The following is a 224101-nucleotide window of genomic DNA, read 5'->3' as shown; positions in this document are numbered from 1 at the left end:
ATTATTTTTTTTTTATTTTAATTTTTATTATTATTATTTTTTATTATTAATATTATTTTATTGCAATTTTAGAACACAGAACATACAAGGGCAATAACAAGATTATATTAACATCCAATCAAGTACAATATAAGAACTAAATAAAAAATAAAAAATACAATTATTCAAAAAACAAAATTTAAGGGTTTAAAATAATTAACAGTTCTTTTTGCTTTGGTATTTTTTTGTTTCTTTTATCGTGCATAGGTAATGAATTATTTCTATTTTAAAGTGTGTAAAATTTGTTTTTTACAGCCCATTTACATTTAGGAATAAAAAAATCCATATATATTGAGCAAATTAACAATATGCCAAATTTTGAAGTCGACTGTATCCTCATAATAAAATAAAACATCTTTCTCTTAAATTCCAATGCAATATTCGTACTCTGCTTAACAAAAAAAGAAAAGGCCACACCAAAACAATTGTGTCTAAATACAATCATAAATAAATGAACAATACTCTCTTCTTTATCGTTACAAAAAGCACATTTTTAATCAATCTCTTTACAAAATCTTGCAGTTACCTGTTTTACAGGATAAATACAATGAACAGTTTTAAATGATACCTCTTTAATTTTATTCGTTATATAAAAACGTCTGGAAATCTTAAAAGTCTCGTTCCAGTTAACATCCTGAAGTTGTGATCTAAAATACCCAATAGCTGAAGGAACATTGAAATCCTCAAATCATTCTAAGGTAATTATTATTACATTTTTTGCTTTTATATTTATACCTTCCAATTTAAGACTAAAATCTAAATTTGTATATTGAACTATATCATTTACTAATCATTTCTTAAGCTCTGAGGGAATACCATTAAAAACCATCCAATAATCTTTAACAGGTATATAAAGAGAACATTTTTCTTGAAACTCTAAATAAGTTGGCACATGACCATTACTATTTAAAATAAAATATTATTTCTAAACCAATTAATAAAAAAAGAGATTTATTACAGTGTGTAATATTCAATTAAATAAACTATTTGTGAATTAATTAACACTTTCTATTCTTTTTTTGTTTACATAACTTGCTTGTGCATATTTTTATGTAGGGGACAGTGGGGACAGTTATAACACTTTTTGCTTTTCTTTCAGTTTCTCAGAGGCAATTCTTTTCTGGAAACCCCAAATTTTAATATAATAAACCCACATCTATTGGACACCCACCCACATTGCTATAATATGTGTATATATGATAATATATGCAGAATGTTTGCAACAACCCAAAGGGACAGTTTCAACATTCAATAAAATGTAATAATAATAATAATAAATTCTAAAACATCAGGTTGGATTTTATTTTTATTATTTTTATATATATAAAAAGACTAACTGTAAATCGGTTAAATCTGTTAAATTTGCCATATAAATACAGACTATTAAAAGAACAAACAACAAATAATTATCAGGCCTAAAAAATGAACAAAAATATATATTGTTTTACTGAAAATCTAGAGCTCAACCTGGACCTCAACTAAACTACTTCTTTAAACTTTAGAATTATTTAATCAAATAATTATTTTTTCAAAATGAAATTACATTGAAACTGATAAAATTGTACATTGTTAATATGCAGACTCGTAGACAGCCCCTTTAAAGCGGTGGTTCTTTTTTTAATCAAAAAGTAGATCTTTTTGCAGTTATTTGCCCTTATGTTTGCTGAATTCTCATCTACTAAGTTATGAGTTTCAAATACTGCATTTTTATGATATTTTAAGCACTATTTTTGCTGGATTAGTTTGTCAGATGGTTATCATAACCACACTTTTTGATGCAACAAAAATATTTCTTACATTTTTGTCTTAGTGCTTTCCATGCTATTTTGTTTACAAAATATTTTTATTTACTTTATTTACAAATGTGCATTAAGTTATTATATATATATATTTTTTTTATTATCATCCATCATTTAAAAAACAATTAGGAATCTGTTAAAACTTGTTTTAATTAAAAACTTTAGCCTATAGGCAAATAACAAACTGGCCAGGTCATTTCCTCAGTCAGAATTTGTCCATTTGAATAATTAAAAATCTAATTTGTCTTAAAGCCTTCTTCTATCGGTTATTTTCACAATTTATGATGGCGTACTGTCAAAAATGTGCAAATCAGCTCATATAGGAGCCAAAATATGAAATTTGTCAGTAGAGGGTGAGTCTTTAAAACCACCCAATTTCTCTCAGATTGTAGAGGGTGTACTGAGAAGATGTATGAATATCACCACGCTCATTTCTGAATGGAGGAATGATCTTGTTACAACTGCCCCATGTTGAAACCGTCCACTCTCCTCTATTTATTTTATTTCCTCAATAATTTAGCACCCTGTGTGATGACATATTAATAGACCTGAAGAACAATTTAGGCCCTTTTCCAACATGTTTTTTATCTGCAGTGAAAAAAAGTTATTCATTTGCATTTACACATTTTTAAGGTGAGTGGTTGCAAACAATTTATAGGCTGAATTTAAACAAACATATTTAGGCAGAACATTACTAAATTTAATTTGTTTGTTTAAATTCAGCCCATATAAATTGTTTGCAACCACTCACCTTAAAATATTGTTAATCCAAATGAATCATTTTTTTCAATGTGGTCAGTGGTTCAACCAAAATGCATGACCAACTCCAAATGCTATAGCATGTGCTCAGATATGCCCCTTTTCTCTTATTTTGTCATGCTCTACATGTGCTGTCATGCTCTTTCACAGCAGCACTCAATGTGACACAAGTATTGTAAGAATGAACCAAAGATTTATGTCTTACGTATTATGTAAACTTAAATTTTTTGACATTTGTGTGCTTTTTTGAGCAGCAACATTTGAAAGCATTATTTTGGGTGGGTTTCCTACAGCATATCTAATAATGATCACGTTGGGTCAACTGTTTTCAAGTACCGTCGCAAGTAGTTTAAAGTGGACACACTCAAATTAAGCGATTTGTTTTAGTTTCATCCACTAGTGATCAGACTGACAAAAACATATCTTAAAGAGTAAATTCACCCCAAAATGACAATTTACTCAGTATTTACTCACCATCAAGTGTTTCCAAACCTTTATAAGTTTTTTTTCTTCTGTTGAACACAGCTCTATGTCTTCAGAAGAGGATATACTGAAGAAAATTGTGACCATTGACTTCCACAGTAGGAAAAACAAATACAATGGACATCAATGGTTGGATGGATTCGATCATTATGTTTTATTATCTTGACGGACATTTGCTTGTTACCACTACAAAGAACTGACATTGCATGTGAAACTATTCTGAATTATTAATGCCTCTCGGTCAATTTAAGTCCATCTCATGTCTGTATTTTGCTCTCTAAAGGCTTCCTGCGGTCAACACATGGAGGTTATAGCGAAACCATTTTGAAGACCATTTTTTCATATTTTTATTTCATAAAGACAAAACAGTCAACCCTAATATTTGATGTTCATGATGAATATATACTCACCGGCCACTTTATTAGGTACACCTGTCCACCTCCTTGTTGACAAACATTTTTAATCAGACAATCACATGGCAGCAACTCAATGCACTTAGGCATGTAGACATGGTCAAGATGTGTTCAAACCGAGCATCAGAATGGGGAAGAAAGGGGATTTAAGTGACTTTGAACCTGGGATGGTTGTTGATGCCAGACTTGCTGGTCTGAGAACTTCAGAAACTGCTCATCTACTGGGGTTTCCTCGCACAACCATCTCTAGGGCTTACAGAGAATGGATTGAAAAAAAAGGTATCCAGTGAGCGCCAGTTCTGTGGGCGTACATGCCTTATTGATGCCAGAGGTCAGAGGAGAAAGGCCAGACTGGTTCCAGCTGAAAGGAAGGCAAAAGTAACTCAAATAAGCACTCGTTACAACCGAGGTATGCAGAAGAGCATCTCTGAACACACAACATGACAAACCTTGAGGTGTATGGGCTACAGCAGCAGAAGACCACATTGGGTGCCACTCCTGTCAGCTAAGAACTGGAAACTGAGGCTACAATTTGCACAGGCTCACCAAAATTGGACAGTAGAAGACTGGAAAAACGTTGCCTGATGAGTCTCGATTTCTGCTGCCAGACTCGATTGGTAGGTTCAGAATTTGGCATGAACAACATGAAAGCATGAATCCATCCTGCATTGGATCAACGATTCAGGCTGGTGCTGGTGTTGAAAAGGTGTTTAGGAAATTTCTTGGCACACTTCTGGCCCATTAGTACCAATTGAGCATTATGTCAACACCGTAGCCTACCTGAGTATTGTTGCTAACCATGTCCATCCCTCTATGACCCCAGAGTACCCATCTTCTGTACCTAATAAAGAGACTGGTGAGTGTAAATTTTTCAAAAGCCAGCTGGTTAAAATCCTCAATATCTTAACAGGACAAACAAAATAAATAAACGATTCAGCATTTTGCACAGTTACTTAGTTCACATTGATTGAAATGCATTACCAATTTAATTACATGCCTTCATTTGTTTTTAGACATGCTAATTGTGTGAGGGTTCATTCTCAGAAATAAAGGTACAAGAGCTGTCACTGGGGTTGAACCTTTTCAAAAGGTAAACATACCTAAAGGGTCTATATTGATAACTCAAGGGTACATATTGGTACCTAAAAAGTACAAATGTTTACCTATTTAATTGTTTAGACACTAATATATACAGTGCTCAGCATAATTGACTACCCCATTTTGAAAATGAATATTTTTATCCATGTCTCAGTGAATATAGGCAATGTATTTTGGTGCATTTAAACAAAAAAAAAAAAAAAAAAAAGATTTATTAAACAGATATATTTATTAAAATAATATTTTAGTTACCAAACATATTATGAAATTGAAAATGTATTTGTAATTGAAAAGATATTGATAAATTAAATTCAAGCAAAATATTGCACAAAAATTACAATCTACAAAATATCTACTTAATTTTAATAACATTTTTTTTTTTGCTTTTTTAATTTTTCTTCTTTTTAAATTTTGTATTTAATATTTTTCTATAACATATACATTTGGGTGTACTAGTTTTTGGACCATTATCATAAGTTATTTTGTAAGGCTCTAGATTTTGGCTTTAGTGATGACTAATCTAATGTATTTGTTAAAATATAATATTAGCTTTCTATTAAAAATATGAATTTAAAAGATAGATTTGTGAGGGGTGTACTGTTTTATGCTCAGCACTTTATATTTGAGTTACTAATATGGTAGCAATATATACAAATGTGTCCCTTTTGAAAAGCTACCACCCCAGTGACAGCTCTTGTATCTTTATTTCTGAGAGTGTAAGCAACGTTAAAAAAAAATCTCTTCATGTCTTTCTTTTTAAATTGCAAATCGACACCCTGAGGGCAAAAGTTGAAATGATATGAAGCCTATTCTTTCAGTAATATTCAAGTCATTTCCTATATTTATCAGTTAACTCGAACCGGAGTGACTCATGATCAGTCATCACTGGTGTTTCAGTGAAGCATCAGTCACACAGTCATGTCATCTTTCCTGCCAATGTGGGAATGATGAGGAAAACCACCCAAATAATCAAGTTTAGCTTATGCTGAACTTTAAAGCTTAAATCCTGATGCAACTAGTCAGAATGGGAGTTTGTGAAGTGGTTGAGTCAGAGTTGTGCATTATAGCAAGCACATGATGAGCACACATGAGTGCAGCTCCTCCTTCACAGGTCACTCCTTTGACCCTCAGGCACTGAAAAACTTCCAGCAGCGGCAACACAGAGAATTCCAGCGGTGTCCATATGATGCTGCACGCTGGTGTGAGTTAAAGGTCACCTGAGGTATTGTTAGCCACCAGGCAGTTTGTTGCCAAAACTAGCCCAAGCATGTTATAGGGAGACACTTAACTGTTACAATATTGAACCTTTATCTGGGTTTAAAAGTGAACCATATTTTAATCAAATCTGTGTTATAACAGAACAACTTTTTATTTAAGTGTAACCATTTTGTTGGTTAATCAAATGTAAGCAACAAAGCATTTTGTACAATCAAGCTTGTATTTTCTTTTCATAATAACCTCTGCCACCTAAATAAATTAACAAACAGGTTAAATTAAAATAAAATTACAACAGAAAGAAAAGAAAAACCTTTACAGTATTGTATACATTATCAGTCAAACAATAACTATTGTAAAAAATAAAAAATTTGGTAACACTTTATAATAACTACACACTATAAATCATTTATTAAGCATTAGAATCTAGTGAATTCATTAACTCTACAATAATAAACGTTAGTAAGCAGTTTATAATTGCTGTTACAAATGCTCTATTGTTGACTTACAAACACATTTATAACTTAATAATTGTACTTTTATAGTTTGTTAATGATTTATTTTCATTACAAAATTAAGTATTACATCATTTACAAACCATTTTTGTTTAAGAGTGGTTGAGTAGTTGGAGGTTTTTAAGATAATTCAGAATGAGTTAGTAAATGATTAATAAACTATTCAAATTAACATTTATAGTTTTTATTATTCAGACATATAATAATGGTTAATATGTATGTTAATAAACGCTTTCTTAACTTAAATTCATCCAGTTTTGTGACCTAAAGTGAGGACTATTTATGCTTTATAAATCTCTTATAAATCTCATTTAGCTGCAGTTATAAACTGCTTACTAACTTTTATTAATGTGGAGTTATTGCTTAACAGATTATGAATTCACTAGATGTTAATGCTTAATAAATGATTTATAGTGTGTAGTTATTATAAAGTGTTACCATTTTGGGTTTCACTTAATTTTTTTGCTATTTTAAAAAATAATTATTTAATACTTTTCCCTTACAAATGAATTTAGACTACAAATTTTTGAACCGTTACAAGGAGTCATTTTGTTATATTAGCTCCAGATTTGGCTTCAGTACCGACTAAACTAATGTATATGCTCAAATATAATGTAATGTAAAGCATCCTGTAGAAAATTTTATTTTAAATGAGAGATTTGTAGGGGTGTACTTATATACAGTAGCTGAGGACTGTATATATATATATATATATATATATATATATATATATATATATATATATATATATATATATATATATATATATAATAATAAACAGAATTCTTTTCCCAGTGATGGGTTGTGGATAGAAGAGAATCCGCTGTGGTAAAAACGTGCTAGATAAGTTGGCGGTTCATTCTGCTGTGACAACCCCAGATTAATAAAGAGATTAGGCCGAAAAGAAAATGAATAAATAAATGAATGATATATATGAATGATATGCATTAATTATACTCCAGTTGTAGCCTTTAACGTCACAAAACATACCATTAAACATTTGGGTTAGTAATTCATTGTACAGTATATTTTAAAGAAATAATACTAAGTAAAGATAAGTTTTGCATCAGAATCCAAAATAAAACAAAAAGTTCTCAGGGGTGGCTTAAATATTGTGTAGGTACTCATTGGATAAGTGATTCATCAGAATAAACAGCAAAAACCAGTTCAAGGAACTAATAAAAATATGAAAAGCCTTTATTAATTTGTCTTAACCCTAAAACTGTGACGGTTTTTAGATTAGACTGATCAAAAGTGATAATTACATTTTAAAGAATGTGAGTTCAACCCAGTGAAATAAGGTAAAATAGAGACAAACCAATCGTTAGATTAAAGATTAAAGATTAAACCAACATTTTTTGTGTGTAATGTTTTCAAATGAATGCTGTTAAATATGAAGTAGCACAACTAAATTTTTTCCATGCTCGTAAATATACCTCAAGCGGCAAATTAGATTAATTTCTGAATGATATTTTGACCATCACAGACAAAACATTAGATGTCTATTAAATGAATCATTACAGTTTGAAATGTAGAAACATTTAAAATGGTAATACGTTTTAAATTATGTTTTATTTCAGCGTTATTCTGTGTTTTATTGGAACAAATGCTGCCTTAGTTAGCATTAAATCCTACCAACCCCAAACCTTTGAACTGCAGGATGTCCATTTGGGTCTATTGTTTATCTTGTGCCTGCTTCGAATAGCTCCCAGTGCTCTCTCAGAATGCCACAATTAAACGGCAGATAAGGTCAGGTTGGAATCCATTTCAAGGACTGACAAGACAAATAAGCAAGTACTGGCAGGACAACAGAGGCCTTCAAATGTTCTTGGTTTCGAGCACTCACGGTTTCTTTTATCATTGAGTGGAGAATCTGAAATGAGTTCTGCTGTATAAAGTTAAGATGTAGCACAGAAATGAAAATGTACAATTTACTCAATGGTACAAATCCCTTATGAGTATCTGTTGCTGTTGAACACAAAGAAAGATACTTTGAAGAATGTTGGAAAGGTTTTCATCATCTTCAAAATATCCTCTTTGGTGTTCACTACAAGAAAGAAAAACCCAAAATAAGTATGGAACAAGTATAAAGTGAGTAAGTGATGACAAAATTTACACTTTTGAACTTTAACATGGCAGCACGGTGGCACAGTGGGTATAGCTCAATTGCCTCACAGCAAGAAGGTCGCTGGTTTGAGTCCGAGCTATGTCAGTTGGCATTTCTGTGTGGAGTTTGCATGTTCTCCCCGTGTTCACGTGGGTTTCCTCCGGGTGCTCCGGTTTCCCCCACCAGTCCAAAAACATGTGGTATAGGTGAAATGGGTAAGCTAAATTGTCTGTAGTGTATGCGTGTGAATGAGTGTGTATGGATGTTTTCCAGTGATGGGTTGCAGCTGGAAGGGTATCCGCTGCTTAAAGCATATGCTGGATAAGTTGGCAGTTCATTCCACTATGGCGACCCCTGATTATTAAAAGGGACTAAGCCGAAAAAAAAAAACAAATGAATGAATGAATGAACTTTAACAAGACTGAAAATGTTTTTTAAAAAAGGACAGATGTACGAGGCACTAGGATTAAACAAAAGTTAGCTCTCAAGCAATATTAAAACTTTCAACAACCTCATCCAAAGACAGAAGAGGGTTCTAGCTGGTGACATATGTCTGCTGAAGTTTGAAAAGGTTTATATTTATATCACAGCATGAACTCAAACTCAAAGGCTGACACATATAGCTGCCAAAAAACAAATCATTGATGCACAGTTTGACAAGACGAGAAAGCAGAGATGTTGGGATCTGTTGCAGGATGTTTACATCTGTCATCTGTGGCAGTGAATGAAATAATGGATCAAACTCTGCAGGGTGCACGACAGATGAGTCATTGTGTTGCGCAGAGCAGGTGAGTCATTAGATGAATGCTTCGGCTTCTTTTGGCTCCATCTAGTGTCTAGCAGAGGATACTACAGTGTGGCCTCAGCTAGTACTGGCACACTAGAAAAACGTCAAGCTAGTGGAATTGTGGGGTGAATTTGTGAAGATTTCTGCAACTTTGGATTGACATGCTGAACAAGCATATGCTATTTGCTTTATATTTATTAAATACGATTTGTTACATTGAAAAAAGCATTTTATGTCAAAGAAGCAGATCATTTTAATGTGGTCATGTATTTGGCCATGAACATTTCTTGTTTGTTATCAAACGATTTCAACTGTAACAAGAGGTAATTCAATCATAACCTAATGTTAAAACAGCTATCTTTACATTATGTATCAATATGTGGCACTTTTTGGATTCTCAGAAGCTATAGAAATGTAAAACAGGAAACACCTTGGGGCCATGTGCTTTTGTTTACATCCCTCAAAACGGTCAATAGGCCTGCAACTAAACAAACCATCTAGTTATTTAAAAAAAATCTGATCTGCTGCTAGGACACAAACCACTTTTTAAAGATGAAAATCCCGATTTGATCATGACATAGGATTTCTAAATCCCATTATATACAGTGATATATACATGCTATTATGTAGTGTTTAGCATAAATGAGTATACCCCTCACAGGTCTCTCTTTTAAACTAATATATAGGATGCTTCACAATAATATATTTGTGCATATACATTATATTAGTCAGTGCCAAAGACAAAACTGGAGACAATTCAAGAACAATAACAAAAAGGCTTAAGGTTACAGTCCAAAAATGAGTGCACACAAATTAAGTTGTTAAAGAAACATAATTAATACAACTATATTAAACAGAAAAACTCAAGAGGAATATAAGAAATATCAAATATCATACGAATTCTGTAGATTGTGCCTTTTTTTGTCGGTTGCAATAACTGGTTTGAATTAAAGTGTATTATCTGTTTTTCCTAAATGTGTCAGGTGAACAAACTCTTACTTTGATGGATATACCTTTTTAATAAACTGTTTTATTTAAATGCACCAACAATGATTAGATATATTCACTGAGAAATTATCAAAATATCCTTTTTTAAAAGAAGGTGTACTCATTTATGATGAGCACTATATTATCATTTTTATAATGTGAATTAATTCAGTATTACATAGTTTGTAAAAATATCTAACAGGTACATATATTTTTTATAAGCATAAAGGACCATAGTTGGTACACGTAAATTGTAAGTCAGTGCATGTTTGTGTGTCAGTGTAATAAAGGTGGATATATGAGTATGGATAATAAAAATGCCCCAGTGTATGATGCTAACACCAGTATCAGAAAGTAGTAAAATAGGGTTTACGTTTATTATATATTTTTGAAAACATTAGCATTTTCTACAACTTTAGTTGAGTAATAGTGAATTAAAGTTGTCTTTTTATTCTTACACTGAATTATTTAACGTAGAAATTACATGCTTTTCATGTAGAATTTACTTCATCACAGAGTTATTATAATCATTATAATAGTTCAGATGCTAAGATTTTTTTTTGAGAACATATGAAGAGTTCAGATGCAAAAACCTCTGCAGTTTTCTTCTACAATGAGCATTTTTCTCTGCCTATTATGTTTATGTTCAGTTATTGCATGTGACAATTGATAAAAAACATACGCACAGAGCCATGTCAGTCCACAAGAGGGAGCCAGACGGCCACAAGACAAGATCTGTTCAACTAGATGTAAGTCAGGAACTGCCAGCACATCATATTACACAATGACTTTGTTTTCAAATGTTGAGCATCTCTTGCCTTTCTGCTTTAAATTAAGCATTTTTTTCTTTTTAAAACTAAGGGACAATGAACCTTCAGCAAATACTATATAATCACAACAAACCAAGATAGCCTACTACTACTGTATATATTGCATAAATAAGTTGGGAAAAAGTCATCATAATTCACTTAAAAAGGTAACTAAATTTGTTACTACTTTTTAAAATATATTTTTCAAATCTAACTTTAAACGATGAATTATTATTTGAGAGATCTGTTTATGTTTGCTTAATGCAAATGTAGCCTAACTACTGTATAATGTGTAAACAAATATATCCGATTTAACTAATTTATTTTAAGATAATATTCTAATTAGCGTGGGCTGGTGTTGATAAATCTAAAATTTTTCATGTATACAATCATGAAGTGTCATCATGTTCTTGTTCTGTTGTGATTACCTTTGAGTAATTAGCAGGCTCATGAACGCGCACACACGTGCACAGTTTCAGTGCTGTTCTTCAGCACAAAACGGGAACCGACAGCGCTTCAGCAATCCCGCCGTTCACTTCAGCGCGAAAAGACTGTCGTAAGTAGACTATAACCAGAACAGAACAAAACGGAGTAATAAATAAATGTAACTACAGCTAGATTACTTGACTGATGCTGACTGACTTTGATAAGACTCGGAAAGACAAGAAGTTTCGTAGGCCTATCCATTTAAAGTCAGATGGCTTTATTTTCATGTGACGTTTTTTGTCATTATCTCGGATGTCTCTTGTATCTGTTATATCTTTAACATTATCCGCAGAAACGGTGGCCAAGGTAAATTGTTGTTCTTGTCTGAGAGATTAGAGCGCGCAGACATGATAATCTGGATTAGTGAACTGTCCACGCAGTGCGCGCGCATGTGTGCCATCATCAGTGATCAACAACCCCAGTTTTACCCTAATGTCACATTTCAAGAAAACCAAACACTACTGCGTCAAGTCTTAACTGCTAAATCACAATTATGTAAGGGGATGTCATTATTAGAAAATAAACCCCTTCATCGGCATAATCCAAAATTCGGGGTCCTCGTAAGACTGTATATTTTATGCCTGACAGTGTCATTCTTTTTACTTTATAAACAAGGGAGCAAGTATTAATTTTGGGTACTTCTAGTCTTTCATTATAGCCTAAACAACACAGCACATTACATAGTTTACATGTCTGTCAAACAATTTAGTTTTTTATTAGCAGGGATTTAGAAAAATACATTGAAATGTATTTTAAAATAAAATACCAAATACTTCCATTTTAAGTGTATCAAAATAAACTACAAAATAAAGCTGCCACTAATGTATCAAAATAAAATACTCTATTTTGTAATTTGAAAATGCTACAAATTAGTTTTAAAATGGAGCATGAAATTTCTTCACAAACCTTCTGTCAGTAGGCCTATTCGATGAATCTCTTTATCATTAAACTGTAAAGTACATTTGACAGCAACATCGTTTTTTTGAGCAAGTTTAAGTCAGCTTTTGTCATCTCATTCAGTTCTACTAAACATTAAAAATCTATCTCCTGTTTTTCTTTGATTTCAGCATTGATTTTGTACAAATTTCATGCAGAACGTATTGTCTTGAAAATGATCTCTTTAATCACTGTAAAAATCATTCAGTGCAGATAAGGAGTTGTACAATTATGCTAAATCTCTGGATGGGGAAATTTGCCACTATCTCTTAAAAGTCTTATATTTAAATTTTTTTGCAATTGAAATCTTCAAAACTCAATGTAAAATTACGATTTCTGAAAACTACTAAAATCTCCAGTTTAAGTCATTTCTATATATTTTTGCAATTGTATTCTTCAATAGACAATATAAAACAATACTGCACATGCACTATACAAAATGACATTTACAATACAATCAAGATGCAATTACAATGTTACAACAATGTAAATACAATGTATTATAGTAGTTATAATGTAATGACAATGTAATTAAATCCAAAATAAAAGATTGTAATTACATATTAACTGTGTATATTACACAAATACTGTACATAATAATATACAAAAACAACTTACAATACTATTGTAGATGTACTTACAATATCATAACAATGTAATTACATCCACATTAAAAGTTTGGAATTACAACTTTCTGGATGTTTTTGTTTAAATACACAAATACTGTAGATGAAAAATACAAATACACATTTACATTACTATCCTAGGTGTAATTACATCCAAAATAAAAAATTGTAATTGCATATTTATTGCATATATTTATGTTTAAACACACTAATACTGCACATGAAACATACAAAAACATTTAAAATACTTTCGTAGATTTAATTACAATGTTATAACAATGGAATTAAGATGTTATTACATAGTAATAATAATGTAGTGACAATGTAAATACATCCAAAATAAAAAATTGCAATTAAATATTTACTGTGTATTTTTATGTTTAAATACACAAATACTGTGCATGAAATATACAATGAATTATTTATGATACTTTCGTAGATGTACTTACAATGTTATAACAATGTAGTTGCAATGTTACAACAATCCAAATATGTTATAACAATGTATTTACAATGTAATGACAATGTAATTACACCCAAAAAGATTGTAATTGCATTATGACTGTGTATATTTATGTTTAAATACACAAATACTGCACATGAAACATACAAAAACACATTGGAAATACTATCGTAGATGTGATCACAATGTTATAACAATGTAATTACACTGTTATAACGATGTAATTACATCCAAAATAAGAGATGGAAATAACATTCATTGTGTATATTTGTTTAAATACACAAATACTGCACTTGAAATATACAAAAACCTATACTATACTTTCATGCATTTAATTACAATGTTATAACACTGTAATTACAATATTATTACATAGTAATTATAATGTTATGACTATATAATTACATGCAAAATAAAAGATAGTAATTCTATATTTACTGTGTAAATTTATTTTTAAGTACACAAAAACTACATGGAATATACAGAATTATTTGCAATACTATTGTAGATGTACTTACAATGTAATTGCAATGTTATAACAATGTAATTATCATGTTTTAACAATTTAGTTACAATGTAATAACAATGTAATGTACATATTTATTGTGTATATTTGTTTAAATACACAAACACTGTACATGAAATATGCAAAGAAATTTACAATTATATTGAAGAAATTACAATGTTCTAACACTGTAATTACAATGTTATTACAATGTTATTACAATATGATTACATCCTAATCAAAAGTTTGTAACTACAAGCTTGTAGATGTTTTTGTTTAAATACACAAATACTGTACATGAAATATACAAAAACACAATTACAATCCTATCCTAGATGTAATTACAATGTTGTAACAATGCAATTACAATGTTTTTTTATAGTATTTATATTGTAAAGATATTGTAGTTACATCCCAGCTAAACATTTCTAATTACATATTTACTGTGTATAGTTACATATAAATATACAAATACTGTACATGAAATATACATGTACATTTAAGTTTATAACTATTATCTTGGATGTGTTTGCAATGCTGTTACAATGTAATGACATTAAGTTTGTATTTACATGTGAACTGTGTATATTTTTGTATACAACTAAAAATAACTAAAAACTGCACATGCAATACATTACGAAACATTTACATTTGTAAATATTATTTTGGATGTAACTACAATGTAATTCAAATGTAAAGCCATAGTAATATAAATATAACAACACAGTATTTGCACACAAGATAAGTTTGTAATTACGTATTATACCACAAATACATCAAATAAACTTGGTATTTTTGACTTAAGAGCTGTATTTCAGCTTCATTCGAGTCTGTCTCTATCACTGACTGCTGTTTATCTGACATAACACATGATGAGAAGCAGACATACGTGGGAACGTTGAGCAGGGAGAGGCAGCTCATTAGAATTTAAAGCCACAGGCTTCAAAAACAGCTACACTGTACTCAGATACCACAATTAGCAGATTCTGGAGGCAATAATAATAATCTGATGGGTATTTTGAGCTGAAACTTTACAGACACATTACACACACCAAAGACTTACATCTTGTAAACAGAGGTAAAATATGTGCCCTTTAAATTAAATTAAAAAACAGTTATGTTCAATAGTAACAGTAATTCAGTTTTAGCCGTGGTAAAAATAAGAGATTATTAAATTATAAACTATATAATTTTTCATATATAAAAAATCATTTACCATTTATAAAAAATAATAATGTTTCCAAACTCTTGACAACTACCCTATAACAGTACTTTCTCTGTCTCTTTTTGCAGCTCTTCATAAACACCAGACACACGTGCCACTTTATAGGGTAAACATTTTTTAGGGATACGTCCTCAAACTCAAACAACAGCATCATACAAAGATGCTGACAAAAAACATTGATGAATATCATCGCACAAAAAGCTGAAGACGCATGTTGTGTCATGTTGTTTTCACCAGCAGATCTACAACAACTCCCTCCCTTGAGAGGAGCATGCACAACTTCAAGTTAGCTCAAACACGTGGAAAGCTTTATCTCGACCACCACATAACTGGCATGCATGGTGCGTTTCTGATCAAAAGTGAGCAAGCGGTGACAAAAACAGGTGGAGTGTATCACAATTTAATTTAGAAACGCAATGGATTCAAAAATTTAAATTATTTGAAAAAGAAAGTAAAGCAAGCATATACTTTCTACATTCCTACACAAGTGGATAGTTTTAGAAGTGACCCTAATAAAGAGGATGATGGCATACAAAGGATCATCGGGGAAGGTTGTAAGATACAAACTGACTCTGGCAACTGGACTTCTAGAGTGTTTGTGCTTCGCTGGGGTCGTGTTTGGTTGGGCGTCTCTTGTGTTTGTCCTCAAGACAGATGGTTACTTCGGCGACCTGTGCAGCAACGCGACAGATGCTGGTGGAGAATTCAGCTCAGGTGAGGTCTTTTAATACATTTGATGGTTCACTTCCTTTAATGCCTTAATTTTTGTCTGCTTTTCTCTTTAGACTGCGGTCTGCAAGATGAGCATTTCTCATTGGTCTTTACCGTGGCCTCCTTCATGAACAACTTTCTCACTCTGCCCAATGGTTTCCTCTATGACCACTTTGGCACAATGGCAACACGACTTTTGGCTATGTGAGTTCTTGCTAAAGAGGCAATGTGCGAAGTATACATTGACTATTTTTTGGGATTATATTACTTTATGTATTATCAACCTGATCTCACAAGGAAAATGTAACTTTTTCGTTTTGTCAGTTAAGTGGCTAATTCGTACAAATTCAGTCGTATGAAAATGTACAATTTTTAAAAGGAGGCGTGGCCCAAATCCCACCCCTAAACCCAATCACCATTGGAGGATGAGCAAATCATACTAAACTATGGGAATGAGATTGTACAAATTCATACAAGTTAGCTACCAAATAAAAAAGTTACAAATTGCCGTGAGATAGCATTGATAGTACATGCTTCATTGAGCCAAATTCAAAATTCAAATTCAAAGTTCAAATTCAAATTAAAATTCAAAATTTAAAATTTAAAATTCAAAATTTAAAATTTAAAAAAAAAAAATAAAAATGTAAAGTTTTATATTTTAAATTCAAATTCAAAATTTTAAATTTAAAATTCAAACTCAAATTGAAATTGAAATTGAAATTGAAATTTAAAATTGAAATTTAAATTGAAATTCAAAATTCTAATTCAAATTCAAAATTTAAATTCAAAATTCAAATTCCGATTTAAAATTAAATCAATTACTTCTGAGTTATTTAACAAACTTATTTAAATTATCATGGTTTTGAGGGATAATTAATGTATTCAGTACTAGGGCTGGGCAATAAATCGGTATCGGTATATATTGACCAAACACCATTGTCAATAACGATAAAAAGTAGTTTCAGTAGGAAGTTTCGGTATATAGCGATATAGTTTTATTAGAATGTAGCTGCTGATCCTGCGCCTTGTAAGCTATGGCAATAAGCTGAGAGTGTTAGTTTGTCATTTCCAATGGAGCTCACCAATGATGGTTAGTTCCCTTACTAAGCTCAGATTTGATTCTCATAATTTGTTTTATTTATTTATTCATTATTTATTATTAGTTTGAGGTTTTCTGTATCATTATTATTCACATCTTACATATGTTGATCTACTTTTACCATTGCACTCTTTGTAACATTTATTCATCAAGTTTAAGAGTCTCTTTAACACTCATGTTTATTTTATTATGAAGATATAAGATGTTTTGTTTAAATATTTTTGTTTTTGACTATTAAAACTATTTGCCTTAGTAATGTCAGTAAATTTATATAAAATGGTGTAAAAAAATTCTAATATTCCTAAGTTAATTAGCTTTTTACAAATGAAAGTGCATGGAACATAACACAATTAAGTTGTCCCCCAAAAACCTTAAGAATTGTTTTTTCAGCTTATTTTAAATAAGTAGTTTGAACAAACTGCAAACATCATTGTATGAGTGTATTAAAATAATAACTATTTGACTAAATTGGCTTTAATTTAAGGCTGTATGCACCTATTGTACTAAAAAGTGTTTTATAGGTGCTCTAGACCAGTTGTTCCCAAACTGTGGTACGTGTACCAGTAGTGGTACGCAGGTTTCCTTAGTGGTAAGCAAAAGAATCGCTGAATACATTCATTCATTTTCTTTTCGGCTTAGTCCCTTAATCTGGGGTCACCACAGTGGAATGAACCGCCAACTTATCCGCCATATGTTTTACTCAGCGGATGCCCTTCCAGCTGCAACCCATCACTGGGAAACATCCATACACACTTGCATTTACACTTATACACTACGGACAATTTAGCCTACCCAATTCACCTAGCGCATGTCATTGGACTTGTGGGGGAAACCGGAGGAATCGCTGAATAGTTAAATTAAAAAATTAACACACTTTTAAACCTTTAACAGGGTTACATAACACTGATGTGATCAGTAAATTTATTTTTTATAGGCTAAACCTTTTTATTGTATTTTCCAATGTTTATGTATGTTATCATTTGAAGCTAATCTCCTGTCCATATTTGAAACTGTTGTTGGGACCGTATCCCGTATTTTAATATCTCAATGTTGACAGGTGGTTTAATGACTTGCTTCTATAACACACAGCCTGCTTTAACGTGCAGTGAGCAGATATTTCTAATATAAATGTTAATGTAAAAATGTACATTTTATGTAAATCCAAACCTTATGTTTAAATTGCAAGTCAATGTTTAGATTTTAAAGATATAGAAAGTCATATATACACATGCAACATCTATTTCAAATTGTATCAAACATAGTGTAACGGGGAGACTGACACGGAGGGATCCATTATGCAGTATTTATTAATCAAGCTCTCACTCAAACACACAATATGCACCAAGGTGCAAACACACATCAACAGTAGTATGAAAGGTTTCAAGGCTGGCGGCAAACAGACACAGAGTGATTTACCAGGCATGGGTCAAAGGCAGGCTGCGAGAATCAGAGTCCGTGTATCAGGCTTGGGTCAAGGGCAGGCACCGAGTATCAGAGTCCGTATATTAGGCTTGGGTCGTGGGCAGGCAGAAGGCGAAGCAGAGTCAGAAACGGGCTGGAGTTGTACACAAGAGATCAGGCAGGGACTAACGCTCAGTAATGCTGGCCGGGGCTAAACAAGACTTCGCACTGACTGAGTGTTTGAGTGCGGCTTATAAGGGGTACGTGGGTCGTTAACTAGATTCAGATCAGGTGTGTGCACAATCAGCGTAAGTGGATGATGTAATGCTAGAAGTCCGGAGATGGCGGCCTCTGCTGGCCAGCGAGGGGAATAACTGGGATCGAGTAGGTGACACATAGTTTATATATGAATATGATGGCATATAGACTATATTTATGTGGTCAAAGGAACATTTCCAGGTTTTGATGATAAAGCTATATGTTAATTTACATTTAAGTAGCAGTGTTCTGTTTACTCTTTAAGAAACTTTACTTTTAGAAGCACATTATTTTTAACATTAATTTAATACTGGTCATATATATATATATATATATATATATATATATATATATATATATATATATATATATATATATATATATATATACATATATAAACCACTGACTAAATGTTTTTTTTTTTCATTTGGACTTTCACAGTGGTATGAACCATTATAAGGGTAGTCAAATATATATTTATATGAGCTGTTATTTAAATAATTAATGCTATTATTTAAGATGAAGATCAGAGCAAACTATTTCTCACTAATCAAAGGACGGAGTTGTTTTGACATCCTTCAGGGAGGATCTAATGTTAACTTGCACACTGCATGTAGTGTGTAAAACAGGTCAGGAAGAATTAACCGAATTGCTGTGTCTCTGTTAAGTGCACCGAGACAGGAAGTTTATCAGATTGTGAGTGGGGTGTGCTGTAAGCAGATAGTGGAACTCATCGTGGGCGTTTGACTGGACTCCAAAAAAAGGGCTTTGTGGATTGCATCCATTAAAAAACAGCTCACAAGTAAAATTTGTTGAGATTACCATAAATATTAGCAAATGTAAGCTGATGTTCCTTACAAAAAAGCAGTATGCTTATATACTTCATTTTGTACTTACATCTATGTACAAGTAGTATACTTGTAAGTGTACTACTTGCAAACTGCTTGAGACTAAAAATGAAATGTAACTATTTCGCTTATTGTCAGAAAAGTGGCTAATGCGAAATGAAACAGTACGATTTTTAAAAAGAAGCACGTCGCCAAAGTTAAAAATAGACAGGTCACACTTTACAATAAGGTTCATTAGTTAATGTTAATTAATGGATTTACTAACATGAACAAACAATGAACAATACATCTGCTACTGTATTTGTTCATGTTAGTTAACGTTAGTTAATGAAAATACAGTTGTTCATTGTTAGTTCATGTTAACTCATGGTGCATTAACTAATGTTAACAAGCATGGACTTGGATGTTAATAATGCATTAGTAAATGTTCAATTATGATTAATAAATGCTGTACATGTGTTGTTTATGATTAGTTCATGTTAGTAAATGCATTAACTAATGAACCTTATTGTAAAGTGTTACCAATAGACATTGTGTTGTACTAAATATGCCCACTATTTAGTATATATAAATATATTTTAGGTAATAAATATATATAAATAGGCAATAAGTCTAAAATTGTAAAACTGTACATGCGCAGATATTCCACAATTAAGTTTTTCATTTGTAATACAAGTAATTTCCTTTTGTAATGCTTGTTGTAAGTAGTTCGTTTGTGAAAGTATATTCTCATTAAACTCTTAGTTTATTAGTTTTATACTGTCATGTTTCTTTAAGCATTTGTGTACATAAATAATCTAAATGTAAATTAATAATGTAATAATATATTTACATTTAGCAGACACTTTTGTTAAGCGACTTACAATTGAAGAGACACGATTCAGCAATTCAAAAAGGGGTCCTGGTTTAACTAAGAGTTTAACTAAACTCTTAAGTTAGCTAAAACTCTTTAGTGTTTTACTGCAAGTGTTTTGTAAGTTTACTCCTACAGTATAGTTAACTAGTAGTGTTTTAGAGTAGCTTGAGAGTGAGTACATTTTTCAACAAAGGCGCATTGTGAAAATGTGCCCCTGTATATATTTCTGGAGAGTGCAAATTTTGTAGCCAGAGCTACAGAACATATGGCTGCATTTCATCTTTAAAACAAACGACAAAGGCGGTATCTGTTTCTTTTCGTGAAACCAGCTGACCGCTTACCTCCATGTGGACGACTTTTTCGCTGTTACCAGTTTGCCCAGTTGTTCGCCATGTACATCGGCGGACTTGAGACGCAGAGAGGAGTTGACCTCGACAACAGGGTTCAGGTCTGGTGAAGAATGGTTCAGAAAGCAGATAAAACAAAAGGCAAAAAAAATTAATAAACAAGTAAATAACAGGGTGAGAATGTGGTAAGATCTGAAAATGTTGTAAATTTATTTTTGGATTTCTTTTGAAAACATTATCAGTTGGGTTTAGGGAAGTGGGTGGAAGATTGGTCAGTCAGTCAGTCAACAGCAGCCTCTGGTGGATTTACGCAAAAACAGCAGGTATGAATGGCACTCGCAAGAGAAATTTGGGACCTCAAAAAGCGTACAGAGCAGCCTCTGGTGGATTCGGATAAACAAAAACTGCAAAAAAAAATAAAAATTCTCCAGAACTGTATATGCAGCAATAATGACTCTGGGTTATCATTTTTGCATGATTTTAAATCACATTTTAAACCAATACCAATTGTATCATCATTGTTTTGTAGATTTCTTTATACCACCGGCACATTAATTGTGGCATTTTCCAATAAAGGTAAAGTCAGACTTAAAGTTTTCCTAATAATCACGCATGACACATGTCGGTTTGATGTTTAATTTTTTCTTTTTTTTTTCCTCAAACAGCTCTATCTGTGCTGCTTTTTCCTGCTCTGTCCTTCATAGCTGTGGGCGGCATTTTATTTCTAATGACAAATATGCAGGTATGCTCATGTATGATATTAATTCATACATTCATTACAACAAGGGTATGATAAACTGATCTTATATTTGTTCTCATTACAGGTGGGGAACCTTTTTGGTTCTCATAGATCAACTATTATCACAGTTTATAATGGGGCCTTTGACTCGTCATCAGTTATCTTTCTTATCATTAAAGTAAGGATTTACTATCTATCTATCTATCTATCTATCTATCTATCTATCTATCTATCTATCTATCTATCTATCTATCTATCTATCTATCTATCTATCTATCTATCTATCTATCTATCTATCTATCTATCTATCTATCTATCTATCTATCTATCTATCTATCTATCCGTCATTCCATCCATCCATCCATCCATCCATCCATCCATCCATCCATCCATCCATCCATCCATCCATCCATCCATCCATCCATCCATCCATGCATCTATCTATCTATCTATCTATCTATCTATCTATCTATCTATCTATCTATCTATCTATCTATCTATCTATCTATCTATCTATCTATCTATCTATCTATCTATCTATCTATCTATCTATCTATCTATCTATCTATCCGTCATTCCATCCATCCATCCATCCATCCATCCATCCATCCATCCATCCATCCATCCATCCATCCATCCATCCATCTATCTATCTATCTATCTATCTATCTATCTATCTATCTATCTATCTATCTATCTATCTATCTATCTATCTATCTATCTATCTATCTATCTATCTATCTTCTATCCATCTGTCTATCTGACACTCTGTATATTCATTTCTGAAGGTGCTTTATGAGAAAGGTGTCTCTCTTCGCTCTTCATTCCTCTTCCTCTCAGCCTGTAACCTCATTCATCTCATCCGGACTCTCTTCCTTATGCCAAAATCACACATTCCATATCCCATCCCACAGGACTACCAGTATGGGTGAGTCAAACTGTTCTGACCACACGCTGCAGTTTGAGGTTTGTTAAATGTTTCCCTTTTAAAAAAAATATTTTTGTTCCTTTGAATTGTCATTAATTATTACAGTTTTTCTCAGTGGTTTTGGTGCATTTCTCACAACACTATTTGCATTTGCACAACAGTTCATGCATTTCTCAAAACAATTAGAACAAACTGCAAAACCTAGTTGATAACCTGCAAAAGTGTGTCACATGCTCAAAATGGAGAGTTCATTCCTCAAAACAAGTATTGATGTCAATGAAAGTGTCAGTGTCATCAAGATGAAAAGTCCCGACACCATTGTTTATGAACAAGATAGTCAAATGGCTTTGTCTTGTTCTCATTATGACACTTTACTCTGTACATTTATTTCAATGCAATGCAGATTTTGTTGACACTTTCTGAAAATGCTCAAGACGGCACTATATACTATTTGCACAGCCATTTGAAAACTACGGTAAAGTTAGACATCACTGCAATTAGTGAGGAATCTGAGTACAAGTCACTGAATATGTATGTTTCACATTTTTAATGCATTTGCTCTTTGCAATTCTAATTTATTCACAGCATTGTGCAAAAGACTAAATACACCCTTATTTACAACAAACATAAATTCCCTTTGGGTAGAGCTGTGCACAACTGCATACAATATTGCAGAACATATTGGAACTGAACCTACAACACACACAGGTTGGTAAACTATTCATGAAATTGTTCAATTTATAAGACATTTTCTGGAAAAATAAAGATTAAATTTTTTTTTACAATATTTGCTTGACAGATTTTGACAGCTTTTTCAACATTTGTGTATGTAACGACTCAAGTAATGAAATGAGGACTATTCCTTTTATATGGAATGACTATTCAGCATTCACAAGTTTAGTTAATTTTGACTGATATTAAATAAGCAAATGATAATGTTATAAAACAGCAGAGAGTTGTATGAAAGCAATTGATGCATGTCCAAAAGCATTTGCAATTTGCTGGAAGGAATGAGAAACTGCTACTAGGGTGTGCACAAATGACTAATTGTTCAGAGAAATGCATTAACTGTTGTGCAAATGTCAATAGTGTTTTGAGAAATGCACCAAAGCCACTGAGAAAAACTAATAATTAAAATAGTATGTTTGTGTCACAATGCTTGGTAATGCATTGCACTTATTAATTTCTGACAATTTGTAACGAGGAGACTGACACGGAGGGATCCATTATGCAGTATTTATTAATCACAACTTCACTCAAACACACAATATGCACCGGAGTGCACACACACATCCACAGTAGTGGTAAGGGTATTAAGAATGATGATGAACAGACACAGAGTGAGTTACCAGGCATGAGTGGTGGGTAATGAGCGAGAACCAGAGTCCGTGTATCAGGCTTGGGTCGAGGGCAGGCAGCGAGTATCAGAGTCTGTGTATCAGGCGTGGGTCGTGGGCAGGCAGAGAGAATCAGAGTCCGTATATCAGGCGTGGGTTGTGTGCAGGCAGAAGGCGAAGCAAAGTAAGAGACAGGCTGGAGTCGTACACAAGAGATCAGGCTGGGAATAACACTCAGTAATGCTGGTCGGGGCTGAACAAGACTTCGCACAGACTGAGTGTTTGAGTGCGGCTTAAAGAGGTACGTGGGTCATTAGCCAGATTCAAATCAGGTGTATGCACAATCAGTGTAGATAGATGATATAATGCTAAAAGTCCGGAGATGGTGGCCTCTGCTGGCCAGCGAGGGGAGTGACTGGGACCGAGTCGGTGACACAATTACTGTACATAACAGGGACAATTCTATTTCAGATTTTTATTTTAGGTTTCAGATATATTTTTTGTATTGTTTACAACAAAACAGCAAAATACAGTTTGTAATACATTATATAGTATATTATACATTATTTAATATATATAAATATATATATGAGCAATATCACATGAGTAGCAGTGCGATATGGCTGTATATTGGCACTGATGGGAGGCGTGCATTGTGTCCCAATAGTGATGATATACAGCCATATCACACTGCTATAAGTGTGATATTGTATTTACACAACAGTTCAACGGCATAATCGTGTATATAAACCAGAAAATCAAACACGGAGAGTCTTAAAAAAACCCTTTTGTATGAGGAACTACTTTCTTAAGCAGCTGACCTCAAAACAGCAGAAGCCATTACTAATTCACCATGCTATTTGAATGATTCTCTCTGGATGGACACCATTAACCATTAACTATATTCTTGACTAAAAAGCCTCAAAAATACATTATGTTGTCCAACAGCTGCAATAATTGTCAAACTGTAGCGAGTTTATTGATCTGCAGTCACTATGGGCAGAGTTGTGGACGAAAGTGAAGAGGGTTGGGGTGTCGTGAAAGAAAGTGATAGTGAACAGCGGACAGCATATATATATATATATATATATATATATATATATATATATATATATATATATATATATATACATACACACACACAGGAGGGCTAATTTCTTCCTCAACTGTGTATATTATTTCTTAAAAATAAAGTAAATATAGTGTTTATTCTACATTTGCTGTACAAGCAGTCATATATAGTCTTACTACTACATATTGTATATGTAATACTCATATCATATCCATAATAATAAATCAAATGCAAATCCTTAATTACAGGATAAGCTGTGCTAAATCAAATAGCTACAATGTTGAAGAGTATGAGGCGAAGCGAGAGGCGAGTTCAGACAGAAGCAGAAGAGCAGAAGAAGAGCTGCTGGAGACGGACTCAATAAAGCTAACCGACAACCCTGAGAAAGGTGTTGCTTGATCCTCAGAGATTTTGTTTTTGTAGAAAATATCATTAAACCATTTATTTTAAAAATTGAATCAAAACGAGAGGAATAATAAAAAGGTTCTTGTTTATTTTTTTATAGACAGTTTTAGGAGCTGTGTCCTGTCCTGGTTCTTCTTGTGGCACCTCGTATGGCTGTCAGTCATGCAGCTCCGCCATTATTTCTTCATCGGTACTCTGAACCCAATGCTGAATAGACTGGCCAATCAAAACCCTGTCACTGGTAAACAAACTGTTCTTTTAATAGATTGGTTGTTGAGTAAACAGTAAAGTTAGTGGCATTATTGAAGTAAACACTGCTATCAAACTAGTACTGTCATGTAGGACTTTCGCCATATTTTCATTGCATTGCTGAGTGATGCAATCTCAGCTTGCATCATAAAGGCTGCATCCAGATACTACTTATATTTTTCTAAAAGATCTACACATGCGGCTGTCAGTAAAGGACCCCACACGCGCACGCACACACACACACACACATCGTAAAATGCCGAAGTCGTGCAGTTTTAAATTCCATAACACTTTCACCAGTCCTTACTCCTTATTTGTGTCTAATACTCCAGTTTGTCATGGGGGCATGTATGAAATGTCCATGAGTTAAAGTGACGGGCGAACTGCAGTTAAAGTCAGGCATCCTGCTGATTTAGAAGGGCACTTTTTGTCAGACATAGTAAGTTATCATAGTTTGCGTAGAATAGACCCACAGCTCCCAACCCAACTTTGACAATAGATTAACTGCAATATTTTTTTATCACACGATAAGAGTTTTGCATTAGTGCAGCACGTTAACACCGATAACGGCCTACCACTAAATAGTTCCCAAATTATGTTTTACAGAGCAAGGAATTTTTTCACTATTTCTTATAATGTTTTTTTTTCTTCTTGAGAAAGTCTTATTTGTTTTGTTTCAGCTAGAATAAAAGCAGTTATGAATTTTTAAATAACTTTTTTAGGTCAATATTATTAGTTATATATTATTATTAGCCCTATTAGCCCTTATTAAAGCAATATTTTTTTCTATTGTCTACAGGAAAAACCATCATTATACAAGGATTTGCCTAATTAGCCGTAATTTGCAAAATTAAACAAGTTAAGCCTTTAATTTGCACTTTAAGCGGAATACTATAGTATCTTGAAAACTATGTTATTAAAATATATTTTACTGTCATCATGGCAGAGATACAAGAAAGCAGTTATTTGAAATTAGTTACTAAAACTATTATGGTTAGAAATGTTGAAAAAATAAAGTGAATTGAAAAAAATTTATTCGGTTAAACTGAAATTGGAAAAAAATATACAGGGGGGCTAATATCTCAGGAGGGCGAATCAACTATTAAAATGTTTACAAATTAGGCTAAATGAATTCAAATTGGTCACTTTCGGTTTGTGAGATGGAATAGGAATGGTGAATACATGTATCAAGATATGGCTTAATATAACATAAATAATGTCTCTGAATATAATATGATGTGAGTAAATCTGAAATTTTTACATTTCTTTTGGTCTATGTGGGCCTACCATTATTTTGGGTAAGAAGTCAAACGGACGCACACATTAAGATACAGACCCTGAGAACTGTTCATTGTTAGTTCATGTTAGTAAATGCATTATCTAACATTATTGTACAGCCCTCTGGAATACTAGATTCTGATTGGTCAGTCATGGGATTCTACGGTATGTTATTCCCAAATAACAACTGTTTAAACTAATAACACACTCATAATTTGAATAATCTTGTCTGTATTTGTGAGTATATTTATATACATATTTATTTGCTTATTGTTTTTCATACCGCTGTTTTGGGCTGTTTAACACCATCTTGTGACTGAATAATACGTACGTTAGTGTATGCTCTAGTCAGCCATTTTTCTTTTTTAAAAGCTTAATGAAAAAAAGTTAGTCAATTATTACAGCTAGTAGCCATGTAATAAGTGTGATAATGTACAGGTGGTGTTTATGCAGAAGAAAGCCCTTCAGTCTTGTACAAGTTTGTCAGGATTTACTCTGTAAGAAAAAAACACCTAGGTGTACGTTATTCCTTTCATAACTAATGGAACCTTATTGTAAAGTGTAACCGATTTACATGTCTCTTTTTCATTCTCAGTGAGCGAGTACACCAATGCGTTTGCTTTCACCCAGTTCTGTGGGGTCCTCTGCGCTCCCTGGAATGGCCTGCTAATGGACAGACACAAAAGAAAACCCCTAGATCCAGGTCAGTCGACGCAAAATAGGAAAATTTGACATTAAATGCAAACCTTTAGTTCTCACCCCCATCTTTTTTTCTAGATGTATCAGAACGGGAAGCAGACCTGCGCTCGTCCATCCTTTCTCTGCTCCTCACTTCTCTGCAGTGTTTCTTGTTCTCCATCTGTGCAAGCATCCCGTTCCTCCCTCTCCAATACCTCACATTCATCCTGCAGGTCCTTAACCGATCTTTCCTTTACGGAGGGAATGCTGCGTTCATCAGCATTGCGTAAGTAAATGGTTGACTTAAAGGGGTCCTATGATGATTTTTCCACTTTTTAAATATTAGTCAGTCTGCAGTGTGTATGTTTGGACATTAAAAAGATCTACAAGGTTACAAATCTCCAAGTCCACTCTAAAGGGTGATACACTTACCAGCCACTTTATTAGGTACACCTGTCCAACAGCTCGTTAACGCCAATTTCTAATCAGCCAATCGCATGGCAGCAGCTCAGTGCGTTTAGGCTTGTAGACACAATCTGCTGCAGTTCAATTTGAGCATCAGAATGAGGAATAAAGGTGATTTAAGTGACTTTAAATGTGGCATGGTTGTTGGTGCCAGAAAGGCTGGTCTGAGTATTTCAAAAACTACTGGGATTTTCACGCACAGCCATCTCTAGGGTTTACAGAGAATGGCAGTTCTGAAAGCAAAAAGGAGTCCTACCTGGTACTAGTAAGGTGTACCTAATAAAGTGGCCGGTGAGTGTCATTCATTCATTTTCTTGTCGGCTTAGTCCCTTTATTAATCTGGGGTCGCCACAGCGTAATGAACCGCCAACTTATCCAGCAAGTTTTTACACAGCAGATGCCCTTCCAGCCGCAACCCATCTCTGGGAAACATCCGCACACACATTCACACACACACTCATACACTTTGGATAATTTAGCCTATGTAATTCACCTGTACTGCATGTCTTTGGACTGTGGGGTAAACCAGAGCACCTGGAGGAAACCCACGCGTACGCAGGGAGAACATGCAAACTCCACACAGAAACGCTAACTGAGACGAGGCTCGAACAAGCGACCCAGCGACCTTCTTGCTGTGAGGCGATAGCACTACCTACTGCGCCACTTCTTCGTCTGCCGGTGAGTGTATATTGTTTTGAATATTTCTATTTTTAAGAACTACAACAAATGGCTTGTTTGAAGTACAAGCATTGTTTTCCAGGATTTATGATGTCACAAAGTAGCCCAAATGCACTTTGATTTATCTTGCTGCATGCAAAAGTTCTGTACGATCCTCTTGACCAACTGTTTTGGCTCAGATTGATTATAGTGGTATATATTTGATACTCCGATTCTTAAATACGCGTAACAACACCTTTTATCGAACATCACAATAAAGATCATATTATCTGATCTATGACGGCTGATGGGAGCTGCTATGTTAGTTAGATTAGAGCTGCTGGATTTACAACATGCAAACTTATCAACTTCTCTCAAAATACATGAAGGTAACTTGGAGAAGAACAAGCGTATTTGGTTAACTGTGTATCTGTTATCGGTTGTGAATAACACATCGTAAGTTTATGTGAAAATAATTATCATTGCTGCCTCCATTTACATCAGCATGTATTTGACAAGCCATGAATACTTAGTTTTTCCACTACATGTGTATTTAAATGTCTGCATTCCAAAACAAATTGTCACCTTGGAATTATAAGATTCTCTCTGCGTTCTGGATGATTTTGAGATATTAAGCTTCAAAGTTTTTGCATTCCATATAGCAAACAGGATGTGTGTAACATTTGTTTTTAAATAAAAAAGTATTAAAATGAAAACAACTTATAAAAAAAATCCCATAATGCAAATAAGTTGTCATTAAATAAGAATATGGCAATAACTCAATTTTGACAAAAATGTCATAAAGAACCTTTTAATTTTAAGGTAACGAAATGTTGTTTTATTGAATCAACTGCTAAGTTTTGATGGGATTTGTTGCCTAGGCAAGAGTTGTGTTAATACAGTCTTAACCAGTGCTTAATTATCAATGCATAATTCTCTGAACAAAACTAGAAAATAAAAGTTACTGTGACCGAAATCCACCTAACAGTTTCTGTTTTCCCGGAACATGACGTCATTAAACAGTGATAGTATAAGATTATAATAGGACCTCTTTAAATATCTAAATTATGGGAGTTTATTCTGCTGTGGCGACCCCAGATTAATAAAGGGACTAAGCCGAAAAGAAAATTAATGAATGAAGTTATCTAAATTGTCTCTTGACTGGCATCTTAAATTCACAGGTTTCCTGCCAGACATTTTGGGAAGCTGTACGGTCTGGTGATGTCTTTATCAGCTGTGGTGTCATTGCTTCAGTATCCCTGCTTCGCCCTCAACAAAGCTCTTGGAGGAGACCCACTCTATGTAAATCTACTATTCTTACACCCCTTTATCAACTAGAAAATAATAATAATACATTTTATTTGTAATGCGCTTTTCTTATACTCAAAGCGCTACAGGCAAAACACTAAAACACAATGCAAGCAAAACAGCACAACATTAAAAGATGCAATAAAACAATAAAAATATGAACCATAAGATAGAAATAAAAATTTAAACAAAATTATCATCCTAAATTAAAAGCAAAGCTAAAAAGGTGAGTCCTAAGAAATTTCTTAAAACAGTCCAGAGAGGCAGCATTCCTAATGCTAATGGGGAGTTCAGTCCAAAGCTTAGGCGCACTGTGTGAAAAAAAGAAAGAGCTGTTGTAACTTGCATTACATTACATTAAACTTAAGGAATTAGGTTACACATTTTCAATATACTTTGCATTAAATTAAACAGACTTAAGACAAGCATGAACAAATATCCCCAGTTCTTTTCTCTCTGGGCTGGCTGCTTGTTAGCTCACGGATTTTAAATGATTAATGTTTGTTTATAAATCCCTAAATGGTCTGGCACCATCCCATTAATCAGATATCATACGTGTATCCAATCCTGGTAGGTCACTAAGGTCATCTGATCAGTTTATTCTTTCTGTATCGAGGTCCCGGTGTAAATCACCCCCAAAATATTGGAAGAAGCTTCCACCAAACATTAGACATTTTCCATCTCTTTCTGTTTTCAAAAACTTTTGCATCTATGTTTGTTAGCATTTGAGTCTTTGTTGAGGGTTTTGTCTTATGTTTTAATTTTTATGTATGTGCGGTATGACTTATTATTTTCATTAGTATTGATTGTGTTTAGCACTTTGGGCAATGTGTTGTAAAAATTTGTGCTATATAAATAAACTAACTAACTAACTAACTAACTAACTAACTAAAGATGCAAAATGAAGGATTTAAGTATTAACTTTTCCCCCTGAGAAACCGAACAAAATAAAGTGACCTTATACTTAAAAATTACTTATGAATTAATTCAGTTTTCTTGTTATTGATCAGTTTTATATTGGCGTAGATTGTGAGTGGTAGATGATTGTGTTTCCCTCAGTTTTTTCTCTTTTGGTCACAAAAAATGTCAATTTTGCCTTCCTGAATCCTGCAGAATCCCCTCTCAAATCTAATTAGACCATAATTAAAAACTTGCCTCTCCTCAGTTTATTTGTAATCTGTGAATGGTACTGTTTTTATTTCTTTAGGTGAACATCTTATTGACTATCCTGACTCTACTGGCCTTCATTCATCCAGTCTACGTGTTTCTCCACTGCAGAGAACTGGCAAAACACAGAGAGAATTCTAGGACTTTGGAAGCGTCAATACAGGAAACATCCATGTATTAAATTAAACCACAGTACTTGAATATGCAAATGATTATGCAATTCTATATAGGCCTTATAGCTTTGGTAGGTGACAAAGGGAAAATATTAAAGGGAATGTTCACCCAAAAATTTACTCACTGTTTATTCTCAATTGGACCCCTTAAGTGGATCCTTCTTTTCTGTTGAACGCAAAAGAATATATTTTGAAGAATGTTGGAAACCTGTAACCATTGACTTCCATTGTATGAAAAACAAACACTATGGAAGTCAATGGTTACCAGTGTATCTTCTTTTGTGTTCAGGTTTTGTGATGAGTGAAGGGTTAGTAAACGAAGAAATTTTTTATTTTTGGTGAGTGGACTACCCCTTTAAGAATTGTAATTATTGTGTGTTTTTACCATGAAAGTGTTTTTTAGAGATGCAGTCATAAACTCAAGAGTCAATTGTAATGATTTTCATTTAATTTAATACCTTGTTGAATATATACAATCTTTACGTGTACAGAAATAACAATAAAAATATTAAAGTCTTTTTACTGTTGTTTTCAAGAACATATATAGTAAGAAAAAGAAACATCGGTTTAAACACAGACGTCAGCAAGGAGAGATCAGAAACAGTCAGAAACATAGGGATCTCCAGGCAGTTGTGTTCAATAACTCTAAACCCTTCCAGTTTTGCATGCTAATATCCCGTTCCCTTAGGGAAAGCTATTAACACAGTCCTAAAAGCCTCATCCAGGAACTCTAGATCCATTAGCCAGTGGTTTACTGTCCAAAACACACATAATACTAATTCATATCAGCTGCTGACTTAAAAATCATGTACATTCGATCTCATATGCATCTTTCAGTAGTGAATGTTATTGTCCAGTTTTTTATAGCATGATTTTATGGGTAATGTGTTTTACAGATTGGTACTCTTACAGTTCTTGTGTGTGTGTGTGTTTGTGTGTGTGTGTGTGTGTGTGTGTGTATGTGTGTGTGTGCGTGTTCTTTGGTCTGGTTTAATTTGCTCTTTTTTAGTTATGGTTGGTAAAATTGAATACCAAATGTTTAATAAATTATAATTATTAGAAAACTGTTTTCTTCATAAAAGCAAACGTGTGGAGTATGAAGTTTTTAATAGAGAAATATAATTTATTATATATTTTTTAAGTATCCTACAAATATAGACATCTGGGCTAAAATAAGGCTAAATATGGGCTGTCAGTGAAAACCTAATCGACATATAATTATACAAAAATAAACTAGCCATCAAATAGACATGAATGAATGACTACACGTGGGAAGTCTATCTATTTTAGCCCAGATGTCTGTGTTTGGACGTCTTTTTGATATTTTTTAGAAAGAACATTAATTGTTGGGTAATTTAAAGTAGGAGACGCATATTTCACTCTTCACAGTAGGAGTTGGCAAAGTGCTTGTTGTCTTCCTTTTTCGCGCGTCCTCATAATTAGCGAGACATCATTCGGACAAACTCTGTGAAGGAAAGAAGAAAAACAGGTCAGTTTGATGTAAAGTAGAACAGTTTTCCCTCGTTAATCATTTAGATACAGCCTCAAAGTGATTCTTCAGCTTTATACGAGCAGATACGCCTTTGTTTCACTTCCAGGGTGTCGAATATTATAAAAAAAAAAATTGACAGGCTAACGTTATAGCTCATTTTACAACGGTCATGAATTTTGTTTCAGAACGTTTGAACCAGTTTGAAACAACTGTAAGATGAGTAATTGATGACAGAATTTAGCTTTTTGGTCGAATTAAGCTTGAGTTATTTTTATCATTATTTAATAACGTTAAACTCTAAATAGGAAACTGAAACTGCCACTAGGTGGCGGTAAATATACGATGATCCGTCATTTAGCCATTCAAATCAATGATTCATTAAGAAATCAAATGAATGGCTCTATTTCCAATTTCATTTTTAGGCAAAACATTATTGTTATTTACTGTTGTACAGAATCAATATCACATTTGCACTTTTGCTATTCAGGAATAAAACAGCTCGTGTGAAGTTGTTTAATTCACATCATATGATAAAATGTCAGACAAAACCTTCTAGGTGCAATTTACCTCAGTATCTTGAATTTTAAAGAGACAGTTCACCTGAAAATGTGCTTCTTCATTTACTCCCCTTCAAGTGGTTACAAATGAAGATACTTTGACGAATGTTGGAAACTAGCCACTGATATCCATAGTAGAATTTTTTTTATGTCAATAGCTAATTTCCAACCTTCTTCAAAATAAAATATTGTGTTTGTATTCAACAGAGGACAGAAGCTCAAATACTGACAGGTAAAAATACACACATTTTTTTCATTTTAAGGCACGCTATAGGCATCATCATATCATCATGTATCATGTTCATCTCCAAAAGCAAGATGACTTAACTGTATTAAAATGATGGTTCTGATGTCTATGAAATGAATATGCAAGAATCTGTTTAAAATTCGAGAGCTTGAAGAAAAAAAGTAAAAATCTAACCTTCAAAGTCAACTAGGCCGTCTCCATTGAGGTCCACATCCCTGAGGATCTCATCAATCTCTCTGTGGTTGAGCTGCTCTCCCATCAGCTTCTTCATGGCTTCCCTCAGTTCAGCCAGACTGATCTGACCGTCACCATTGGAGTCAAACTGAGAGAAAGACATCCCAGAGATTACAGAACATTAATGTGATGTGTGAAGATCTGGCAACAGTGTAGGCAACTAAACTTATTTGTAGCTTTTGTAAAAATTTGATTTTAATATAGATTTTATAGTCTAATAGACACCTGAATATGACACACTGTGCTAAAAAAGTGTGTTAAGTACAAAGTTGGCAACAATGGTAAGTTTTAAAAGCATTGGGCATAAGAAATTGGACAATTTGTAACTTTAATAGCAATTAATTTTATTTAATTATTTTTCACAGTGAAGACTATACAGTACAATTTTACAATTGTTTGCTTCGTTATAATCTGAGTACCCTTTGACCAACAAACACTGTTTATTTTATTTGTATCTTTAGCTCTATTGCACTTTTATGCTTGTAGATAGGGCTGGGCGATATGGCTAAAATGCAATTTCGATAGTTATTTTCCATATTGAATGATAACGCTATATATTTTGATATTAGTTGATAATGCTTCCAGATTTAAAAGAGTACCCCAGCAATGACTGAAGTCTCAAAAATTAGGAGGGTCCAGTAAGTGGCATAACATATTTTCAGCCGATAAATTTTCGGTGGCCGAAAATTTGATACATCTTAAATGTATCGAATTCGATAAATCTCGAAAATTTGATACATCTCAAATCTCTACATCTCGGTGGCCGAAAATTCCATATTAACACGCTTTTAGATTCCCATTGTTGCACATTTGAAAAGGTCTTAGATCAATATAGAGTAAAAATGTCCAGATCTTATCATTGCTTTTGACATAAATTTTATTGCGATTCGATATAATATCATTTATCGGCCCAGCCCTATTTGTAGATCATTTATTATATTGCAGATGGACACCCTGACAGAATCATCCTAATCAATCTAAATTAATGAATTCTTTCAAACTAGAGCTATTCAAGTGGCCTGGTGAAATTGTATTCATATTAGCATAGACATTGCAGAAAAACTTAATATCGCAATGTCAGATTTTTCCAATATCGTAAAGTCCTTCTACACTATGTGTACATTATGTACTATATGTGTTACTTTTGACAACAGGACAAGTCGATTTTGCACACGTCAACATTAACTTAAAATTAAAAGCATTCAATATTAGTAATAGGATTTCACCATCAATTTATTTACCACCCATTTTTACTGTCAAATCAGCATATTAGAAACATTTTGGATTTTGGAAAAATTTCTGGAGGATTATGTAAAGCTAATTGCTCCTTAAAGTTTGGAACATGAATAGCCTATATACGTATTACATTAAAAAACATTTGTTATTAAATTTTAATTGTTAGGTGATTTTATATTGCAATACAGTTTCACAATAGTTTCACAATTTTTACAGCATTAAACAAATGAATGCAGTCTTGGTGAGCGATAGAAAAAATCTTCAAAAACATTTAAAAATCACACTGAAAGTGAACATTGTTATTATAAAGGGTTAATTAATTACAAACACAGTTATTGTGAGCATTAAACAGCGACAGTACCTCTCTAAAAGCATCTCTGAGTTCTTTCACTCCAATCATATCTGCCGTTTCAGCCAGCATCTTTGGTCCCATCAGGTCTACAAAGTCCTCAAAGTCCACTCTTCCGCCACCTAGTGCACAAACAAACGACAGTATTGTCAACACGAGTAGTTCAGATATGAATTATGTCCTTTAGAAAAACACTCATAAGATAAGTTTGTCACTTACAAATCTGCTGACTAAGTTCAATCAGCTCCATTTCTGTAGGCATGTAGCCCATCGTCCTCATGCACTCGCCCAGATCCTTACAGCTAATGAAGCCGTCTTTATCTTTGTCAAACTCTCGGAAAGCTTCTTTCAGCTCTGAGGGCAGAAAACACAATCTGAGAGTAAGACAGCATGCTGTGTAATCTGTCACTAAGAGGATTCTGAAGGAAAACGGTACAGTAACCGCTAAAATCATTTGCAGAATGAATAGTTGGTAAACATTATTCACACTTATGCAAAGTAGCCAATGTTATGTTTTTCTTGTGTAGACCACAAATGGTGACAATGTGCTGTTTTAATAGAATTTTATACAGCATGCTGTATGGAAAAAACCTCCACATTTCATGATGCAGGTGTCTGGTCTTTTAGTGACTAGGTGCACAGAATAGTGTCACACAACCGTGTGTGTATAGAATATTTTAAAGCAAAAAAGGTAATAGTTTGATTAAGGTGTTTACATGTCTGTATTGCACTTTAATAATATGACCAAAATGGGCACACTCCACATGTCTTAATTCCATTTCTGTTTAGTTGGATTATGACTTTAGTCGGATTATGGTAATCAAAATTCGCTATTTACACGGTAGACTCTTAATCAGAGTATTGTCTTAATCATATTAAAATTGAGTTATTGGTGTCCATGTAAACGTACTTTGTCGTTTTTACAGTTTTTTTGCCTCACAAAAGTGTTCTTGGAGCTTTGTATGATTACAGTTAAACCACTGAAGTCACGTGAAATGTTTTTGGTTCCTTTTCTAGACTCTTTTTTAACTCTTAATTTCCATATTTTGTGATTCACAAGGGTTTCTGTTCATTTACGGTTGTGAATTGCATTATGGGAGCTTGATTTCTGCTCTGATGACTTTTGATGCTGAAAATTCAACTCTACAGTTTACCAAAGTGACTTTTATTAACATTTTAGTAGTTTGAAATATATAGAAAACCAAGTCTCTGGAAAAAAACAGGAAATGTACTGGCAGTTTATTGCAAGGTTTTTGTACCATAATAAACAACACCAACCCAGACAATATATCATTTTAAACAATTAAAAATGTTAATAAAAGTCACTTTTTCAATCTTTTGAAGGTTAAAAGTTGTTGGAAGAAAGATCAAGATCATGAAGCCTAAATAAAAAACATAAATAAACAGGAAAAATAAAAACATAAATCACAAAATACAAAAAACTGCCAATTTATGCATATTTTTTAGTGTACGACATCTCTCAGATTTCATCCAAAATATCTGTAAATACTCATTTTAATTCTTTTTTGGTGAAAATAATCTTTTAAAATGCTGAGAAAACTGGAAGTTCTCGTTTTTTGTTTCACAGAATCAACAAAATCATTTAATTATATTGGTCATTTATCCATTCAGTGCATATGACTGAAGGATTTAGAGGAGACTGAAGGTAGACATTGATAAATACGTCAAGTTAATGGCAAGAATCGGTGTGGATGGAGGGAGAGAAGTCAATAAAAGTAGGAATTACAATATTTTGATTGGTGGGAGGGTTAATCGGTGTGACATAAAAACATATTAATAATGTCAGATATTTCTGTACCTTCAATTTCCTCTGGCCGTAGATCTCTGTCCTGTAGTGAGTACAGATTTCAAAGAGACATGCAGAGACAGACTATTAGGACAGACACAGATATAGACAGGCACATACATAGAGAAACACACAAGAACATGCAACACTTATTAATAAATAATACAATATTTAGTATAACATAAATATTAATAGACCCCTGACTAATAAAGGGACTAAGCCAAATGAATAGTTGAATGAATAATAATAAAATATGAAATTATATTATTTATCAGAACAAATCGAATGAGAGTATGATCCTGTATGATAACATTTGTTTTTATCTGCTTTGCATTTGAAAAAAGAGTGCCCACACACAAAATTAACGTCTCCCTGAAATTAAAACGAACTATTCTGGAATACTTGATTCTGATTGGTCAATTGCATCATCCAGTGCATGGTTTGTCATTCCCTGAATGCTGTAAGTAAAAACTATCGGAAGGGCTCATCCTTACACCCTAATCCCTTCAAAATTACTCTCTGGAGTGACAGCTTCGAAGGGATAAAGGGTGTAGGGGTCAAAAAAGCTATTTTGAGTCTAAAATGAGACCATCTTGATGGCTGTCCCACTTTTTGTCTGCTGGTTGACGCTATAATTTAGATTTATTTTATAACTCATAACTATTACAGCAATAGGTAGAAAAATTCTACACAGCAAAATCCTCTGAGTCACATTTACTCAGTTCAGAGAGTATTTGGTCCCTCTTTAAATAATGGGAAACAGGTTGGTAATAAGTAAAGCTGCTCTTTGTGGAGTTGTTTAATGATCCTCTGCTGAGATTTTGAGAGAGTCACTGTATTATGAGTTAATTGTTACTGTATTTCAGCTGATTTCATCTAATGCTTTTGTGTTTCTCTGTTGTGTTTTTGTTTATTAAAAGAAGGTGTTCAATTTAAAAGAAACTGAGTCAATTTTACTCAAAGGATTTTGCTGTGTACACAACGCCTAGATCTTTAGGTAAATTTGAACTCCGAGCTTTCAGTTGTCAACTGAAATCCCTGTTGCAAATAATCATGGGGGTCTAAAATCTACATCATTTAGGCCAGTTGTGAGCACTTGTGTTTGGATGTGGCGGCACTTTAATATGGCAGCCATGATTGTTTTCACTCCAAAATGTATTGTGTTTTGGAGCACACTATAAGAACACAGGCTCATCTGGGTAACTCAACATGGTATTTTTAGGTCATCCGGCTGTCACAGACTCACTCTCTCATTTCATAAACGAAGCTGTTGATATAGCTTCCCCTCTAAAATAAATATGTAAATAAACTAAACTGAGAATGAAACTGGGCGTCATGATGGCCTCACAGCAAGGTCGCTTTTTTGAGTCTTGGCTGGGTCAGTTGGCATTTCTGTGTGGAGTTTGCATGTTCTCCCCGTGTTTGTGTGGGTTAGCTACGGTAACTCCGGTTCCCCCACATAGGTATAGGGGAATTGGGTAGGCTAAATTGTTCATAGTGTATGTGTGTGATTGGCAGTGTATGACTATTTCCCAGTGATGGGAAACTGGAGAACTTTTATTCGGGATGAAATGAGAATACATTTATTTGCTTGTTCATCACAAAATCCGATTCTGAATATTGGCAACTTAAAATAGGCTAACAGTCAGGAAAGAGATTAAAGATTACAATAAATAGATTTTGAACAAATGATTCAATGACTCACTCGTAAAGACCCTTTTTTTCTTGATTAATAATTTTTTATCTTGTCTTTATCTTGTTCGTGTTGGTTTCCTCCGGTTGCTCCAAAGACATGTGCTATAGGTGAATGGGATGAACTAAATTGGCCGTAGTGTATGAGTGTGTGTGTAAATGAGTGTTTATGGGTGGTTGCCAGAGCTGGGTTGCGGCTGGAAGGCCATCCGCTGATTAAAACATATGCTGGGGACTAATAAAGGACTAAGCCGAAAAATGAATGAATGATTCACTGAAATTTAATTAAAAATGTACTTGTCAAATATATATGAAAAGGGGGCAACACCAAAAGTTCCAAAGTATTAAATTTATTCATTCACACAGTGTTTAACGTTTCGAGCACACAGGCTCTTCATCAGCTTAAGATACTCAAAACATCATACACGCTGAGATAGCCTTTTAAAGTGAATACATTTGTTTTTTTTTTGGCCACTTTTTCATACCTGCATACTTTAGTTTTGGCTGAGCACCCAATTGATATCGATGTGCAAGCTTTTAAAAAATTTACAATGTAGTTGTCACCACCTACTGGAGTCCTAGTGAAATTGACACAATTCAATTGAGGCCTTGAGTTACTTAGAAGTCTTATAAGTTATAAGAAATTTTCTATTTTTTAGCACTACAGTTGACATCAGTGTGTATTTCCAATCTGATATTCAGTATCCATATGAAAATATGAATGTTTGTAACACAGAACTAACGGCAGGTCTTCTGTGTGGCTAAAAAGAGTTTTTTTTAGGTACAACAACTGTTGTCTCTGGATCAGTGCCAGTGTAAACTTATCTTCTCTGTTCCAAGAAATGATTCATTTGATTCTGAATGACCATCATGATGAAAAAAAATCCTGCACAGGGTATGGTGCGGCATGGTGGCTCAGTGGTTAGCACTGTTGCCTCACAGCAAGTAGTGTGCTGGCTCTAGTATCACCATTTGACATATCAGTCTGGAGTTTGCAGTCCTAAAACATGCGCTATAAGTGAATTGAATAAACTAAATTGGCCGTAGTGTATGAGTGTGTGTGTGTGTGTGTGTATGGATGTTTCCCAATACTTGGTTGCAGCTGGAAGGGAAAAAAACATATGCTGGAATAGTTCATTCCACTGAGGTGACCTCTGAAATAGAGACTAAGCCAAAGGAAAATGAATGAAATCCTGCACATATGCTAGAAAATCCACTTTTATACTATACTTTAACTACTTTTTCATCTACGCACTGTCCCAATCTTCACTTCAGTATGGAAATGTATTTTATGTTTCTACTTTTATTATAAAATATTTCTATTATTTGAACTCTGTGTTTCATAGAATTATGATGAGTAAAATATCCTTATAATAATAATAAGCATCGTTGGTAATCACCCTTTGATAATATCATGTCTTCATGCAAAAGCGATCAAGAACCACAATGTTATGATATTATGGATTACATCTTGTCCAAGGACAGAAAAAGCACACACACGTGGGATTGCCAGATATTCATGTTCGTGGAAATGGCGAAAGTCAGTCATTAAAAACATTATCATCATCATAAAAAAGAACATACAGTGCTACGAAATCTAGTCTGAATCAACATTTACACATTACATAAGTAAGATAATAACAAATGGTGGAGTGATTTAGATTTTGATCTGATCGACTGAGCCTGTGTTTTGGCAGTGGTCAGACAGAACATATTCACACAGCTGGCCAGTATTTAGGCTGATTACTAGTGTGAATTGGCAAGCATGATGCAAGCAGCAGCAGGATAAGGTCACTATGGTGAACAGATTACAAGAGTCTGCATTGCCAGGCAACAAATAGAGTCAAATGTAGTTCACTTATTATTGTGTTTTGTGTGTGTGTGTGTGTGAAATTCAGGTATGCACTCACCACTGGAACATATTTACCAATTTATGTAATAAAGATTAATCTAAACATACAGTATTGATGTATCAGCCAACAATTTTAGATTCTGAAAATGTTCCCCATACGCTCCCATTAACTTATATAACGTTACTTTTTAATGTTCTAATGATGTTTAAAACATCAAGATTTTATGCTAATGTTCTTCAAAACATTTTCATGATGTTTCTGTTTCATGTGATGTCATCATTTAACATTATTTAAAACGTTCTAAGAAAATTCCATCCATATCAATATTCTAAGAACATTTTCATAATGTTCTCAGTAAGTAAAGAAAAAAAAACATTATAGGGATTGAAACATTTAAAACAATGTATTAACATATTTTTGACAATGTATTAACATAATTTTTTTGGTAATCATAATGTTATTCAAAATGTTTTCTTAACATTTTAATCTCATGTTATATAATTGTTCTCAGAAAGTTACTTTAAATGTTATTAGAACATTGTATTTACGTTATAATAATGTTATACTGTATGTTTTTCAATCAGCAATTGAAAGTTACAAGAATGTTCCAAAAAATTTTAATAGTATTACATGCTAACATTCCAATCTTATGCTATATTATTGATCTCAGAAAGTAAAACGTTATTAGACCATTGCATTCACTTTATGTTATTGTTATATGTTAACAACAACATTCCAAAAACATTATTTTAATTGCTTTACATGCAAACATTTATTGTCATGTTAATTATTGATCTCGGAAAGTTATGTTATTAGAACAATTGCATTCACGTTATATTAATGTTATGAGCATGTTTTTCTTATCAACGTTACAAGAATGTTCCAAAAAGCGTTATTTTAATAGCTTTACATGCAAACATTTTAATCTCATGTTATATTATTGATCTTAAAGTTACTTAAAATGGTATTGGAACATTGTATTTATGTTATATTAATATACTGTAAGTATGTTTTTCAATCAACGTTACAATAATGCTAAAAAATTTTTTTTAGAGTGTTACATACTAACATTTTAATCTCATGTTATATTATTGATCTCAGAAAGTAAAACATTATTAGAACATTGCATTCACATTATGTTAATGTTATAAGTATGTCAACAAGAACATTCCAAAAACATTTTAATAGCTTTCCGTGCAATACTTTAATCTCATGTTATATTATTGATCTCAGAAAGTTACTTTAAATGTTATTAGAACATTGCATTCACGTTGTATTAACGTTTTAAGCATGTTTTACTATCAATGTTAAAAGACTGTTCTAAAAACACTTTTTTTCAATAGCGTTACATGCTAACATTTTAATCCCCTTTTATACTATTGATCTCAGAAAGTAATACCTTATTAGTTCATTGCATTTACATCATGTTAATGTTATAGGTATTTTAACAAGAATGTTCCAAAGACATTATTTTAATAGCATTACATGCTAACATTTTATTCTCATGTTATATTATTATATATATTATATTCTATATCTCAGAAAGTTACTTAAAACGTTATTAGAACATTGCATTCACATTATATTAATGGTATAAGTATGTTTTACTATGTTCCAAAAACATTGTTTTAATAACGTTACATGCTAACATTTTACATAACTTTAAAAGAACGTTTCAGAATAGTCTGAATATTTCATTTTTCTTGTTAACTGGCTACTGACATCGAAAACTAATATTATTTGCATATTTAGTAATGACTAGACTTATTAGAAACATTTTTAATTTTCAAACATGTTTTATGACTCACTTTATGTTGCATGTTTAGAAGTAATAGTGGGATTATCCACTTTAAAATGTATTTTTTAATACTATGCTGTCACTAAAAATATAATTTCCTTGCACATTTTGGCAAGTCTTCACCGTAAAATGATTAAGCTAACAATAAGACATCTTTTATTACTAAAATAATAAAAGTGCATTGATAAGTATCCTCAAGATTTAAACTATTCGTAAATGTTTCTCCTTAAATAAATAGTAATAAAACTGTACCAAATATTATAACACTGTTCCTATAGCTGTCGCTCATACAGTACATAAGTATTATAGGTATTAACAATGAGAACAGGCTGGTACAGCACATCCCTGACCAACTAAGCAGATAAGACCTATATAGAATATTACTTAGTGATATTGTTTGAGAAAAAGGGATTTAGCTAAATAAATATGTCACAAAGAATTCCAGGGAATATTTATATCGGGTTTGTTTTTGCATCAGTTTCTACGGCTCTGCATCAGTTTCTACGGTTTAGAGACAAAAATAAATAAATAAATAAATCAATTCTGGGATTATCAAGACAGATAGACATTGATATTAAACATTAGGCTTCTAAGAAACTACACAGTTGCACACTTTTTTTCTTCAGGCTTTTCTGGTATTTTTTATCGCCATCAATCCAGACATTTCCCTGCTCATTAAGACATATGAGGTTTTACAGAGTGAAAAAGACATTATACTAATGGCATATATAAATCAATGCCGTTAGTAATAATATATATATATATATATATATATATATATATATATATATATATATATATATATATATATATATATATATATATATATATATATATATATATATATATATATATGTGTGCTATACTTGGAAACAGAAGGATATTATACTTTGTCAGTCCTATCCATCAATATAGGCTGCTGGATCTAAATTGCAATCGTAAAACAACTAATTTCTCCACTCCCCAAAAAACCGCCTCACTATCAGACAATACGTTATGTACATTAATAGTGCTGCATTTGTACATATGAATATCACTTTAATGTGAAGTGCTGCTTCAGTTATGCATTCTTAACAAATGTGGCCACATAAGAACTCATCTGACTTTGACTTTTGTAACCAAGAATGAATCATGTGATACAGCGGCATCCATTTACAATAGAAGATATATGTGTGATCAGACTTAATAAGGAGTGATGGGAAGACAGGTTGTGATGATTTGATTGAAGATGTAAAGACACACAGTGATTATATAATGTAAATTGTGACTGACTAAGAAAGTACATACGAGTTGAGCCTGAACGAAGCTTTGTCGCAGGAAGATGCAGGCCGGGCCCACAATGTTGTGCAACATGGTGCAGTTCTGAACCAGAGCACATATGGGCTCCTCAAATTGCTTTCCTTCCCTCAACTCTTCATCCTCGTCGTCCTCAGCTGCCGCGTCGCCACTGCCTCCTAGCATGGCCTGTGCCAGTGGCAGACCACTGCCCTCCAAGGGCGGGACACCCTTTACAAGGAGCTATTTCATTAGGTACCAGAGAAGTTCCCAGACTGACAATAAGGTTTAATGCTGACTAATTTCAAAACATTCCTGAGAACTAGTTAAAGGGATAGTTCACCCAAAACGGAGAGTTCTGTCATCATTCACCAGTTTATAAACTGTTTAACTTTCTTTTTTCTGCTGAACACAAAATAATATTATTCATACATTCATTCATTTTCTTTTTCGGCTTAGTCTCTTTGTCAATCTGAGGTCGCCACAGCGTAATGAACCGCCAACTTATCCAGCATATGTTTTACGCAGCGGATGCCTTTCCAGCTGCAACCACATACACTATGGAAATTTTAGCTTACCCAATTCCCCTATAGCGCATATCGTTAAACTGTTGGGTAACGCAAGCGGAGGAAACCCACGCAAACTTGGGGAGAATATGCAAACTCCACACAGAAATGCCAACTGACCCAGCCGAGGATTGAACCAGCAACCTTCTTGATGTGAGGGGATCGTGCTACCCACTGGGCCACTGTGAAGCTCACCAAAGAATGTATTATACTTCCATTGAATTTATTTTTTTGCCTACAATGGGTGTTAATGGTTACTAGTTTTCTTCTACCTTCAAAATCACTTCTTTTGTGTTCAACAGAATAAAGATACGCACAGATTTTTGGAGTAGATAGTGAGTTAAAGGTTTTTTGGGGGGTGAACTTTAAAGAAACACTCTTCCTCCACAACAATCTCTGCTTTTCTTTTGGGGAACTCGAAAAGAGATGTTTAGAAGAATGTCCAACCTGTTCTCTAACATGCAACGGATAACAATAAAACAATTAAAGCTTCTTCAAAGTCCATATGAGGTCTTGTATAACAATTAGGCACTAATAACATTAAATTCATATTTAAGTTGCTGTTGCCTGTTCATTAGAAAATTTTAGCTTGACAGTAATGTGAACAGTGCAACTTGTACTTAAATAGGCATGGATAAAAGAAAGTCATGTTTGTAGCTACATAATGGTATGTAAATGATGACAGTTTTAATACATTGTTTTATACACTCACACTTAAAAGTTTGGGGTCAGTAATACATTTTAAATGGAAAAATGTTACAATAATGGTTATTAGTTAATGCATTTACTAACATGAACAAACAATGAACGATATTTATTACCATATTTATTCATGTTAGTTAATAAAAAAACTCACAGTGCATTAACTAATGTGGCTGTCAATTATGCATTATTTAATGTTGAACCATGATTAGTAAATTGTTCGTAATTAGCTCATGTTAGTAAATACATTAACTAATGAAACCTCATTGTAAAGTGTGACCAAATAGATTCAAACTTGTATAAATCATGTATTTAATTAATTAATACATTTTACTTTATTTTAACAGTAGAATTGTGGTGGAATTACCCTGATTTGCATTCACAATAAACAATACATTTGTTATTCTGATTGTTTTATGACCAAAAAAGCACTAAATGACAATATTTGTGATTGAAATTTTCAGGAAATCACTTTTTAGGTAAATCAAACATACATGACACATCTTTCAAAAACAAGTAAAATATCTGTCTAACCCCAAAACTTTTTAGCGGCAGTGTATTTTTTTTACATTGTTGGGTGAACTGTCCTTTTAAGTTGGCACATTATAATAAATCCTGTTACTAGTTTACACAATCAATTAGTTGACCATTTTAGAGGCCAAGTATAAGCATACATAATTTCCAGCAATTTGCTACATCACTGCTCTACAGCTTCAAACCTAATCTAAAAATAATAATTCAAAAGCATATCTCTTACCTTCTTCATACTGCCTCTTTTAGATGGTTTCGTTCCCATCATTTGTATTTCTCTAATTCTCCACTGCTGCAACTCTTTCTTGTTATCTGGGCTCCTCCCCCTGTCCCTCCCCTTTCTCTCTTTATCAGTCACTCTTCGTTCCTGTCCCCAGATTATTACATAAACTCCATCCCCACCGTCAGAATATCTCAACAGGGGGCAGAGTTATGGGCTTGATGGGTGGCGATGTTAATACCACCAGCACAGTCACGACAGCCTCAGAAATAAAAGCACAAAAACTGGGCCACTACCTTTAACTTTATATTCATCTTTAGACAACAAAATACTAATGATTTAACTTTAGAAAAAGATGACAGATTATTAAAATCACAATTTTTTATTTTTAAAATGGGCGCGTAATGTTATCAGACCTTTATATAATAAAACAAATATTAACACATTACTCGAACCCATAAAAAGCTACACTTTAGTACTTTTTAAACGGATAGTTCACTCTAAAATTAAAAATGACCCACTATATACTTTCACTTAAGTGACTGCAAACATTTATTTTCTTTATGCGTTTTTTTATTCTGTTAATAAAGAAGATATTTTTAAGGGTGTTAGAAATCGCTAACCATTGAGGACTTCCATAGAAGAATAACAAATACTTTGGAAGTCAATGGTTACCAATTTCTAACATTCTTCAAAATATCTCCTTTTGTGTTCAACTTAAGAACAAACTCAAACAGTTTTGTGCTATTGAATGGTGAGTAAATGATTCAAATTTGAGTGAAACATCCCTTTGAAATGTAGTTTTTAGGTGCCGATATGGACATACCTTTTATTTTCATTTTTTTAATTGGGCAAATAATGTTATCAGACCTTTATATGATAAAACAAATATGAAAATTTTACTCAAACCCATAAAAAGTTACACTTTAGTACTTTTGAAAAGGATAGTTTGCCTAAAAATGAAAATTGACTATTTACTTTCCCTTAAGTGATTGCAAACATTCATGAATTTCTTTATTCTGCTGACAATAAAGAAGATATTTTGAAGAATGTTAGATATCTGTAGCCACGGACTTCCATCGAAGAAAAAACAAACACTGTAGAAGTCGATTGCTAACAAACATTTCTGAGTTTCTTTATTTTGTTGAACACTTAGATTTTACACTTAGATAAGAAGATGTTTTGAATATTGTTAGAAATTGGTAACCATTGGCTTTCATCTATCAAAAAACTATTTTATTATTTTTTTAAATGGGCAAGTAATGTTATCTGACCTAACTATAATAAAACAAATACTGTATGAACATTTCACTCCAACCCATAAAAAGCTACACTTTAGTGCTTTTGAAAGGGATAGTTCACCCTAAAATGAAAATCGACTCACTACTACTTTCCCCTTAAGTGATTGCAAACATTTTTTGAGTTTTTTAATTCTGTTGAACACTAAAGAAGATATTTTGAAGAATGTTATAAAATTGGTAACCGTTGACTTTCATAGAAGGAAAAACAGACATTATGGAAGTCAATGGTTACCGGTTTTCAGCATTTTTCTAAATATCTTCTTTTGTGTTCAATTGAAGAAGAAACTCAAACAGCTTTGTGCCTATTGAAGGGTGAGCAAATGATTCAGTTGTGGGTGAAAACCCTTTAAAATGAAGAGAAAATAAAAGAAGATAGTTAAAAAAATGCTGGAACCTGTTAACCATTCACTTCTATGATGTTTGAAATATGCCTTTAAAATGTAGTTTTCAAATTTTAAACCTTGTTAAAAGGTACCACCTTAGTTTAAATCGCCTTTATGTTTTGAAAGTGAACAATCTGTTGGTTTTTCCAGGGTTTTCTGAGCGCTCTTTAATCCTGAAGTTCTGCACGTTTTTCCCTCCCCCTGCCTTTTCCATATGGTTACCGGTTTTCAGAATTATTCTAAATGTCTTCATTTGTGTTCAACAGAAGAAGAAACTCAAACAGCATTGTGACTATTGAAGGGTGAGCAAATGATTCAGTTGTTGGTGACAAAAAACCCTTTAAAATTAAGGAAAAAAAAGAAGATAAGAAAAATGCTGAAAACCGGTAACCATTCACTTTTATAGTGTTTGGATAAAATATCCCTTTAAAATGATACTTTTAAGGTTCTGATATGGACATACCTTATGAAAAGGTACCACCTCTTACGCGGTATCGCCTTAATTTGAAAGTGAACAATCTGTTGGTTTTTCTAGGTTTTTTTAAGCTCTCTTTAATCCTAATGTTCTGCACGTTTTTCCCTCCCCCTGCCTTTCCCATATTATTTGACATCCTCGTTTTGCCTTGTGACAGACTCTAATCACCCTTGTTCTGCAAGTGACTGTTCTGGCAGAGAGAGAGAGAGAGAGAGAGAGAGAGAGAGAGAGAGAATGACTGGGGGTGAGGAAGATCTTCATAATCCGCAACATTCCAGATTACATGGTGAGTGCGGCGCAGCTGGCAGTGCTGATAGAGGGAATGTGGGATTGTGCAGCAGGTAGAGATACATCAGATGCTTTTTAAAAGCTGCAGGGACTGGGGGGGTCAGAGGTCACTGAGGGCAAAAGAGAGGATAGAGATGGATGAGTAGATGAAAGCATATCAGGGCTTATTATAAATGACAGTGGAAAAATGAGGAGAAAAGAAGACACTATTATGTTATTATGATGATGGAGATAATGTGGTAGTAGCAATCGAAAAAGAGTTTAGTTGTTACACTTTTTTATTGTGGCAAATTAAAGTCAAATATTGTTAATTATATTTTAGTTAATTTATCTTGAGGCAAAAGATTGCTAATCAATTATTTCAGTAAAATATAATTTTATATTTCCTTTTTACATTTTAATTTTAGTTATATATAATTAAAATGAAAATGTAAAAAGATTATACACATTTTGTTGTTGTTTATGTATTTATTTGATGAATATTTTATTTGTTAATAGGTATTTTTATATTTGTTTCACCTAGTCCTTTTCACCTTCATTGTTTCACCTTCACAACAATTCCGACTGTTTTTGAAGGGCCCAGCCAGAGCCCTGAATTACACCCAATGGAGCATCTCTGGAGAGACCTAAAAATGGCAATCCACCAATGTTTACCATCCAACCTGACAGAACTGGAAAAATTGAAGGGGGTCTAAATACTCTCTGTACCCACCGTATATACTACTTTAATAAATACATAAAATTAAGTTTAAAATTAAGTGTGGAAAAATGTAACAATAACAAAAAAGTGTGATAACATTCAGACCCATGAATACGAATGAATGTATGAATTAATTGATATTTTTATGATTTAAAGAGTAGTACAAACAAATAAATGTATTTCATTAACTAAATTTATTATTTAAACAATTATTGTTTCAAATAAGAGTAGTTACAACAAAAAAATAAGCAAATAAATGTGTGACCACATGCCCCAGACATTATAGATGAATGTTAAATGAATGTATGTATTTATATTTTATACATTCAATCATTTTCCTTCGGCTTAGTCTCTTTATCTGTTAGGGGTCGCCACAGCGGAATGAACTGCCAATTTATCCAGGATAAGTTTCACACAGTGCATGCCTTTCAAGCTGCAACCCAGTACTGGGTTTACATACACACTCATTTACACAAAAACACACTATGGCCAATTTAGTTAATTCCAAAACCAGAGCACCCGGAGGAAACCAATATGTACGCAGGGAGAACTTATATTTTACATATCAGTAGTGGTAATAATTAACAAACATGTCTATGACACCAAGCCTATATAGTTTTGCAACAGCTTAACCTCAAAATATGATTATTTTCAGGTCATAAATCATACTTTTGGTATTAAAGAAAGAAAAAGCACTTACAGCAACTTGTTTGTTTTGATCAACATCAAAATGAAAGGATGACTACTACAAGAGGGTTTTAACATGGAAAAGTGAGCAAAATAAACATGTTTCCCCCCCACCGAAATCTTTTAGGCCTTTTACCTCCTACCCAGAAGTAAGATGAGTTTTTGGTTCAGATCATCAAGGAATTACTGTATTCAATCCCACATTCATGCAATATTACCGTGTAATCTCTTCAGAGTCCACGCTAGATTTTATCTTTTCTTTTAAAAGTCTCTCACTCACTTTATCCACAACGAAGATATTCAAGATCATATTAAAAATAATTGTGCTAAAAGCTCTCCGGGCAAAGGCAAAGCAGGCATGTACAGAAAGAGGTCAAATGATGTTGTATAATGTAACAATATGGCATTTCAATAAAATTACATGGTGTTTGGACACAGATCTTAAAAAGGCTCCTAGCACAAGAGGACTGTGCTTATCCAGTAGAGGCTGTGTAAATGATTTCAATATTGATTGTGAAAAAACTCGTACACCCAGCGAATTACCACACTGTGAACTATGCATAATTTAGTTATCTATTTGCTTTCGTTAAGACTTGTTTTGTTACGGCGGTTGCGCTACGAAAATATAACCACTAGAGGGCGCCAAAGCTGTTAGACTGCACACACGGTGAAAATGTGTGGAAAACCCTAAAGAAATGTGCGTATACCAAATGTGAAGGCTTTTAAGTAAAATATACAGCACTCAGAAAAGTATTCAACTCACCTTACGTTCTTATTTGAGCCATTTTAAATATATTATATCGTGTATAAATGTTTGTTTTAAGGACAGATGGAAACCGTGTGAACACAGAAAAACTGTCAATCAGCATTTTAACTGGATGAGTTGGACAGACGCGGGGAAGCAGTCGACCAATCAGGATCAATGTTCAAATCAACCGACGCCATCACCTCAGTCCATAACAAGGCAAAAAGTCAATGCTAGAAAAATAATGACTTTCCAACAACAAAAAACATCAATGACCAGAAATAACCTACCAGGCCACTTATCTTTAAATGTACCTCACTATGTAATAAAGGCTGCTACTGTTGAACGCTGGCTGAAGAAACGCTACACGTGGATGCTGAAGCCTTTAATGAATGAAAACGTGGGAAAAGACGTTCCTCTACACATACGTAGGTGAGCTTGTTGTTATTATAGATTGTTTTTCAAAAATCAGAATAAATTATACACAATAATGTCCAGAATTGGCAGTTTTGTTCTTCTTTTCTGAACAAAAAAAAATTATAAATAAATATATACAGTTGAAGTCAGAATTATTAGCTGCCCTGAATTATTAGACCCCCTGTTTATTTTTTTTTTGAAATAATAGTTTTAATGACTCGTTTCTAATAACTGATTTATTTAATCCTTGCCATGATGACAGTAAATAATATTTGACTAAATATTTTTCAAGACATTTTTTAAAAATCTTTTTCATAATGACAGTAAATAATATTTTACTGGATATTTTTCAAGATACTTCTATACAGCTTATGGTGAAATTTAAAGGCCTAACTAAATTAATCAGGTTAACTAGGCAGGTTAGGGTAATTAGGCAAGTTATTGTATAACAATGGTTTGTTCTGTAGACTATTGAAAAAAAAAGCTAGTAAGTTTGTCCTTCAATGGTGTTTGAAAAAATAATAACTGCTTTTATTCTAGCCGAAATAAAACAAAGAAGACTTTCTCCAGAAGAAAAAAATATGATCAGACATACTGTGAAAGTTTCTTTGCCCTGTTAAACATAATTTGGGAAATAATAAAAAAAAGAAAGAAAAAAAATTCAAATGGGGGCTAATAATTCTGGCATCAACTGTGTGTGCATATATATATATATATATATATATATATATATATATATATATATATATATTTATATAGACCCACTAACCATTAATATGGCATTCAGTTTATTAGTTTGGAGTAAAAGTTTATAGTTTGTAATAAAATCTTGTCAGGAAATCTTGTCATATTACAGAAATCATTTGATTTCTTCAGTAAATAATGATTTATTAATTAAATATTTTTTCCACTTTACTTTAAACAAGTTTTACACATTTTTTAGACCTTTTCAGCAAGAATATGTATGCAGCGCTATGTAGTTTGATTATTACATTAATGTGCGTTAAGTGGAATGTCTGTATATAACATTATTTCACTCATATTTTGACTATTTAAAAAAAAGTATCATTATTTGTATCATCATTACAAATTACTTACATTTAACATCCTTTTTATGTATACTGCTTAAATTAAAATAAAGGGAACACTTAAATGACACAATTTAACTCAAAGTCAATCACGCTTATTTGAAGTCAAACTGCCCACTTAGGAAGCAACACTAATTGACAATCAATTTCACATGCTGTTGTGCAAGTGGAATAGACAACAGGTGGAAATTATTGGCCACTTCACTTTCATTTACTTTATACATTCACTGTCTTGAATTTAATTTGATGTGAAGATAAGTCAAATTTCTGATCCACATTTTTAAAGGAGAAAGGACACAAGATGAAATACTCAAATTAATATGTTTAAATTATTATTATTGTATTATTATTATTATTATAGTATTATTATAGAAGAATAAGAATATTCTTTACACATAAACACTTCATATTGTTGTGTTCCCACATTACCACACTTATTATGCAATACCATATAAGGCAAGTTTTCCAGTCGTATGATCATGAGAATGAGTCTCTGAGTTAAAAACAAAATTGTTAAATTTTCTATAAATAAATGTTCTGTTAGTAAATGACTAGAGTAGGGAAGATGAAATGCTTGTGAATTAACCGTAAACGCATCCAACAGCAGCCTTTACTTTCATTTATCAATTAAATTTAAAAAACCAACAGCTATTTTAGAAATGTGTTAAATGCAGTTGCAGAAAGCTCTAGTCTAATCATATAAATGTTAATAATATGAGCATAAATGCAAGAAATCTGGGACATTTATTACTACATTAAAATACTAACATTCACTTTTCGTAAATCTCATTTACTCACACTTGCAAATTTTCAAGGATCTTATATTAAGCACAAAACTGTGACAGTAAAACGTCATATATACATTATCAAGGGCAGTTTGTTCAACAGTAAGAGTTGTGAAAATAAAATCATCCTCATGTCAGTTCAAACCTTTATTATTTTATTTCTTCTGTGACACTCAAAAAATATTTTTGTTCAAACAATAAAAGCAAATGGCATCCAAAGCAACACTGGACCCCACTGACTTTTATCTGAATATCTGCTTATGTGTTGCACTGATTCATTAGTCATAATTGTTTTTTTTATATTAAAGAAGTAGATGGCTATGTTGCAGAGAGCGTCTCCTACTTTGGTTACCCATGTAGACGTGGCCTCTGATTGGTGGATTAAATTATTCTATTGTAAAACAGCCAGACAACTGACCTACAGTCGGTGAAATGTAGAGCGTCTTGTTCCTGTTGATTCAAACAGCTTCTGGTGTTTACGTGTATGTGTGTGCTATAGAGGAGATTTGGGTTGTCTGCTGTATATCGGTGGGCTGCCGATGGATTAAGGCCAAAACATGAGAAGAGCAGTATGAAGACACAGAATCAAAGAGGAGACACGATGAACTCTTACAGTTGTCAGCATGTGTTACATACAGAGTTCACATCAGTAATAGTTAAAATTTTTCACAGTTTTATTTTTTGGCTAAAATTACAGCTTGATGGAAATGACTTACAGATTACATAAGCATTTCAATTCCATATGATCGTTTCCAAAATGATGTGGTATTCAAATAATCAAAACTGAATGATATTGATCCAATTCGTTTTTTTTTTCTGAGAAAAAAAACAAAGGTGATTTTCATGCGCATTTTGTCAGTAAAGCAGATTCTATAAACCTCCAGCAGATGATTTCACATGGAGCAGCATTTACTACTAAAAAAAGCTGTAGTTCACTCATAAACTATGCAAAAATTAGTTTTACCATCCAAATCAATGGAATCGGACGATAATGATAATCATTCTTTGAAAATTACAGCTGTTTACAGAGTGAAGCTTCTCAATGAAACCGTACAAGGTGAGCTATTGAGCAAACTGACCACGCTGGAAAAGTTGTCCATATGGAAAAGTTGTCCATATGGAAATAGATAGATAAGGCAAATGTATTCAATTATAAATAATAGACACTGTCAGCTTGCTTTGTGGTACTTATTTTGTGTTTTATCATTTGTAACAGGGCTGCACGGTATTGGAAAAAAAATGAGCATTACAATATTTTTTTTTTCTGTGATTCATATTGCGATATGAATATAATTTCACAAGATACCTTAAGTAACTATTTGTGAAGAATTCTTAATTTTCCTTTGCTTGGGACTTTGTAGGTAATTTCATCTGCATAAAACACATATTATAACTAATTAAAGCACAGCTAAAAACAATAGCACAATAATAGAAATTAAATAAACAGCACTTTAGGGTTTTTGGTGGTGTATTGAGGTAACAGAAGTTCAATCATCAAATGTCAAATAACTCTGCTTGGAGTCTTCATTGTACAAACACACACATTCACTCTTTGTTCAAGTGACAGACTTTGGCCCAATCCCTATTCTATTTTTGTACCCCTACTTATTCCCCTTGGCGCTTCAAACAGAGTGATTTACTACTAAGAAATGGGACAGCACTACAGTACCTGCACAAGTCATCATATGTCATCACAATCTCTTACTGCAAATAAGATCCAGGATTGTGATTGGTGTAGTTATTCCAGTTGCTTTATTTTTTAGTTTTTATCTTCAGGAAATCACTGAAGGGATATATCACGTTATCATGACAATATAATGTGGCAAAAAGCTCATAACTGTACTGTTCATGTACAGTTACGAGCCCTAATTTATAATCTTTTATTTGTTGATAATATTTCCCCATAAATATCATTAGTGTGAAAAGGAACAAGAGGTTTGTTGGGGTCATACTGCCCCATACATTTCATTCTACCCAGAAAGTGCAGTAAAATGTATTTGAAGTCCGTTTTTACAAAAACGTAGGCTAATGTGCCTCACATGCTGCTGCAAACTAAAGTGCCCAAGTGCCCCTTTCCACTACAGAAAGTGTATATGTAAGTGTCAGAACTAAACTTTGTAGTAAGTGTAAGAAGATTTCTTGGACCAGGAAGCGCCATTTTTGTTTACAATATGTGGACAGGAGTGAATGCGTTTGCTGTTTCCCAGTAGAAGTGATGGCACCAGGATGCAATGAAGTCAGTAGAGAGATGTGTGATGATGGTCAGAAAAACTTTCGAGTCCAGTGTACAAATTATTAATGGTGGGGGGAACAATCGTTCCAGCATAGTATCACAATATTCCCACAGCAATACTATCATTACACAGGCGCCCATATGGATAGATGTCCAATATATTAATATACTAGTTAGTTAAATAAATTCAGGACTTAGTATATTTCAAATGAAATCGAAAAAAGGACTAAAATGTAATTTCCAACAAAATCTGGCCAAATTAAAAGTTTGAAACAGCCCACTGAATTCATTTTACTCCAATAGCAGCTCAAAGGTGTTTAGGTCCGTGATGATTACACAGTCAGAGGGTGTGTTCTGGAGCTCTGCCTTCTTAGACTTGTGTCGTTTCCACTAAGTTCAGAATCTGACAGAAAAATATCCAGCATGACAACACCAAGAAAGCAACGTAAATACACTGGAGGGGCGAGTAGCAGAGCTGGTACACGTGTCCGCACTATTACTATCACATGCATAAGGAATCGAAGGGTTTCACACACCAGTCGAAAAGCACAACCGCATCGTGCCACATCTAATAAAGTTCTAAACATAGTTTTTATTCAGTGTATAAATATAATATACATATAAAATATAAAGCAACGTGATGTGCTGTGGTGCTGCTTCTCACGGAGAACGATGTATGTCAGATGTTAAAATAAATTGGTGGCTTCACGAAAAGGTTTATGAAGGATTTTCATTAACGTTGATCAATTTTTCTGTTTGATATTCCCATTTTGCCACAGCTTTCCTTTGGGGATGTAATCTTAAGTTAAAAATGTAGCAATATATTTACAATGTCGTAATACTATATCGACTCTAGCCCCTTTCACACAGTGATACCGGTAAATATCTGGAAAATTTCCGGAATGACTTTACCGGTATATTCAAAAAAGCGCTGTTCACACAGGCGAGGACGTTACGGAAATTTTCCGGAAAAGAGCATTCACACATCCATTCCAAAATACCGGTAAATTCTGACATCATTCACCACAAATGAGCTTTAAACGGCTGCGCTTGTATTTGTAAACATTTGACTAAATTACAAACTCTGTGGATGATCAATATTGTGAACAACTTTCGCAGGATCACTTTCGCATGTCGGGATGTTCATAATATGTGCGTGTGCTGGTGCTCACAGGCTGTTTCACAGGCACACGCAAAGCTTGAAGGTAAACAAACAACGGCTTATCATAAGCATCTCATCGATGATTATTTACACAGTTGGCATTAAGAAGAACATTAAAACATGATCTGACTAACATATAGCAGCTAAATGTGTCTGGTAAAATATTCAAAGGCTTTTATTCTCACAAACCGCGCGGACGTAAATGCGTCTGACTGTTGTGATTGGCTAAAGCAGACGTCTCATGTCAGCACGTTCTATACGTGCACGCGCTTATTATGGCAATCTTCCTTCTGCATTCACACAGCGCAGCATTCCGGCAAATTGCCGGTAATGTTACAACTTCTCTTTCCGGAAAATAGCCAGAACGAATTTACCGGTATTTTCAAAAAGGACCTGTTCACACATACAACCTTTCCGGAAAATTGGCGGCAATTTTCCGGAAAGGTCTGTATGTGTGAAAGGGGCTAATATTCCCACCTCTACATATTAGACTCATTGGTGCACATTTTTTACACATTAAATAAAATTTACTAAGAGTTCAACTGTTTGTGGCAAAATTGTTTGGTGTGGTGGAAAACTGACAAACCACAAATGTGGGCGAGTTCTGGGATTTCATACTTTTCAATTTGCAATGAATTAATAATTTGCTAATGTATGGGTATATGAAGAAGGTGATGCCATAATGTGTGCTTTTACAGCGAATGATTTGTCAGTGAATCAGTATGTTTTATAGGTTATTTTATGCCAATAAGGAAATGACGAGGTGAAGAGATTGGGAAAGGCTCAGGAAATGACTTCACATGCCACATCTTTCACCTATATGTCATGAACGCACAGACTATGGGTTACAGCTCTGACGAGTGAATCGGTTTTTACATCTGATCTCTTGAGTCGTTAATCTCATCCCTATAATCCTCTCTTTCTCAATCAATCTCTCTCATTCTTTGTCTTTCATCCCTCACTCTCTTCTCCCACCCGCCCTCTCTCAGTGGTGCTGTTTTCCTTTGATTGAATGATATGATATCCAAGATTCAGTCCCTGCTCTGTAAACTAGTTTATGATCCAAATTACGTTTTTCTGAGCAAGTTTAACCTACACTGAAAAATAATGATTCATTGGATTTGCTAAATTCTTTTAAGGTACGTGGACTGAATTTAAGCAAACAAATTAAATCGAGTATGTTCTACTTAATTTATTTTTTTAAATACAGCCCTTATAAATGGTTTGCAACAACATACCTTAAAACATTTTGTGAATCCAGTGAATCTTTTTTTCAGCATAAGACAATATATTGTTAATGGATTCTGACACATGCCAGAAGACGCTTTTATTTTGCTCTTCATCATTTATCAGGTTTCAGGGGGATGAAGTACAATTCAAATGCATTTAACAAAAACTAAATGACAGTCAGGGTAACGCGGTTGCGCAGTAGGTAGTGCTGTCGCCTAACAGCAAGAAGGTCACTGGTTCGAGCCTCGGATGGGTCAGTTGGCGCTCCTCTGTGGAGTTTGCCTGTTCTCCCTGTGTTTGTGTGGGTTTCCTCCGGATGCTCCGGTTTCCCCCACAAGACATGCCTTACAGGTGAATTGGGTAGGCTAAAATGTCCATGGTGTATGTGTGGTAATGAGAGTGTGTGGGTGGTTCCCAGTGATGGGTTGCAGCTGGAACATATGCTGGATAAGTTGGCGGTTCATTCCGCTCTGACGACCACAGCTCAATAAAGGACTAAGCCGAAAAGAAAATGAATGAATGAATAAATGACAATCATCTGATTTAAATGGTGTAGTGCCTCGACACATGGCACTCACAGTGCTCACAGTGACCATTCCTGTCAACATTTATTTTGATGGTCCATTTGAGTATTAGTAGACTGTCTGCTTAATATCTGTTGATACTGCTTCTTCAACAGACATTTAACTGACTATAAGACACTTTGTAAGTGCATGTCAACTTACCCAACAGTCTACTTATAATCTAATGAGAATTAGTTGGCATGTACATGCAATTTAACTTAAATTCAACAAACGGACCCTCAAAATAAAGTGTTACCTATTATTATTATTATTTTTTTTATTTATTTTTTTATTATGTGTGTATGTCTGTTTAAACACGCACTCAAAACCCAGAGTGTCCACTTTCGCTCCACTTCAAATTGCGTGAACAGAATCTAAAAACAGTGTCTATTTATCACTATGGTGCGTGACTAACAGTCAACTCTACATGAACTGACTGTTTTAAGGATTGCATAGAAAGGGCAACGACACCTGTAATGGAAAGGAAGGGAATCCCGCCATTTTATATTTATTTTAAAGTGCTTTCATGCCTAAATAAAATAAAAGCACAGAACAGATTCACAGTTAAGAGCAAGAAGCGTTCGGCAGTGGGTTGCGTTTAGGGAGGATCAGCTCTTTAATGTTTATTGCCACCCTTCATAGAAAGATTGAAATACGGGAGACATATGGGAAAATAACTTTACGGGATGATAGCGGAATGTAAAATTGTAAAATACAGGAGAATCGTGTGAAAACGGGACGGTTGACAGGTATGTTCAATTCCCACCTCAAGGTCCCATGCTGATCCTTCCCTTCTCTCTGCTCCCCACATTGTCCTGTCTAGACTTTCCTACTGTCCTATTATTTAAAGGTGAAAACTCTGAGAAAATAATGATAAAAAAAGCATTATTAGGATTTTTAAAAATGTTTTATCTACAATGTAGATGTTGCCAGGGTTAATGAAGTTCTGAAATTAGTGTGTTTGTCAAAACGTGTCTTCATGCCTGTTTTTTTTTTTTTGCCTCTCCAGCTTAGTAGTTGAAGAGTGAGAAGTCAAATACTGTTTGGGGATTTACTGAAAAGCTGTGCTAGTTTTGCATGCAGTGCATTCATTATTTTAGCAAACACAAGCTGAATGAGGTGTGGTGCATTGTAGATAATACCTAACACACTTGCACCTTTTCCACCAGCACAGCCCATAATCCCCTGAAAGCAGAGAGTATGTAGGAAAATGAATATTATGATTACTGTTGTGTGAAAGGGTTTAAGAATGAATGAATGGTGTACTGGAAAGTGTGTGCGCATGGGCCTGTAAATAAATAAATTTTGTGTTTCATTACAGATTTTGGAAAATAAAGCTGCAGTGAACTCCAGTGATGTGGTGTCTAACAGCAGGGTAAGTTCTTGTTCAAACAAACATTAATATTCTTTCTTCTGACCATGCACATTTTAGCTGTCAATTAGTAATGTAAATCAATAGCCTACAATTGTCTGACCACAACCACAAATCCATTGTTTAAATGAATGAACAAAGCGAAAAACAAAACTGAAAGCACATTTATGCTGAATGCACACATGGTCTGTACTAATGAGAGTGAGGAAAGACCGGATGGGCTGTGTGGAAAGACCTTTTATGGAGATGGGTTTGGGCATGACCTTGCTCACATGGGCACGTATTTAAATACTTCAAATTGATAAACACTCAAAAGTGCTTAAGGACAAATGTGTCTATATAAACATGTTGTGAATTAGGTGAAATAAAAAAAGAATATGAATTATTTACAGTTTTTAGTGAATGAGACAATATTTATAGAATGTCTTGTTCCAGAATTGCAGGTACATTCCAAGCATTTTCCTTGAACTTTAATGATATTCAATAAATATTGTATAACAAAACAGAGTTGAGAATAACAGAGTTGATATTTTACAACCTTTTGTGCTTTAGCTCAGGATGATAACTCTTTTTAGCCCTTTTTTATTTTTATTATCATTATTTTATTAATTTATTACTATTATTATTTTTATTTATTTTTGCATACAGTTTTTTTCCCCAATTTCTGTTTAACAGAGAGCAGATTTTTTTCAACACATTTCTAAACATAACAGTTTTAATAACGCATTTCTAATAACTGATTTATTTAATCTTTGCCCTGATGACAGTACATAGTATTTTACTAGTTATTAAGTATAAAGACACTTCTATACGGCTTAAAGTGACATTTAAAGGCTTAACTAGGTTAATTTAGTTAACTAGGCAGGTTAGGGTAATTAGACAAGTTATTGTGTAATGATAGTTTTTTCTGTAGACTGTTGAAAAATATATTGCTTAAAAGCGCTAATAACTTTGACCTTAAAATGTTTTTTTAAAAATTAAAAAACTGCTTTTATTCTTGCCAAAATAAGACAAATAAGACTTTTTTATTATCAGACATACTGTGAAAATTTCCTTGCTCTGTTAAACATAATTTAGGAAACATTTAAAAAAAGAAAAAAAAATATAGGGGGTTTAATAATTCTGGCTTCATCTGTATGTATCGCATTTTTCTTGATGTTTTGAAGCAATAAATGAAAAAGAAAAAAGGCACTAACTTCAAACTAGGTGCCAAATGGCATGACTAAAACAGAATTTTATGTATTTTCAACTTTTAGAAAAAAAATCAAAGTTGAAAATTGTATAATCTACTATTTGTTTATCTCAAAACATTTTGTACAAATTACTGAGAGAAGAATAATGAAATGCATAAATAGGAAGAGGAAGTGACATTAATTGAAGTAACATGCTTTTTTTTTTTACCTGTGCTTTACAGATGCCTTAATGCCTTTCTAAAACCAATGCAAAATTAGTTGAGCAGAATATGTGGACAGATACAAAATGTATTTTTTTTAATTACTGAAATGATGAGTAATTATAAATATTGTTTAAAAATGATAAATAATTCAGAAAATAATGCAGATGTTTTCAGCAAATGTTTATTTAGCTTAGTTGAGTAAACACACAAAAAGCTGATTATTTCATAATAACTGAAGCTGAATGTAAAGTTCAGGAGGCAGAGATAGCGGGAGTCTTTAAGTGAATATTTTTCATGAGAATATGTCCTTAAATACGCATACAAACATTGTTTTTAGAGGTAACTTTATATATTGTGTGTTATTCAAAACTTTTATTTCATTAAAGTTTTTTTAGTTTATGAAAAATAGTCGACGCAGTAGCGCAGTAGGTAGTGCTGTCGCCTAACAGCAAGAAGGTCACTGGTTCTAGCCTCGGCTGGGTTGGTTGGCGATTCTGTGTGTGAGTTTGCATGGGTTTCCTCCGGGTTCCCACACAATCCAAAGACATGCGGTACAGGTGATCTGGGTAGGCTAAATTGTCCGTAATGAATGAGTGTGTATGGATGTTTCCCAGAGATGGGTTGTGCCTGGAAGGGCATCCACTGCGTAAAACATGCGCTGGATAAGTTGGCGTTTTATTACCTCGTGGCGATCCTAGATTAGTGAAGGGACTAAGTCGAAAAGAAAATTAATGAATGAAAAATAAAAGAAGGTTTATCAAGGAGATGTAAAATGTACCCGCAATTACATCATAATTACATATGTATAGAGATGTATCATTTAGTCAGTGTTTGGCAGTAAGTGTTCAACATTTTATTCCAAAAAGGCTACTTACAGTAGAAAATTGTTTTTTTATTATTATTATTTAATGAATCTCTTATGAATCTTTTTTTGGAGCACCAGACATAATTGTTTTGGGCATTTCTACAAAACATCAAATATATCTTCAAATATACTTTAAACTTAAGGTGCTATATACTGCATTGGTTTAATATGTTTAATTGTTTTCTGAAATCTAAATAGTAGGCATATGGCTTGGGTAAATAAAAATAAAATCTCCAGAAACGGTTTTATATGCTCGTTTGTTACTCCATAAAACACCCCTAGAATCCGATGGTCCATAATTGACCTTATTTGGATCGTGTTGTGAATATTAATGAGCTCTGCTTTGATGTGCAGGAGACAAACATATCATAATGTATCCATAGTACAAAATCTGAGCCTCTCGTTTTCAAAGTAAAAGTCCCACATACATAGTATATTAAATATAAGCTTAAAAATAGCTAAAGGAGGAAAATGATCATTGTTGTCTCACTAGAAAACCTTGTGGCTTATCAAGTGCATAATAATGATCTAAGAGCTACATGTAAGTCTTATATGCAAATGATGAGGGTATGGGTTGCGCAACAGTCTGCTTTGTGTTCTGATTGCTCACATTTTATCGACCAGGGATTCACACTTATGGAATTTACATGAGAACGAGAAAACAATGCTGTTAGAGGCTCACAGTATGGCTATTTCCATATACTGATCTCTTATTATTCAATAAGTCTAGATTTACCCATATTTTCTTTAAACATTTATCAACCAATCAGAATCAAGCATTCCACAGCTCTGTAACCTGTTCTCCAGGATTCGCTAACAATCACAGCAGCTCCTTTTTTGAATAGATGAGAGATCTTCTGTTCAAATAACTCATTGCATTCTTAAATAACCATGCCAAGTCAAAGCCAAAACATAACTTTCACAGCAGCTTACAAATAATCTAAGCTCAACACATCACATAATGTTTGAAATAATTCAATAACGTCTATACGACTCAGCGCTTCTTACCTGACCAAACACAGATGCCACGATGGGCCTGAGCTTCCTGCGCTCTGTCTCCACTCTTAGGGGCTCGGGCTCCGGGTCAGTGGGCGAGTTTAGACTGAGCATTTTGGTTTTGGGTGGCCGTTTGAAGCTGCCGCCGCTAGAAGAGGTGCTCCATCTCCTCAGCTTCTCGATCTTCTTCCTAAATGACCCCTACATTTACAGAGCATTTTAGTATCACATCTGTCAAATATACATAAATGGAGAATATAGTTGTCACAAAAGGGAAACAATTCAAAAGTTTTTTATTTAGTTTTTTTTATAAATCTAATCAAAGGTTAGATTTAAAAATAGTTAAATTTACTATTTTTGATATAATCCTGAAAAAATGCATAGTTCAGTTCATTAACTGCCATGGTAACTTTAAAAAAATTGCTGTAAATTTTACAATTTTGGTTGCCGGTAATACTGTAAAATGTACAAGTGAGCTATAGTAGTAGTTGTTTTATACTGTAGTTTTATAGCACAATTTTGATAATTAATTTACAGTGCACTTGTAAATTTTACAGTATTTCTGGCCATTTTTACAGTATTACTAGAAAAATTTACAAGCACCCTGTAATAATTACAACCAACCCAGGCTCATTCTGAAAACGTAGTCCCGTAAACGTTTCTGGAGACCACAAAATACGTCCCTGGAGGTATGTATTTTTGTAGTTTTTGTGTTTGCGAATTCACGAGAGGCCGCTGTGTGCGCTTTTTCATATCACAAATGTCTCTTGCGAGTGCCGTTCGCGCCCGCGCTGTTCTCGCGTAAACCCATCGGAGGCCGTTGTCGAACAACCGTCTGTCTGACTGACTGAATGATTGACTGGGCGTGTGGCCAATCAGCTAACCCACCCTCCTCCTTCCCTAAACCCAAACATTTTTACCAATTAACCCGCCCACTCGCTTTCTTCCCTAAACCCAACCAAGGATTTTCAAAAGCCATCCAAAAAAAGAAACGCCCTCGTCTGATTTTTACCATGTTTTCGGACTTTACTACATTCTCACATTGTTACTTGTTCACTGTATTTTTTTGATTCTGTTTTTGTATTACCTGATTTCTGGAACCGCTCTCTCCCGGACTCAAACCAGGTCATCTTCATGGTCAGCTTCTCTCTGCGTCTCAAGTCCGCTGACGTACACGATGAGCTAACTGGACAAACTGGTTGCAGCGGGGAAGCCCTCTACACAGAGGTAAGCGGTCAGCCGGTAAGCGCAAAAAGGAATGGCGTTATACCGCCCCGTACCGTTTGTTTAAAAAATTAAATGCAGCCATTTGTCTTCAGAAACGTCCACAGGACTTTGTTTTTTATAGAAAGAGCCTGGGTTGATTACAACTATGCTGTAGTTTTATAACACAATTAAATTTGTTAATTTAAATTGCCCTTATAAATTTTACAGCATTACTGCCACCAAAAAATGGCCAGGAATTCTGTTTTTAAACATACAATTTTGGACATAACCAACATTTGGGTTAAAATGTCATTTATATTTGTCTGTGCCAATAGCCCTAGTGCTTACTGTTCCTAGCTCCAGGTCCTTTGCCGACCTTTCCCTCTCTGCTCCCAACTGTTTTCTGTCAATTCTCTGAACCATTCTATCCATTAAAGGTTAAAACCTCCTAAAAATAATGATTTAAAAAAGTAATTTATATTTAATTAACCAAAAATGAACACAACCTTTGCTATGTCTATATTTGAAACAGCTCAGCATTTTTAGAGTACAGTAACTAAAGACTGGTGAGAATTGTAACAAGAGAAAGATACATGAAAACCACGTCTATGAAAAGTCTATAAAAACCAAACCAAAACAGACTAAACTGTACATAACAGTGACTGCATGAACATTTTTCAAAACATTTCATTTTGTGTTTCACAAAACATGACTGTTCAAACACTCTTCAAATGATTGTAAATCAAAAGTAAACGAGTTTTTAACATTACAATGTGATATTTCGAACCTTTACATTTTAGATGATCAAATAGTTGTATCACAGCCAAATACACCTCCTATCATATTAATAGAAATATTTATTCAGCTTACAGGTGATCCATAAACCTCAATAAAAACATTGACCCGTATGTTTGTGATCCAGTGTCACAAATGAAGGATCATGTGACATTGATGACTGAAATCATAATGCTTGCAATTCAGCATTGAATCAACAATAATCACATTTTAAAATAAATTAAAATAAAACAATCTTATATGAAATGAAATGAAACGTTTTTGCTGTATTTGTTGGAAGTTCTTTTTATTACAAGGAATAATATAATAGAAAATAGTTGTAGTAGTAAAATGATTGTTGAATATATATATGAATTACAATTTCTGGTTATCAATATAATATAAATATAAAATATTCATCTTTAGTGGGTTTATATTGAGAAGCTACCCTACTGTACACTCAAAAAATAAATAAATAAATAAAAATCTGCATTGTATTCACCCAATATTGTATACACCCAACCATTGGGTTAATTTGTCAATCACACTTTTTCAACCCAATTGTTGAGTGTGTCTATATTTGTCACAACACTGGACTAAAACAACCCAGCATTATTTTCTGACATACTGCATTCCCAGTCAATCCCGCATTGTCCAGTGACCCAGCTCACGTACCTTTTTGACAATGTTGCCTTCAGGAACCTCAATGGTTTCCATGCTGCCTGCTTCCATTGACATTGTTCTCGATGATTACTGATGAGCATCAATGCTTTCCTATAACTCTGTGTTTCCGTATCGCACTAAATCTCTTTAGATTCTGTTGCAGAATTACATTCACTGTTTCCATCGCTGGACGTCCGTCGCTCCTCCTCCTCTCTCTCTCACTCTCTCTCTCATTCATTCAGCCTCAATCTGTTTTGTCCATCTCTCACTCATTCATGTGTAGATTTATGTTTTTTCCCCCTTGCTTTTTGCTGTGTTTATGCTTTGTGAAAGATTAACATGATGAATATTAATGTATTGCAAGACTGTGATTTCTATAAAAAGTATGCATTTGTAAGAAACAACATTTGAAAACATCATCAAGGGAACATTTTTACTTTGATCCTAATAGTCCTTTTTTAATAATTTTACTGTCAAGAAGAATGAATAATTGACATTGAGGGTCATTTTATATCTCAGTCTTGCCTTTTGTGTTGTGACACAATTTTGAAGGCAAATAAAATGTCATTGTATTGTTTTGTTTATATATTTATTTCTTTATTCTCGCTGGAATTCTGTCTGACTGATGTACCGGCCGTGTGTGATTAGACTGTAGATAAGGAGAAATGTTTCATCTCTCATTCTTTTTCCTGATTTACATCTGATTTAATCCTTTATCCTGTCTCCTGCTCTCCGCAAAATCCTCTTACACGTTCATGTTCTTGTCTATAATTTTTCATCCTCTATTTCCACCCAACACCATTTATTTACATCACCGCATTTATATGGGTCATTCAAAATTAAGTCATTGACCTATTGAAAATGTCGTTTTCTTTCTAATATAGACTTCCTATTCTTTTAAAGTAAAAATAATTATGCAAATTAATATTTTGTTAATATTATATTTTGTGCTGTTATAAATAATAACATTATACATTGTTGTTATTATAAAAAAAATCAATGTATAAATATACACAATACACACTTACCAACACTTTAATAGGTACACTTGTCCAACTGCGCGTTAATGCAAATTTCTAATCTGTCAATCACATTGCAGCAACTCAATGCATATAGGCATGTAGACATGGTCAAGACGACCTGCTGCAGTTCAAACTGTGCATCAAAAAGGGGAAGAAAGGTGATTTAAGTGATTTTGAATGTTGCATGGTTACTGGTGCCAGACGGGCTGGTCTGAATATTTTAGAAACTGCTGATCTACTGGGATTTTCACATACAACCATCTCTAGGGTTTACAGAGAATGGTCTGAAAAAGAGAAAATATCCAGTGAGCGGCTGTTCTGTGAGCGCAAATGCCTTGTTGATGCCAGAGGAGGTCAGAGGAGAACGACCAGAGTGGTTTGAGCTGATATCAGAAAGACAACAGAAAGTCAAATAACCACTTGTTACAACCGAGGTATGCAGAAGAGCATCTCTGAACGCACAACACCTGGAACCTTGAGGCGGATGGGCTACAGCAGCAGAAGACCACTGAGGCTACAATTTGCACAGGCTCACCAAAATTGGACAATAGAAGATTGGAAAAAAACATTGCCTGGTCTGATGAGTCTCGATTTCTGCTGCAACGATGATGATCGGGTCAGAATTTGGCATCAACAACATAAAGGCATGGATCCATCCTGCTTTGGATCAATGGTTCAGGCTGCTGGTGGTGATGTAATAGAGTGGGGGATATTTTCTTGGCACACTTTGTGCACATTAGTAACAATTGAGCATCATGTCAAAGTCACACCCTACCTGAGTATTGTTGCTGACCATTTCTTTATGACCACAGCACACCCAACTTCTGATGGCTACTTCCAGCAGGATAACACACGATGTCATAAAGCATGAATCATCTCAGACGGGTATCTTGATCATGACAATGAGTTCACTGTACTCAAATGGCCTCAACAGTCATCAGAACTCAATCCAATAGAGCACCTTTGGGATATGATGGAACGGGAAATTTGCATCATTGATTTGCAGCTGACAAATCTGCAGCAACTTTGTGATGCTATCATGTCAATGTGAACCAAAATCTCTGAAGAATATTTGAAGTACCTTGTTGAATCTCTGCCACAAAGGATTAAGGCAGTTTTGAAGGCAAAAGAGGGTCCACCCTGGTATTAGTAAGGTGTACCTAATAAAGTGGCCGGTGAGTGTACATATATGTGTGTGTTTATTTTTATTATATATTTAATTACAATTATACTTAAATATAAATATTAACAGAAAAAAAAATATAAAAAGAAGCTATGTGTTGTCATTTTCATTATTAATTTTATTTGTGGAGTTCTGTAATGTTACCTAATATGTTATTCTTGAATAAACGCAAAAATATTCTAAAAACTATATATTGTGAGGTGAATAAAAAAATATTCTTCTTATTTTTTTCTGCTTAATTTTACCACCCAATACAAACCTGTGCATGCATCCTCGGAAGTCAGGCCTCTTTTAAATAGCAAATGTGCCCACAAGCAGCAGTCGAAGTAAGTAGGGTGGGCTGTTAGCATCACATTCCACACAATACTTTACAACAGTTTATAGGCGAAGATTTTCAGCTTGTATACTTACTACTTAACACGCATATCCCACACATAAATGATAACGTTATGTAAGATTATAAGGGAAGAGTTAAAAAAAACAATCCTGATCCCTATGATCTGCATGGTACATTTTGTTCTGTTCTCTAGGAACTTATGTCACTCGTAAAAAATATGTTCGATAAATAATCTGAATGTTGTCTGCAATCATCAAAGACAGATTGCTTTAATAATAATAATAATAAGTATTGTGTATATGTGGGTTTCTGCTCAGCATGACAACATTTGAATTCATGTCAGTGAACATGTAACATGGTTTCTTGATTTGCCTGCTGGATCCTCATTTGCTTTGTCCCAGTGGGTTCAAGCTGCCGGTGACGCATACAGTGACTTTTAATACCACTAAGAGCATCTGTTTCATACTGTAACAGCACAGAGCTCACTCTTTTTACAGCTTAAAACGTGAACTGGTCCGTCTGTGCGCTCTCCACTCCATCCGTTCACCAGTTTACTTTGTTTTCCTCTCACATGATCCTTTGCTAACCACTGCTGCTGAAATCTGGGTCAGCACTCATTCAGTAGTGGCTATGTTTATATGCACACTTCTAGTTTCACTCAGAATTAAATCTTTTTAGTTGGTTAAAAAAAGACTTAATATGTGACTGGCTTTAGGAATTTAGGAGCAAATAGCGTGTACATGCACACACGTGCATACTTGTATGTGTGGTTTATGACTTCCCTATCTTACAAAAAAACATAACTATTTGTGTATAGCCAGAAAGGTGGATAATACATAAGATTGAATTCACTGTAAAACTCAGCCGTCAACTTTATCAAATGAAATGAGTATAGTTAACTTAAAATTACTAAAAGTTACTTCTGCTCATTTGAAAAGAGTTTTGAACTCAGTGTTAAAAGGTAATGAGTTAATTAAATCCCTCAGTACTTCAACTTAAATGGAGTAAGTTCACAGTACTCAGATTAGTTTCAAATGGTTTGTAGCAATCGGTTTTCCTAAACGGTTTGAGTTGCCTTAACTTATTGGGTTTTACAGCTCTCTGTTGGTTTGAGTTCTCTTCATTTATTGAGTTTTAGGGCGTACTCACACTAAATGTAAATTACATTATACAAAATAAATTGTACACACACACAAACACAGAGGGTCTTTTAGCAGTTTTTTGGGGGTGGTTGCAGTGTTTTATACAATGGGGCTGTTGAATACTGGATGCTGATTGGCTGATGAACATTCAAAGGTGTGCAGTTGTTTTCAGATAAATAGCAGAACTGGTGTGCAAACCCTCATAGAAAACAACATTTACAGTTCTGAAAGATGCGGCGTGGTGTGCTGTGGCACATCCTAGATGCGTCCCACCTAAAAAGTACATATTCTGCAAAAAAGCACTTTTATAAGTGGTTTAAACACAGTTGAATGACACACAGTCTTTGAATATAACCAGCTAAAATGGTACAAATGTACTCATTTTGTTTTTTTAATCAAACTTGTCTGCGGAAACACTTTGATTGACATTCTCCCTTTGTAGGTGGCATTAGCAGGGGAAAGCCCCGCCCATTAGTCACAATCTCTCCCTCATTAGCATAAAACATTAGATATGTTTTTAAATCTGCCACTATGCTGACACATAGGCATTTGTAGCCCCACCGTTTTTTGAAAATAGCACAACCTCATTTAAATTTAAAGTGACAGTCATCAAAATCACCTCAAAAGGTCAAACCCTAAGGGCTCTATTTTAAAGATCTAGGTGCAAAGTCCAAAGCACAGGGCGCAAAAGCATTAAGCACATGTCAGAATCCACTTTTCCTATTTTAAGGATGGAAAAATCTGCTTTGCGCCGCAGCGCATGGTCTAACAGGGTTGAGCTTATTCTTTTAATGAGTTATAGGTGTGTTTTGAGAATAAACCAATCAGCGTCTCATCTCTCATTCTCTTTAAGTGTCAGTAGCGTCAAGCCGTATTGCATTTGCTATTTACTGTGGCGGACTTTGTGTAAAAACTGAGCGCTTCACTAGCGAGAAAACAGTTAAACAGAGCATCTGCAGCGTGAGAATCAGAGAATGAGCCTCCTCATTCTTAACTTTCACTTTCTTTCTCTTTCGTGGAGAAGGAAACATTTTGTACGCACAGACATCCATTAGCCTATAAATAATTTTGTTTGTTAAGCGCAAAGATTTGTTTCAAAACTATTTCTAAATTCAGTTCTAATTTCCAGAAATCGAATAATAATAACGAATACACATGTCCTTCCCCATATGGTCCAAAACCTGAAAGGTGGGCATATCTAAGCTTGTTTTTAATAAAACAAATATAAATATGCATATGATAAATAATACTGCTACTAATAATAACATTATACAAACGCAAGTTGTCATGAACAAACTGAAAAAGCCCTCCGAGATTAAGAAAGCATGGCGGTGGTGGTTTTTATATTTATGTAGAAAATAATTTTTTTTGTAATATTTTAATGATTTAATTCTTTTTTATTCGTAAAGATATTTGCGTATCGCTGCTCATCTTGTGTGTATTAAGCTTTGTTTAAGCGGGGAGCACAACTAACGCGCTCTGAACTGGACTTTAGACCTCCTTTCAGGCGCCGCATTGCGCCGGGTGTATGATAGGACCCTAAAAGGTGCAGCTTCAAAGACTTTAAAAACATAATTTGTGTGGTATTTTTGCCTGAAATTTCACAAACGCATTCAAGGGACTTCAGAGTTTTATTTTACTTCAAGCCATATTTTAGAAATGACAATTTCTGTAAACCATAAAAATGTGGGAAAAGAGGAAGACATTCTTGATATTCAGCTGTATTTTGAGCCGGCAAGCAAGTGAATATTGTTGATCATGTGAGTGTGGTTAACACAGGCAGTCAGATGTTTTTGCCACAAAAGGACAAGAGGTGAAAAACTAAAACTCTGGAAAATGTGTAAAATAGTGGCATTGTTGTTATCAAATTGTAATTTATAGAGTTGAAATACTTTTAGGGTTAAATAAATCTCAATATGTCAGTTGAATACAGTAAGATGCACAAAAGTAATAACTATTTTTGTTGGAGAAACAGACAAAAACAGACAAAATTGTGTTTAACATGTCAATGTCAAATTGTAAAGCAGGATCACTTGTGGTATATTTCTTAACATCATACATTAGCCCAGAGATATTTTTTTTTGCTTCTATGTCTAAAAATAAGGGTCATTCCAACTTTTTCAAATGCTTTTGGATTCTATGTTGAAATAAGTGACACTCAGTAATGTGCCTCTACATGTATTGTTAAAACAGCAGTTATGATAAATATTGCACATCTCTTGCTGTGACATTCATTAAACCTGAACTGTTGGTTGAGAATAGCATAACCTGTAGGTAGGATACACTAAAATTATTTGTAATGAGCCCTTTCTCAATATGCAATTTCAGCAATCTTGGGTTCTTGCTAGTGCTTAGATGCTTTCATGATATGGAGGATGCGTCACAGGCGGACTTTACAAACCAAAATTTGCTTGAAGATCACAAAGTCATTGTGTTGTAAATTTGTTCTTTGTGTTCGTTGGAACTGAGAAGCAGCTTATCACTGCAATGAGGCTTGCACAGCTGTTTTTTTGTATTAAAAAAATATGCACAAACTTTATTGAAATCAGACAATAGTCAACCTAACCACAGACCCTTATCTTCAGCACAGAGGTAAACCTAAAATTTCAGAAGCACATTGCATAAAATGTACAAGTTCACTGTACTTAAAATGTAAGATTTTTAGTCATGACAGGCTTGAGACTTTATTTCGAACATGTAAAGTAACTCCAATAAACAAGTACATTCAACAACCTAATAAACATAACAAAAACAATACAACATAATACAAAACAGTTTTAAAGGGTCACGAAACACCAAAACACATTTTTTGAGCTGTTGACAGTCATATATGTGTCCCACACTGCTAAGAACACTATTAGGACACCTATATTTCACTAAAAAGTGTAAATTGGTTGTTTTTGCGTTATTTCAAGCAAATTCGTACTTCCTGTTTGAAACGAATTTTTGAAGCTGCGTCACGGTCATGACATAATAGCGTTGTATTCCAGCGTGCAGACTGGACGTCTGTGCCAGAGTGTGCCTTATTACGTCTTACAGTGTGATGCATTAATGCATGAGTAAGGCTTGGTTCAAACCAATCAGCGCGCTCTATTGTGCAACTTCATTAATATTCATTAGTGTCACCGTCTTTACACCACAGAGACGCCACGTTGTGTTGGCAAAACAAGCGTGAAGTGTTGCTTTTACAGTTTGCTGCTGTTAAGTTTCGTTTTCATTTTCTCTCTGTGAGAGCTCATCTGGATCACGTGTGGATTACAGTGTACGCGACGCTCGACAACAATAATTTACGTGTCTAAGGGGGATTATTGTTTACCTGAGAGCTGTTCTCATCTGCAAACGCTGAAATCCGGATTCCGGATGTAGTCTTCTCTTCATAAAGACGCGGCTCTAGTTGCTGGTGATTGTCCTGTCTCTACAGATTTGGTAAGTGAGCGACCAGTGCTCTTTGTATATTCAGTTTGTTCGTATCAAATAAGTTAACTATTGCATTGAGTGCAAACATGTTAGCACCGCATTTTGTGACCGGAATAACACACGCGGCTTTCGGACGCTACCTGCCGTGTGCATCTAAGTTTCCGGGAATTGCTGAGTTTTTTTTCTGTCATTCGCCGTGCGGTATCAAACATTGCATGAAAAATACACGCTTAGAGCAGATCTTCGAATCAAATATCTCATTTGTCGCGAGGGGCATGAATGAATTCCCTGAATGAAAGAGCCAAACTGCAGTTAAAGTCCAACATTTAATAATTTGGCAAATAATTCGACTACAGATGTCCATGTAGGTTAAACACCATCTTTTTCTCCTGTGTATTTTGACTGAAACTGGCGCGTGCCCAAATAGACACTCCCACACCCTCCCACTTTAGTTTCTCCGACACTCCCCCCTAAACAGAGCTGGACACCCCCACTTTTCTGACTTTTTCCAAAGAAGAGGTGTGAAAACACCCTGCTGAAACGAGGGGGTTTCATGGCCCTTTAACTTACATGTCCCCCCCAAAAAGTAGGAAAAATCTTAATCAGCTGTGAGTCACCATTGGAAAAAAAAGCATGCAAGTAGGTTTAATTTCTTTTGCTAACAAATTTACCACATTTTAGTTTTTTAACCACATTTAAACTTTTTACAGATTGTCAGTCCTTGGTAACCATAGACTTAATCTTATTGAAAAGAGCATTTAGTCCAAATATGGTAAAGTAGAACATTAATGCAAAGCTGTTTTTTTCACAGTATTGTAGTGTTTTGCAGTCAAAAGATTGGCTCAGTCTTCAAGTTATAAGCTCAGGTTAAAGGACAAATTATGATGTTAAGAATGTTTCAGGCAAACGTTCATACTTTTAGATTTGTTTTCATATTTAACTGAATCTGCAGTCTTCCACATGTGTGTATAGCCCATAGGTTAAAATTAGGCATAATTTATTTGTGTGTATTGTCAGTAATCTGTGCAATGTAAAAAAACGAAGATAGAAATATGGACCATGTTGCTTTGTGATCAAAACGTTTTAGTTTTTAGTTCATTTGTTTTCGGCAGTGGCAAGCACATACTCGTTTAATATTCTGAAAATCACAACCTCAGAGGTAATCCAGCAAGACTGTGGCTTAAATTGAACGTACACAGAAAAAGATAAAGGCTTATAAGGCCAGCCTATGATTGCGACCTCTGTTTGGTAGACCACAGTCCACTCAAAAATACCATTGCAATGCCAGCCTGATCTCACAAGGAAAGGTATTTTATAATTTCTCAGTTTGGTGGCTGATTTGTATGAGTTCAGTCGTACAAAAACGTAAGATTTTCAAGAGTTCACACTTCAGCTGATGATTGATAATGAAGCATGTTTGGCATGCTGTCCCGGGAGAGAGCCCTGAGCTCATAAAATCTTTAAGCCAGGGGCTCCAATTTTTAAGGAGAGAGGTTAGTTTGAGCTCAGGAATGTCTCGAGAACTCCCTCCCTCACTTATTATATGGCTAATGGCAATAAGGAATGGGCAACAGTGCCAACCACTGAGCCGCTGTGACAAAAGGATAAAGGAGTAGAGGTGGAAGGGGTGATTCTTTAAGACAAAGATAACTAAGGTAAGAAACTAATTATTTATAGTGAGTGAGGAATCATCCGATTGGGGAATTCTGCATTGCGATTGCAGGACCAGATGTGGTCAATCATAAGCCATTGATCCTCTCAAATTAGTTAATGAATAAGCTTCACTTAAAACTCAACCCCGCCCTCAAACCCAACCATCATTGGGGGATGAGCAAATCATACAATATTTTACGAATTCATAGGAATTCGCTACTAAATGAAAAAGTTATGAATTGGCATGAGATTGCGTTGGCAATACCAAAAATGGGTCCCATTATGCAGGTATAATAGATATGAATATTATTTGGTTCCTTTTTCAGTTAAATTGATTAATGAGCCATCAAGGTAAGATGGTTAAAATAATAACTTTATTAGCTGGCATAACACTGTACACATTGTATTTTTTATATTATGGTTTTAATGGAACTGTATTTATATTAGGAATTATTTTAGGATTTTTAATTTGTATGTTATATTAAGTGAATTAGCTCAAAGGGAATTGGAGATTCATTTGAATGGGGCTTCAAAAGAATCGACTCTTTAAATCCAAACAAACGAATCATCCAGTGATCATTCGAACTGACAGTTGACTTCAATTATGGCTATTACTATTAAAAATGAAAACCCATTTATGTTTAAGCAGGGTTACAAGATCAATGTTTAAGGCATTAGATTTATAAACACACACAGACACCTTTCTTTACACAAAATTGACTAATCTAACAGAAACAACTAACACAAACACACATTTATACAAGTGTAGAGAAAAAAAATAAGAGTTTGAGAGAGTTTAATGATGGAAAAAAGTCCAATTTTGTAAGACCAAACCAAGCGAACCAAAAAAAATCTATTTAACCCTTCAGTGGTTTCTTTTAGGTTACATCGAATTGACACCAGTTCAGTGATAATCTGGAGGCGTTACTTGCGTTCCTTGTGTGATGTGAAGATCTTCCTCTATTTAGCTGATATTCCCACGTAGTTAGCGTGTCAGCTCTTTGTCCTCGCTAGGCTTGGTGTGTGGTGGAGTCTGTCATTTCAAGTTTTTGAGGTCTCGCGGCGTACTAAACTTAAGCAGACTCTCGAAGGAAAAGAGAGAAAGAAAGATATCGTAGATGAGAATGTCTGAGCTGTGCTGAGAAGCTGTCCTGAGCTGAAACAGAACAACTCTCTCTCTCCTGGGGTCTGTGTCAGTTCTCTTCTGGATTCTGGTCTGGGCGGTGGCCTTAGGCTACCAGTTTTATAAGGGTGGTATTGTGCCCACCCTCCGGAGCTGAGTGGACCAATGAATAGTTAAGTTCCCAGAGGCACGTTTTATAGTCTTTGTTCCAAAGTGTAGGGATTTGCATAGGCATTCTGGGTGTGAACTGATGCTGAAATGTTCAAAACTGTTTGTAATGTTAATATGTTGCACACACATTAACATAAAATGTAAACAATCATTCAGTACACAAAATTAGCTTTGCAGAGACATCAAACATAAACCATCTATGATCTTCTTTATCTGTGGTAGAGTTAAACATCTACTGCAGAAGTATAAAAACCATAATATTAATACATGAGCAAGAGACTTAATAAATAGAGAATAAAGGTTTACATTAAAAGTATAAGACTTAAAGGTGCAGTAGGTGATTGTCTTCAGAAGCATTTTTTTGTGCTGGTTGAAAGTCTTTTCACAGTCTAATAGTAATGATTACAGTAAATGATCTAAAAGTATTTATATGTATTTTTATATTTTGGGTAAGGCATAAAACAAAAAATGTTCATCCAATTAAATAGAGTCGGACCGTCATCTCTCATAATTCCTATAAGTAGCCCAATCTATCTGTCAGCAAATGCAGATTTGAACAACTGTGCAGCCGTTTGTATGCATCTACGTCGACCGCCGGGCGTTCACGAGAGAGAGGGACTGTGATTTAGAGATTTATGCTAAGCTGTTAGCATTGTGGAAGATCAACTACTGCACCTTTAAGCAAGAAGCTTGTAGGAGTTCTCTGTGTGTCCATTTCTGAGCATTCCTTCCTGTAAATACCTTGGAATCGAATTACAACTGACCATCCAGTCTTTTCTGGATAGGAGAAGTTGATGGTGTATTATTTGTTGAATAAAAACTAAATAATTGTGATTCTGATCGGCCATATTCAATACATATATGTTGTCTTGTGGGTGTCTATGTACAGCAGACCTTTTTTCTAACAAAAAATCATTCAAAAAGGGAGACAATAAGTTTGACCTTGACCTTGATTGCCAGGATATGTTATGAAGTCATATTTTGGCGTCCTTCATTCCCTCATTTATAGGATGGCTTTTAAAGGCAAAGGGGTCAAAGGAGCCCTGAGATTTGAGCTGGGCAAGGTGGGTTCTAGGAGTAGTGGGGGAGCGGAGTAAAAAAATAGGGGATGATAGATCACTTTTTCTCCTTCGTCCAGCAACCAACAGAGGTCCAGCTTCCTCCACCAACCCCTCGAAAAGAGTCCCCAGACTCTGGCGGATCCTGGTGCAGAAGTCCGGGCAGCTGAACGTGTAGATAATTGGATTCAACACAGAGTTCAGGAAGGAAAATGTCGTCACGAAAGGTAAGTACTCCTCCACCACATCCACAAACTCTGTTTTGTACTGAGCCGTCACCTCCAGCAGACAGAAGAGGTGGTACGGCACCCAGCAGAGGACGAACGTTGCGATCACCGAAAAGATCATTTTTGTGAAACTTTGTGATAGGCGAGTGCTGTTTTGTCCGTTTGATGAAGAGAGGACGCGGAAGAACTTTGAGGATGTCTGTTTGTCGTTTCTCGCAACTTTTAACCTGCTTTCAAGCCTCTTTCTGCGAGCCCGTAACTCCAGAACGAATGAAGCGTAACTGACGGCGATGACCACTAGGGGCACCACAAACGCCAGTAACACTTTAGACACCGCTGTCGCCGTTTGACGTACCTTACAGTCTATGTTCAAAGTGTTCGGGGAAGAATAGAGAGCGAAATCGTGGTAGCAGAGTTTGCGTCCATCTTGTTTAACCACAACAGAACGAAACATGAAGTATGGGAACGTGTTAAAAGCAGCCCACGTCCATCCGAGACCGCAGATCTTCCACGCCATTGACACTGTGCGTTGGTTTTGAGTCCACACTGGCTTAGTAACTAACAAGCAACGGTCCAAAGAAATAGCGGCCAGGAGAAAGGCAGAAACAAACATGTTGAGGAAAAAAATGGATGCCTGGGCTGCACACAATGGCCCACCCAACTCCCAGCTGTGTTCGTTTAGCAGGTAATAAGTGAACAGCGGGAGGGTTAGTGTGGTTAGGAAGTCAGACAGAGCCAGATTGAGAACCCACACTGAGGCAACAGTCTTGCGCTGAAGACGCCAACCCAACACCCAGAGCACCAGCCCGTTTTCCAGGATCCCCAGAGCGGAAACCACACCATGCACAATCACCGCCGCCATGTTGACCCGATTGTCATTGTTCAGCCGGTGAATGATCATCATCTGCAGGAGGGGACAGTGGAGCTCTGAAGGGCCGAGGGAAGAATTGGCCAGGAATGAGGAAGTCATTTCTGTTTAAAAAAAACAAAACAAGAAGCTTTAAAAAAAGAGAAACTTTAATAATATATTATGTCACAGTCTGAAATTAATCATACGCGTAAATTCACTGTTCTTCTTTATGATTTTTTTTTTGCCAATCTCTCTCATATGACCAACATAGATTTTAGCTCCAAACATCTCTAGCACACTTGTCTAGAAGTTTGTATTAGAGTTTGTAGAGTCTAAAGGCTTTGTTTAACTAGTTAAACACTTTTCTTTAGAAATAGGCTCATTTTACAAATTCCCTACAGGAAGGGGGGGAAAGTTAGGAAGATTTTAAGGGCCCATGCCATTTGACCAAACCCCCCGACTCTTCACAACATCCCCCCTCTTTACTTTTATATGTGTCACCCAAGAACTGCTTTCATTGGGTCCATACCGGCCAGTGGTGCTCCTGTCCGTATGCCATTATCCCATTGGCAAATCCCTCGTAAGGGTTTAGGGCATTGGGAAGAGCCCTTACGAACTTAATGCTGTGTGTGACACCAAATAACTTCCCTGCTGAAAGGATCATGGCCTGAAGTATCTATCAGTTCATAATAGCTCATTTTGAATACTTCAATATGGAGCACTTCAATATGGCAGCCATGATTTTTTTACTCTACCGTTCCCTTCGGAGGGTGATATATCTCCTTTAGGATGCTCTAATTGTTGGTTTGTATTTGTGCTTGTATAGAAGCCTGCAGAAGACAAGTATATACAAGTTTCCCTTTATAAAGTTTAGTACAATGAGTTTGACACTTTAACAAGGCTAGGTGAACTCATGCTATCTAGAAAACTGGTGTAGTTTAATGTAAAATATGAAAACAGAGACTTGAAAATGTGTATGTGTGTACATATATTGTGTTGAAAATACATTTCATGGCATTATAACAGCAAATAAGGCACATTACACATTTACTGTACATACTGTTGCTGTTTACAGGTATTCTTAGGGACTATATTTCTGCTGTAAGGATAAAATGTAATGTTTTACTTCGAAAAAAAAAAGCTCTTACATTTTAAGCTTCTTCGTGTAACCATTTTTTAAAATCATTAAAGCACTTGAGGTGTGAGGTATTGTGAATTACCTGCTGCTGAGGAGTTAAAATAAAGTCATTCCACCATAGGGGCAAAAAGTTAGTCATCAACATGAGGGTGAGTAAACCATGACTATCCTTTTAAAACAAAGCTAAAGTTCAGTTAAATGTTTCCGATTTCAAAATAAAATGACAAGTATAAAGAATGTAGGTGTCGATGAACTGTTGCTGTACATCTTTAAGAAGGTCACAGAGATTGCAAGAAAGTATTTTACAACAGATTTCCTAATGTTTTCAGATAAGAGGAAGAAGAGATGTCAGAGAAATAGGAAGCTGAGGTGAACGATAATCAGATGCGTTTTGAAGTTAAGTAAACTCTATCTACTTAACTGCATTTACAGTAATACCCTAATGAACAGTGGTTATGTTTAATTGTGTTATTCTGTCTGTGAGATTTGTGCTGATGCTATTTTGACTTAGTTTCATCTTATACAAAACAACACCACACTCTCTTCAAGACCTCAATAACATCATCTTAAGGTATGTGGAAATATTTATTCATTTTAGACGTGATCAAAAAGTCATAAAAGTTTTGAGTCACAAGGTTTGTCATGGTCTGTGTTTTGTTTTAGCTTGTTATTTCAGAGTCTTTCATAATAGTTTGTGGTATAGTGTTAAAATTATTGCATTACTGTGCTGAGCAGGAACTTTTTTTTAAGCACGAATCACTGTGTTACTTAATAAATGCTGTTTTGGTGTAAAACCTACTACAGTTTCATCTAAGAGTAATAATGGATCTCATTTTTTCCTGTAAAACATGCAGTTTGTCATGATGCTTAACCTGAACATGTCAGTGCCTGCCCCATGAATCTCTCCAACTGTAGTATTTACTTAGAAAACAAAGAAAGGTTTGAGGAAAAAGGAAAGAGAGTTGTGAAAAAAATTAATACATGTAATTATTATGTATTTTCTTTCTTTCTTTCTTTCTTTAATTATTATTATAAACGTGCAACATTTACTTTAAATCGCAATGTGATAGCCAAAATGTCATCTTTTTTTATTGTTTTTTCATTGGTTTTAATGAATATACAAACCAAAAAAGACAAAGACAAAGACAACTCAAGTATAGTAACAAAGGTCCTGTACTGTATTAAAAAAAATATATATATATTATTATGTATTATTAATAATTGTAGTCCAAATCGCATTTGTTTATAAGGTATCTTCTTTTTATGTAAATTTTTCTTTTTATGTAAGTTTTGCATTTTCTAATTTACTTTAACATTATTGGGGTTGCATCTCTGTGAGGAGTTTGCATGTTCTATCTTTAACTTCTCTACAATTTATAAAATATTTATTTATAAAATATTTTAAAACCTAGATTTTGAGTTTGATTTTTGCCAGCGTGTTTTTAATATTACAAAAATTTAACTGTCTGTTTTTATAATAATTTCTACATTGCATACACAACATTATTTTGCTAAGAAAGTTTAAACTTTAAAACTTAAAGTATTAAAGTTAAAACTTTAATACTGGGAAATCATTATTATTATTTTTTTTTATGCTGTAAAATCTGTAAAAACCTGAATTTTTACTAACCAAATCTTGCAGTGCATTCATTTCACTTGCATTAGTTACAGTTTCCAGTTCCACATGATGTTTCAGTAATCATTTTAATATAAAGATTTAATGTTTGAACATATTTATTTTATCTAACTATTCCTTGCTAAAATTGAAAAGAATGTCATTTATTTATATAATTAGAAAATATAATATAATTCATTAATTTATTCATTTTCTTTTTGGCTTAGTCCTTTCAATAATCTGGGGTTGCCACAATGGAATGAACCGCCAACTTATCAAGCATTTTTTTTACGCTGCGGATGCCCTTCCAGCTGCAACCCATCTCTGGGAAACATCCATACACACTCATTCACACTCATTCATACGGACAATTTAGCTTACCCAATTTACCTGTCCTGCATGTCTTTGGACTGTGGGGGAAACCGGAGCACCCGGAGGAAACCCACGCAAACGCAAGGAGAACATGCAAACTCCACACAGAAACACCAACTGACCCAGCCAAGACTCGAACCAGCAACCTGTGAGGCGACAGCACTACCTACTGCGCCGCCTATATAATATGTGCTTTCTTCTATCACCTCTGCTTTATTCTCTCTTTCTGAAATCATTTTATTGTAATAATTTAATGCTTGAGTCTAGTTTATTACCATTTTGAAAATTTTTAACTCGTTTTTTTTAAATAAATGGCATTTATTTATATTTTAAATTAATAAATTAATAATATAATATAATATAGTATAATATAATATAATATAATATAATATAATATAATATAATATAATATAATATAATATAATATAATATAATATAATATAAGAAGAGTTTATATAAAACAAACTTTCCTCAGGCAATCCATCTAATGAACACTTTATGATAGTAATTGTGAAACAAACATAACTACTTGCAATACCCTTTATACACATATACACTTATTCAACAACATACTTTACATGTCAGTTTACACACAACAGCTGCTCATATCACGTTATATATAGTAATATACCTTTACACTTGCCAATTTATATATTTGCATTCACTACTTCTATTTTTAAAATATTTTTATGTATGTCTCTGTCATTCTGTTGCACTAGAAGCTCTGTGTCCAAAACAAAGTGCTTAAACATACCTGCCAATAAAGCTGCCAATAAATTCTTTTCTTTATACAAACCCCAAACATTTGACACTATGTTTTCGTTCTGTTCTCAAAAATGTCTCTAGATTTTCAAGACTCCATGTACCATAAAAGGCAAAACAGTTGACAGTATCTCAAACAAGTTTAGTCAGGTTGACTATTTTAGCCTTCATTCTGCAACAATCACCTCAAGCATGATGGATTAAAGCAAAACATAGCTTTAGTGTACTGTTATACCTCAAAGCAGCTTCTTTAGTTCATCTTTAGGTGCTCCTGGTTGCTTTGTTCTATCACCTCTGCTTTCTTCTCTCTTTCTGAAATGATTTTAATATAATTGAATGCTTGAGTGTATTTTATTACCGTTTGGAAATTTTTTAACTTTGTTTTTTGATTGAAATAAATTTAAATAAATGGCATTTATATAATTTAGGTCTTTACTGCCTTTTGAATATTACTTATATCTTCATTATTTTACAAACCTCAAACAATATTTTTCAGCTTTATTGAGTGCTTGTCTTTTTAATCTGTTCTCAAGAATGTCTCTAAGTTTCAAGACTCCTTGTACCATAAAAGGCAAAACAGTTGACAGACTCTCGAACAAGTTTAGTCAGGTTGACTATTTTAGCTTTTAACAGTTATCTCAAGCACGATGGACTGAAAGGAAACCTACCTTTTGTGAAGTTTGTGTACCGTTATATTTATAAGCATCTTCTTTAATTCATCTTTCGGTGTCTCTTGGTTGCTTTCGTCTGTCACCGCTGCTTTCTTCTCTCTCATTTAGATGTTATTTTGTCATTCCTGTGTCTAATACATCATGAGGAGAGGCGGGGTCTGTCACAGTAGAAAGGAATAGTTTTCGTGGGTCATTATGTTTTTCCACCGTGTTTTCTTCTAGAATGCAGAAGGTAGCTGTTTAGAGTCTATGCGTGCTTTTAAAATCACAAATAATGCCAAACAATACATGTAAATTATATTATACGATCTTTTTAGCCACAAGGCACAGTTTCCATATTTTTTGTTATCCATTTATGTATGGTCGTGAATTGCATTATGGCATTGACATTGATCTCTGCTCTGTAGACTGTTCAGACCAGATGTTGAAAATTCAACTCTACTGTTTAACAAAGTGACTTTTATTCACTCTTTAGTGGTTTGAAATAATATAATGTATAAGAAATATTATATAAAGAAATATCTCTTTAAAATAACAGAAAATACACTGGCAGCTTAGCACAACGTTTTTGTACCGTAATATACAACACTGACCCAGATAAAATATCACTTTAAACTATTAAAAATGTTAATAAAAGCCACGTTACGTTAAGTTTGAACCTTAAAATACCGCATTTATTTATTGTACTATGCTGTAGCTGAATCAAATGTTGGACAATCTAGGTTTTATTCTGGATTTAACTACTGCATTTAACTGTTTGTCGAATATAAGAGCAGCTTCTATTTGACAAACAGGTAAATGCAGTTGTTAAATCTTGTTTTTTTTTCTGCTGAGATTATTAGCCAAAGTGAAAAAAAGTTTTTAACTCGTGCAGAATTTGAGAGATTAATCCATGCCTTTACATCATCACACATCATGTCTTCAAGTGGTCTAAAATGCAGCCCGAGTTTAAACACATTACCCTATCCTGTGCTACTTAAATTGTTTGGCGATATGTTTTAGAATTGAGTTTTAAGATTTTAATGTATGTTTTTAAGGTTTTAAATGGCCAGGCTCAGACTTATCTCTCTAATATTATTACTGTTAAAATATCTTGCAGATGTTTAAGGTCATAGAACCAGAAGATGGTAGTAGTTCCCAGATACAAATAAACGAAAAAAGGAGATGAAACTTGCTCTGAAGTAGGTCCTAAAATGTGGAACGAGGTACCCCATTCCTGGCAAAATTGGGATCATAAAATCCGGGAGAAAATCCGCGGTGAGCACAAAGTAAAGAGGGTGGTTTGGGGGGGGGGGGGGGGGGGGGGGGGGGGGGGGGGGGGGGGGGTCAACAACTGCTGTTTTATTGCTCTTTATAAATAAATAAACTAAACTATAAACTAAACTAAACTGTAAATACCTCAATAATGAAAGCACAGTTTTTTGTGTCTCTTTAAATGCAATAGAGCTGTTGCTCCCCGCTCCTCTCCAGTAAAGGGCGGAGCCTTTACATCTTGTGTCTTAGTTTATTTTGATGCTCATATGATTTTAAAGCTTTGTCAGTTTAAATTCCAGCTGTTTTCTGAGCCCAAAGACACTAAGAGCATACAAAGATGTTTGATGGCCCGTCATCTGAGAGTATTTAAAGGCACAGTTCACCTAAAAATAAAAATATCTATAATTTCAAACATTAGTTTCTTTCATCCATTAAACACATTACAGATGATATTTTTAAAAATGTTGGAAACCTCTATCGACCTTCATAGTATTTGTTTTACTTACTCTGGTGGTCAGTTCAGTTTAGTTCAGTTTTCTCCAAGACTTTTGTGTTCAATAACAGAAAAAAATCATAAAGGTTTGGGACCACTTGAGGGTGAATAAATGGAGTGTAAATTTTCATTTTTAGGTAAACCTCTTATACTTATTCTCTTTTACACCAAATGTCAAAAAAACACAAGGTTATTTCAAAACAATACATCCAATATTGTTTAAACTTGGATTTTTCAAATAATCTTTGTTTTTTCATGCCTGTGAAGATGCTAAATGACTAAATGTAAATGTAAATGTAAGATAAACACTTGGGAGGAGATTGTATCGGTGTCATTTTCTTTTCAGCTTAGTCCCTTTATTAATCCGGGGTTGCCACAGTGGAATGAACCACCAAGTTATCCAGCACTTTTTTACGCAACGGATGCCCTTTCAGCCGCAACCCATCACTGGAAAATGTGTCAGAATATTAGACCTGTAAAACATGCAGATAGCACATTGTGACTCAACCAAACCTTCTACCCTTGAATTATTTCAACTGAGAATGTTGTTTAATGCACACGCCCGAAATTACCTTTCAGGACTACAGTGGAGTTCACTGATAGAGAATAACTTGCTTCAGAGTGGACTTTGTGCTTTGGAAATTTGCAGATTTTGTTCATGCTTAAACAGCAACATCACACATTTAAGAAAGTAATTGTAAAAAAGCATGATATTACCTCTTCACATTAACTGGCGAATGTCTCATTTACTGTCATAAATGTAAGGGATAATGTACATCTAGGTGGTTGTTCTAGCAGAATAAAGCTGACAGGCTTATCAGCAGTGATTATATAACACTGAAAGGCTTTATTCTGTGAAAACCACTGCCTAGATACATTATCCTGCTTATTACATGGCTACTTGCCACCCAATGTAAACAAGTAAACACATAACATTGATTTGACATGTATTGATTTAATAATTAAACATAAACGTGCAGGTGAATGCAGCAGCAACATAGTATTCAGTCACAAGATGATGCCGAACAGTAAGAAAAGCGATATGAGTCACATGACATAATATAAAGCATACTTGCCAACATTTTTCTCCGAAATTCCAGTAGACCAGGGGGGCTGAGTTGGTTGGCAGGGCTATTCTGAGTAACGAAGTTGAGTACCAGGGGTTGTTTGTGTTGTAATTGTAATTGTACAATGGACCAGATTAGATTGACGACCAGGGTAGGGGGGGTTGGGGGTGTTGATGTTCAAAACTGTACCAAAAAGTTGAGGACCCGGGAAAAACTGGAGTGTTGGCAGGTATATGATAAATATGTATAAGAATGATGATTTGGACCAGCAGGATGCGGTTGTTATCTACATTGCTGTTACTTTGACTGAATCTTAGACAGAATGCTATATTTATAAGTGATATAAAGGAGGTTTTAAAGTAAAATGGTGGTCATTATGAGTTGTCAAATGGTAGGCTACATCTCGAGTAGAAAATAAGTTCAATGAAAATGCGGATTTACCACCCTTAACGGCTCTGGCCAAATGGTGATATAAATATTTATTTTTTAAATTTGCAATTCAGGAGATGATTTTAAGTATATATATATATATATATATATATATATATATATATATATATATATATATATATATATATATATATATATATATATATATATTTAAAATCATCTCCTGAATTGCAAATTTAAAAAATATCCTTAAATATTTTGTTAATTCACTATATATATATATATATATATATATATATATATATATATATATATATATATATATATATATATATATATATGTATATATAGTGAATTAACAAAATATTTAAGGATATTTTTTGGCTATAGTTGCACTTGTACCGTCTGACATAAACAATGAAGATGTAAATTATGTAACTTATTATTAACTAAAAATATTAATTTTTCTTCGGCTTAGTCTCTTATTTATCAAAGGTCACCACAGCGGAATGAATCACCAACTACTTCAGCATATGTTTTACACAGTGGATGACTTTTCAGAACTGGGAAACATTGACTAAACAACTGACAGTATTTTCTGAAACATCAGCAAGTGAGAACAGGTGTGGTCTTATATGTGGAATCTGACCTTTTTTTAAACTTTATATATGCAATGTACTGGAAAACACATTTGGGAGTGGAGACCATAAAGCAAATTAAAATGAAGCAATCCATAAGCTTTACATGTATGGTCAAAGGTGCTTGACCCAGTGAAAACACATCATCTGACACTGTTTTACAGTCTGATCCTCACTCAACAGCAAGCATCAGGTTGGTTTTATTATTCATGTTGCCATAATAAAACAACTTAATTCACATTTAATGCAGGCTGTCATAATTTTACAATTTTTGTAATGAGTGTGACGCGACAATATTCTAAAATAATAATAATTAATAATTCCTGGTTAATCATTCACTGAGGTGTGATTGCATTTTTTCTGAACACTGAGAGATAAGACATTCACTATATATGTGTCTTTAGAGCCTGACAAGGAGCCAACAGATAGGGAACCGACTTAAGAGAGAAGGTAAGAATATCTCAAAATGTTATATTATATTATATTATATTATATTATATTATATTATATTATATTATATTATATTATATTATATTATATTATATTATATTAGTACTACAATTCTGACACATTATACATATTTATAATTTGGAAATAGAAAGAATAATAATCATTTTTTGTAAAATGTGAATATTTGATTAAATATTTAAATTTCTTTATGAATTTGTTTTACCCAAATATGAGCCGGCATATTCCAATCCTCTCACAAGTCTTAAGAATCCATCATAACATTCAGCCAATAAAACGTATTGTTAAATTGGTTGTTGGGCATCTGAATAAAAAAAATGCTTTACTAGTATTCAGCTTTTTTTTTAAATCATTAGATTAAACAAGAAATTAGGAGATTCAGGAATAATAACACTGAATATGTTTTAGCACTGAAATACTATAATGGTTTAACCATTACAGAAACACACAAAAATATATCACAATATTTTGATAATTGCCAACATTGTTAGTTAGGGGCAGATGTGGTGGTCTAATATTTATAAAGCCTTCTATATTGCTTTTTTTTTTTTTTTTTAATTACTGTTATAATTTATACTGTTTTACTTTTATTCTGATGTAAACTTAAAATAAATTGTGGTTATTTAGAACATTTTTTTCAGAGGTTTATATTAGTTTTTAGAGAACACAATGCCAATGTTTTAATTACAGATCAGATAAGAAATATATGACCCCTGATAAATAAAGGGACTAAGCCGAGGGAAAATGAATGAATGAATGAAATTGAAGCAATAGATAATAATTTATTCAAAACAATTATTATCACTTGACTTATGCTTGTTAATAATTTATAATGCTCTTAATAATTTAATCACAAGTTATTACCATTTTTAATCATTGCTTGTAAAGCACTTTGGTCAATTCTGCTGAGTAAAAAGTGGCATAAATAAAACTGTCATTGGTTTTATTTTTAACATTTTACTCAACCCATAGTCCCATATCTTCTAAATCTAGTCATTTTTTTCTGCTGCTATGTAGATGCTCATTCTCCTTTCCTCCATTTTAAAGGAATAGTACATTTAAAAATAAACATTCTGTTATCATTTAATCACCCTTTACGTGTTTCAAACTTGTATGATTTCTTTCATCTGTTAAACAAGATATTTTGAAAAATGTTGGAAAACTGTAACCACTGATTGTAGACTGATGATAGTAGTGATTTGTTTTTTTCCTACTATGGACGTCAGTGGTTACAGGTTTTTAGTTTTCTTCAAATTATCTTTTCAAGAGTTCACATTTAGCTTATGATTGATAATAAAGCGTATTTGGCATGTCCCGGGAGAGAGCCTGGAGGTCAGAATAACCTCAAGCCCGGGGCTCCCTCCCATTTGAAGGGCGAGAGGAGAGTTTGAGCTCAGGTAGGTCTCGAGAACTCCCCAGCTTGTGAATATGCTGAGATGTATCTGGCTATGAGTTGTCAATTTACTTAAGGTGTATGTCTTTGGATGGTTAGAGGAAACCGGAAAACAGGGAAAACCCACGCGAACACGGGAAGATCATACAAACTCTGCACAAAAACGGCAACTGGCTCGGAGAGAACCAGTGACGTTCTTGCTGTGAGGCAACAGTGCTAATCACTGGGCGCCGTACCGCCCTATCAGAGAAAGGGAGGAGTAGGGGTGGAAGGGGGGATTCTTCAAGATGAAAATGACTGGAGTAGAAAGCTCTGGTTATTTATAATGTGTCAGTATTCATCTGATTGGTGCAATATACGGAGCTGATGTAGTACCAGCTGTGTTCAATCATGAGCTCGTGATTCTCTTGAAATTAGTTCATAAATAAACCACACTTTGTGTGTTTAACAGAATAAAGAATCTCATAAAGATTTATAACCACTCAAGGGGAAGTAAATAGTGAGACCATTTTCATTTTTGGAATTTTTGTATATATCCCTGTAATTTCAAAGTTTTGACCTTAATTAGTCTTAATTCAGTTTTCCCACATGAAAAAACAACAACATTTTGTCAGAGTAAATGCTGAATTTGACTAAAAGCAGCAAGATGATAGATTTTTCGTGGTTGTTTCAGGTAATTTGTTGATTGTTGGTGTTGTTTCAGAAGATGGTGAAGTCAGCGCTGGCCGTTGTGGCTCTGCTGGCTCTAGTGTCCAGGCTTCAGGCGTTTGTGTCCGTCGGAGGAAGCGGAAACACACATGTAACCATCACTGGAAACACTGTTATGGCAAAGATTACAGAGGTTTGTGAAGCAGTGGCTGAAGCAGAAGGAAGAGAATTCAAGCCAACGGTAAGCTTATCCACAAGCATAAATCCTAAATAAAAAACACCCTAAATTTACCATCCCAGTGGGCACTTTACCATAAATAACACGTATGAAATGCAAATTAATTTTATGTCAGTTAACTATTTCCCAGCAAATGTATAACTTTAACATATGGTTCCCGTTTTGGTTATTGTCCCGGGAAATTTATATTTGCAAGGTTTGATGTTAAAGTTATATCAAATTGACACCTGTCAAAAAACACGTCAAAATCGATCACGAGACTGTCCTGTAAGTAATTGATCTTTGACATGTTTTTCGACGCTAAGGTAAGAAATTAATTGTACTTTCGGGTGAATAAAACATTTATTATTGGCTAACAAGTTCTTTTTTTGTCATTATTTCGGTGGTCAAAGCGGTATCAATGTGTGGACGTCAAGGCTTTGATGTCAAAACCGATTTGCCTTTTAGAAAAGATTTTACGTCAGTTTCAATTTGGTGTAATTTTGATATCAAGGTGTGCGCTGGGATGGAAGTGAGCGACTTTTCTTCAGAAGACAAGAGAGCAAGTTAAGTGATTATTTATAAATCATGACAAGATGTTTGACACAGGGCTCGTCGGTAGAAGAGCTGCTGCGTGCATGTTTGGGCACGACGGGTGAGGTTTCCGGTGCCAAGTTCCGTACGGCGCTGAATCAGATCTACATGCAGAATGGCATCGTGGACCGGGACTTCATGAACAGTCCATCACACCACTTTAACAACGAGGCCTTCGCTGAGGGACGAAACCTCATCATTCAGGGCACTGCAGCCATTAAAGCCAACGTCCGGTCAGATAACCTACAGTCGGCCCGTGAAACACTGGGCAGAGTGTGCCATACACTACAGGTGGGCCAGAGGGTCACTCGCACAAACATACCACATACAACATACAACCTGATTTTACCAAGTAGGACATGTTCCTGCATTAACATCTATGTTGACAACATTCCAATCAGCCAATCAGAATTAAGAGATTCGTTTACAGTTTATGTTAAGTTTAGGCTTATGGTCAGGTTGTTATGCAAGTACTATTGCCCTCTGATTTTGGGAATAATTTACAGTTATGGTTGGGTTTAGGGGTAGGAAATTGGTAAGGATTACATTTTCGTACCCCAGAAGCAGCCTTGCACACATATTGAACGGTACCTGGGCCTGCTATCTTGTGGGCTGTTGTATTTGAATTTGAGGATGGGTAGAGATGTGTTCATGTGTCCTCTGAATACAGGTTTCTTGGTTGAGGTATTATACAATATTCTGATAATTTTATATCTTGCACCTGACAAATATCCTGATTTAGATAAAAAAAAATTAAACTAATACTGAAACTAATAAAAACTAAACTAAAACTAAACAATTTCAAAATATAGAAACTAATATAAAAAAACTGTAAATCTGTCTCTAAAAACTAATTTTCAAGAGTTCACACTTAGCTGATGATTGATTATAAAGCTTGTTTGGCATGCTGTCCCAGGAGAGAGCCATGAGCTCAAAACAGCCTTGAGCCCGGGGCTCCCTCTCGTTTGCAAGGCGAGAGGGGAGTTTGAGCTCAGGTAGATCTCCAGAACTCCCCTGCTGTAGTAGCTAATAAACAGAAAGTGATTGCTTTTAAGAGATAACTATTTACTAGGAGCATGTCTATGGTGCCGATTTATTAGTCAATTAACTTAAGTTGCATGTTTTTGGATGGTGGGAGGAAACCGGGGAACCCGGGGGAATCCCACGTGAGCACGGGTAGAACGTGTAAACTCCGCACAGAAACGTCTGCTGGCTTGGTAAGGACTAGAACCAATGACATTCTTGCTGTGAGACGACAGTGCTAACCACTGGGCCACTGTGCCACCCATCTAGGAAAGGAGATGGAGTAGGGGTGGAAGGAGGATTCTTCAAAATGAAGATAGCTGTTATATGGAACTTAGGGTATTTATAATGGATTAGGATTCATCTGATTGATGAATCATAAATTGAATAATGCGGGGCCGGCTGCAAGCAATCATAAGCATGTGATCCTCTCAAAATTAGTTTATAAATACAAACTGAATTTGAAAACAAAAGTCAAAACGAAATAAAAACTAAAACTAATAAAAAATCCAAAACTATTATAACCTTGTCTTAAAGAAAAATCTTTAATATAATTAGCATTATGTTACATACTAATATGAATTATTTTTTCAGGACTTTTACAGCCACAGCAACTGGGTTGAATTAGGGAACAAAAGTCCATATGCCAACCTCATCAGACCGGATCTGAATGTGGAGAACATTGCAGGTACATCAGCCAATCTGAATGATTTATGACACAGGCATAAATCACATGTGGGAAATAAATGTGATTACACCATTCATTCACTGCTGTCGTGTCCAATGTTCACATGTAAAACAAACAAAATCAATAAAAAAATCAATTTTAAAAAATGAAAGCTGGAGATTAGTCAACAGAGGACTTGCAGTATAACTGATAACAGATTACAAATGACTCTGAGCGGCATTGATCTGTGTTGACCTTATCTGAACAGCAAATAAGTGAATCGAGTGTTTTCGTCTTTGTGTTTTAACGGATGTGTGCAGATGTTGAAATGCCAACATGCAGTGACTGTGCCAGTGGTACCTGTACAAACCAACTGCTACCTGCCGTCCTGAATGGAAAGTTTCTCACTTCAGGATACATGGGATTGTTCTCCTCTGACAAACCTCAAGGTGAGTAAACCCAACTATCATGGGCTCACGTGTAAACAATAAAAACAAGGTAAAAAGCTTACTCATGACCAAATTAAAGGAACTCATGAATATTAAAGGGTACCTATAATGAAAGTCATCTTTTGTAAGCTGTTTGGAGAGAACTGTGTGTAGGTATAGTATGTCCACGGTCATATTGGGGTGATATAAACACGATAAGTCTCTTTATTCAAACTTCCTGGTGTTAAAAAGGATCCAAATCATTCCCATTTTGAGGACCACTGCAATCTCACTTAGGAATGCTGGTTCTCCGCCCAGTGAATTGATTGACAGCTGTGTATTAACATGACTCCACATGTTAATATAATCACATTTAATAACACATATAATCATATCAACAAGACAGGATGTGCACAAACCACTGGGATTAAAAGATCTGTTCAGCGCTCTGTGATCATCAATCATCATCAAATGAAATCAAGAATGAGCTTTACAAGCTTAAAACGTTTATAAAGCAATGCATGTTTGTAAGAAATTACAGTGATTTACTTCAGCTTTACTTGATCACCACAATCGTATGTCAGTAGAATTATAAAAAAAGAAGACACTCCAATCCCGGCTTGTGGATGTTAAATCAGGTTTATTTTGTACATTAATATAACGGATATCCATACATCAGTGGATATTAAAGTGTATCCTGTCACATTTGCGGTGCAAAAATATTGTAAAGTTAAATATGTGCGCTGTGTGTGTGTGTGTGTGTGTGTCTGTGTGTGCATGAACTTTGTAATGACATTGTGTGTGGCTCATCGAAAGGCTTTAATTAACTCCACAACAAATACATCTAATAATCATTGGGAAAGTTTTTACTGTAGTATTTCTCACAATCGTTACGTGAAATTCCTTTATGTCTGTCACTGTGCTGTTTATCTGACACAGCCGAGGTGGAGATTAGGACACACTCTGCCAGGGATGTGAGAACAGTGTGTGGGGAAAACCAGCATTAAAGGCACAGGCCACAAAAACAGCTGTATTGTGTTCAAAGCAGAAAATCCAAATATTCTGAAAACTGTAATAAATAATCGGATAGTTTTTTTGAGCTGAAACTTGACACACTCTGGAGACAGAAAAGACTTCATTTAAATCTTGAAAAGGAGGTAAAATAGGTGCCTTTTAAATGAGGAAAAAAGTGGGCGTGGCTTGTTTCTATTACTGCGAGCTGATTAGATGTAGTAAAGTAGGCATTTCATTCAGAAAGATCGGGAAAAGGGTTTCAGGAGAGACACCTCCTCCTCACCATTTCTGTTTGGTGTCCTAGCAGGGTCAAACCTAACAGTTGGAAGGGCGTGGTTAACATGCTATGTAACACCTAAGACAGACACAATCTGAGAATTTAGCTGAAAACTAACAGGAAGTGCGTTTTCACATTTCAACTTTAGATTACAAAGCCATTTTTTTTTCTTTATGACACGCACAGAGGAATTGTTTACCACAAAACTAGCAATGTGAGCTAACAAAATCAATATGGTATATTTGATTTCATATTAATCGAATCGGTCATTTATGTTTGAAAGGTAAATGCAGCCACGGTGGCGCGTCTGATCTCAGCAGTTCCCAGAATCCTCGAGGTGGGATCAGTAAAGATGAGCGTCAGTCCCATAACTCTAACCAACACAACAGTGCTGTGAACCTGGCGTCTGAAGCCACTCTAGAGCTGCTGGAGGACATTCGTGGAGCTATCGGAAACAAAGACTTCCTGCGGTAAAAGGAACAAATCCTTATGTATGTTTAGATGAATGTACTGAAAATACATTGAAGAGAATCAAAATGTCACGATCTCTTATCAAACTGTTTACACGTTCATTTGAAAAAATATTTATGCACTTATTAAGTAAAAGCGCATCAAATGTGACAGCAAAAATGAAAAATGTATTATTCATTTTTGTTTAAATAAATACTCTTCTTTTGAATTTTCAAGAATCCTAAGAAAAGATACAAAATAAATAGTGAGCAACAATTTTTAACCTAAAAAATAAATAAAAGTGTTTCTCTGGCACAAAAACAACATTTAGATTTAAAACTTAAATTTTTATAATTTAAAAGGTAAAATTTATGAAAATAGACATTACGTTTTAAAAATGTAAGAATATTCCACACTATTAATGTTTATACTGTATTTATGATCAAATAAATGCAGCCATGGTGAGCATTATACAATTTATGCACATTTGAAAAACAAATTGAACAGTGGTGCAGCGTTCCTTATAAGTTCTATAAATATAACATTAATGTTCACATTTAATAACTACTAACCAAAACGTTTGCTCCTCCATCAGACTGATGGGTATCGCACGCTCCGCAGTGCTGGCTTTTGTGATTGACACCACCGGCAGCATGGCAGACGACATCGCAGAAGCAAAGAGAGTGGCCTACAACATCATTGACACCAAGAAAGGAACTCAGGATGAACCGTCTGAATATATTCTGGTGCCATTCAACGATCCAAGTGAGCACAACAATGTTTAATGCATTTAAATGTTTCAACTTGATACTTTTCATTACTGAATGCAGCATATAACGGGTTTCTGTATTAGTGATGTTTATCCTCTGTAAAGAAAACAGGACGTTAGTGGTAATGCATGGTCCAAGTTAATTTCCATCTAAATTATTTACATTTTTTACCAAAAATATCTTAGGATGGAACATTATTTTACACCTTTTTCCCCAAAGTTAATCGAAACATCAAAGCAGCCAATTTACTTGTATTGAATATGCTATTTGTGTGGCCTAACGTGATGCAGACACAAAAACGACACACCTTTTATTACGCTTTTAGAGTTTGGACCTCTGATTAGAACCACAAACCCAGATGTGATGAAGTCTGAGATCTCCAAGCTGAAAGCTGAAGGAGGCGGAGATATCCCAGAAATGTGCTTGTCAGCGCTTCAGGTACTGTTTTGTGTAGCCTTGTGTAGCCCAGCAAACATAATAGACCTAGTTAGAACTGATGGGGAATACAAAAACTGATGCGTAGTAGTACAAATGCAAAGACTGCATATCCATATATCCAGTGTCTTGTAGTCTTCAGAGCGTCTGAATCATTCAGTTACTGCATAGACGTGTTTACTCTTGTTATTTACCTACTGCAGCTGATATGAAATGTTTCATATCCCAGGCAAATTCTGACTTAAAATTACCCTTATTCAACTGGCGAGATATGTCTTGACAGGAAATGACACAGGCTTCTCCCAAAAGATAATAAGACGATGTACAAAGGGATCATTGTGGGAAACAAATTTCTCAGCTTTTATTTACTGTATCTTTAAGTAAAATATCCTAAATTATTATTCATACACTTCTGAATAATCAATAGAAAGCCTTTTTTGGCTATTACAGCAATCAAACGCTTCATATAATTGCTGACCTGCTTTTTGCTTGTCGCCACTGCTATTTTTGCCCATTCATCTTTATCGATGGGCTGCAACTCTTTCAGGTTGGTGGGTCTCCTTGCCGTCACCCTGATCTTTAGCTTCTTTCACTGATTTTCAATTGGATTTAAATCAGGACACTGGCTGGGCCACTTCAAACGTTAATGCTTTTGTCTGCTAAACATTTTTCACCGTGTGTTTTGGGTTAATTAATTGGCCTGTTTATCAATTAAACTTGTTTTTTCATTAAGATGAACCTCTTTAACTAAACTACAACAAAGAATAGATATTAAAGAGGCCACATGAAGCTATTTTAAAAAGTCTATATTTGGTTTATTTGGTGTACCAGACAGGTTATACATCCTTTTTATATTCAGCTGTTTAGAACAAATTAAGTTGGATTTATTAGGTATGGATTTGAGTGGATCTTCTGTGAAGGGCTGATAATATTTTTTCCAAATTTTAAATAAAAATCTTGTCAATTAAAGCTATTTCTATTTAAAAAAAAAGTCAGAATAACAAATGTTTTGATTTGTCGTGATTGAAAATAAAGCTTTTCCACCAACTATTGGTCATGCCTAATGAGAGTTCTAAATGAGCTCTGTCTCTGTTGGATCCAAAATGGAGTTTAATAAAAATTTTTTTTAATGAATATAGCATGTTAAACTATAAAACTTACAATAACTTTTAATGACTGGCCTCTTTTTACTGCCTTCTTAGTACTATTAGCAGTTTTGTCAACACCTAAACTTTTCATTAAAACTAATAAATCTTATGTCTCTCCCACAGTTGTCTCTGACTGGTGCACCATCTTCTTCCCATATCTACGTGTTCACCGACGCTCCACCAAAAGATACTCACCTGGAGAAAACCATCACAGCCCTCATCCGTAGCACCAAGTCCACTGTACATCCATCCACCCCAGTAATTTTAGCAATTGAGTATTCCACAGTCACTCCATCATTTTCACAATCCTCACCATTTCTCTCCAGGTGTCTTTCTTCATGACCCCATCAAAGAGGAGGAGGAGGGCAGTGGCAGCAGCCTCTACGTTTCAGGTGTATTACGACATGGCTTTAGCTTCTGGAGGTCAAGCTATCGAGGTCCCCAAATCCAGCCTCTCTCAAGCCACCGACATCATTGTGGACACCTCCACTTCAGCACTGGTATGATCAGAAGATTATTTCTGTGGCAATAATGTAAACAACATATGAACAAAATGCTCATAATCACAGATAAATAAGTGTAAACGCACAGTTAGAGGAGTTCCTAATTCTCTGAGAGGATATCAGATTTTACTGTCTTCAATTTTTCGACACAACATAAATCAATCCTAATTTAAAACTGTACTTTGCATCTTAACAACCTAGCGGACCTTTTAGTCATAGATTGCCATTTAAAAAAGTCTTAATTTGCTTAGAGTGGTGTCAGGAACACAATTTAACCGTAGTAATTGGTCAAAGAGGGCGACGCGGTGGCGCAGTAGGTAGTGCTGTCGCCTCACAGCAAGATTGCTGATTTGAGATGTTTACTGCATGATGACCAAAATGGCCTTAAACAACCAGCAGGCACAAGACGTCAACATGATGCCAGATTGATTCTTTACCCCAACGTCGTGGGGACGTATTTTGTTTGGAAATGAAAATCAGAACCCAAAATCAGGCCGACGCCAATGTCCAACCTAAAATCAACGTCTAATGATGTTACAACTTGACGTTGTGTGGACGTTACCACTATAATGTCTAGCAGATGTTGGATTTTGGTTGCCATACCTGATGAATAAATGTCAGTATTTGACGATAATAAGACATTGGTTTAAGATGTTGGCTCGACGTTGAATTTTTGTCACTTTCTAACGCAATCTAAAATCAACCAAATATCAACGTCGTTTGCTGTTGTTATTGGTGATCAAAATAACGTCCTTAGACGCTGGTTAAACATTGAATTTTGGTCACCTGACATCACAACCTAAATCTAACCTAATATTAACGTCTTATTACATTGTGTGCCTGCTGGCAGATTGTTACGTTTACACACACATGCATAAATTACATGTAAATACATCAGATTTTTTACACCGTAATACTCACTGCTCTTGACTACTTTTGAAAGGGCTACTTTTTACTCACACTCATAGTTTTAGGCAAGTAATGGTACTTTTACCTTTAGTATGAATTTTTCAGTACTCACTCCACCACTGGAGCCAGTTTAATTTTACCATAGTAAATAGGGTAGAAAATCTTAATCTGAATCATGCACAACATGAAGTTGTGTTTATTCTTTTTCCCAAGTGTCTTTGAATATATCAAATATATTTTGGAAATGAGGCACTTGAGGTGTGTAATGGTTTTATTAATGAAGTCCAGTGGTTTAGAGGGCATTTGAGAAAACACAGACCAGTGGAGCTTAATAAAGTGAAGCTACTTATATTTCTGATTTTTGAAGATCACATTGTCCAGTGTATTTTTTGTTTATAATATTTTTACATTTATGAAGGTGCTGTATATTAAACCATTATACAACTATGGGAAAAAATGAACTTGAAAGTTCTTAGTTTATTCTTTGGATTTATTAAATGATGGAAAATCAATGTCATTCCATCAAATAGATTTTTTAACTCTTCTGAAGTTAAACACTGGTATTTTGTTAAAAACGAACATGTACATGTCTAAAGTCATGGCACATTCTTTGTTGTTTTGTGCAAAAACATGCTCTTAATGGCAACGTGTTTGAGTAAACTTTCAGAAACTACTGATGATGTTTCTTCCAAATGTAAAATAAAGATGTCATTCTGAGCCTATTATAAAGTAAAATATAATAAAATAACGTATTCATTTTCAGATTACACAGTACCAATGTTTTAACCTAAGAAATCGATTTTTGTCCACAAATGAACACTTTGTTTTTTCTAACCAGTTGTCATTTTCTGATGAAAGACATTTTGTAAATGACAATATTTTCATTAGAAATTTTGATTGATGAATAAAATAAACATTAACATTTACTTCAAAACCATACTAAATTAATCTTCAAGCTGTCTCTTATTTTTATTTCATAGCTGTGCTGAAATAGGCTAATTGTACTGTACTTTATGGGATTTTCTATGCTTTATACTCATTATACTCTGAAAACATATACATTTCCCCTGTACGATCAATGTGTAAATACAGTCATTTTGACATGACTTGAACTCCTATTTGAGTAATTTTGGTTAATATTTGCCAAATATACTCTTTCTTCTTCTGATAGGTGACCATTCTCCAGCGCTCCAGGAGTCCGGGACGGAAAGAGAGTTTCCCTTTCCTGTTGGACAAGTCTATGTCCAACACTACCATCTACATCACAGGAAGCAGCCTCACATTCAACCTGCACAGCCCTTCTGGTACAGTCATGACACTAAGAACTAAACAAAAACACATTGTGAGTTAAAATAAACATATTGTAAACATGGCACAACTGAAAATGAATACAAATGATCATAATTAGAAATGTAAAGTGATTCTTCATTTATTTAGTTATTTTTATCATGCTTTCTTTGGTCCTAGACTTTAATATGTAGTTTCATTATTCTGCTTATTTTAAATATTGATTTAATAAATTTCTTATTTTTATGTTAGTTCTAGTTGGGCATAAAAAGAAAAAACAAACAGACAATGTTTGCTTTTTGTATTGTTTGTTGTTGTTTTTGTTTTACTATACCTATCTAAAAATGATCACCCCAAAATTATTATTTACTCACTCTCCACTTGTTCCAAAGCTTTACTGGTTTCTTTCTTCTGTTGAACACAAAAGAATATATATTAAAGTGTGTTAATTTTGACAGCACTTTAAACCAAGAGAATCCAAATCTAAATAAATAATTAAATAAATGATAAAAAGTAACAGTGTTTGAGGTAACAGTTAGATGTTATTGAAAATAAATAATTTAACCAAAAGCAATAATAACTCTGATGCAAATACTTTTGCTTCCAGGTGTGTCTCAATCTAACTCTGTGGTCAATGGACCTCTGGGAACCATTCACAGAGTGGGAAACCTGCAACGAATCCAGCTAAACGGGAGTGACACAGGCCTGTGGCAGATTGAAATGACCACAACTCAGCCCTACACCGTAAAAGTGACTGGTGAGCCATGATTTTAATAATTAATAAATCAAGTAAAAAAAAAGTTTTTATCCACTTATAAATGTTGAGATTTTGGCCTTATATAAAAGTGTTCTTTTAATCTAATGTACAGAAACCATCCAAAATAGACCTAAAATAGTTTCTTTTGACACACATTATCATAATCCAGGCTGTAAAAACCCTTTACTCTAATATTTCTGGAGAAAAAAAAACTATTTTAAAACATTTGTGCTATAAATGCACACAAATCATTGTAGATTTAATGAGATAATGCAACTACATAAATACCAAACATTATAAAACCTGTAACACCAAAAATAAATTCTTAATGTACTCAATCATTTGGGGTAGTATGATCATAGCTATTAGTTTTGTTGTGTTTAGATCTTTTTATTATGGTATTATAAAGTATGGTATTACAATTTCAGTTTTATTACAAAAAATAAAGACTTAAAAAATAAACAAAGACAGAAAAGTGTTAGATTTCTTACCCTGTTCACCTGCAGTGTCTTGTCTTATGTATTGAAGTTATATGATTGACCTGAAGAAAACGGCCAATGTGGAAAATGTTTTACAGGTCAGAGTGCGATTACATTCATCTACGATTTTGTGGAGGAGTTCAAAGGACCCCATCCTGGATTTGCTGTCATCGACGGCCGGCCATCAGCAGGTTTGAACTGTTGTCATGTTTAACTTTGACTTTCATTTTCTTGAATGATTTGAACGGACGTGTACTGATCTGCTCTTGATTTAGGCTCACCAGCTAAGCTGCTGTTGACACTGACTGGAGAGAAGGGTCCAGAGGCTCTGGAGGTGCATCAGGTGGCTCTTGTGGAGGTTTCTGGGGAAAAGGTGTCCAATGGGACTGTAGACAAAATGGCCGATGGAGATTTGCTGGTTACTGTGAAAGAAGTGCCTGGGGGAGAGTTTGTGGTCCTGCTGAAAGGAAAAGACAAGACTTACTCCAGCCTGTTTCAGAGGCAGACCACCACACAGATGTCCCTGTCCAAAGTCACCATCAAGGTACTTTTGTGGCACTTAATTTTAAGGGGACCTATTATGTCACCTTTTTCAAGATGTAAAATAAGTCTCTGATGTCTCTAGAGTGTTTATGTGAAGTTTCAGCTCAAAATACGCCATGAATAATGTTTTGAAAGGGCTTGGATCCAAATGGTGCAGTTTTGGTGACTGTCACTTTAAATTCAATTAGGATTGTGCTCCTTTAAAAAAGAGGGCCGGGGTACAAATGCCTGTGTGTCAGTATAGAGAACAATATTTTCAAATAGTCAAACAACATTCACTCTTTTCACAAAACATAACGGTTTGTACAAACATTTAGACACAAATTCCTATATATACATCAATGATCACACGTATCCTGCTTCACATGTGGAAATTAAATAATTGTATAAATCCACGGTGGATATGTTAGATAGGGTCCGTTTACTAATAATTGTATAGATTTTTTCATATGTATATTCAGATAACAACATCCATGTAATAGAATTTACTCTTGAATTTTTTCTGATGTTAATCAATGTGGAAAGTTTAAATGAAAGTGGACCTTTAACTTCTTTTGTTAGAACAAATCTTGATTCCTGATTCTTTTTGTTTCCCCTCAGGCAGTGGCCGACAGCTCTATGCTTCCAGGAGAAGTATTTAAACTTAATTTTACAGTTACGACCAATGGAACTGGCGGTGCCTACACAATCCGTGCCAGGAACGACAAGAACATCCCCATGTCACATCCGTCAACGTAATGTCTCTACAAATCGCTCAGTAATGATTAGCTTAGCTTTTCTAAAAAAGACTGAAACCCTATGCCACAATTCTGCTTGTTTGTGATGGCAGGCTCAATGTTGCGAGCGGCGGCAGTGCTCAAGGGACCATTTCTCTCACTCCTCCTTCTGCAACGCTCTCAGGAACCGATGTCACGCTGACCATCGAGGCTGAAGGCCCTGGAGGAGCGGATTCAAACTATGCTGTCCTTCGGCTTTCAGTTCTCTCTAAGGTAAGCTCAGACATTTCTGTGCACCAGCATGTGTAAGGAAATACAAGAAATGAGGCAAGTGAATAAAGAGTCATTTCAGCCACAGGTTTATTACTGATATTGCAGTAGTACCATAGAGAAATCATATACAGTTGAAGTCAGAATTATTATCCCCCTGTATATTTTTGTATAAATGTTCATTACTAACCTTTCTATAAACATGATTTGATTGATTAAAGTCGATTATATAAAATAAATATATAATGCAACATATATGAACACATACAGCCCCTTACAGTCTCCGATATGTTATCAATTACAGAAAAAGCTACACACAGCATACATTTGGTCCTTATTTGGGTTCAAAAATGACACGCAACATGTAGACCACAGTCAGTGCAAACCTCCCATCTGTATCTTTACTCTTCACCAGCACATGTAACCTCTTAGTAGAAAGTAATTCCATCATTTTTAGTTCATAATAGTCCAAAAGGTGATAATAATAGTTAAACATGGCAGTTTGTTCGTGTTTTAGGTTGCTTAAAGAATCATTTGCTCCTTTTTTTTTCTGCGTTTTATCCATTTCTGAAAGGATCGGAGATCAGAAGCACTTCAATAATCACTTGCACGTTATTATCTTCAGCCCAAGAAATTCGTTATTTCAAATATAGACGCGCACATAAGCTCTCGAGGAAGTGAAACTGATTAAGCTTTAGACGGCCTTGTAAACAACTATGGGGCACAGGGTATATTCTGCTCTTCTTCTTGGCTTTGTGGCTGTTCATCAAGAAGACGACAAGGTTTGTTTGAGCTCGGGTCGACCATGGCTTGTTATTAGATGTATTTATTATTACATTGGAATGTCCCGGCTGTGTATTTACAAATAGAGCTTCCTTTGTTTTCATTTTTCTGGTTGTACACGAGTGTAAACTCATATTGTTTAGCTGCGCATCTTGCTCCACCTTTTGGTACCCTCTTGTTGTGCTAGGTACCCTTTCGAAAGGGTACCCAAAAAGTGGTACGGTACGATTCGGTTTGCTTTTTGGTACTTTTTAACAGAGAAAACGGCCAAAAAAGCATACCTAATCGTACCGTACCATAATTAGGCAAATCATTGTATAACGATGGTTTCTTCTGCAGACAATTCTAAAAAATACAGTTTAAGAGGGCTTATAATATTGACCTTAAATGTAAAAAAAAATAAATAAACTGCTTTTATTCTAGCCGAAATAAAACAAAATGAACTTTCTCCAGAAGAAAAAATATTATCAGACATACAGTGAAAATTTCCTTACTCTGTTAAACATCATTTTGGTAAAAAAAAATAGAAAAAAAACTATAATTTTGACTTCAACTATAAAATTATAGCTTATGTTTGATTATATATATGCACATATTTGTAATTCTGATTCTGATTTCTAATTCAGATCAGTGAAAAATATATGTAAATGGACATTTTTTTTTTTTGCTATATTTTGAAATACATGTTGTATTCATATGTATACAAGCATGAACTTATGTGAACCATAAATCCATAAGAGTACATTTTGGGAGATTGAGGTTTATATCATCTGAAAGCTGAATAAATAAGGACAATGTTTGGCTGAGATACAACTATTTAAAAAACTGGAATCTGATGATTAAAAAATACAAATATTGAGAAAATCACCTTTATAGTTGTCAAAATTAATTATTTAGAAATGGATATTTCTGACAAAAAAAACTTCAGAATAGCAAAAACAACTCTTTTTTTTATTTAATTTTTTTTATTAAATTTTTTTTGCGGGGGGTGTTTTATTTGCAAGTTTGGATTGTTTTTTTTTTTTGTTTTGAACGTTGTTTAACTTTCATTCATTCATTCATTCATTTACATAATGTGCATGCAACCTTATCTTGCTGTTCAAACCCACTCTTTATTCCCCATCCAGGTGACTGACTTGACGCCTCCAAAATGCTCAATTGTGGACGTCCAGGGTGTTTGCTACGCCTCTGCTTGCAGCTCGTCAAACTGGGAACTGTCTGTCAACATCACAGACGGCAACGGCACAGGCATCCAGAGCATTTCCATCCAGCAGGGCAGTGGAAACTTCACCCAGAAGGTAGCGGAGGATGTAGTGATGGGTCGTTACGAGGCCTCTTGTTGCTCAACTTCTGTGACTTTGTCCGCTGTCGACAAGGTAGGGAATGTCGGCAGATGCAGTTACAACATGAAGTCTGGCACAGGGCCTCGTCTTTTCACCATGTCCATTCCTTTATGGGCATCTCTGCTGTTGTACGTGGTTCTGCGCGATGTGTCTCTGTAATGATCAGGAGTTCATAGCAAATACACAATCCTCCAATTCATCTTTATTTTTAAAAATATGAAGTATTTTCAGGTATGGAGGACAACCAGTGAAGAATCATGCAGCTTATTTACAACCTACAAACACGTCCAAATAGATGAAAGATTTATGAGTAAATAAATATATGTATGTATCAGGATTTATGCATATTTATGGTGTCTTGAGAAAGCCGACATACTGTTATACTACATTAACTTTTTCTTCTTTTTGTTATAATTTTTATATGCATCTCCTCCTAGACAGTCCATGCTACAAACACCAAACTTACTCCAGATCTCCACACTGGTCTGACTCGGGTTGCTATATCTTTAGGAACTGATCTAACTTACGGTTTTCCGAAAACTGACCTGGAAAATTCTGAAAAGTCTAATTGACTTAACATTGGACCAAACTTTGTGACCTCATAACTTTGGCCCAGACTGTCATACAGATTTAAGGTTGAGCTCATTTAACTCAGACTACCAATCTGCCAATCACTGATGACCTGTAAACTTACTAGTCACACCCTAGCAACCACTTATAGCACCCTAGAAACTGTACCATAGACTTCCATTGTAAAAACTGCCATTTACTTTACATTGGACATACTAATGAAATACCAATTCACACTAAAAACATATCAATCCATGCTAGAAACATACTAACGACATACCAATCCATACCAGAAACATACTAATCCATACTAAAAACATACCAATCTATAGAAACATACTAATCCATACTAGAAACAAATAAATTCATACTAGAAACATACTAACGACATACCAATACATACTAGAATCATACTTATTCATATTAGAAACAAATCAATCCATATCTAGAAACATACTAATCCAAACTAAAAACATACCTATCTATAGAAACATACTAATCCATACTAGAAACAAATCAATTCATACTAGAAACATACTAACGACATACCAAAAACACACTAGAAACATACTAATACACACTAGAAACATACTAATTCATACTAGAAACATACTAATTCATACTAGAAACATACCTGCGACATACCAAAACACACTAGAAACATACTAATCCATACTAGAAACAAATCAATTCATACTAGAAACATACTAACGACATACCAAAAACATACTAGAAACATACTAATTCATACTAGAAGCATACTAACGACATACCAATACACACTAGAAACATACTAATCCATAATAGAAACATACTAACGACATACCAATACATATTAGAAACATACTAATTCATATTAGAAACAAATCAATCCATACTAGAAACATACTAATCCAAACTAAAAACATACCTATCTATAGAAACATACTAATCCATACTAGAAACAAATCAATTCATACTAGAAATATACTAACGACATACCAAAAACACACTAGAAACATACTAATCCATACTGAAAACATACTATCGACATACCAATATACACTAGAAACATACTAATTCATACTAGAAGCATACTAACGACATACCAATACACACTAGAAACATACTAATCCATACTAGAAACATACTAATCCAAACTAAAAACATACCTATCTATAGAAACATACTAATCCATACTAGAAACAAATCAATTCATACTAGAAATATACTAACGACATACCAAAAACACACTAGAAACATACTAATCCATACTGAAAACATACTATCGACATACCAATATACACTAGAAACATACTAATTCATACTAGAAGCATACTAACGACATACCAATACACACTAGAAACATACTAATCCATACTAGAAACATACTAACGACATACCAATACATATTAGAAACATACTAATCCATACTAGAAACATGCTAACATTTATGTACTTTCCTATCTATGCTGTTTCAAACTTCTTAAAAACTACTTCAGTTATTTAAACTTTTAAACTGCCTCAAACTTTCAGACTAGACTTTCTCAAGCCATCATAAAGTTTGTCTACGAACTTTACTTTTCTAGTTTTAAATTTGTTTCTATAAAGAGCTATTTGACTGACTCTGTTTTAATCTAGTATTTATATGATAAGAATGCAGTGTTTTCTTACTTTGGTCCAAATATAGGTGTAATTAGTATAGTTCATGCACTAATGTTACAAAGACACACGCATTTTAAATATCAATACATTTTACATATATTTGCATATGAAATATATACAAACATGACTATTAAAGGGATACTTCACCCAAAAATGAACATTTACCACTATTTACTCACCCTTTCCATACATGAGTTTCTTTCTTCTGTTGAATACTAAATAAGATACTTTGAAGAATGCTGAATTAATGAAACCACTGACTTCCATAGTAGGAAAAACAAATACTATGGAAGTCAGTAGTTAAAGGACATTTTTCAAGATATCTTCCTTTGTGTTTAACAGAAGAAAGAATCACATAAAGGTTTGAAACGAGTGAAGTGTGAGTAAATGATGACAGAACTTTCAGTTTTGGGTGAACTATACCTTTAAATATACATTGACAGAAATGGTATACTATGGTTGACATCAGCGTTCAGCTTTCCATATGTAACCTTAAGTACTATGACACTTGGAATGTGTGATTATAAAAGAATAATTATGCATCATAAAGAAGTTGTCATATGTTAATCATTTTAGGGTTACGTGTTTGGATTGAGTGATATGGTGGGCGTTGCAACATGTCCATGTAATCTACAAGCAGCTATCTAACCGTTAAAATATAAGCTGCTTGACATAAAGCACTTAACATAAACTGGAATTTGTACTCGTATATGGCTTTCGAGTCTTTTTTTGTGTTGGTTACTTCATTCAGTGAAGTTCAATATTGTAGACTGAATCTTTTTTTTTTCACAGTTCTTCACAGCTTAATTCAATTTGACTCCTGTTTAGATATTTGAAGATCTCACCTGCTGTTTTGTTGTGTAATTTATTTGTTTTCTGAGCCACATTATAGTCTACAACAGTGGTTCTCAAACTGTGGTATATATATTTAAAAATTTATTTAAAAAATGATTTATATATGAATTTGATGACATATAGCCTATGTTTCCAGGTGTTGATAAATAGGCTCCTATGTTAATACTTTACAGGAGTACAGGAGTTTTTTTTTACTTTTTTAAGAACAGTAGCGTATCATGTTTAACTTTTAAAAGCACATTTTAATATAAATGTTGACGTTTTGAGTCAGTAGTTATGCTACTGTATTTCAATACTGGTCATTATGGTGGTACTTGGAAAGAAAATTTTTTTTTCTGAGATGGTAAAAAGTTGAGATCCACTGGTATATAATGTAGTTTTACACTGCCACCTAGTGGTCTTGACTGCATCATACTACATTAGTAACACTTGAATAAACATATTTCAGAAACTGTGTAGCACAAACAGCTTTTTATTAGATCATCATGTTTTCTGGACACACATTTGTTTTACAATTTCCCAGTAATGACAAAATAATAATAAACAATGGAAATATTCATATTCACTCCATTATGTTACAACATGCACTAAAAAAAGCACTCAAATTCACTCAATTAAAGGGATTATACCCTTAAGTAATATATACATATATAGCAGGACACTAAAAAGGTCTGTAAAACTGAAGTATAACTTTAAAATGAATAGAAAAATAAGAAAAGAATCACAATTATTTCACATTCTTAAAAAAGTTTAGCAATTACAGCACTGTTAAAAAAGCATGCAATTTGATTGTTTTTAAAATTACATCTTTATCAATTATTTTACAATCAAACCTAATGCTGTTGTATTAGGGCTGGGTGATAAAATTGGTATCGATAATTATTGACCGAACATCATTGTCAATATTGATAAGAAAAAATATATTAAAAATTCAGTTTGTAGTTTCAGTATGAAGCGCCATAGTTTTATAATAATGTGGCTACTTGCACGACGCGCTTATGGGAGCGACGTGCACTGACATGCTCATTTTCCAGCTGCACATGATTAAAAAACATCTGAACGAATGATCCGGGTGCACTAAAAAAAATCCTAATATTCCTAAATGGATTGTTACAAACAAAATATTCAATAATTATCTATATTAAATGATATGAAACATGATATCATTATAGTTTGTTTGCATTATCACCCAGCCCTATATTATATTTTCCATTACAACTCATTTCTATTGAGCGCTATGGTTCAGTAGATTACAGTATGATTCAGTGCGGGTCACCCAGAGTTTTCATTTCGACATCATTCTCACTTGACGAAAGCTGTATAGTCCATTCACATATATCTTTCGCACACTGAATTAATTATTCAAATGTAGAAGTATTGTAAAAGCACACAAAAAATGAGAAGAAGCGGTGCGTCTCACGCTTTCCAAACAATTTGACACAACATGTTTGTAACAAGATGACAAAATTTGAGCCTGGGTCAGTGTTAATTTTGTCAATGAAAATGGCTTGACATAAACAGAAACTTTTCAGGTCTGCTGCTCCAGTAACGTGACTGAATGTGCATGTTTTGGTCCACTCATCTAATGAATGAACAGCACATGTTTTTGCATGTCCAAAAACATGCAACTTAATTTAATTGACTAATTTAAATCGGCACCATAGCCATGCACCTAGTAAATAGTTATCTCTTAAGAGCAATCACTATCTGTTCATTAGTTACTACAGCAGGGGAGTTCTCAAGATCTACCTGAGCTCAAACTCCCCTCTTGACTTGCAAATCGAAGGGAACCCCGGGCTCGAGGATCTTATGAGCTCAGGGCTCTCTTCCAGGACAGCATGCCAAACACGCATTATCAGCTAAGTAACTCTTGAATAGACGAGTGGATCAGAGCATGCTCATTCATGGTTTTCAATCGTGTTTCTAGTGGAGACGACCTGTCAAATTTCTGTTTGTGTCAAGCTATAGGCAACACCCTTATTTTCATTCATGAAATGAACACTTGCTTGGGTCAACCATGGTTCACTGCTGTGCACAGTCATTGTTTGATTATGGTGCGGGGTTTCGGCTGTAGATTTAAAATGGCGCTTGCTTATGTTTTCATTCCTCTGACTTGCTGCAAGCACAAGTGATGATTCTCTGTTAACCAATAGCATTAAGTAGTGGTTTAGGTTCACCCTTAAGCCGCCTTTCCACTGCACACGACAAACGACAAGCGACAGACAGGAAGTTGTTCATTTCCAATGTAGAGCAGTCCGGGAGCTGTGTTGAGTTCCGATCATCTCCGTAAGCGGAAAATTCGGATCCGAATTGAGCTGCGGATCCGTTGAAATATTTGAACTCCTGCAACTAGATTGCATGCGACCTGCCGACCGGATATGATGAATTCCAGTGTTGTCCAAGCAGGTTCGTGCGCGCGAGATGAGAAATAGGAGTTTATTTGGTTATTTTTTGAATTATAAAAAGTCTATATTAAAGAAAAACATTTCTGTTCATAAATGTAAGTAAGAAAGTAATAAAAAAATATATTTTAAATGTTGTTTCCACATTCCCTCCAATATTTTAGAGGTCTATGAGTTTCTAGTATTCAGTCATCCATTAAACTATGAAAACGCACAGAGAATAAAGGCTATTGCTTTAGCAGTTCTTTATTTCGGACACCGTGAGAATCAGGCTTCGCCCCTGTGGTGCACGACAACACTGAAAATACTGTGCGGCTGCCACAAGGGGGCATATTCTGACAGTCGTGTCCAAATGTCGTGTGCAGTGGAAAGGCGGCTTTAGTACTGTACTATTTTGCTAAAGTGTCTAAAACAGTTGTATGGTATGATACATTATTTTGGTACATCTGACAGTGGAAACGGAAATAAATGCATACCGCACTGTACTGTACCTAACCACACTGCTCAATAAAAACTAGGCATGATTGCCTTGTTAAATAGTACAAATCCTTTCCTATTTTTCATGTACCATGTTGTGTGTGAAGATGCTTCTTTAGATGAGCCGACTGAGTGAAACGTTTCCCACATTCCTTGCACTCAAACGGCCTTTCCCCTGTGTGGATGAGCTTATGCCTTTTAAAGTTACCTAGATCCACAAATCCCTTCTCACAGTGCGGGCAAGTGTAACGTTTCTCTCCTCTGTGCCCTTGCATATGCATATTCAAAGCTACTCTATGTTTAAACCTCTTCCCACAAAGAGTGCAAGAGAAGGGCTTCTCTCCAGTGTGCATACGCATATGTGTGGAACGGTCCGCCTTGGCCAAAAACCTCTTTCCACACACTTTACAAGGAAACGGCCTTTCCCCAGAGTGAATAAGCTGGTGTTTGGTAAGGGTAAAGTGGTACACAAAACTTTTCCCGCACTCTTCACACTGATAACGCTTCTCTTCGGCATGGACCTTCATGTGCCGGTTGAGACCTCGGACACTAGGGAAGGCCTTTCCACATTGGGAACAGGTATAAGGTCTCTCTCCTGTATGAAGCCTCATGTGATTCTCCAAGGCAGATGCATTGCTAAGGATGCGTCCACAATCGGGACACTCTGTATTTCTCTGCAGGGTTTTGCCCAAAAGTTTGGGTAAGGTTTGACATCCATTGTTTGAGCCAGAAAGTTGTGATTCCCTAGTCAAGTCATTCTGCAACTGATCCTTAATCATACCTTCCTTAACCGAGGGATCTACTTGTCTGGAGTTGAAACAAAGCTTTCTCTGTTTTCTGAGTCTAGACTGGAGTGTGGGAGTGTCGTCGTCTGAAAGGTCTTCATTGTTTCTATCTGTTGTTTCTGCTCTGCAGTGTGGGGAAAATGGTAGGTTCTCAACCAAAGGCACTGAGGTCTGTAAGGACCGAGCAGGTACTCTGCCTAAAACAACATTAGCTGAAGCAGCAGCAGCTTGTTGTTCTTTCGGTGTTAGCAAAGGCGCAAGTTGCCCAGATGATGATTGAAAATGATGTGGAGGCGCCTGATCAGGAGCATCTTGTGGCGTTATCATGATTGGTGGCTGCAAGTGCAAACAATCAAGAGATTCAAGCAAATCTGGCGAATTATCAGGCAGAGGACAAAATTGGCTTGAGGAGGAGGAGAACTGATCAGATTGTGGAGGATACTGAGATTGGGTAAGTGAAGGTTGAGGTGGGTTTAAGGAAGGAGATGCTGGAATTGTGTTTACTGGAAGGTGAGAAGATGAAAATGAAACCAGCATTGGTAGATACGAAGTTGGCTTTGCCGGAGTTGGAACAACTGGCTGCACTGCAGGGAAACTAAATGAAGGATTTGAATGTGCCCCAGAATGTGCTGGGATTACCTGAGGAGATGCAAATGCATGCGGTCGAGGGGGAACAAGATTGGTTCCTCTCCGATCATGGACTTGTGTGGGTTTACTTGATGTTGCAGGAACCAAGCCTGATGGCATGGCAGTGTGTACTACTGGAGTCATCTCTTGGGCTTGATTTTTAATGGCTTGTGGTTGAATGAATGGTGGTTGTGTAAGTTTAGCTGAACATTGTGCAAATGTTTGAGTGGCCTGGTTTATGGATGTAATGCTTGATGCAGATTTCTCTGTGTGTGTAAACAATGCCCTTTGTTTGTTGGAAGTAGGCTCTGCTACTACGACCTGACTAGAAGGAACTGCAGAAAGGATGGTATTTTGAAGTGGATGACACATATCTGATTCCTCTTTCTGCGGGACTACTGTTTGGTTTGATGCGTGAGGATTTGGGCTTGGTCGACGGTGAACTAATGAAGTTGATTGCTTAGCTTGAGGTATTGATGGAGCACCTGACAACTGAATCATTGGTACAGATAATTTTGCACAGGCAGTACGAGCAGGGATTGAACTGTTTGGTACTGAAGTAGTGGATGTCTGTGCTGGTACGCTGGCATCTTGCTTTTTGTTTTGGGAAGACAAGCCTTCACGGTTTTCCTTTGTACTTAGAGATGTACCTTGGATGGGTTGTGTAGACTGGTTGGGTTTATGACCACAGGAAGTCACGCTGAGATTAGAGGACAACGGAGTTACTGGTGGCGGTGACTTTCCTCTGGGGTTGCTTTGGTGTCTTGTTATAGTTTGAACTGCTGGTGGGATCACAACTGCAAATACAAAAGATGAAGATGAGTACAGCATAAGGAACATAACATGTTAAAGGTGTGAAGCGCACTTTGGTTATTTTGACTGCCTGAGTACTTAGTAACATTACTCCAGGGGTGTCCAACTCAGTCCTGGAGGGCCACTGTCCTACAGAGTTTAACTGCAATTTGCTTTAATACACCTGTCTTGAGGTTTCTACTACGCCTAGTAAAGCTGTGGTCACACTGCACTTTTCGCCCCATAGACATACATTCATTCACACGCAAATGCTACAGACTGGAAACACAAACTCATCAGACAAGTTTCACAGTTCGCTGCATTGCAAAGTTCAAGCGAATGTGACGGCATGAGACTAATCAAAGATCAAAACATGACCTCTCTGGACAGAAATCTGAACCAATCGCTTGCTTTTTTTAATGCCTAACCATCTTGTTTATTCCCGCCTCTTTTTGCAGTGCCGTATGACAGAATTTTGCATGCTTAAACTCTTGTTTGACCACGGCATGAGACCTTGGCTTTTTCTTACTTCCAAGAACACTGAGAATGGACTCGTTCTTGTGGAGACCGTTCTTTCCAAGTTACATCGGAGGAACGAACTCAAGAGACAGTGAGAACAGAGAACGCATCTTGTGAGAAATGAGATGCTGCGTTCTTTCCGGTGGTCACATGACCTTTACACATTTTTAACGGAAAAGTATCAAACATTACATCATTCATTCCCCCCTCCCTTTTCACAAATATACATTGCACAATACAAATAAAGCTAATTTGTATACGAATTTCAGCAAATAAACAGTCTTAATGTATTTATGCCTTCATAAAGATTTTCATGGTAATGTTTACTTTCACAGTCTCATTTAGGGAAACTCCTAATATAAATAGGTTATATCTTTGAACTTTAATGATAAGTCTATATAAAATGCTGCGATTCCAACCTCCTTTATTCGACCGCAATGACTAATGGTACTTTGCTCTCAAGTCTGCATCTATGCATCCTCGATATCAAGAATACATCCGGGAACTTTCACGCGTCCGTCCGTTCTCCGTAAATTTTGGAACTGAACTTTGGCAGTTGATGATGACGTTACACATGAACACGAGGACGCAAGGTCGCAGAAGAATGCATTTTAGAAACAGCCCTTGATTAGCTGGTTCAGGTGTGTTTAATTAAAGTAGGAGCTAAAATATGTAGGACAGTGGCTTCCGGGGCAGGAATGGACATGAGTTTAATAATTGAGTCCTTGGGATGGGTTCAATGTTTTTTATGTTGAACTATGTGGGTCTAGGGACCAAGTGTATGCCAACTTTTTTTAGCTATTGAGAAGGTTTGGTTCTTACGTGGAAAAATCACATAACGATCAACTATCTGAGGTCCATCTCAAAGGCAAAACCTCCATGTGGGTTTAGTTACAACCCTGCTCCAACAAACAATATCTGTGTCTTTCAAATAGTCCTAAGGAGCTTGATTAGCTAAACTCTTCAGGGCTGTGGCCTTTGGGTTTGGGGGTATATTTAGGTGACAATGCTTTACTAAAAACTGAAAAGCTTTTTCCTTTGCATTTTTGAAAACTTTTGTAAAAAAAAAAACAAAATATATTACAAAACTGCCTAAGAATGCTGTATTTTTCATGCCAGATCAGTAGTTGTAATAGCAGTATAATAAAAAAGGCACTTTAAAATCCAACTTCCCGAAACATTGTTCTCATGAAAATAAAATGCTAATAAAATGTATGCCATGTAAACAATGTCCTTTCTTACAGATGTTTTATTGCATTCTATTAGTTGCTGCTAAATAAGTAAATGCATATTAAATGTATATTATACCAGCAAGTACCAGGTCTGTATGGGTAAATTATATTTCTGCCTTAATAATCATTTTATTTTGAAAATATGACAGTATTGTACATGACATGATAGAATGATTTATTTGTGTATTGGAAGATTTGTGAATGATTCTTTTACCCCTTTCCATGGTGTCCTTATTTGGCTCTTTGCGCACCAGTATCGGTTCAGCACCCTCTTGCTTCAGTAGAAAGTATCCTGGTGCATATTCATCACATTCAGACTCCTGAGGCTGAAGAAACAGAACATAACAAAACAAGACAATCATTATAAGTAGGAATGTGTCGGCACCAATAGCCTAGTGGTTAAGTGCGGCGACATATAGCACCATGATGTTCACGGCGACCCGAATTCAATTCCTGGCTTGTGGTCCTTTGCCGACCCTTCCCCTATCTCTGCTCCCAACTATTTCCTGTCAATTCTCTGCACTATTCTATCCTTTAAAGATTAAAACCCCTAAAAAATAAATAAAGTGTGACCAAAGCATTAATTATAAAAAAAACTAGGAATGCACGGATATGAACTTTAGAGGGGATAACTTTGTTTCGAAGCCAAAAAGCAATATGTGTGAAGAAAATTCATTTCTGAGCCTGCTTACACAATCAAAACATAAGGAAATGCAGTAGACACCTGATAACATGTTAAACCCTTTACTGCAGAAAACCTTAAAACTGCAAAGAAATGTCTAGATCTTTATTTTCCCCAAATCATTTACAAATTGCCAATTTTAACTCGCAGTGTTAAGCAATCCACACTTCAAATGTTTTTCATAAACAAAAAAACATAAAAATTTAATTTGTGTTTTATTTATCAGTGATTTATTTGTGTTTGTAAATCAGAAGATTGTGCATCACTAAATAAAATAACAAATTTGAACGTAACATTTAAATGTCCACTGTCTCCTGATATGACATAAAATAAAAATTATCCTGCTGGAAGTAGCCATCAGAAGATGGGTACACTGTGGTTATAAATGGATGGACATGGTCAGCAACAATACTCAGGTAGGCTGTGGCGTTGACACAATCCTCGATTGGTACAAAGTGTGCCAAGAAAATATCCCCCACACCATTACATCACCACCACCAGCCTGAACTGTTGATACAAGGCAGGATGAATCCATGCTTTCATGTTGTTGATGGCAAATTATGACCCGACCATCCGAATGTCGCAGCAGAAATCGAGACTCCAATCTTCTATTGTTTAATCTTGAGTTACTATTGCCTTTCTATCAGCTCAAACCAGTCTGGCCATTCTCCTCTGACCTAAGGGATTTGAGCCCACAGAACTGCCACTCACTGGATATTTTCTCTTTTTCAGACCATTCTCTGTAAACCCTAGAGATGGTTATGTATGATAATCTCAGTAGATCAGCAGTTTCTGAAATACTCAGACCAGCCCGTCTGGCACCAACAACCATGCCACGTTCAAAGTCACTTAAATCACCTTTCTCCCCTATTCTGATGCTCGGTTTGAACTGCAGCAGGTCGTTTTGACCATGTATACATGCCTAAGTGCATTGAGTTGCTGCCTTGTGATTGGCTGATTAGAAATTTGCGTTAATGAGCAGTTGGAAAGGTGTACCTAATAAAATGGCCGGTGAGTGTATATGTTATATAGAAGTTATTTAAGATATATTTAACTTTAAAAAACAACTGTATTTTATCAGCAATAAAAAACTTAATTAGTTTATTTATGTTATATGGTCACACTAAAATAAACAGGTAATTGATATTTTTCTGAGCTAATAAAAAAAAAAACTATGCCAAGGTGCAAACATTTAGACACCACAAACCCTTAGCGGAAATTCAGAATCTTACTGGCTTACATGATCTCAGTCTGACTCTATCTGACCTCATGAATGTCATGCAAAAGCTGAGAAGAGGAAGAAAGACAAATAGAAGAACCGGAATGAATAAAGAGATCTCATCTGTTGCATGATCTGTCATTCCTTACCTCTTGTTTGATGAGAAGCAAAGCCAGCTGCCTGTTTCCATCCTCACTCGCACACAGATCTGTGAGTTTATCGCTCGTGATGTCTCCAACATGAAGACGCTGTCCAATAAACTGACGAGGACTGCATGCCCGCTCAGCCAAAAGGGCATTTTCTGACAAATGTAAATTAAGAAAATTTATATCGACAATCTGCACAATTTAATGTAACTACAAAATGGTGCATACATTTAGATTTTAAAACACCAGGAATGACTCAAAACCTTTGCTTAAATTCTGAATCTTATTGGCTTATATTATATATTATCATTAATATATTAGATATCATCAACCAAAAGGGAATTTTAGTATAAATGTAAATTAAGATAATGTATCTTTGGCATAGAACGATAAGCGTTTTCAAGGTATACCGCGGTTTGAAAAAAGTAAAGGTTTTAAAACCGTCAAAATTTTCTGCAATACCATTTTTTTTAGGACAACAGTATCTTCAGCAGAAAAGATATACAAAAATGCCACTTTAAGTCATTAAAAAACTTTTTTTTTTAAAACAAATAAAGACAACAGATGTCTATAATTCATTTAGCCTGACATGTTTACTTTTTCAAAATATTTTGGAGAAAAAAAAAGGAGAAAAAAGTTGTTGTTTTTTACCCAGACATTTAAAAAGAATATATTTTAGAGCAGTAATCAATCACAATATTGTGATACAGTGAAACCGTGATATTTTTATCTAAGGTTATCATACCGTCAGAATCTTATCCTGGCCCATGCCTAGTATATCTACAATCTATAGTCAACTGTAACTACAAAATGGTGCATACATTTAGACATTAATACACGACGAATAACTGAAACCCTTAGTGGTAATTCCAGATCTAATTGGCTTATTTTATATATTATCATTCATATATACATATCATCAACCGAAAGGGAATTTTCTGACAAATGTAAATTAAGAAAATGTTTATCTACAATCGTTACAATTTACTGGAACTACACTATCAACTATCTATTCACAAGATTAACTATCTATTCGCTTTAGTCTTCAAGGTGTTTTCAGATTACATTTACATTTAGCAGACACTTTTGTCCAAAGCAACTTACATATGTAAATTGCACAAAAAATGACCCTCATTAATAATTACTATAATAATTTATGGCTGTTAAATACTATAGTGTTTTTTTTTTTAACTATACTATTGTAACGTGTACTATACTATACATATTATAGCATGCGCTAGTGTAAAGTAACAAATTACATTTATTCTAGGGCTGGGCCAATAAACGATATAATATTGAATCGTTATAAATTTTGTCAATAACAATGATAAGCCCTGGACTTTTTTTACTCTATAAAACGGTGTTGATATTATAGTTTAACCAAATTTTTGGCCACCGAAAATGTATCAGTTGAAAGTATGTTACGCCATTCAATGGACCCTCTAATTTTTTGGGGTACTCTTTTAAATCTGGAAGCCCTAACATTTTATAGCAAAATATATACCGTTGTCATTCAATATGGAAAATAAATATCGAGATTGCATTTTTGCCATCTAGCCTAGCCCTAATTCATTCATTCATTTTCCTTCGGTTTAGTCTGATTGATCAGAGGTCACCACTGTGGAATGAACCACCAACTATTCCATCATATGTTTTGCGCAGCAGATACCCTTCCAGCCACAACCCAGTATTGGGAAACCCCTGTAAACTCTCACATTTAAGTACACAGTCATACACTACGGACAAGTTTGGTTACCCAATTCACCTATATTGCATATCTTTGGACTGTGGGGGAAACTGGAGCACCCGGAGGAAACCCACACAAACACGGGAAGAACATTTACTGAGTAATTTTAAAAATGTGTACTTTTACTTTCACTTGAGTACATTTTTAGTGCTGTATCTGTACTTTTACTCCAACGTTTCACTATTTAACCTCAAGACATGTACAGTGCGGAAGCATTAAAGGTGTCCAAGGAGACACGAAATCATTACAAGCAATGACTGAGAGACTGTTGATGATGATGATGATGAGAAAATGAAGATGTCGACTGTAGGAGGACTGAAATCACCAAATGGCCTTAAACAATCACTAAATTCCCAAAAGAATGTACACAAATAATATGTAAATGGATCACAATTTCACATCGTAATACTCACTACTCCTTTAAAAGGGCTACTTCTTACTCATACTTTGAGTAATATTTACAACAGATACTTTTACTCTACTTGCACTACATTTTGGGGCAAGTACTGGTACTTTTAGCAATAATAGTATTTACAACACTTAATGAATGCTGCTGTATTAACTATAGAAAACTTTTCACTGCAATAAACACTGTAGTATACTTTAGTTTTTACTACAGTAATCTATGATGTATTGTAGTATAATATACCGTCTAGTTGCAGAAAACTTACAGTAGTACAGTATTAGGTTTTTCCTATAACTATATAGGCAGGCATTATACATTGACAATCGGGGTCCTAAATTTTGGCTTCCTTTAGGACAAACTATGCAAACAATAAATCTAATTTGACGTAACCTCTAGACAATATGTTGAAACAAGCACCTATTTTATAAGAAAACGTGGTTTTCTCCAGGTCTTGTAAACTCTTACGGTGTCTATCGGTGCCAGTGGTGGAAAGAGTACTCAAAAGTAATACTCAAGTAAAAGTACCATTACTTGCCCAAAAATGTTGTGCAAGTAGAGTAAAAGTATCTGTTGTAAATATTACTAAAAATACGAGTAAAAAGTAGCCATTTAAAAGTACTCAAGTGTGGTGTACAGGGAGGTGTAAACGTAACATTCTGTAGTGCATTTAGTGATCTTCCTATTTTGCTTAGTTCCTTCCAAATTTCCTTCCATTGTTTGTTCGTTCTGTCCTTCTTTCATTCATTCATTTGTTTGTTTGTTTGTTCTTTCCTTTATACATTTGTTCCTTCCTGCGTTCCTCCCTTCATTTGTTCTTATTTTTGCTCCCTCCTTCATTGGGTCCTTTGTTCATACATTCATTCATTCCTTCCTTAGTTTGTTCAGTCCCTCTTTGAATCCTTGCTTCATTCATTTGGTCTTTTCTTCCTTCGTTCGGTCCTACCTTCCATTCCTTGTTCGGTTTTTCCTTCATTCAGCCCTTTATTCCGTTTTTCACTCATTCTATTTAGTGATTGTTTAAGGCCGTTTGGTGATTTCAGTCATCATACAGTCGGCATCCTTCATTTTCTCATCAGTGACATGAGACATATAAAATGTCTCTGGGTCAATGCGTATAAAGATTATGCACATCTTCTTGGACATTTTTAATGCTTCCAAAAGGTTTGTTGCAATTATAAAGCAACCATGTCTTGAGCTAGTTTAGTATGATGCGATTTGATTGGACAGTACCAATAAATCTCAAGGGAGCTCAAGGGAAAGCAAAAGTACAAATCTTTAAAAGGATTAAGCGAATTACAATTCCTGAGAAAAACTATTCAATTACAGTAATTTGAGTATTTGTAATTTGTTACTTTACATCACTGATCGGTGCTCTAAATCTGCCAGTTTCAGACTGTTTAAAGACTTTTTTCTCACATGGACTGATTGGCGCGATAATGCATTCACAGTGGTATGAACCGTTATAGGGGTGGTCAAGTGGATGTCTATTATTTGAATTAGAAACATTATTGTTAAAATTGCAGATCTCACTTTTAAAGGGCCCTCCACACATCTTATTTAGATGTCCTTTAGGGTGATCAAGTCTTAATTAGGAGGGTCAATCCCCCCCCAAATTCGCACCCTGATTATAGTTGTATTTAGGCATGGATGATAAGCGGTTTCGAGGTTTACCACCTTAAAAAAGTCTAGGTTTTAATACCACTAAAATGTTCTGTTCTAAAAAATTATTTTAATGTGCTGAAACTTACCAAGAGAGCAGAGGTCAATGATTTATTTTAATCGTTTAGCTGTTTACTGCTCCAAAATATTATAAATGTTTTTTTTTTAAATATAATAAATTGTGTTAAAAATGTTTAAGACATTTAAAAAGAACTTATATTAGAACAGTAACGTTAAACACAATACCGTTATATTGTTATACAGGGTTATCATACCGTCTGAATAAGAAATAAACTCCAGGTAACGTTAACGTTACTTTACTATAGTATAGTTCAAAAAACACTATTTACTTTAAACTAGCCCTACTTTAGTATTAATTTCATGTGCCTGTATATTATAACATCCAGAAGACAAGAAGGCTTTTAACTTTAACGTTACGTGTCCAGCATCTTATCATGTCAGAGCCGTTAAAAGTGGTTATAATTTTCCAGGAAGTGTTTAACGCACGCCCAGGCACACAGAAGCACAATGCTAGAAGTTAAACCTACCACACTGCACCCCAACATCACGGTATTTTGAGACACTGCCAGTCCTCTGAATCCCAGTTTGAGGGAATCTTCTGGTGTCCTGACAGGATGAATGAGCTGTCTTCTTGTTGACATTCTCGACTCTCAGATGCACCAATTCCGCTTTCAGGCTCTGTAGAGTGCTCTGGTAAAGTTTGGTCGTTTCCCGGACGGCGGTCTGTAGTAACGTTTCCATGATGTGTGTGAACTGGGTCTGAAACCCGTCACAATCCTCCATGCTCGCATCCGGCATGGTCCGATTTGGGTTAATTTACTTTTGTGGAGAGGAGTCGTTGTGGTCCCTTTGACAGAGTCATCGACGATTACAATGATCCTCCCAGAGGAGGGCGCTGTACTTCCGTTATGAATGCTTCAACCAAGTTGTATTTATAGACCGCTGTAAAGATGGTTTGCGGTCTGCTTTTAATATATCGCTGTGAAGAATGAAGAAGTAAACACGACAGTATTATGCACTCAATAGATGTCTCATTTGGAATAATAAGCATGTTTTATTTAAATCCAAAACACTGTTTTTTGAAAGTTGGTTCTACATTAATATAAATTTGGTTAGTTTTTAAACCGAATGGCCTTCTTTTAAGTTTAAAATCCATACATTCCTAAAGACTATGCTGTAGTAATGGATGCTGTCCTCTCTGGTTTACAAATGCTTTGTAAAAACACGTTCCCCTTCTCCTTTGCTGTTCCTGGAATCTTCTTGATACTGCTCTTCTAATAAAATTAATAATCGACAAATTAGATCTCTTTTTTTAAAGGGATGTTGTCTCTAGACCTCATGTGATGACTTTCTGGAATAGCTATGCTAACTTGTTCTGGCCCAATATTAAAAAAATAACCTCATAAATACTTAATAGCAAATAAAGTAAAATAAATTTCTTTCAAACTTATTTATAAATCTTATTTCAGTAATTACTGAATTAGCAGTTTAATTGTGAAACTGCTACATGCTCAACTCAACTCAACTTATTTCTACAGCACTTTCAACAAACCTCAATGGGTACTAAAGTGCTGTACATAAAACAAATGCAAATATACACAAAACCAAATTACATAAACTCACGTCACATGATTAAAAGCTAAAGAAAATAAGTGTGTTTTCAGTGATCTTTGAAAAGATTCAAAAGTTTGAGCTGTTCTTAAAGAGAGTGGAAGATGCTGTACATTTTGTGGTCTACACAAACATATTATCATTTGTTTTGGAGATGCCCATATGTAGTTACTATTTGGTTGGATTTCTGCTCTTTTATTAGAATCAAATTTCAACTTTGTTTTAAAAATGTTTTATTTGGTTTATATTGAGCAGGTCATTACACAAAGAGTACTTTTTGCTCAATTTATTCCTTCTGTTGGCAAAATTGCGTTTACACAAAAGCAAGTACAGTGACTACAAGCCATTATTTATTATTTTGAAGTCAGAATTTAAGCTTTAAAACGATCTATAATTTGACAAATAAGAAAGCTGTTAAGTGTATTAATGTGCACAAACATTTACATGTTTTTATTTTTTATTTTTATTTTTTTTTGTCTTTTTCAAAAAAGAAACAAAAAAGACAAGATTATGCATGGTGAAAATGCATGATTTTTTTTTTGCAAAGGCGTTTAAGTTTGACTAATTAAAGAAAATGGGACTTATGCTTTTAAAAATGGCACTGTTCCTGAAATGGTTTGAATATTTTGTTTGAATAGCTTTATATTTTTTTGGTTTTTTGGTTTTTTTTGTATGAAGGGCCAAAAACCAAATATCACTGAGAGCCATGGGCTGAAGATAAATAATCAAAAGTACATCAATGGGTAATTTCCTAATTTATTTCATAACAGTCAAAAATATGTAGAAAACATTGCTTTGAATCTTGTTATAACTTTTTAACAATAATTTATTGCAATAAAATGTAAACAATCACATTTATAACACAGTGGAGATCAATGCTGAATATACCAGACAAGCAGAATCTGCCCTTGCCTTAGTTTGCTCACCAAAGTCTCTCCATTGTCCTCTATCCATCGGGTGCATTTTAAACTAAACAGCATTTAAATTTAACCATTTAACTTTAGTTAGCTTTTTTAAGCTTAACAATAAAACAAACAGTTAAAAGGTTAAATTAACTTTGAAATGACAATTCCTAAACAATCCCCATCATTCTCTCTCTCTTCTGGGATGGCGTGCCAAATGAAAGGTTACCATGGGCCAACATTGACCTACACTGTAAAACCCGAAAAGTTAGGGTAATTCAAACCATTTGAGGAACCCGATTGCAACAAACCATTTAAATACAAAAGCCAATCTTAATGAGTACTGTGAGCTTAATCCATTTGAGTAAACAAAGCAATCTGAGCCCAATAAAACCCAATAAATGAAGAGAGGTCAAACCAACTGAGTACTGTAAAACCCAATAAGTTAAGTCAACTCAACCCGTTTGAGGAAACCTTAACCTTAAAATGGTTTAAGTTACCTTAACATTTTGGGTTTTATCAGAGAAAGAAAGTGTTTTGAGTTAGATATAGGGTTTGAGCATACCTGGAATTGCTTAGGGCCTAAATCACCCCTGCCGAGGCCTTTAGGTGTACTTAAATAAAAATATAGATTTGCTCAGGATTGTTTGTAACATGTTTCATTAATCTTACAGCTGACCCACAAACTTGTAGATGTGAATTTGCTCACAGCTAACAGATGAAACAATAGCACCAGGAATTTGCATATCTACACAGACATACAATCAGCATAATTGAACATTGATGGGTTTAACTACAATTCAGGCATTGCCATCACAAAATATATTTGAATAAAAAAAAACTTACCTCAATCAGTCTCTAATATCTGCTGCATCTGCCACAGGTTTCTATTGTTTTCACTCTTGGGATAAAGATATGTGTGAAGTGGAGTGAATGGAGAGGGGAGCATTTGTGACATGAGTCAGTTGATTTGTAGTTCCTGTTGGAGAGATTAGAGGTGTTAACTGCTGTTCACAGTCTAAAAATGAAGAGGGTAGAAAGTATTAACAGTGCTTTTAATAATACATAGAATGAAAATAAAAGTTCATGTTGGAACCTTTTCAATAGACCCTTTTTCGCATGATGTCACACGGTGTCTGGTTTCTCTCCACACAGTGTATCGTTACTTCCACCTACACAGAACTCCCCATAAAGAACTCACCTAGTCAGCTGTATATTTACTACAGATATGGTTAGACTGTGACTGTTTTCTGTTGTCTACATTCAAGGTAAGACATCTGACATTTAAAAAAAATCTACAGATCATTCAGATTTCAGCTTGAACCAGAAAATGGGACTTTAAACAGAGTGTATTGCTTTGCGTGGCTGTCTTTACTGCAAATGAAGTTGGTTTGCATTTGTCAAATAAAGAGTTTAGATGTTTAAATGGGTGCTGAACATTGTTTTTATGTCAATTTATTTATTTACTTTAATATTTTTAATATTTTTTACACTTTCATATTATTTATATTCAGTACAGTTCTCTGACATTTTTTCTATTTAGATATTTTATTCATGAGCATAAAACACTTATGTCTATTTAATATTAAAATTAACTGTTTTGTGTGACTCTTAATAATCAAACAAATTCATTGTAAAAATGTACAATTGCAAAAAAAAAAACAACAACAACAACAACAAGACATTTTAATTCAGCATTATTAGATTTTGACATCCCATGTAACATTATTAATTAAAAGGTAGTGAAGATATCAAATTAAATCCACCCAGTAGGTGGCGACAGGACAGTGTCTTAATTCATTCAAACGGAGAAACACTAACTGATCAGTAAATAATAAATGAATAAACTAATTGCACTTATAGACATACTTAACAGGAAATAGGAGAAGATTTAATAAAGAATTTTACTCAAGTTGGAACATTTACATATAACAGATAATCTAAATTGATATTCACAGAAGCATCAAAGTAAAAATAAATCAATTATTGAGGAAGCTAACTTAATTATTAAGTAAAAATGTTGTACTTTCCTCAATAAACAATAGCTTATTCCTATTATTAATAACTTAAGCAATCAATTTCAAACCCAGAAAGCAGTTCAGTATTGAAGGAGAAACATTTGGACACATGCCCAACACTGTCTCACAACATGCCATATTAATATTTTCATTTCTAAATTTTCCAGAGAAGTCTCTGTTATGGGAAAATTGCAATGTGCGTGCTAACGTTAATTAAATGCACTATACACTTTTATCAAATATTCAAATGAAGGATTAATATAATGTGCTTATCTTCTCCCTTCTGACTGCTCATGATATGGCCGTACCCTTGAGTGTCAGACTCTGGGTTGTCAAAATAAATTTTAATTTTCGGAATGTGTGCATGAGCTTTTAGAAGAGCATCCTGTTTATTTCACACCATAAAAGAAGGAACTTCTCTTTTTATTTTGCCTTCTCTGTCTGATTGTGACAAGAGGTCCATGTACATGCATTAAAGATAAAGCAAGCTTGCTAAGCATTATCTCTGCAGCCTTCTGAGTTTTTCTTTGCACCGCAGATTTTTCCACAACATCTCCCATTTGTTCAAAGGTAATCCGGAACTAAAAATACACTGCGTTGCAGGAAGCTATCCCAGATAGCTCTTGGACTGTGTTATATACATTAAATAATAAAAATAACTAAACTAAAATATTTCTTATTTAAAAAACGACTGATTAACATTTATTTACAATAATTTAGTCACTTTCAATGGGCCTAAATGCCATGATGACTCCCCTCAGCAGTACACAAGACAGTGCAAGCAGTGCTTCATGTTTTCTAAAACCAGTCAGTTTTATGTTAATGAATAAGAAAAATGTAAGTCAATATTGCATGATAAATTGCTTAAAACTGCAACCAGTTCAGTTGAATACACTTTTAAACCATTGTTATGCTATAGTCGAAATCTACCATTGTGACTCTGTAGCCTGCAATGTTTACATTTATTCACAGCGAATGTGAATGGTGGTGGTGACAACTAGGTCTAATACGATTAGTTTCTAATTTCTACAATCTAAAATTAGGTAAGTAAAAGTAACTATCATATTTTGAGTGAAATTAAGCATAGAAAGCCCCTGTAGAAAACACAATTGTATTTTTTTTTGTGAGCGGTCCCTTTAAGGTTGTCCTTAATTTCGATCCGTATGACTGCCTCTGGAAGTACTTCCGGTTTGTCTCCAGCTCTGCAGAACAAGGGAATGTTTTGGCTCGGCACGGATTCACAGCGTCTCCTTTATGTTATATAGTCTAAATATGAAATTAATGAGAGTAAAAAAACGGTAGTTACAGTTAACTAGTAATATCACAAAACCATCGCTGGCGTTTGCTCGCAAATATATGGAGTGCAAATCTGACAAAAATATAAGATGCTTCATTAGAAACAGCTGCACACCAACACTATGCTAATATCACTCGCTGGATGAAGCTAGTTTGTTTATGAAGGAAAGTAGTTCGGATATCTTAGGCTAGTTAAAGGCTTTTCACCCATTCATACATACTCTTCACGATGTCGGACGTCGTACACTCGTTTCAGTCCCAGCTGTCCGGGGTCATGGAGACCGTGTTCAAAGCTGCCATATTTGAGATCACCCGGCTGGTGGAGGACAGTTTCGTGAAGGAGGTGTCCCGCAGCCGAGAGCAGGTGGAGACCCTGAAGAAGAGGCTGCAGTGGAGCGAGTCCAAGCGGAAGAAACAAGAGACGAGTGTTCGGAGACTGAGGTGTGTGCAGTGCGACAAATCCCGAGTACGGGACGAGGAAAGACGAGAGAAGGCGACACAGTCAGGTTTGTTTACCATTAGGCATTAAGTTACCGTTATAAAATTCTGACGGTATGATAACCTTGGATATAAATATCACGGTATTGAGATTACTGCAAAAAAAAAAAAAAAAAAAAAAAAAAAAAAAATATATATATATATATATATATATATATATATATATATATATATATATATATATATATATGTGTGTGTGTGTGTGTATATGTGTATATATACATATAAATATAAATATCACGGTATTGAGATTACTGCCAAAAAAAAAAAAAATATATATATATATATATATATATATATATATATATATATATATATATATATATATATATATATATATTTATATATATATTTATTTTTAAAGGTATAGCAATTTTTTTTGTTATAGTTTTTAAACCTTGACTTTTCCACACTGCGGTACACCTTGAACACAGTTATCGTCCCATGCCTGTTTACCATAATAATTCACCACAAGCATAATTCTCAATCAGGGGTGCGTTTCCCGAACAACGACGTAACTCGCGGCTGACCTATCATAGTACAGGGAAAAGTACCTTTTTGGAAAAGAACGATGTAGTGATGAGTGTTTCCCAAAATCGTAGTTTTTCCGTCACAGATCCATCATTTGAACCACGTTAATTAAAACGTAAAACGCCAATAATGATGCTATAAACTGGGTGGTAACAACTTCTTTAAAGATGAACCCCATCATTTCTTTGATCAGCGGTGTTGTCGCGCGTACTGAAAGGGTGGTGAGGGTGGTGGTGGTGGGGGGGGGGGGGGGGGGGGGGGGGGTCGCGGGGGCACTTTTGATAGTTTTGGAAGGGCACTTTCTGTTCATGACTAAAAAGGGCATGTGCACTGCACAGGTTGAGCCCTATGTGTGCACGTGCCTGGTTCTAGCCAACAGGCCCGTGTCGTATACAGTACAGATACTTAATAAATAACCTACTATAAATTAAAAGCATTAACATATGCCATGTTTTTTTTTTATTTATTTTTTTATATGCTTTGGAGGCGTAACATAAATTCCACTTCTAAATATTAGGTCACCTATAGCTTTCGCCATGAGCCACGGCTGTGTTCAAAATGACGTCAATGTTTTCAAAGTGCACTACCAAAGCAATGAGATTGTTAACATGAAGAACGCTAAAACTGAACTGTAAAAATACTTTGAATGCAAATTATTCATAAAAAAAATCATAATTCCCTATCATAATTCCTTGAAATTATAATTCCCTATCAGGTTTGTTCGCAGTAATAATTTCCAATATCTCAATTTTTCCTAATTGTCCATTTGAGAAAATAAAGTTGGGTTATGTTTTGTGTTTGTTTTTGCTATAATGTTATTTTCGCGGTCGGATTGACCCATTTTATAATCAGAAAGAAAACTGCTACATTAAAAAGTAATTTAGCTTAAATCACAATTTGCAAAAGAAAAAAGTAAAACAAATAATCAAGTCAGGTAAAAACAGCAGATCTTTATCTATCTATCTATCTATCTATCTATCTATCTATCTATCTATCTATCTATCTATCCATCCATCCATCCATCCATCCATCCATCCATCCATCCATCCATCCATCCATCCATCCATCCATCCATCCATCCATCCATCCATCCATCCATCCATCCATCCATCCATCTATCTATCTATATATATATATATATATACACACACACACACACACACACACACAGCTACTATATTGTACTATTTTTGAACTGTATATTTTTTTCAACACAAGGTGTTGTGAATATTATAAAAAGTATTATACATATTTTTCCTAAAATTTCAGAAATTATAAAATTGAAACTCATATTATATTGTATTGCATTATAATAGAGGTACTTAAAAAAGCAAACTACTTCCCTATGTATGTTTAAAGATAATTAAAGGACTGTGTGTTCAGTGCCCTCACAGTTGCATTCACCCTTGACCTCATGTAGAAAACGAACGCAGTCTCAAACAGGAGCACGTTCCAGATGGGAAATGGGAAAGCTGTGAGTTGGAGACCAACACGCTTATAGGAAAGGCGAGATCAGAAGACCAAAGCACATCCACCAACACAACAGAGGTGAGTAGACTGATGGTAAAGCACCTTTTTCTGATCAGCAAAGCTGGTTCTTTAATGAGCAATAACTCTTCAGCACTTGCTTTCAAGTGGAGCAGCATTTAATACACGGAGTTGTAGTTCACTGACAAGCTACGCAAAACTGTGTTCGAAATTGTAGATGATCTAATCAGATGATACTGAAATCAACATAATTGGTCTGTTATAATGACAGCGGTTTGTGCAGCTGTTGCAAATATGTCCCTGTGAAAATTACCTTGTATAATAACTTTTTTAATCCAAACTTGCTTCATGACTTTAGCCCAAAGTTTGAAAAAATAAATCCATGAAATGATGTGTGTTTATTAGTCACGGTAAATCAATGAAAGCAGTTTAATCTTGTTTATCCAGTAACTGCTTTCGGGAATTTTGGATTTTTTGTTTACACAACTGTGCATTCCTGACAAGATGTGCATGACAATTGAATCTTTGCATAGTCACTTTGGTGATTTAATTCTAATTAATTGCTATCTTCCTGTGGCAAATGTATAATTATTAATAAAATTAAAAGTTGGGATGGGTACCGAAACGCTGTACTTTATCGGTATTGGTGCTACATTATAAAAGACCATAGTATCGATAAGCTCTGGTGTTTACGGTTCTGCCATTGGTACTGGAGAATTATTGCTGAATAAACATTACTTACAGTAGCATAATTTAACTGACCAACCTTTTCTAATTTGCGATATTTAATATTCGTCTGCACAGTTGGCAATCTCACATGAGAAATGCTTGTGTTTCCAGCGAACACATCAAGTATAAAAGTCTTCACAGTTATCAGTTTTTGCACACGCACACACATAGCTTGCGACACAGACTGGTGCTCGCACAGCTCGTAAGCTTGCGGAGTGAACCAAATGAGTTGTATTTCCCGAGTGGACAGTGACAATGCCTGTTGCAACAAACGCAACAAGTTGTTTTCCTTTATAAGTGGAAACGCAAGCAGTCTGGCTAGGTGAAAGTATCTTTCAAAACTGCATTAACTGCAATGCAAAGTTTTGACTGCCTAGCTACTAATGGTAGCTTTACATCATCCACATCGTTATGCCAGCAGTCAATCACCTAAATTAGTATAACATTAATAATTAAAAAAACACACATTGGATAACAATGAAACAGTTTTTTTTGCAGTAGCCTAAATAAGTCTTAAACATTAAAAATGCTTTTACATCAGCTGTACTTAAAAATATAGCCTATGAATAGCCTAATAAACAATGCTTATTAAGAAATTATAAAAAAACAGCTTATTTTTCTATTGTAAGATGCCCCAAAACTGTATTAAAAACACAGTTAACTCTCAATACCCTGTTAACTCATTTATGTGGATGTGTTAATAAAAAATCATAACCATTATCTCATTTAACTGCATTTTGCAACTCAAAGAGGGTATTTTCAACTGCAGGGAGCACAATAAACCTAGAAAAATCCCAACTTCTGCCAGAAAAGGCAAACATGTTGATTCTTCTCTAGAAGAATGGTCATTTTCCTTCAAACCATTGTACATTCTTTTACAGGAAATGTTTTTATTTTATTTTATTTGTTTTACAATTATTAGTTTTGTTTAATTTTACATTAAAATGTGATAATAAAACAAAGTTGTTAATTCTGTTCAATTAGTTTTTTTTCCATAAAAAACACTACAAAAAGTACTGTTAAGAGAACCGTTAAAGTACAGAACCGATAAGTGGTATCGATGAAACTAGTAATACCGTTAAAACCTTAACAATACCCATCCCTAGTTAAGTCATCTGTTTTTTAAATCTGTGTTGTTATTGTTATGGTAAACATTGCATTCATGCATGTGTATTATTTGTTACAAATCTTGTAAATCTTTTAATCAAAATGTCGTAATTTAATCTTCGATAGCTTTTCCAGTCGTACAGTCTACCCTTTTACCTACCCTTCTATTACAGTTTGTTGCATGCTTGAATTAAGAGCTCCCTCAGTCCCACTGACAACCAGTGCATTGGAGCAAGTTTGTAGACAGTTGAAGCTTGACATGCTTCTGTATCTTTGGCCCTGTTTACATTGCCAGTTAAATGTGACCCAATTCAGATTTTTTTGCTCATATGTGGCAGAAATCGGATCTGTTCTATGACCGCGTAAAGGCACAAAAAAAAACATGCATTCGCATATACAGAGATCGTTTACAGGCCTCCATCATATGTGGAAATAAGTCAGATATAAATCAGATATGTGACAATGTGATGATCGTGTAAACAGGCAGATCGGATTTATTGGGCATTCCGTTTTGTACGTCATTAAACTTGCGACAATGTGGTACTTCTTTGCGGTTTAGAAGGAAGAAGAAAGAGCATGTGTGGAGACACCGATGCGGTAAGCAACAACAGAGGAAACATAGAGGAGGAAAGGGGTCAGTCGCCAGTATTTGCTCCCACCAGATCTGAGATCTCAAGGCTGATTTATACTTCTGCGTCAAACGCCGGCGTATGCTACGGCGCTGACGCATAGCCCTTCGCCGTGGCCATCGGCGTCACTGACGTGCACCTCTCAAAAAATGTAACTACACGTTGCAACAACGTGTAGTGCAAGCTCTATGATTGGTCGGCTTGGTAGCGCTGACGAGTCTGGGCGGGACCGAGAGCCGCGCGAATGGCGCGAGCGATTGTTTACAAGTGTGGAGTCCCGTGAAGGAGCTCCGGATAGAAAGTTTTGTTTTGTGTTTACCTCATAGTTAAAGTTGTTGCACGTCCACCGGTTCCTGCCTCCAAAATGAGCGAGTTTGAGTCACTTGTACAACCAGGAAGTGTTCAGGAAAAGTAAAACAGAAGCGACGAAACTCGACACAGAGGAACATTTACACCTCACTGCCAACTAGCGTTTTGGAAGTGTTAATGCAGACCAACAGAGGCAGCGCGCAGAAGTATAAATGCACAGCTACGCGCGTTGCATGCGCCGTGAGTTACGCCGGTCACCTGACGCAGAAGTATAAACCAGGCTTCACTCGTACCCATAAATTCCTCTGATTGCTGGAGGGCACCACAAGTAAACTATAGGCGCAAGCTGCCATGATGGCTCTTTCCCTCCTCCACTTTAAAATTATTTTAAAGTTGGCCGAACATCGCATATTTCGCAGAGTATTGGATAATAGGAACCATTTTTTATTATTTTTGTCTGTTTTTCTTTTAATCAAACAATTATTTGTATTAGTTATGTAAGGGTCATATATTAACTGAAGTTCTAATGTTGTGGGTGAGTGCTGTGCATACTAATTAGCATTTTTACAGAAGTAGATAGATGCGGGTCCAAAATTAAATTCAGCTCTGCAGAAACTTCCTGTCTGAAGAGAGGTGTTAAAACTGAACACAGAACACAGAAAGATGTATACTTTGTTGTTGGGCAGAGAAAGAGGAAGTATGTCGAAGGGGCGGCCAATGGAGGACTGAACAATGACTGACAAGTGACGTTACACCAAAACTCCACCTGTTAAGATTGGTTGTGTATATATGGTGAAGTCAGGAAACGTATGTTAGTTGCGAACCTCTTGAATGTAATTCTTGTATTGCATTGGGGTAACGTAACCCAGAGCTCTGTCATCGAATTATTCATTTGTATCCAATAAATTGTTACGATTTTTGACACTGAAGAAAAACCTCTCCAGACCTTTTCTCTTGAACACGCATGGAATAGAGATAGATATTCCAACAAGAGCTAAAAGCAAGACAATTTCTTCAATTTCTGGCTAGTGTGGCGCAGATGCTAAAATCCGCCTTTATGTATGCGCAACATCATAAATTGTATTGCAAGTCACGATAAAAAAAAAACATGTAAATGAACAGGAAAAATATTCAGACATGAGCAACCAATCGGAATTGAGCAAACTTTGAGACTTTAATATTGTGCACACTTGTGTCTTCTTTTTGTAGCCTGCTGGTACAGAGGACAAGAAACTGGACTGTGTGTTAAAAGAGGAGACTCTTTATGTGACTAGCGCTAATCAGGAGCTTCATGATGGGTGGACTCTGGATACCGCAGGTATAATTTAAATCTGATTCAACAGGGGGATATATGAAGAACACAGAAACTAGATTGCTGTACTTAGCGAAAATATCCCTAACCACTGTAGTGGTTTTCTTGGTTTTTCTCTTACTCAATCAAACTCAGTCTGGAGGTTATGAATATCAGAAGAATATACTTTATTGTCGACAACAAAGGAGAATTTCTCAGACAGAGATGCTACTGGGGGTCTCCTGAAAGTTCTCCTTTGTTGTCGACAATAAAGTATATTCTTCTGATATTCATAACCTCCAGACTGAGTTTGATTGAGTAAGAGAAAAACCAAGAAAACCACTACACCACTTCTGCTAGTTTGTTGTGAATAAGAAATTGCAAGGAGGTGCACTAAAATAAAACTGTGCCCTCTATTCAGTATTCAATTCAAACTGGAAATGTCACAATAATGAAGTAAACTCAATGACAACTTATCATTTTATGGCAATATAATCTCAATCTCTTTGAATTAATACATAGAAATTCCTACAAATAAACCCCTTCAAAACTATCTGAATGCATTAGAATATGTGTTTTTGTTCTCCTCCAGCAGCTGAGACATCAGATTTCTCCGCTCATACTTACAGTGAGCAGGAGCTCCAGCAGATTCAAGATGAATGGAGCTCTGGACTTGACCAGAGCGTAAACGGTGAAGCATATCCAGGAATCGCAGACGTCCAGGGCCTGCCATACCGAACGCGATACGATGCAGAAGAGCTGGTGAGCTACAGCGTGCACGAGCTGGACATGGGAGACCTGGACGGCCTCAGAGAAACAGTTCAAAATGACCTGAGCATAGGCGAGGACGATGCCAGATCTTCCATCAAGAGAAGAAACGCAGGAACTTTACCTGCACAGGTCAACCAAGAAGCAAAAGACATGGACAGAGACATGCACTGTTTACTTATAAACGCCGATGGCCACTTGCAAGACATGAGCGTCCCGGCTGAAGATCACAGTGGGGTTGCAGGAAGCACAGGACATAGAGGACACCAACTATACAGTAAAGACACTGATACTAGTGCAGTTTATAAGGGACATCCAGTGAATCAGTCTCTGAAGCCTAACATTGGACAAGCATTAGCAGCCAACAAGCCCTTAACCAAGCGAGCGCACACTTGTAACCATTGTGGGAAGAATTTCACTCAGGCTTGCAACCTGAAAGTCCACCAGCGTGTCCATGAGCGGGAAGGCCTCCAATTGTGCAGCGACTGCGGAAAGGGCTTTACGTCCTTCAGCGATCTGCGCAAACACAGATGCAGCCAAACTGGAGACAAACCCTATGCTTGCACGCTATGTGGGAATAAATTCAGCCGACTGTGGAATCTGAAGCTGCATCAGCGGATTCACACGCAGGAGAAACCACACAAGTGCACCATGTGTAGTAAGAGCTTTACACGGGCGGACATCTTGAAAGTCCATAAGCGTACGCACACAGGAGAAAGACCGTACTGCTGTGTTATATGCGGACTGAGCTTCAAACGACTGGACCATCTGAGATCACATCAGCGCAAACATGCTGACATGAATAGTCAGTGACAACTTCGCAATTGTAGAGGTATTTCGAAGGTTATGAATCCTGACTGGACCTAAGATAACAAGCATAACTGTTCTACTATAAAACTTCCCATTTAAGTTACATCATCTTCATATTATGTGTTTTTTTTTTTAAAGTCCAAGCGTAAATCAATACTCTAATATTTACTCACCCTTTTGTCATAAAACCTGCACAACTTTCATTTTTTCCTGAGCATCTTCCACTTTTTCAACATGCTTTTTGTGTTTAGCAGGTCATGAGGGGGAGTAAATGATGCCGTTTCAGGGCCTTTATGAATAATGTGATCAATTTGGCATCGGATGAAAATCTTAATATTGATATTTGATACAAATTGGTAAGACATTGCTTATCACTGTCTTGCTCTGTCGATTTATTAACGTTTATTTAAAAAAAAAAAAGCTAGCAAATGAGCATATTTCTTAAAATGTGTAATGTGTGTGTCCGTTCATTTAAGTTCTGTGATTAAATGATCAAATGTAACATTTTTACTTTGAGCATTATTAAATCCTCTGTTTATTTCATGTACTCATTGTTTATTTACCTTCTTTACAGTCCTTCTGAATGAAATGATGTACATACAAGCTGATCATGAGGCCATAACAGGAAGTCAGAGCGGCTGACTGACAGTTTATTTATAGGTACTTCAGAGCTGTTTGTTTACTCAAATGACCTTATAAGTATATCAGAATCAAGCATTTAAAACACAAACATACATGAAGAATAATGGTTTAAGTACTGTAACCTAGTATAGAAGTATAGACCATTTTGCGGGATGTAAACAAAAATGGTCCCAACGTATTTCCTATTTTACATTTCTAATTTCTATAACTTCAGAGAATCCAGAAAGTGTGACATATTGATAAATAATGTCATGATTGATGTTCTAACATTAGGTTATGATTGAATTGCCTTTTGTGACAGTTCTGAAATAGTTTGATAAGCAGGAAATGTTCATGGGCCAATAACATGACCACATTGAAATGGTCTATATATATATATATATATATATATATATATATATATATATATATATATATATATATATATATATATATATATATATACACACATACATACACACACACACACAAACTACCTGGCAAAAATTTGTTGCCTATTGATGTTTAGGAACAACAAATAATAACTTGACTTCTAGTTGATCACTTGGCATCAGAAGTGGCTTATATGAAAGGCAAAGGCCTCTAGATTACGCTTATTTTACCAAAATAAATTATGATCATGTCTTGCTTTTTAATTATTCAATTAGGACAGTAAGGTCTGACCTTGCTTAGACAAGTCTTGTCAGTTAACAGAAATAATGTACAGTATAGAATATAAAGTCATGATGCAGTGGAAAAAGAATGAATATTGTGTATGACTCCCATGAGCTTGGAGGACTGCATCCATACATCTCTGCAATGACTCAACTTTTAAATTAAGTCATCTGGAATGGCAAAGAAAGCGTTCTTGAAGCAATCCCAGAGTTCATCAAGATTATTTAGATTAATCTTCAATACCTCCTCTATCTTTTCCCAGACATGCTCATTTATGTTTATATCTGGTGACTGGGCTGGTCAATCCTGGAGCACCTTGACCTTCTTTGCTTTCAGGAACTTTTATGTGGAGGCTGAAGTATTGAAGAATTTGCCCTCTGCTGTGGTTTGTAATGTGATGGGCAGCACAAATGTCTTGATACCTCAGGCTGTTGATGTTGCCATCCACTCTGCATTTCTGTGTGAATCTTGGGTCCATGCAGGTTCCAATAGGTCTTCTGCAGTATTTGCGATGATTGGAATGCAGTTCAACAGATGATGTATGTATATATTTGTGTGTTACCTAAACCAATATCTTTAATGTATTTCACGTATGCATTCTCAATCTTACTGGAGCAAGTGCTAATTTATTGTCACTAAAGTGTTTTATATATTTTATGAATTGCCTAGCAGTTTTAATTTAACTGATTGGATTTATTATTATGTATATAAATGTGCTAATCGTTTATCTTAAGATGCATTCACCTTATTGGTACTTGCAGATAACTGCATTTATGCATAACCGTCAAATATACAACATAGTGTTTGTTAAAACTGTAATCCACATTGGTGAACTTTTTCTACGCAATTTTACTGCATAAATCTAAATGTATGCCTAAATTTATTATTTTTATTCCAGATTTAGTAGTTTAGACTAAGAGAAATACTGGGAAATGTCTCTAGACTGATGGCATTTCGTGCCGTTCAGCCTTATGCTGCGTTCACACCAGATGCTGAAGAAGCATCAAGTGCAAGTGATTTACATGTTAAATCAATGCAAAGACACAAATAGACTTCCTGCGGCACAGCTCCAAATGAATCAAAGGTGCTTTTCACTCTTTCTAAAGCATATAAACTCAGCTAATCTCTCAAAAAAATCCATGTTAGGCATTTAGCAACGAAGCTAGAGTCACCAGGCAGACAGAAGTCCTGCCTATGATGCAAATCCGCGTCTATAGCTCAGTGAATTGGACACATGAATAAAGCGAGTAAACTCCTAATTTTATGCGTCTATATACTCACTAATAGCAAGATTTATCTTTGCAAACCGTGTCTGGTGTGAACACAGCAAATGATTTTAAATGTGAACAAAATCACCTGTTTTGTCATCACTTTAGACATTACGCTAGAGAATCATTCAAACACAAACTCTAAAGTGATGTTGGTGAACTAGTAACAGTTTCTGCTGTTTTGACGTCAGCTGCAGATGTGTGAATGAATGGCGGAAGAAAGTAGTTCCTTATGGAAATTGTTTTTAGACTCTCCGTGTTTGATTTTCTTATACTGACGATTATGCCGTCGAACTGTTTTATAAACGCAATATCACACTCGTAGCAGTGCGATATGGTAATATCGTCACTGGTGAGACACTAAGGCTCTCAGTCTGCAGTCAACCCATGCCTCCCACCAGTTATTTCTTTTAAATAAGTGTAAGTAACTTTTATTTCTATAATAACTGAAGAACATAAATCCCAACAAATCTGTTATTTTACTGTTGCGATGTCTATTACATTTTGAGAAAATGAGAGGAAGTTTTGAAAGTCATAAGTGTTTTCTTAAGTTATGTTTTGAATGAAAATAATACACAAGGTGCATTTTACACGTAGACTGTAAAAAAAATTATATGTCTCATATTTCACACCAGAGACCAGTTGAATTACCGTGCTGTTTTTTTTTTAAGTACCGTGCTGTCCAAAAAGGCCACCGTACAACTCGTGACGTCACCAACAACAACATTATTGTCTGTCTGTTTAGCTCCGCTTCGTCTTGACACGCTGAATGATATATTAGCCAAACATCACGTATTTTACTCAATTCATAAAACAACTGAGCTAGTACTACAGTCATATCAACAGTACGCGAGCATTTGCCATTACGAGCGCCCGAAGGAGATTAATTTCCTCTCGCGTTTCCAACTGCCAAGCCGATGTCATGAGCTCAATGCTAACGCGGATTTCATCGTCAGGTTTTAACGTTACATCGCCGACCGTCAAAGTGTGAAACTCAGTCTACAGACCGCTCACGTGTGCACTCAGTACTGAATAGGAAATACAATACCCGATATATTAATCGAGATGCGGGGTCGTTAATGTCATGGTCACTGTTGAGCATCCAGCGATCAGTTCCTCTCTGTAAACCGAGCAGATCAGACACACAGGCAGGATGTCTGACACGCTAGTCATCACTTTCCAGACTCGGCTCTCCGCGGTGATGGAGACCGTCCTGAAGACCACCATGTACGAGATCACCCGGCTGGTGGAGGAGAGCTTCGTGGAGCAAATGGACCGGGGCAAGCGGGAGGCGGAGGTGCTGAAGCGGAGGCTGATCGTGTCCGAGGCCAAGCTGAGGGAGCGGGAGAGGTTTAAGAAGGTGAGGTGTGTGGACTGCGGTCGGACAGCAGTGTCCCGGAGGAGGTTACTTCATGTCAAAGGCCCTGAAACACAGAATAGTGAGTAACTTACTAATGAATGTCTGACATCATGAGTTATGCAGTGTTTACAATTGAGGTAAAGTTGGTTTTATTCTCGCATATTCATTTAGTGACAACTAGTGACATGTTCCCTATAGTGTTTACCATGATATTTTGTATATTCGGTCTGAATTAGCATGTCATTATGACTTGAAAACAACATTAGCACTATTTACTATGAACAATTCTTACTTTGATAGTCATTGCCTGCCATAATGTTTTGACTAACGTTATTTAGAAACGGCAAAGAATACTTTTCTGAAATTGTATTATCAAGGATAAAGTCTAAATGTATGAATATAAAACCAACTTCACCTCAATGTGTTTTCAGTTGAGGTAAAATTAGTTATCTTTGTATATTTATTCGGACTTTCTCCCTAATATAATTTCATACAAGTATTCTTTGCTAATTCTAAATAGGGAAATCACGTTATTAGCTAACGACAATCAGAGTATTGTTTATAATCAATTAAATAGTGCTAATGTTGTTTTGAAGTCATATCCACATGCTAATTCAGATTGAATATTCAAAGTACCATGGTAAACATTAAAGGACACATGTCACAATTTGTCAATAAACAAATGTGTGAAAATAAAACCAACTTTACCTCAGTGTGTTTACATGGGTCATTCATTGGCTATGACAACACACTGTATGAGCAATTCCATGCAAATGTCAACCTTACCATAAACAAAATGACGGTTTTTAAGGTATTAGCTTCGAATGCTTTAAAGCATGGGTCACCAATCCAGGGCCGGTGTCCCTGCAGGGTTTAGCTCCAACTTGCCTGAACACACCTGCCTGGATGTTTCGAGTATACCTAGCAAGACCTTGATTAGCTTGTTCAGGTGTGTTTGATTAGGGTTGGAGCTAAAATCTGCAGGACACCGGCCCTCCAGGAACAAGTTTGGTGACCACTGCTTTAAAGTGACTTTATGATCTTTACTCACAATAATGAGGATCTAAATAATTGATAGGGCGAGGCAGTGGCGCAGTGGCGCAGTAGGTAGTGCTGTCACCTCACAGCAAGTGGGTCGATGGTTCGAACCTCGGCTTAGTTGGCGTTTCTGTGTGGAGTTTGCATGTTCTCCCTGCCTTCGCGTGGGTTTTCCCCGGGTGCTCCGGTTTCCGCCACAGTCCAAAGACATGCGGTCAGATGAATTGGGTAAACTAAATTGTCCGTAGTGTATGAGTGTGTGTGTGAATGTTTGTGTGGATGTTTCCCAGAGATGGGTTGCGGCTGGAAGGGCATCCGCTGTGTAAAAACTTGCTGGATAAGTTGGCGGTTGACCCCCACCTGTCAATGTGTCACAATCACATTTCGTACTTTTGTGGGTTTCAAGGTGTATTATTTCAGTTTTTATGTTTTATGCCGGAGTTATACATTACTGTTTTAGTTATTTAATATATGTTATGTTATTTCGATTTTTAAAAAATCATTTTGGACTTTTGAAGTTTGCTGTGGACATTTTCTGGTCACATGATAACCAGATGACTTCCTGATTACTGCATTAGCAACTAATACAGACCATAAATCTTTTTCAGAATGATTCTTTCCATCATAGAACTGATGCAATGAAGTCATTTTTTGTGGGAATTGTGTTTGTAATATATTATGATTTTATAAGCCATATGAAACCTAAAACCAACAAACATTTATATGATTTATATCATTTACATCAGAAACGATAACAATTCTTTAATTATTACAAACTGAAATACCTTTTTATGCTTTAAAAAAAAAAAAAAAAAAAAAAAAATATATATATATATATATATATATATATATATATATATATATATATATATATATATATATCCAGACAATTTAGTTTATCATATATAAAAAAACATTTTAATGATTTTCAACATAAAGTGAAATAAAGTTTTTTTTTTTTTTCGATTTTTATTACACAACCACAAAATATTGGATATGCTGCTCTGATTTAGCTCACAAATAGATTTCAAACAAGAAGAATAACATACAATGTATGTAACGCTGACGAACAGAACAGTTGACAAAAACATGAAACTATAGTTGTCAGTTTTGTGCATTTTATTTTGATTATACTTTTGAATTATTTAAGTTCTTCAGATGATCTTGAGTCATTGTCCAATGTGGCATTATTATGGTCTGTTCATTTAAAGTAATACACTTTGTTTAAGTCGCAAAATATAAGCTTGACTGAATGTTTCTCTGTTTTTATTGTAAAGATTTGGACAATGCGCTTGTTGTAAAGCAGGAAAATGCCTCTGACAGTAGCTGGAGATGCAGTCCCAAAGGAAGCACAAATCAGGAGAAACCTTCAGCAACTCCAGAACCAAAACAGAATGTATGTATTGTATTGTTTTTGTTGCTAATAATGAAATCTGTTATAATACATTCCATGGAAAATGTTAAATCTAACAAATCATTACTTTGCACATAAAACTAGATTTAATATTATCTAATGCAATAAAAATGACTCTCCATAACCAATGAATGCTATCATGATGAACTCTAGCTTGTGTTTATATGTTTGTATGTAGAAATCTAAGTTTAAAAAACATCCTGACTGGCATGCAGAGATGATGTGTTAGAATTCAGGGTGATGCAGCTATAGATGTTTGATTTTAAATGCTCTGTTCTTCTAACATGTTTTGTTTAACATTGGTCTGACATCTGAATGAACACTTTGTGAATAAATATGTCTTGTTTTGGTTTTCGAATCACCTTAGTCGCATGACCTCGGTGTTTCGAATCACCTTATTCGCATGACCTCGGTGTTTCGAATCACCTTAGTCGCATGACCTTGGTGTTTCAAATCACCTTTTCGCATGACCTCGGTGTTTCGAATCACCTTAGTCGCATGACCTCGGTGTTTCGAATCACCTTAGTCGCATGACCTTGGTGTTTCGAATCACCTTAGTCGCATGACCTGGGTGTTTCGAATCACCTTAGTCGCATGACCTTGGTGTTTCGAATCACCTTAGTCGCATGACCTGGGTGTTTCGAATCACCTTAGTCCCATGACCTTGGTGTTTCGGATCACCTTAGTCGCATGACCTCGGTGTTTCGAATCACCTTAGTCGCATGACCTTGGTGTTTCGAATCACCTTTTCGCATGACCTCGGTGTTTCGAATCACCTTAGTCGCATGACCTCGGTGTTTCGAATCACCTTAGTCGCATGACCTTGGTGTTTCGAATCACCTTAGTCGCATGACCTGGGTGTTTCGAATCACCTTAGTCGCATGACCTTGGTGTTTCGAATCACCTTAGTCGCATGACCTGGGTGTTTCGAATCACCTTAGTCGCATGACCTTGGTGTTTCGAATCACCTTAGTCACATGACCTGGGTGTTTCGAATCCCCTTAGTCGCATGACCTTGGTGTTTCGAATCACTTTAGTCGCATGACCTGGGTGTTTCGAATCTCCTTAGTCGCATGACCTTGGTGTTTCGAATCACCTTAGTCGCATGACCTGGGTGTTTCGAATCTCCTTAGTCGCATGACCTTGCTGTTTCGACTCACCTTAGTCGCATAACCTTGGTGTTTCGAATCATCTTAGTCGCATGACCTTGGTGTTTCAAATCACCTTAGTCGCATGACCTGGGTGTTTCAAATCATGCTTGGGTGCAGTGTTTCAAAACACTTGCATTTCGGTATCTTGACACTGTGTCGAAACGTCAGTTTCACGTCAGCCATCCATAGAAGATGAGTGCCTTAAGTATTTTCTTTAATGCAACAGGAAAACAATTTAAATCATCACATCTGAAGAATATGCTATTTTGACTAGAAAAACAAGACACTGTAAATGAGTAAGAGATTTCACATATTGAAGAAAAACATGGATATTTAAGTTTTGTATTCTGTAACTAGCTTATGTGCATTTTTGTCAGGCTGTTCAGCAGGCAGTGTGTGAACCAAAACCTGCAGGAGAAGTGAAAGAAGAAACGAAAGAGCCCAGAGACACACAATTGTGCCTAAAAATACACTCTCAGCTACACAAACAGAAAGATCCTCAGAGCAGTGTACAAGAAACCAACGGCCTCCGCAGCGCAGATTCAACAGTCACGTCTTGCACTGAACTTGACGAGGACGAAGCCAGACACCGAAGCCCCACAAAATGGTTCAACTCCAAAACAGACCCTCGTTCGGCACTCGTTTCGCAGCCAGAACCAGAAACTCCATGCTTGAGACCCCAAATGGCTGACTCAAGTCCCATTAAACAAGAAGTTGTGGTGATGCTTCCATCAGATTGGGAAGACATGGAGATCAGGCCTCACAACAGTGCTAAGAAAACACATCTCCCACCTTCAGCCAGAGTTCAGGAGCGAGTCTCATTCCCTCCTCCACCACCACCTGTCAAACGTCAAATCGTTCCAACGCAAGCCATGCAGAATCTCAGAGTACCCGTCAAGAAGAACACCAAAATCGTTGTACATCCCAATGCGGCAATGAGCGATCATGGAGCTGTAGATCTAAACCGAAGCCTTCCTGCGCCGAAACTCTCTCAAGTCCGTCAGTATCCTGAAGGAGCGGGCGAAAGAAGCTTCAATACTATGAATCCTGGAAGAAGTTTGCCTCCAGTGGTCAATATGAGGGTCCAAGTGGACGCCCGGAATATTTCAGCAAAGACTACGCATAATTGCAGCCAGTGCGGAAAAGGCTTCTCTCATTTGTGTCACCTCCGAGCGCACCAGCAGATCCACACAGGCGATCGGCAGTTCTGCTGCACCATCTGTGGGCGGAGCTTCACCAAACTGAGCAACCTGAAAGCGCACCGGAGGGTCCACACGGGCGAGAGACCCTACATCTGTGCAGACTGCGGGAAGAGGTTCACGCAGAAATGCAACTTAAAGAGACATCAGAGAATTCACTCTGAATTCACCCACTCCAGCGTATGACCGAATACGGTTGTGTTACACATTACACATGCTAATCAGTGTTGTTTTGGTTAGCGGTTAAATTATTTTTGATATCATGCATCCCTAACCTTGTGTTCTTAAAAACGTGTTTTTTTTGTTTGTTTTTTTTTGCAGTGACTGGATCACTTGAGGCAAATACTGGTTATATTGTGATAAATCTAAATATATTGAAGCGGATAACTTTCCTAGTTAAGGCAGGTGTAATGCTACACAGTGCAAATTCTGATCGTCAGTGTAAAGGTCTTTGCACACTGAGGTCCGAAATTTTCAAATGCGTTTTTTCGTATTGATATGCGAAATAGTCATCACGTACACAAAATTTGCACAATGAGGGCTATTCTTTTAAGGATCTAGGCGCAAAGTCTAAAGCGCATAGCGCAAAAGCATTAATGGCATGTCCCGAATCTACTTTTGCTATTTTAAATACGAAAAAAAAAGGTTTGTGCCGCTGCGCATAGTCTAACAGGGTTGTGCTTATTCTCTTGATGAGTTATGGGTGTGTTTGGAGAATAACCTGCATTAAACAGGTTAAAAATCAGTTTCATTTCTCATTCCATTTAAGAGTCATTTGCATCACGCCATGGCGCATTTGCTATTTACATGGCAGACTTTGTAAGTGTAAAAACTGAACGCTTAACTAGCGAGAAAACAGTTGAACAGACCATCTGCAGCGCAAGGATAAAGAACAAGCCTCCTCCATTCGGCCTTTATTTTCTCGTTCTCTTCAATTTTACTCTTACTTCTTTACTTTCGTGGATAAGGAAACTTGTTGTACCCACTCGACTAAAGACATCATTTGCCTATTCATTTAATTTTATTTGTTAAGCGCAAAGATTTGTTTCTAAATTCAACTTTAATTTCCAGCAAACAAAAAAAAAAAAAATGAAAATAACAAAGTGTGGTAATATAGAAAAGCTATATCCAAACACACGTCCTATTCTTATGCCTCATATGGTCCAGAACCCGACAGATGGACAAATCTGAGCTTGTTTTTTTATAAAAACTAAAATAAATTGAAATTCGATAAATAATACTACTAATAATAATAACATTATATAAAAGCAAATTGTCATAAATAAACTAAAAAAGCCCCTATTTTTAGTTCCTCAAAATAGCAACGCACCAACAATGCGCCTTGACACATCTCCTTTCTAGACCAGCACACCCACAAAGTCCACAAAGTGGTGCAAATGGATGTACTATTTAAGCAACGTGCCTCAAAACGGGAAAATTATGGTTGTGCTGGTCTGACAATAGCAACAAATTGCATCAAACATGTTTTGCGCCTTATTGCACCGGGTGTATTATAGGGGCCTGAGTATGATGCATATTAATTAATCCATTCTGAAAAAACGCAAAACATTCGGAGTCTAAATACACTCACATTCTACAATTTGAACTTTTTGTAGGAACATTTTTATTTTAAATAAATGAATACTTCCACGGGCAGTGAAATACTTCAAATGTTTCTAATTTAAATAAATATGGTTCTTTTTTCAGCTTTCTATTCATCAGTGAATCCTAAAAAGTGGATCTAGTTTACACAATTTTTAGCAATTTTCAGTTTAAAGTTTAGCAATTTTATTTTTTCAATTTTGATATCTAAAAGTTATTTTTGACCATCGATTCAGCACATTATAATGATTTGTGAAAGATTGTTTGACACTGAAAACTGGAGCAGTATTACATTTTAAAATCAATTAAATGGTTTTCACAATATAACAGTTTCACTTTGCTTTCAGAAACTTTTTAAAAAAAGGTTTCACACTTTTAAATGGTATTCTATTTAGCTTTCTTTTTTTTTTTTTTTTTTTTACCACAAATTTCAGAACCCTGGTGTCATATTTTCCCAACCACAAAACACAAAATTCCCAACCATTGCCAAAATTGCACAGTTTTCCAAAACTCTTAACTCTCAAAATGCTCAAAATGATAAGTTACTGTTGCATTACTCTTGATGCATGGAAGCTGATGTACAATATTACATATTTAGATGATGAAAGTTTCAGGAAATTTCAAATGACTTCAGTTACCACAGACGATGGCCCAACTAGACCATCCTTATTCCATATATATGGTTTCTATGTTCCATGTACCACTTTTTACAGACAGTGTTTTTTTATATTTGACATTACTGTATGTAAGAACCTGTGGCCAAATCCACAAGACCAGATTGATGGAAAGATCCCAAATAGAAGTCTGATATACGGAAATACATATATGCAAATTACATTTTTGACATACTAGTGCTTTATATATACAAAAATATGTCATAGATGTCAAGATATTGCAAAAATTTAGAATTACAAATTTGTACATGTTATGTAAATATATTACCTATTATGTTCTATATTTTACCTACAAATATATTACCTATGGGTGATGCGATGGTGCAGTAGCTTGCTGGTTCGAGCCTCGGCTGGGTCAGTTGGCGTTTCTGTTTGGAGTTTCCATGTTCTCCCTGCGTTTACATGGGTTTCCTCCAGGTGCTCCAGTTTCCCCCACAGTCCAAAGACATGCAGTGAATTGGGTAGGCTAAATGGTTCGTAGTGTATGAGTGTGTATGAATGTTTACCAGAGATGGGTTGCGGCTGGAAGGGCATCCACTGCGCAAAAACATATGCTGGATAAGTTGGCGGTTCATTCCACTGTGGTGACCTCAGATTAATAAAGGGACTAAGCTGAAAAGAAAATGAATGAATAAACATTACCTATAAATTGGCTTTATATAAACACACACACACACACACATTTGTATGTATATGATATGGCTGAAAAAAATATTTTTGCAATATTTTGACAAATATGACATTTTATTTGCTGCTTTTTGATTTGGGAATGTGCAGTCAGAGACACTTATTTAACTCTGCTATTCTGTTTTGTTTTGTTTACAGTATACATACATTCTTAATGAACAAAACATTAGTTCAGTGATTCCACTGTTTGTACTGTTTCCTCTACATGCATAAACCATAATGAAACCTGTATTATATATTTTAAACAGCAATATTGAATGATTGCTAATAATTGTTTACTGAATCGATGTGCATCTTGTTTGCTGGTGATCTAAAGTAATGTTTCTGTAGTATTTGCATGATAAAAGGATGATGTGAATCAATGATCCTGCAAATGGAAGACTTCTCTAAAGAAATGAATGCAACATGCAAAGTTTTAAACACTGGAGAGTCTTTGATAAACGTAGTGACTGTTTAGAGTGTTGTGTCTAGAGTTTTGAAAATTGACATCAGGGTTCTGACATGTTTAATGAACAAAATATTTTGATATATATTAATGCGCAACATGAGAAACGCCTTTAAAAAAATATCCCACACAATCAAACACTGCTTTATGGATTCATTATTAAAAAGTGTATATTTTTTCATTACAGTGGGGATAATGTACTCGATCCTAAAACATTGACAACTTTGTGAATTTATAAATAGGTAAACTGTGAGGCTCCCTAAAATATGCTTTATTTTTGCAGTTTTTGGAAGGTTTCTCTGCTTGTTTGTTGGTTTTCCCAATTTAAAGTGTTTAAGTCAGTTTATAAGCTTTATTGAATAAAACCGCTACTCACTCAATTACTATTACTGTTATATGACATCTCTTTTGATTTACGCATTCAGATGTGTAGCATTAGCTCTGTCAACCGCTGCACAAACTCACTATTGCAGCAGGATAGCATTATTGTTTTATTTTGAAACTGCAGATCAAATGTGTGTATATTTGCTGCTGTGGACTGAATTGTTGACATTAAGATGTCAGTGCTGATCTTGTAGGTTACGATTCTACGCAGGCAGGGGTGGCCAGTGATTAAACTCAAAATGTAGTGTTATTTAGACTGTAAAGAGAGTGACAGTAGAGCTGATGCTTTCCGATGAGCTTCTCATTGTAGTTTATGTATGTTTTTTGTTGATTTAAAGCCACACACTGTGTCACATCACACACCGAGCAAACTCTTCCAGTAATGCATGCAAACAGATTGTTGGTGATTCAGGAACACCACAGGAAGTAATGTATGTTGCGGACTAAATGACTGTATTTACACTTATTTTTTCCTGTGAAAATTGCTGATGTAAATGATGAAATTAGAATTTAAATGGACCAAATGGCCAGAAGTTCATGTCTTGGTTTCTGTCATCAATATGTTGTTTTGTAGTGTTCATGTCAACCCAATTAAACTCTCCTACAGTTGTTTGGAAGCATACTTACAGTATGTTCATTGGTCATGAAGTCTTATTCGTTTGTACTTAAGATGCTTTTATTTTTGCACACATTTAACTGGCGCATTGTCCTTTCCTATTGTATTTTAAAGTAATGCATACACTCACCGGCCATTTTATTAGGTACACCTGTCCAGCTGCTGGTTAGCGCAAATTTCTAATCAGCCAATCACATGGCAGCATCTCAATGCATTTAGACGTGTAGACATGGTCAAGACGATCTGGAAAGGAGAATGGCCAGACTGATAGAAAGGGAACAGTAACTCAAATAACCACTCGCTACAACCAAGGTATGCAGAAGAGCGTTTCTGAATGCACAACATGACAAACCTTGAGGCAGATGGGCTACAGCAGCAGAGGACCACACTGGGTGCCACTCCTGTCAGCTAAGAACAGGAAACTGAGACTACAATTTGCACAGGCTCACCAAAATTGGACAATTGAAAAATGGAAAAACATTGCCCGGTCTGATGAGTCTCGATTTCTGCTGCAACATTCAGATGTTAGAGTCAGAATTTGACGTCAACAACATGAAAGCATGGATCCATTCTGCCTTGTATCAACGGTTCGAGCTGGTGGTGGTGGTGGTGGTGTAATGGTGTGGGGGATATTTTCTTTGCACACTTTGGGCTCATTAGTACAAATTGAGAATCGTGTCAACGCCACAACCTACCTGAGTATTGTTGTTGACCATGTTCATCCCTTTATGACCACAGTGTACCCATCTCCTGATGGCTATGGTAGATATAAATTTAAGTATTTTATATATAAAAATATATATAAAACATAAAAAATGCATTTTTTTTCTATTTTTATTTCGTTTTAAGGGCAGCAGTGTCTCCAGAAAAAAAGGACCCTCCACATCAAAAGCTACTGCTCGGCCCACTAATCAGGAAACGCTTAAAAGAGAACAAATAACTTATTTGCTAATATCCAAGCATGCTATGGACCAGATTTATATCCAAAGGAAAAAAAAGATATCCAAAGATGTCTTTTTTTAAAAGTTGTAAATAAATGTGTTTTTGAAATGAAGACAGCAGAAGTCTGATTTATTTTAATTATTAAGCCTGATATGTTTAATGCTCAGAAATATTTTAAATGTTTGCTAAAATATATTATGTTTAAATGGAAAATGTCTTTTTGCTTTTAAACCAGAAATTTTATAAAAGAATTTAATTTAAATCAGTAATCACAATATTGTGAAATCTTGATCTTTTTATCCAAGGTTATCATACCATCACAATCTTATACCAGACCCGTAGCTAGCCTGGGGAAAGGGGTAGTTCTTTTCTCAAAAAAGTGGACCTTGTTGTAGTTATACGCCTCATTTTCTATTTAGGTGAAGTTTATTTATTAACTAATTTCGAAAGAATCACATGCTTATGATTGTTTGCGCCTGGTCCCGCATTATTTAATTTATTATACACCAATCAGACCATTCCTAAGCCACTATAAATACCCTAAGTTCCATATAACAGCCATCTTCATTTTAAAGAATCCTCCCTTCCACCCCTACTCCTCCTCCTATCCTAGATGGGCAGCACGGTGGTCCAGTGGTTAGCACTGTTGCCTCACAGTAAGAAAGTCACTGGCTCTAGTCCTTACCAAGCCAGTGGATGTTTCTGTTTACACGTTTTCCCCGTGCTTACATGGGTTTCCTCCCACTGTCCAAAAACATGCAACTTAAGTTAATTGACTTATTCAAATCGGCATAGACATGCTCCTAATAAGTGGTAATCTCTTAAGAGCAATCACTGTTCATTAGCTACTACAGCAGGGGGGTTCTCGAGATCTACCTGAGCTCAAACTCCCTTCTCACCTTGCAAATGGGAGGGAGCCCCGGGCTCGAGGATCTTAAGAGCTCAGGGCTCTCTCCCAGGACAGCTTGCCAAACAAGCTTTATAATCAGTCATCAGCTAAGTGTGAACTTTGAGTTATGACATTAAAATACTGAATTTAGGTTACATTTTAAGCACTATTTTAGCTGAATTAGCTTGTTGGATGGTCATCATAGCCACACCTTTTGATCATTTAGAATAAAAGTTACTTGTCATTTGTTTCTCTATTTAAAAACAGTAGTGAAAGACGACTTCACTTATGTCAGATGTTTTCTTGGACACCTGCTGTTAGATTATTTGCATTGGCCAAAACGGATTAACTAAGTCACACTAGAATTCCGCATGGTCTTAAAGCCTTTTTTGATTGCTTATTTTTATTATTTATGATGGCACAGCAGTCAAAATAAGACAAATGAGCTCATGAATGAATTCTTTGTCATTGAGGAGTGGGTCTTCCAAACCACTTGAACCCCCTGGCCTACCCAATCTGTAAAATTCAGCAGCCATGTTGATGCACAACACATTCAACATTTGAAAAATAGAAACTACACTTGCTGAATAAAAACGTCATCATGTAAAAAAAAAAGTCATCATGTAATGTATCATACCTTCTTCATAACATGCTAATCACAGCAGAAGAAGACTGATAGTAGTGCAGGTCATTCTCCAGTCCACCGGATGGCAGTAATATAGAAAAACCACCTACATTTTCTGCATCCGCCGAGGAGGACTGTCAACCTAACGATCAGATTACTCCACTAATAACGTCTATACTCGCATCATTTTGCGGATTTCTTCCAAGAAATCCTCTTCACGAGGATCATATCAACAAGGTATTTACCATCTGAATAACACAACGCATGTTCGTAATCAGCGTCCAGTTTCATTGTTTTACTCTGTAACGTTACATTAAAGGCCCGAAGAGAGGTTGCGAGCTTATTTTTGTAGAACAAAAGAACATATAAACATAGACATGCAACGTTATAGATATATCACTAATTACATGATTATATTAGCGTAATAACTCATAATTGGTTTGTTATGTAGTGCACGTGGCTGTAAAAACCACAACAAACAAAACGCCCACCTGGTGACAGGAATGGTGTTCTGGAAATATCTGTTTTTCCTAGCAAGTGTTTGATGTTTGTTAATGAGGGCACTGATACCTCAGTGTTTAGACTGTGTATTTCTGCGTTTCAGGGCGGTTGCTTTCATCGTTTCTCCCTCAAGGTGTCATCTCGAGGCGCCGGGACGATGACTGAAGCCCTTTTCCTCACATTCCAGTCGCAGCTGTCGGTGGTGATGGAGACCGTCCTGAAGTCCGCCATGTTCGAGATCACACGGCTGGTGGAGGACAGTTTCCTGGAGGAAGTGGGTCACCATAAGCAGGAGGTGGAGGTGCTGAAACTGAGGCTGCAGCTGTCCGAGAGTAAGCTGAGGGAGAAGGAGAGGGAGCGGGAATGGGAGAAGGAGAGGGAGCGGGGCAGGAGGACACAGTGTCCGGATTGTGGCCGGACAGGAGACTCCAGCAGCAGAGACGAGAGCCAGACTGTCGAAACCGCTCAGGGTGAGTTACAGACAGGGCTGAAAACTGATAAAATGTATTTGCCATACTACAGGTCATTGTGTGGGTTAGGAAGAGCTGAAGAATATCCCATCATCTAAAGCAGGGGTCACCAATCTCGGTCCTGGAGGCCCGGTGTCCCTGCAGGGTTTAGCTCCAACTTGCCTCAACACACCTGCCTGGATGTTTCAAGTATACCTAGTAAGACCTTAATTAGCTTGTTCAGGTGTGTTTGATTAGGGTTGGAGTTAAAATCTGCAGGACACCGGCCCTCCAGGAGCAAGTTTGGTGACCCCTGATCTAGAGCTTAAGACTGGCTGTTAATAACGTTTATTTTTGTTTATTACTTTAATATATGTATTATTGTTATTGTTGTTATTATTATTATTAATAATAATAATAGTAGTAATAATATCCACAAACTGCAGATGTGACAATAAATCAATCAAAAAAACAAACAAATATTATTCATTATAATTTTACGTATTATTTGTATTTTTTTTCATGTAATTGTATGAATCATAATTGTCGCCATTTTTTTATATTATTATGATTAATTGTAGCCAGAAGGTGCTAATGTGGCAATTGCATTATTATTGATTATTAATATAGTATTAATACTCTTTGGGATGGCACGGGTTTGGAAGAGCTGAAGGATATCCCAGCATTGTAGGGCTTAAGTCTAGTTGTTAATAACTGTTTTTGATGATTATTTTTAGATAATTATTATTATTAATAATAATTGTAGCCAGCCACTATTAGCTGATGTGGCAATAAACAAACAAAAAATATGATTCATTGTAATTTTATATATTATTTGTAAAACTCATTTTAATTGTATGTATTATTATGAATTGTAGCCATTTTATATATTATGATTAATTGTAGACATAAGGTGCTGATGTGGCAATAAATAAACAAACAAATATTATTAGTTACCAAACAAATTTAGGAAACTCAAAAGCACATAACAAAATTTGACAAATAAAAAAAACAACAAACACAACGTAAGATTTAAATTAACTAATAACCTAAAAATTTGTAAGAATATTTAAGAATATTGACAAATATTACATTTGTATATATACAGTATACTATATATACATACAATAGCCAATTAGCCCCCCTGTTTATTTTTTCCCCATTTATTTTTGTTTAACAGAGAGAAGATTTCTTCAGCACATTTCTAAATATAATAGTTTTAATAACTCATTTCTAATAACTGATGTATTTTATCTTTGCCATGATGATAGTAAATAATATTTGACTAGATTTCTTTCAAGACACTTCTATACAGCTTAAAGTGACATTTAAAGGTTTAACTAGGTTAATTAGGTTAACTAGGCAGGTTAGGGTAATTGGGCAATTTATTGTATAATTATGGTTGGTTCTGTAGACCATCGAGAAAAAGTATATATATCTTAAAGGGGCTAATAATTTTGTCCTTGAAATGGATTTTAAAAAATTAAAATTGGTTTTATTCTAAGCAAAATAAAACAAAGAAAACTTTCTCCAGAAGAAAAAACATTATCAGATATACTGTAAAAATTTCCTTGCTCTGTTAAACATCATTTGGGAAATATAAAAAATAAATAATTTCAAAGGGGGTTAATGATTCTCAGTTGAACTGTATATATTGGTTACAGTGCTTCTAAAATTGTAAACTGAACCATAGCGCATATCTATATGTATTAAATTAAAATGTATTATTAACTTTTAAAATATATATGTTTTATTTCAAATATAGATATTTAAAATTGAATTCTATTATTAATCAACTAAAGAATGTAATATAAAAAATATTTTTTATAGCAAAATGCAAAAAAAAAAAAAAATCTGAATACTTAAATATTTCAGAATTTCTGATTAATATTATTAAATATTTAAAAAATAATAATATAAATAATCAAAGTATAAACCGAATAACCCATGTCCCATAGTTTATAAAAGGCGTTTTTTAACTATAAACATCTGTCTGTCAGATTTCATTGTTGCATTCTTTAAATGATCGTAGTCCTATATTTATGGATTATGCCCTGTTAATAACGTCATGTGTATGTTTGAATATTTTTAGTGCTGTTCCTAAATTATTTAAACATTTTTCCAATGCAGGAGCAGACACCCTTTGTCTAGGCCTAAGTCTGAGAGAACAATCCGCCAATCCGTCTGCACTGACTGAAGAAATGTGGAGCACCAGACAACGCCTGGAGTCTAACAAACAAACAACAACAACAACAACAACTACTACAAACACACACTCGAAAGAGAAGAGCGACACACATAGGCAAAAAACAAAAGAGATCATCGCACCTCACTCCAATGCACAAGTTCCACAGGATTTCCTGCAGAGGCTTCTAGGCAGTTCTGTCCTTCAGAGCGAGTCCACTAGTGACTTCAAACCCCGAGAACAACCCGAAAAAGACTTCACTCTTGACAAGGAGATGCACTCAGATCACTCGGGACTGCTGCAAAGTCCTCCTTCCCAGGATGTGCACAAGGACTCGCCGTTATCGTCACCAAATGGACGAGTAAAATCAGAAATCCAGCTGGATCTCCTACCTGTCAAAGAAGAGGAGGAGATGGTTCCGGTGTGGGACAGCATCAACAGAGACGAAGATGAAATGGCCGATCCCGGTCAGGCAGAGCTCAGAGGATCTTGTGATCAGGAGGAGATACAGGTAGAAAGCTTTCCAGGTCTAAACTCTCTCGACATGCCAGATGCCACCTCATATTTCACACCTTATTCACTGCTACATCAAGGTATTAGGGCACAACATAGTCATTTATGCACATCAGAGCTGATGCTGTCTAGCATACCAGAGAGGGCACATTCATTTGTCCAACCGGAAAACGGACAAAGCTATGCTGGTTCAGAGAGTTCGGTCCGCTATACTCGCGATGATGTTTGTCCAGGCGAGAAAGCAGTCGGCCGTGTAAAATACCCAAAGCGTTTCTCCCAGGACAAACATGGGACGCCTGAGCAGATCCATGCAGACAGAACCCACCAGTGCACCCAGTGTGGAAAAACCTTTCTGAGAGCTTGTGATCTGAAAGCTCATGTGCTCATCCACAAGGGCAAGAAGCCTCTGAGCTGCTCGCAGTGCAATCAGACGTTCGCGTACAACTTCGAGCTCAAGGTTCACCAGCGAAACCACTCAGGGGAGCGACCTCACGTCTGTCCGCACTGCGGCAAGGCCTTCGCTCGGATGAGCAACTTCAGGCAGCACCAGAACATCCACACTCGCGAGAAGCTCTTCAGCTGCTCTCAATGCGGGATGCGATTCAATCGAGCCACCAACCTGCGGGTTCACCTCAGACGCCACAGTCACGCCGGGATGTCTTACAATTGCCCCCATTGTACAAAGACCTTTCTGAATCCCAGGCAAATGAAGAGTCATTTACTGAAAGTCCACGGAAGAACAGGGAAATAAGTGTATTTCTCATTTCCACTCATGTTTTCCCAATGCAGTCTGATTTATGTTTACGTATTATAAACGGTCTGCACTGTTAGAAGTCAAGAAGCCAACAGAGGACACCTTACAGACAACTAAGCGACTGAATAGGACCTGGACAAATTGTTATGCATGGAATCTTTAAGCTGTAGCTTTGCAGTACAGATAGACAAGGAGACCTTGGTTTCTGTGTAGTTTAAGGGTGTGTTCACACTTGTCGTCTGATTCTTTTGGTTTGTTTGCTTGGCGTTCACACTAACCCCAACCTAAAAATACTAAATGAATAATAACCATTTTTTTCATGACATGAATTACTGAACATCCAAAACGATGCTTTGTTTTATTTGCATACGTCTCATGGTGTTTAAATCAGTTGAGACCTCATGAAGAGCTTATAATAACAGTATAAGAAGATAAAAACTGTGCCTGAAACATATTACACACAAATTAAGATCTGCTGCAGGCATTTCCGACTCTTTTATTGATCTTTAACAGGCAACATTGTGATTATAATGAGAAACAATTGGCATTTTTGAAAGTAGGGTTGGGTCTGATAGACGACCGATGGCCGATAGAGAACACGATGCTGATGCTGACTGCGTCTCACTATAATTGTTAAACGTGATATTTAGTTAATCTTGTCTGTATCCAACGACTCTTCGGTCTGTCAGGTAACGTGTCACAGCGTCAGTACACTGCTTCAATCTTTCGCTTTCACGCTTGTACTTAGTAATTTTAGTGAAAACCTCAGATACTGTTGGTTGCTTGTGCACCTTTTTTACCGACCAAGTTTGTCAATGCCATCAGAATGAAACAAATCACACTGCTCATTCATGCCAGAGTACCGTGAAAAAGCAATTGACAGGTGGTAATTTGTGTGTAACTTTACTTATTTATGATTTGTTTATGGGTTAAACAAAGACCATGCAGGTCAGGTGGTTAAAACGGTAGGCTACAAATAAATAATTCATTATGAATTAATTATTCATAAATAATGAATTCACCTATGCCTATGATGATGATGCCATCGTCCATCGCGGTGTTTCACATTAGACATCGTACGATGGCAAATTGGTTGTTATCACCCAACCCTACTTGAAAGTAGGGCTGGAGGATTAATCGAAGATGATTTTCATGCGCATGTTGTCAGTAAAACTTGCTCTCCTAAATCTCCAGCACGTGATTTCATATGTAGGAGTATTTACTACACAGAGTTGTTGTTCACTTACAAGCTACTCAAATAAATTGCGTTCAAAAGTTGATTTAATCTGAAAATAAGAAAATTGAGATAATCGTCTTGTGATAATGACGAATGTTTGTGTAGCTTCTCGGTTGAGTATGACTCTGTGTTGCAGCTACATCTGAAAACATGTGAAAATACCCCATTTAATAACTTGATTTTACTCCAAACTCACTTTATATCTTCAGTTGATTGCGGGGCTGCACAATATATCATTTCAGAGTTGATATCGCAACGTGAGCAATCGCAATAAGTCACATCGCAGGACATGGCATTGTAGGATTATAATTCATAATTTCCATGTGTTTTTGAGGCCTGACTGTATGAGAATGATAAAAGCATTCAGGCATAAAAAATTTTACCAATTTTAACCATAATAATGATTAACTTTATTGAATTATTCATACAACGAATACTATGCAGTATTATTTTACATTTTAATATTCAATTACTGTACCTGAATGAAAACAACACAAACAGTTTATTTCATTTGTATTTTTTTCTTTATTGTATTTTTCGATGCTTGTAGGTTTTATTCAGATGCACCTACAGAATCATCCCAATCAATCAACTAAAATGATCAATTCTTTCCAAATAGAGATATTAAGTCATCTGGTGAAATTGTATTTATGTCGCAATATATATCACCGAATAACAAAATATCGCAACTCACTTCGTGAGATTATTATCATGTGCTAATTAGTCTCATTGAACCACTGAAAGTAGTAGAATCTTCTGTTTTTCAGCAACTGCAATTTCCTGGGTTTCTTCTTTGTGGGTTTTTTTAGTTTTGCGTTAGAGCGCCCTCTGGCCTTTGAAGCAGATTTACTACAGAAAATTGTGCATTACTGGCAAGATGTGCATAGCAATCCCAGCTTTGCGATTTAATTTATGATTAATTGTTCAGCCCTATGTGTGCATTCTGTCCTTTTTATAGCCACACCTCCTGTTTGGTTTATTTCAATGTCTTGTTGGAAGTGAACTGTGAACCATCTCTTTCTCAGCAGGTCTCAATCTGCTTATTTGGTGCGCACCATGGTTTAGATCCTGTCCACACAAACATGGGTATTTTCAAAAACTTACTTTTTATTTTTTTTGCATAGTTTCGCTCTTTGCCTTCATGAAAATGGAATATTGGGTGACTGAAATTGACACAATCTGAGTTTTCCCCTTATGACGTCAGTGTGCAAACTGTTTTATCCTTTCTGCTCAGCCAACACTGTTGGGTTCACACTAAATGTGGAAGGAGCTAATTTCGCACGTTTGCAACAAACATATTGCATATTCCGCATTGTTTAATCGCTGGATGGTATTCCACCTTTGTTCTCATGTTTGCATTTGCTTGTATGCAATTTACTTGAAAAAATACTTAATTCTAGGGATGGCTAAAGTGAAACTGACATTTTGACACAGTGGCGAGATCCTGAAGAACAAGTGTTCCGAAACACTGTACCGAAGCATGATGCGAAACACAGATCACATGACTAAAGTGATTCGAAACACTCAGGTCACGTGACATAAGTGTTTCAAAACACCAGGTCAAGTGACTAAAGCTATTTAAAGCATCGGTCATTTCAGAAGCGTTTCGAGACATGTTGAATTTGCGTTTGACTGACATGGTCGAAAAAAAACTGCCTCATGTAGCCTAGTGAACTGCGCGTGTGCACAGAGGAACTGCGCTGCAAATGACCTGAGCTCAAATCCTGACTTGTACAAACACTCTTAAATTATGACTTGATGTATTTTAATGATGTAACTTTTCATGACTAAAACAAGACATATTTATCCATAAAGTGTTCATTCGGATCTCAGACCAATGTTAAAACAAAACACATTACAAAACAGAACATCTATAGCTGCATCAACCTGGATTCTAACCCTTTATCTCTGCATTGTTAGAACTCTCACTGCTCCACTAAATCACTTGAAACCTCGACTTTACAGCATGAAGTTTAATTCCTAAATTTGCTGAACTGTCTTTTACTAAACCTGTTCCAGAGCAATACCTAAAATGACCACTTGGTGTAGAGACGGGTTTCGAAACGTTTCGAAGCTTCGACACATTTGCTTCGACTCTCTTAATGTTTCATGAGGCCTCTCTTTGCCCACTACGTCTTAATTCCCTGTTTGGTGTGAACCCAGCATAAAACTCTCATCTCTCATCATCGCCCTCTGTTGGTTTGGCATAAACTTAACATGCTTCACAGTGCATTTTCATGTGGATAGATGTTTTTTTTTTTTTTTTTTTTAAAGCTGGGAAGACTCTGTTTATAAAAATACCCGTGTACATGTGGACATGTCCTTAGATGGCAGCATTCACTCTTATTCAAGTGAACGTCAATAACAGATTCAGGTTTTTATCAAACCAAACTTGCCAAGTGTGAACACACTATTACATCTGTAAATTAAAATTTGGTAACGATTTACTCCAAAATGAACTATTTTGCTGTTGTATTATCAATGTACGTATAAGAGCTGTTATAGATTATGTATTTGTTGTATTCTCTTCAACAACAGTAAAAATGCTGTATGCAGCACTTTGTTTTTGGATGTTTATGGATTTTTTTTTTGCTTTTTAGAATTCCTAAAAACAAAAGGTACCCTGCATCCCTTTTTTCAACTTGCATGGCGCATTTTGTTGGAAAAAGTAAATGAACCATCAGACATAACGGTTGGTAGTATGTCTATTTCCAGTTCCTGATAACAAAAAGTGCTCCAATTAGTCCAAATGCTTGGTTTCCTTCACCTCAGTCTTCCGTTCAATCTTCAAGCATCCTTTGATGAACACAGATGTTGGACATTGCAAGACCTCCAGCTCATTTGCACCAGATTTCTGAGATTGTTGATGCCTTCCTGTCCTGAAGTGACTGGACAACTATTAACCCCTTCGTACACAGGTCATTATCTGATGGATTTGTGTACTTTTTCCCAACAAAAGCAGAAGAGTCTTAAAATTATTCACAATTTAATTTATTTTTATCGTTCATTCTGACTTTGTAAACTAATCCAAGACTGCAGACATTCAGACAAACTTTCAGCACTTCCTATAAAACAATCTTAAGGCCAAATCACAGACTAATCTTAATAAGTCACTTCTCACACATATCATGACCTGACTAAAGTCGATATTGGTCAATAATGCCAACAAAACCTTACACAGTGTCTGTTGCAACTGGTAACCACCTGTTAATGCAATGTGAATTGGCTCTTAAGTGAACACTTTCTTTGTTTCAGACTTCATATTTCAAGTGTTATCATAATAAACAAGCAGACCACACACTTAAGATAGCATACGTAAACTAAAAATCAACTGTGATTTAATTTAAAGGCATATTTTAATGCAAGGCAGTGAGTCTTAACCACGAAACATGAATAAGAATGTTACATTATCAATAAATGCGCCCAAATTTATGTTAAAATGTGCCACACAGAACTGCAGTTTACTAACTTGTTGTTTTGTATGTTTTACTGTAGATTGGCCAAAGGTTTGCAGAACATTCTTCAACTGAACAGGGAAATTCACAACCCATAAACAAGCAGAGAACATTCAGTGTAAGCATGAATTTAAATTCATTTGTAAGCTGTTAAATGATTGTCAAATTACCAATTACTTGTGTGTTTCTTATACAGGTGGTGGCCAGAGAGGTCCTGACTCAGTTTCAGGTGTGGCAGAAGGCCTCCTATAGCAGGAACATTGATTGGAGCCCGATTACAGCAAAGGTTTGGACTTCTTCTTTTTAAAATATACGAATAAAGGCTTGCTTGCAGAGAGTAATTTGGCATGTATTTGTTTCTTCTTTCTTGCAAAGATTATATCTAAACTGCCGCAGTTTTATGGCCGGGAGGCAGAGCTGATTGTACGATGTACTAAGATGCTACACAACCGCAGGGATTACCTTCGAAGAAGAGCAAAGGTTAGATGATTAATCACATCATTTGAAATCTACTTTTTGACAATGTTTAACATAACAGAACTAGATTAAAGCAGGGTATCTTCAGGGTCTTAAAAAGCCTTAACATGTCTTAAATTTAAAAAAAAAAAATTGGCTTTAAAAGGTTTTAAATCCACTGAAATATTGTGTAGTAGGTCTTACATTTTTTTAAACGGGTATTAATTTTCCTTTGTCCATATAAAGCTATATCCAACACCCATCCAATCACTAACAATATATTTCAAAAGCATTTTTAAGAAATGTTTATTTATTAACTCTATTTACTTATTAATATAGTTTAATTATCTTCCTTACAATAACAATAGTTTTTTAAAATGTTTTTTTAAGGCTTTAACTTAAAATTTTTAGCATTTAGCCTTGTGTAAGTCTGAAATTTAATTCATTCTTAAAAAGTCTTAAATTTGACTTGATGAAACCTGTAGAAACCAATGACTGTAAAAAATATGGACGACGCGACAGCCCTTTTTCCCATTGAACGCCTTGAGGGCAAAACGCCTGCTTGACGGGCACAAACTGTCGCAAAAGACTGCTGAAATTGGAGCCAGACATGCGCAGAAGGATTTTCTGATGGAGCCAGAGGAGGAGCCGCGAAAATGAGCTGAGTCGAGCTTCCAATCAAACGCTTTATGTAAAATCAACTACGCCCCCCAAACTTCTCAGCATGCGTTTGCTGTCATATCAACACAAATGGATGTAATAACGTTAACAAATATGAGGGTTTTATATATTCAATCGCGCCAGCTCCAGGCCGCAGCGCATAACTTACTCGCGGCGTCGCGGGCTGATTCCGGCTCGCATGCGGCAGCGCCTGCTCGCTCGGCCGCCGCATCTGGCTCGATTGACTCGGGCTGGAATTGGGTAGTGAGTCCAGGCATCCGGAGTAGCTCCAGCAGAGGTAACATTAGTCAGTCTGAGCTCTAAGAGATAAGTCTCCGGCAGGCGAGAATCTAGCCGGAACTGTGTTTTGCTATCTGGGTGGCTAGGCGTGTATCAGCAAACTAATAAAGCCCGAAAAAAGCCCTGAACTTAGCGAATAAACAGTGTTCCACCAGGATCATGTATGTCAGAAACTATAGTTTACTTCTGAACTCATTTTGTCATCGTAAAATAACACAGAAATCGAATAATAACATTTCAGTCTACTTCAGTCTCCTGCCGAAGCTCAGACGCCGCGCTTTGAGAAACTGTCAATCACAGCTGTCAATCATGATGACACGCCCAGCATTAAATTACTGCTAAAAACAAACTGTTTACAAAAATAAAGATCTGCACCTATTTCAGCACAATAACCAGTGCCTTAATCCACCAGAACTATCTTTCGGGAGATTTTATTGCAAGTGTAATATTTTTTTTATTTGGGCTCAAGTCTCCTTCATTAACACGGAGGAGGCGGGCTTTATGACTTGTACTGCAGCCAGCCCCCAGGGGGCGATCTAACGGCCGAAACCTTCACTCAAACGTAGGCTTGCGGCACACTTGGTAGAAACCCTGTAAACCCTGTAACCATCATTTATTTTACTCGTCCTCCACTTGTAGAGTTTCTTTCATCTGTTGAACACAAAGGAAGACAAACAAAAAATGACTACATAAAGTATTTAGGCAACGTTTTTAATACACATAGGCAAATCCATATTATTATTTGTCCGTATGGCATACTCTTGGCAAATGCAAAAGTCTACAGAGCTGTTAGGTTGCAATCTGTGACGCTAATTGAACCAGATAACTGTTCAATCCTTAAAATTGTAGGGAATTTCATGTGTTTACCATAAAGTAATCAATTTACATAAGTTGCTTGTCATTTTGTATTTTGCTTGTATTAATCACATGGAAAGGAAAAAAATGGCCATCAAAACCGAAACTCTTTAGTTTAAACCTGAATTTAAAGGCTGTCTCTCTCTAGTAGTGATATTAAAAATGAGTTTTAAGACCTCACACAGCACTTCATACTCACAGTATTAAAAAAAAGCAGATACATACAGTTTTTATAAATCCTTCAAAGTTGTAATAGAAGTTGTGGTGTTGGAAAATACTTCATGTAATTGGTTAGATCCACTAATTCCTACATCATATATATTACCATTCAAAAGTTGGAGTTGGTAAGATAAAATGAAGAGCGATTGCACAGAATATTAAGCACCAAAATGTTCTCAACTTTGATCATTTAAGGATTAATATGATTGTGCATCATATAATCATCTTAGAATGATTTCTGAAGGACCGTGTGACTCTGAAGTATAATGTTGCTGAACATTCAGCTTTGACATCACAGACAAAAAAGACCATTTACAATGCATTGAAACGGAAACCATTAGTTTCAATTGCAATATTTCACAATATTACTGTTTCTGTTGCATTTTTGATCAAATAAATCCAGTCTCGGGTACTATAGGCATTATAAGTGACGTCTACAGACATAGAAAAGCCTTTCAACTACAAACAGTTGCATACTTTCAATCAAGACAGATGGTTTCTCTCTCAATTAAAACAAAGGGTGCTTGATCAACGCTTCAACATGCTGGAATTTGTTTTAAAGTCAATAGGGCCATTAAGGAGTCCAGTCATTGGGCCTTTTAACACCCGATTCTTTCATATGTAAAGCAACTGACTGAAAATCTGCTGTTGTGAAACTGGTTTTACTTATAAGTCAGACATAGTGGGCAAAATAAGCTACTTCAAAGTTTAAATTTAACAACTTTATTAATCCCACCACTGGCAATTAGATTAGGGTAGTAGCATTTCATGATACAACAAACACATTAAAAAAAACAAATCACTCACAAAAAAGTATTAAAAAACACAATCTAGCATGCTTCATAATAACTTCATAAATAGTACTGAAAACATAGGAAAGACCCATATATTAAACATTTTAAACTTGCTAAAATGTAATGTTGTAAAGCTTTATTACCTCAGGAACAAAGGTGAATTTATATTTGTTAGAAGAGCATCTGATGCTTCTAAACCTTCTTCCAGAGGGCAAGAGAACAAAAAAAGGCTTCAGAGGATGGGAATCATCTCCTATCACACTTTAAAAAAATAAAAATAATGACTAATGTTTTGCTTCTTACACTTTCTTTACATACCTGAAACTTGCCTACAGAACTTATTCATTGTTGCTCTTATAGTTGTGTAAAATGCTTCCTTGTCCTCATTTGTAAGTCGCTTTGGATAAAAGCGTCTACTAAATGACTAAATGTAAATGTTTGAGGTTTTTTTAGCATTTGCGGTTTATGTGACTCTGCTAGACTGCGCAGAGAGAAACAAATAATCTTGGCGCAAGTCTTGATTAAGTTTTGAATCGCAACGAAAAGTGAGGAGAACCAGCATAAAAGGAAAAGCTTGATATACTCTCAATATAGGTTGTATAAAAAGTTCTCAGTATATGTTTTTTATCTACACAGAAGGAGTTCAGTTTCCTAAGAACAAACAATCTCTGATACACTTTTTTAGCAACAGTTTCTGAGTTCTGCTAGAACTTTAATCTGGTATCAAAGATTGTACCAAGGTACTTATATTCCTGTACCCTTTTCAACTTGTTTTCCAAAATACACCGGTTTCACCTCTGAGGTTTTTCTAAAGTTAATTACCATCTCTTTCTTTTTTTGTGAAAGTTGTGTGAAATGTTCAGTTGTAGTTCAGCTGCTTTGCACCACTTAAAAAACTTATTATGATTATCGCTGTCTGTATTTGTTAACAAGGATAAAAAACTGTCACCAGCATATTTGACTATTTGGCAATTGTCCTTAGTGCTGCGATATGAAGTTTTCGATCATATTTCTTTCAGATAAAAAGGTCCATCTTTTACTCTTGTCATGTTACTTTATCTTTTGCCCACACTGTGCTGTTGATTACTATATAGCGTATTAAAAGCATTATTGGCTGTATTAGGTTTATTGCTGTATTTCATATTGAGAGTTGAAAAGGTTAAACTTGTGAATCATTATTTGAAATGTTCTGTTTTTTGCTGCAGGAATCTGCTTTGGAGCGAAATCTTTTACCTATGGGCCAGAGATATCTTATACAGCTTCAAAGAGGTGATGTTCAAAATGTGAAGTTGTGAATAAAATTTAGTTCTGTGTAACATTGTTTCATGTGTGCAGTTTATTTTCTCTCATCAATACACACTCAAACATATTTTGTTAACTAAACTATCTAACCTAAAATATAAACTATATTTTGGAAGCTAAACTATCACAAGAATGGAGCCATTAAAGGGATAGTTCACGCAAAAATAAAAATGTTCTTTCTCAGAGAAAGAAAGGTCCCTGGTTCGAGCCCCGGCTGGGTCTGTTGACATTTCTGTGTGGAGTTTGAATGTTCTTCCCATGTTCGTGGGGTGCAGTCCAAAGACAAGCGCTATAGGTGAAATGAGTTTGCTAAATTGGTCATGTGTGTGTCTGAGTGCAAGAGTGTGGGTGTTTTCCAGTGCTGGGTTGTGGCTGGAAGGGCATCCGCTGTGTAAAACATATGCTGGATAAGTTGGCAGTTCGTTCCGCTGTGGTGGCCCCTGATTAATAAAGGGTCTAATCTAAAAAGAAAATGAATGAATAAGTCGATGATTAAGGGCTTCCCTTCTAGCTTTCTTTGAAATATCTTCATTTGTGTTCAGAAGAAAGTTAAACAGATTTGGAACAAGTAAGGGGGAGTAAATGACTACAGAATTTTCAGTTAGGTTGAACTATCCCTTTAATTTGCATAAAAAGTCCTCCAGGCACGTGCACACATTGGGCTGAACCTGTGCAGTGCACATGCCCTTTTTAGTCTTGGTTAGAAAGTGCCCTTCCAAAATGACTTACAGTACTATGAGTTTCTTCTGTTTTTTACAAAAGAAGACATTTTGGAAAATGCTGGAAACCTGTAACTATTGACTTCCATTGTATTTGTTTTCCTACTATGGACATCAGTGGTTACAGGTTCTCAGATTTCTTTAAAGTATCTTCTTTAGTGTTCAACAGAAGAAGAAAAAAACTCATAGGTTTGGAAGCACTTGAGTAAATAGTTTAGGGAGAACTCTCTCTTTAATTGAGTAAGGAGTCATTTAGAAAAGTCACAGAAATGATTATCAGAGCTTCAGTTTGATTCACATGGTTTTATTGAATTATTAACAACATATAAAAGCAATTCATTACAAAACAATTATGAACACTTAATTATAAAACAATCCCTTTCCCTTGTGACAGAACACCAGATTCATTGATGAGGTAGAAAATAGTTGAGCAGATCTTTGATGACACTTTAGAGGAGAAAACTGTGACAGCACTGGACTTCCTAATGGAGTTTTAGCATTAATTCAGTTCAATTCATCTTCATTTCTACAGCGCTTTTACAATGTGGATCGTGTCAAAGCAGCTTAACATAGAAGTAAATTGAAACTGTGTCAGTCCAGTTTTCAGAGTTGAAGTTCAGTTCAGTTCAGATCAGTGTGGTTTAATTGTCACCGCTGAAAGTCCAAACACTAAAGAGCAAATCCATCGATGCGCAGCTCCACAAGTCCCAAACCAAGCAAGCCAGCGGCGACAGTGGCGAGGAACAAAACTTCACCAATTGACTAAAGTGAAGGAAAAAAACCTCGAGAGAAACCAGGCTCAGTTGGGCACGACCATTTCTCCTCTGGCCAAACGTCTTGTGCAGAGCTGCAGTCCAGGCACCATTAATTACCATTATTGTCATTAATTACTCGCCTCATGTCCTTAGTTCAAATTCATGTTTACTTCATATTGAAAACACAAATAAAAACTTTTTCGATGAAATCTGAGAGCTCTCTGACCCTCAAACCGCACGTTCATAAGAGCACAGTGCACTGTACAGTATGTGTGTAGCACTGCTGACGTTTAACCCAGAGGCCTGCGCGACTTCCTCTCATTTAAACAAAGCGTGGGCACATCCGAGGAAAACATCAGCAGTGCGACACACATACAGCGCAGGACAGAGCTCTCATGGTTTGATGAAGTTTTCTGGGATTTAAACATTTCTTCATTCTTGTGGTTTATGGAGGATCAGAGAGTTCTCGCAGTTCATCTCAAATATTTTCACTTTTTTTCTGAAGATGAAGAAAGGTGTCAGGGGTTTGGAGCTACAGCTGTCATTTTTAAGTGAAACTTCTTTCATGCAGAAAGAAAACACAAAAATAATAAAACAGAAATACGACTTCAGAAGTTCTGTCCTGCACTGTATGTGTGTCACACTGCTGATGTTTAACCCAGAGGCCTGCGCGACTTCCTCTCATTTAAACAAAGCGTGGGCACATCTGAGGTAAACGTCAGCAGTGCGACACACATACAGTGCAGGACAGAGCTCTCTTTAACACACGTCATGAACTGACACTGAAGAAAAGTAAGGTCTTAGGGGTTTGGAATGACATGAGGGAGTAATTAATAACTTTAACAGTCTTGTGAATGTCTGGAAATGGTGCTCTCCTCCTCCTCACTTCTTTAGTTTTTTCTAAAAATTAAGAAAAACAATCAGAAATAAGACAAAGTTGTTTAAACAGTAATATGAAAGGCTGTCAAATAAAACTCTGTGTGTTCCTCTACCTCCTCTTGTATAACTGCTTCACAGGATTTGGGGTCGTTGGATTGAACCAGCAGTGCTCTTCTACCTGGTGTAACTGTAGCCGTTTAGCTGGATTACGGATCAAACACTGGGAAATCAGGTCCACGCATGCTGAAAAGTGTCACAGAGAGTGTGAAATATGTCTGCATACTCAACATTTATGAACGTCTTTAAATCTTACAACATCAAATGTTACAAAACATCCACAATTAAGTGACTTTAATATCTACAGGTCCTGTAAGCATTATATTTAATCCATTTGACTTATGACTGACATGTTTGATTCTGTCACTGAGGCTGAGATTGTTTAGAGCTGTCTGCTTACCTGTGGATAACCTGGGGTGTATCTGAATTGCGCCAAACATTATTGACTGTCTGTTATTGAAGGCCAGTCGTCCATGCATTATTTCATACAGCATAATGCCTATTGTCCAGACGTATGCCGGGTTAGCATGGAATACACGACACCTCAAAGCCTCAGGTGGCATGCCATGTCCAGCTCCTGTAAGAGAGACATTTCCAGAATTCAGTCATTTCATGAGACAATACTGTGAGCAAAGAAACTAATACAAAATGCCAACTCACCTCGATAGTCACTTTTGTTGAAAGGCTTTTGGGTAATTGGCTGAGCACATCCAAAGTCGATCAATTTGAGCTCTAATCGGGGTAGAGTCACCAGGATGTTCGCTGTGTGTATATCCCCATGGAAAACTCCACGCTCAGTGCAGAACATTATAGCTCGGATCAACTGACGCATTAACTGGCGTGCTTGGTTTTCCTCAATGTCCGCTGTGTCTTTGATGTACTGAAGCAAGGTCTGGCATGACCCTGCGTACTCCAGAATGAGAACAAAGTTGTCCTCAATCTCAAGCCAGTTGTGTAATCTGATGATGTTTGGACATCGGGGAGCTTTCATCAACCTAAGCATCATTGCCACTTCTGCAAGCACAGGTGTGGAATGACCATCCTAGAAAGAAAACAGATTTCAAAGACATTAACAAAGCAGAATGGCACAAAGTACAGTAACACATACTTTACTATGTGAATAATCACTAAGCTTCATGTTCTGACACATTTTTGCTTGCATTTGAGCATTCAGTCATGCAGTTTAAGCTAAAAGAGGACTCTACATGTGTGTGTTCTGTCCGTCTCTGAGGCTGAGCAGATGCACACAACAGCACAAGAGCTCTTTAGCACTTCTGAATGACTCGTATACACTCGAATAAATCAAGCACATCCCATGCTGCAAAAGTCCCGCTACTTGATTTCCCTGATTTCCAGCTTTGTGTAGAAATGAATGCAGACTGCTTTACTAGGGGCCGGGATATGAATCAATGATCATTTTAACCTCCATTAATGTTAAATTAATTTTAATTAAATCTACAGCCCGACATTCATCTGTTCAAAACTTGTCTCTGGGTTTATTTCTTCTGCTGAACACAAAAGAAGATATTTTGAAGAATGTTGAAAACCAGTAAGCATTGACCTCAAAAGTATTTTCTTTTCCTACAATAGAAGTCAATGGCTACCTGTTTCCAACATATCTGCTTTTGAGTTCAGTTTAATGTGGTCCAGACAGGTACGGGAGAAGTGAAGGATGAGTAAACGCTCAGCACATTTTCACTGTTGTGTGAATTAATCAACTTACAACGTCCAGATAACGGTCCTGTTGACTCTTCACCATGCACTTCAGGGCAACCTGCGGAAAAACAACAACAAATTAAATTAAAGCCAACAAATTATTTATATTTATTAATCAGGAGGAAAATGTTGACTGAATTTTAAAAAAAGTAGTTCTCTACCTTTACTCTTTTACTGCGTTTGTGAGATGCCACATACACCTGGCCAAAAGCTCCTTCTCCAATCATGTCTCCGACTTCAAACTGAGTCAGATCGAGTCCTGAAAAACAGAAAAAAGCAAGGAGATTTACTTGGATTGTCTGGTATGAAGCGGATCAAATATATGACTCCTGTCCTTTAAATCAGGACCTAATGAAATGATCTAAAAGCAGTAACTTCTATCAGAAATGCAGGAGTAAATTGATTAATAATCTATATTAATTATAAATTACAGAATGATGACTTACCAGGAGTGAGCCCAGAAGCCTCCTCAGGACCCTGGCCTGGCAGACATACTGACTCAAGGTCTGGCTCTGACTCTGGCTCAGGCTGTGGCGTAAAATGCAGGAAAGGGAGCTTTGCAGCCTTCCATGCTCTCTTAAAGAAAGCAGAGACTCTTTTCCCTTTCCTTCCTTTCTTGGGGTTTTCTAAAATGAAGAAAACAAACAGAAACATCTTCATGAACAAAGCTGCAGCTACAGTGCTCATAACATTCATATATGCCAGGGGTGGCCAACCCTGTTCCTGGAGAGCCACCTTCCTGCAGATTTCAGTTGCTCCCCATATTAAACACACCTGAACCAATTAATTAGGACCTGAACACCTCGTGATAATTACAGGCAGGTGTGTTTGGTGGCTCTCCAGGAACAGGGTTGGTCACCCCTGATATATGCTGTACATTTATCCATTTCTCAGTGAATATGGGTAATATACAGTAATATATATTGATGCATTTGAACAAAACTGATTTAGTAAACAGATTTATTTATTTAAATAATATTTTAGTCACAGAACATTTTTAGAAATGGAAAGATATTAGAATATATAATATTGTAAAGCATCCTATAGAACATATGAATTTAAATGAGAGATTTGAGGTGGTGTACTCATATATGTTTAGCACTGTAATAATTAATACACAACCAACAGTACAACAAATGACACTGTCTGATTTAGAAACTAAAAACAACAAAGAGTAAAAATAACAGATGGCAAAATAAAATGAACCAAATTCAGGATGACTCACCATCAGTCCCATCAATTTTAGAGGGGTCTTGAACAGACGGAGGCGACTCAGGACTGACCGAATCTGCATCCGTCATTTTCTTAATATTGGAGGGGCCCGGAACACTCAAGGGCTGAGGATCTTCACAGACCTGGACTGGCGGACGCATCTGCTCAGGGTCAACATGATCTGCGATGGTCGTTGACTGGATCCTGGATGGTCCTGGAACAGCCAACGACTCGAGACTGTCGCAGACCTGGACTGGCGGACGCATCTGCTCAGTGTCAACATGACCTGTGAGGGCCGCTGAGGACTCAGGACGGGCCCGATCTGCATTCGGCACATCAGCTGTTTGCTTGATCCTGGAGGGGCCCGGAACACTCAAGGGCTGAGGATCTTCACAGACCTGGACTGGCGGACGCATCTGCTCAGGGTCAACATGATCTGCGATGGTCGTTGGCTTGATCCTGGATGGTCCTGGAACAGCCAACGACTCGAGACTGTCGCAGACCTGGACTGGCGGACGCATCTGCTTAGTGTCAACATGACCTGTGAGGGCCGTTGAGGACTCAGGACGGGCCCGATCTGCATTCGGCACATCTGCTGTTTGCTTGATCCTGGAGGGGCCCGGAACACTCAACGGCTGAGGTTCTTCACAGACCTGGCCTGGCAGCAACACCGGCTCAGGGTCTGCATGTGCTGCGACGGTCCTGGAGGGACCTGGAACAGGCAGGTGCTCGAAATAGTCGTTATCTGACTGTGGTTCAAAGGGAACCACTCGGCTCTGGTCACAGCTAAGGAAAGGGCGCTTTGCAGCCTTCCATACTCTCTTAAAGAAAGCAGAGACTTTTTTCCCTTTCCTCCTTTTCTCTGGGTTTTCTGAAGTAAAGGAAATGAACAGGGAAATATTAGAAAACTCTTTAACCACAAGTTTAAAATAGACAAACTGCTGAAAATTAGACATATAAAAGACAATCACACAAAAGAAACATCAACAATAAATGTACAATTATAATAGAAAATGTTTGACAACTACAATAACTACGTGGAATTGCGAATCATTTCTATGATGTAAAATGACAAATACAACCTAACAAATAGTCGGTAAGTCATCCATTTTAGACATTAGGAAAAATCCTAGAAGCAACTGTTTTACAAAAATAAACATTTCACTTCTGCTCATACGAAATGCAAACTATTATAATAACTCATTTTTTGATTTTTCAAAGTTCTGAGTTATAGAATATTTTATTATAGTTATAGTTTGAGCTATTAACAATCACCATCACAATGTTTAATCAAATTTATAAAGCCTTTTATTTTTTTGTCAGTGGCTGCCACATCTACATCGACATTCTTCAATCAAGCACCACTTCTCCACCACAAAACAATTATAAAAACAAAATCCATATTTTTGCAGCTTTCCATTAGCAATCGTCAAACTCAAAGTGAACAATTTCTCACGCTCTGGATCTTCAGTTAAGAAATCTGTGAGTAAATTATAACTTAAAACATTTAGCAATCAGTCTTAGAATTCCAAATGAAGAGAAGTCTTGCTCCAGAACCTCAGTTACAGAAACAGAGCTATACACATTTATTATTATGGAGGAAAAGTTGGGTTTATGTTTGTTAATTTAACTGTCTCCATGTTGTTTACCATGCTAATTTGAACATTGGGTGTGAAATAGCATGTAAGTAAGACTTCAAATCAACGTTACAACTAATTAATTGACAGTAAACAATGTTGTAGAATGATAGTAATTTGGCTGTTAATATGATTTTCCCATTTAGAATTTGAAACAATATTTCTGTTATTATATTTTTAAGAAGAAAGTCAGAATGTGTGAATATAAAACCAACTTTCCCTCAATTGTATTAATTTTTCCCTGCTTAAACAAATAAAAGCCTTAAATATAATATTCTCACTCAGTTTGCTCAAATATAACAAATATTCCTCCACACCATCAAAAACTAAGAAAATTACTGCGTAGGTCTACACATAGAGTTTAAATTAAAGTAATATTAGAATGTTTTTTTATCAGTAACGTTAGCGAGGCACAATTTCTGTTGAGTGGAAAGGAGAAACTTTAAAGCCAGAATGTCAATACATAAAATGACAGCAGGCCTCAATCACAAAGTCAGAAAATATACAATATACACGAAACCATTACAATCACGAGAGGTTGAATATTTGCCTCTTAAGTCGGTAAGCTTCGTTATATGGCGATAAATTATTATTTTTATAGTTTTTTATTGAATAATAGGTGGGAATACACCGTTTTTGTAAACTCTCATCTCACCTGTTGGGCTTCTCGTCGTGGTACAAGGTGTAGGAGAAGCCATCGTGTCACTCTGATGATTATTGTTGACAAAGTCAGTCGTGATCTTTTTAACTCGATGAAAAAACACAGTTGACTTATTATTTTCCATTTGAGACGCAAAACAAGTCGCTAAAGTCATTAAATCACTGTTCACTGTACTCGTTCGTTTTTCACTCTGAGGAATTCTGTCGGCTATGACGTAACGGCCTTCTCCTCGTTCTATTTATTCGTCATGAGATTGCTTCTTCCAGACACTTACAACTTCAAGATATTATTTGTTACTATGAAGGTAAAACTGATATATCAGAGAACCACATTAATAACTTTTTTATTTTGTATGGAAAATATTTTATTCACAAACAAAAATTCTCCAATTCGCAGCCTTCTTTTTCACATTTTTTAATTGAAATTGATCTTTTTATTAGCTAAATCTCTTAGACTAGTTAATAACAAGAAAAGTGATATATTCTTGGATTATTATGATAAATATTTTTGAAATTTTGAGTTATGTATCTGTTTAAATAAATGTTTTCTCTCTTTTGTTTCTCTTTTAATTAAATTAATTATATACATATATATATATATATATATATATATATATATATATATATATATATATATATATATATATATATATATATATATATATATATATGTTTATATTATTTATCCTGATCTGTTATTATCATTGTTTTTTGTGCAAAATTGGATTTTGTATCTTTGTTATTGAAGTCAGTAAAAAATAAAAAAATAAATAAAACAAATTTGTCATCAGTGAGGTGATATTTTACTAAAGCATATAAACATGTATTAAAGTTGTTTATCACAGTCAATAAGTGGACATTAGTGTTTTAAACATAAAAGATTGAATAAGAAATATGAAGGGTTGGGCTAAAATAGTCCATAAATCATCAGTCCACAAGAGAAAGAAAAAATGTATTATGATTTATTGGACAAATAACAAACTGTTATTATATATCTGAATAATAATAACATCTGAATAATAAATCATCTGAATAATAATAATTAGAATAATGTCCTTCCCTTTTTATGCTTCTCTTGTAAATTAGTAAAATTCTTCATTGACATATAATATAATCGCTAAAATATTATTATTATCAGTGGATTTTACTTATTATATAAAATTCTATTTAAAACGTATAGATTTATGGAGGCTTTTGGTGCTGGACACTTTTTTGTTTCTCGTTTTGTTAAACAATTCACGTCAGGGTTAAAAAGTAGTACCAAAATGAAAAGTCAAATCCGGTCCACTTAAACCTGAACGACTTTATGACGTTGTAGTCACCTGTAAACCATAATTAATACATTATTTGAGGATGCAATAGTGTTACAATTAAGCAAACTATTTATTGTGCATATAGTAACAGATTTACATCACTGTTAAACAGACACATCTAATAAGAATAAATAAAAAACAACAACATAGAAATATGGACAACACAAGTGAAATTTTATTTTAGAGTCTTTATTTCTACTATCCTCCAGCTCTTCCTGGAAGGTGCTCGCTGTGTTCCTCCATTGCTGCATCTTTTTCTGTGCCTGTAGCATCTGGACTCCATCACTTCACAGCATCTGAGGGAGGAGAATTTGATCCTTTGTATGATCCTAACAACTAAAAACTTACAACAGACCAAGACTTTTTGTCATGTTTCATGAATGCACAGTAATGTGCAGAGCAGGGCTGTGGACAGGGGGGTGGCCTGGTGGCTAGAGCCACTCCCCCTCTGCCCTCATTGGCAGAGGTGCCCCTTTCAGCCTGTAAATAAATAACATTTTTCTGTTGTTGGAACACTTTGTTGACAAAAAAAATTCTCAAAAAACAATGCCTTTACAAAAAAGAAGACAGAGACAGAGAGAGAAAGAACGAAGGAGGGCTGATAAAGCTAGTTCAACACTGAAAACATGGATTCAAAGCTCCAGCAGGTAAATCATTATACAGTATAAAACATTTAGCTGTGTTTATCTAATTAAGTAAGCCTATATTTTCCATTATAATCACTATAATCCAGGCTACAGCAAATCATTTTATTAAAACCATGTCAATAGTAGGCCTATAAATAGTAAAAAAAAAAATTCAATATTAATATTCTAAAAGTTAATATAAATTTATGGTGTATAATATTAAATTAAATGTATAATATTTATTTTTCCATTGAAGATGAGGAAGAAGCAGGTTCAAAAAGTGAGGGAGAGACCACTGAGCATGAGCTAAAATCAGTCAGGTAAGACTGTTAATCTGGAAGGGATATGCTAGAGTGTCATATAAGATAGATGGACATTTAAATAATTTAAATATTGTAAATGCTTTGTTATTCATTCTAAGATGAAACTGCCTCAGAGTCAACTCAGCAAAGTAAAGGTGATGGAGACAGAAAATGTTCAGATTGCCCATCCAACAGTAAATAGTTTCTGTTATTATCCGCAATGTGTAAAGGTGAATCACATGTAAGATGAGCTTATTAAGATCTTTCAGGACAAAAAAAAGTTTTGTTGTTAAAGGTACAGGTAAATATAAAAATGTAAAATGGTAAATAGTTCTTAAATTATTACAGTGTACTGTTTTTTCTTTTAATTGTACTTTTACAACAAATAGAAAATTTGTATAAGCAAGAACCCACCCACTTAGTGCCCCTTTTTTTGGTTTAGGCCCCTGCCCCTCAAAATGTCTGTGCACGGCCCTGAAGTCCTCAGATATATCACATATAAGAATGCATTCAAGCAAGGGTTCGTTCAAAAATATATAAACATTCGACAATATAAATGCATGAAAATATTTAGCTACCAACACTAATTATTTGACGTATTGTATGAAGGTTTTTCTACCATAAAATGTTTTTTTTAACTCCCATGAAACCATACACGCAAACATTCACAGTCAGGCTGCATTGTTGTGGAATCAGATCTCGCCGGGTGTTGTTTCCTGTCGGCCCGTTATACTGTGACGCCTCACATTCCACACCGACTGAGGGAATAAGCGTCGGTCTGAAACGGGAAAATTGCGGTTTTTGTCAAAGGTAAGCTGTGAAATTATGCGTTTATTTCATTAAGTGTCTGCAAACATGTTTTAATACAAGTTTGCGTTTTTAGAATCTGCACAGGCGCCATCATGAAATGATTCCCGCTTCAGACTATTGATGAGGTGAGGAGAACTTGCAGCTGCTCTAGAAACGGGGAAAGTTGTTTATTTCATGAGCGCGGGACCACTTCATCTTTGTTTACAGAAAGCTGGAGATATTAGTCATGAATGAGCTGTTGTGGGGATTATTATTGGGTAGACTTGTTCTTTCGTTGGTTTCTTCATCAGACATGTCCCTTTAAACGTGAGGAATGCCTCCTTCCACGTTTTTTGTACAGGTCATGCCCATTAAATCAGTAAGCAGCCTCTTATAGAAAGACGATTATTTATCTCAACTCCAAACACACGCATTTTTAATGCGTAGCAAAAACATTGCAGAATACATTGTTTTTAGTTTTTTTTATCATAAAAACGTTTAGTTACAGTGTAAAAATGCTGGGTTCCTCACAATTTCATTATGTTGTTCCAACACAATTATTGAGGTAAAGTTGGTTTTACATTCGCACATTCGTTCAGTGACAACATGAGCCGCTCTCTATTTTTACCATAGTACTTTAAATAATCGGCCTGAAATCACATGTAACTGTGACTTCAAAATAGTGCTAATGTTGTTTTGAAGTCACTATTTAGTAACGTTATTTGCAAAAAAATACTTTTCTGAAATTATATCATCAAGTAGAAAGTCTGAATGTGCGAATATAAAACCAACTTTACCTCAGTACACAAATTAAGTTAACTTAATCCTTTTTACAAATTTAAGTGGACTGAATCTAAAACATCAAGTTGTCTAAAAAAGAACTTAAGAATTGTGTCGCTTCAACTCATTAAATAAGCAGTTTGAACAAGTAGCAGTTATTTTTTTCAGTGTATATAATATAGTATAGGATGATATAATAGAATATTTTTTTTCAATGAAGGCACTGTTCAAACCCAGTGGTGGAAAGAGTACTGAAAATCATGCTTAAGTAAAACTACCATTAATTGCCTAAAAATGTAGAGCAAGTACAGTAAAAGCACCTGTTGTAAATATTACTCAAAGTATGAGTAAAACGTAGCCCTTTCAAAAGTACTTAAGAGTAGTGAGTATTACGCTGTAAAAAGTTGATGCATTTACATGTAATTTGTAAATGTGTGTAAACGTAATATTCTGTTGTGCATTTAGTTATTGTACAGCAGGCACACAACGTCATAAGATGTTAATATGAGGTTAGATTGAGAATGTGATGTCAGGTGATTAAAATGCAATGTCTAGACAGCGTCTGCATACAACCTTATTTTGATCACCAATACCAACAGCAAATGATGTTGATATTTGGTTGATTTTAGATCTTGGACCAAGAACCAATGTCATATTGACGTCAAATACTGACATTTATTTGTCAGATCTGGCAACCAAAATCCAACATCTGATAGACGTCATAGTGGTAACATCCACACAACATCAAGCTGTAACTTCATTAGACATTGATATTTGCTTGATTTAAGTTTGGAGATTGACATCAGACTGATGTTGAGTTCTGACGTCAAACGGATTTTCATTTAGAAACAAAACGTAACATCGCCATTACATCAGGGTACAGAGTCAATCTGATGTCATGTTGAAGTCTTGTGCCTGCTCGGTGTTTAGGGCAATTTCGGTCATCATACAGTCAACAGCCGTCATCTTCTCATCAGTGCCATGCATCTAAACAGTCTCTGGGTCAATGCGTTTAATTTTTTTTGGATATCTTCTTGAACACTTTTAATGCTTCCAAACAGTTTGCTGCGATTATAAAGCGCCCATGTCTTGACAGTACCTTAATATCTGTGAAGTTAGTCTGACATGGTATATATAATTGTTTTACATTTTATTTTATATTTGGTGTTTTGAAGAATGTTGGAAATCCATTGTCTGATTCAAGAACTTTCACTGTATGGTCAATTTCAGTTAAATGAAAACTGAAAATCTGAAGTGTTACTAATAATGAAATATTATTAATTATAATGTTATGTTATTAATAAAATATGATAACTGCTGATGTCTATAAGGATACTCCATACAAGCTCATACACATACAGAAAGACAATTGTGGTTTGTAATTCTGCCAAAACGGTCAAAATGTATCCAGTCAGATAGTCCGATATCATTCCTTAGAGTTGAGGTCAAAACAATATCTCACAAAAACTACTTTCATAACATTACTCTTTTTGATTTTTAATCAAAAATTTTAATACATTTTCTTTGTTAATAGGTATCCTAAAGGCTGTCCATCTTTAGTCTTTACAGCTGCGCAATTGTCGGCTTGGCAGCAATTCTGTGCAATAAATTCACCCCCCATCTACACACAATGGAAGTGGAGGATCCCTTATCGGCTAAATTCAGAACTCTGATCGAAAGACTGATGGTGGCGACGACTTCAGAGATAGTCAAAATATTCAGTAAAGTTCTGCTGGAGACGAGAGTGGAGATCACCCGGAGCTGGAAGGAGATCGACTTGCTGAAGCAACATTTGGAGAAATGTGAGCAGGAAAAGAGAGAGGCCATCATCAGGGCTCAGAGGAGTGATTTTAAAAGAGAAGACGATGAGATGGAGGTGTCGCAGTTTAAGCAGAGCTACAACTCGGACAAACCACGGGCTTCGGTGAGTGTAGTCCAGTACAAGTTTTGCTCTAAATCCACATTTACAGTGTTTGTCATCTTTTTTTCAATTTTATTCATTGTATCATTTTGATTTAAATTATTGTTTATTGGTTGGTCTTTGTGGCCCATTTGTTATTTTTTTTGTGTAGTGGAGAAAAATTGTTAAAGAAATGGATTCCGTGATGTTCAGAATGCATCACTGTTTTCTCTTGAATTGATTGTTGAGCTTAGTTTTTATCAGCAGATGGCGCTCTAGGCTAGTTTAGCCATAGACACAAATGTTCAATAAAATAGCTCAGAAAATCGATTCAAAAGAGAATAGCAGTGATTTTGAAAATCTCAGAATTGATTTCTTGAAAATATTTTCAAAACAGCTCTACCCCCTATCATCTCTTTTAATATTATTTTATGTAGAATAATTTGTGCATGCTTGTTAATATTAATAGTTACCACCTTGTTTGTGTTTGCAGGGTTCTAAAGCAAGAACAGGAAAGGTCTCTAAGGACAGATGTGTCAGTGTGGGGAAAACTAAAGTGACGGCGCAGTCAAGCAAACCAGGTGCCATTTTTATTAATGAAGCAAAAGCTATAATAGTAAATCACAGAAATATCAGATTACATAATATATTTGTGAATGACTTTATGTACAGCGATGAGCCAAAAACATTTTTGTTAATCGCAGGTAAATTATTATTTATTGATCATCCATACAGTTCTTGATAGATTAGATGGTAAGCAAATAATCACATTTTTGTATTCAGTGTTTTGGATGCAGGGGAAACAGGCAGGGATAAAGATATAAGTAAGTGTGACAAAGTTCACATTGTTAAAACAATATAACTGGGTCTAAAGCTGGAATTATACTTTCACCTGGTGCCACATCGCGCACCTCCGCTGACTGCGTGCACACCTCGTGAAACGGACAAAGCTTTTATACTTATGTTTGCTGTTGTGATATCCTTTAAAATGATGACAGGGGGCGGTCAAAAGAAACCCACCGTAAAATCAGACGGATAAACAGAGAAGTAGGAAGTTTCTGAAACATCAATATTATTAAATATTTTAAAACTAATTATTTTCATTATTTTTATAAATTATTTTAATAATTATAAGGATTTTTAGAACCATTTAAGATTTTTTTTAATCAAATTTTGATGCGTCACTTGCTTTTGTTCATATTTCAGACAGTTTTACCTTTTAAAGTTATTAAAAATATTAATGACAAGAAAACATGAGTTGCTCTGCAAATATTTTTTTATTATGGCAAAATCCACTTACCAAAATTACAGATGTTTTTTTTAGATTTAGCCCGCTCCACAGTTCACACATTACTGTGTCAATAGGTTTAAATATACCTTCCCAGTTATCAAAGAAATAATTCTGTGACTTCATTATAGTTTTGTAGCTATTAAATTGTTTTACATTTAAAAATATATAAATATAAATCTGTGTTAAACCCATGACTGGTGGAAAAAACATGTGTAATTGTGTACCTGGGTCTCCACTTTTGCCATGACCTCTTTTAGCTTTAACAAACTTAACCCTCAGGTTTTCCAAACCTTTTAACAAAATCTTTCACCTTTCCCATGGATGTTGCATATTCTAGCCAAGAATTATTTATCATTAGGTTTTCTACATTATCACAGATCATTAAGATGTCTGTACAGTGGCACTGTTTCAGACAAAATCTCTTCAAAGTGTTTCATATTCAACTCGCATCAAACGCGGCACCGAGTGCACTGTTTGCTCATCTAAAAAAAAAAAAACATGCGCACCGCTAGCTGAAATCATGGCGCACGCACCCAAAGCAAACCTCCGCAAGCTCTGCGAAGACGCCACATTCGCCATGTGCAAACAAGCGGACACGTCAAGTGTAAACCAGGCTTAACGTTTCTCCGAACCTGCAAAGCTTGTGGGTTGCTCTCTGTCAGAAGTGGTAAAATATTACCAACAACGGTTTGAGGCAAACTTTGTTTTAGGTGCCCAAATCTTATTTGGTCCAGTAGGGAGGAATTTGTCTCACAATATGCATCACATTCTGCTGAGAATGAGGTTGCAGACCAATCAGATTTTCTGTGATGACCCCTGTCCACCATCCTGCAATAGGCATGTGAGTGTTAAAGTGATGCGCTGTTCAGTAAGCGCTTTTGCTCAGCACAGAGGAGATTTCTTTGGTTATACAGTCGTTTGGGATGCAGTGACACGAAGTCAAATATTTCGCCAAACCGATCAGTCATTTTTGACGCTCATAAACAATCATAAAGTCCTCGTGCTACTGGTCTTAGGTGGTTTGCTGAAGGTACAGCTGTCATTCAGTGAGGGGTTTGCGTCTTTAATAACCTACGAGAGTTTGTTCATTGAACAGTAAAGCCTGATTTATACTTCTGCGTCAGGTGACCGTCGTAACCCTCGGCGCATGCAACGTGCGTGGCTATGCATTTATACTTCTGCGCGCTGTCTCTGTCGGTCTGCATTAACACTTCCGAAACGCTAGTTGGCAGTGAGGTGTAAATGTTCCTCTGTGTCGAGTTTCTTCGCTGCTTTATTGCTTTTCCTGAGCACTTCCGGGATGTACAAGTGGCTCAAACTCGCTCATTTTGAGGCAGGAACCGGCAGACGTGCAACAACTTTAACTATGAGGTAAACACAAAACAACACTTTCCATCCGGAGCTCCTCCACGGGACTTCACACTTGTAAACAATCGCTAGCGCCATTCGCGCGGCTCTCGGTCCCGCCCAGACTCGTTAGCGCTACCAAGCCGACCAATCACAGAGCTTACGCGTCGTTGCGACGTGTAGTTACATTTTTTGAGAGGTGCACGTCAGTGACGGCCACAGCGAAGGGCTATACGTCAGCGCCGTAGCATACGCTGGCGTTTGACGCAGAAGTATAAATCAGCCTTTAGAATGATTAAAAAATCCATATGAAACAATCCCGTAAAAGTCACGTCTCGGCTTCAGTTTCGGGCTCAGGAGCGCTTTGCACTCACATTGTAAGTGAACTGCTCTCTGGCACACCTCTTCCAACCGGGCCAGGGTTGGCCAATTGATTCGTGCCTAAGCCCGATTCAGAGCATTCACACTTCTCAAACGATCTGGGAAACGGGCCTGGGCATGGTTCGGATAGCGCAGCGTGAGGAGGCCCTTACACTTGTAATACAATGCCTCACTTGCTGCTTATCGCTGTCACACAATCCTAATTTGCACTTTTGTTTTGGGTAGGTTCATCAGGTAAGAAAGTTAAAACCCAGAAGACTAACAGCCCAAAGACCAAATGCACAGAATTTGTGGCAAGACGGAAAGTAGGTCGTCCCCCAAAAAAACAGAAATCCATGTCAATATCAAGCCATACCATACCTATAACTGTTGATGATGATGATGATGATGATGATGATGAAGCATCTGCCAGTGTGGACTTTCAAACAACTAGCCCAAAAGTAAAGGAGATGAAGAAAGAAAATGTCACCTCAACTCCGACGCACCCAAATGATGCTAATGTTTCCCGTGGTCTTCGAGACCGACAGCACCTCGGCATGCAGAGACACTGTTTGTGTTGTTCATCGGACGAGTGCAACAAGCAGTCTAGCCCTTCCAAAGCCCAGCACCAGGTCCCTACCGTCTATATCTGCCGAAAATGTGAGAGAAGATTCAAAACTGACCTCCAATTCAAGAGTCACAAGTGCTCCATGCCTCAGAATTGCGACAAGTGTGGGCAGGTGTTCAATACTCTTCAGGGTCTTTTCACACACCGTCAGGAGGTTCAGCCTCCGTTGAGCTGCAGTCAATGTGAGGAAAAGTTTGCTACTCTATGTGCCTGGGCCGTGCACAAAAAAATCCACACCAACCTTATCATTCCCAAGGAAATCAAGTCGAAGAGGTTTGAGGTTCGTCTTGAAAGAATCTCAGACTCCCAGCTGGAGGCTGCTTTGTGCTCGAGTGGCTCTTACTTGCAAAATAACTCTTCAAAACAGAATAGTGACGTGCAAAATGTGAATGCAACAGAAACAAACAATGGATCTGCTTGTGAACGTGGTGCAGAATCCACAATGGAGAATTTACCTGATTCCAGCATGACACAACTTTCATCTCAAAGTTCAGCTGAAAGCCTGTTGGATTCCAGTGGCGGACAGTCAAGTGTCAGGAAAGTGTATGCTGTCATGTCAAGCACCTCTTGCCAAATTCAGATTAGTAAAGATGCAAGTGGATCAGAGCCATCAACTGCGTGTGAAAATGAGAAGGTAACAGATGATGAAAAACTTCCCAGTGATGAGTCCGGACTCTATACTCCACCAAGAAAGAGGAGAATGGCAGGTAATTTTACAAAAAATAAATCATGTTGTTTGAAAACAGAAAGTGGCTTGATTGAATGTATTAAGTGTTCTGCAATGTAACTCTCAATTTTTTGCTTTAGAGTGTTCCCATGATGCATACAATGGCGTGTTTCCTGTTGAAAATATTCTGAGATGGAGAAACAATAAGGTAAGAGGTGATCACTCATAAAGAATTTTGAAAAGAAAAGTGTCATCATTCTGTAACACTCTTTACTCTCATTTTAAAAGGGAAAAAATGAAGTTCGAGTCAAATGGTTGCCCTGCACATTGTGGTAAGTTTTCCATTATTTCATGTTTTATAGACTATAACTTTGTGTCATCTTGAAATGTACAGCAAGTTGTATTCCAAAGCAGCTAATGTAATTCATTAAACACCAGGCCAGCAAAATGTGACAGACGTTTAAGTAGTTGTCACCCCATTTTCCAAATGCCACTTCTGTCTTTGTGAAACAAAACAAAAAAGGTAACTCTGTGTATATTTACCTTGCATGGATAAAAACTATTGATTGTAAAATGTGTATTTTTCAAATTAACCAATTTAAATGTATAACAAATATTGTTATTAGGCTATGTGGACAATTAAGGGCTTATTATTATTATTATTATTATTATTATTATTATTATTATTATTATTATTATTATTATTATTGTTATTATTATTGTTATTATTATTCGGTTTATTTATACATTTTGGTCCCATTTTTTATTAAGTGGGCTTAACTACTAAGTACTTGCATAAAAAAATAAGTACAATGTACTTATGTTTATAATGTGTTGCACAAAACCTATGGAATACTTATGGTACTGTTTGGGTGGGATTCGGTAAGGTTAGAGACTGGTTTGGTGGTATGGGCAGGTTTAAGGATTGCGTCAACAAAGTAATTATAAATGTATTAACAGAATTAATTACAGAAATACAGATAATTTTTAAATGTTAGTACAAAATTTATGTACATATGTGCATTGTACTAAATTTTTATTTAAATGTTAATTTTACATTAGCTGTCATACCAGTGACGTGCACCTGAAATTGTATAAGTACTAGGGATGTAACGGTATTGTAAATACCGTCATACCGCAATATTAATTTTTTTCGATATTACCGAAGTCGCATGACTCGGTAAAACTATAGGTCTTCTGAGAAAATTTGCTCAGGCGAATAAAGCGAATGGGAGGTAGCTTAAACTACATTTCCCATAAGCCCAGGCGTGGCCATAATCCTTTGCGGTCTGTTGTCGCTACAGATCCAGTAATGCGGAAATGAAGTGTGCTGCTAGTAGCGGAGATGAAAAAAAGATGGAAATGATCGAACCTAAAGCGGGTGTTGTCGCCGCGCACGTACTGAATAGCAGTGTTGTCGCGCGCGTTCTGATCAGCTGTGTTGTCTCGCGCGTATTGTAAAGCGCCGAGGGGGGGGGGGGTTGAGCGCGCATACTCAAAAAGCGGTGTTGTCTACTGAAGGGCTGGACGGAGGTTGTGTCGCGTCGTGGGGGCACTTTTGATCGATTTGGAAGGGCATTTTCTATCCAAGACTAAAAAGGGCATGTGCACTGCACAGGCTGAGCCCTATGTGTGCACGTGCCTGCAAGTTGGAGAATACGACTAATAGCAGTCATGGGGACTGCAGAAACACAGCACACTGTTCAGATTGATGCAGACATTGACTTGTACCGCAAAGAGACCTCTATCTCACTCATGGTTTGTCTTCTCAAGTGGGGGAAAGACAATGCACAACGTTACCCACTGCTGTCAACATGGGCCAAGTCATATCTCTGTCCCAGAATCCTCAGTCCCAAATGAGAGGGTTTTTTTCTGTTGCAGGGGACATTGTAAATACCCAGAGATACCAGCTTTTACCAGATTATAGTTATATGATAATTTTCCTTTAAACCCATCTCTATCTAAGTGAGTGAGTGATTAAATGTTGAATGTGATGAGTTTTCAACAATACTAAATTGAAACTTTATTTTTTTACATGGTTTAATAATTTTTTGTTATTAAAATTGAAGTTCCTGTTTCAACGCTTACAGATAGATGACTAATTTGTATGTCTTTGACACTTTTGGCACTTTTTTGGAGTATTTTCAAAAGTTTTGTTTTTCCTGTAAATGATTCAATAAATACCGTACCGTGACATTCATACCGAGGTATTACCGTACCGTGAAATTCTGATACCGTTACATCCCTAATAAGTACAATGAAAAATATCTAAATGTAATTTTTATTTATTTATTTATTTATTTTAGGCAGATTTTGCGATTTAGATTTGATTTGCAATTTAATTTTGTAGTCAAGCTTCAGCTCAATATTCTGTATCTCAGCTTCTTACTGCTAAAATGTAGTAAGTGCTAGTTAAAAAAAGGACCTAAAAAGATATTAACTAACTCCAACTTTTATTCAAATTTGTTTATAAATATTCAGAAGTCAAACACAAATTTTTCTCTAGAGCAGCAAACAGTAGTGAGTTAAGGCATTATGTAGGGATGCACAATATAAATGACGTTATTGTACAGAACTGCCTGCATCACGCATGTGGACGGAACATGTTCAGACTTGTCCAGTGCACTATAATGGAGCTTTCTTCACATTGTTAATTCCTTCAAAGTCTGTCCTTTCTTTGTGTGGTGTTGCTGAGCATTAATAACTCAGTAAGTAACCATATTCCTTATCATTGTTGATATGTTTGATAGCGTGTCATTGTGTATTTTGGTTTAAATCACCTCAGGAAAAATATTACCTGTGTAAACATCACACGTGCACATGTGCTAAACAACTCCTTGGGTTGTTTTTAATCTAGTATGATTATTTGTTATTATCGGAGCGTTGTGTTGCATGTGTTGTTGATGTAACATTGTATTCCGTTTGGTCGCCATATTTATAATGATTATAACGAGTGCTTGTGATGGCTATTACCACCGTGCACACACATAGTAAGCCGACAGAGCCTTTACAGCAGCACGGGAGAGGTGCGCCAGTCACTGAATCCAGCATAGGGGTTCTCAACTCACCTACATCACATTCTGTTTTTATATTATGCACTGTGTTTGTCCTAAAGTCATCTGTGCTCAATGCTCTGGTGTTGTATCAAAATCTGACTTTCAAGGACTAGAACGAACATAGAAGCGTTGTCTGATTGACACACAGCACCCACATGTGTTCAAAAGAATCTAAAACACCAAATGCGATAAATTTATGCAGCCTTTCCTAAAGTAATACATTCTGTATTTAGCTTTTCGATTGTACGGCGGTTCTGAACTGTCAAAACACCTCTTAAAACGTTTTTTTAGACATTGTATATTTGTTGATATGTACATTACTGTAACAAGTTTTATTTAAGAAAATTTGAGCTTGTTTCAGTTCTTAGTTTTTTCGTTTTTATTTAATCTAAAAGATGTTGATTAAACTTGCTTGTTTAATGAGAGTCATTTTGTTATTTCCAATTATTTTATACAACAGTCAAGTTGCATGTTTATTTGCTATGAAGAAAAAGGAAATAATTTATTTTTGGCATGCTGTAAAATCCTGAATATAGGTCAATATAATCACCTTGAAATTTTTTAATTGTATATACATTTTTTTGCTTTGTGTAGGCTATTCCATTTATAAAATCAGTTCAAATTTTTATAAAGTTTTAAAAATAAAATCAGCTGTTCACTGTATAAAAATATTGCATTTTGAAATATTTATAATTATCGGCTATAGTATATCGGCTATCATCCTCCAAATCCAAAGATTTGCTGGTTATCATTATCAGCCAAAAAAAGGCGTTATGGTGGCAGCAACACAAAACCTAATTATTCATTCATTCATTCATTTTCCTTCGGCTTAGTACCTGATTTATCAGGGGTCACCACAGCATAATGAACCACCAACTATTCCAGCATATGTTTTATGCAGCGGATGCCCTTCCACCCACAACTCGGTACTGGGAAACACCCATACACTCTCACATTTACACTCATACACTACGACCAATTTAGTTCATACAATTCACCTATAGCCCATGTGTTTGGACTGTGGGGGAAACCGGAGCATCTGGAGGAAACCCACGCCCAACACAGGGAAAACAGGAAAACTCCACAAAGAAATGCCAACTGGCCCAGTCTGGGATCAAACCAACAACCTTTTTGCTGTGAGGCGACAGTGCTAACCACTGAGCCACTGTTGCAAACTTAATTATTTAAACATTTATTTAGGTGGCAGCAGGTTTGAACATTTCTTATTTTCTGCCATTTAATTTTTCATGTTTGTATTTTATTTACTTTTCTCAGTGGGGCAAAGTTTCAGAACACGTGGGAACCAGCAGAAAGCTTTCCAGGCTATTTGGATGACAAAAACGAAGAGCCAAAGAAAAACTAGAAGGATCAAAAACATGATATAAAATTGACTGTGCTTTTATAAACGTTGATCTGAATGTATGCTTTCCAGTGAAGTTAATTTAATGTGTTTTGCTGAACTTTTTCCTGTAAAATACTGTGCTTGTGACGTTCCATACAGTTACCCTGGATCGATTAGTAGTGATGTTAAACGAGTAACATTTAATATCTGATCTTAAGTGCCTGAGATCAAAAGCTTTGTTGTATAGCTTGCCATAACGCGTATTAATTTAGCTCATGACTTCAGATGTATTTGAATGTTGATTTTATATTTGCCTCTCTGCTGTCCTTGGTTAAGCTGATTGCCCATTTTAGGTGTTGCACATTGTTATAGATGTTTGTGGACAGACTTATATTAATGGAATTATAATGTCATTATTTGATTCAGATGTTTAGGACTGATGTCCTCAAAGCTATAGTTCACCCAAAAATTAAAATCTGTCATTTACTTTGTGTACAACAGTAGAAATACACTCATAAAGGTTTATAACCACTTGAGGGGCGAGTGCATTTTAATTTTTGTGTGAACTTTCTCTGTAACACTAATAGTATAGTATGCTTTATTCTGTCCTGTTAATGCCACTGCCTGCTTTTGGCTTCTAATTGGTTTACTAAAGTGGAACATTGGTGCCATTTGTTCATACGGTTATGCAGTTTACTAATAAACTACATTGTGTTGTTCATACAGTTGTTGCAGGCAATAATGAAGTGGTACGTGTAATTAAGCACACACAAAACTTGAATAAACCATTCTCAAACCTGCAGGTCTTTGAAACTTCATTCTCATCCATGACATTTTACTATTTTCTTTCTGATATACGCTCATCTGCCACTTTATTAGGTGCACTTGTCCAACTGCTCGTTCACACAAATTTCTAATCAGCCAATTACATGGCTGCAACTCAATGCATTTAGACGTGTGGACATGGTCAAGATGATCCGCTGCCACACCGGTTGCCTATTCTGTCAGCTAAGAACAGGAAAGCGAGGCTACAATTCGCACAGGCTCACCAAAATTGGACAATAGAAGACTGGAGAAATGTTGCCTGGTCTGATGAGTCCTGATTTCTGCTGCAACATTCAGATGGTAGGGTCAGAATTTGGCATCAACAACATAAAAGCATGGATCCATTCTGCCTTGTATCAACGGTTCAGGCTGAGGGTGTAACGTTGTGGGAGATATTTTCAGAAAACTGAAACAAGCTTAAAGATTTTCAAAAGGAAACTAGTTAAAAACTAACAAACATGAAAGAACTGAAAACTAGGAGAGTACATTTGAAAACAGTTTTAGTAGCCACATTTAAGAGGTACCTCTGCATCAGTAAATGTAATGGTGAAATATAGTGTCAGTGGAAAAAATGTTTAGGTGTCTTTTTTGTGTTTGTCTGAAGTCCAGTAATGTGTGTAGGTTGTGGCTTTTATATCAAAACTGTTATAGAAGGTGAGAAAACCTACTTCCTTCATGCTAAAGAGCATTTAATCAGAACAGAGTTTGGTGTCTAAATTGTCTGACATCGAATTCAGTCAGAAACAAAACTAATCCCAGTTCAGCAACTAACATTAAAAGGAAGAATGATGACAAAAGGTAGCTACATAATGTAATTGACATGACTGAGGTATGACTGCTTTAATTAAAAAAAAAAAATCACAATTTTGTTAACAATGACTTGTTCACTCTCTAGTTTACTTTAAACTGGAAAGTACTGATTGATTGACAATTTCAGACACCATACCAAAAACACAACAAATGGAAACAAAACCAACAAAGTGGTAGTGGGCTGAGCGTGTGGTTTTACTTCCTTTGACAGGAAATCTTGTAGTCTTTTAGAAAACAGACACTGGACTATGACATCAACAAGGATGTTATCATGCTTAACCTCTCTAACAGGTGAGTTTTAAAACTACTGCAAATCTGTTTCTAATAAAAAAAAAGATTAAAAGTTTCTTCTCTTTCAGTTCTCGTCATTTTGCCCTTGAGGCAATTGGAGGCAGCACAGTTGAAGGAGGTTAAACTTGGTGAACGTGTGGAGTTAACGTGTAACCGCTCTTTCTACAATGAAGTCCACTGGCTGAAGATGAGTGAGGGCCGCCCTGTGGCTCTAATGGTTACAAGTCTGAAATATAATGGACAGTTGGCTGTTGTTTGGAATTACAATGAAACTCAATTTGAGGGATTTATGGAAAACCAGATGACTGGATTGAGAATTCTTAATGTGTCCAATCGTGATCTTGTAGCGTACTACTGTGCAACGATATATCAAAAACACATGGATTTTGATGAAGGAGTCCAACTTTACAGTAAGTGTGGCCATTTTATTTCGTAATAAGTGTTGAGAAAAAAAAAAAGATACCACTTAAAAATTCATCTGGTTTCTCTGGGTATGCTTAATTTATTAGTGTGTGTGTGTGTGTGTGTGTATGTTTGAGTAAAATGATAATAGTAATTTTATTCTACCAAAATCAGATAACATTTGATTCCAATTTTAAGTTATTAATATATTCATTTTGAGGATTTTATTTAAAAATTTGGATGAAATGTTATTTGATCTTTATAGAACAAAAACATATTAACATTTTACTCGCACATAATAAACACATACATAATATAGTAAATGAATAAACAGAAACCAAATAGATTTAAACATTGGTATTTTGTTGTGTAAAAAATTATAAATGTGGCACTTTTTTGTTATATTGAATAAATGTCATTTTATGCTCTTTATGACTTTTTATTTTTTAAATATATAAGAAATCTCATCAGAAAGTATTTTATTTTTGGTCTGTTTTAGCAAACCAGCTCCTTACAAAAAGACCTTCTGATCAAGTGCAAGGTAAGAAAATTTCCCACTCTGCATTTAACACCCATTTATGGCCTTACTTGCATCTCTGCTTTTGATGTGAAAGTATTATTTTAGGAACACACTCTCTGATCTGAACTTTACTTCTGTTTCCTGTAAATCAGGCGGTGAAGGATTGTCTATGCATTATCAAGTATTTGCAGCAACTCTGTGTTTTGGCCTGCTGGGAATGTCACTGGCTGTTTCTCTGGTGCACATGAAGACGAGCAAAGGCAAAGACAACATTGAGGAATTAACGATGTGACAGGAAGTTTTATGAGTATAATGAGGAGGATTTTATGGTTTTACTTAAAATAATTTCAAATAATCAAAATAAAATAACCCTTGTGATTTAACTTTTGACACATTTATCTAAATGGTTGTTTTTTTTTCAAGTAAAACTGCCCCAATTCCATGATTAATGTATGCTTGAAAAACAAACTTATTAGTTCACCCAAAAATGAAGAATTCTTTTATTAATTACTAGTTATTTATTCAAATTCCATGAGACCTCTGTTAATCTTGACATCCAGGGCCCGGTTTTTCAAAAGGTTTAATCCGGATCAAATTGATCTGGATTTAGTAATCCTGTTTTTGCGATCCGTGATCATGTAATCCAGCTTATTTTTTGAGCCAGTTTTTTAAAGCAACATCGGATTGGATCAATCTGATCCGAATAGGAACTTTTCAGGATCACTAAATCTGGATTACCAGTGCTCAATCACAATGTATAGATAGGCCTATGTAAAGAGCAACAAATATAATAGCCAGTGTGGGGTCAATATAACTTTATTTTTATTTGAAATGAAAACAAAGAAAATGTAATAAATAATAAAATAATAATAATAATAATAATAATAAATAATAAAAACAAGAAAAAACCCATCCCATCCTCTTCCAGCAGTCCGCTCATCTGAGACCTACAACACTATACATTTGAGGTTTTTATAATAAGTTTCAAATATAGATGTAAATAAAAAAAAGACTTAATGTCAAAAACTCCTCAATAATTTCAGACTTCCTCATCTGATGTGGAGAGAGCAGCTTGTCTGAGCGCAGCCTTTAGGAGGCAGATCTCAAGTCATTGGCCTTGGTTTGCTGCAGTTTGGTCAGAGTCAGTTCCTCTGCCAGATGAAGCTGTGCTTCTGCTCTTTCAGTCTCTTTTTGCAATTATTGAAAAAGATTTCTAAAATCAGGGATTGCCATTCTTTGCATTTTTTTTTGGTTATTCTGTAATTATTGCATGCATCACTAATAAATATTCTAAAAACAAAAATATTTTCCATTGTGATGAATATCAATTATTGAGAGAATAAAATGTATTGTTTTTGGTCAATTTTTGGAGGATTATTTTATGAGGCCAAGCTATTTCTACTTTGCTGTAGGCCTATACTGAAAGGCTGAAAACGTTAAAGCCAATAATCACTGTAGCCTGACAGATGAACAAATAAAATTAAAACCTTATGAATAAATAGTATATCTCGTAAGATACTGCATGATCCAAAAGTAGTATTATTTAATAAAATTTTTAAGTTTTCATTACATTTTGGTCATGAAATCCACACTAAATCCACCCTTCTGATGGGATAAGTTTAATCCAGGTTTTTTGGATCAAAGTGATCCAAATCCTACAAAAAAAGGTCTGAAAAACCCAAAGTAAAGGTTTGATCCGGATCAAAACCAAGTTTAGATTACCTGATCTAATCCGATTAGGTAATCAGTTTTTTCTTTTGAAAAACCCATTTTCAAGATTTGATCCAATCCCTTATCCAAAATCCTAGTGGATTACTTTAAAAAAAAAAAAAAACGGGCCCTGGAGCGCTCTCATCTTTCATAGACAGCAATGATCCCGGACCCATACATACAAAGTCCAGAAAAACAACCAAAAACATTGTCCAAACAGTCCATGCGACTGCAGTGGTTCAACTGTAATCTTACAAAGCTCCCTGAACACTTTTTTTTTGTGTGCCAAAAAAAACCTTTAAAAATTAAACTACTTTAGCCAATGTCTTCCGTATCTGTGGTCTTATTCATAAACCTTTGCTTAGAAACGTAGAAGCACCTAAAACATTTCAATTTATTTATTGATATTTATGAAGAATCTAACTAGGGATCCGAGAATACTTGTAGCAAACTTGTGTGTGTTGATTTCTATTAATTTTCCATAAATTTTTGTTACCTGTTAATTTCCCTTTGCTGCTGCTTGTGGTATAATTACACTTGTTAGATTTATCATGGTCAGACTAAGTTTGAACTATACTGAATTCAACTAAAATTATTCCATAAACTAGTCTTTATCATCATTACTTGATAGTCTTCTGCTTCTGCTCCTCTCCGGCTTTCTCTGTCAACTCCTATATTGATAGGAGACTGTCAATTTAGTTGAATACTGGTTAGCAGGTTTGGGTATTGGGTGGTTCCGCTGGATTGTTGTCTGGATACCCAGAGAAACATGCATTTTCTGACAGGATCAAGAGTCCGTGGCTAGATCTAATTTATCTGGCATGGATCGTATGATCTAACATGCCTGATCAAATGCATTCAATCATATAAGTGCTTGCTTAAAGCAATCTAATCTAATGTTATACGTTTTCATCTCGCTGAGTGGTCAAAAGTACAAAACATTTTGAGCCCTCGTTAGATTTATATTTAGCTTCATTGACTTGTAACTTGATTGATGAAAATTGATTTTATTACCAATAAAATATAGGCTTGCACAGTTGTAAAGACACAAAAATCAAACACTTTTCCTTTGATATTATAGAAACACATGATAAAGGTCCTGATATTTAGGCTATTAATTTCAAGGGAGGTCAGATGATTACTTTTACACCAATAAAAGAGTTTTGTGTCAGTTTGCATAAAGCTATAACGTTAGTCTATCCAAAATTTTAATTCTGTCATGTTTTTCTCTATCCACTTGTTCCAAGTTTGTCTGTTTAACTATTAAACTCAAAAGAAGATATTTTAAAGAATTTTAGTAGCATTTGACTTCCATAGTATTTTTTTTACTGTCAGAGACGGTTACTCATATCCCTCAATAGAGCTTCTTTGGAGTTTTTTGTACAATAATTTAAGAAACAGGAAAAAAAAAACAATGGACTTGGAACCGCCAAAGGGTGAGTAAAAATTCGGTTTGGGGTTAACTATCCTTTAAAAGACACCAAAAAGACTTTTATTTTGATGTCAACAGGCTTTCTTGAAACTTTCATGCTTCATTCTCCTAAAGACTCCGCCTTCTTCTGGTTACTAAGAAATGCTTTGCAGTTTAAAGGAAGTTATCTGGAGGATTTTAGATTTTAATAGATTTAAAATTTATCAGTTGGTGTCTTACAGTTGTCACAGCGATAAGACAGTACATTTCTTACATTTAGTCAAAGTTAGCCGCGATTCTAAATTATTGAGATTTGTATGACCTTCTTGGAGGACATCAACTAGAAAACAACAGGTGTGTAAAAGCCAGATGGGTTAGGGTATTTGTGACATTTCGCAATTTTACTGAGCACTTTATTAACTTTTATTAACTTTATTAAGTTTCTTGGACGAGTGCTCGTTATCTACTGCGTCATAAACATAGACTGTAAAATATACGTTAGGTCATAAATAAAGTACCCAAGGTCACCTTTGTCGACACTGTCCACATCTGTCTTCCTTGCGCATGAAACCCGTTTGTACCCTTTTAACGGTCATCAGCATCTTAAGTCCTTGAACATTTTTAAGATTTTCACTCAAAAAACATGAAACATATAATTATATATATTTATGTGTATATATATATATATATATATATATATATATATATATATATATATATATATATATTTTATCTTTGAACCCATTTAAGAAAACGAATTGCCGATTATGCGAAGCTTTTCTAATGCAGCGTCAATGAATAATGAAGGAGAGTAAATTTGCCAATACTTTCTGGATGCAGCCTTTGATGCCAGCTAAGATTGCATCACTCAGAGGTGCAATGTAAAACAATGCACTCAATGAAGCTAATGACGTCACGGTTAGGGGGAGGGTTTGAGGTTGGCGCATAAATAAGCATTGGATGCTGCTTAGATGGTGCATCTGCACCAAGTCTAAATTTGACGTTCATTGCTACCTGCAGAGCCTGGGTAGGAAAAAAAAAGTCTAAATTTGACAATCTCTATTCTGGCTGCCGATATTATTCACACATTTTTTTTTTACCTTTTCTGAAAATCTTTATATATATATTTGTATATATTTATATTCTGTCATTTATATATTCTGGAATCCTGTCATTTTTATATTATATTTATTTTTATATTAATGTTTTTATGCCTAAATAAAATGATTGCACAGAACAGATTCACATTTAAGAGCAAGGGGTGTCCCTTGGTGGTTTGGTGGTATGGTTTGCGTATAAAGAGGACCAGTTTTATAATCAGTTTACACACACACACACACACACACACACACACAGTATAGCATACATCGGGAGCACTTTGCAGTTATTGCCTCCAGTGCCTGGAGAGCAATTAGGGTTTAGGTGCCTTGCTCAAGCGCACCTCAGCTGGGTATCAAAGAGAGTGTGCCTGCCTTTGGCACCAGGTTACAAGTCAAACTCACTGATCATTAGGCCACAACTGCCCCTATATGCAGTGTTAAAAAGAACAAGCAGGTGCATTTTAAACCAAATAATTTGTGTGTGTTATTTAGCATTATCTTTGTTTTTAAATCTGGACCCTTAAAATACTTTTTATGAAGTGTGGAAGAAACAAAAATGTCAGACTTATGTTACATATTTTTTTTGTATATTTGTCTACATTTGAAGCCTCTGCCCTAAATTTTCCAGGCAGCCACACCAACTATGAGACCATTTGGAACCACATGGAGCACATCAGAGTTCTGGTTCTGGTTTTCAGTCATGTTTGGTAAGATGTAGATTGAACTAATATTTGAGTTCGTTGGATGATCTAAAACATTTTAATGTGACAAACAAGCATAAAAGGGGGCAAACTGATTTTCACACTATATATATATATATATATATATATATATATATATATATAATGTGAAAATCGGTTTGCCCCTTTTATGCTTGTTTGTATATATATATATATATATATATATATATATATATATATGTGTGTGTGTGTGTGTGTGTGTGTGGTTTATGTGTATATATAAGATTAAAAAAAGGAAATTTTGTAGTTGTTTTTATCCATTTTTATTTGTTTTAATTAAGTATGTACCTCTAAAGGTTATTTTCTTACTTTTCTGCTAGGTACATTTCCAAGTACACTGTTCCATGTTGCAGTACAAGTGAAGGATACTGCAGTTCTCACTTGTAGTGGCACATGTAATGGAATTCTCACGTGGACATTTAAGACTGAAAATGAAGATCTGGATGTTTTGAAATGTGTGCAAGAGACATGCACAGAAGGAGACAGCTTTAAGGACAGAGTGAACCTCGTCCATGCAAGGAACCAGCCTGGAAACCTGTCTCTAACAATTGATTCTGTTCTATACAATGATGAAGGCTGGTATGTGGTCAGGTGTGATTCAGTATTCCTCTGCCGATTTCGCTTGGAAGCTTTTGGTAAGTTATTCAGTTTTAGTTAAGCTTGAAAAAACTGAAGAATATTGAGGACAAACCATTGATTTATTACAAAATGAATGCACACAGCCTTTGTCAAGGGGCCATTACACCAGCGGTGTGAATTTGTTAAATAATTCAATGGACTGTCAGTTATTCCACTTATACTATGGTAACAGCAACTACTCCTAAAGATGTTATTCAGATATTGTATTTCAAGACATTTATCAGGGTTTTATCCTCAAACAGCTTATTTGGTGTAGTGTCTATGGAACCGGGGCCGATCACAATAAACATGCTTTTACTTTCCATAAACGCGGGGCGAACTGCAATGCCTTTTTGTTGACAAGAAATTTTTACGTGCTTTTTATGTCACTAGGCAACAACTGAATCAGCTACCTATTGTGCGCGAGTGTTGCTGTTGATATTGGTATAATTTTAATATTTATTAATATGGTGATATTCAAGGTTTGTTAAGTCATACTGCTCCAGCTAACTCAAAACAGCAACCACTAGTGTCTACTCTATCTTCAAAAGTGCGTTCGATGTGATAGACCCCAAAATCTGCCTGGAACTACTTCAACTGTTTTGTTTATTTTACAATGTCCATCCGCTAATCAGAATCAAGCATTCAACAGTTCCTTAGTATAAGATTATTGTGGAGACAATAGCCCCTTTCAAATAGTGATGGCAGTAAATATCCGGAAAATTTCCGGTACAACTTTATCAGTAAATTCATTAAAAAAGGTGTTCGCACATGCACGTTACAAAACTCTTCCAGAACAGACCATTCACACATCCATTCCAAAATACAGGTAAATTCTGACATCATTAACCAGAAACAACCTCTGCGCTTGTATTTGTAAACCTAAAAGAGATCAGCCTTTTCTTAATGGTTTCACTTTTATTTAAAGCTTTAACATTCATGTAACTGCTGAGACATTCAAATGCAGAAACGCAAGCCACAACTAAATGTTTACACATTTGCCTGCAATGCACAAGTGGATGGATAAGTATTGTGAACAACTTATATGAAACACACGTCAAGATGTTCATAATATGTGTGTGTGTGCTGGAGCTCACCGGCTCCTTTACGTGCACACACGTAAAGCAACTGGAGCAGAGTTTAAAAGTAAACAAGCATTGGCTTATCATAAGCATTTTATCAATAATTTCTTACACAGTTGACATTAAGAAGGAACAAAGAAACGTTATCTGACTAACATCTAGCAGCTAAATGTGTCTGGGAAAAATATTGAAAAGTCTTATTTTTATAAACAACGCGAATGTGAATGCGTCTGAATGTTCTGATTGGCTAAAGTAGACGTCTCGTGTCAGCGTGTTCTAGATGTGAACTCGCTGTTCTGGCGATCTTCCTTCTGTGTTCACACAGCGCAGCATTCTGGAAAGGTCTGTATATATGAAAGGGGCTATTTACCAGCTACATAGCTCTATATCTGTATTAACATCCACATCAGTGTACAATAGCATTCTGTTATTTCTAAGAGTTCATTAGTTTTATAATTGTCAGACCCTTTTGTACATCAAATGGAAAATAAATAATGTAATCCATCTGTGCTGTTATCATTATATTTGTGGAATAAAAATTTATTGTTAATGTAGAACCATTTATAATCTTTATCTTCATTGTTTTTGTAATATAAATCATCCTTGGTGTAAATTACTTGTGATCTCATGCTTTGTTTTTTGGCATCCTTTTATTTTTTTAGTACCCACCACCATAAACACCACAGTCAGAGGCAAGGCCAAGCTACCCTGCTATGCACGTACAGAGAAACAGATTTCTGATGAAACGGTGAATATCCTGTGGAAAAAAGATGACCAAGTGGTGTTACAAGTTCTGAACGGAATCATAAAATATGGTCCAAGATTTACAGACAGGGCATCGGTTTCACTAAAAGATTATAAGGATGGCGAGCTTTCCCTTACAATACACAATGCCAGCAGATCAGATGCAGGACTGTACCAATGCTATCACAAACCTTCAGAAGAACACGGGCATCCTGGTGCTGTCACTCTTCATGTTGCAGGTTGTGGAATTTAATTTTTTAGGGGCCATTCACACAGAATGCATTTCTCTAATCTAATTCGCTAGTTTGCTCTTGATTTACGTGTGTGACCATTACGCTCATTCATTCATTTTCCTTTAGCTTAGTCCCTTATTTATTAGGGGTTCCAATTCACCTAGTGCATCCCTGTGGACTGTGGGGGAAACCAGAGCACCTGGATGGTCCCCCACATGAACACTGTACTATTACGCTCATTCCTCTTATTAAGCCCTGGCAAGATCACAATAATTTGTAACATGATTTTGGCACAATACCTTAACGTATGGTGACGTGGCGAGTTGTAAACAACAAATGGGCATCGTGACACAAAATTCAATCATTTCTTCTGTAATGTGGCATAGTTCATGACAACTTGATACCATGTCTGTAACGCCTCACGACATCATTGCAGAAGTCTAGCATGTTTAATTTTTTTCACGACAAGTTCCGTCATGTGGGTGACTGTGCAATAGGAGCACATAATTTATCATTTATATCTGCAGGTTAATCCATGGGTCAGGTAATCAAAAATAGGCTGCATATTTACTCATGGGTGGGTCGTGGGTGGATAAGATTAATCATTGGTTGTGCAAACTTTTACTACTTTCTCTAAAATATGAAAGTGTTTTAAGCAATTTTATCTGACAAACTGGCACAAATTTGCAGACGTCTTCATTCTCACAACGAGTTTCTGAGTTCTCTCAGCCTTCCAACCAAGTTCTTGTTTCCGAGGTAATCTGGGAACATGTTCAGTGCTGATAATACATTGTTAAAGCCTATCTTGCTTATTCAAATTTCTTGATTAAACGAATTAAATTGAAACTCACCTTCAATAGGTGATTTTGTCTTTAAAAATTAAAACAGTTTGATATAGGCTTCTCTAAAAATGTTAATATTTCACTTTAATTTCTTTTAGGCTAGATGTAATTTATAATTTATTTAACAAACCAGTTTGTGCTTTGGTGCTGAAGCATATAGACTGTTAGCTCTTCATCCCAGATGTTATTCGTTATACTTGTTTATCTAGTAGATAACTGACCATTAAAAAATACATTAAAATTAAGATACAAATTGTACCAAACAAAATTTGTTTAAATTTTTTTTCCAAGAAAAATAAATGAATTATGTTTTTGTTTGTGCCCATCCACTACTCAACTGTGCGGGTGGATGATTTGTTTTGCTCTGTGGAAAATATGAATTTAATTAATGCTTTACTTTGATTGTTGTATCAGAAACCTCTATCATATATTTGCTATTTTAAATTTAATTTAATTTTGCTATTTTAAATTAAATATGGCATTATTTTGTCTTGAGCATCTGATTTTTTCTTGGTACGTAAATGCTTTCATTTTCTCCATTTTACTCGTGGCAAGTTTAGACGGGGGAGTGTTTAATAAGCAACTCATGGCTGGAAAATATAAATTCAGAATTAAAAGAAAATATCTTAATATTAAAAAGGAAATTTGTTACCCACGACAAATTAAGATTTTATCAAGACAAAATCACATAATCTGACATAGTGACTTTCGTAACCGACTTTTGTAAAATCGTGTGATCTGATCTGAGCTTTATTTGAAGCACTGTGTTTTTAAAAGACATCGAGTTAATAGAATTGTAACTTTAAAGCTGTGCTGGTCATCAATGTCAGTTTTAAAGCAGTGGACCAATCAGAAGAACTCGGGGGGCAGACATTGTGAGCTGCTGTTTACACTAGCAAGTTGGCATGACAGCTGTTTTGTTTGAAAGCAACATGGCGGAGGAGATGTTTAAAAAAACATTCCTAAAAAAGCTGCTTCTCATGTTTTAGCAAATTCTGTGTGAACGGCCCCTTACGGTGCTACTTTGTTTTACAGAAAAAGAAACATTTCTTTAACTGAAATCAATAAATATTTTTCAGCTCTTGAAATATCCTGGACAAAAAAGTTTGGTGAAAATCTCCCTCTTGACCTGTTCAGCTCAGATGTGACTATTTCTTTCATTGGATCTGATGAATCTGAGAAGCAGGTTTGCACTGTGATGGGAAACAGCACTAAATGTTCATCTGACTACATTAACAGAGTGTCTGTCATAAATAACACTCTGGTGCTGAGTGGACTAACATCCGCTGACAAAGGAATATTTACTGTGAAAGACAAGATTGGTGAAGTCATTGCTGTCCATACTGTCATTGTGGAGGGTAAGATATAATTAAACTAATAGTAATCAACTTACCTAATTGATTATCTGTTTGAAGTGTAATATTTGCTTAAGCTTTAACATTTACAATGCTTCTTTTTGTGTTATCCACAGTTGCAGACTACCGCTATTTCCACGTTTGTCTGTTAGTAGTGGCTTGTTTAATTCTCAGTTGCATTGGTCTGTTCCTGTATAAATTTCATCAAACATCTCCAGTGATAGATGATCATAATCTAGGAGAGTCTACTGTGAATATGGATGATCTGAGACAGCCTGCATACATCAGAGTGTCAGAGCAAGAGACCAGCCCACAAGTTTCACAATGTGAAGTTCGTCCTCACACACCTGTAGAGGAAACCTTGATTGAGCCTGAGATGTCTATTAAGAATCTGAACAACACTGAAGAAGAGGATTCTATTGGCCAAATAGACACTGGAATGAGCGATTTGCCTAAGTTATCAGTCACAGAGTGTCCTGACTAACTCCCCTGTGAAACATTTCATTACCTAATACAAATAGTGTTAACTATTTTTTTTTTTTTTTGCCAAAATAATATTACTTTGGTAATATGTTTGCAAATGATTGACCTATCAGGGTCTCTTGAGGGATCATGTTTGGTTTAGGTTGAGAATTTGTCTTTGCCTTAGGTGCTGTTGTTTTGTGGCCAAACTGAACTGACATTGTTTTAATTCACTAGAACTTTTTTACTAGGATTTTTTAAGCTGATTTGGCACAATCGACATTGTAAAAGAGCTATAGAAATGAACATGAATTTAATTTAATTGAATATTGTGAAACATTTTAACATATCAGGCAGAATGCCAAGTGGTGGAGGAATGCTGGCATAGTTCTAGCTAGATTAAAACTGATTTACTTCAGTTTGCAAGATCTGGCAACATATATGACTTGAACACATCATTAACATGTGCTTGTTCAATGGAATTCTGATACATTCTGTTGTCACTATTTTAGTTTTTCGGGAGATGGAGAATTTTTGCAGTTTGGGGCTTGTTATTTGGGCTTGAGGTGTGGATAGTGATGTATTGGTCATGGTCATATTTTGATTTCAATTTGTTTGGTTGATTCATGGGTGATGCAGTGGCGAAGTAGGTAGTGCTGTCGCCTCACAGCAAGAAGGTCACTGGTTCGAGCCTTGGCTGGGTGAGTTGGCGTTTCTGTGTGGAGTTTGCATGTTCTCCCTGTGTTCGTGTGGGTTTCCTCCGGTTTCCCCCACAGTCCAAAGACATGCGGTACAGGTGAATTGGGTAGGCTTAATTGTCCGTAGTGTATGAGTGTGTATGGATGTTTCCTAGTGATGGGTTGCGACTGGAAGAGCATCTGCTGTGTAAAACATATGCTGGATAAATTGGCGGTTTATTCCGCTGTGGCGACCCCAGATTAATAACAGGACTAAGGCGAAAAGCGAATGAATGAATGAGTGAATGAATGATTAATTGAATGGTTGATTTATTTCAGTTTTATGGGTGGTACGGTGGTTCGCTAGGTAGCACTGTCGCTGATTTGAGTCCCGGCTGGGTCAGTTGGCATTTCTGTGTGGAGTTTGTATGTTCTCCCTGAGTTCGCGTAGGTTTCATCCAGGTGCTCCAGTTTCCCCCACAGTCCAAAGACTTGAATGAATCATGATTTATACCTCTTTTTTCTGATTTTTGTTATGTTATAAGTAGTGTTTATTTCTGTTTACATTTCATAGGATTTCTGCACTTTTTCTTGTTAAGCTTTGATGCACTGCTTTCCCTCTATTATTAATAAGCTTTTCATAAATGCAGTGTTGCCAGTCTTACTTATGTGGATCATTAAGTTTGTTTGAGCTGAAACCTCAAAGAATAGGCTGCAATATTTATTTCATTAGTTTTGTAGTGTTATATTTATACTGTTTTAGTTAAATCGGGCAACTCATTATTTTAGACTTGTCCTTCATGCCATATGATTCTTTGCACCTTACATACATTAGTTTGTAATACATATTTACCTTTATCATTGGCAACTACTTTTTTTGTATTTTGCTATTATTGTCCTGCAATGTGCCAACTAACAAATTACATCAATCCGTTGTTTGATTGTCACTGCACAGAATTTAACAAATTAAGTTTACTAATTTAATTTTTTTGGGGGGTGGTGGGGGTACAATTTTATTTTGGTTTTAGAATGTCATGTCACTTTTGTAAACTGACCTCTTTGTCCACACTAATGCAAATAACATCTAAACGGTGAACTGACAATCACATTTTGCTGCTGTGAATAAATGGCCAGTATTCAAAAAATTGAAGAGTATGGGGGAGGGGAGGTACTGCCCGAATATGGTCTGGCTCAAGGCCATATGCAATCTGTCACCCTTTACTCCCCCAATAATGACGCCCCTGGATAGCATTAGTTTTTAGGGTACTTATGGAAGAATATGCAAATCCGAGCCAATAAATAATACAATATGTGAAACACAAATGGACTGTACTTATTTACCTCCAGAGCTCAGGTATGCACAATTTGGTATAATTATATGCTATTTATCATTATATATCCTTAGTTAGACCACTGATACAATGCAATGTAAGTCGGCCAAATGTGTAACAGTATTCAATTCGCAAATCCGCACAGAAACCAAACAAATAGACGGAATCACACCAGTTTCTGTGTTTATACAACTTCAAATTGGTCCTTTTCATAAGGTTTACATGACATTTGTATTAATTGAGACATGGTGAGGCTGCACAATTGTTATTCTCACCATAATGAAGCCATCTCTCAAATGATGTCATGTTCTCCCAAGCTGGAACCTGTGTGCTCTACTGCTGATTCTGTTTAAGCATTACTATGCACTTTTTCTTGTTATTCTAAAACTTTTTTAATTTGTTTGTACTTTTTATAAGCTCTTTGTACTTTTGTTTTTAGATTAATTGCAACCTATTAGAGGGAGACAATTTAATTGTATCTTAATAAAATGTTTTAAAATTACCTCTTGAATGTCTGTGTATTTTATAAGCAACATTTTCTGAATAATTTATCAAGTCTACCAAACATTTATGAGCTTTCTGTACAATGACAAAACAATCTGTGCTGTTATGAGCTTTTGCGATTACATTAACCAACAGTTTTACATATTACATGATTACCCACCAACTCAGTTTACTTTTTCCAAATATTCTCAAATTTAGGTTAAATGTAAAAATATGTGAGAATGAGTGTATTACATAAACATATTTAATCTCCAAACCAATATGTTTCATGTTGTGATTTCCACAGTTTTAAATCTATATCTATCAAAGCAACCTATATATTCAAACACAAATTTTATTGTTAAATCGTCAAACCCCTATCTAAAAACATCCCAATCAATGTCATCTGACAGGTTTTCAGTTTTGACCACTTTTATGACATCATGCTCTATAGGTCTGACGTTTGTTGACTATATGACAACGCAAATGATCTAAGACCTAAGACATTCAGACCAGGAGATTATAACACAACCATGTTTTCATATAGGCCAAGACCACATTTCTGTTTTCATGTGTCCGTACAGGTTGTGTGACTTATGTGTGCATTTAAAAAAACTCAAATTAGCCACAAATTCTGCCTGAAGTTATCCCAGTGGTTAACCTGAACATAACCAAAAAACAAAACCGTAACATAACTAATGTTTTCTAATGCCCTGCTGATGCACAACACAGCTGGATTAGTGTTGAGCTGTTATTGGCTGAACTTGATCATTCGTCTCAATAAAAGGCCTTGGGGATTCGCTATACTGTACACTTCTGGAGTGAGAAACAGGTAGGTGCTGACAACATTTCACTTCTGAAACAGCATGTATAGGCAACATGAATGTCTAAAATCTAATATATTGAATTGTATTTTTTTAGATTGCACAATGAAGAACTTTGTTACAATCTTTATGGTACTAAGCATTACTGCTCATGTGAGTACACTGATTCAATGTAATCTGTTCATTTTATCCAAATTTAATTTTTTTCACCCACTTATGCATTAATCAATTTATTTTTTTTCTTTTTAGGCCACTTCAGCAAAGGTAAGTTCATTTATGTTGTAGGAACGCTCTAATTTGTAACTTAGAATATTTATTTGTAAGTATGAATGAATTCGCCAGCCAATTTATAATTGTATTTGATTTATAATATTCTTTATTCATTTGACCTAAAATAATAATATATACCTGTCTTATAAGTTGCCAAGACAACCTGTCATGATGAACTCGACCAATAGCAATCTGGCGATAAAATCAATTTTCATCTGACAACATTGAAGGGATAGTTTATCAAAAAATATAAATACTCACTATTTACTCATCTTCAAGGAGTTTTAAAGCTTTATGAGTTTCTTTATTCTGTTGAACATATAAAACTATATTTTGACGAAAGCTAAATAACTGTAACCATTGGCTTATATCAGGGGTGTCAAAGTCAATTCCTGGAGGGCCGAAGGCCTGCACAGTTTAGTTCCAACCCTGCTCCAACACACTTACCTGTAGGTTTCAAACAAGCCTGAAGGACTCAATTAGTTTGATCAGGTGTGTTTAATTACGGTTGTAACTAAACTGTGCAGAGCTGCGGCCCTTTTGGAACTGAGTTTGACACCTGTGGCTTATATAGTAGGAAATTCAGAATATCTTCTTTTGTGTTCAATCAGCCCAATCTCACAAGGAAACATAACTGTTTAACATATTATCAGACAAGTGGCTAATTTATACAATTTCTTACATTTTTAAAATTCATTTGAAACTGTGTGTGTGTCACGGTGGCGCAGTGGGTAGCACAATCGCCTCACAGCAAGGTCACTGGTTCGAGCCCTTGCTTGGTCAGTTCGCATTTCCCCAAACCTCAGTCCTAACCTCACCCTGATTGGAGGTTGGGCAAATCGTATAAAAATGTATAAATGAGATTGTACGAATTAGCCTAGCCCGTAATTCATGAAGAAATAAACTGTCCTGTGATTGCACTAGTTCAACCAGCAAAAATCAGTTTGGAAACAAGTAGAGGGAGAGAAAAATAATAACAGAATGGATAGGGATAGTTTGGGTGAACTATCCCTTTAAGTCCTTCCGTCCCTTTTTTCTTTTTTCGAGAAGTAGTTCCTGCAAAAATAATATAAATATTAATAAAACACTCTTATATGGCTCCCATTTGGTTATTTTTTGGCAATCTGGCAACTGTTCTCTGTAAACTCCTTCTGGATAATTTTTCAAAACAACGTAAAAAGAACTTTCTGGGAATGTTCTCCTAACCTAGAGGGAACGTTCTGTTTACGTAAAGAAAGCTTGCTACCGAACCTTGAACGTTCTGGTGACAAAAACAAAACAAAACGATGATTTCAGTCAGATATCATCAGGGAAGAAAGCACTATTTTCAAACTTCTATTTAATACTGATTTAAGTTTTCCCCCCCTTGATGCTTATTACAGAAGCTTCTTGTGGTCAACGGTCTGAATGGTGGTCTGCTTACTGGTGTAAATGGAGTGAACCCTCTGCTGCTGGGTGGTCTGAACCCACCAGTGGTTGCTGGAGGTGCTGCGGTTATAGGACAGCCTCCTATTCCACAGGTACTGTATGAATGAACGATTAACAACCACTTAGTCATGTCCCGCTGTCCTGCGCACAGTGTGCAGTTTATTTAATTACCTCCATGTCCACCAGTTTCTTCCCGCGGCTGCTCTTCCTCCATATGTGCTTCAGCCTCCAGTGGCACCAGCTCCCTTCGGCCTTCCTAACGCTGGAGCTCTGCCTTACCCCTTCCCTCCCGCTAATGGGGTACAATACAGTTTTCACTTGTTATGTTTGAAATAATACTTGTGTCTTGTCTACTACGAGGTAGTAATTTTACTTTGTTTTAATAAACAGGGCTTGCCGTATTTCGTGGCTGGACTTCCTAATCAACCTGCCGTAATTCCTCCTCAGCAACAAGTTGCGGTACAAAACCAATCGTCTAGTTTCCATAATAAAAATAGACTACAAATGTGTTCATTAAGCTTATTTGTTATTTATTTAGGCTGGACAAGGACCTGCTGGAAATAATCAAGCCGTTGGGTTGCCACAAGGCTCACTGGGAAGATTTAAGGTATCTTTTGTGATGCAGTTTTATGTTATATAAGTTATAGTGTATAGTAAAAAGTGCTATTTATTTTAATTGTATTGCATATGTATTAAAAAATCTATTAATATTATTATTACATATAGGCTATTTAAAACACGTTAAAAGTGTTTTCCTGAAATTCATTTTTTTTCTCCTCAAAACTTTTGTTCGTATAACTTGAAATCCTCATCAAAATGTATATTCTGAATGTTTTATGGTCAATAGGCCTATATAATTTACCAGCTATATATTTGTTTTATTTATGAACAATAAATGTGATAAAAAGATTTACTCAAAATAACTTCTATGAATACATTTGGCTCATTATTTTAACATAGATAATTTCGAAGATGTATTTGGTAGCTATTTGACAGCAAAATTCCATCTATTTGCCATCTTAAATCCTTCCTCCTTTTCTTCTTTCTCCTCAGCGATCATTTATCAGAAGGACCACAGCAAGACCACCTGTCTCAGTCACCCAGGTGAGCAGGAAACATAATTTTAAATCTTGATGATGTACAATGAAAAGTATTTTATAATATAATTCTGACTTTTTCATCTGCAGATGCCTGCTCAGCTCAGCCCTACTGTGTCTGGAAATACTGTTGGCTAAATCAGACAGAATGTCAGATATTTTGAGTAACTGAGGTGTCTTTTTTTGCTAGTGTTGAAACAGACATAGATATTTACCAGCAATAATCATACTAATTAATAATCATATGCTGTGAAAATAATTGTTTCTTTTCACAGGTCCTTTCATAAGATCACCACTGGAAAGTTCTTTTCAAGTCATTGTTTAAAAGAAATATATGCAGTATAGATTTCCTTATGTAGCTAAGCCTAATTTTCTAATACGTTGCCTTATTTTGATACATTGTGAACATTTGTATTAAATGTTTATACTGAATGCTGAATAAAATGTACTAGTTTGTTGCAAATGTGAACTTGTCTCATTTTATGCCCTGCTAATCATATTGCCACAAATGCTTTATAAAAAAATTATCATACAATCATAAAGCCATGATTTCAAATGAGTTCATTCACTAAGAAATCCTGGTTACCTTAAAATTTTTTAGCTGATTCAATTTAACCAGTCATTTGAACTTATATTATGTTAAACTGACTTAAAACAGCTTGCATAACTTATTAAATTAACTGAAAACATGATTAACTTTGTTAAATAAGTTCCCATGACCTAAAAACATGCAGTCAGGACTAATGGATCGTCTATAATTTTTTACAATGTTGTGTTTTATCGCCATCTGCTGGTAACTGATGCTTCCCTGAAGCAAAAGGGAAAATACAGCATGCAGACATACTGAAGTAATGGTCATTCAAATATCCATTTTAAATGAATTATGTAATTGTTGTATAAAATATATTGATATCATCGTTCAGTCAATGCTTTTTAAAGATGTTTCTGCATGCTCAGTACATCAATGCAATTTTTTTTCACGAGGGTTTTTGTCCAAATAGACATCTATTTACAGAAACATACAACTATTATTATGGGTAGACTGAAAGCATGTTGAAACCGTGGCTGTTTCAGAAACTATTGTATAACCACAAAATGACATCAGTGCAAAAAGTCAAACTCTTCAAACTTAACACAAATAAAAATAAAGATTAAACAATATAATTCAAACCTAAAACTAAATTTTCTGTTATTTTGACCTTTTGTTTAACTCTTTATTATATTTTTTTAAAATAAAAAAACAAAAAGTGTTTGGGGCGGCGCAGTGGGTAGCACTGTCGCCTCACAGCAAGAAGGTTGCTGTTTCAAGCCTCGGCTGGGTCAAATGGCATTTCTGTGTGGAGTTTGCATGTTCTCCCCGTGTTTGCGTGGGTTTCCTCCGGGTGTTCCTGTTTCCCTGTTCCCTGTTTCCCCAACTAGTCCAAAAACATGCGGTAAGCTAAAATGAACATAGTGTTCGTGGATAAGTGTGTATGCGTGTTTCCCAGAGATGGGTTGCTGGTGGAAGGGCATCTGCTGCGTGAAACATATGCTGGATAATTTGGCGGTTCATTCCGCGGTGACATCCCCTGATTAAAAAAGGGACTAAGCCACAAATAAAATGAATGAATAAAAAAAATTAACAAAGCAAAAATGTTTTATTTAAACACATAACAATACATCATGTAATTGAGAGAATTCCCCCATCAGTCTTTCTCTCTCTCTCTCTCTCTCTCTCTCTCTCTCTCTCTCATTTTCACATTTTCACATTTTAGGTGCTTTATTGGCATGACAAATAGCTGTACATTCGTATTGCCAAAGCAGTGCAGCGTCGCTGCGTACAGACAAGACAGTGCAAAAAGGGCAGTAGTGCAAACAAATATGAACATAAAATATAATATAGAAATAAAGAAAAGAAATGTAAAAAAATAAAAATAGATTAATAAAAATAACAATATATCAGTAAAACTAAAAATATTAATAAAAATAAAAATAGATTAATGGTAATTTGTGAAACAGGATAAAAGTGGTGACAATAATATAAACAGTAATTCCACGAGTAAAGAGTTCCTGTGTTGTGTGTTGGAGAGAGTGGAGCGGATCATTGTGGGTTCCTCAGACGGTGGCAGGAGTGCACAAACTGAGCTGCTAACACACAGCAGCACACACACTCCCCCAGTAGGATGGGCAGTTTCTCATTGTTTGACAGGGACTCAAAGTTTTTGTGTGTGTGTGTGAGTTTCGGGTAGAACTTCTTCCGGATCTCTGAGTATTTTGTGCACTCCGTAAGGAAGTGCAGTTCTGTTTCAATCGGCTGCTGAGGGCAGTGTGGGCACAGCCGCTCCTCCACCGGCAGCCATGTTTGTCTGTGCCGGCCCGTCTCTATAGCCAGCTGGTGTCCGCTGAGTCTGTATCTGCTCAGGGTGTTTCTCAGACCTTTATCTGTCACTGTGTGAAGGTAGTCTGCCAGAGTATATTGTCTCTTCAGGGCCAGATAACACTGCATTTTGCTTTGCAGTTGTGTTTGAGTGTCCCAGTGGTGTGTGTAGCTGTTCTTGATCTGGTGTGTGATCTGAGTCAGTGGCAGGAGTGTGTTCAGCTCCTCAGGAGACGTCTCAGAGACCCTGAAGCTCTGGGCCAGCTGGGAGAGTGGGTCTGCTCTTCTGCTGAGTTCTCTGTCCTGCAGGGCTTTATAGTGGTATGAGTCCGGGTCGCTGAGTTTTAAGTGCTTCCAGAATTTGACAGCTCTTTTCTGTATCTTTATTATCAGAGGGTATTTGCCTAATTCTGCTCTGCATCCGTTGTTTGTTGTGTGCCGGTGGACGTGTAGGATGTTCTTACACAGCTCTGTGTGCAGGGTTTCTATTGGGTGTTTGTCCCATTTGGCCAGATCTTGTTCTGGGTTTGTCAGTGGGCCCCACACCTCCTTGCCGTAGAGGGCGATGGGCTTGATGACGGACTCTAGGATCTTCAGCCAGATCTGAACAGGGATGTCTATGGGGCATTGGCGTTTGATGGCGTAGAAGGCTCTGCGGGCTTTATCTCTCAGCTCATTCACTGCAGGATTAAAGTTTCCAGTGGAGGTGATGTTCAGGCCTAAATAATTATACTGTGTTGTGTGTGTTATCTGATTGGTACCTAGTGTGAATGCGTGTTGTGTTCCCTGGGGTCTGGCTCTTTTTTGGAAGGTGATGATTTTGGTTTTGTTTAGGTTGACGGTCAGGGCCCAGGTCTGGCAGTACTGGTCCAGCAACTGCAGGTTCTGCTGTAGGCCCTGTTTGGTTGGCGATAGTAGCAGCAGGTCGTCTGCGTAAAGCAGGCATTTGATCTGAGAGTCGTGGAGATCGAGACCCGGAGCGGTGGATCGCTCCAGACTGAGCGCCAGCTCGTTTATGTAGATGTTGAATAGTGTTGGGCTCAGGCAGCAGCCTTGTCTCACTCCACGCTTCTGGGAAAGATATTTTGTTCTTTTTGTGCTAATTTTGATGCCACATTTGCTTTCGGTGTACATTGATTTAATAAGGTCATATGTTTTTCCTCCTATGCCACTTTCAATCAGCTTATAAAGTAAGCCTTGGTGCCAAATTGAGTCGAAAGCTTTTTTAAAGTCAATGAAGCATGCGTATATTTTACCTTTATTTTGGACAGTGTGTTTTTCAATTAGCGAGTGCAGTGTGTAAATGTGGTCAGATGTGCGGTATTTTGGTAAAAATCCAATTTGACTTCTGCTTAAGACATTATGTGTCGTGATGAAGTCCAGTACTCGGGCATTTATTAAACTACAGAATAACTTTCCCAGGTTGCTGCTCACACAAATCCCTCTGTAATTATTGTGGTCAAATTTATCTCCATTTTTAAAGATGGGTGTTATCAGTCCTTGATTCCAGATATCAGGGAAGCGACCAAAATTCACAACTAGATTAAATAATTTTAGGATGGCTGATTGAAATTTAGGGCTGGTTTGTTTTATCATTTCGTTTAATATTCCGTCAGGTCCAGATGCTTTTTTAGGTTGAACAGATTTAATTTTGTCTTTAAGCTCCATTATAGTGATGGGGAAGTCTATTGGGTTTTGATTATCCTTGATAGTCGATTCTAGTGTTGACAGTGTTTTTGTTATTTGATTTTGTTTAGGATTTGTGTCTGTTTCTACTTTATTGAATAGTGTTTGGAAATGGGTCTCCCATATTTCTGAATTTTGGATCGGTAGCTCTTCATGATCGTTTTTGATCAAGTTTTTCCAGTTGTCCCAGAATTGATTTGAGTTAATGGAGTTCTCTATTGTTGTCAGTTGTTTTTGGGTGTATTGTGCCTTTTTGGTTCTGAGTGTTTGTTTGTATTGTTTTAGTGTTTCACAATAGAGAAGCCGAATCTCTGCATTATTTGGGTCTCTGTGTTTCTGATTTGACAGGTTTCTGAGGTGTTTCCTAATTGACAGGCATTCTTGATCAAACCAGTTTTTGTCATTTTTGGGTGGATTATTTTGTCTGGTTTTAACTTTTAATTTTGCCTGTTTAGCTGTACTTTCGAATATATTGTTTATGTCTTTTACCGCCACATTAACTCCTTGTTTGGTGTGGGCATATGCGTTAACCAGGAAGTTATCTAGGATTTGTTGAGTTTTTGGGCTGTTTACTGCATTTTGGTAGTCTTCTGCACTGTTCTCAGCCCATCTGTATGGCTTTCTGATGTTAAATAGTTTATTGGGCTGTGTGCAAGGGTTTGTTATTGTATTTTTGAGGTATAAAGTAATTTGGCTATGGTCAGAAAGTGGGGTGAGTTCTCTAACAGTGAATGCTCTGAGAGATGAAGGGTCTATATCTGTTATCATATAGTCTACTGTGCTATTGCCAAGAGGTGAGCAGAATGTGAATCTCCCGAGTCTGTCTCCTCTTATCCGACCGTTGACAATGGCTCTCTCTCTCTCTTTCTCTCTCTCTCTCTCTCTCTCTCTCTCTCTCTCTCTCTCTCTATATATATATATATATATATATAAATTAAAGTCAGAATTATTAGCCCCCCTTTGAATTTATTTATTTTATTATTATTTATTTTTTGCATTTTTACTTTTCCAAATACGTTTTCCCTAAAAGGGACAAAAAACAAAAGTCTCCATAATGTCAACATTTAGGTAAAGACAGAATACAGTACCATGTTTAAACACTCATTTATTTATTTTTTGTTTTAACCAAATCAGACATCTACTTTCATACACTATGAGATGGTGGCTATTTCTGAAGTACAATGTTGCCTAAAATAGTGATCTGGTGCAGTGCAATCTGTGCTACTTCCAATGCTTTTTAATGCGCTCACCTAACCCCAACCCTAACCCTACCTCTCACAATGACTTCACTAGCTCTATTGAGTGTATTGCGTCTGACATTTAATCGCTGAGTGATGCAATCTCAGCTTGCATCATAAAAGCTGCATCCAGATACCGTTGGTAGTAATTTTACTACAAGCGCTCTCTACTGGAAGACTTGACATGTTGCAGATTTTTTAAAACAAGAAAACTACAGCCATGTTGCAAATCAACCATTTCAGTCTAGTTTGCCTGTCTGGAAAACGCAGACTCTAAAGCATGTAATTAGTGAATGAAGATGACCACACTGATTGCTCTAATTATTGTTTTAAAGTGATTCAATCGTGTTTTTTTCATTCTGTCAGACAATAATTTGTCTCGTTACCTCACAGAGTAAACAACCCATCGTTCACCTGCTTATTAGTCTGTGACAAACATCAGTCCTCAGGCATTTCTCCTGTCTTTCTTAAGCATTAGATAGGCCTACTTAATTACTTGATATAATATTATAATGATAGATGTCATCAAAACAAGCATACTGTACTAACAGACAAATCCTGGCGACAGCTCAGGTTTTAAGGCGAGACGCTGTTTTTGTAGTTTTTTTTTTTTGCTGCACTGTAAATTTGGAGATTTTGGACTTTTAAAAAAGATTTTTTATAATTTTATTTTCAGGCTTCTCTATGTTAACATCCCAAATTCATCAATTTGTGTTTTTAAAGGTCATTTTCTCAAATTATCATTATTGTAGTGAGCCATAAATCTTTTCAGAAGCTTTAGAAACTCTTGCAAACTCCAAACATTTTATACACATTTATATTTAAAAGTTTTTACTGTGGGATATGTTGATTTTACATTTCATTCTACACTAAAAAATTATGTTTGCTGTTTGTTCAAACTATTTAAACTGTACTTAAACAACACAATTCTAAACCAAAACAAACCTAATTGTTTTTATGCTCATTTTACTTCGATTTGTAAAAGCTAATAAGTTAACTTAATTAACTTTGTCCTACAACAAACTGATTGTGTGGAACCATGTATGTTTCTAAGTGTACAAAAAGTAGTTTTTAATGGCTTCTTATGGATTAGATAAAAATCTAATCTAAATTCTTATGAATTAATAAAAAATGATTTCTCTGAATAACCTGCTCTGTAAAACCTTCAGACTTTAATATGTCAATATAAAATAAAACAAAAAGAAAATCATTTCATGAAAAAAAATCAATTTATAGAGTGTTTTTGTTAAAAATGAATATAAATTAGCATATGTTTAATCAATCAATCAATCAATCAATGTCTGATTTGTTCATTTAAACATAACATTTCACTCAACTTTGTTATTGTACAATGCAGGTCATTCCTAACATAATCAGTCAGCATGGAAAATTATGGTGATTTAACTATTTTTTACCCTGTTCTCCTGCAGCGTCTTGTCTTAAGGTGTTTGACCATAATGATTTACAAGCATAAATATGACGTTATGTTTGGACAAATTGAGACACATGACACACCGTACATGTCACAGCTACAGCAACCTGATATTATAAGAGAGCAAGCATCAGTTTAAAAGCTATCGGAGGAAGGTGATTATAGTTTGCACATCTGCTCTGCTATGAATGTACTTTATTTTGCATTTATTGACTGTATTGTTAGTAGTTTACAGAGTGAATTCCAGAAGTATATTTAAATATTTGACTGTCTCTTTGTTTTTTCTCATTGAATTTTCATCTGCAGGTTTTCAAGATGAAGTTTCAAGCCACCTTTTCCATGGCTGCTCTTCTCAGCATTTGCACTTGTGCCCCTGTAAGTGAGCATTAATTTATAATAAAAAATGATTGGTCACACTTTATTTTGATGGTCCATTTGTTGAATTTAAGTTATATAACATCTACATGCCAACTATTTCTCAGTAGATTATAAGTAGACTGTTATGTTGGGGTGAGGGTTAGGGTTAGTGTTGACATGTTGCAAAGTTACTTATAGTCAGTTAAATGTCTGTTGAAGGAGCAGTATCAGCAGATATTAATCAGACTAATACTAATACTCAAAAGGACCATCATAATAAAGTGTTACCCAATGATTTTATTATGTTAAATGATTTCAGATCATTTAGATGTTTTCAGTTTAAATCTGTTTTGATTTTCTCAGATCTATCAGCCACAAGTTGGACTAATAGCAAGCAACAGTAATGAGGTATGTTTCTCATCCATTTTTATTTCATAACTAAATATAAAATATTTTTGGGACAATGTAATATTTAATTGTTGTTGAAAGGAAAAAGGAGTATTATTTGAATTATTATAACAATTTAACATTGTAATAATAAGTTTATTGTATGTTAGTATGTATTTTTACAGTGTTTCTGCATGTTTATGACTTTTTAAGAGCCTTTTAAGACCTTTATGACTTAAATTTTAGATTTATACAGGGCTAAACACTAATGATTATTTCTAATGGCCTGGTCAGTTGCCACAAAAAAAAAAAAAAAAAAAAATCAATAAATAAAAAATCAATTAATTCTTAGCAACAAATTTTATGTCAAACCAAGAAGATTTTAGTTGTTCACAATTTTTTTCAACAAAATATTTCTTTTTTTAATGATAAGTTTACATTGTTAAAAGTATATTATTATGGAGACAATGACATAAATAATAAAAAAAATCTGTTGGCTTTTACCTCAAATTGGTTGAGTATAAATCATGTAAAGTGATATGTTGTTATTATTGTAAGGAATTGTGTAAGTGTTTTTAGTTTTCTTTCCCTGATTAGGGAATTTAATTTTGAGAAACTGCTGTAAAAATGTCAAACAGCTATTGTAAATTGACTCTCTTTGCAATACAAAACTGAAATATATCTAAAAAAAAAAAAAAGATTTTATTGTGATGGATTGTTGATGATTGGATATATGTTGTCCCGATTGGTTAGCTTTACCTGGACAGAGAAAAGAATTAAGACCTGTTTAGAATTATTTAAGATCTACAACACAATATTTTACTGAATTTAAGACTTTTTGAGGCCTAACATTTTGTTTTTGAAATTTAAGACATTTTTAAAGACTTTTTAGGACCTCATGGGACTTTTTTTTGTTGGAAAAAGTGAATGTTCAGTATCATTACTTCAGATGTCAGAGTCATGTGATCTTTTAGATATCATATTATTGTGTTATATAATTTCTCCTTATGTCAAAAACTGCTTAATATTTTGCTTTAATAGTTGAGCAATACATTGTTCCAAAGATCAGCATCCATTTCTTTTCTCTCAGGTTTCTTGCTTTTTGTATGCATCCTTGTGTTATTTTAGTATTATAAGCAACTTCGTATTAGTATTTGTACATTATTCAGTTTTTTTATGTGCTTTTTAATATTTTTGGCAGAAGCGTGAAACAAAAGGTCCACAATGTGCTCCGTATATTTTAGGATTTGTTCAGAAGGATGGTATTTATTTAAAAATAGACACCATGAATGCAAAATAATAGAAAAAAAGTAATAAAATAGAAAAATGACTCTCTTTATATATATGTTCAAAACAATTTTTAGCCCTCCTGTGAAATTTCCCAGGAAATATATATTTATTAATAATTTATTTATTAATATGGGATTTTAATGGAGAGAAGATTATTTTTAAACACAAATCAGGACGTTCTCTATAATAAAAATATAATAGCAAATACTACAAAAAAGGGAAATGTTTTAAAAATACTTAATGTCACAGGAGAGCTATTAATTTTGTTCTCAACATCCAAAGACAACATACATCTTGTGTTTTCTGTTATACATGCCAAATAAATGCTCACAATGATTAATTCTTCCTTAGATTTTGCGTCTTAATGGTCTCACCCTGGCAGGCATGGGTTTGGGTCCAGCACAGGTAAAATTTAGCCTCATTTAAACAAGTGTGAACATTTAAGAGTAAATCCAGGAATCAGATATTTGACTGACATATAAAATCTAACAACCTGAAACAACAAATGAACTGTTATCTCAATATGGTGTTTTCAAACCTGATATTAGTTAAATATCAATATAGTCAGTATTAAAACACACACACATGCTTACATTAAATGATAGTATATATAGTATGCTTATATGTGATTACAGTACATTGCTCATTATATAACATGTTTATTTAGATCTGAGATGATTTGTAACTCTTTTCTCTTTAGGGTTCTCCATTTTTCTCTCCATTCCTGATCCAGCAGCAGCCTCCACAGGTGCTGAATTTTAACCCTGGACTGCAGGGACCCTTCCTGCCCCCTCAGATTAACCCCGCTCAGATCCCTCCACTGCAGCAGGACCCATCTGTGCCGGGTCTTGGTCCCAACAACGGCATACCAGCACAAAACCTTCCTCCGGTACACACACACAAACACTGGTACAGCTATCTTTATAGGGACTTTCCATAGATGTAATGATTGTTATACAGTACGCTTACAATTAAGGAGGCATTCAGTGATTTACACAATAAGGGCTAATTATACAAATGAGCTATTTATGCTCAGATAATTTAGCGCTAGAGTAAGAAGGGGGAAGTTTTTTTTGAAAGAGAGAAAGAGTGATAGACATAGATGGTTTCTACCGGTGGTTTGTTAAGCTCACTCACTCTGAATTGATCATTTTTAGGTGTTGGTTTGTGGTAAGGTAGGGGAGAAAAGAGGGGTCCTGGTTTTATTCACAGGGATTCAGGTGATCTCGGAAAAGATAGACTGCATATTCTATCCCCCTACTGTTAAATCCAACCCTCAGACGAAACAACTGCATTATTACATTTTTAAAATTCTTAATTCTTTGTAATTTATGAGTCGTCTTCCTCATTGGGGCCCCAAAAAAAGTCCCCACAATGTCAAAATCTAGTGGGGTTGTAGGATTACAAGCCACACAGACAGACACAGATCACACTCTCAGCTTTAAGTAAAATAGATGTTCTTTTTTTCGAGAGTAAAACAAGTCAAATGTTTGTTTCTAGGGCTTTCCGTTCTTCATGACTAATTTGTATCCTCTGAGGACTCCTGTACAGCTGATGCCCAACATTGGACCCAACATTCAAGGCCAAGCTACACTGCAACCAGTTCAACCAATGCAACCAATGCAGCCAATGCAACCAATACAGCCAATACAACCAATCCAGGTATTGTAAAAACTCACATTCTGCTTTTTAATTGGTTGATTGGAGAAATTTAATTATTCTGTCATTTCATATTTTATTTCATACATAATAAATATGAAATTATTTAATTGAATTTAATAAATATAAATTAATATGTATTTAATATAACATTTTCCTGTTTTGTTACTCTGATTTTGTTTTATGCTGGTTTTTTTTTTTTACACAAAACAATCTGTAATTTAACAGTTTTTTTTTGTATTTTGTGATTCATGTTTTAACCCCCCCCCCTTTTTTTTTTGGGTACACTAATCTTTCTTTTAACAACTCTTAACCTCGAAAAGTTTGAAAAGGTGACTTTTAGTGACATTTTTAATAGTTTAAAGAGATATATTGTCTGGGTTGGTGTTGTATATTACAGTACAAATGCCTTGTAATAAGCTGCCAGTACATGTTCTGTTATTTTACAGACATTATTTCTCTATTTATTATATATTTCGATCTTGTAAAATGTCAATAAATTTCATTTTATTAAACTGTAGAGTTGACTTATCAACATCAAAAGTCGACAGAGCAGAAATCAACGTCCCATAATGAAGTTCACAACCATAAATATACATTTGTGATTTTTTTTTTACAGTGTTGCTAATACCATATCTCCAGTTAACTGATTACAGAATTGTGTCCCAATAAAAGTTTTCTAAAATTTTTAAATGTGTAAAGGACACAATATTTAGTGAACTATGTGGTCATTTGCATAAATTTCTTACACAAATGCATTTGTTTGTTTATAATGTTTCTAGAGTCATTTTTGTAGTTTCAAAAGGTTTTATTTCTTTTTTTACTTTTCAATCTCATTTTCTAATTTTACCTGATTAAATCAGGTCATTTACATGGCAAAATATACCTGTGTAAAAATCTGAAACATGATTTGTGTCACAAGTTAATTATTTAGGGGAAAAAAAAAAAAAAAAAAAAAAAAAAAAAAAAAATATATATATATATATATATATATATATATATATATATATATATATATATATATATATATATATTTTTTTTTTTTTTTTTTTTGCATAAATCTTCGTTTTAAATTATGATTTGTAATGCAAAGATCTAAAGACAAACATCAAAAATTTATGAAATGCGATAAAAAACACTTCAGGAAAAAACTTTAAAAAAAAGCTGCATTTTTGTCTGCGGTGTCTCATCTTAAAGGGATATATGAGGGATATGATATACAATATGCCTTTTTTGTCCAATTTCTTTCAGAACAGAGGGAATTTGGCAGACCCGAAAGCAACGTCTGTGCCTGAATACCGGGGTGATCGACCCGGTCCTGGAACTGGAGAGGTAAGATAAGTTTTTGACACAAATATGACTGACTAGAACAGTTAATGTTGAATTGCTTGACATTACTTTGTTTATTAACCCTTCTTGCCTCTGACAGGGGAATCCAGGCTTCCCGTTGTTTGAACCGTAGAAGATTGCATTACTGAAAGGTATTCAAACTCTCCTAAAAATAAAAGTATGGCATATCATTCAAGTAATCAGTTAAGAATACATATTTGTTGTTGGTTTTTCAGATTTCCCTTCATGCAGATCCCTCACAGGAGACCTTTATTTTGAATTTTTTAAAAACTTGGACATGTCTGATATATCAAATAAATAAATGATGCTCAATTCAGTTTGCCTGATGCTATTATTTCCCCACTTTCCCCACTATTATTGCACAAATGATGAAAGACAAAGTGAAGATGCTGAAAGATTTAATGAACAGATTTCAAAATCTGCAAACAATAAGAGCAAACAGCCACCAAGTGGCGGTAACGAGCAATAAAATAACATTTTAAAATCTATTTTATACAGTACATTTCTATTCTATGCTAAATTGCAGTATATAACAGATGGATGCTTTGCTTTCCTGTGGAAAAAAGAAAAAGATAATTAAATCCAAAGTTTCAAAGCTTTCATTCAAACTGTTTATTCATATTCTGTCTCACCAGTGTGATTGTTAATTATGTTTTTCTTAATTCGCTCCAAGATCCTTTTCAGTCTCTGCCTGTATATTTAATCAAAATAAATGTTATATACAGTAAATAAATGAAGCAAGAGATATAACATGCATTCACAGATTATTCAAAATGCACAGCCTTTCTCAATTTGAGGACTAAAATACACTGTAAATAAACGCAGGGTTCCACACAATTCATTCATGCTGTCCCAACACAAATAGTTTAATTAAAGGTAACAGCTTCAAGTCAATTGATCATAAAACGGTTAGGTTGCCCCCGAAAAAAAATTGTGTTGTTTAAACTCGTATTAAATAAGTAATTTAAAGGAATTCATTTGGGGTGTACTGACCTTCATGAAGGAAGGGAACTGCAAACAAGATTAAAAAAAGATTGAAGATACTATTTATAATACAACTGATATATGATTAGTTCACATTATTCATTACTTACAAGTTGTGTTATGCCGTATTCAAATGAAATTCTTGGCTGTGGGGAACAAATATGCCATTTTATTTTTGTATATTCAGCGTTGTATGTTTAGATTCACTGAGTACAGAAAGGAGAACAGTGCTTTAATGTGTTTATCTTACTGTTGCATTTGGGTTGAACCTGATCTTCATATAAGGCTACAGAATATAGAAAGTGTATTTAAAGAATTTTATTTAGGAAGATACTGTACATTTAAATATGCTATTAATCCTTTTATGTACTGTATGTTTTATTTATTTAATTGATTAAAAAGCCTGTTACCTGAGGGCCATAGAGGGAGAAACCCTGTCCAAACTAGAAGCGTTTACAAATAAATTATTGCACATTCAGAAAATCATATGGAATTATTTCATTTATTTAAATATTATTTATAAGTTTTTTAATTAAAACAACAATTTTACCCCAAGTTCCTGAGGCCTGTTTAGTCCACCCTGTAAATGAGTAGAAATGTGTCAATTACTCCAACATGAAATATTAATATTTCCATTAGAAAACTTATTAGATGTAAGGCTTTATTACCTTTTTTGGTGGTTGCATCGGTCTTCTGCCCTAAAAAAAGAAAAAAAAAAAGAAAATGTTGCTGTGTGTTTCTTGTACTGTCTTATCACTTTCTGTTGATTTAATTGTATCTCTCGATATCAGTTCAATATACTTGAAATTAAAATTGAAAATGAATGCAATAGTATCTTTATACTTGGACTTTCCAGTTACTCACTTTTGGTAAGAGGAAAACATTCTCTCCCTGGAAACAGACCCCAACAATAAATGCATTTTATTGTATTTTCATATCTCAGAATATCAAGGTTATTAAAAAGGATGATTCCCTAACTTAGGGCATTACCTCCTTTAGATGGAAAGCACTGATATTCTGTTTAGGAGGAGAATATATATATATATATATATATATATATATATATATATATATTTATAAAACTTTTAAATGTATTTAGTTCTACAAGTGATATCAAAATACATTGAAAAAAATATTTTACAGTACAAACAACAAAACTAAGAGTGTTCCTCACCTGCAGAGTGACATTATCAGCCTGTATGTTAAAATATTAAAGATAGATTAGAGACTTCAAATGTTTTCAGTTCAAAATATTTCCATCATGATGAGGGTGAGCAACATCTTACCTTGAAGATTGGTATGAACTGCCTGTTGGCCTATAGAACATTTAAGACAATGTAATCATAATATCAGTTATTGATTGATTAAATTAACAAGTAAAAAGTGCATATTATTATTAAGACTGTGTTCTGACCATCATGTTAGGACTCAGGGGTTTTCCAAAGATTGGATTTACTGGATTCTCTCCACCTTTGCCTATTGGAGCTTGAGTTGGGCGCATCTGCTGAAGAGATTGAACATAATATAAAAATATAATTTAATAAAATACGTCACACATTAGCAGTGTTGAGTAAGTTACTTAAAGTAACAGATTACAAATGACTGACTACTACTGGAAAATTGTAACCTGATTAAATTACTAATTACGTCATGTAAAAAGTAATCAAAACACTAACTACTTTACTTTGAAGTTACTTTTATAGCATATAAAAATACCTATAAAAATACAAAATAAACTGCAGCTCTTTCAGTAATTTAATATTCACTGAAAAACATAACAATGGGTTGATCACAGCAGCTTGACATATTAAAAAGACTTCGTCCAAAACTTAAAACTCCTCATTATTCATTTCCAAACCTGCTTGTCTTTTTTTAACACAAAAGAAGACATGAAGAAAACTGGATATCTGTAACTACTGACATCCATTGTAAGCAAATGCAAACTGCAGTGTTTGGGTGTTGTTAGTCGGAGGTAATTAGTCCTTCGAAATGTGTATATTCCATATAAAGCATAAATCTGATTGGTCAGTTCTTGTCACATGACTCACGGTTTTCAACTGGGAGTACCTGGAAAATGCGAGGGCACGCAATATGCGCAGGCATAAGAGGCGAGATATGTGAACGGCCCCATAAGCAGCCATGCTTCTCTTCACAATTATAAAATACCTTCACTCCTGATCCTGCACAAAAATCCAAATTAGCCTGTTTAGGCTGAGTTGGATGGCTGTGTTTTTAAGTGCTGGTGTCCTCCTTGGTGACGAGTGTCATAAAGTGCTTACTATTTAAGTGTGTGAACAAGTTAGTTAAGTGTTTGAACAAGTTAGGTTGAGTTAAAAGCATGTGAACATTCTTTGGAGACTGGGCATTTGACAGCAACATTTTTGTATTCACGCACAATGAAATCAAAGTAATATCTGCAGTTCCACTTGATGAAGTAACCACTCTCGACAGCAGCTGTTTTAGCTGGCATTCTCCAGCTATTTAAAAGCGCATGCTTATTAACTGATGTTGCAGTGGAAAATGTGATTTGAAAGAAGCCTTTTTTTCTTCTAAAATCTATATTTGTAATGTAAGTAACGCAATTACATCGACTTTAGTAACTGTAATCAAATTACACAAATTTAAAATGTATTTCGTTACATTACTGCATTATTCAAAAATGTAATTAGAAAACAGTATTGCGTTACTGTTCATGTTACACCCAACTACATACACTTAAAAAAAATCTGTAATTTTACGGTTTATTTCCGACAGCTGTGGTTAATAATGGCCGTTAAATTGCAGAAATTTAATGTAAAATAGCGGACATTAAATTACAGAAATTTCCTTAAATGAAAGTTTTTGTTAAATTTCTGTAATTCGACCTCAGTTATTTTACGGTAAATTTCTGTAATTTATATTATACGTTTTTTTTCCCGGTGCCCCAACTACCAGAAATAAACTGCAAACTCACAGATTTTTTTTACAGTGTATATATTCAATTCAGTAATGCTAGTGTCAGGATCAGGGCAAACTTTGACACATTGTTTTCAAACGACACAGACAATTTGCTACAATGTAACAGAGTTCTGATATGGAATGACAAAGCAGTGCAGTTCTAGGAACTAAAACTGTCTAAAACAGTAACTACCGGAACAGATCATTGTCATAGTGTTGGCAGAAAATGGGCTAAATGTAACCCTTTTTATTTACTTGCATTTTAAATTTATTTTGCAGCTTATATGCAGGGAAAAGTCAAGGAGGACCACAAAAATGTTTTTAAACCATATGAGACCCCCTATTATTTCAGCCAAGAAAGATTCCTCCACACACACTTCTGTTAACCCAAATTCTTGTTCAAGTTAGGACAAAAACCAAGAGATAATTGAAAATTGTTATATGAATTTAATGTAAATTAGCTCAAAGTTGGGGTTGTGCATATTTGACTTAACATTGGGTTAATACAACCCAGTTCTTTTAGAGTGTATTAAAGCAAATGAAACAGACAGAATGCTGCTACTCACTTGAGCTGCCACCACAACACTGCAAGATAACACCACTAGAATCCACATTGTTTCTGTAAAAATAATAGAGTTTTTATCAAATACATGTATTTCATGCACAGAAGAATCAGTAACTTTACCTTCTCAGCGTTTGTCCCCTTTCCAGTTTGTGCCACATTGGTCTTCTTGTCTCTTTATAAAAGCCAGCTCTTGAGCAATAGTCACTAGATTCCTTTGTTTTGACCAAAAAGGCTTATCAATCGTTACAGAAATTGTCTGTCATAACTAAAAATACCAATACTGTTGTCATATAAGTGATAACAATATGTAAAGCATTTCATTTCATCACCATTTCAAAATCACCTATTGGCTTTCTTACGACTCCTATATTGCAATATCAGTCAGACAGATTAAAAAAAGCCACATGTAGGAAGAGGATTTACTGATTGCTAAACTAATTTGTCGTCTTAAGCTGTTCTAATGTTTTCGGATTGACCTGTCTGGTGCGATCAGTAGCTGCAATCAGCAATGGAGGTGTCAACACAACCGAGGGGTGTGATTACTGTATTTAAATCATAAAGGAAGTTCAAATTATTGTTATATGCCCTAGGCATCAGAGCAAAAACATATTCTACCTAAAAATACATTCCTGCTGCATTGGAGAATCATCTTTGTCAAACATGAAGACAATAATCTTACTCGCATGTGTTGTCGGCCTGACTTTCCAGGTATGTTTAAATACACTACTTTTACATTTTAAAGGGACAGTTCACCCAAAAATGAAAATCTGTCATGATTTCCTAATTTTTTCTTCCCTCTGTTGGACACAAATGAAGATATACTGAAGTACGTTGGAAAAAACAGCCTTTAACTTCCATGTTTTTTGTGTGTGGCTGTTTTCTCCTCAACATTCTTTAGAATATCTAGTTTGAAGTTCAACAACAAGAAATGTTAATTTTCGGGGGGTGAACTATCCCTTTAGTGACAGTTTTAGTTGTGTGTTAATAATGTGACTTTGGCATTAATGATTATTATTGCAATTACAGGCTGAAGTTCATCAGCGTCTGGCTCGCTCTTTGTCCGACTCGGATTCTGATGAGGTTTGTAAATAATGTTGGTAACATTTTATTTTGATGGTCCGTTTGAGTATTAGTAGACTGTCTGCTTAATATCTGTTGATAGTGCTCCTTCAACAAACATTTACCCGACTATAAGAAACTTTGCAAGTACATCAACTAACCCTTACCCCAATTTAACAGTCTACTTATAATTTAATAAGAATTAGTTGCAATTAAACTTAAATTCATCAAACAGACCATCGAAATAAAGTGCGACCAAAATGTTTAATTGAACAAAAGAGTATATTGTTGTAACTGATAGAATGTATCTGCTATCATTTTTCTTCACAGATTGGAGCTTTCGCCCCCTTTTGGCCTCAGTTGACTTATGAGCAGTTAATTCAGCTGCTGACCCTTATCTCTGGAAGTGTCGTGACCCAAGTCCCTCCCACAATGCCAACTTCAACCTCTGATCCGACCATTGACACCCCGATGCCAACCCTCAGACCATTAACAACTCGTTAGCAATGTTGGTCAACATTTGAAACAAAAAATGACAAAAAAATTACTAGACAAAGACAAAACAAATAAAATAATGTGTGCAATAAATAAATTGTCCATTTGTTATTGAAAATCATTGTACTTCAGGTGTTTGTTACCAATAAAACAAGGTTGATTTCATAAAATGGCTGGATGTGAATCAGTATTTTTAATGTTTTTATTGTATTTGAGCTATAAAACTTAACTAAACATCATGAAAGACTTAATTTTGTTCCTAATGCATCAAATCAAATCAAATCACTTTTACTGTCACACAATCAGCAGCATGTGTGCTATTATGAGTGAAAAGCTTAGGTGCTGGCTCCAGACAGTACAAAAACAGATCAACAGATCAGTACAGAAACACAGAGCAAAATACAGACAGTACAAAATACAGACAGTGCGAATACGATGACAGTGCGAAATACAACAGCATACTCCAAAAAAACAACTCTTTATTATCATAAAGAGCTGATATATATATTCAAAAATATAAAAAAATAAAACTAAATAAATAAAGTTAAAACCAAATAAATACCAAACAAATATACAACCACAGACAGCTGATAATTGATTATGTCAATTATATGTGACGTATGACTTCATGTTTAGATTTCACATATGAAAAATATATATTTTTTCATGTATGTCAAAATATGTACAAATATGTTATATAGATAACACTATACAATAAGATTGTATTAGTTTTGCATTAGATTTTGTATTAGATTGTATTGCAGTATTGGTTCAAATTAGTTGACGCTAGATAATGAAAATACAATTGTTCATTGTTAGTTTGTTAACTCACAGTGCATTAGCTAATGTTAACAAGCCTAAATTAGGATTTTTAATAATGCCTTAGTAAATGCTGAACTATGATTAGTAAACGCTGTACAAGTATCGTTCATTATTAGTTCATGTTGGTAAATGCGTTAACTAACATTAACTAATACAACCTTATTGTAAAGTGTGACCGTTATATACAATATATTAGCTCTAATTTTGTGTATATGGCCATATATCAGCTCTTCTGGATGGGTAACAAAACATGAATCGTTGATTTACATTAGAAAATTGAAGAAAGAATGAAGATCAAATGTGACAGTGACAACAAATACAAATCTTACATGCCGAATATTTGGTACTTTCAATATGACTAAACAAGTGTAGGTGTTGAGGGATTCTGGTGCTCTTGGCTAATATGTCATTTATGTGCCTTAATATTGTGACTCATAAAAATCTTGCAAAAGCTAGCCAAGTGTTACTTGTTGTAGTTGCTGATGAAAAATTATTTTTTATTGTGACCCATATAGCCCAGATTTACACCCCAATTTAAAAATGAATATAGTCAATTATTAGATATTAGTATTTTGGTGCATTTAAACAAAACAGATTTAATAAACAGATATAGCCTATTTATTTCCCAGAAATGGGTTGTGGCTGGAAGGGCATCTGCTGCGTAAAAATGTGCTGGATAAGTTGGCGATTCATTCCGCTGTGGCGACCCCGGATTAATAAAGGGACTAAGCCGACAAGAACATGAATGCATGAATATAGCTATTTATTAAAATACTATTTTAGTCACCAAACATATTTAGAAACTGAAACATACAACAAATAAATTCAAGCAAAATTTTATTATTTTGTTAGAAAAGCTCCAGATTTGGCTTCAGTACTGACTAATCTAATGTATATGCACAAATATAATAATCCATATTTTCCAATTAAATATGGAATTTAAAATATAGATTTTTCGAGTGGTGTTTATATGCTGAGCACTGTTCCTGCTCTATAAAGTCTACATCTTGAATCGTAAAATATGTTGCTCTTGGTATCATTGCACATTTCAGATGACAAATCCACTAGATTGTCTACATTATTGTGAATTTAAAATGCGTTGCTTGGGGTACATTTTACTGTAAATTTCAGTTACAAGGTTTTCCTGTACACCATCACAAAAAGGCGAGGTTTGACCTAAATCCAATCAGTAGTGTTTACAAAAGAAAAGTGCACTGCGGCCACATAATTGTACCTTGATTTCACATTGCTTTTACTTCTTTTGTGGAACTGAACTGACCTCTAGAAAGTTGTCCATATGGAGATAGCTAGATGAGGCAAATTTAATATGAATTATAAACACTGTTAAATTGTGTAATGGTATTTATTTAGTGTTGTGCAAATGACTGCATGAGTAATTCTTTATTCATTGAAAATATGTCCTTGTAAATGTCATTAATGTCATTATCATTAACATCCATAGCAGTAAATTTACCCAGAAATTGCAGTCAAATGCGTGTTGAAGTACATTTCATAAAACTGTAGTCTGTTGCAGACATTTCCGATGACATGTTAGGTACTCTAATTTGCAATTGCATTAGGACTGTGACAGCAAAGCTTAAAATGCAGTGTGCTGAAATGTACTATGTTGCTCAGATAAAAGAAACAATATTTTTTTTTAGAAATGAATGTTTGAATTACATATGACAACAACAAATAACCCCTTATTCTTAAGATTTCTAAAGTTTTTCCATTTTTCACCTACACTGTAATAAGAAATTGCTGTAGGATTTAGTAATACTAGCAATTTCAGTAATACTGTAACATTTACAAGTGCACTGTAAATTAAAAGTTACAACCGTGCTGTAAAACTACAGCACAGTTTAAATTGTTCATTTACAGTACGCTTTTAAATTTTGCCAGTAATGCTGTAAAAATTGCCAGTAATACTGTTAAATTTACAAGCACACTGCAAATGATAAGTTTGTGCTGTAAAACACCAGCACAATGATTGTACAGTGCACTTGTAAATCTTACAGTATTACTGGCAACCAAAATTGCCAGTAATACTGTAGATTTTACAGCAATTGTTTGCAGCAGTGGTGCTCAACCATGTTCCTGGACATCTTCCTTCGTACAGAGTTCAGCTCAAACCCTTATCAAACACACATGAACCAATTAATTAGAAGCTGAACAGGACTTGATAATTAAAGCCAGGTGTGTTTGATTTGGGTTGCAACTGAAATCTGCTGGAAGGTAGATCTCCAGGAACAAGGTTGGGCACTCCTGGTTTACAGTGTAAGTTGAGAAAGTTTGCCTTTTAAAAAAGTATAATCCGCTCAGAAATGTGCAC

At 35.3% G+C, this 224101-nt stretch overlaps 12 protein-coding genes and 1 long non-coding RNA gene across 33 annotated transcripts; 8 read left to right on the top strand and 5 right to left on the bottom strand.

The window, feature by feature from the left end:
- The first annotated feature begins 11488 nt into the window (after positions 1 to 11488).
- slc43a3a (solute carrier family 43 member 3a) lies at positions 11489 to 31746 on the top strand. 5 transcript variants are annotated; one of them, XM_009293397.4, is made up of 14 exons: positions 11489 to 11567; positions 15321 to 15358; positions 15493 to 15966; positions 16038 to 16167; positions 21302 to 21348; positions 21438 to 21514; positions 21597 to 21689; positions 22300 to 22439; positions 25097 to 25236; positions 25354 to 25494; positions 27376 to 27483; positions 27558 to 27744; positions 29762 to 29882; positions 31096 to 31746. In XM_009293397.4, the coding sequence occupies exons 3-14, from the start codon at positions 15774 to 15776 to the stop codon at positions 31234 to 31236; spliced, it is 1518 nt and encodes a 505-aa protein (XP_009291672.1). In that variant the 5' UTR covers positions 11489 to 11567; positions 15321 to 15358; positions 15493 to 15773; the 3' UTR covers positions 31237 to 31746. The 5 variants fall into 5 exon arrangements, with proteins under 5 accessions (XP_009291672.1, XP_009291668.1, XP_017211062.1 ...); XM_009293393.4 differs by having other exon boundaries at positions 15321 to 15966; XM_017355573.4 differs by lacking the exon at positions 29762 to 29882 and having other exon boundaries at positions 15321 to 15966.
- On the bottom strand, positions 31655 to 65397 carry cabp2a (calcium binding protein 2a). Of its 2 annotated transcripts, none has more exons than NM_001030268.2 (7): positions 45794 to 45841; positions 43781 to 43999; positions 37163 to 37193; positions 35563 to 35697; positions 35356 to 35465; positions 33699 to 33846; positions 31655 to 32693 (listed from the first exon to the last, which is right to left on the bottom strand). In NM_001030268.2, the coding sequence occupies exons 1-7, from the start codon at positions 45833 to 45835 to the stop codon at positions 32668 to 32670; spliced, it is 711 nt and encodes a 236-aa protein (NP_001025439.2). In that variant the 5' UTR covers positions 45836 to 45841; the 3' UTR covers positions 31655 to 32667. The 2 variants fall into 2 exon arrangements, with proteins under 2 accessions (NP_001025439.2, XP_009291662.1); XM_009293387.5 differs by lacking the exons at positions 43781 to 43999; positions 45794 to 45841 and adding exons at positions 62486 to 62674; positions 65129 to 65397 and having other exon boundaries at positions 32543 to 32693.
- Positions 65398 to 74531: 9134 nt separating this feature from the next.
- Positions 74532 to 81963, bottom strand: LOC103909118 (prostaglandin D2 receptor 2). 2 transcript variants are annotated; one of them, XR_012407613.1, is made up of 3 exons: positions 81855 to 81963; positions 75292 to 77421; positions 74532 to 74937 (listed from the first exon to the last, which is right to left on the bottom strand). XR_012407613.1 is itself a non-coding variant. In XM_009293415.5 (2 exons), the coding sequence occupies exon 2, from the start codon at positions 77417 to 77419 to the stop codon at positions 76139 to 76141; it is 1281 nt and encodes a 426-aa protein (XP_009291690.1). In that variant the 5' UTR covers positions 77420 to 77421; positions 81855 to 81963; the 3' UTR covers positions 74532 to 76138. The 2 variants fall into 2 exon arrangements, 1 of the variants encoding a protein (XP_009291690.1); XM_009293415.5 differs by having other exon boundaries at positions 74532 to 77421.
- On the top strand, positions 76303 to 105744 carry vwa11 (von Willebrand factor A domain containing 11). 8 transcript variants are annotated; one of them, XR_012407564.1, is made up of 19 exons: positions 76303 to 76449; positions 78767 to 79008; positions 88267 to 88449; positions 89035 to 89310; positions 90637 to 90730; positions 91030 to 91158; positions 92712 to 92898; positions 93474 to 93643; positions 93974 to 94086; positions 95355 to 95471; positions 95558 to 95731; positions 97815 to 97947; positions 98538 to 98687; positions 99265 to 99357; positions 99442 to 99710; positions 100310 to 100443; positions 100539 to 100698; positions 102606 to 104147; positions 104681 to 105744. XR_012407564.1 is itself a non-coding variant. In XM_073953577.1 (18 exons), the coding sequence occupies exons 3-18, from the start codon at positions 88267 to 88269 to the stop codon at positions 102978 to 102980; spliced, it is 2757 nt and encodes a 918-aa protein (XP_073809678.1). In that variant the 5' UTR covers positions 76359 to 76449; positions 78767 to 79008; the 3' UTR covers positions 102981 to 105744. The 8 variants fall into 8 exon arrangements, 4 of the variants coding, with proteins under 4 accessions (XP_073809678.1, XP_073809683.1, XP_021332602.1 ...); XR_012407572.1 differs by having other exon boundaries at positions 88264 to 88449; XM_073953577.1 differs by having other exon boundaries at positions 76359 to 76449; positions 102606 to 105744.
- A 602-nt stretch (positions 105745 to 106346) lies between these two features.
- LOC799968 (uncharacterized) lies at positions 106347 to 119479 on the bottom strand. The gene is made up of 4 exons (XM_001340227.9): positions 119132 to 119479; positions 114775 to 114926; positions 112939 to 113050; positions 106347 to 110978 (listed from the first exon to the last, which is right to left on the bottom strand). Exons 1-4 carry the CDS (start codon positions 119400 to 119402, stop codon positions 108853 to 108855), a joined length of 2661 nt encoding a protein of 886 aa, XP_001340263.4. The 5' UTR covers positions 119403 to 119479; the 3' UTR covers positions 106347 to 108852.
- Positions 119480 to 124293: 4814 nt separating this feature from the next.
- On the top strand, positions 124294 to 133138 carry si:ch73-109d9.2. Of its 2 annotated transcripts, none has more exons than NM_001244778.1 (4): positions 124294 to 124937; positions 126881 to 127008; positions 130932 to 131040; positions 131606 to 133138. In NM_001244778.1, the coding sequence occupies exons 1-4, from the start codon at positions 124661 to 124663 to the stop codon at positions 132592 to 132594; spliced, it is 1503 nt and encodes a 500-aa protein (NP_001231707.1). In that variant the 5' UTR covers positions 124294 to 124660; the 3' UTR covers positions 132595 to 133138. The 2 variants fall into 2 exon arrangements, with proteins under 2 accessions (NP_001231707.1, XP_005160128.1); XM_005160071.4 differs by having other exon boundaries at positions 124334 to 124937; positions 131609 to 133138.
- A 2713-nt stretch (positions 133139 to 135851) lies between these two features.
- On the top strand, positions 135852 to 142007 carry si:ch73-109d9.3. Its single transcript, XM_005160085.6, has 3 exons — positions 135852 to 136594; positions 138831 to 138949; positions 140496 to 142007. The coding sequence occupies exons 1-3, from the start codon at positions 136309 to 136311 to the stop codon at positions 141501 to 141503; spliced, it is 1413 nt and encodes a 470-aa protein (XP_005160142.1). The 5' UTR covers positions 135852 to 136308; the 3' UTR covers positions 141504 to 142007.
- Positions 136466 to 148208, bottom strand: LOC141386172 (uncharacterized). Its single transcript, XR_012407615.1, has 3 exons — positions 145856 to 148208; positions 143898 to 144205; positions 136466 to 136579 (listed from the first exon to the last, which is right to left on the bottom strand). It is a non-coding gene; the product is annotated as an uncharacterized lncRNA (long non-coding RNA).
- Positions 148209 to 148285: 77 nt separating this feature from the next.
- On the top strand, positions 148286 to 161880 carry si:ch73-109d9.1. The gene is made up of 7 exons (XM_021476923.3): positions 148286 to 148418; positions 148786 to 149152; positions 151262 to 151827; positions 157316 to 157393; positions 157472 to 157561; positions 157651 to 157755; positions 161765 to 161880. Exons 2-7 carry the CDS (start codon positions 148840 to 148842, stop codon positions 161852 to 161854), a joined length of 1242 nt encoding a protein of 413 aa, XP_021332598.1. The 5' UTR covers positions 148286 to 148418; positions 148786 to 148839; the 3' UTR covers positions 161855 to 161880.
- A 988-nt stretch (positions 161881 to 162868) lies between these two features.
- On the bottom strand, positions 162869 to 169755 carry LOC103909073 (uncharacterized). 2 transcript variants are annotated; one of them, XM_021475891.3, is made up of 9 exons: positions 169492 to 169755; positions 167213 to 168070; positions 166434 to 166613; positions 166149 to 166246; positions 165995 to 166045; positions 164932 to 165313; positions 164672 to 164848; positions 164328 to 164457; positions 162869 to 164235 (listed from the first exon to the last, which is right to left on the bottom strand). In XM_021475891.3, the coding sequence occupies exons 1-9, from the start codon at positions 169649 to 169651 to the stop codon at positions 164226 to 164228; spliced, it is 2046 nt and encodes a 681-aa protein (XP_021331566.2). In that variant the 5' UTR covers positions 169652 to 169755; the 3' UTR covers positions 162869 to 164225. The 2 variants fall into 2 exon arrangements, 1 of the variants encoding a protein (XP_021331566.2); XR_012407591.1 differs by lacking the exons at positions 162869 to 164235; positions 164328 to 164457; positions 164672 to 164848; ... (1 more) ...; positions 165995 to 166045; positions 166149 to 166246 and having other exon boundaries at positions 166606 to 166704; positions 166847 to 168070; positions 169492 to 169726.
- A 2645-nt stretch (positions 169756 to 172400) lies between these two features.
- zgc:66472 lies at positions 172401 to 184699 on the top strand. Of its 2 annotated transcripts, NM_199812.2 has the most exons (8): positions 172401 to 172547; positions 172621 to 172672; positions 174841 to 175230; positions 175700 to 175787; positions 178451 to 179539; positions 179640 to 179707; positions 179788 to 179831; positions 183831 to 184699. In NM_199812.2, the coding sequence occupies exons 3-8, from the start codon at positions 174937 to 174939 to the stop codon at positions 183916 to 183918; spliced, it is 1671 nt and encodes a 556-aa protein (NP_956106.2). In that variant the 5' UTR covers positions 172401 to 172547; positions 172621 to 172672; positions 174841 to 174936; the 3' UTR covers positions 183919 to 184699. The 2 variants fall into 2 exon arrangements, with proteins under 2 accessions (NP_956106.2, XP_005160119.1); XM_005160062.6 differs by lacking the exon at positions 172621 to 172672 and having other exon boundaries at positions 172459 to 172547.
- A 5309-nt stretch (positions 184700 to 190008) lies between these two features.
- Positions 190009 to 215219, top strand: odam (odontogenic, ameloblast associated). 4 transcript variants are annotated; one of them, XM_073948694.1, is made up of 13 exons: positions 190009 to 190220; positions 191595 to 191673; positions 192027 to 192341; positions 194069 to 194389; positions 196305 to 196411; positions 210171 to 210239; positions 210585 to 210629; positions 212250 to 212303; positions 212599 to 212787; positions 213399 to 213560; positions 214809 to 214889; positions 214987 to 215038; positions 215123 to 215219. In XM_073948694.1, the coding sequence occupies exons 2-12, from the start codon at positions 191610 to 191612 to the stop codon at positions 215017 to 215019; spliced, it is 1440 nt and encodes a 479-aa protein (XP_073804795.1). In that variant the 5' UTR covers positions 190009 to 190220; positions 191595 to 191609; the 3' UTR covers positions 215020 to 215038; positions 215123 to 215219. The 4 variants fall into 4 exon arrangements, with proteins under 4 accessions (XP_073804795.1, XP_003197745.2, XP_068077684.1 ...); NM_001145243.2 differs by lacking the exons at positions 190009 to 190220; positions 191595 to 191673; positions 192027 to 192341; positions 194069 to 194389; positions 196305 to 196411 and adding an exon at positions 210028 to 210054 and having other exon boundaries at positions 215123 to 215216; XM_003197697.7 differs by lacking the exons at positions 210171 to 210239; positions 210585 to 210629; positions 212250 to 212303; ... (3 more) ...; positions 214987 to 215038; positions 215123 to 215219 and adding an exon at positions 196697 to 199552 and having other exon boundaries at positions 196305 to 196583.
- scpp9 (secretory calcium-binding phosphoprotein 9) lies at positions 200344 to 203612 on the top strand. 2 transcript variants are annotated; one of them, NM_001145245.1, is given in 9 exon segments: positions 200344 to 200365; positions 200455 to 200510; positions 200607 to 200621; positions 202010 to 202147; positions 202242 to 202355; positions 202446 to 202514; positions 202594 to 202662; positions 203109 to 203159; positions 203243 to 203612. In NM_001145245.1, coding segments are annotated over 8 exon segments (552 nt in total). In that variant the 5' UTR covers positions 200344 to 200365; positions 200455 to 200462; the 3' UTR covers positions 203291 to 203612.
- Positions 215220 to 224101: the final 8882 nt, after the last annotated feature.

Source organism: Danio rerio, chromosome 1, assembly GCF_049306965.1.
Source record: "Danio rerio strain Tuebingen ecotype United States chromosome 1, GRCz12tu, whole genome shotgun sequence".
In the NCBI taxonomy this organism is placed as follows: Eukaryota; Metazoa; Chordata; class Actinopteri; order Cypriniformes; family Danionidae; genus Danio; species Danio rerio.
Note: the sequence above shows the minus strand (reverse complement) of the source record. Positions and strands in the feature narration are given on the sequence as shown.

What these genes read in the sequence shown, in the direction of transcription:
- slc43a3a (XM_009293397.4), top strand. Translation starts at nt 15,774, where the DNA reads ATGATGGCATACAAAGGATCATCGGGGAAGGTTGTAAGATACAAACTG. An exon ending in CAATCAAAACCCTGTCACTG is followed by an intron (nt 25,495 to 27,375) that starts GTAAACAAACTG and finishes TTTCATTCTCAG; the next exon opens with TGAGCGAGTACACCAATGCG. An exon ending in AAGAAAACCCCTAGATCCAG is followed by an intron (nt 27,484 to 27,557) that starts GTCAGTCGACGC and finishes CTTTTTTTCTAG; the next exon opens with ATGTATCAGAACGGGAAGCA.
- LOC103909118 (XM_009293415.5), bottom strand. Translation starts at nt 77,419, where the DNA reads ATGACTTCCTCATTCCTGGCCAATTCTTCCCTCGGCCCTTCAGAGCTC.
- LOC799968 (XM_001340227.9), bottom strand. Translation starts at nt 119,402, where the DNA reads ATGCCGGATGCGAGCATGGAGGATTGTGACGGGTTTCAGACCCAGTTC. An exon ending in TGATGTTGGGGTGCAGTGTG is followed by an intron (nt 114,927 to 119,131) that starts GTAGGTTTAACT and finishes TACATTTGTCAG; the next exon opens with AAAATGCCCTTTTGGCTGAG. An exon ending in TAAGGACACCATGGAAAGGG is followed by an intron (nt 110,979 to 112,938) that starts GTAAAAGAATCA and finishes TTGTATTTGCAG; the next exon opens with TTGTGATCCCACCAGCAGTT.
- LOC103909073 (XM_021475891.3), bottom strand. Translation starts at nt 169,651, where the DNA reads ATGACTTTAGCGACTTGTTTTGCGTCTCAAATGGAAAATAATAAGTCA. An exon ending in CACGACGAGAAGCCCAACAG is followed by an intron (nt 168,071 to 169,491) that starts GTGAGATGAGAG and finishes CCTTTACTTCAG; the next exon opens with AAAACCCAGAGAAAAGGAGG. An exon ending in AGGACCGTTATCTGGACGTT is followed by an intron (nt 165,314 to 165,994) that starts GTAAGTTGATTA and finishes TTTTCTTTCTAG; the next exon opens with GATGGTCATTCCACACCTGT.
- si:ch73-109d9.2 (NM_001244778.1), top strand. Translation starts at nt 124,661, where the DNA reads ATGTCGGACGTCGTACACTCGTTTCAGTCCCAGCTGTCCGGGGTCATG. An exon ending in CATCCACCAACACAACAGAG is followed by an intron (nt 127,009 to 130,931) that starts GTGAGTAGACTG and finishes TTCTTTTTGTAG; the next exon opens with CCTGCTGGTACAGAGGACAA. An exon ending in GTGGACTCTGGATACCGCAG is followed by an intron (nt 131,041 to 131,605) that starts GTATAATTTAAA and finishes GTTCTCCTCCAG; the next exon opens with CAGCTGAGACATCAGATTTC.
- odam (XM_073948694.1), top strand. Translation starts at nt 191,610, where the DNA reads ATGAGACCATTTGGAACCACATGGAGCACATCAGAGTTCTGGTTCTGG. An exon ending in TGTCACTCTTCATGTTGCAG is followed by an intron (nt 194,390 to 196,304) that starts GTTGTGGAATTT and finishes AATATTTTTCAG; the next exon opens with CTCTTGAAATATCCTGGACA. An exon ending in AGCCAATACAACCAATCCAG is followed by an intron (nt 213,561 to 214,808) that starts GTATTGTAAAAA and finishes AATTTCTTTCAG; the next exon opens with AACAGAGGGAATTTGGCAGA.
- vwa11 (XM_073953577.1), top strand. Translation starts at nt 88,267, where the DNA reads ATGGTGAAGTCAGCGCTGGCCGTTGTGGCTCTGCTGGCTCTAGTGTCC. An exon ending in CGACGGCCGGCCATCAGCAG is followed by an intron (nt 99,358 to 99,441) that starts GTTTGAACTGTT and finishes CTCTTGATTTAG; the next exon opens with GCTCACCAGCTAAGCTGCTG. An exon ending in GGCTTTCAGTTCTCTCTAAG is followed by an intron (nt 100,699 to 102,605) that starts GTAAGCTCAGAC and finishes TTCCCCATCCAG; the next exon opens with GTGACTGACTTGACGCCTCC.
- zgc:66472 (NM_199812.2), top strand. Translation starts at nt 174,937, where the DNA reads ATGGAAGTGGAGGATCCCTTATCGGCTAAATTCAGAACTCTGATCGAA. An exon ending in GGCGCAGTCAAGCAAACCAG is followed by an intron (nt 175,788 to 178,450) that starts GTGCCATTTTTA and finishes TGTTTTGGGTAG; the next exon opens with GTTCATCAGGTAAGAAAGTT. An exon ending in TGGTTGCCCTGCACATTGTG is followed by an intron (nt 179,832 to 183,830) that starts GTAAGTTTTCCA and finishes TACTTTTCTCAG; the next exon opens with TGGGGCAAAGTTTCAGAACA.
- si:ch73-109d9.1 (XM_021476923.3), top strand. Translation starts at nt 148,840, where the DNA reads ATGACTGAAGCCCTTTTCCTCACATTCCAGTCGCAGCTGTCGGTGGTG. An exon ending in GTGATCAGGAGGAGATACAG is followed by an intron (nt 151,828 to 157,315) that starts GTAGAAAGCTTT and finishes GTTTTACTGTAG; the next exon opens with ATTGGCCAAAGGTTTGCAGA. An exon ending in ACCTTCGAAGAAGAGCAAAG is followed by an intron (nt 157,756 to 161,764) that starts GTTAGATGATTA and finishes TTTTTGCTGCAG; the next exon opens with GAATCTGCTTTGGAGCGAAA.
- scpp9 (XM_068220862.2), top strand. Translation starts at nt 200,463, where the DNA reads ATGAAGAACTTTGTTACAATCTTTATGGTACTAAGCATTACTGCTCAT. An exon ending in CTCCTCAGCAACAAGTTGCG is followed by an intron (nt 202,515 to 202,593) that starts GTACAAAACCAA and finishes TTATTTATTTAG; the next exon opens with GCTGGACAAGGACCTGCTGG. An exon ending in GCTCACTGGGAAGATTTAAG is followed by an intron (nt 202,663 to 203,108) that starts GTATCTTTTGTG and finishes CTTTCTCCTCAG; the next exon opens with CGATCATTTATCAGAAGGAC.
- si:ch73-109d9.3 (XM_005160085.6), top strand. Translation starts at nt 136,309, where the DNA reads ATGTCTGACACGCTAGTCATCACTTTCCAGACTCGGCTCTCCGCGGTG. An exon ending in AGGCCCTGAAACACAGAATA is followed by an intron (nt 136,595 to 138,830) that starts GTGAGTAACTTA and finishes TTTATTGTAAAG; the next exon opens with ATTTGGACAATGCGCTTGTT. An exon ending in CTCCAGAACCAAAACAGAAT is followed by an intron (nt 138,950 to 140,495) that starts GTATGTATTGTA and finishes CATTTTTGTCAG; the next exon opens with GCTGTTCAGCAGGCAGTGTG.
- cabp2a (NM_001030268.2), bottom strand. Translation starts at nt 45,835, where the DNA reads ATGATGGGAACGAAACCATCTAAAAGAGGCAGTATGAAGAAG. An exon ending in GCTTCGTTCAGGCTCAACTC is followed by an intron (nt 37,194 to 43,780) that starts GTATGTACTTTC and finishes TACTCACTACAG; the next exon opens with GACAGAGATCTACGGCCAGA. An exon ending in TGAACTTAGTCAGCAGATTT is followed by an intron (nt 35,466 to 35,562) that starts GTAAGTGACAAA and finishes TTTGTGCACTAG; the next exon opens with GTGGCGGAAGAGTGGACTTT.